The sequence below is a fragment of the Trematomus bernacchii genome, unplaced genomic scaffold (genome assembly GCF_902827165.1).
Source record: "Trematomus bernacchii unplaced genomic scaffold, fTreBer1.1, whole genome shotgun sequence".
Classification (NCBI taxonomy): domain Eukaryota; kingdom Metazoa; phylum Chordata; class Actinopteri; order Perciformes; family Nototheniidae; genus Trematomus; species Trematomus bernacchii.
The window spans coordinates 5,333,304-5,603,511 of record NW_022987727.1 but is presented as its reverse complement, the minus strand read 5'-3'; the positions used below and the strand labels follow the sequence as shown (position 1 = coordinate 5,603,511).

At 40.5% G+C, this 270,208-nt stretch overlaps 8 protein-coding genes across 13 annotated transcripts; 4 read left to right on the top strand and 4 right to left on the bottom strand.

The window, feature by feature from the left end:
- The first annotated feature begins 690 nt into the window (after positions 1–690).
- phactr3a (phosphatase and actin regulator 3a) lies at positions 691–30,528 on the top strand. 2 transcript variants are annotated; one of them, XM_034144993.1, is made up of 13 exons: positions 691–907; positions 18,453–18,617; positions 19,370–19,537; positions 20,068–20,283; positions 21,969–22,197; positions 22,634–22,681; positions 22,812–23,062; positions 23,921–24,074; positions 28,259–28,314; positions 28,720–28,781; positions 28,904–29,044; positions 29,385–29,461; positions 29,943–30,528. In XM_034144993.1, the coding sequence occupies exons 1-13, from the start codon at positions 805–807 to the stop codon at positions 29,956–29,958; spliced, it is 1,686 nt and encodes a 561-aa protein (XP_034000884.1). In that variant the 5' UTR covers positions 691–804; the 3' UTR covers positions 29,959–30,528. The 2 variants fall into 2 exon arrangements, with proteins under 2 accessions (XP_034000884.1, XP_034000885.1); XM_034144994.1 differs by lacking the exon at positions 22,634–22,681.
- A 130-nt stretch (positions 30,529–30,658) lies between these two features.
- On the bottom strand, positions 30,659–49,409 carry sycp2 (synaptonemal complex protein 2). Its single transcript, XM_034145356.1, has 46 exons — positions 49,386–49,409; positions 49,118–49,258; positions 48,891–49,022; positions 48,697–48,801; positions 48,568–48,592; positions 48,253–48,338; positions 48,060–48,154; positions 47,932–47,966; positions 47,701–47,843; positions 47,523–47,575; positions 47,170–47,215; positions 46,914–47,018; positions 46,736–46,796; positions 46,318–46,466; positions 46,108–46,182; positions 45,804–45,887; positions 45,069–45,177; positions 44,417–44,580; positions 44,267–44,341; positions 44,079–44,142; positions 43,930–43,975; positions 43,688–43,767; positions 43,092–43,537; positions 42,889–43,016; positions 41,963–41,999; positions 41,818–41,882; positions 41,679–41,724; positions 41,497–41,540; positions 41,336–41,396; positions 40,935–41,100; positions 40,723–40,787; positions 40,377–40,597; positions 39,564–39,714; positions 38,863–39,021; positions 38,403–38,556; positions 37,387–37,709; positions 36,290–36,571; positions 36,074–36,125; positions 35,012–35,140; positions 34,134–34,339; positions 33,339–33,433; positions 32,907–33,006; positions 32,688–32,746; positions 31,595–31,673; positions 31,235–31,291; positions 30,659–31,032 (listed from the first exon to the last, which is right to left on the bottom strand). Exons 1-46 carry the CDS (start codon positions 49,407–49,409, stop codon positions 30,976–30,978), a joined length of 5,079 nt encoding a protein of 1,692 aa, XP_034001247.1. The 3' UTR covers positions 30,659–30,975.
- A 1,080-nt stretch (positions 49,410–50,489) lies between these two features.
- ppp1r3da (protein phosphatase 1, regulatory subunit 3Da) lies at positions 50,490–52,447 on the bottom strand. Of its 4 annotated transcripts, none has more exons than XM_034145266.1 (2): positions 52,247–52,447; positions 50,490–51,962 (listed from the first exon to the last, which is right to left on the bottom strand). In XM_034145266.1, the coding sequence occupies exon 2, from the start codon at positions 51,934–51,936 to the stop codon at positions 51,013–51,015; it is 924 nt and encodes a 307-aa protein (XP_034001157.1). In that variant the 5' UTR covers positions 51,937–51,962; positions 52,247–52,447; the 3' UTR covers positions 50,490–51,012. The 4 variants fall into 4 exon arrangements, with proteins under 4 accessions (XP_034001157.1, XP_034001160.1, XP_034001158.1 ...); XM_034145269.1 differs by having other exon boundaries at positions 50,490–51,950; XM_034145267.1 differs by having other exon boundaries at positions 52,252–52,447.
- A 269-nt stretch (positions 52,448–52,716) lies between these two features.
- Positions 52,717–56,614, top strand: fam217b (family with sequence similarity 217 member B). The gene is made up of 4 exons (XM_034145262.1): positions 52,717–53,237; positions 53,351–53,450; positions 53,583–53,647; positions 53,750–56,614. The coding sequence occupies exons 1-4, from the start codon at positions 53,131–53,133 to the stop codon at positions 55,203–55,205; spliced, it is 1,728 nt and encodes a 575-aa protein (XP_034001153.1). The 5' UTR covers positions 52,717–53,130; the 3' UTR covers positions 55,206–56,614.
- Positions 56,615–56,727: 113 nt separating this feature from the next.
- ttll9 (tubulin tyrosine ligase-like family, member 9) lies at positions 56,728–65,724 on the bottom strand. Of its 2 annotated transcripts, none has more exons than XM_034145264.1 (14): positions 65,710–65,724; positions 60,844–60,890; positions 60,481–60,573; positions 60,287–60,398; positions 59,961–60,146; positions 59,801–59,869; positions 59,621–59,711; positions 59,445–59,485; positions 59,272–59,359; positions 58,831–58,889; positions 58,416–58,612; positions 57,893–58,006; positions 57,100–57,224; positions 56,728–56,951 (listed from the first exon to the last, which is right to left on the bottom strand). In XM_034145264.1, exons 1-14 carry the CDS (start codon positions 65,722–65,724, stop codon positions 56,881–56,883), a joined length of 1,308 nt encoding a protein of 435 aa, XP_034001155.1. In that variant the 3' UTR covers positions 56,728–56,880. The 2 variants fall into 2 exon arrangements, with proteins under 2 accessions (XP_034001155.1, XP_034001154.1); XM_034145263.1 differs by lacking the exon at positions 65,710–65,724 and adding an exon at positions 61,251–61,353.
- Positions 65,725–68,328: 2,604 nt separating this feature from the next.
- edn3b (endothelin 3b) lies at positions 68,329–74,585 on the top strand. Its single transcript, XM_034145299.1, has 4 exons — positions 68,329–68,652; positions 68,775–68,991; positions 72,673–72,831; positions 72,950–74,585. Exons 1-4 carry the CDS (start codon positions 68,583–68,585, stop codon positions 73,002–73,004), a joined length of 501 nt encoding a protein of 166 aa, XP_034001190.1. The 5' UTR covers positions 68,329–68,582; the 3' UTR covers positions 73,005–74,585.
- A 17,543-nt stretch (positions 74,586–92,128) lies between these two features.
- si:dkey-178k16.1 (band 4.1-like protein 1) lies at positions 92,129–138,241 on the top strand. Its single transcript, XM_034144545.1, has 22 exons — positions 92,129–92,395; positions 105,570–105,658; positions 105,979–106,128; positions 115,502–115,606; positions 118,801–118,843; positions 118,930–119,005; positions 120,897–121,115; positions 121,234–121,321; positions 121,405–121,557; positions 122,544–122,641; positions 124,019–124,194; positions 124,578–124,828; positions 125,615–125,653; positions 127,298–127,453; positions 131,577–131,627; positions 132,093–132,467; positions 133,510–133,728; positions 134,539–134,598; positions 134,741–134,830; positions 134,994–135,074; positions 135,925–136,041; positions 136,141–138,241. Exons 2-22 carry the CDS (start codon positions 105,587–105,589, stop codon positions 136,144–136,146), a joined length of 2,625 nt encoding a protein of 874 aa, XP_034000436.1. The 5' UTR covers positions 92,129–92,395; positions 105,570–105,586; the 3' UTR covers positions 136,147–138,241.
- Positions 138,242–139,934: 1,693 nt separating this feature from the next.
- On the bottom strand, positions 139,935–221,044 carry cntn3a.1 (contactin 3a, tandem duplicate 1). Its single transcript, XM_034144588.1, has 23 exons — positions 220,527–221,044; positions 212,664–212,807; positions 200,559–200,691; positions 196,901–197,076; positions 187,147–187,242; positions 178,785–178,988; positions 177,960–178,062; positions 177,418–177,602; positions 173,372–173,511; positions 167,200–167,332; positions 164,342–164,492; positions 157,158–157,285; positions 154,557–154,732; positions 151,767–151,884; positions 150,730–150,888; positions 150,381–150,530; positions 149,218–149,288; positions 148,546–148,780; positions 147,583–147,698; positions 147,133–147,319; positions 146,266–146,378; positions 142,115–142,280; positions 139,935–141,337 (listed from the first exon to the last, which is right to left on the bottom strand). The coding sequence occupies exons 2-23, from the start codon at positions 212,716–212,718 to the stop codon at positions 141,246–141,248; spliced, it is 3,087 nt and encodes a 1,028-aa protein (XP_034000479.1). The 5' UTR covers positions 212,719–212,807; positions 220,527–221,044; the 3' UTR covers positions 139,935–141,245.
- Positions 221,045–270,208: the final 49,164 nt, after the last annotated feature.

The window sequence follows — 270,208 nt, the reverse complement described above, 5'->3', positions numbered from 1 at the left end:
ATAGTGTTTGTATGCATTGCTTGGATTTTAGATACGGGGTTTTTATACACAATGTGCTTTTAACAATGTGCACATTAGGTTTTCTGACTTAAAACTTTGTTAGTTCGTTTTTTTATAAATAGATGTTTGCATTTTCTGAAACAAATGCTCTGTTGGCACCCACACATATAATAGATAGGCTATTGATCAATGCACCTTTTCAGTATTTCCACATATAAGAGTAAAGCCAATGTTTGCCACCAGTGGGCCAATGTGGTGCATTTTAAATAATAAACCAATTAAAGGCGATGTCATAAATTCTTGATAAATAAGCTATTATGCGTTCTCGACTTAATCTGGCATTTTATAGCGTTATACTAGGGCTGATTAACCCTATAATAAAGCTTATAGACACAAAATAAACGATGCGAGAGGGCGATTTGTTATGAAAATAAAGCACATAAATACACGCTCCAAAAATGTATCAATGTTTGCAACATGCTGGATATGTGTTGAATATTTTGTCGTGTTGCTGGACAGGGACGGGCATCATCGGGGGCATATCACCCCTCCCACATCCACACATCGACGCGCACACACACACACACACACACACACACACACACACACACACACACACACACACACACACAGACACACACACACACACACACACACAGCTCAGCCATGGCTCCCTGGTAGATGCTCAAAGCGGCGGTTGTCGGAGCGAATTAAATCTGTACTCGCTCGCTGCTTTCCTCCTGACCTTGCCTGCCTCTGGTTGGGTTTTCAATATTTTATTCAGGATTCCAGTGCTGTCTCCCCATGGCTACATCGGATGGACTAGACGGCTGTCTGAATCGAGGCAGATCTCAAAGTGACCCGAACATACTCACCGAACCGGGCATCGATTTGGCTCATGGCACAGGTAAGATAAGCGCGTCATTGTCTGGATATTATTTTCAAATGTATGCAAGTGTTTTTATGTTTCCTCTTATTTGGCGATGCAGCGGTTTCCAGCAGGCATCATCGCTTTCCCAGCGGGATATAGCAACACTGAGGGATAATTAGCGCATATGCCTCCAATCTTGGACGTAAAATACAGGCTGTAACACTGAATCGTTGAGCTGCAAATTGAAAATTAATGTGCCATATCAGCGCGTCTGTGAATGGCTGCATGCCTCTCCAGATTTGCGCGTTATAAAGCTGCCTGTAGCCCTTAGAGCTGGAAGTAGTATTTACGAACAAGCATGAATGCCTTTCTAATGCCTTTCAGTCCATATTGCCACATGATAACCTCCCTCTGTAGCACGTATATTTTTGGTCACAAAATCCGCATGCATGTGGTCCATGATGCTAAACTGAGAGTATTTTGTTGTTTATAAGCCACCATTATCGCTTCATTATTCAGGAGACACATGGGTGTTTTGGTTTTAGTGTTGCAAAGGGCACAAGCACATCTTTTTTTCGATAAAGCCCTTCGCTCTGACCCTGGGTATTGACAGCTCTGTCACCCCCACCCCCTTCACTCTTCCTCTCACTGAAATTATCACTGTGTTGATCAATGACCGACCGTCCACGTGATGTAGGCTTTGGGTGGAAATACACCAATTCTGCACAGCTTTTCACGCGGTTCACCAATTCATACCTCCTGCAGGTGTGCTTTTCCAACATGGAGCATTTGTTTATCTCTCCTGTGGTCTGTTAGTCACCCCTCTGCATAAGGAATAATGAATTGATCTTTCATTAATAAAATGAGAACACCAGGGAGCAGTCTGGTTGTGCACTACCCTGATGAACTCCTGCAAATAGACTTCAGGTGGGTCTTGTGTTTGCTGTGAATCCTCCTCGCTCCACAATCTTTCCTCCATTGCAAATACAATGTTAGATTTTTACGTAAGTGAGGCTATTTATGGTCACATTGTGTGGGCTTAGAAAGAGTCATTTGCTATACTCCCACGCATGGTGAGTTTTACGCACATGAAGAATGCTTGACTGGATGATTCAGAAAAAAAAAATCCACTGTCCCTCACCTTTCAACTGTTTACTAATGAGGCCGGTCTTTTTCACATCTCTTAAATCGCACCTGTCTGCAATCATCAACTGCCCATGGCACATTTTAATGGACCCTTGCTGAAATAAACCCTCCCATGGATGATTTAATTCACACCTTTGGATGTGATAATGTCACACTGGGTCTGAATAAACAACCCAGCAGCCTGGCAGATCAGCCATTGCTAGTGTTGAGCGCTACAGCTATCGGGGAACACTGAATATCATCCTCTTACGCTCGAATATGCACAACTGCACTATACTGTCAAATATGTGAACACCGTTGTCAATACACTGCAAGGACAATGTCAGTGTCTGGTGACCCAAAGTACACAAAACATGGCCCATCCCCTCTCTGCGTGGATCATCACTGCGCTAGCGTCTGGGACACTAGTCTTTGCCAAAGGATTACTTTGGCAAAGACTGCCTTTTTCCCCCAACACAGTGGCCTTTGCAGCTGCAGAGGCGGACACTGTATTCATCCCCTTACTCATCACTGAGGAGAAGAGTCAATAGAGACAGAAGTCACAGATGCACATCAGAGAATCCTAGCTGTGTTTTCTCTTAATGAAGGTGCAGTTATAATACAGCAGGACATCCTGAAAACAATCTAACCCTACTTCTTTTTTAGTGTGTTGAGTCACATTTGCAAAAGTTTTCAGGTTTATCTCTCAAGGATTTATAGTATTGTTGCGATTGTTTGTCTTGTAGTCTGAGTGCAGACATTCTCTTTGAGCGGTTGCTGTTATATACTGTATATCAAAGATATTTAGGAAGTCCAGTCAAAGGTGCCGTATTGTAAAAACATGTTAAGTCAGTTTGTCCAGACAAGGGCCCTTTAGATTGTCCTGCTAATGAAATGTCACTTTCACTCCAACTTACACTTAGTCATCGCAGAGTGTCGGTCAAGGTAATGGTGTGGAGAGGACACCTTGCGGCTTTGCGTACAGGGAGCGTGTCCAAACAGGGCTGTCCCTGTAGCTTCATGCCTCTGAGTCATTCCACTGTCCTACAGAAGGATGTAAACAGCAAGAGAAGCGAGGTATATTTAGGCAGGAAGTTTGAAAATAGTTACATCGGACACACAAGGTGCTGTGTTTGCAAGAATCTGGCAACAACATAAGTGTCATGATATAAAGAAAACAATTCAACATTGTGCAATATATTGTGATCCTGTAAAACAATGCGATATATTGCACAATTTAAAAATAAAATGTTAGATCAACCGTAGTATAAAAAAACACACCATATTTGCATACAATCTGAGTAAAATGTTTTACTGTTTTTTTCAATCAGCACATTAGGATCATAATTGATCTCCATGCCTCTGACATCCAACATCATAGCACTGTTTTTTGTGCAATCTGAGCCACTGTCACAATATCACAATACTCAAGTGTATCAATATGTTCCTACTATGCTACATTGGACCTATATCAGGATCGAGTAGAATGGGAAAATCAGCAAAAATTCAGTTTATAAACACAAATTGAGACATGGCTGCAACTAACAGTTATTCCTATCAACAGCTCAGATAGAAGGGTACAAGTGCTTATCACAATTTACCAGAGCATAAAAGGATGTCTTCAGACAGCTAGAGCAGGAACTTACATTTGTAAGTAACTTTTATTTTGTGTTAACCTATTTTATTTGTTTATTGACTCATTGTTTTAGCATCACTGTAGGTGCAAATCACCAAAGCTGTAATATTTCATGTCTTTTCACTTGCCCTGTCTCTTGGGAAGTCAGAGCTCAGGATAAATGAAAGAACAGTGTCCTCAGAGCCGACAGGTATTCGTCACTTTGCTCAAGGCGACTTCAGCCTGGTGGATCTCGGCTCACATGGCGGCTTAAACCCTTGAACAGTCGGACCCAATTTGTTCGGTTATAGGACAGTGTCTCTTACCACAAGTGTCCCACTGATCAGTGATCTTTTTGGTCTCATCCTCTTCCGCTGGCCTGACTGATACCTGGGTAATCCTCTCAGATCTGACATCAGAAGAATCTCTGAGGATTGCAGGTTTAAGTGGAGCCCCCCTAATGAACAAGGAGACACGTCAAACCCTGTGAAAGCGGATATTGAGGCATGACGATGACTCACTCCAAACCAGAGCAGAGCAATGTATGAGATATAATACCTCATGCCTTCATGAGTGAATAAGGGAAAATCTGAGTTAGCGGGTATTATATAATATTTTCCCCATGCATTTACCAAAGCTTTGGTTGAAAATGAAGAAGTAATAATGGCAGAACATTGTATTCTTGCCACAGGAAAATCTCTATCTATCCATCCATCCATCCATCTATCCATCTATCCATCTATCCATCTATCCATCTATCCATCTATCCATCTATCCATCTATCCATCCATCCATCCATCCATCCATCCATCCATCCATCCATCCATCCATCCATCCATCCATCCATCCATCCATCATCCATCCATCTCCCTCCATCCATCCATCCATCCATCCATCCATCCATCCATCCATCCATCCATCCATCCATCCATCCATCCATCCATCCATCCATCCATCCATCCATCCATTCATTCATCCATCCATCCATCCATCCATCCATCCATCCATCCATCCATCCATCCATCCATCCATCCATCCCTCCATCCATCCATCCATCCATCCATCCATCCATCCATCCATCCATCCATCCATCCATCCATCCATCCATTCATTCATCCATCTATCTATCTATCCTGATTTCAGATATGAGCTATTTAAACCTACATTGGGCGTGGTTCCTCATTCACAGAGTCCTCCATGTTGCAACGCCATATTTAAACAGTAGTTTAGAGAGGACAATCCCAACACTGGCTCTATAGGGCCTTTTCACGTGCACTCTGAAGGCCACTAGTTGTCCGACACCTATTTTTTTACACCTATGTTTTGCTCCTAAAATAGTGTTATGGTAATAAAGGTTTCTGAGCGTGGTATGGGCCTAAAAAATACCAATACGTTACTACGGTTTAACAGACAGCGGCTAGTTTCCACAGTTGTGTAAAGGGAAAGGGTGAGTGGAATTTACTCTAAGCTAGATGCCACCAAATCCTAAACAATGTCCCTTTAAATCCCGTTATACTGAATATCTTTCACTTAAGACAAGTTGGATATCAAGTCACTTAATAACATCACTTTGGAATTTGGAAAAATGATATTCATATTAATAATTGTATTTTGACCTTTTATAGATAAAACAATCAAAGAAATAGTGTTAAACTATTTGTGTATAGAATGTTCTTTAGTTGACACATTTCGTTTTCAGAAGAAGCACAACGACAGGAAGCCTGAACTTATTTAGGTCTTTCTTCCTTTTTTTGGTAGCAGAGCTGTAATTCACACAAGCGTAACTACTCACTCCTCATGGTCACCCTGAAGGGACTGAGTCAGTCGAGGCCACCTGTTAGTGGTAGCCACTGGAGAGCAATTCATTTCCATCCTTCTTGATGCTATAGAGGTCCCCACAGGGGCCAAGGAGAGACGCTCAGCCATCGAGTCTGAGAGCAGTAACAAGATATCTGCTCTCAGGAGCCATCCTGAAATGTTTACTGTAGTATTATTAATTGATGTGGTTGAGACTGTATGCTTTAAAGCTGGCACTTTGAGAAAGTGATACATATCTGTTGATCCACGACTAGAAGCACTGATTCATTCACTGAGTTATTTTCAAGTCTGATGCCTGAGTAAGGGTAGGCCATATAAATAAAAGTATTATAAAACATTATATGCAGTAAGGAATCTGTCTTACTGCTCTACCAGGTGAGGGACCAAGCTGCCATAACAATATATTTTAAACCATTATAGTCACCGGCATAAAAATACGAACAATGATTTTAGAAACACAGACTTCTGTTCGGGGCACAAGGAGTCACTAAATGGTTTAATTAAAATGATATGAATCATATGCTGTGACCTTTGCAGTCTTATTTCAGACTTTTCAGATCAACATGTTCTCTACGCACAGTTAAATATATTTATGAGGAATGTTGTTCATTCACTCCGGTTAATATCTTAGAGAGTCTATGCTTTTTCTTCACTTTTTCACGTTGGTTTTAACTTTTAATTAATTTTTTTATTTATATAAGTAGGGTTCTTCCTATTCGATGGAACAATTATATAATTAATGAGTTCGGAATTTCTAATGTTTGACTAGTCAATTTAAACACTTGACAATTAAGGCACTTTTTTCATTTATATAAAATAAACAATGCAATAAAATCACTGATTGCAACACCGCCCACATTGGCTTAATTCAATTAAAGATTTTTACATTATACCTTTCTAGAAAATGTATGGCAATATATTTGAAATATACGAGGAAAATTCAGGAAAGACTTAATTGTTGTCTTTTAGATATTGCTGCAACTAACTATATTCATTGAGACTATTTATTTTAAAGAGATACAATAACGATACAACCATAACCATCACAGTTTCATCACAAAGTCAAATATCTTGTTTTTTTTCCAATCATCTGTCTGTAAAAAAAAAAAAAGTGTTTTCAATTTACAATGTTACAAAACACAAAAGCAGCCTCATTTTACATTTGATAAGCCTGGGCCAGCCAATCCTTGGCTTTGTGTAAGTCTATCTTTCTCCTCTCTGCCTCTAACATAACTGCATGTTGTTCCAACTGAACTGTCACATTGTGGATGCTCGACCGCTGAGTAGTGAATGGGGATAAGCTGCATCTGGACGCCTTGTTGAGCCCCGCTCTCTGCGGACGCCTTAACTCTCTTTCAGCCGCCCATGAAAATAGAGCACAAAAATGAGGAGAACTACACAAGCCCTACATCATGCCTGCTCCCTGTGGAAGGGGGAGCACATTAGGCATTTGACAGTGTTTGAGCCATGTGTGTCTGCGCTTGTTGTTTGCGTGCGTACACCTGCGTGTTTCTTTTTTTGGCAGGTGCATCCAAGTGTGCATTGATCTGCAGGAGAACTGGCAGGCCTGAGCAGACTCGTGCAATGAAAGAAATCACAACATCAGAGCCAGAATATGCAGGAACCAGACAGAAAGGCAGGTGGAGAACACAGAATTAGGACCCAAGCAGACTCAACATATTTCCCCAGCGTAAAGGCAATATGTAATGGCGCTATTTAGCCTTTAGAGACTAGGGTTAAATGAAGTTCAGGAAGTTGCATGCACTATGCTGTGAAGGGTAAATAGCTAAGAGAGGGAAACACATTTTTGGAGGAAAGGAGAGGGAAATGACAGGAATTAGTTAGGCAGAGGGAAACAGAGCAACAAGAGAAAGTGATGAGGAGAAGGCTGCCTCTGTTGGAAAACAGCCAAGAAGTTGTCCCTGTTGCTAACTGGCCGTGTTGAGATGATGGATGGTCTACAGCAGACCATTAACAAAAGGCCAGTGGCTGTGTGGCTCTGATTTGGAAATCCTCAGCATGAGCAGCACTGGACAGTTTCCCATGGATCCCGTTCAACCTTAACGTGATGTAGAAATCTGAACTACTTATTTTGTCACAGAAATAGGAAAAGATAGGTAACATTTTTGTTTGATTAATTATTTAATTAGTGTCTTTCATTGAACATGTTTCTTTTGAACGTTGTAAACAATTTATAATGAATTTGCTTCAACATTAACACCGCAAGTTGTGTCCTCCTTTAAACTAGGAAAGCCATAATGCTGTTTTCTTATTGTACATTTTTCCGAATAGCTACCCAAAACATTCACTCTTCTTTCATTGTAGCTCTGGTTTTGGTCCCTTCACACGGCTGCTTTAACAGCTTATTGCTCCGCTATGTTCACCATATAGTTTCTAAATGTGCCAGTCTGCTATTTGTTGCTGTGCCGGTAGCCTACAGTGAGTTTCTAGAGTTGTTAAAGCTGCCCGTTGCTGCCAAAAACAACGCTATGAGAGCAGCGTGAGCGAAACAAAACGGTACAATTCCAGGCAATCATACAAAAACAATGAACTGCAGAGCTGGGTTATATTCAGTGTGTCCATCATTGCATGCAGCTTATTCAAGTATTCATGTGATTTATCAATATAAAAAAAGTGATTGGATTCGCTTTTAATATGTCTCGCTCCCTCCTCCCCCAGTCAGTACGTTTGTAACATCAGTAGCACACCCTCTCCTTCTCTCTCACACACAGAGACACTCATAAATCGATGTTTTTTACCCTCACACCCTATCCGCCGTGTCCCTCTCTCCTAACAAAGCTGCCAGATTCAGTCAGAGATAGATGAAGAGGGCAGAGGGGAGTCCCCGGCCCCATAACCGATAAACGCTCCTGTCTGGGACGGAGAAACAAAGTGGACAGGCAGGAAGGAGGCATACATTAAGGATGGTGTGAGAGAGAAAGACAGAAAACCTGAGGCAGGTAGAGCCTAAAGTAAGGGAGGTATAATGAGGCAGAGTGACAGACTTTAAATCACCTCAGAGTTGAGATAAAGTGGTGTGAGGCCTCCCATAGAGTGACTGTTTGATGGGCACTTACACTATACAGCATTATTGAACATCTCCACCAGGGCCTCTCAGGAGATGGTAAATTAAATGCATAGCCGGATCAGATAACTGCACAAGAAGTATTACGGTCATAAAGAGGAAATGAATCGAAGCTTTTCATTGTGTTGTTGAACTGACTGTGTGTGAGGTAAAAAAAGTATATTTAAGGGAAGTGAGTGGAGGCTGAGAGAGTCTCTGGCTGTGTTCAGAAATACTCCGTTCATTCAATAGTCCCTATATAGTGAAAGAGCCCTCACTAGTTTACTTATTTTGAAATGTATTTATGATTTTGTTTAAGGGAAAGTACATATTTGCTAAAGCCAAATACCAAAACACTCAAATATATTTTGAGTTTCACATATTGATTCTCAACATACTGTATATGTACAAAGGTAAAGTAAATCCAGGTTTTGGACACCATTGTTTAGCACCATCACTGATTGTTGTAATGTCATATAGCGATTGTTTTTACATCTGTCAAAGGGGAATGCCGGCAGTGTGTGAATTTAAGCAAACGTGTATAATACATATGCTAAGTAGGCAATTTTCTTTCTTTTTTTATCTGGAGTAAGTTGGTTTTTTTACCTTTGATTTGACGGCACATTGTGCTCTGTGAACTTGATATTAGACTTTTTTTTCGTAATTTCTGACATACACTAAAAGTTTAATTAAGAAGAAATAAATAACATGAATGCGGACACATCCTTCTTCTTGCTACAATATCACACATTCTGTTTGCAAGAATGTGGATAGTTTTCACACTAACACTTTAACAAAAGAATGGAAGGGAAATATATTGCACTGAGCTGCTAATAGGGAGTGATGCTGGACTTGGTTTTTCCTGTATTTTAGCAGTGATTTTCAGCACCATGGAGAGCACCAGGCTTAGCTTTGCAGCGGAGCCGCGTTCTGAGAGCTGATCACTCCGTCCCCGGATCACAGAGGCGTCGTCCCAGCCGGGCTTCTGATCTGCCGGGGAAAGGACCCGGCATGTTTCTCTCCTACCCGTGCACTGATGACACATTAGTGAGGAAAGCACATTGTGCAGATCCAGGCACAAATTCCATTAATTTAATCATCCCATACATTCATGTAAGCCAAAAGCTCAAATCCAATCCCATTAAAACTGCTATTAGAACTGAGGCCAAGCCTGTAGTACTGAGTGTGGTCATTATTGATGAGTTAGTGGCTTCTAGCACCTTCTCCATCAACACTGATTCATCATATAGCCCAAACCTGTTGGACTACCAGATAATGTCTTTTTGTCCAGCCCTGCAGCGTCCCTGTGGCACTGTGCAACTGCAGGGAAGCCTTTGTGCTCACACAAGTAAATGTGTTTGTGGACAGTTTTCCCGTCTGCCATCAGTCCCAGGCAGCGCTTATAACAGTTTCTGATCCAGCACTGACTCATTTTTGCTCCAGACCAAAACAGCAGACCGTTCTTTTTCTCTTTAAATCATTTCAGTTAAGATATACAGTACCGAGATCTACGTGCAAGTGTTTAGAATTAAGTTGGATGCATAAAATCAATACTTTAAGAGATGAAGCATAAAATCAATTTGGCAGCAGAAGCTTAGCTTTAATTACTAAGGTCATCATTCTAACTGCAGTCATGACTGCTGTGATTATATTACGCACACATTACATTTCCTATCTGTGATCTCTCATTAGAACCAGTAGGCAGCGTATTTGTTTGACCCCTTGTCCTCAGTATGTTCCATCATATGCATGAGATGGCTATTGACATGGTTATTACATGGTTTGATTATAAAATGCCTGTACTGCCTGGCTCGTTTAAGTATATCTGTATGTCCGTGACAAATGAGGTTACTGGACGGTTAGCGCACTGACTCGTGTCTGTGCTGTTTGACGTCACAAAACGAGCCATTTGGCGACTGTTCATCCTGGCCGGCATGATATCCAGAACATGGGATAAACACAGCTTTTGGGGCAATAACATAATTACAATGTCATGCTATTTTGTGTTCCCGTGCAGCTTTGCACACATCACGGTACACTGTGATTAGGGTCCTAGCCTAAACCACTGCTTAGGCTGGGACATCAAGTTGATGTTAGTAGGGCCAAGCTGTCCCAGGCTCCTACACTTGAGGGAATCTGAATGTGAGTGGCATCCTTGCCGTGGGAACACGTTTGGAGATACAGCGCTGACAGTGGTGATTTGTTCAGGTCCTCTGTGCACCTCCCATTGTCTTTCCTGCCTGGAGACCGTGATGTGCTCTCCTCCCTGTAGAGCCAGACGCCCTGTGGAACTGAGCTATCTGCTTCTGTATCAAGTGTAGACACAAAAACATGTAGACAGACTCATGTAATCACACAGATTGTGGTTGTGGTGAATATTTACTCCCCTGCTCTCCCTCTCTGTCTCACACACACACACACACACACTCCATATGCTTTGTAGGAATGTTTCAGGCAGGAACAAACTACACACAATCGCTCACCCACCTGACTCTGATACTGGAGTTTATAACTAGCCTTTTAGTCTAAAGAATGCCTCCACACAATGGAAAGCCCACGATTCATTCACCTGAGCGTTGACTTTGAGAAACCGGCTGCTACCAGTGAGGAAAGACTGCTCACTTCTCAGAGAAATAAAAAAAACCTGAGCACATTCAGGATATTTCAAGGATATCTGAATAATATCCTGTTGATAGACACAGCGACTGCTGCAGGATGAAAGCTGTGACCTTTTTGTTGCTGGGAAACTCGTTCAAAGCACAAGGCTGCACGCTTCTTTGTTGCCATCAGGGACAAAAAGTGTAACTTAATAATTAGATAATCTCTCTGAAGAGGGAACTCTTTTGCAAGCAGCGCTTTTGAAGAGCTGCTGAATGAGTCAATATGAATCTGGTAGTTGTTAGATTAATGTGATAGACTGCAGGAACAGCACAGGGTACAGAGGGTGAACCAACACTTCCATTACCTGATTGGAGGCAGCGTTTTGATGGAACAGTATGAGATTGATTTCAACAGGAACACAGTCCAAAACGTAACTATGTCCTGGAAGTCTTCCTGGACACATTCACGGTCTCCATTCTTCTTCTGGTGGTTGCTGCTGGGTGGGCAGGCTGGAATGACATTTTTTATGACGCTCGCCCTATTGTGTGGGTGACAGGAAAAAGCACTTTTAGCAAGAACATTTTCGACCCACAGGATGGATGAGATGACTGTAGCGATGCTTTCACAGTCGGTCAAAGATAGCCTGTCTTTTTTTGGTTCAAATGCAGAGGCGTGTCTGTGTGTAAATGTGTCATGTCTGTAAGTAGTTCTGTTTAGAATAGCAGTGGTCTCCATTTTCAACTTCAAAAGTCAATTACTGTCTAGGCCAGGACCCATTTAAAAATATTTGAGTAGAATGAACCTTCACCAGTGCAGAACAATTGTCAAACTTGCTATTATTCAGTCCTTTCTGTTCTTACTCACCTTTAATCTACCTTAATAAAAAATGTACAGTTTTTGTTATTTCACTTGTGATTACAGTAGGGTGTTTTTGTGTGCCTTTCTCAGTTTGTCGGAAGTGGTCAAGGCCGAGTTGGAAAAAATCTTGGGTGCTGTCGTGGACCGTTAACACTCTATCTAAATCAAAATGTGATGACAGTAGATGTGTTGTTTCCTCCCACACATTTCTGATGAAGAGGAGGTTTTGGCTGTTAGCTTGTTGCTTATTAAGTCATAAATAAAGTTGTAGATAATAATGTTGTATAAACAATACTTTTTAGATTCAAAACCAAGCTTTATGGGGCTTTGAAATAAACATATTAATTCATGAATACTATACAAATCCACCAATTGTACTTGTAAGGGAAGAGAGGATGAGATATAACACAGGTTGAGTAGCCCTTTTGTACTTCCATGGCTAGTAAACGTTTCTTAACCAATGTCGCTAATTCAGTTTTGAGAAGGAACTACATTCTTAGTTCTTCTTGTTGATGCTGCAGCAAAAGGCTTACACACAAAGCCACCCGCTGGTCCACATTCTCAGCTCAAACATATGGTAAAAACAAGAGCCCCGGGCACTTCCCATTGGCTGCTGGCTTCACTGACATCATTCCCCTCTCTTGATGCCAGAAGCCCACTCACTGGAGTTTCACACTTTGACTGTAATCACTTTGATGATGTGGAGGCTTGACCTTTGCTAACTCATGGCGCCTCAGGTACTCCGTTTTTCAAAGAAATGAGTTTCCAAAAGGAGCTTATTTTGGTTTCTTTAGACCAGAACTTACTTATTTCTTTTAATATGGACTACTCAAAATGGTATACATGTGTTTTATTTGTAAAACTAATACACATTTGAGATGCTAGTAAGAATAAGCTTGAATCTTTCTAAGGTAACCAACCCAAAAAAATGAAACCGTCAATGCTGCCAACTCTTTTTCAATGAAAATAGCTAGCAGCACTAGCTTCAAAACTTGCTAAATCTAGCAAGAAACTTGACATGTTGGCAACATTGACAGTCCTCCATGCTTCCCTGAAAAACCATTTTGATTGTTTTTCTTTTGTTTGTCAGAGCATTTCATTTACTGATTGCTGTCAGGATGTAAATACTGTAGAAGGTCGACAAATATATCAAAAAAACGAAAATACATGACCCACCCCAGCTTTAAGGTCATCATTTAATTCCAGTTAGGTTGTTAAATGAGAATGACATGTGCGCTTTCAATGGAGAAACTTCTCTGCTTAATGAAGTACATTGTTGTGGGGAGAATGGAAATGACCTTTTGCGTCCTGAATGGTGATTACTGTCTTCCAAAATGCACTTTATAATAAAGCTTTACCTAAGGGAAAAGTACTTAGTCATTCAGTTGTTTTGTATTGTTGTAGCAAAGCTTGATAGGAAGAATATTGGTGATTGGATAAACATTTGATTGGACAAGGTTTAGAGCTGTGACAGAATGAATGTAGAAATACATCTTTATGAGACAAGGCTTTCAGATGTTATTAATGAATTGTAAGTTGGGCTTTGCACTTTTTAAAGGCAGAATAGAGTCATTTTTTAAGGTGTTCATTACTCTCTCTGCTTCTCCATTAATCATTCTGCACTTGATCACTGTCGTTCTTAAACCCAGCCTTTGTCTCTCATTCATACTTTCTTTAATTTCACAGTGCTTTATCCCTTCTGTTCTTCGCTCTCTCCCTGCGAGTGGTTAGCTGTGTGCCCTGACTGTGCCTGGGCCCATGAGGCAGGGGGCTACACACAGATGGCAGCACAGTTGTAAAGCCGGGGGTGTAAAATGAGGAGGTTATCTGGCGTGGCAGCGGGTAAGAAGGTGGTCCATTCAAGGGCACATTGTCAGTTGACATGGTGGAAGGAGCAGAGCAGCGTTTAGCCAGGAACAGAGGCACTGTGGGGCTCGCAGAGATGATGAGAGTCAAGGACCATTCTGACGTTATTTATAGCTGTGATGAGAACAGACACACACACACACACACACACACACACACACACACACACACACACACACACACACACACACACACACACACACACACACACACACACACACACACACACACACACACACACACACACACACACACACACACACACACTGCAGCAAGGTACAGTATAGTATACACCTTGCTAGCAGTGGTGTTAGGCTGCACACTGCAAATGCTAACCTGGCAACATGCTCACAATGCTAACATGCTAAGGTTAAGTAGGGATACTGTTTAACATTAACATTTAAGCATATATTAGCATGCTAACATGTGCTATTTCGCCCTAAATATACTGCAGTGGAGGCTTGTTGGAATATTATTAATGATGCAGGAAGTTAGTCATGAACCAAACTGTTGTACGAAATACAATGTTGACTTGATGAGGCAGCAAAAGGAAAAGGAAAATGATAACAAAAGTGCAGATATTATTATTATTAACACATAGTTAATGTTAAACGCTACTGTGAAAGACAGTGCAACAGACTGGACTTGTTCTAATCGGTAAATACTTGTGTATTTTATGTTGTAGCCTACTAAAAGTAGTAAAATAGTATTTCCCTGACTCACTTTACAACCCTCCAAGGCCTTTTCATCGTTTCATTTCCAGAGTGCTGATTGTGTTTAAGAGGTTTTAACACCTGTTTGCAAAATAACATTACATTTGGATTTAGGTTAAAGATGATTTTTGTAATGCAGTCTAATAGTGCAAACATTAATAACATAATTTGTGTCAAAGTGAAAGGCCACTCATTAGACCCATCTGTCAGGTCATTCTGCATAGCAAGGCTTTCCTCATACAACCTCAGTGCTGAAACTATGCCATTAGTACTATCCTAATCCTCAGTGTGAATGTCTTTCATTGCAAAATCTGTAAATATAATTTGCACGTATTCAGAGTTGTTTTCATTGCTTACTCACATACATTGCCTTTGTGATTGTCAGTGTTACAACAGAGCAGGAACATTGGGAGTTTGGCACTTTGACAAAGCATTCCTTGTATTAACGACCGTTGACTTTGAGAAACAGACTGTGTAAAAGAGCTATAGTTGGTTACTGGTTATTAGTGATTTGTAGATTACAGTGTTGAAGCCTTACATGTTGGCCGTGGCCATCTTCTTTTCATGTTTCCCCTGCTTAATTGCCTACCTTATTCAGAATGGGATCACCATTTACAAAACAAACATGCTGTATTCAGGAAGACATTAAACTAGGGATTAAGACCAATATTGTTTACTCATTAGGATCATTTTAACAGAGGTAATAAATAAATGTACATTTCTCATAGACGTAGACAATGTTTACGAAGGAGAAAGGCACGTTTGAGCTCTTTCACATGGGCTTTACATTTCTGATAGTTGTGCATGCTATTAGACTTTCTTCATTTATATTCCTGTTCATTCGCTCACTATAGGCACTTGAGAGGGGATGTTCACATGTGGGGTGAGATCCTAGGCTCCTGAATGTGCTGACAAGCTGGTTTAGAGGGGTGTGGTCCTTGGTAGCACACTAAAACACTCTGATGTAGTTTCCTCGCCAAGTCAAATTATCATATTGCCTTTATGTATTTACTTTGCTTCATTCCAGTCCTAAATCATTTTGGAGTTCACACTGTTCTAATGCAGCATGGATTGTAGGATTCACATGGTATATATTTACTTGCAATCCTGAGGTGGTATTTGAATTATATTACGTGTTCTGTTGAGAATTTAATCTTTTAACTTGTGTAAATCCGTGACGCAACCATCTCATTGGAATTACAGTATGTGCAGATTTATTGGAGAGGACCATGTGCAAGCGGCAAATGGTTATTGGGCTTCTGCATCAGCATGACACGTGGATTTAATAAATCCTATTTGCATTGCCATATTAATTAGAACCGCCACATGGTGCATGTAGTTCATTCATGCTTATCTGACACACATTTCGACATATCCTCATCTGTTGGATCAAATACATCTCCATGTGCGTGCACGTGTTTTCACCTAATTCTTGTGCTCCTGTCATTTTCTCTTAAAAACCACCCCTTCTATGAAAAATGTAGAGTTACTTAGATATGCATTATAAATAGCTGCTCCGTGATTGGACGAGCCCAGATTCTCCTGCAAGCTCTTCCGTATAGCAACAGCCCCCTCCCATCCCTCCTTCTCGCCGCTTCTCCCTGGAATCCCCTCTTTCTTGCCCCCCCCCATCCATCTCCTTCCTTCTCCCTTTCAAAAAAACGCAGACAGATCTCATTCTCCATGTGGCTTCACCCCCTACCCACAATGCACTGCTGCCACTGGCTTTAGATGTGGCAGGCGGTGTCTGTTTGGGGGCTCCTCTTCTCTCCCCTCTCCTCCTCCTCCTCCTCTCCTCTAAGCTACAGACCGACTCTCGCTCCTCCCGCTGGCTCCCACTGCTGCGGCAGCATCTGGATGTGGATGTGGTCGCCATGGCAACAGCAGCGGGCCTGACCCCACCTCCTCTCCCCTTCTCTTCTCTCTCCCTACACACACACACACTTTTTCCCTCTCATACAGACACAACGCCTTTACCCCTCCTGCTCCCCCTCTCCCCCTCTCCTTCTCTTAAGCTGTTCTCTCTCTCTCTCTCTCTCTCTCTCTCTCTCTCTCTCTCTCTCTCTCTCTCTCTCTCTCTCTCTCTCTCTCTCTCTCTGTGCGACTGGGTGCGTTTCCTTGGAGCTTGACCTGATTCTGCGTGCGCCGCCGCGTCTGCCACGCTGCTTTTGTGACAGCAGTGATGATAACACAGAGAGAGGGGGTGTGCGGGGTCGACTGACCTGTTTCAAGTAACCTTCAGGGTCAAATGTCAAGCTGGAAATGACTTCCTGTCATCTCATCTTTCCTCCTTCACTTACTCCCTTTACTCTGGCTGTGTATCCGTCCCCATTTCCTCTTCCCACTGCCTTTTCTTTCTTATTTCCCCCCCATCTCCTCTCCCTCTTTTTTCTTGGACCACCTGTCCTTGTTTTTCATTTCCTTTTCCTTCAACCTTTCCTTTTCTCCCATGTTTCTTCTCTCCTTTCCTCTCCTACATTGTGTCTCCATCCTCGTTCTACTCCCTACCGCTTTGCTTCAGGGCAATAGCAAGGAGCTGCAAGACAAGGCGTGAAAAGGAGTCAGCTGTATCCTCCCTCCTCCATCATTGTACTCAATATCACACCCGATCCCCTCTGCACCCCCCTCCCTCCACCCCCCAAACCTCCCCCATTACAAATCCTTGCCTCCTCCTCAGCTGAATATTTGAACAAAGCTATCAGCCTCCTGAAGGCATGTATGGCTGCATTTTTGTCACAATGACGCATGTAGCTCTTAAATACATGGAATATATTCTACACTTCCTGTTTCTTGGCTCTCTTGGTGATTGCAGCCCAGCAGCAATGTTCACACATGGATCTGTAGGCCAACACTTGGCCTGTTATGAGTCATAGCCATCGTTGAATGAAATACACATTTCCTTGAGAGAGAAAGGGGCTCTCTGTGCAAGGATAGCAGCACAGTAGGTGGTATCGCTGCATACCGGTACTTTCATTAGTATTCATCACTTTTATCAGTTTGTAAATGAAACTGTTGATTCTTCCATATATTTATCTTCGTCTTAGTTATTAAGACTTTTTGTTCTTGTTTTATTTGTATCACTTTCATTGTGAGCTCATTTTCTGATGTTATGGTATGTTCGGATACTGCCTGTGCTTTTAAGTTGTTGTGCGTAAAAGAACTACTTGCATGTATGACATTATCAAAACAGCAGATCTTACACACCCATATCACAATGGCCTTTGTGTAATGCATTTGATTTCAAAGTGAACAGCAATCCTTATTCTGCCTTTTTCTTGCCATTATAATCCATATTGTAGAGATATTTACACTGCCTGAGGACACTGATCACTTCGGAGACATGCATGCTGTGATAGCTAGGGAAAATGTCATATATATGTAGCAGAGGAGCGGGGTGTTAGATACAGAAATGGGTTGAAACAGTGAAAACAATCAGCCGTGTTTAACTGGCCGATTCTAATGAGGTTTCTGGGAAAGCAGAGAGGCTGGCACACCTGTTGGTCTCCGGGGAAATGCATTTTTTGGAGCTTTATGAGGCTGTCTGTGTCTGTGCACTCTTATCTTTCCAAATTTAGACTGTGAGAGATATTTATTTTGATGCGTGACGTATGGCTTGGAGGGAGGGAATTCGCAGGGAAGTAACAGCATTGAAGGAGTGTGCCTCGATCAAATTAGTCTTTCTAATTCAATCTGTTCACAGCACTTGGAGTCCATCATGGTTTATTCAGTAAGGTGAGCATACTAATTGTGCTCTGGTTTTTCTCCCTCTTTTTCTCTCTCCCTGCTCTCACTTTTTTTCCCGTTCCTCCTTGTATCCCCACCACCATACTCTCTCTCCCTTTCACCCCCTCTACAAACCCACACCCATTTTTCCTTACCCCTGTATTCCTCCTGCTTCAACTCTTCCAACTGTCCCTGTAGTAGAGTTGGTGGACCAGCAGAGGGTGCTGAGGGGCGGCTGTCTGGTGAGCGGGGTCCACACTCCACCCATCCGCCGTAACAGCAAGCTGGCCACCCTGGGGCGCATCTTCAAGCCCTGGAAGTGGAGGAAAAAGAAAAATGAGAAGCTCAAGCAAAGTTCCACAGGTATGGTGCTGGATGGGAAATGGTTGTAAACAGAGAACTAAATAAGTGGGCTGAAGATCGGAAGGTCGTGAGTTCAAATCCCGCCTGGAACACCACCACTAGTGTGCCCTTGAGTAAGGCACTTAGCCCTCAGTTACTCCAGGGAGAATGTCCCTGTAATTGGTCATTGTAAGTCGCTTTGGATAAAAGCGTTAGCTAAATGTAATGTAATGTAAATAGGATCACACCATCATGACACAATTACACCACGTCCCCTTCTTTGCTTGCTTTTAAAAGCAGCCTGAGCCGGTATCTACAGTTTGTCCATCATTATATTGCTGATCACATGGCTAAATGCGAGATGAAGTGTGCTTTTTAATCAAGATGATATACTGTAATTGGTGAGTGTCATTTAAGGAAATTGTGACATGTGGTCACTTCATCCCCCATTTGTTTTTCTAATAGAAAACATGTATTTATTTCCATTCATATAATAACTATTTATTGAAAGTGTATTTCCACTTCTATCGCATCGTTTATTGTAAATTTGAAAGGCAATACTCACATGAAGGCATAAGTTGCGTTCAATATGCTTCATTGTAACTGCCTGCCTTATGAAAACAGAGAACATAGGGGGAAAGCAACAGGAGGAACAGCATCACTACTAGAAATGACATTCTATGAATGGAGATAACTCATATGAATGTCACACAGTTTGATGTATCCACAACACAGACATCTTGACATACTTCTCCCCTCCTTTCCTCCTACAGATGTAGCATTATCAAGCAATCTTCTATGCCACGACCCCTGCTCCCCCCCCCAGGGCTGCTGCTCAGACGGTGCAGTCCGGCTTGGAGGGTTCGGGGGGTCTTTGACCTCAAACCTCACAGTCAGCAGTGTGGAATACCTCTGTCCTGAGGAGGAGCTTCCCCCACCAGGTAGGACAGTCGATCACTGTGGAGTCACCTCATCAATGCACATCTTAAAGGAGAGCAGCAAGAGCAACAGATGAGGGGGAGATGTAAATTTGTAAAAATGGATTGGTGTCTTTACTCAGAAAAAGTATATTAAGAGGTTTTTACTGTTTTCTTCCAACAACAAGCCTTTATTGTTATAATGCAATTTATTATGTATGCATCACAAGTAAAGGTTTGGTATTTTTGTAATTGTTTAACTGCTTATGATATCAGCAAAGCTATTGCTAGATGAAACTGAAAGTAGTGTGTGTTGATTCTCTATACATGTACCTCTAGAGGGCAGCAAAGTCAGTTCAATAACCTTCCTGGCCTCCACTCCCATCTGCTATAAGAGGTCTCCAGTATGCATGTTTATAAAAGCAGTACATATTAGAATTGAACATTGTAGAAAAATGTCATCAATAGGACCAACGCAGCTTGGCAAGACTCTACAGAAAAAACAATTTAACCTCAATGTTGATTTCCTCTTTTCCTTCATTTCTGTTCTACAGCAGTCGCCCCTCCTCAGGACTGTGAACAGGAGGAGGACAATGTACTACTACCGGATGAGGAGGGGGGCGAGGAGCTGCACCCTGCCGGGGATTTACCTGAGGGGCTGCAGGACGTGGGCGAGCAGACGGAAGAAAGGACAGAGGAAGAGACTCCTACAGGAACGTCCCCACCACAAGTACCTCCAAAACCATTTCACCAGCTGAGTCCAGGCGATGGTGAGCGCAACCTGAATGTAAAAAAACTCCATTACAAGTAAATGTACTGCATTCAGAATACTACTTTAGGACAGAAGTCATTTTAGGGAAGTATACAGAAGGCTTCAGACGTACTCCTGTGACTGGTGGATTATAACACATTATTGAAACTGATACATCAATGTGTACGCAGCATATGACTGTTGCTGTGAATTGAAACCCTTACAGTTTGGTAGATAGGTACATCTGAAAGGTCTAGATGATTACGGGTATAAAATAATAAAGTTCTACTTCACAAATGTTTATTTTACCTTTGAAAGATTAGAGGAGAAGTGTCTCTTTGGTGAACACACAACTCATTACCATCTGAAACTTAACAAGGAGTAAGACACTGTTCAAGAGATCACAAATCAAAAAGGTTACTGGTGAATTCAAATGTATCTATAAATAAACATGACATGCTTTGTCAATGGTATGACATGGTATACACTTCCTGTCACTTAAGTGAGCGTGGTCTAAAGTACTTATGTCTTGTTTTGCTAACATTCTATATTTACCCAGGTAACAAACATATTTAGTATTGTGAAAATGAAGGAACTAAGGTGTTCACAGACATTAGTTAATGTTTGCTTTACATTTTCATACAGTTACACTCTGTTGCCACATCTCACAAAAGTGTGTTGTTCAGACAGATAAATTGGTCTCAAACAAAGTTAATTTCCCCCCTATTTGTCTGTCTGGGAAATGTATTTTTTTAGAGAAAAAGATTGTGAATAATGAGCTCAATATTTGCTAGGTGACTATGGAGCTATACAAAATCTGAACAATCTTCTAGAAGAATTATGTCTATCCCTGCAGGAAGTGTTCCAGAGGCTTAGAGCATTATATCTGCTGTGGTGGGTCAGGGTGACTCGACACATTTACTGTGTCGAGTACTTTTGGTACAGATACGTTGTTTGAAAGCCAAAGTTGAAGTAACTCAGGTTCATCTAGACTCCTCTGCCCATACCGACTAGGTCAAGACAAACTTTTAGACATTAAATAAGGAACATACATGCTGTAGATACAGTGCAGAGGACAGGTTGGCAAAGCCGTTAGTGCTCTAATTTCTTCAAACTCCAGATGTGTAGTCAAGTGTACTGAGAAGTTTATATTCCCATTAAAGACCCCCATCACCCCAGCCACAAACTGTTCTATCTGCTGCCGTCTGGCAGGCGGTACCGCAGCATCAGGACTAAAACCACCAGATTCAGGGACAGTTTCATCCCACAGGCCATAAGACTATTAAACACCTGAACGTTTGAAACAACATCCATAACATTCATCTGTTTGCAACTCATATATATCAATATTCCAATTACTGTATATAGACTATTCTGCACAGTTTCTATCATATTCTGTTTCTATTATATTCTATTTTATTTTATTTACTTGCACTATTATCTGTTTTATTGTGTTGCACTGTCGGAGGAGCCTGTGACCTAAGATTTTCATTGTCATAACTACACTGTAGCTATGCACACATGACAACAAAAGCCTTGAAACCCTGAAACCTTGAAGTATACATGTAAATGTGCTTCCCAAAGCTCAGTTCAGTATGAGTGAGATCCACTTCAGCTCCCATGAGCCTGAAGATATGAGGTTATGAGGAAATGGAAGAATTGTTGTTAACTAACCTCCGTATTTCTGCTCCCCCTCCCTTTCAGATTCAGGCCCTGCGTCGCTCCCCACCCACCTGCCCAACTCCTACCTCCCCAAGGAGCCTCCGCCCAGGGCCACAGAGAGCATGGTCTCAATGACCCTGCCGCTACGAGGCCACCTAGCCAACAGCTCAGGGTCGCCACATATAGGCAATATGATGCATCCTCCCATGCCTCCTAGCTGCATTATGGAGGAGCTGCAGAGAGCCTTTGCTTCCAAGAACAGACAGGAGAGGTGAGTCCTCAGGCTGACCAATAACATCTGATCATGTTATCGACTTCTCTCAGTCACTGGGACTGGGAAGAACACATGTTGGTTTGTGTCTGGTGTGCTGGCTGTGGTGACTATAATGTACTTTGCTGACAATTCTTACATTCCTGAAAATACAACCATGTTTACATTTCCCCCAATGAATTCAAGAAAGAGTCTACCCCCCAAAACCCACACGTTCCACTAACAGTAACACATTTTTTTCTTTGGTGAAAAGTCTTGAATGAATTCAATTAAATGGAGGGTTTAACCACTGCACAACTATATCACTACAACATATTACAAACTCCCACACAACCCGTGCAATATAATCAGGAGTGAGACTATTTATGTGTATTCTTTTCTTTAAAGTTTGTTGTTGTTGAACACATCTCTTTTTTTGGATTCTTCATTAACCAAGGCATGTGAGAAAAACAAAGTTTTCTACAAGAATTCCAGGTGACACAGGGTGAGCAGTTTGGTGGTGGAGTATTCCTTTAAATATTGCTTTGTAGGGTGGCACCATTAAAATATTAAGACGTTTGCTCCCCCTGTCCTCCACACTAATCCGACATGTACCCTCCTCTGTGCCCCCTCAGTGTCCATGAAGGGTGTGAGCAGGCCTCACCCCCCAGGCTGTGGTGCTCAGACGGACGGCTCTCTCGCTCCTGCAGCTCTGAGAACCAGCGCACTTTAACCTTCGGGGGCTGTGTGGGAGGAGGAAGAGGGTCCGACTGGCCCAAGAAGGAGGCGGAGGAGAATAAGGAGAACATGCGGCTGGACCAGTGCTTCTCCAACACCTCAGGCCTCCCCAACGACCTGGAAGAATGGAATGACTCCGTAATCTCTGGTGGGTTAAAGAGCTTAAAGGTTTACAATGCAGTCTGAAGCATTTCCACATTCACACTTTCTTTTGTTTTGGTTATGTAGTTTACATATTGGATTTTAAATTAAACAATGGCTGTGAGGCTAAAGTGTTGACAATCGCTTACATTTGAATGTGCTCACATCGATACTGGGAGATCAGTTTAGGAAATGTAGCTCCGTCATCGTCCTACAGCTCTCCTTTCCTGAATACTACCTGTACCCTGGTTTGCTGTCGCAGCAGTTTGGGAAATGTAGTTTAAACATTTTTTTTCTGCTATTCCACAATGTAAAGCTGGACCAATTAATGTTTTTCAATAACTATAGGAGAAATAACTAATATAAAAGGGTCTGCTCATAGTTAAAAACCCAGAGATATTAAGTGTATTATGTATTATGTTTTTCAACTTTCTATTTTGTTCAATCAAATGAATTAAATAGGCTTTGAAACTATATTTTTGAACAACTGTGTTCGACCCAAAGCTTCTTACTATTCAATTTGATATAGTGCTCAAATATACCGATAGTAATTTGTAATTTAATATTTGAATGGGGCAGAAGCCTGGTTTGCACGGTTGGTAATCCAGATCTAGCAGTTATGAAAGGGGCTCAGTTCAAACAGCCTGATAGATATGAATTGATGAGATGTCAGAAGTACCTTTAAAGTTGTCACTTTAGTTCGTCATTTTAAATCAAATGTGCTGCAATACAGAGCAAATTGAACAGATTTTCCATAAATGTAATATATTAAACTGGAAACAGACACTAGGATTGTTAGTAGAGCATAAAAAGGGTTTAATAAGTAAATGTTTTCTGTGTATTCATCTTTGTTTGTGTGGTTCAGGCACACTTCCTCGCAGGCTAAGGAAGGAGTTGCTGGCTGTCAAACTACGAAACAGGCCCAGCAAGCAGGAGTTGGAAGACAGGAACATCTTCCCAGCCAGGAGCGACCAGGAGCGCCAGGAAATTCGCCAGCAGATTGAGATGAAACTAGCCAAGTAAGAAATTCAACTTTTCCTACGTTGCCATCTGAGTATAAGTGTTGTAAATATTAAACTTGACAAATATATCAGTCTTCGTCCTCTCCTAAATAATATCTATCTGCAGTTAGGCAGTGTAACGATGCAATCCCATGACAGATGTAGGCAATGCTTTGCAGGGTAACCTGTATGCTTAATTGCGTTTATATATCAACCACCAGTAGGCGGAGGAGAGATAGAATATCTGTTCTAAAGGGATTATGTGATTGTTTTGCCCAGACTTGATTTATTTTGTGTAATCTACTGCTGCTGCTCTGAGGTCTGTTTGAGTGTAACGCTCTGGCTGAATCTTCATATTGGGAAGCTTCTCTATTATATTCCAGAAAAACACTCAACCACTAAAACTGACAAGAATCCCAATGGGGGGAAATTATATATCTTGTCAAACTAGTAGGCGGCCAGTTGGAGTAAAGTCCTTTGGCGCAAGGAATACACATGTGCAGAGTCAATTTCTGGATCAAAAGCATCTGCTTCTAGGAAATCCTTCTGCAAGACGCACCGCAGATGTTTGTTTGTACCCGCCAGGATATTAATAGAACATGCTTTTGTAACACAACTGCAGAACTTAATGGGAAAACAGACATCAGAAGTCTCGTGAGTGAATGTATCACAAGACCTAAGTGTTTTTAACTCCGGCATATCAAACAGGGGCCAACCACAGCGTTACATAACCTGCTGTGCAAAAACTCGCAAACAGGCACAAATACCACCCACACTTTCTAGAGAACGAGATGTATCATCTGTCTGTGAGACAACCACGAATACTGCTTCACAGATCTATTCTTGGATTCACTGGAAGAACATTTTTGGCTTATTTGCGAATTGTATAAGTGTTCACAACAAACTGCTTATATAGAGAATGAGGATGGAGCACAACGCGCATAATAGACAGCAGGGTCTATGTTTTGAAGACAGAGGCTCCACTTGTGGCACAGCAGTGAGAGAAGCGGCTGGTTACATAAGGTCGTGTTTCTACAGAGCAGCGGGTTCACTTGATCATGAACCCATTTTCTTTATTTATAGCCGTTTTTGATTTTAGAATAATACAGAAAAAATAATGATCTTAGGAGAACCAAAATGGGCTCTAGAGGCAGTTTCATTTTTGTGTTTCATCCTGACGTTGAGAGAAAATCCTTTGCTCCATGAATTCAGAGGCTGTGTTAAATGTAATGTAAAAGGCTTCTGGCGTTGTTGTTATCTGTGAAGCACTAGCGCTCTTAACAACTTACATTTAAATATGATTTAAAACAGTGTCAGAAATATGCAAGAGAATGCCTTTTTATCCTACTGTACAGTATATGCATACGTTAAAAGCATACTGCACCACTTTGGGAGGAAATCCTGGCTAAAAATAGCTCCAAATGGTACGGAGGAGGGCAAATCTAATTTCCCCTGGGCATTCATACTGAAAGACAAAACAATCCATCACACCCTCCTCTGGATTTGCTCCAGGCAACTCCCACAATATATTCTGCCGCCCTTTTTCGCATGAAGACCTACTGTTGCATTTCTTGCCGATCAAGCAAAAACTGCATCAGGTATTATGGCAGATAATGACACCTTGTCTGTCCATTGTGTCGGTGACAGATGACCTTTCTATCTTTAGAGACTCCCGGCCAGGCGATTGTGCTGCAGCCGCACTCTGCTGTTTCTATTCTTAGCTCCTGACTCTGTTCAATAATGCATCTCCCCATGCTCGCCTTTCTCTCCACAATGTGTTGTCAGGGGCTTATACCAGCAGATATAGCGGGGGTGGTGGAGCCTGGGGGGGGGGGGGCTGCTACTGTACTTAAAGGAAGAAAAACTGTAAATGGCCATTTGTATCTCCTAGCAGTCGGTAGATGAAATAAAAGGACAGACTGAGAGCCTCTGCCACCCACTTGTTTCTTTTCTATTCCTTTGTTTGGATTTGTCATCCCTCCCGTGGAGGACAGAGTTAGATTTTCTTTTGTTACTAATTGTTTTGTTTTCCTGAGTGGGAAATGGGAACCCTCATGCCAACAGGCGTTTATGCGTCATCATGGGGGATACCTTTCAAAATCTTATTATGAAATATCCTAAACCCAAATGTGGAAAGCAGTAGGTTCTGATGATCTCATTATCAATACATAAACCATCTTCTGTCACCCAAGAGCAGAAGAGTGATAAGGTTTTTGATTATTGTGTCTGACAAAGGACATGTGACTGTGACCAAAATAGTGTTTTGTATTCGCAGCGATCTCTGATTTATTCAGCTCCGCGCCATAGAGATGGTGTGATGCTATAAATAGCTGGAGACTCTCTGTAAAGCACATACAGCTCTGTGTGCAGTCCTGAACTCCCCATTAGTCTGTTGCTAGGGAAAAGCGAGAATCTCTGCGAGGAGATGCTATTGTCTCAAGGATACCAAGTGTTGTTGCTTAGCAACTCCGCGGCCAGGTCAATAATACAGTGGCTGATCGTATTCGCTGGGGTTTTGAAAGTGATTTTCCGTGTCATCTGTTTGAAATGTAATACTGTAAGAGCTTTGGAAACACTTTGTCTATTGGTTAGTTTAGCGGAGAGTCGTGAAGCGAAAGAGTCGTCGTGTTGAGCCGTTCCCCGCCTCATGACATTTTATGATAGAAGCATAAAACGTGGGTAATTTGATCGAAAACTGCTATAATAAAAAAGGGGAACCTCCCAGAGAAGGATGATACAAAGCAAGAAGAAAGACATGGATCAAACACCTGCTTACTGATCATGAGACTGAAATGGCTCTGGACCACCCTCTGTTAGTGCTACATTTGTTATCTTATTTCTCAGAGGGGATTACACATATTGCTTTGTTCCTCATGGTATTCTGGGATGTCTCGTTACATGTGTATTAATTAACACAGACCTGATTGCTCTTGTACTCATTACTGTATAAATATCTACAAGTGTAATTGTCACCCAGCTCTCTTTCCTCTGCCAATGTTGTTATGTTAAAAACTCATCTTAAAAGCTTATACATGATGCAGTTTAGTAGTGAGGCATTTTCTGTTTTGATGGAGGTGTCTGTGGTTTTGAATTTGTTCAAGTCCCACTTTAAGGCCAACATAATTGAATTAGCTTGTCAGTGCCCATCATGCCAGTGGTACACAGAGACACGCACTGAGACACGCACTGGGCCACGTGCTTTGTGGGCGTCCAGGTCTCAGGTCTGTGTGACCTAACTTTGATCTTTCACAGGACAGATCAACAAAGTGTCCGGTGTTATCTTGGGTGAAGGCATAGAGAGTCCTGCTGAGTGGCGGCATTCTGCCCTCTCTGTCCTTTCCACCCCTGGAGGTGTGCTGTGTGGGGCGTGCCACATGCTGTCGGGCTGAGCCCTGTTGTGCAGCTTACATTTATTATTTATACAAAGTATGAATAGTTCACACGCACAGGGGACTCCGGGAAAACATTTGATTTGGAGACCTTTCGGATGCTTTGATGGTGAAGGAACACGACAGCCTGAAATGAATGTAGGCTACTGTAAGTGTGATCTGAAAGGCTTAACATAGACATTAGAATAAAGAAGAATATCAGATCGTAAAATAGGCTATCACATATTCCCTGTTGAAAAACATGATTTCTTTGTAAGAACTGGGGGTTACGTGACCAGCAACAAGATGAGCTGTAGTAACGTGGGTAAATGATGTGTGCCAGTAGCCCAGTGTACACAGGAGGATGCTGGGGATGCCGTGAGTAGCAACCTGCTAGGCTCCGCCTCCTCCTCCTCCTCCTCCTCATTATGCATGCAGTTACCGGGGAAACTAGGGGAGTCTCGCGCCGGCAGCCCGTCACGACTCACTTCAAAAGCGCCTGTAGTCTGTGTCGGATAGTAGAGAGCCCAAGCTGCTGCTGCGGAGTACATTTATAGCAACACGGCAGCTGCAAACGAGATACAGCACCTTGAAAACGAGAAGTAATCTGGTGGGGGATTCTCAAAAAGGAGAATTGCGCTTCTTCACTATTCCAGATGTGGGGAGCGCCTCTGCCGAAGCACCACAGCCGGGGTTTGGATGCAAGATGGAGACATAGGGGATTCCTGTCGAGAACGCGCACAGTGAAGAAGCTACAGCCAGTTAACAGAGGGAGAGCAGCGGGGCTGTGCAGGGAAAAATGGTTCAAAACGTGGTTTTGGTGTTTCTCCGCAGGAGGCTGAGCCAGAGACCGAATGTGGAGGAGCTGGAGGGTCGAAACATCCTGAAACGTAAGTTTAACACTTTAATGTCTGTCTCCAAACTGACATCTCCGCCTCGGGAATAATAATATTTACTAAATGTATATGGACAAGCCATGATGGAAAACACAGGGCAAGATGATGCATTAGTGATAGCACAGATCGTCCAGTGTACATTATTCAGGAGCAGGAGACCGCCTGAGTGCACATCTCCTCCCCACTGCTACAAGTGCCCTACTACTGTATAGCAACTGCAGCTGTACACACTGGATATGCAAACTTTATATGAATTACATATTTCTACACTAGTTTAATTACATTATGGGCATTTAATCTCTTTGTTCATTTTGTATTGACCTAATACCCTGCTGTGTTTTAAGTTGTTTACTTACTGATATATTTACATTCCTTATTTGTCTGGTTGTTTTTTTCCAGAGAGGAACGACCAGACAGAGCAAGAGGAGAGGAGGGAGATCAAGCAGAGGCTAAACAGAAAGGTACAAAACTGTGTGATTTTGTATTCTCCCTATATATTCAAATGAGTTTCTGATTACAGCAAAACAAGGGGACTCCTATCATCGGCTTGTTCTTGATGTTTGTCCAATTTCTTGTGTTTCAGCTAAACCAGCGGCCTACGGTAGACGAACTGCGAGACAGAAAGATTCTGATCCGCTTCAGTGACTATGTGGAGGTGGCCAAAGCTCAGGACTATGACAGGAGAGCAGACAAGCCCTGGACTCGGCTCTCGGCAGCAGACAAGGTGTGCATACTGTGGAACAAAGAGTAATGAATACTTAGTAACAGTAAACAAATAGCAGCTACTGACCTGCAAACAATAACTTGGACTGATCCCTAAATCAAGTTCACTACTTAGCCCAGTGTGATTAGAACATTCCCAAATTCTTCTGATACCTTCATCGTCAAAATGACTGCTATGGCTTGTTGTTGTTATTTAGCTTATCGCACCAAAACACCTGTTCTCTTTAGATTTTCTTTGGTTGATTATATTTCCTTTTCTCATGCTGTTGTTTTGCTGTCCAGAGGATGGAGCACCACAAAGGCTCGGGGACGCTAACGCTTTTTTGTTCTCTTTCCCAAAGGCTGCCATCCGAAAGGAGCTGAACGAGTTCAAAAGCACCGAGATGGAAGTGCACGCCTCAAGCAAACACCTAACGAGGTCAGTATTGTGAAATATATGTCTGTGCGAAGTCTGTGTTTTGGGAAATGCATGCGTGTTCTATTCTGGGCCACAGCGGTCTATTTGTAGCTCCCCTTGCTCACCAAGAGGAGCTAAATATAGATGGGAGTGCTTGTAAAATGGGGAGGGGGGGAGGTAGGAGTCATTGTCCTTCTGGAGAGCTCGTACTGCCAAGCAGAGAGAAATGATTAAAAAAAAGCCACGGCGTTCTTGGCTAAGCTTGTTAGGAAAGCAGGGGTCTTTGCTGCGAGTTGTAAAAGCGATCCAGAGGGGGGGGGCTGGATGCGAGAACGTGACCAGTCCCTGCACACATTTAATGATCGCGCTAAAAATAGCCTCACAGATCTGATTAATAGCTGCTATGATAGCTGGCTGTGTGCAGAGACAAAGGCACCCTCTGTTCTCACAATGTGTACTTCTCCCCTTCACACTCGACTTATCTGCATGTTTGTCTCTCCAGGTTCCACCGACCGTGAAGCGAGGACTTTCTTCTGTGAAGAAATGCTGAGCTTGTTAATTTCCTGGACAGTGTAAAGAGCCTGGAGCCTTTTTGTCTTCAGCGGTTCTTTAACATTCTTCCAGCACCCTTGACTGTCATATCACGTGTGTGACAGCCCGGGTGTGGGAGAGAAGATGACGGTAATGTTTGCGGCAGTGTGTCCTGGAGACTACTGAATGTCGCCACATGGAAGCTGGCTGGTTGGAGGAAGACTGGTGGAGCCTCTGCCTCTCTGGATGAGAGCGGAGGGAAAATAACAATCTTGTCATTCAGTCAGTGTTGTTTTTTGTACTATTTGATGGACTCCTTTGACAAGGCGGTGTGAACCCGTGTAGTGGGAGGAAGTTGTGCATGTGACCAGCTTCACCTTTTCTTAACTGATGAAATAATGTGTCACTTGGACTGTGTAAAGACTGTGCAGTCTGGGGGAGGTGGGATTGGGGATGAATTTGATATCAACTGTACATACAGTATGTCAATCTGAATGGGACGTCAATGTCTTCACTGAAAAGAGAAATACCTTTGTAAGCACTACTTGTCTTCAAAATACAAGGTCTTTTTATAAAAAATAATGGCTTTATCTCATTATTTCCAACAGTTTTATTCTCAATCAAGAATTGTGTTGAAGAGATATTTACAAACAAATGATAGATATAACAATTTTATTTTTTCCAGTAGTTAACTTCCTTACATAAATATATCAGGAATTTGTTTTAAAAACATCACAGAGCAGAAACAACTCAATGTTTACTTTCAAGAACACTAAAATGATTAAAACATTTCATCAGGTGATACATATTAGAATAACATAACATTACCAATAAAAACAAACAATGCATCAAGGTCAGAATAAATTAGAAACATCCACATGGAATAAAATCAGAACCTGGAACAATCAACACTTTTAAATTACACAGCGCAGTGTGCATGAGGCGGTGTAATACACAACCTTGTTTACAGTGCAGGATGGTTTTCAGCTCAACATATGGCTCTATCAGGGGAAAAACAAAGCATGCAGGCCTCTCTTCACACTCTTGATCTCCCCGTCTTGCTGCAAAAAGGTAAACAAGCACAAAGAAGACAGTTCATTTGATACCTTACACAACATGATCTGAGTCATAACTTATCTCAAGTCTGTGTGTGTTGTACGGGCTTTCAAATGAGCAGTGTTACTGCTGACAGAGTGAAAGACACAACATGAAAAGCCAGACTAAACGTTTTGGTCTTCGCTGAATGGTCACATGTCCACTCACCATCTCGCTGAGGAGTCTGTCCTGAACTGACTTCATGTCTTTCCTTATCAGGCACATCTGATGGCAGGCAGAGCAGCAACGATTTGGAGGTGGTAACAGAATATGACAGTCAGGACAAGCAGGGGACAAGTTGACACATGACACAATGACATAAGCACAATTCTATTAAGGCTACTCAGCGAAAAATCCTTGGACAGACAGGTTGACGGATAGAGGTGACACAAGCTCTATTTAAAAAACAATAAAGAAAGTTCAACCATAATTGAAAATTCTTCATATGCCACCAAAATTCTATTCTATTAATGGAGTCTAACACTTGGACAACACAATGGCGCACATATTAGATGTGAAGGTTTTAACCTGGGATGTGAATATTCTCTCCTCATACTCCAAGCTGTGGCACACGTTACTCTGGAGGGCCGTCTTCAGGGTCTCATTGCTGGAAAGAGTGACACACAACCGCATGAGGGAGAGGCAACGTAAAAACAAGTAAATGTAAAATGTATATAGACTATGGGTTAAAAGGGGATAAACATCAAATATACTTAGAAAAGTATGGAAAAGGTGGTTTAACCTTTTGAACCATGGTGGCAGTCAGATAAAAAAACCTGGTGCATTTCAGCAGAGGGAACTGACATACTTGACTCTTATATGGACAGAAGGAACAATGCATGGATACAAATCAGAAACTGCGTATGATGAGGAAAGTCAGACTTAATGTTGTCCAGTGAAACAATGTTGGAATCTTAATTATCTTATATATATATATTCATTTTTAGAAATGCTGATTGGATCATAAGTGCTGATTAAAGCATAGAGAGGAGAGGTATGTTCATGAACCTGGATCGCTCCATGGTAACACAAAAAAGTGCTGTTGTGGCCATTCTCTTGTAAAGGTCACAATGAACTTATATTATGTGAAAGCCATTTGCTTTGACCGTGAGAAATCTGGGTATAACAAGAAGGCCATTTCCAGTCCGGTCAGCGGTGCCTGGCTGGATAATGGTTTTGCTGAACAAACATCAGTGAACTCAGCTTAGTCATATGAAGAAACACTGGTCACATCCCTCCGAAAAGTAGGTTATCTTAAGCCTGAGGAAGAATGTGTTTTGCAAGCTTTTTAATCCATGTTACACGGGATAAACAAGTGTGTCGGGCAACACACACACACACACACACACACACACACACACACACACACACACACACACACACACACACACACACACACACACACACACACACACACACACACACACACACACACACACACACACACACACACACACACACACACACACACACACACACACACACACACACACACCACACACACACACACACACACCACACCACACACACACACACACACACACACACCACACACACACACACACACACACACACACACACACACACACCACACACACAGAGAGAGAGGCCTAACTTTCACCTTGTGGTTTCCCGCTCCTGGTAAGAATGGAAAGCAACAGCCTGCCTTTTCCAATACACCTGTGAGAGAACAGAGACCGAACACTGATCAAATCAACATCGAAAACACGTCACAATGAATGACAATTTCATTAAACAGTACTTTAATAGTTTGAGGGTTTTTTGGCAATATTTCTTTAAAAATTCTTCTCCAAAAAGTCAAAACGTGAGAGAGACATACAGTCAGGTCTTTCTCCATGCTTTTAAGCACAGTGTCATTCTTCTCCAGTTTGTTGATCTCGTCCAGCAGGACCTTCTGAACCTGCTCCAGCCTCTGAGTCCTACACACAGGAGAGAGCATTAACCAGTGGAAGTGGAAATCTAAAATGTAACACAGACCATACATACAATGTGTTTAAAGGCCGCAGGGAGGCAGAGTACTGTAGACTTAAAGCCCATCAAATGCACAAATGATTACGTTAAGTACTAACAGAGTATACTAAGAACCGTTCAGGGAAATGAATACTAACTGTACTCATTTCCTCTAAGAACTACATCAATGGGCAACTAGCTTCCAAAATAAGCTATATCTTCATTATGTTGCAATGTATTAGCCAATATGAACAGTACAGGTAAATGTTAGTTATTCAACAGTAACCACATACTAACTGACCTGTGCTTGGTGACCTGCGTGTTGAGGGAGGAGACGTGCTGCTGGACGGTCTTCAGAGTCTGCTTGTTGTAAATCTCCACCATGTTGTGACGGTTCTGAAAACAAACACATTTCAGGATTAAGAAAGCAGAGCTGACAAGAGATAACAAGTGCTGGGAAATATTTCAAGCTCAGTCACTGCTTTCTAAAACACACACTGTCATCTTCTTTTATTTATGTTAAATAGGTTTTTCTTTCAAGGTAAAAAGTGACTTGTTGCTGCCAGTTTTTTTTAACCTGTGTTGGACTATGGAGATCTTTTTTATATGCATAGTTCAGAGTTTGAATACGGTTCACACAGCTTATTATGCCTCCCTGAGGTTCAATTCCAATTGTTAAGTTCTGTCTCATTACTATAAGATATCTCTTGTTCTGTTGGTCTTTATCCCACGGAATACCTTTTTGTTTTGCATTCTCAGGCTTTCTTTATGCTTTCATTTCATCTCTCCTTTTGTGTATTCTGTCTCTTTATCTGTGTGTTTTTGTCAGCCAGTTCTCTCTTGTAAAGTTAATTTCAATGGGCCTTACCTGGTTAAATAAATAAATATATTTGAATTCGTGGTGTTAAGTACCTTCTGAAATTCCTTCAGGAAAAGGAGAACTACATAATGCAGACGTCAGTAGTGCAGTTACTGTGGCATATTCTTTCTCCCCTGTGGACTATTTAAACGTTTGTCATGTGTGTGTGTGTGTGTGTGTGTGTGTGTGTGTGTGTGTGTGTGTGCGCGTGTGTGTGTGTGTGTGTGTGTGTCCAACCTTGAACTTATTCTTCAGGTCGTTGCTGAACTGCTGGAGCATGCTGCTCTGGTTCACAGCCAGCTTTGGTAAGTCGCAGTCCTCCTCCTCCTCCTCCTCCTCCATGTCTCCGTCTCCCCCCTCGGCCTCCCAGCAGTGACTGGAGCTCATTGTGTGGGAAGAAGACATCACGTGGCTCACCTCAGCGTCAGCAGACATCCCAGGGACTGAAGGTAACAGACAGACACACTGATCGGTTAGAGTGAACATCCCAAAAAAAATATATATATATATATGATTTTAAATATACAGGTTGCAATCGGTGTTCTTCTAAAACCAAAAGATAAGGCATTGAAAATATAATTTTTTCAAAAAGCTTGTTTTGTCTACTCTACTATTGTTATATTTTGTATAATGTAACATCTAAAATTGTATTTTACATGTAAGTATTACATCTTATTTTAAAACAGCTTTGTGATTTCTGGCAGTCTTAGTGAACACAGGACAACACTCCCAGAAGTATTTAGGGTACCTGTGCCATGAGTTCTTTTATTTACAGTCCTATTCTGGTCTCTGATAAACTTCTGTATTCTTTCCTTGATACCTTTGAAAGCATTATCCTTTGACTACATTCCCTTTCGTCTAAATCACCTGACCATGAGGTCTGGTTGAAACGATGAGGATATATGTGTACCACCAAGAGGCCTTAACTTAATAACTAAGTTTCACAAACATTACTTATTTCAGGTTTGCATGGGCACTTATATTCTACAGACAAGACGCACTGATTCCTTAATAAAAGTTTCTCTATCAGGAAATGTAGGAAATGTTATTCCTGCCTGAAATAAAAAACAAATGTACTTTACAGCGGTTCACTGGCAGTCAAGAATACGTCTTACAGGACTTGAACAACTTCCTCGGTTTCATCCGAGGAGAGCGCTGCCCTCTGATCTTGCTTTTTTTCTTCTCTTCCTTCTCATCTTCCTCAGAATCACTCGACGATGAGATGTGGCGCTTGCGAACTGGTCCTGTAAAAAGAACCATCTGTTATAACCAATGACCCGGTATACAACTGTTTCATAACACAGTTCCTCTTAAGCAGACTCTCATTTGACCATGGAGCCCCATTAGAGGGAATACATTACCATAACGACTATTACATTACATTTCATTTAGCTGACGCTTTTATCCAAAGCGACTTACAATAAGTGCATTCGACCAAGAAGATACATCCTAGAAGAAAACAGAATCATATAAGTACATTAGGTTTCATAGAGCCAAAACATTTCAAGTGCTACTCAACTGGCTTTAGATAGCCAGTTTGTTAGTATATAAGTGTTTAGTTAGTATCTAAGTGCGTTTTTTTTTTTCATTTTATTGCTCGAAGTGGAGTCGAAAGAGATGAGTTTTTAGTCTGCGCTGGAAGATGTGTAAGCTTTCTGCTGTCCTGATGTCAATGGGACTTAGGTCCCCCTCGTAGTGAGGGTGCAGCGAGCCGTTTGGCTGATGCAGAGCGGAGTGCACGTGCTGTGGTGTATGGTTTAACCATGTCCTGGATGTAGGAAGGGCCAGATCCATTCACAGCAAGTACCAGTGTCTTGAAGTGGATTCTAGCAGTTACTGGAAGCCAGTGAAGGGAGCGGAGGAGCGGTGTGGTGTGGGAGAATTTAGGAAGGTTGAAGACCAGACGAGCGGCTGCATTCTGGATGAGCTGCAGAGGTCGGATGGCACATGCAGGTAGACCAGTCAGGAGGGAGTTGCAGTAGTCTAGGCGTGAGATGACGAGAGCCTGGACCTGAAGCTGCGTCGCTTTCTGGGTCAGGAGGGGACGTATCCTCTATTTAATAAGATGTCATTTTATACTGAATTAAAACGTTGTTTAGGCGTGGAGGGGACCTAGAGAGGTTAGTATGTAGCAACTGGGAAATACAACAACAAGTTAAACACAAAAGGTATTTTACCTGAGATACGAAGCTGCTCAGAGTTTCGTTCTCGGTCTGAAGATGGTGTTTTCTGTCAGGATGGACAGTAATGCAAAAGCCATTAGTTAAACTGGTTAAAGCTATTCAAAATCACAATAGCAGTCAGTGGACTTTCATTGCTGTTATCAGTGAGTCCATGTATCCATCTAATTAGAATCAAGCGATCATAAAACATGAAGTGTGGTAAAGCCATACCTCTCTTTTATGAGACACAGCCAGGCTGTCATCGGGGCTTTCCTTAACTCGACTGGTGAGTACTGATGACTTAGTGGACGACTGGCTGGAAACCCAGGAGACTGAAGACATTTTACTGAAGCCATAACGGCTGCTGACGGTGACTTCAGGGATCGGAGACTGAGGAGGAGAAGACATGGGGGGCTTCTCCAGCTCGAGGAAGGTGGATGTCAACAGGGGCCGAGCGGACGGAGACAAAGGCGATGGAGGCGCCGAGTGCAGACTCTGCTGGATTGAACTTATCTGGAAACAAATAAAAGAATGAAGAGGGACAGAAAGTGATGAGAAAATGATGGACAAGAAGAAGTATGGACACTCACTTAGTGGGTTTCTAATCACCATGGCTGTCAGAGATTAGGGACAGAACAGACATTTTCAGCAACGCATTAAGAGGCACAGATGAAGTGTTGCAGTGCTATTATCTGCTCTGTCTGGAGTTAAATAGGTCATTTTAATCATGAGACTTAATCATTCGGATCATCATGTGCAATTCCACCATTTGATCCTTAATTACTTAATGTATTTATCTGGGGAAGTTGAAACTCTTAAATAGCCACTTCAGACTAATGGTTACACACATCCACCCCCTGAGAGCGGCTGTCAGTGCTCTGCCCACATTCTCTAAGCAATGCTTAGGTCATAGTCATACTCACTTCAATTCTTGGTTATGAAGGCCTCAAGCTATGTAATAATTCACACCTCCATTCATGTCACTCTCGTGAATCTCACGTGACTGTGGCATAACGTAAATAACTTCTATGCAGTGTAAAGGTGTGTCTTTGAATCACTCCAAGATGTTAAATACCAAGAAAACCCAGCAGTCATCGCAACTGATGAATATGAAGTTTGTAGTTGAAATTCTGAAAAGATAATAAGTCCAGTTGAGAATGACTTATAGTACATTTTCTTTGCTACACTGCGCAGCTACTGTTTATATCATTTGGGTGAAAGTGAGAATGTGGTATTATGCCCCGTTAAAAATGTAATTGTGAACTTGAACACGGAATACATATATGGCCATGTGACCTCCATAAGGTGTCAGAGAGGTGCTGTTTTACCTCTGCTGCACGAGGTCCAGTGGGGAAACCTGCAGCGGGGGTTTGACCTTTGGTTGTTTGACCTTTGCGGGTGAGTGAAGAGAGAGAGCGTACAGACTGGACCGAGTGAGTCTTGGATGATCTGTGCTTCTTATCCACGCTGCAGAACGAGGAGAGCCTGAAGGTCCCTTTACTGCTGAGTGTAGAGCGAGGTTTGGGAAGCAGCAGGATTGGCGAGGGGGTGTCCTCGCAGGGAGGGTCAGGGGAGGCAGGGAGTGGGGATCCCAGCGGGGTGAGGAGAGGGGAGCAGGTCAAACCGAAGGTTGGGGCTGACCTCTCGGCAGCTGTGAGGGACCAAAGTAAACACAGATGTTCAAGCAGCTGGCCTCAGAAGTTGGACAGAGAGTATAAGGTCAATATATACATGCTTTTCTTCATATCAATTTACAGTTAAAAGGTTGGAGAGCAATACGGTCATTTATGTAACTGTTTTTAAATCTTTCTCTATAAAGATAAAAGTAAAAAATCCTCTAGTGGGAACATCTTCCAGTACACACATTATGTTTTGCACATTTTTCAGAGCTTAACACAAAATATCTCATGACTGAAACAGGCAAAGCAAATCCCTTAAATACAATAGGTGCAAAACTTTGGGGTTTTGGGTCAGGAATATTTTTTAAATACGTGTTCAAAGACCTTCAGAAATTCAAATCTTTCTTCTTGTCTTCTTGTCTTTTTTGACCACAGGGCTTAACTTTAAGGCCACATGGGGACTTAACTGAGACGAGGTCAGCCCCCCCACCAGGTGAATCATCTCCAAAGGTTTGAGCTAGTTAAGGAAACATGCAGCGTGGCTACACTGAGTGAAAACCAAACACTATGTAGCTATACAATACTTAAATAAAGGGAAACTAGTTCCAGAAGTATCAGTAATATATGGCTACTGTGATGGAATTAGCTTATCATTTGAATCACTTTGACACAGGCTGATGTCAAATGACTGTTATCTAACTTTTGGTGAGTAACTTTCCACTCACATCTCATCCTCTCGATCAGAGGAGGGGACGGACAGAAAGAGGTCTGGCGGGCCGCCCAGGAATCCTTCACTCCATTCATCTGATCTTTGGCATGGGCGTAATTTTTCTTGTTAAACTTCGAAGTTTCCGGAAGAACATTCTTAGGCCGCAACTCCTGAAAAGCAAAGTGTCTCTGTTATATGTCAACAAGCATGAAAGCCATTGTGTGAATTTTCAAGTTCAAGACTGTGGCTTATTCGCAGCTTCATAGAGTTAAAAAGTAACATCTTGATATTTTTCACCATTTGCTATACATAAACATATACAGCTCTGTGCTTACATTTGAGTTGAAACAGCTTTTGGAATGTTTTTAATGCTTTTACTAGCAATTGATGAAAAATGTAAAGCATGTTTTTATTTATATAGCCTTATGCTTTTCAAAAAGCACGCTGAAATGACTTAAATAGGGCTGGGCTCCCACCTTTGAACCAGATGGCTTTTTCAGATCTGACTGGTTGTTGCTGTCCAGTCTCCGGTGTGTATCTGTGGATTGCTCAGAGGAGGTGTTTTTTCTCTTCTTCACCTCTGGAACCTCTGAACGGCTCTTCTCCACCTTCCCCTGCTGGCCTTCAATATGTTTCTGTTGGCAGAAAACCCAAAAAGAGATGGAAAATATTCTGCAACAGTCTACTATTAATGCAGCGCCATCAGGCTAAAATGATTTGTTAAGTCTACAGATCTCAGAAAGTAGAGTGAGAGTACGTCTGTGTGGATTTCTGAAAAGAAAGTTGCCCGTGGCTGAACCTTTCTTGGTCATTGTCTGCCAATATACTAATTGTGTTCAAGCCCTTTTTATTTCCTGCCAGTGTATTACTTTCTTTCAAAAACACAAGCTCTAACAACACTTTAAGATGCCTGGAGAACAGCTACATCCGTCTGCGTTCACTTTGAGTGCTAATGTGACTCTTTAATCATTCTAGAAAGATAGATGCCTCCTTATACATGCCCACTAGATAGATTTGCTAGGGCTTTATTAAAAATACAAATTCAAGTCACATAAAGCAAAGAGTTACCATGTGGTAATATAAATATGATTTCATATATATTCAGACAGGTGCTTTATGCCATGCAAAATAGATATTGCTTGATCACAACATGACACATAAACTCAACGACCTCTACCTTGGAAGTGGGTGGCTGCAGTGCCATTAACTCCGACTCTGATTCGCTGCTTTCTGGCTTCCTGTAGCTTTTGGTTGGTTGTTTGCTGGCAGTCCTTTTCTTCGTCACTTGCGCAGCGTTGTGGGTTTTCTCAGCATTCTCCAGATGATTAGTGGAGGAGTACTATTATTATGGGAACAAAGACAGTATGATTTCAGTCTATTTGCAACAGCACTATAATTAACTGCCTTCTTTCTAAAAATACATTTACATTAGGTGCAAAACAGTCGACTGTGTGCTCCCAATGGCTCCTGGTGTTTTTGCTTGTGTGCGTGGGATGTGGAATTCGCCCAACAACTTTATGCATCTATTACTATTACTTCTACTACTACAACTACAAAATGTTTGTTAGTATTTTCAGATATTTTCCTTTAAAAAAGTAACACCTAGCATGTATTTGTTAAGGATAAAACAGAAAATATTGAAACAAATGTCTTATCAATGTTACTGCGTAACAAGGGATGTAACTGCTTAGACTGGATAAAAGATGGGCTCATTAATGGATGTATTATTTGGAGTTAAGACGTAGGCTTCATTGTAATGCCTAACGAGTTTAATACTACTGGTCTGTCGCATTCCTTTAATTAACAAGATTCCAAAATGGCAATTGTTTTTGGCAGATCCACAATACTTGGAGATCAAATGTTCTGATCAGGTCAAACCTAGTCACACGCATTACTCTATTAGAACAAAAATTATGTTATTTGTTCAGTAATATTTCAAAAGAGGATGAAATGTACTAAATGTGAAAATGGAAATTAAAGTAATATATATGGAAATATTTTTGCCTCGGGAGACAGAGGTTTCTCCGCCTCTGACTGGCTGTCATCAGTGTCTGGATCCCTGTAGCTCTTGGTAGAGATGGCTGCAGTTCTCCTGGGCCTCCTGCCTGCTGCTTGAGCTCTGCTGGGTGCTGCTGCTGCTTCGGGTGCTGCTGCTGCGGGCTTCGATGTCTTTTTCCGCTGCTCCACTCTCTTGATAACGTCAGGCTTCTGCTGATTAAACAACAATGACACACTGTGGCTGAAAGGGATAGTGCATGACTTGATTGAATGCTAGTTGCTGCCAAATCCTACACACTGTACCTTTGCAAACCGAATCAAAAACAATACTGGCTTACCTTTTTCAGTTTGGAAGTGCCCTTGACAGGTTGTTTAGAGGGTAGGGGTAAACCTGGTGATTCATCTGTAATGAAAGAAAACCCTTTTTATATGAAAATACTCATTCTAAAAAGTGGAAAACATATACAAAGTCTTCAAATATTAAAAGTTAGTCTTAATGTAATAAATTCCAAGTTAAGAGCAGCGTGAATGTGTGGCAGTAAAGGCCTACATGAAGTATGAGGAGACACCGCTTTAGGTTTGACCGGCGCCTGCCTGGAGTATGTGGTAACTTTGGGTTTGGGTTTCCGGTTTGATTCCTTTAGCCAGCTAACATCTGTCGTGGCATAGTCAGTGTCGGTGTCACTGAACAGATGCTTCTTCACATGGCGCTTCTGCTGCAACACACAAGGTGGTGGAAGACAGGGAGAATGATAGAAAAAGAGAGAGAGACAGGGAGGAAGAACATCTGTTGGCAAGCCCATGGTGTATTTCAATTTTGTGATTACCGCAGAAATATTTGCCTAAAAAGAAGTGTAAAGGTATACAATCACAAATAAACCAAGCATGTCGTGTCTCTACCATCAACTTTTTATAGCTAATATAATATACTACAGTCAAATGAAAGTATACTTTTGCCACAGGTTCTGCTTTCTTGGTTGTACTGGGCAGTGCTGATGAGTCCTGGATGCCACTGTCAATAAATATTGGGAATATAAATTAGACAGTTGTTAATAACAAATCTTAACATAAGTTAACTGTTGCATGAGTCCATTCTCATCTGGCAGACCTACCTGCTTGATATGAAAGAAGTGCTGGAGAGGGTTTTGTTCTTTCCCTAAAGAACAATAACAAGGACTTTAAGCATTAAAGTGACAAGTACCCAGATATACTGGATGCATTATATCTGGGTTCAACTGACGGTTGAGGCAGGTTTTTCAAGGTATAAAATAATTAACATGACTCCGTTTTTTACCCCAGCACTCAATGGTGCATCAGCGTTGAATGAAAAAACATCCTTTCTGTGCAACACAAAAAAAGGCATTATTACATTCTTAAATGCACTGAAAGCCACTGAAATGACTTAATGTATCTAAAGTATTGAATCAAATTACCGAGTAGTATTTGTTGTGGTTTTGCTGTGGGACTTCATGAGGCTTACAGTTCCAGACTCGTCCTTCTATAGCAGATAAAGATCATCTTTATTAAATCAAGCAGCACTTAATGGAACTCCTCACCATTGATGAAGTAATCACTTACTTTAGCAGTCGATAACCAGCTCATATTGAAGATAGGCCTGTAACAAAAACACATTCCATAAGCAGCAAGGTTATGCCAGTGATTTGTTCATTTAATTAACCCTAGATAACAACCTGTCCTTCACTGCAAACATCGCTGCTACAACCCGCTGCTGCAGATACACTCTTTACAACATCAGGAGGATACGTCCCCTCCTGACCCAGAACGCGACGCAGCTTCAGGTCCAGGCTCTCGTCATCTCACGCCTAGACTACTGCAACTCCCTCCTGGCTGGTCTACCTGCATGTGCCATCCGACCTCTGCAGCTCATCCAGAATGCAGCGGCTCGTCTGGTCTTCAACCTTCCTAAATTCTCCCACACCACACCGCTCCTCCGCTCCCTTCACTGGCTTCCAGTAACTGCTAGAATCCACTTCAAGACACTGGTACTTGCTGTGAATGGTTCTCGCCCTTCCTACATCCAGGACATGGTTACACCATACACCCTAGCACGTGCACTCCGCTCGGCATCGGCCAAACGGCTCGCTGCACCCGCACTGCGAGGGGGACCCAAGTTCCCATCAGCTGAAACACGTCGGTTTGCTATCCTGGCTCCAACATGGTGGAATGAGCTCCCCATTGACATCAGGACAGCAGAAAGCTTACACATCTTCCGGCGCAGACTAAAAACTCATCTCTTTCGACTTCACTTCGAGCGATAGAATTACTAACAATGCACTTATATACTAATAAAGGACTGGCTTATCTAAAGCCAGTTAAGTAGCACTTGAAATGTTTTGGCTCTTGAAACCTGATGTACTTATATGATTCTGTTTTCTTCAAGTTTGTATCTTCTTGGTCGAATGCACTTATTGTAAGTCGCTTTGGATAAAAGCGTCAGCTAAATGAAATGTAAAGTAATGTAATTTAAAAAAAATGAAATGTACCTGTTGACAACAGGAGGGATCCAGCTCTTAGGGATTGTTGCTGCAGTTTCTTTTACTGAAGATTTGGGGGTCATCTCATAACGGCTAGAGATGAGCTTCACCATGCTTTCTGTGACCTCTGCATCTCTCTGCATGGAGACAGTAGGTGTGAGATCACAATACACTACATTAGAACAAACAGCAAGCTTACACAGAATGTATACCTTCTCTTTGCTTGAAAGGGCGTTACTGGTTTTATCCTCAACATTCAATGGATCTTTCTTCTGCAGAGCTTTGGCTGTGGAGGCCTTGGCCGGAGCTTTGGCCGGAGCTTTGACTGGAGCGGCATCTTCCTGCAAGGACATCTGGTGTTTGCTCTTCCCTTTAGCCAGGCTATTTTTGTGGGCCTGCTGCTCTTTGGGACCACACAGCGTTGAAGCACTCGGGTCTGCAGTGCGTCTGCCTTTGGCGTGGCCTTTAATATCAGACATCTTCCTCTGTGCTGCAGCAGGCTCCTGTGGTGCAGCGTCCTGGTTGCTCTCCCCGAGGACCTGCTGCAGGCGCTGGGTGAGTTCACTATGGAGCTGCTTTTGGCTGTGTTTGTCTGAAACCGAAAACCTCTGAGCTGAGGAGGGGCGGTCCTGCTGTTGTGCCAAACTTGAACGAGGCTCTAAAGAGAAGAAATAATTTAATATAATTACTTCAAAAACAAAAAAAACATTTGATGACTTTTGTTGTACTTGCTAATATGTGTGTAACTAGATTATAATATGCAAAACATTTGGTTTCTTGTAGATAGTCAAGATATTTGAGGACTTACCACTTCTTGGCAGAGAATTTATTTTCTGTGTAGGCATCATTAGCATTTCAGAAACGGAGAGTTTGCTCCAGTTAAGAGATCTGCAATTTGAACAAATAAATGTTAATGAACACTCTATACAAACATATTGTATAAAGCCCACATATAAACAACATTACCATTCGGAGAATCACATTCTCTGATAGCAGTATAAATATAATTATAATTAAAATAACAGTATGGAGGACTTTTACAGTTCTTACATGTTTTTCCCAGTTTTGGGTTGGCTGTCAGGAACACAATTAGGATCTGTAAGCAAAAAGATCAATGGTGGGTTCAAGAATCTTGGTAGAACAACAATATTTGTATTTCCTGGCTAAGCTAACGTATAGGTCAGTATAGCATTTCATACCAAGAGACTGCTCTTCTCCCTGTCCAGCTAGAACCATTTCCACTGCTTTTGCCAGTGGTATGTTCTGTAGGACAAGGAAAGACAACAAATGCAGGAGAGTGATAATAGTTTGCACCATATTAGAAGAGGGATTATGTTTGAAAAGCAGGTTAGCACCAATACCCTTAAACATTCATTTGGTATTTTACCTTTTTGTGTATATCCAATCCAACATTATTCTTCATGGAAAGTTTGGAAGCTGTTCTCTGTTGAGATGATTCACTCTGAAACAGACCCGAGGAAATTAAAAAAAAATCACATTTTGGGCTTGCATGGAGAATATTCAGGACATGCCATACCTGCTTTGTCATGCCACCTGTTGCTGTTATTGTACTGTTAGGTGTTGTGCCATTACTGGAGGTCTTAGCAGTCGTCCAGAGCTCTCCGAGGTAAGAGTCACCTTTCCTGTCACACGAACGAACCATCTTCAGAGACGGCTTCCCTTTACCCTTGGCGGAATTGTCTAAAAGGTAGGGGGAAAAAATATCAATGTCCTGGAGCTGAATTGACAAACCTTGCTTTAACACTTTGTGGACAAACACAAAGTAAGAAATAGAGAATGAAAACATCTTTCTTTGATTTAACATCAACTATCACTAGATGTGACCTAAGAGGATCTTTTATGACTGTCTCATGCATAACTGTTAAATCTTACAACCTTGATCACATGTCACTGCTAATTTGTCTTTGACATGAAAAAGCTCAAAAAGCCCTGTAATAAGAAACATGTGATGAAAAAGTTTAGTATAGGATTATATATAATGCAAAATAAATGTTTACATGTTGTACTATTAACTCTACTTTCATCAAAAACAAAAAAATGTATATCAACAATTTACAATTCCATTTTAATCTTTTTAAAGTATGTCAACTTTTAACTTTCAAGACTTTTCAGGACCATTCCATCAACTGGTGTGTAAGCAATTCAGGACAATATTTGTTGACACATACTTGATGACAGGACCGCAGAGAGGGACTTAGCATGATGCACACTTCCTCCTGCACCACTGCAGATGAAGGTGGTCGACTCTGAAAACCTCATCCTGGTAGGAGTCACAATCTGGAAGAAAAAAATAAAAGAATATTAAAATAAAACACATGAAAGATAACGGGAATATTAAAAGAATGAACATAAGGAAATACTGCCATCAATATGAATAGAAGGTCTAGGATACCGGCCAGCCAAAGGATTGGTTCCCTTGCTTTCTACGCCCCCTACTGGCCTTGACTGATAGTTTTTAAGGCTGAAGATCCACAGAACCGCAACCAATAATTACACTTTTGGGTAATATGTCTTCTTTTTATGTGGCCATAGTAAAGGATGGTAGAAATGTGGTCCAAATGTAATTTGTAACTACTCTACCATCCTATTTGTCATCTTAAGTATCCTTATATTTATTTTCCAAAAAAAACAAATGGTGGCAGAAGAACATAGCGGTGTTATTTTGTGTACTTTGACATAAAATTAAATCCTTCTATACAAAAAAGTGTAATAACTGGAAAAATACAGTTTCATCTAAACATCAGTTTAATTTTCCTGGGCCAATAAGAAGATAATATAATAGTAACTATTTTCGGAACCTGGAAAGCCTGTTTTCTATCTTTATGAGCTCAGTGAACTGAATGTGATTGTCTTGGACAAACCTCTATGTTTTTAAGTACCAAAAAAGTACAAAACTGTTTCACCTGTAAAGGTGCAGCTGGGGCCGGTAAGTAAGGAGCAGTGTTTTTCTCACTTTCACCAAGAGACATCTGACTCTCTGGAACAACCTGCATGGAGAGCAGCATGCAGGACAACACACAAATGCATCAAAGCTGTCATGCTGGTTTGCACATTGTATAACGACAATTTGATCGACATTGATCACAAAAAACACATAATATGCAGAATATAGTTTAGACCACATAAGCAGTCGCCCCAGCTGTCTCCAGTTAAATACATCGTGGCTTCTGTATATCCACAGCATTATGATAACAGACAATTGTTTACCTGGGAGATGCTATCTTCCATTTGTATTTTAACCGTAGTGTTGACTACAGATATGCCTGACTTCCCCACAAATCCCTGCAAGGGAAACACGGTTGTTAATACATACTGCCAACACACTACACTTTTACTGTTTTGTATTTTGTCAAAGAAAGCAGAATATTCCTATTCACATTGTGGCCAATGAGATGGAGTAAACAAGCCGTGACCTACTGCGCTCTTGCTGTGTCCATAGACCGTACGAGCAGCCTGCAGGATGTCCAGGGAGGAGCTGAAGTGGATGGTGAGGCTGGAGCCTTCCACCGCACCCACGACCACCACCTCCGACAACTTCAAATGCAGGACTTTTCTCTTGCCCTCCTCTGGAATAAAAACACACACAGACATACTCAACTCTCACACACACATATTTAAGACATTTGCAGTCACATCAAAATCAAAAGGTGATGTTATCTTCCTAGTTTTGTGCTTTTAAATAATCTATTAAGCTTATTTAGTTCCTATCAATTTACTTCATGAATGAAAATACTATGGTTTAAGAATCTAGGAATCATTGAATATTATAATACAAATCAGATGTATTGACTATCTGGGTAAGTAAATAAATATGTAGAGTTTGTGCTTTGATTACCTTTAACAGTGTAGCTTTGGACTTCATTCTCATTGATACATATTGTTTCCCACTGGCTCTCCTGCATGAAGAGGACATATCTTCCTGTTAGGCTTTAACACGTATACTGTCCATTTAGTGTTGATTCTGTAAATGTTGCCGTTTTTGATCATCACTTTCAGGAATTCATGTGAGGTACCTGTGCTTCTTCATCACCCAAAGAGAAGTAGAAGGAAATGCTGTGGCTCTCCAGGTTGAAGTCGATCCAAAATTCTTCAAGCTTCTCATCAGCAGGCATCATTAGCTGACAACATAAACACAACCCTTTCAACACATCTGTGAATACACTTAGGACTACATTGTAAAAGAAAGGTTAATGACACCAAGAAGGCAAACGTGGACAGACAAATTCTGTAATTATTTTCTATTATTTTTCTGATTCTGGTGATACTTACCTCATTCTTGTCCAAATAGACCTCCAAACAGGGATAGGAATACACTCTATAGTAGAAAGAGAAAAATATTATTCAAATGTGCATCTGTCACTGGATGTCTTCCCTAACTTCGTTCTGTCAAGGTCCACCAAATACTATTTGTATTTAGAGGTTAATGATCAAGTTAAAAAGGAATGCTGGAACAGAATTAGAAAATGGCTTATTCTATGGGTAAATGATATCACTGTGTAAAGAGGAAGACATCTTTTTCATTCTCTCACTGTGCTAGAGTAAAGGATATGAAATAACAGATCAATTACATTATTCCTATCTCTAATGGTCTTTGGAGTTACTGAGCTTTGGGATTCGTATACCTTCTCCTGTCTCCCTGCATCCCATTCACCAAGTTCAGAAACTTGCGACAATCCTGAAATCACACAATCTTATATTAAAATTCTGTGTAGCTGAACTCCTGTTGTAATATTATACAAAATCATTCCCACTCATGATTGTAAATGCAAATGAGAGTCAAAGGTGATAAATTGCATTTACCGTCTCAAACTCAGAATCCTGGATCTTGACAAAAGCACTGGCCACATGCTCCATGCTGAACCATCGATGAGCCAGCTCCTTCCTCTGGTCAGGAGTAGCCATTCTGCACAAGGCCTCCATCAGGGCTGTCTGCAGGTCGTAATCTGACAAAACAAACTGTGTTGTACATTTGTTGTGTCTATGTATGGTCCAGGGTTTCGAGCGATGGTACTATGCATAACTCCTACTTACCACCTCCCTTCAATATCTGACCAGCCAGCTTGATCCTGTCAAAATGTAATGAACAAGTAAACATTTGAGTGTTATAGTAAATAAAAAGCAAAAATGAATTTTACCATGACGATACTCCCAATACATACATGATATCTGAGGCATCCTGAGACGTAAGGATCTTTCTCTCTTTCTTAAACTCCACTGGGATCTTGTCCAGAATTAAGTTGAATTTGCGGATTGCCTGTTAGAACATTGTAAGCAAGTTGATTTACGAGCAAATACATGACCCACAGTTGTAATGCTCTTCCAAATAACTGGTTATTGAAAAACATTTCAAACCTCTTTTTGGATCAGGATGTAGATTCTGGGGTCCACTGCCAATTCACCAACAGGATACAGAAAGGACTCTGTGATTTGATGTGTTCCTGCAAAAAAACAAGGGGGGACAGCCATACTGTGAATAGAGACAAAGCTAAATATGTGACTTACTAACTGTCATCATGAACGTTGTTGGGTATACTATAGAATACAATGACTTCAATATTACACTAATGAATAATAAACCTTTTAAATATGTAATAATACAAGTAGAATATACTACACATGGCTCATTGAACTGACAAAACAAGATATTTTACAAATGTACAAACGTACCCTCTTTGCAGGCTTCATGAACCACCTGTAACAGAGAGAAAATAAATCAGTTTAACATTATGGACACTAACATGAGTGGTATATTGTTCTGTAATACAAAGTATGTTTTACTGTAACACATCAGCTCACCATCAAGGCATCAAAGAAGTCCTCAGAGAGGTTGAACAAGGTCTCATCCCACTGTGGGCCACACTGGATCCATAGTTGCCTGCATTTCTCAAACCACTGCACCATGTGCACAAAACAGGTTTAATATACACCTGATTAAAGCAATAACTCATACAGCACTAACAGTGTGAGTCTGTATTTTATCGTTCACTTATCTTTTTGATCAGGCCTTGAGCGATTATTCCTGACAGTCCCTGACGACCACCAGGTCGTTTTAGGTTTTTCCCACACTTGTAGAGGATAGTGAGACCCAAACTGGCTGACTTTGAATCGTTTTCATCCAAACTCTACATAAACATAAACAATATAGATGTGGTTACATTAAACATACAGACAACATATCACCATGGCATGTTAGTGAGTGTGCTGGGCTACATCTTACCCTGCTGACAAGCTTATCCAACTTGGTGAGAAACTGTTGGGAACATTTTATGGTGGTCCCTTCACCAATGTTCCTTTGCAAGAATAAATTCAGGGCTTGGACTTGCCCACTCTTCAACACCTCATCAACGACTTTCTCTAACTGCACATGAAAAGGGTTCATCAACGTTTACTTTACACCACTACGTGCAACAACAACAACTATGTAAGTGACATTGAGTGAAGTGATATGGATGTTGACAAGCTTTTTTAAAGTTTTCCATTCCCACCTGAGTGTCCTGCGCCGGTGCCATGTTGTCTTCCAAGATAAAGCTACTGCCGCCTGGCCTCTGCTGTCTTCAGAAACACTGTAAAGATACACCATCAGCAGCAAGCTGTCAATAATAACGCCAGGATTGTACTTATTGTACATAACTGTAATTTTTGAACTAGTAAGTCGTATCTATGAAACTCCATGGACAGTAATAACAATCTATTACCAGCTAAGAACGAGTGACTTTGGAAACTCAACCGAGCTGATATGAAAGTGAACAGTTAACTAACGGTTGACTAGCTTACCTTATTACAGTTGTTCAATGCTAGTAACGTAAACCTACACAAGCTATTTAACTACTGTTTACAGACGTTTTCCATAAGCTATATCACTATGACGTTTACCATACTGTCCTAATGGTGGCTACCCGACTCTATAGTTTGCTCTGGGAAAGTATAATCTAAAGATACCTGCGGCTAATGCTACTAGCTAATATAACATCTCCTAGCTAACGCTCGTTGCCATCGTTAACGTTCAGCGGGCATTGAATAATTAAGGTATTTGATTTGATTGATCTCGTAACGTAACCTACCGTGATGCCAAATGTCGCCCAGTAACATAACATAATGACTATTTATCTTTATTTGTTTGACAGTTTTGATAGCTCCATCGCAAAACGCGCGAATATTTTTCATTTATCGCGCATGCGCGAAAAAGGTCGCCCAGCAGTCACCAGCAGTGTGTCGAGGATGACTTTAATAAAACATAACGGTATTTTGGTAGGGAAAGTGTACTCAAAATTAAATGACACTGTTTATTTATAATATTCAAACATTTTGTATTGATCCATCAATAAACAATATTATTTATTATTTTACCCCTAATTTTAAATTGATACGATTTAATTTTTGAAATGACTAAACTTATATTTAATTTAAACAATCATTTATCAACATTGTCAACACCTATCACATTTAAAACCTGTAATAAAAACATAAACAAAACTATGTATGCTTACTCATCAATTTAAATGGCTACCTGCATACAGTACATGGAAAATATGTTCGAGACTATTAAATAAGCTACAGGAAATAATAAACATATCAACACAAGCTGAACATTATGTGGAATTGTGCTTTATTGTTAAACAAAATATGCGTTCATTTCTGATTCATCTATTGCATGGTTATGGCATTTGGTTTGACAAAAATAAACTCTGAATACAGAGCAATTTGTTTTGCAGACAAAATTCCTGCAATGTATAAACTGATATTCCAAGTCAGACACCCAGCTAGATAATGGTGGACTGACATGCATTCATTTCATATTGCTCAGTGGGTTTCACTTCTTCTATTGGCTAAAAATCAGCCCAAAGATAAAATAATAGAGTGCAATTTTTAAAAAGGAAGCCCAAAAGTAAAACAGTGGCACTCAAGTTAGTTTCAGGTGCATTGAGTGTGCAACCTGACTTGGTTTGTCCAGAGTTGTCAGTTTTTATTGAATCTCATTCGATTCAAAGATATCACCTGCAGTCTCCAGAATTAACATTATATGTCAAAAGCGGTTATTCATATACAATAGGTTTATCTGAGAAAAGTAGTCATAAAGTGCTCTAAATTAAAGTTGTACCTTTAGTCACCACCCTAAATGAAGTGCACCATGCTATCTTCACATTCTTTGGGCACAACAAGCTTGTAGTTATGGCACACTAACTTATAATTCTCTCCATTATTGTTGTCCCAATATTCAGTCCCACAGACTTTGTATTGAATGGCAAACTGTAACACTGCTCCCGGATGCAGGAATGGAGGAACAGGCAGGTGGAAACGAAAGGTATCACAAGTAAGTTGACCCTCTCCTCCTTCCCAGGCCTTGGTGGACACCCAATAGGCTTTAGTTTCTGAGCTGCTCTTCCACTCTGTAAATGAATAACGAGCTATGACATCTTTCTCAAAGTCCATATTGAGGACCTGGGTGATTCCGATAACACACAGTTCAAAACACAAGACTCTCTCCAGGCACACTTTTTGCTCATGGAGGCGATGCAGGAATCCTTGCTGGTCACCAGGTTGCTGGGCAAAAACTGGCTTTAAGTATGGCAGAGATATCTCGAGATGCCTTCCATCTGCCAACTCTGCACCCATCAACAATCTAAAGGCAACATGATGCGGTACAGATGGATGATCGGCAGATTTGAAAAGCTTTATGTCCTCCAGGTCGAGCCCCAAAGAGTCAACAAACCGTACGCCAACATTTCTGAATTGCTTCTTCTTCTCTGCGGTGGAAGGCAGAGAGTGGGATCGCTGTCTGATGATGGGTTTAGGCGTGGGTTCACAGGATAGACTGCGATGAAGCTCTGGTGCTTTTGTCAGAGATACTCTGGGAGTCGGGGGGCGGATTGGAATTGTCTTCTTTGCAGCATCAGGTTTGTCAGCTTGAAGCATTTCAGTCACTTTGATAGTAATGCAGGGCATTGAGACACTGCTGGAAGAGCTGGGAGTCTCATCCTGTGAAAGGGGAATCCTCTCATGTCCAATAAACCACCCTCTTTTCATGTTCTGTTTCATGTTGTCCTGCTCACCTGAAAGAAAAACTGTGAAGCATTATTTATTAGTATTATGTCACAATCATCCCTAAAACACACTCTTATCCAAAGCATGATCTAATGATGTGTATGTTGTTGTGCTGCAAATATGACAAGAACAGTTTTGTTGTTAACATGATATGACAGAAACAGTCCTAGCAGGAAGATAGTGGGCGTGTACTCTGGGAGTACGTGCATGAATGCCTACAGCCCATTTCTTTCTTTGTGCAGTAAATTGACGATTTACTCAATCTGCCTTAACGTGGTTTAATAAAACAAGACAACGACCTCACCTCACCATATACATGAAGCGTTAGCTACATCTAAGCTGCAGGGTGAAGCCTCAGATCCTCCATTAAAAGTAGTATATGTTAGAACTGCGCGTTCCCGTGAGTCACAGAGTGCCCGCTGTTGGCTGCAGTCACGTTACCTGATCTAAGTACTTTACATTTTCCCAACTCTGAGACACATATACATGTCGTGCCCTCCATGGAGATCAGCTAATATGCGCGCAGTTATCAGGAAGCTTCATACGGACCAAAACGTCACAGACTGTTATATGGGACATTGAGTAATTTCAGATCAGAAGGAACGTTTTTGTGCAGTGGTTTAACTCTTTTTTTTCCAAATCTAGCGTTGACTCTGTCGCTCCTGTCTTGTGCATTATTTTCCAATAGTAAGTAGTATCCTCAGAGACCGTTTGGATATTTCGTTTGGAAAAGCGGCTAGTTTGACTTCACTCCAACTCCCACAATGCATCTGTATCGCCCAGTTGGACCCAAGCAGCGAGCCAGTCAGCAGCAGGTAAACAAACCAATCTGAGACTGGGACAGAGAGCCAAACAAAGCGTATGTGCTGTTAGACGGACCGTCTTACATTTTTAATAGCGAGGAGGATGACAGTCTTAAAAGAGGCACGTCTGCTGACAACACATCGTTAAAAACAGTCGCTGCATTGTAATTCAACAGAGAGGCGAGTCAACGGCAAATAGAAGGACGACATTAACCTGCATCGGCTGTCTGCGCATGATGCATTGCAGCACTTTCGAGAAAATGGGTGTTTTTAGCCTCATCCTCAGAATAGAGTGTATGATCCGAGATGTCGGTTGGGTTCTTTAGCTACCGTGTCATTTGCTAGTGCTGGATTCAAAACAACATTCCTACTGGCGACCTGCAACATGGGGCCCATCATGCAGGAGCGCACAGCATCCACGACACTGAAACGCGTCGTCTCCAAAGAGAAGATTCGAGTAAAACATACTGAAAACAGCGAACCAGTAACCAGGTGGGCCTAATTTTACAGTGACACATTTACGATTAAACAAAAGGTGTTGTGTTATTTCTCAGACATACGTACGTTAGAGGCGAACCTGACTAACCACTATCATGTTTCCACAGTTCAAAGAAAGGTAACAAGATGAAGAAAGCAGTGGGCCAGATGAAAAATGGCCTCCCAGGGCCAGGTCAGGATAAGGACACAGTGACAACACTGCAGAAGGTGAGTGATCAGCATCCTTGTACATTAAAAATAGATCATGTCTATATGAATGTCCTTGTATAAGTTGTGTTCTGGGATATGTACTCATATAATTCAAGGCAAAAACATATTTCTATAATGATTGTTTTATAGGGCACACAGTCAAAAGGTGGCAGGGTCAAATCTGGCACTACACGCAATACAACCAAACTCTCCAGGTACGTGTGGTGAGGGTTTTGGTTCATACTGCATGCTTTGTCTCAAGTACAAATCTCTAAATCCCCAACAGCTTTCTCTAACACTCGCTTGTCTCGTTACAGCCCTGAAGCAGAAGGAGATGTGAAACCTCTCCTCCGCAAACATTTATCTGTGCACAGAAAAGAGGAGCAACGCGAAAATCAACGGATGTCACAGTGCAGCAATGAGCTACACCAGAATCGTGGGGGGATGGGGAAGAATCGCCGAGCTCTCTCGCTGCCTCTCTCCCCAATATCAGGGCTTCGACACATGCCAGCACACCCCCTAACTCACTCCCCGGCCCCCACCCCAGAGGCATTACAGCGACACTACAACCAGAAAGATGTAGACACTGACAGTGCGAGTGATCTGTCAGACTCTGAGAGGCTGCCAGTGCTGCCCTCTCCCTGTACCCCCTGCACCCCTCCTCATCTTAACCTCCGGGCTGAGGTCATCAACAGTAATGACTTTCCCCCGGACTTCCCAGGACCTCATGGCGCAATGGGTGATGAAGATGAGATTGATAAACCCAGCTACAGTTACCCAGACTTTCTGCCTCCTCCCTTTAACAGCTGGAGCCTGAGACAGCTGGCAGTATTTCTTCATACGGATGGCCGGGGTGCCCCTCGACCTAAGCCTGTAGGGACCCTCGAGAAGTACTTGGAGAGGCTGCTGCAGCTGGAGTGGCTCCAGATTCAAACAGGGCAAGCAGAGAGCAGCCGTGTGCCAGGGAGCCGCCCAAGGCCACAGAGCTTTCCCTCTGCCACCACTGCTCATCCCCCTAGGCCTCACACGGCTCCACCATCCCGACTCAACTCCCCTAAAGGGCTGCGGCAAAGCCAGCGATCCTTTCCACTTACACCTGTCAACAACCCCCCCTCACCTGCCTCAGCCCAGCAACCGCACTCCCGTTTTCCAGTTTGCCCTCACTGTCATATCCGCTACCCGTTGTGCAATGGAAGCTGCTCGGCCTATGCCTACCAACGCCACTCAAGGCTCAGTCCACTGCTTGAGCGTAAAGCCAGACCTGGAGCACCAGCTAAAAGAAGCAGCAGTGAGACCAGAGCAACCTCAACGGAAGGGAGGAGCCCTGGAGCACAAGGTGGAGGAAATGGTGGGGGAGGAAATGGTGGGGGAGGAGCCCAGACCCCAGTTAGCCCCTCAGGTGGAAGGAGTCATCTCAGAAACATGCAGGCCGCAGGCAATGCTCGTAAGCAACCCCAGGAATCTGGAACTAACCCGAACAGCAGAGGTCAGGTGAGGAAAAGCCGTGTCAGAGCTAACTCTGAGACAGATGTGAAAAAAGAGCCGGGTGGCAGCAAAGCAACTGGTGCAGAGAAACAGGTTGGTGCTGCAAGTAAGAAAGAGGTCACAACCTCCAAGAGAGTGGAGAAGGACTGGCAGAGGACAGAGGCTGTAGGTCAAGCCTCTAAAACTGCCATGAAAAGAGCTGCTAAAGAGCCGCAGTCCCTCTCCAAATCCTCAGCTAGTAGTAAGCAGAATGGCAAAACAAAAAATGTGCACTTTGTTGCAAAGTAACCCCTATACATCTACAGTATAGTGCTTCATTTACTAGAGGTTACTTGGTACAGGAGCTTGAACCTATGCTTGCTTTCTGTGTGATCTGTGTTATACTAACATGTTGTAACTGTTGAACAGCAGTCTAAACCAGTCAGTGGTGTACAGCCTTATAAAGGTCAAAACTAACAAGAGGTTCAGCTGCTATAAAAAGAGATAAAAACAGCATTTATTTCAAAGAAAAATACTCAAATAGAACAGAATATACACGCTGTATTTCATTCAAAATGTACAGTAAGTATACAATCATAATGTTTTACTGTGTTTTGACAGAAGGCTCATTATGACTCAAAGCACTACTATGATTCCTAAATAACAGCTTTTATGTAAATTGAGCTCTGCTGCACTGCACATCATCATCTCTAAGTATACTACTAATGTTCAATAGGCATCAAATAAGCAACTACTCTACCATAGGATAACTGTCAGCATAAATATTCCATAGTGAAGTTTAACACATCATTACATTCAAGTCATCAAATGCAACCATAGCGGTAACTAGTGGAGTCTGTGATGTAGGGATGTATTTGTTTGTAATGCTTTTACTTTACTTGATGTGGCGTTTTTTTGGAGCCTCATGTTACAAGACATATGTTCGGTTAAAGCATCTTTGGCTGAAAAGAAGGACGCACATTGAGTGGTGGTGTAATGCCGTGCTGTTATTTGTTTCAGAAATATTTGTGCAATGCTTTAATTTTTTGTTACAAGGGCTTCTCATGTTCAACAGCTTGAATTGTAGTCCATGATGATAAAGTGTATTTTGCATTGAGCTGAGCTCTCTCTGACAGAAAGTGTAATGTTTGCTACGAATGTAAATGCGTATTTTTCCAAATTTTATATACCATAGTTATATTTATGAAAAGTGTTGTGGCTGACTTGTATTCATCATTAGCATTGTTATGTTTACATTGTCATGCACAAAAAGAAAAAACAAGATGTGGTCAAAGAGCTGAATGTATACTTAATGTCTACTGTGCCGTACCATTGCTCATCCCTGAGATTCAATGTGATTTCAACACATCATAGCTGTTATGCTGTAACATGGTCATGTTATATCACACTGCATACTTGAAGTCTGTATATCACTGTGTTTACATTAGATTGTCTTATCTGTTCGTTGTGATTTACCACATGCACTTGATCCATGGGAACACCACATCAATGTAAATAACACGATATGTATTCAGATTGCACCTCTTTACTTAATATTCATGTAAAGTATCAAAGCCATAGATAAGAGGCTACAAGGGGCGATGTTATTATAAATGTGTACATTATGCTGACACGCACGCAGAAAGATTGTGGTATGTATTTTCTCAATGTTGAATGCAATTATTTGTAAGGCATAGAAATAAATGTTTTGCACTCAAGGGATATTCATTCACTGGCCATTCTTTGCAACACATGCACACTGTTAAAATCCCAAACTTAATAGGGCTTAGTTTAACTTAAATGATGGCAAGTTTAATTTATTTTCATATTTAAATGTCAACCTTGTTGGATGGATGCTGATCAGTTCATCACAGAGAGTTAACTTTTTATGAATATGACTAAAGTTGTTGTGTTTACTGGAGGCTGTCCTCTTCCAGGCACATACCAGGTGGTAAAGTGTTGGGACATAAAAATGATGAGTGTGTTACATCCTTTTCTGGCCTGGAAATGGTTTAAGGAGCCGCCGCAGCTGCTTCTCCCTGTCATTCACACACCCTGCAACAAACAACAGGTATATATTGGCAGCATGAATATGTATGTTATCATAGCGCAACAAAGGCTTTCCAACATGATCCAATGCCAAATGTCCTAATTGAATAAATTGAGACATTTGTTGCCTGTAACATTTGCTTTGGCATGTTACCTAGGTGTGTGTTGGCAGAGAAACATGCACTGCCAAATGTTTCTAGATTGACGTCCTCTCTATAGACGGGCCCATCATTCCACATCAGATCGTAGCCTCCCACCCTTTTCTCCTTGCCAGTGAGCCTGAAGGGGAAAAAAACCAAATTGATTAGAAAGCAGCACCAGTGTGTTAAAAGAAACATATCTTATCGTGTGTTGTGCAGTATCTTGTGATCTGAGGGAATTGTAGATAATTACTATAGTTTTTTTGCACCCACATCCTTTACTTTTATATACAACACCCAAAATTATCCTTCCAAAGGTTTATAGTGTTTCCCCTACCATTGTCTTGGAGGGGCGCTGCGCCCCGCCAACGGAGCCCTGCCAACGGAGCCCCGCGCCCCCCCTGATATTCAAGGTGTTTTAAAAAAAATATGTATTCTTTTAAAAAAAATGTTATATATATATATATATAGCACCAAATTGCAACTAATCTATATCTACTGTCACTTTTCCCATTGAACATGTGCTCTTTTATTAAATAAACTAAACGCTTTCATTTTAAGTTGTGAGTTTAGTGCATTAATCAATAACAATAATCCACAGCTCCTCTCTCTGCTCCAGAGGATTTAAAAAATATATATCCCAATGCCACCCCGCTCAGGCAGCACCCCCCCAAAGCAGTAAACCTAGGGGAAACACTGCTGTTAAATAACAAAATAGAAAGTGGTGTCTATAATGCATGCAGAAACAGAGAGCCCTTACATGTTAATGACAAAAAGGCAAACACAGAATGGGAAGGTGGCCTTTACCTTCCCTCCATATCAACAACATGTAAAGTGTCTTCCAGCAGACTGCACTTCATCTCATAATCCTCTTGACTACTGGGTGTGTGTGACGGAGAAGCATTCACCTCTATTAACCACCTGCAAAAAGATAGAGGATGATATTATTCACCAAAACATATACTTAGCATTTCGAGCAGACATTACCTCATTCCATGAGAACTCAAATGAATGTATGTATCCTTATTTTCACTGGAGAGGGATACTGTCACTGGTGCGTTTTATAATTTACAGCAGGATTATTGCATATTTGTCTTTCTTTTTTTTTATACGCTCTACAGATTTACGAGGTATTTTATATAACACTAGAAGATTTACTGCTTTGTTTTTGAGTATCAAGAAAAACAAAGCAACGTGTGCTGTATTTGCTTGTCTGTGCTTCTCTGTGCTTTAACTTTCCAATAATGAATCCCTTTGTGCATGTTTGTTAAGGGGATCTGTGTAGGTGATGATGTGTAGGCTCACTTTGTATGACCAAAGGAGCACTTACGGTTTGAGGTTCTGATCCAGTAGAATGTCGTACCCATAGAGCTCAAAGCAGTGTTTGTCATTTATAATGACTTTCTGAACACTCTGAAGACTGCGGACAAAGATGTTATCAATCTCTTTGAACAGGGTTTCTATTGTCTCTCTGCCATGTTTTGCAGTGAGGTATCTTCGAAGCTGTTGCAACTGCCACTTGCATCCCTATTTAGAGATTGACAAAGAAATGCCAGAATAAAGAGGATATTGAATACATAAATATGCAGCTAGAATCTTTTATTAACCATGGTACAAAACGCATGCATTCCCGGATAAGATGGATGCTGAACCACAGAAATATCTAGCAGAGTTAAAACATATGGATACACATACCATGAAAACACAATCTGTTACCTATTTTCTGAGCTTCTTGAATCACAAACCTTTTCAGGATCATAATCTGGTGCTGTTTTCTGTACAGCCACATTGGTGAGGTGCATATCTGAAGAGAGGCGCTAAGAAGAATTTGGGAACTTTTATGACGTAGTAACACTTTCCATGGGGACGTGGATTAAAGCGACACAATTAGGAACAACTGCCTTAGAAATTGGGTCAAACCCAGGCTATTTAAAGCTGACTTTGCTTAAATATTTCATCAGACAAAGGCTCAAAACTAGTTAAGGGTTGACTAATAATATCACATAAGTGTTTATACATTTAAATGAAATGCAAATTGAACGGTAGCATGACGCTCCTTCTTATGTTCATTTTATGACTGTCATGGTGCTTCTCCTCCCTTATACGTACATATTAGAAATAAATAATTGATCATAAAAAAACAACATTCACATGAAGGATTCAAAAATGTTATTAAAAAAGGATACACTTGTCATCAATACTGCTGAGGGAGAAGCGGGTGCTTGAAAAGCGGCCAAAGCCATCTCGATACAGCCAGGCTTTCAAGGGAACATACTAAAACACATGCATACTGTTTCATGTATGTAGCAACATTTATATTTTGTATAAAACATTATGATTTACAAGGTTCAGTACTTACTGACGTGACCAGCACATAGACCCTTAGATCAAATTTTCGGCCTATGGGGACAAAAGCAAAAGAAGTAAACAGGGATATAAATCCAAATTCCCCTTTCCTTGTCCATTTTTTAGTCGTTGTTAATTAACATTCATTTATTTTTAGAATAAAAGTGCATTTCTCATTAAGTTTATTACCATTTATTAGGTAAGGGTTCTCTATATAGCGTTGTGCCACATAGCTTTCCACTTGAGCTGCATCCTTCTGTTCCTCTGAGCGGGTGCCATCCTGTGTTAACACAAAATTATCAATCTGAATTATGTGGATGTAGTAATTTAATTTACAGCAAATGCCTTTATGTAATAAATAAACAGTACCTTCTTCCAATCCATGATGTCTTTCAGTTTCCTGAACAGAAAGATTCCTTTCCCTTGCGATTTTGCCACCTAAATAACATTGCTAGTTAATTTTGATGGTGAATTGATGATAATAAAGATCATTTTTATTGCACTAGATTTAATCTATTGCCTAGCTTACCGGCTTCATGATCCACGTGCTACCAGGGCTTCTTTTGAATTCCTCTACAAACAGATGATATTCGCTTGGCAGTGCAAAAGTGCAGGGGAAGAATTCACATTTGGATGCCTCCATGCGGCCAACATCTCTTTCAAGATTTTTCCTATATCTTTTGAGATTTTTCACCATGAGGTTTTTGCGAGTCAGCTGTAACAAAAGCTCAGAAAACTCAGAAAAATACGTCATGGCATTTGATAATATGAATGATAAAGAATATTAATGTTCAAATCTACAAAGCTCAAAGTCTCAATATAGTCTCAAAGCATGCTAGACTGAAGCTGGCTCACCTCATAATGATTACGAAAGTGGTTTATCCTCACATGTTCCTCCATGTATGAATGATCAAAATTCTCCCTTAGCCAGCCCACATCACACCAGTTGAAGTCCCACTCACCTTCACTGTGACAAAAAACGTGATGCCATGTTCGAACCACAAATATGACTGAATAGGTAAAATGACAGTTAAAATAACACTACTTACTCTTTGACTTCAACCCAACCGGGTCTTTGGCGCAGGACATCCTGTATGGTGTTGAGTAGGCCACACTTGTAACGCACACAACTCCTTCCCTCCCTGAAGTGTAACATTGCCACTGTTACCAGTACTTTCGATGTTTGGTTAGTGTTATTCACCAGAGGAATGTAATTAGGTACATTTACTCATGTACTTTAAGTAAGTTTGATTTCGAAATACTTTTATTTTCCTTCAGTCTTTCCTTTCCGTGCCATTTACTTCTTCAACAAAATTTCCCCTATGTGGGACAATACAGATTTCTTTATACTGTACAACAAAATACACTGTGAACAACTGTTCATTGACAGCCAACTTAAGAACAACACTCACCGCTCCTCACTTTTGCCATAATCATTTGTCCCTTTGAATCCAGATGTCTGCAACAATGAAAAAAGCAAAAACATATTTAGCTTTCATCCAGGTTGTTTTGGGTAACTTGTAAAAAAACGATTTCACCATTTTAAGCTGCAAACTACACTTCAAAAAGCAACTCCTGGTTTGCTTATAACTTACTAACCTACTTACTTTCTAATTGTTTAATACAGGTATAGTCTTAAGTCCTATCACTACTTTAACGCTTAATTAATTTATGGATAAGCAGTAACTCTCTGTAATGCTAGTTGGAACTTAGCTAACAAGTCAATCACACAAATAGCTAACCTAAGGCATATAAGTTAACATCAGTCAAATAAAAGCCTACAACACAACAAAGCGTACACATAGTGCTTTCTACTTACCTTACACTTTGACATGGAGGCGCACGCTATGAAATATTAGAAGACTAGGTTTATATTACAAGAATATGCGTAATTAATGATAAGTAACATATAGTTAGCAATTAAGCTAGCTCGTCTCAATGCGTTGTTTGGCAATTGTTGTCATGGCAACCATCACCGAATGACAGAGGGTCCACGTCCTCATGTGCTTACAAGCCAACGGGTGACCTGCTAAATTCACAGCAAACACGCGTCACACAAAGGCTAACAAAGTACTCATATTTTAAAATAAATAAGTTTATCTTCCGTCAGAAATTATTACAATTCCCAGAAGTTTGCCGTTTTTTCAAGTTTTAGAGTGAAAGTATTGCGTTAACAGTAAGACCACTGGCAAACCTATTATCTTCCCTCAACTTTACAATAAATCCACCACTTAGTGGCGCCAAAACCACATCTAACTTTTTGTGTAGCATAATGTTGATTCATTATAATGTCTAAAAAATGTATTAGGTTATGATTTGAGCATTAGATTTGATATGCTTAATAAACACAATTATCACATCTACTTATTTAGGCTACTCATATATTATTCATGTCAACAGATATCAGCTATCAGCTTGATTGTTTGTTTGTTTGTTTGATATGTGAATTGATTGTTAAATGGGCCTTACTGTAGGTCAAAATCAGCTAAAACGTGTTGATTTTTTGGTTTTGTATCTATCATCACTTTGCAAATGCTAATTCCCACTGGCTTATGTGATATGTGACACATTTACCATTTGACCAAAATAAACAAATGGTAAACGTCAAATCAACACAAATGGTACAATTATCAAACTATTAAAGTTTTTAAATATTTAAAGCTAAATGTGATCCACAAATAAAAGAACACAATGAAACATTTTTGGTTTCATGTTGCAAACATTGAACTTTTGGCCCAGTTAATGCCCCCAGCAATTTACAGACAAGAGGATTATGGAACAAACATTCTGTAGGAGAGAGATGGATCATGCTAGACCTTTGATCTCTGAGGGTTATATAAGACCCTCAACCAGGGGCGGACTGGCCATCGGGACGTTCGGGACGAATCCCGATGGGCCGGTACTGAAGTGGGCCGGTCGGACGATGTGGGCCGCGGATAAGTCACTAACACCCCCCCCCCCCCGTCGACAATGTCCTCGCGGTATTTACTAGCGGGCCGGCAGTACCGAAGTGGGCCGGTCGGACGATGTGGGCCGCTCGGATAAGTCACTAGCACCCCCCCCCCCCGTCGACAATTTCCTCGCGGTAGTTACTTGCGGGCCGGCAGTACCGAAGTGGGCCGGTCGAGAGTCCCGGGCTAATTTGTAGTCCGCCCCTGCCCTCAACAACGTATTGAGGACCACACTGCCCTGCATACCAAACCCCACCTATTACCTAATGGTTGATAGATTGTATCGAATGTTTGTGTTTCTTTACTTTAATCAAAGAAATTAAATGGTAAATTATCGCAATGATCCTTTGGTTGTTGTTATGTGATCAAATCTTCGTGCGTTGGAGATAAAGGCCATATTTCTGAATGATAAAGCACAATTACGGCTCAATATACTGCAGGCCCATCCAGTTAAAAAAAACAACCGTACATTTATTGCTTTTAACCCCTTGATGTCAATTCTGTAAAAGGAGCTTGCACCTGAGTCAGATTCCTGTGCAAAGCCAAATAAATGGGTTATATTATCGTTTCCTATGTGCCCATTGCCTTTTTAACATTCTCAGCACTCCTCCACTAATCAAACAATCAACCATACTTTAGACTCTGACATAAATAATCAGGACAGTTTTGAGGTAAAGGGGCTTTAAATTGAATTTGTTTGGGTCAGTTAGAAAGAACATAGGTCAGGCTTCTCAGCAGTGTGTGATAGGATCACTGTACTACTGTAGCTGAGTCAAAACCTAGTCTCAAAACGTCCCTGTCATGAACATAAGCTATAAAATCAAGTAATTAAGTTGTGTCATTTCACAAATTACACCAGTTACAAAACATAACATATGGTTAGAAGAACTGACTTTCTATGCGCTGTCATTTAGGAATTTTAGTATTATTTTGAACTATAACAAAGATTAAGAACAGACAAGAAAATCTAGTGAATTATGGCAACGCTAATCATGTTTCATATCGAAAACAGCTGGCTGTAAGATGGCACAGTTTCTTTCAAACTTCATCAACATCTGCTTGGGCGGGCCTCAGACAAGAAAAGCATACTCTGGCATCTTTTCTTTGACGATGTTTTCTGCAGATGAGATGTACATGTGTTAATTCAGTCTCCAAAAAATTGTTAATAAATGTTTCCATCTCCTCCAGATTAGCTGTACATGTCTAATGATTGCTTGTTGGGAAAAACAAGAATGTGATTGTAGCAGTCATTCAAAATATCAAACTGTGGTAAGTTAGGGATTTATAACTGAGATTGATATTTGCCCAAATCCAATTATCTTCAGCTCACAAAAAATGCAATGTGACAAGCCCAGAACATTTTGAGCTTGAAGATGCAATGTAAGACGTGGCTAATTTGCTGATAGTATTCAATATTTTTTTAATTTGCAGATAAAAACATTGCACCAAACCACTTTTAAAGTCTATGTTTATCTACAGATCTCATTTAACAGAATACAGCATACAATTACAGCATTAGCCTTTATAATTTGCTTTTGCTTTCATTGCCAGTAGTTTCCATTTACATCACCATCAAAGCATTACAAATGTTTTCACTCCCTGCCCACCCAAAACTCTGTTTCTTAAGCCCTAATAATCGGTTAAACCATATCGGTGCCGATCAGGGGTCAACCTTTCAGCAAGCTTTTATTTTGAGGTAGATTTCTAGCATTTGTGTTTTTGCAATGGTTTATGGTTTGGCAGCCATTCCTGCAGAGCATTTATATCATACGTAGCTGTACGTTATGAATATCATTTTGGCTAACCATATACACTTTTGTCCTTATGCAACATGAAAAAACAACTCCATGATCACCAGTATCTCGGAATGGATATTGTTTTGAGGATCAACCCATGGGTTTGACTCTTTTAAACACGTAGCCCATATTTTGTATGGATCTGAAATTAAATTCCAACCCTATAATCCAATTTGGGTTGTCATTTTAAATCTAGATTTTTCTTTGGAAGGCCTTCATGCTGGCACAGTGGGGATCTTGCATACATCTCAATACCACCACTCACTGTTAGGCATCCCACAGGTCATACTTTTCCCAGTGGATGATAATCATCAGTCCTGCTAAACCAATTGCTCCTTAACAGCAACCACAGAGCAGGAAATCTGTGGCATCAGCTGTTACTCATAATGGAGGCATCTTGCTGACTTTAGAACAATAATCCTCACCTTAGAATGATGTTCTTATATGTGGAAGGTTGAGCTCAGCCATAGATAGTTTCACCAGAGTCTACCCTGTTGATGCTCCTCTTCACATACAGAAGAAACGCGTCTGGTATGTTACATATTCAGGTCCAGGAAGCAAAGGTTAGTAAGGGTTAAGCTTTGAATGGTGAAATAGTAGAAGAAACTGACAATCTGTCAGGAAATGATTGCCCTCATGGCTGGCTTCTTTAAGTGTGGGCAATGGTGACCTGTCATATATTGCCATAACTAATTAGATCTTTCCCACTTATACAGAGGGTAAAACATGTCCACCTGGTTTTAAGACTTTAGGACACAAATAAAGAGCAGGTAGTTTCTTTGTGTATCAGTGCCTTTGCATAACAAGTACATTTCACTTCCTTTTTTTACCGTTATCAGATTTGAAGAACCATGTTACATTACAATTCCTCTTGTTCATTTGAACAGGCTTACATATCTGCAGCCTCTGAGATGTTAATGCCACCTGTTTATTGTTTCTACGCTCGCTACCTCTGTTGCTTCCCAGCACTCCAGGGGTAATGACGCTGCAAATCCCAAGGCTTTGCACACCCCGAAACTTTTCTAATAAAACATGAGGAGGCCAACAAAAACAGGACAGAGTGGCAGCTGGAATCCTCCTGAAATGTATTACATTCCCTCATGTCTCACAAATAAGCTGAGAATCCACCGTGATTAGTTTACCACTGCTGCACTATAATCAATGCTACACAAGCACATGTTGGCAGGCAGAAAGTAGACATACTGTACAGTAGATACTGTATGCTAAAATGTGTACCATATGTCTGAATTATTGAGGTAAAACAGGGAGAATACCAAAGAAAATAAATATAATTCTGTGAAATTATTACAGGGATTTTGGAAGTTTCCTGCTGGGGAACACGGTGGGCATTGATAATAAACAAGAGTTAAACAATTTAATTAGTTGAATGCGTTACATAATTCAATGAGGCTCAAGTGAGGGAAACCTAATGAAATGAAGCTGGCTATAAGGTTTCATGCCTCATCCATTTTTATTGCCTTGATCCGTTATTATGCCAAACCAACGTACCACGGAGATTGTGCACCTATACTTTATATTTATACATCAACATCTATATTAGCATGAACAGCCTTCATGATCATTTGGGCTCTCAATGCAACATCAGATTCACCAGACCTCCTTAGCAGTAAAAAAACAAGATGATACCTTGAAAGCATGCATGCATCATGTGACCGCTAAACCACACACAGTCACATTTCTGATAGCATTCTGTCTCCACAACTCTGGTTAGGGGAAAGAAAACAAAATATGGTCTTCATTTATCTGGAATTCTCTTTTTCCCAGCTTGGGGAATGTGCCAGAGAATTGGGGTATGGCACAAAACCATGGCCTTGGGGGATTTGGGAAGAAACCAGAGGGCAATCATGAGTCAGACAGATTTAGGTTTTACTGGATGCCTCAGTAGCAAAGTACAAATCTAAGACACTTAGTGTAAACTAAGAGAGCGAGAAGGTAAACAGTTTGGGATACTTTGGATCATAATGTCAAAGCATCAAAATAAAAGCCCCAATTTTCCCATGCAATTGTTTGTGCATTTGTGATTTCTGTTTGGATATTCTCGGGATATGTGTGATTATAATGCCAAGCAGGAAAGACTCAATCTTTTATTTCAAATATGTTTTAAATCAATTTGCATCCTACATGCATTTGTTCATTTTATAATTATTTCAACATGTGAAGGAGAACTACAATACAGTAGTACAGTCAGACTGGATTATTGCAGATGTACTCTCCTCTGTTCCAGTTCCAGGCTGTCTACTGTTTGATAGTAATAATCGCCCAAGGAGGCAACACTAAGTGAAAGGAAATTGGAGTTGGAGGCTCAGTAAGGTAAGTTTGCTTTCATAACAGTTAACCGACAGCTCGGTACACCCTCATAAAATCTGTGTTTTTTTCAGTTCTGCTATGTGGACACAATATCTCCTGCAAAAACCCAAAGACATTCTCAATCAGCTTCCCTTTTACTTCAGCTATCTTACATGTGATCCACATTTACCCTCAAGCCCCACAATGGTTTGATCAATTAAATTGAGTTGAATTGCTCACAGGGGCTTCAGTGCCAGGAGCAAGGCTGGGCGTGGTCCTCACAGAAATGTGATCGGCATTTTATATTTAATTGTAAATCTGTCACAGACTGCTGTCAGCGTCTCACATACATCACCAGATACATCTTCTGGTGAAGCTGACCCCAGGTGTCACTTTCAGTCTGCTCTTCAGTAAGAGAAACACACTAAATTTGACTGAAGTTTGGTGATTGGCTCGATCAGTCAACAGCATTCCACTGTTTGGACCAATAAAACACAATAGAGGTTTGGCTGCACATTTAGCGTCATCGTCCTGCTATATTATCCTCTCTATGTCTGACAGATGAGGTGGTTTACCTTGGATTATGAGCTGTTCTTTTCCACCATACTGAAACAATTTGACAATCTGTCCACAACAGTTAGTTTCAATACTGTGCAGATGCAAAGTGTTAGCCTACCTCGTCTTTGTATTCTTCAGAGGGTTCTTGTTAACCTTCTGAAACTATGCTGGTGTCATTGGCACACTGAAACTAGAACATGGAGGGTGTTCTTGATCTATTGGACAGAAGGTCCAATTAGGCCACTCACTTCATTCAAGGTGTACTGGTTTTGACACTTGAGGTCATTTTTCATTTTAGACAATCACACTAAAAGTCAGCAGCAATTTACTATCAAAACAGCGCCCCCCTCATTGAGACCTACAACAAACCACAAGTGTTACATCGACTACATTTCCTTATTTGTGATCCATTTCAAGACAAATACACTTTTACAATATGACGCGTCCCTTAGTCATATTAACATTAAGCACAAATAGTCAATCTCAAAATGCAAATTCATGAACTGTAATTCTATGCAAATTGTTTGACCTTGACAAATACGGTATATTTATGTACACCTAACCACTTGACAAAGCCTATAGCTCTCCATGACAACAGACACAGTAATACTGCAGATGGACTGCAGAGGGAAAACAGTACCTCTGTGTGGCGCAGCCAGATGGCCTTGGGGTTAGTGTGTTCAGATCAGTGGGGTTATACTCTCACAAAAAGTTAGCTAACTCTCCTGCTCATAGTAATAATACATCATACCATAGGCCTGGAAACTGTACATGAATTACATGCATATTTCAACTTACTCTCCACTGTAAGAAATGTTAAGGAAAAATACATTTACTATTACCTTGTGATTAATATTTTAATTTTGGAGAACCCAGATTGATAATTTTGTGAGGTGTTAGTGGTTCTGATTTATAGGTAAATTACAACATAAAAGGGAAAGCCTTCATTACAGTTGGATTACAATATAATTAATGTCCCATTTGGATGAACAATCTCTTTTATCGTCTTTAAATACGACAATGATTATATTTTACATGTTGTGCAGGAACTTCAGTGGAGTAGTTCATCTCAGTGCACACACACGGTTATGTTGCTGCGTTTGACAGAGAGGGTGTTGGGCCTATGGCAAGCGTGGGCGTGTACCCAAAACTCCCCAAAGCCCTTTACCTTTGATTTGGGGCTTTTAGAATGCGAAGTGACTGAGAGGAGAACCGGTGCTCTCTTTGCTCCACAGATCCCCACTTCAAAGCACCCTTTTGCTGTGTGACTGCAGAGCAATTTGTTTGGAATTAACGCAGTTTCCTCTCTCTTCAAAGTGTATGCTACAGGTATGATTTACGACGCGAATCTATAAATATGAGAGGAACCGCGCGACCAGCATCCTCGCATTTTTTTTTTACATCTGGACCGTATAAGATGAGCTGAACATGGACATGTACACTGAAGTTAATGGATTTTCACTCGGTGCTGCTAGGAGAATCATTTGACAAGTGCGCTGCATCCTCACCGGGCTATGATTCAATTTGGGAATATCTGACATGGCAAGGACAACATCCATCCTCACAGAAATCATGCTTTTCAACATGCTGGTATTAATTCTCCTCCAAGGTATACCTTTGAAGTCGTTAAGCTCAAAACACTTTTATTCATTCATTCCTAAAAATGTTTCTTAATTATTACCTCTATGTAGCTTATTTCTAACTTTGTTCTCGTTTCTTGCTCTATACAAGCTGTGTTGTCATCCCACGCCTCCCTCACATCCGAGGTCATCCCCGGGTCTCTGCCAGCCTCCAGCAGTGCGTTTGGCTCCGGGAGGTCTTCAGGTTCACCGCTGTCTGAAGCAGCGGAGGCAAAGTCGAGACCTAAGCGCTGTACCTGCTATTCTTACAAGGATAAAGAGTGCGTCTACTACTGCCACTTGGATATAATCTGGATCAACACTCCCCAGTAAGACATGCTTTGTGAAGTGCTGAAAAATACCTATAATTCTGCATGATCCACCCAGACGCGCTATTGTGCAAGTATCTCGGGCTTGCACAATACATTTGGGGGGAGGGGGGGGTTAAGAGTTGTAATTAGTTATATAAAACTGATTGACATGTGGCGGTTTTGTGAAACCTGCTTGTAGCAAGTCACGCCCGGTAAACGCTTTAAGACGCAGTCATGGTTCAAGTGATGGCAAGCCCAGCAGAAACAAATTGGCCCAAGGTCAAAGTTTAAAGTCAGTGAGGTGGAGGTTATTATTGTTACTATTCTTGTCTCCAGTTACTCCTTTTCACCTTTTGCTCCTTTCAGTAGCCCAACAGGTGAGCAATAACCCATGGCTAATTTAATGATGGATTGTTCGTGTGAACGCTGCTGTGTTTCAGGCTCAATTAAAACGAATGTATTCTACTAATGACAATAATAAGAATTAAGATATGAAGTAGACTAAAATATCAACGTGTTCCGTCCCTAGCAAAACTAGGCAAGGCAAAATAAAACAAAAATCCATGATACAGGAGATCCGGAATCCATGCATTCAGAAATAACAGCCGATTCCTCTATGAGTTTAAGTGATCTCAAGTTTGAGGCAAACATTATGAAAAATCACTGGTGAAGTTGTATTCATCTGATGACAAATTCATCAGGATATCTGTGCAGAGGTGGTAACAGATGTAGCTACTGTTTAACTCCCCTGCCATGAGCTGAGCAGTTGAAATACTGTCAATCTGCCGTGTGGAGGTTGTGAGGCTGAGTGGACAGAGATCAGAGAAATCTGTTGTGCAAACTGAATAGAGCTGTTGAGGTAATCACTCACTAGAGCTGTATTTGTTTAGTAGTAGTTTTCTACCACGGTAGTTGTTTGTGCCTTGAGTAAGCTTTTAATGATTTCATTTGGTTTTTCACTATAAGTAATGTTTTTATTTTTGGACGGACACAATCATTTACATTTTTTTACTATGTTCAATCTGAATTTACTTTAAAATAAAAAAAATCTATATTGATTCTGACTCTTCTACATCCAACTCACAGGTTTATCATTGCTTTGAGAAAAAAGATTATTAATTTTCCCCTTTTAGAAGTGTAGTTATGGTCATTTGTTCTGGGAATGTCATTTTCGAGCCTGAGACCTGGAAAACAGGCTCGGGGCTTAACAGGTTAAAGAAGAAAACTCATTTAAATTGTAGATCAATTCACTTTTTATTAGAGAGAGGCATATTTGCCCTGTGGCACAGACACCGTATTCTTTTGTGTATACAGTATGGACAAACACTGAGGAAGGAACACAATTCGGTGGATTGAACCTGGGAGAACCAACACAATTGGAAATATAGATGTTCAGGTTGAATCCTGGTAGAGCAGGAAGCCAGAGAAGGTGCTGTGTCACCAAGAGCCTGTCCAGGCCAGAGGCATGCCAACTGCCCACCGTGAGTTATGTTGACTCTGCGGGTGAAGCGGAACCATGAAATATTACATTACCAGTTGGCATAATAACAGCCAGAAGACTTTCTTACCACACATGTGCTTACAAGGTGTTTTCAACATGTGGCCTGTCCACCGCAGATTAGTAGCAAAACCTTACAATTTAATTTCCAACACCTTTTTCTTTAGAGGACTTTGTTTTGCCACCTTCTTACCACATATTACAATCTCTGGCAAGACAGTAGGAAAGAATTCTTTCATTCTCTTTCGTCGTGTGCCAACTTTGCTGTCGGCAACACATTAAAATCGCTTCTTAGCAAGTTAAAACAAATTGAAATAGTTTTAAGACTGATATTATTGTATAAAGCGGCAGGTTTGTTTTCACATGTGTGCTCACATTGTGGGGTACTCTGCCTCCGTGATAGAAGATTAACCTCCTAAAAAACGTTCCTTTGAGCTAATGTTTCATAAAGTCACTGCATTAAAAGTAGAAAAAGGAAGGGTATTACCTACCTCCCGTAAAGCTCTAATTCTCCAGATGAGCTATTTATTATTGGCTCACAAGCATAGCTTGCAAGCGTCAGTGTGTGTGTGTACTGTATGGCTCCTTCTTGTCTTGTGACCTCTTCTCCACAATGCAATTATAATTAACATGCTTTTACTCTGCTTTCCATATTGTTTTAAAGGCAGGTTTCCATTAAGAAGTCCTTCTTCCACTTCAGATAATAACCAAAGCTGATATCAGCATTTCCAGACACTATTGTGACACGTTGAGACACAATATTGAAACACCAGTGCCATTTAGCTGTGAAGCCTTTTACCCTGAGGTCAGTCAGGTATTAAATAGGTCATACATAGACAGGCTGCGTGATTGGGCTCACACAGTGGTAGCAGCAGGTATTCAATCATATAGAGGCCGCAGTCTGAAAATCTGGCAAATTTACAAGAAAAATCCATTTATCTACTTAATGTCAATCTAGTTTTTATCTCAAATGTCTTATGGAAAGAGACTTGATAGATCAGTGTGTTCTTTTGCCCTGCTATTCTGATGCTTTGATTGGTTTATTGTATAACACATTCTTCTTCCTCTTTATCCCTTAAGACCTTATAGATCGTAAAGCATATTTTTTGTTGCTCAATCTATTACAGATTGTTAAAAAATAGATGAGTGGAAAAAAGAACGAAATTATGCCAACTTGACACCAATCATTCACAGTGGCATCCTAGATTTGGGGGGCAGGGACAGACATTTTGACATTTGATTTGATCTATAGGAGATATCTTTCAAGTTTTTCAAGCACTTTCACCGACTCTCTGGCCATCTTTTACATCACCACTACCCAATGGTCACTTAACTAAAAACACATGTTCACAGGCAAAGTGTTTCATCAATAGTCTATCAGTTCTAGAGGTTTTAAATGCTGGGCCCTCAGTATGTACAACATAGGATATGTTGTACATACCCAGCCCAGCCCATACTGCCTGTATCATCTGCATGCTTTTAATTGAAATGTTAACTTCCCCGGCAGTCAGAACTCTCACTAGTTGGAAAAAAAAGAGTATGCATGCCTGTTTGATGGCTACTAAAGTTGGGTCCACATTTGAGAAGTCTCTCATTTATTACAGCTTCACAGAATGGCCAAACAAAAAGTAGAGGCACGAGTTGCTGTGCAAAAACTGGAAGATGGAGATGGCTTGCTTAACTTAGCTAGTCTTCAGTGGCTTGTCGAGCTTGAAGCGACTTTAAACGCTGAACTCACCGAAGACCATAGATATAGCCTACAGCGATACACTGAAGCGTACCCCCACTCAGGATTACCATCAAAAATAAGAGAGGCAAAACAAAGTGGCAAGATCTTCAAACCTGCCCGGTGACTCACTAGTCAGGGTGCTCAAAACTGAAATTGCAAGCTGGTAAACTAATCAAATGCCCGACTAAACAAACAGCAACAACCACACATTAACTCAAAATGAACTAACACAATTCCAGCACTGACCCAAATAGAACACAGACTCTTCTGCTGCTGAACTGGAGCTTTTAACCTCTTACTTCTCCAGGTGCACCTTGTCTTAACCTTGTTGCAGCAACACAGCACACCTGTGTAGAGGAACTAGAGGGAAACAGAAACAGGGAATACATACAGCGGAAACAATAGCTACCAATATTCAACATCTGTTGTTTTTCGTGTTACTTAAATACCTCTGTCTTCTTTACCTCGTCAGACGCACTGTGCCCTATGGAATGTCGAGCTACAGAGGATCTCAGCGAGTCAGACGGGCTGTCACTGGACAAGCAACTGAGCGTGAGGGGGCAAAGACTCAGCGCTGCATTTGTGCTGTGCTTGATGCAGACCCTGAGTGCCAAGATTTCTGCCTTCCAAGGTTAGTATCTCATTAGGTATATCTTATCACATCAAGCTAATTATAAATGAAGACATAAGTGAATTAACAAAGAATAAGGGCTTCTGCTAATAAACAATGTGAAATGTTCTCTTCAAAGCCGCATGCAGACAGTGCCCGTCAAGAGTCTCCACAGAGTCCCTGGTGCCGGATGACAGCTTGAGGCCTCTCCATCGTCATTCTTCTTCTTGGAGGAATGGACCCTTCCCTTATCTTCGCACCCTTCACTCTCCATTTGCCACTCTTGCCTCCACAGGTTAACACTTAAGGAAAACACTTTGGAGTTTAACAATGCAGACATTCCTAAGCGTCACAACTCTTGGAGCAAGTTCCATCAGGTTAAAGTGGTTTCAAGTTCTCTTCAGCATATTCAATACTGGTCCCTCGAGGCGATCCCCTCTTTGTTACCTACTGAGAGCAGAAGGAGAATTGCTTTCACACTGATATAATAGCCAATGACCTTGCTTCTGTCAAGCTTGATAAGACAAAACCTTTGTTTCCATACCTGTTAGTGTTGAGGACTACACTTGACTCTTTCTCTTTCAACAGAATGAGATAAGCTTGTATCAACCTATAAGGGGACAACAAAGACATCTCTACAACAATGTTGGAAGACAATAGTGCCACAAGGAACGTCGTTGCACAAGTAGGGGCAATACATGATGTTGTGATTTCTTGTCCTTTGAAATATTGAAACACAGCAACGGAAATAAGAGGAACGCTTTTGGCCAGCCCCAGCTACGGGGCATATTACTGAGCTTGATTTATGGAACTATCTGCAGTCAGTCTGGAAAGCATTCACACCCTGACAGTTTGCATACTTTGCTCTCAACACTACTTTCAACAATAATATATCATTTGTCCTCTTTACAACTGAACTGTCAGACATATTCACTGTGCTTTACCTTATTTCCACTGGTGTACTGTGTAGGAACTGTTTTAGTTTAAGCTGTAGTGTCCTTTAAAGTATATTCAACCGTTCATTATTGAATCCAGCCCAAAGGAGTCCAAAAACCTTTTGTTCCAATGTAACGAATCACAAGACAGGGAGACATATCCTTTAGCTGTTGCATGAAGTGGTGGATTACTTGTATGTTAAAGAGTAAGAGACATTACTCTGTTCTTCTCAAACTGTCTACAGACTAAACCAGCAATGAATTGGTTGTAATAATAAGGATTGCCTGTGTAATCAAGACCTGATATATCTGAATTGTCTGTGCATATTAAGCTATAAAATGCAATAATTATTTGCACTTTTTGACCCGTTCCGACATCACAATGAACAGTATATTAAGTATATTAAGAAAAAGGTTCTGAAATTATTAAAAGTACAATTATTCAAGGCAAAAAAATGCCCCCATCCTCGACTGTTATACTGGAATATATCTTATTATTAGATAACTATTATTCATGCATTTATGTAAAAGCAGTATTTTTACTGTTTTAGTTGGTTGAGGTAGATCACATTCGTTGTAACTATTTATAGGACTGCAACTAATGATTATTTACATTATGGATTAATCTGCAGATTATTTTTATGAATAATCGACTTGTTTCAGATGTACTTGTATATACTGTTGGGTAGATTAATTTATAACAGAACCTCTTTTATAAGCTCTTCCTATGTTTTTTATGCAAAATGGGGATTATAATAATATATACTACTGTATAATTCAAAGGTAATTCTTTGGCTAAAAAATAAATGGCAACAAATGTCAATGTATACAATAGTGAAACATGAGCAAAATGACTGCCAACACTTAATTCCATTTCAATTCCACAGCCCTTCCCAGCCTGTGCACATAACATTACAGAGTGGTTGCAATAAGCGAATATAACAATTATAAAATGAACTTTATAGCACAATTAAACATCACCAAACATTACCAGCAGATAGCATGATCATATATAAACAATATACAGTAGCTGCAGTCCACAAACGCACATATTAAAGCAAAGACAACACTGCACACTTTTCCAAACCATCAAACAACCAAAGAAGAATGAGGCATTTCAGGGATAATTTTAAACAAAGAGCAGAAAGTCTTTACATACCTCACTAAAGGTAAAAGTTCCTCATTGAACGCACAGGTCACGGCTGGAGGATCCACCATTTTAGTATTTAGAATGTTAGCCAGGCTGTGGTGCGTTTGATTTTGGTCACAGGTGGTGCATTTAATAATGAATTGAAGTGGTTATGAAGATTTTTATATAAATAAATATCTGTGGTAAATAATCTATCAACGAATGAGATAATACAATGATGAAATTATTACATTTTTTTATATATTTGCAATGATATAAACTGTAGCAACATTCCTGGATAAAATGCTGTATAAAGTAACTGCTAATGCAAAGCGAAACATTTCCTACTGCTGCAGCTTCACATTAAAATATTTTTACTGGCTAAACACGAGTTGACTTTTATTATACGGTATTCACAGGAATTTGCAATGTGTTTGTCAATGAGCTTGACCATGATAATGTTTGTCTCAATGCGTATACGAAACGAAAAGAAAGGTTAATTGTGGCACTTTTTGACAGTGGTTTATATTACAACTCTCTTACCCTGTCTAGATAGTCAAATAGTTCCTTTGAATAATGTTGAGCTAACAATATTTACTTATTTATTCTAATAAAATGTTTGCACCTTGTATAATTCTTTGTAAAAAGCAGCAATAGTTACTAGTAAAAAACACGACAGTTAAAGTCGGTCAGCGTTTTGTCACACAGCACCAAGTTATGAACCTAATTATGTAGTGTATTCTTGTAAACGAAAAGCCACAATGAAAACATGTTATTCCTGTAGGTTCAGCCCCCACATTGTTATAGTACACTTACAGCGTTCCCATGGAAGGGGGTTTAAGTGGGGGACAAGTTTTGGCACAATTTGGGATAACTGTTTTCCTGTATTTATATGTGCCCAATTTCTTATGAGGAATGCGTCAACACTTGTTTAGTAAAAGCATTCACTGTTACAATATATGGTTGAATAGAAGAATATATGTTTGATATTGTTGTTTATTTAGACACTCAGTAATGAGACTCCAACTTAGGTAAATCAGCCATTCTGACCAGACCAGGTAAAAGCAGTGACTTTCCAAAAACTAGTGGGACACAAGATATCTATGTATAGTTTATACAAATTGAAGAGGATTCCCATTACATAAAAAAAGACATCAGAAATCAATCCAAAAATACTAAAAGATACACAGAGAGAATTATGAAGGAAGCAGGAGGCTTCAGTCTTTAAAGTTATGCCATGCAGTAAAGCTCTTAAGCACGTGTACAATGAATGATGATATTCAAGATGTGGACCCACCCCCCATAGTACTTGGGAGTTTCAGATGAAAGACTTATGACCCTCATTCCTACAGAGGGTCCATTGAATCTGTTGGATAGTTTCTAAGAATGTGTTTCTGAAGGCAGATCCGGAGTAGAAAGCCATACCTTGTCTCAAGGGGAGAAGTTGTGAATGAATACTGGTCAGAGGCTCTCAACAGGGCAGAACGGTTCCACAAGACCTGGCACTGCTGGATGTGGGCTTGGACAGATGGAACGGGGATGTCCTGTTCCTGGGATTGGAAGAGAGGAGGTTGATAAACATAAAAGCACTGAAAAGATAAACGAGTAGCAGATGTGGGTGAAGTGTTACGGGCAAATTCCACGTATGGAGTTGCCAGGCCCAGGTGGATGGGTTGATCAACACCAAGACAGTTGAGGTAGTTCAGAGCCCAGAGAAGAGGCGGATGTTGGCTCCTCAAGGACCTTTTGGAGGACTTGATGAATACGCACAAAACTCTTAAAGAGGTCTATGAAAAGGATCAGAATATCATATATGTAAAAAAAAAACGATTTAACATATCGTTAAGGGTGTAGTTTACGTGCTTCACGGGCGTTGCTGAGATCAAACAGCAACACAAGGTATTAGGAGGGTCCCAGGGGTATATTTGTGTCCATCAGGGATTATCTCCAAGGGATTAGCATTGCAGATGTCCCTCCTGGGGAATTCCATGCTACCTGGAGAGAGGCAAAAGCAGAGTTCATAAGAGGCCGAGGATGTATTTTTTTCAACCTTAATGTTGTTAAGCTCTCAGGAGTTGATACACTTGCTACGTTTTTTTTCCTTCTTGTTCAAGAAGAAGAAGAAGAAGCTGTTTCCAAAGGGCGTGGTAGACGGACGGATTATCCCTGCGGCTCTTAAATATAATTATCTTTAATTTCCTGCTCTGGTTTGGAGCACAGTTGGATGCAGAGCCCAAACACAGAATCTGGATAAGCAACTACTAGTAAACAATACTTGTATTAACAGAAGAGGTGTGATGTGGCTTGTTGGTGTGTGTTGTTGTTGAGGGAAAGGGAATCCTGCGCTGAGAAGATAGAAATGAAAGTTGGCTGGCGGGCTTGGCAAACAGGTACGTCTGGCAGGTTTTTCTGAAGCAAAGAGAGCAGGTGTAAGTAATTAGGGAAACAGACAATCTGAACGAATACTCAACTGACAAACTAGTTTATGAACTGACTGAAAGTATGGCACAACGATCCGGAGGGGAATGGCTGTTAGTGCAAAGTGTTTGATTCTTAATGGCAGACCTGTGTTCTGATTGCAGATTAATGCATAAAATGCAACAAAAAAAAACACTACCACTGACTACTGTTTGTTGTACTTCTCACTAAAAACCTTTACTGGGGATTGTCAACAAGTTGTCTTGGAACAAATGGCACTGAGGCTCCCATCAAAAATAGTTAAAGCAACTAATCACTAATGGGGTTACTTTTCTGTTTTCAATTAATATAAAATAAATCTTACTTATAAACGCCAGCTGTCACTTTTGTACAATGCTCATAGATTAAGATAACATTAAGAGAGAGTGTAAAAAACATTTGCCTACAATTTACAGCCATCTGGTGTCAGACTTCATGTAGCAAAAATAAAGACTATACGACCCAGTGGAGTAAATACTTTCAAGGGAAATATTTAAGTTTCTTCAGTCTTGGGAGGCTGCAGGTGGGGTGGTGCACAGCTGAGAAACCTGGGGTTTCATTGTCTTGTGTTGCTTCCAAGGTCAACTGCAGTATTCCACGTCATGTGTTTTGTATATGATTTACTCCAGACCTCCTGCTGACCTATGAACTTCCACCACATACAGTCGTAAAACAGTTCTCAGTTCTCTGTGCTCCCTGTGGTTTTATCCCACATTTGATCTCAAAGTAGGCCTGTCCATTGAACAGTATCTGATACATTTTTTACTTTGAATGGTAAGAAAATATTGAGCACCTGCACATTCTTCTAGCCTGCAGAGGTTTATATTTTTTTTATTTAACCTTTCTACACACGAGGATTACAAAAAGTGCACAACTGCACAAAGTATACATCAAGTACTTTTTAGAAACTTTACTTTATTTATAGATTGCTCCCATGGTGTTGATGTTGGCCTTATCACAAGGTCATTCGTTAAATATGTTGTAATCATATTATTACCTCAAAAGCATAATTTTACGGTTATCTGGAGAAAACTAAACATAGGTTTCTTGTGAAAACGGGTAAAACTAAAAAAAACAATGAGGGGACAATTATCCAGTTGTTTCAAGAAAGACACTTTGTTTTCTTTAGATCACAAGATTATTTACCACAAGGATTTTTTCTGTATTTGAAAGGTAACTAACCCTTTGTCTATGTTGTTCTTTATAAATGATATATTAATGATTTTGTTGTAAATTAGACTATATATTTAAGATTCACATAAATGCGTGTCTTGCATATGAACACCTTTCTCCTCATAAGACAGAATGTGAGACAAACTGGACTATTTGAGGCCCTAATTCCACCTATCATCCTGGAATGTCGCGCTGCCCTAAATAAGCCTACCCTGGAGCCTCCGTATGAACCTTCTGCAGTGAAATATCGCGCAGAGAGAAGGGCCTCATTCCCACAGTTTACCCTGGGAAATATTTCTGTGCAGACATTCTGACCAAGCGACGGCAGGTTCAGGGCCCCTCCCATGGCTTAACGTTTGTTGTTTGTATTCTGAATCATTAAATAACTAGACCTTTTGTGCCATGCACTGAACTCTGGATGCTAACTGACAATTGAACCCGCAGAGGACAGAAACCACTCTTCCAGACACAAGCATTTCCAAATACAATATCATGTTGATAAGGAAACATACATAAAACAATGCTTTTAAAGTAAATGGCCTATATCTTTTAAAGTGAAATTAGGTGAGAATCCAAAGGTTATCAGTCTAGCTTTGTGTACTTCTCATTGACTAAGACAAATTAGCATTATAGTAAGAAAAGAATGAATTGGGTACTATTGGCAAACTATACAGTCACTATCTGAACAAAAACCAAAGTGGTGAGTTTTCAGGGATTAATAGATATGTCAAATAAATATAATAACACAGTAGACCAAACAAAAAACGTGCGTGTTAAGAGGATCAACTAATTGTATAGAGGCACGCTAATTTCTTAATATTGAATGCTTTCCTTTGTTCCTGCCACTCCTCTTATCCTGACAAAACACATAACACCAGCCGTCCAAGGTTTGGAGGATATATGAATACCCCAGATGTGACCTCCATATACCTGAGCAGTTAAAGGTAAAAGGTTAACCAAGGGTCCTCTGTGTGAATCCTCATCTGTTGAACACACACACACACACACACACACACACACACACACACACACACACACACACACACACACACACACACACACACACACACACACACACACACACACACACACACACACACACACACACACACACACACACACACACACACCTATTTTTACTAATATATATTTAGACTGTTAGTGTAAATATGCACATTGACATTGCATTTTATCTCGTTGCACTGTCATTGCTACTACCTCTGTTTTTACCACTCTTATTTATTTATTGTGTCTATTTTTTACTGCAGTGAGAGTTGCCAAAGGAATTTCGTTGTGCTTTGCATGATGACAATAAAGATTCTATTCTATTCTATTTTATGGAAAAAAACTACTGCTTAGTGTTCATGAAACGTGGTGAAAACATGGTGGTACCCATTACAATTTGGAGCAGATCCAATTATCTGTCATATTCTGTACACACTATTTTTTACTAATTCAAGAGGCTTGTTGGACATATACGCTCAGTTGCCTGACTTTTTGTAGCAGCTAAGGTCATGAAGTCTTAAGCTGGCTACACACCAACCCGATTTTGGGAGTCAGAGGCCGTCAGAGGCAGTCGGGCATTCGCCCTACTCAGGTTGGTGTGTCCCGCACCGTCGTCTCCTTACGGCACCTTTTCACACTTCCCGCTTGAATCGGCCGCGGGAGGTCAGAGAAAGTCGGCCCAAGCAATAACTCTGATTGGCTGTTCACACTACTGCTGCCTGCTGGTAAGGACAGTTATTGCCACTCGTCGACTGAAGTATTTGCGGTGTGTTCGTAGGCGGGCGGCGTAGCGGGCGGGGTAGCCGACGCAGGCGACGTAGCTGACGTAAAAGTCGGGACGCCTTCGGTACGCGTTCTTTGGCCTCAGGTGGGTGTGTAGCGGCCTTTATACAACTCGCTCAACCAAAAGATCTCAGTCAAATAAAATGTCCTTGGTGCATTTATTTCCGCCATAGTTTCTTCAGTACCATGGCCAGCTCATGAATAACAGCACATTTGCAGGCAGACGTTACAAGAATTATATTAAATCAACCACACTCTAAGAAAAACGTGAAATTCAGATTCTTTGCAACACATTTTCTGTCAACGCTCGAGACATTATGTTAGCTACTTTAGGTAATACCAAATAAACAAGATCAAGGAATGACATTTTCGTACAACTATTTTCTGTATTAAACAGGCAAATACAATCATAAAACGTATATAGAACATAATGTAAGTAATGAGGAGTACATTTAAAGGCCGCTACACACCCACCTGAGACCAAAGAACGCGTACCGAAGGCGTCCCGACTTTTACGTCAGCTACGTCGGCTACGCCGCCCGCCTACGCCGCCCGCCTACGCCGCCCGCCTACGAACACACCGCAAATACTTCAGTCGACTAGTGGCAATAACTGTCCTTACCAGCAGGCAGCGGTAGTGTGAACAGCCAATCAGAGTGATTGCTTGGGCCGACTTTCTCTGACCTCCCGCGGCCGATTCAACATGTTGAATCGGCCGCGGGAGGTGTGAAAAGGTGCCGTAAAGAGACAACGGTGCGGGACACACCAACCTGAGTAGTGCGCCGCGAATGCCCGACTGCCTCTGACGGCCTCTGACTCCCAAAATCGGGTTGGTGTGTAGCCAGCTTAACAGTTAGATTAAAAGTTTTTACAAAACTTCGGAAGCACCACCACAAGAGGTCCTTGACAGTCTCTCAACAATACAAGAAGTCAACAAAGGGTGATGATAATTGGAATAAGTTTGTAGGGTTTTGGGTAAAATGCCCAAACTTGTATTGCCATTAGGGATTAATATAATGGCCCATTGGCTCCTTTTCATCTCAGTTTTTCTTCAACTGTGATAGTGATCATGCACGGGTTGTGTAGGAGGGACTGCTCCTGTGCAAATGTCTTAGGACTGTGGGAGAGAAGTTGCTTATTATTCCATACTTTGCCTCCTGTTCAGCTACGTCCACTGTCAGTCAAGAAGTTTGTTCTAGATGTGTCTTAAATCATCCTAATTGTTCACACTTGATGTTCATCATGTTCAAAATCCCACTCTGAACCAGGGATGGGAATTGATAAGATATCACATACCCACAACTTTATTAGCGGCACTCAAACATGATATAGCGTGCATAAGGTATTTCCTCATTAATCATGCACAACTCTTGGAGAGCATAATTCATATTCCTTGAGGGATGCAATTCCAAGAAATCTTGATGTCATTTTTCAATTAGGACGATGCACTCAGAGTCTGACAATCCATGTAGCAAGAGCGTTGTATAGCATGGCGAGTGGCGTCAGTGTTTAGCTCCCAGCTCCAGATTTGGAGCTCCAGAATCTATGGATCTTTCTAATTTCCAAGCAAGGCTTTTAGCACTTCAGCATTGAAAGTCTGCTGCAGCCTATCAAGAAACTGTGTATGTTGTTTAGACAACTTTGATGCTGCGCAGAGAAGTATATCTGTATTTGATAATTACAGTGAACCTACCAAGGCTTGAGGAAAAGTTAGTTTGTGTCCTTTGTTTCCTGACATAATCGTTATCATTGTCGAGTCCGATTCACAGAGATGGGTCAATGTTTAATCTTTGCTTATGACTTGGTCCCTAAAGTTGTTGAACATTTTCTTTTATTCTACCTGCCTTAACATATCTCACACAAACCGCTACGAGACTCTTTCAATCATCCTTTTATTTTCTGCCATAAGGGCATAATAGGTGCCTGGTGTTTCACAGACTTCTGCTTTGATCTTGCACAACAGCGAGAAGGCTGCAGACTCCAGCGGCTCATTTTGAACATCTGGGCTCGTCAAGGTCCGTTTCTGGTCAGCATACTATTTTGGAACATGCACATGAACCTGAACAGTGCTATGAAATTCCCTTTATCGAGAGCATCTGCTTTTTGCTGTGTCCACGTAGAGGGATGTCCTCCTTGGCACAAAACAACACAATTTGTCCCAGCAGATTACCCTTTTAGCCATTGTTGTGGCAGTAAAATAACATCAGCAAAGAAAGTCTGCCAGTGGGAACCATAGCAACCAGTTATGTTATGTCATACAATTTGTTTACAACAGTTCTGTTTCAGTCTGAAGTTAAACACACACAACAAGTCAACATAAATCAAACTTACATACATTTATGTTTTTTTTGTAACTGTGTTGCTAGCTATGTGCCTGCTGGCATATGCTCATAATTTAAAGGCCCAGGCCACAATTCTTAACACTTCTACTTTGAGTAAATCCTGTAATTTAATACATGCAGAAGTATTTTTTGGTTTGCCTTACCTTGAATTTAAAGAAGATAATTATTATACAATCGCTCAGTGTTTTAAAGTAGCCATTTGAAGTGAAGGTACAGTTGGTACTCGGTTAGGATTAAGCCAGGCATTAGCTACGGGCCACACTGTGCTGTGCTCACTCATTTGATCTCCTGTTAACCTGTAAAACAAGCTCTTTCTCTTTTCAACACATTTTAATTTGTCTGGACCCTGGGGCGCCAGTGCTGGTAACATTTTTCCTTTGTGTGTATTATTTGTTCAGAGTGGCAACTGACACACAATGATAATGTTTCAAATGATTAATAGTGTTATAAAAAATACAACAATAAAACACATTGTAATAGCAGTATTAATAACATATGTTTAGTGTGAACGTTGTTGTCCTTATATAAAAAGGCCTGTTTCTTATGGGGATGTACCCGCAGTGTTGATTTTGTAGCAGGGGAAATTCTGTCACATTTTTCAAGTGGAGGCACCCAGCGTTATCATCTTCTGTGCCCCCCTCACGAAAATCACATGTCCTGTCAAGTGATGAGCTCTGGCGTCGAGGCTGGTTAAGATGTCTGACTCTAGATAGGTTTGTGTTTCGACTTGAAAAAACACACATATAAACAAAAAGATAACATCTGTAACTGCTGCAGACAGCCAATAGACACACATCCTTCACATGCCATCACTTTAATTGTTGTGTTGTAGGTTGTTTATTTTGGAGTGGTGTTTCCAGCTGAGCACATCACTGAATACACTGACAAAAACTATGCCATCAAGTTTTGCAATGCTGACCAGGAAGTCGAAAGCAAAAGGCATATGGGATTTTTCCATTGAATTTAGGAATAGTGGATTAATACTTTTATGATTTTTGAAGCTTAAATGCAAACCGCAAACTAGACTATAGACAAACTACATTGAACTTTGGATATTCACAAGTTGAGTATTTACTGTTTTGTAGAACACAAAGTGAACATCGCTTATGCTCGTGTTAACACAGCCTTATGCCAGACACCCAACTAAAAAAGTTGACTTTGTGACAAGAAAACCTGAAGTGGTAAAACGCAAATTCATTTCTGCGTTTTAGGACTCATTCCTGCCAACTTTGTAAAGAATAAACTAAAGAACATGACCCTCTATAAAGCTTTTCTGGAGTCTGAATCGCATGCATGACTTGAAAACGACCTTTCATTTGAAAGTAAATGCAATATAGTATCTACAGTGCATTGCACATTGTGCTTGCTCAAGCACAAACATCCTGGTTGGAAGAGGTCTGTTTCACAAAGTTCATGATAAATGTATTACCACCCCAGGGTAAGAATCAATCTAACTATTCATCAGAGAAGTAAATCACACGCAAAGTCTTTCGAAACACTAGAATTATTCGAGAATCTCAACGGAGTAACATGTAAACACTGGTTCAATCAGGTGCGGAATGTGAGAAGTGTTCCCAATTGAGCTGTTGTTCACACTCGGTGACCTCAACATGAAACTGTTGCTGTGTCAAATGTATTATTAAAAAATGTTCAAAAAGTGTATTAAGTATACATTTTGCGAGGAATGTTAGCCACTCTAAAGATTAACAAAAAATAACCTTCAACAAACTTTGTTGAACAATAGAGCTCTTTCCAATATGTTATCTCCTAACTATGAGCGATGGGATCTTTTATAAACACATCTCCTGCTATGGTTATTACACTTGAAAGATTTATGTACTCTTTTTTTTTTATGTCAGAGGTTTGAGGTGGGTGGGGCGCAGTTGGGGAAGGAGGCACATACTTCCAGGTAGAATTGTGATTAAGTAAAACTAGAATTGAATCTGATGACAGTAGGTTGGTTGTTAGTGTCCATCAAAACTAATCAAACCACACCCTGTCAGTCCTGATGAAGCACAGTAGCAGTGTTTGTGAGTCATCAAGCTGTTGGATGAATTTGCTTCCATATGTTAAGTTAATAACAATATACTGTATAGGGAAATATAAATGTCTGTCAAGTTAAAGACTTGAGTGAAGATATTTTAAACAGAAGGCGACAGAGAAGTTAACTAATGACATTTACAGAGTGAATGCGCTTTCATTTGAGGAACCATGTGTCTTTTGAAATCCACCAGCAATGACTTTGGCAGACCTTTCCCATCATTGGAAAGTTTGTCTCTTTTATTGCTTCATAACCTCAACATTATGACGGATCAAAATGACATGATATCAGCTTACACAACAAAGGAAAACACGTAGTAAATGTAACCATAAAACCAAAGACGAGCATTGTTCAAATTGTTTAAAGTGAAAACATGTTTATTAGTGCAGTAAAAAGGGTTAACTGTTTGTACTTGTTTAAATCAGTGTGTGTTGGATGAAGAATACATTCTCATTTATCTGAATAAGCTCGCCTGTCATAGCCCTATTCGTTGATATGCCCGTGGGGAAGTGAACAGTTTAGAGTATCAGTGCATGTTGTAGCACCACTCCTTTTTCAAGTACATAATATTACGTGTGAAGATTCCTAAAATAATTTGATACCACAAATGGCTGTTTTGTTGGCCTGTGGGCTTTATCAATGGTTGCCAAGCTCTATATCCAGCTTTTGATGCTGTATACCAAAAACCTTAGTAAAAGCAAGTGTGGAGAAAAGTGGGCCTGTCTGAGCCATTACTCGGAAACGGAAAAGAAAGAGAAGTGTTTTGAAGTTAATTTGTGTCCTTGTTTTCTTTTCTTATTGTACTAAAGATGTTGTACATGTTGATGTCTTTCCTGTTTTTTGCTGTCGGTTGTGCTTGATGTGTTAGATGTCATGTCCCTTCTGCCTGGGGCCCCCAGAGTGTGCGCCACTGCACATATGCTCCTGTTTAGAAAAGATGAGGATATCTTGGATGTTTCACACCTCTCAATAGGTGGGCTGGCCTTTTTGAGCACATTTCCTCCTCCTCGGAGGGCACCAGGTTGGATTCAAAGCTCCGGCCGCCCAGGGGGAAGGCTCGACACTCAAGCCACAAGCTTTACAGTGCCTCACTTTAGGATCTCACTGCTTCAAGGGGGGCTGAGTGTGTGTGAGTGAATGGTGGGTTAGGGTGAGAGCAGGGGCAATGGCTTAGACTTCTAATCTATACGACTGGTGTGTTTATGATCAACTTGTTTATAGAGCTTTGTGCTTTACAACAGCACATCAATCTTTATAAATCTTCTTTTTTTGCTTTTATAGAGCAGAATGATCTAATTTAAACTTGAAAACTTCTTCCTGAGACAGTCCAAAGGTCAACCATAAACTCACAGTAACACTCCCTCTGCACCTGTTTCTGAGTGCCGGGGGATTTGTTGCGTTTCATACCCTCTCATCCCCATTCAAGGGAGTAACCGCAAGGAATAGCAGCGTCTGGAAACACGTTTTTAAAAATAAGCACGCACGCAGACGTATTTGTTTTAGTTCGAGGCTGCTACCCATAGTCATATGGATCTACTTCACATATGGAACACAGCTGGTGGCCATGCTGGAGTGTGAAGATGAGGACTGAATGAACGCTGCACTGACTTAGATGCTCTCAGCTCAACAGATGATTATATCCAGATGACAAACCTGGCTGCCTGTCATAACCCTCTGTCTTATCTTTTCTGTCTCTTATCATTTTTCCCGTAAGCATATAGTAAAAGTATAGTTACCGTCAAAACATTAACATGAAAGAATGTATGTAATAATGCCAAAACCTATACAACAAACTGTTAATAAACAACATTATTATGTATTTCATGTCAGAAAACAGCAGGATCAATTGATCCATCTTATATCCATTCAATGTGTTTTTGTTATCCTCAATGCAGTTTTACGAGTTAACACCTTTGACTGTATTACAATGTTGTTCTTTGCATTAGTCCTCACCTATTGTTTCTGAAAATACACATTCCTCTCAGATCAGGTTGACTCTCTTACATTGAACACCTTTTGGATACTATAGTCAACTAAATATGTACCTTTTAGTGATTTTAACATCATAAATAGTTGAGTTGTTTACAATTCAAATGGCTCCTTTATCTCTAACACAATCCCAAAACAGTGAGTGAGTGAGTTTAAATGTGTTTTTTTTCTCTTTGGGAACACATGCAACATCTCTAATAGTTGTCATGGGCCTCATGACAGCACCACTGAACATTTGGACCATTTCATGCCTTTTAGCTGATTATATAACATTAAAGATTACACTTTAAAAACATGATGCAGAACTGCAGACGTTACTCAATCATACACATTAGGATTTTAAGAAAGATTGTTCTTGTGTACACTTTAAAGCATTACTATTAACTTAGGGTGCATTTCTTTGAGCAATACAGCACCACAATAGTCAGAAATGGAAAAAAAGTATCGTTTTCAGTTCGCTGGTGTGTGTCTTTCCTAAACTAAGGTTCCCACCATTTGTAGTGTGCCTGCAATCTTCAGCAATCCTAACTCACATCAAGTGGGAGTGCCAATTCCCCCTTGTAATGTTGCATGCATTCTGTAAATGGAAGAAAACTGTGTTAAATATAAGCATGTGCTTGTCAGAGAAGACTCAAAAGTGCATTCTTAAAGTCGAGTACACGTTGTAATAGCCTGAACTTTATAACAGCCAACACTATAAAATGTATCTGGATTCTTCAGTAGAGGTAAGAGCGAATTATAATAACTGTCACCCTTTTAAACAGCATATCAACTAAATACACAGAGCATTTTTGCGGACAGAGACGATGAAGCTCAACAATGTGGGGAATGCCACAATAATGTCTTTAATAGGTGTGAAAAATAAAAACACTGCTAGAGATTTCCTATGGTTCTTCCTCTTTGTTCAAGAATTGCAATACATTTCAATTAAATAAGAGAAATTGATATATGTAACCTGAAGGCAACATTATAGGACACAGTTGTTCATCTTAAACGTAAGCAGAACTCATTGATCCTTAAAATTCAAGGAATAGGTAGATTGTAGTTTAGTTTCATTTGATCATATTCATTAATTAAACTACTTATTTTTAATTCATTACGTTCGATTTATGGTGATATTCGGAGAGCGCACAATATGTGATTTAAAAGTGCAGACATTAGCAGGTTGGTGGTCTGGAAATGAGAACATACCGTGGCCTCACATAATATACAGCCTTAAAGACAGGGTCATGACCAGAAGAAAATGTGTGTAAAGTGCAAGTTTTCTTTATGTATGTGTAAGGTCAACATAAATATGGCATTCTCACTGACTAGACATCTGACTACACTCATACCACCCACACATTTTTTCTCACTATCAGTAAAGAAATCACCTCCCAGAAAAATGTGCTTGTCTTTGCCGTCAGTTGTCAACTATATCTTCACCTGATCATGATGGCCTTTGGTTCCGACTTTATCAGCAACAGTCACATTTGTTTTTTGTCAGGTAACAATTCTGGTGGGTTCTCAGAGTGTCCTGTCAATCAAAGAGAAATCTGTGTGGTCAAGGTTTTCTGTCTTGGGTTTATTTGTTCTGCTTTACAGGCTGCCAAAGTGCTGATAAATGAGTCAAAGGGCTGAACAACAGTGGAGTGACTCAATGTGCAATGTGTTCTCATAAACGAGGTGACAGAAACCTAACAGAACAACTTGTTTTCCCCACCATGCATGCACATTGTAAACCTTCATATTTAGAGGTTCTCATACTTCACTTTGAAAGCAAAGTGCATTGGAGAGTAGTGAACTAAGCTCAGGTAACTAAACTAATAATTAAACTACATTTTGTAGTAGCTTGCTGCAGATAACTTCTTTCATATCTGCATGTTGATACAAACAGTACATGTTCTTTCTTATTGTGTGTTGAACCACACAAAAAATCAATGATTCTCAATTTTTATTTAACAATTTATTATGGAACCGCTCTGATTTTGGTCTTTCTGTTAGGCACATTGTTTCTGTGTTCAGGCTTTTAATGTTTTCTGAAAAGGTGAAAGACTGTTTTGGTTTTAGAGACTGATAAGTAATTTTTAAGATTAGTACTCAAGTAGGTCAAATGGTACATTTTCTGTGTTCACTTTTTTTAAATTAACTGTGTTCTTTATTGCTTGCACATATTTGTATTACATTTTTTGTTATAATGTTTTGTACATTGTTCATTTTAGCACATTTTCTAGTTAGTTTTAGTTAACCAAACTAGATTCTTTAGATTTCAAAGCTATGTTTTAATAGTTTCCTTCCGTTCACTGAATATTTAATTTAATTTAATTTCAAACCTTTATTTAACCAGATTGGTCCCATTGAGATCATAGATCTCTTTTTCAAGGGAGACCTGCAGCAAAAGAGATCTTTAATATGATATAATATGATAGTATATGAGCCATTGATAGTATATGAGCCATTGATAGTATATGAGCCATTGTTCTCTTGAGGAACCCTGGTTTGGAAACTTTTTTATTTGATATCAAGACAGATTACCTCAAATATACTAATTACGATTCTTTACAAATACACAGTCATCAAAACATAAGTTTATGTCAAAATATGTAGACACCGGTCAGAATAATGTTCATTCAAATCATCTGATATGAAATCCAGAAATGTCAGGTTGAAAAAACTATACCTTTTTAAGCTTATATGTTTACATTAAGGTAATGATAAAATATTCCACTGAATTTAAGTATAATATTTGACAACTGAGATGTCTCTATTACTTGGATGCCTCTTCCAATTTTCTTAAAAGGAACTTTTAGTGGTAGGTACTAAGCTACAACAGTAAATCAAAAATAAAATGCCCTGTGGCATCTTAAGAACCGGTCTCGATTGCCCTTTATAAGCAATACATATAAATGATGTGTAAAAGTGAAGACTTGATCTCACACGTCAACTATTCTGAGAAATACTTTTGCTGCCTCAAGGAAATGACAGCGTAAATAACATAAGGTTCTTCCTTCGTTAGTCACTAAAAAGATTTATGGCACTGCTCAGTCTCAGTATGCATTAGTAATAACGGCAAAAGTGCTACATGTAGAAAATAGCTTAGAGCAACCATGTGTGCAAGTCAGGAAATGTAAATGCGATGAAACTGCCAGCAGATATGTGTAATTACCTAGTTAAAGTATAAGTGCGAAACAAATTAGATGCTGACTGTAAACTTGATTTTAGGGTGTAGCATGTGCAGGCTGTGCATACTGTCCTCCTCATGGTTGTTGTGATGATGGTTTATTACTGCCACCATGTGGAGAAATCTCCTCACGACTATTGGAGTGACTGACTTCTTATGTTTGCAAGTGTATGTAATATTAATGTTCTTAGTGACTTAAATAAGAGTGTCTGGTCATATATTCAGTATTCAACCTCAGCCATTACAGGGATAAAGACATACTGTATAGCAATAGTTTACGCTCCAAAAATCGTTCCCATATGGCAACAAAGTCATTTCGCTGCTCATTTTCGCACAAAGGCAACTGAAGGAGAACCACTGAAGCATGACGGGAATTGATTTCCTGTATCCATATTTGCATTTGAACTGAACACTTGTGCATGAAAGCCAAAGAGGGCGTTCGGCACAGAAGGTTCCTATGAGTCACCATCATTGCAATACATCACCCACTTAGCCTTCATTCATTCAACACGCCTCTCGCTATGCAGGGAAGAGTACAGTATATGACCATTTTACTTAAAGTGGACCTATCATGCTATATTTAAATGATATATTGTAGGGCCATACCTATATAAAAGTATATTTATACGTTTCTGTTTTCAAAATATCAAACAGATCATGCATTTTAGCCATGCCTCATTTCGCTCTATTTGCTGTTCTCCAGCCCTGTTTTTGCAGGGGGCTGATTCTGTGAGCTGCAGCTGACCACGCCCCCCTGCAGGAGAGGGGAGCCGCTCTGATCAAGTCAGAAGAGGGGGAGAAAAATAGATCTCCGTCCTCCGTGTTTTATTATAGCCTATTATTATTATATAGAGTCGTTATTCATTTGTTTTAAAGCTCAATAAATAACAAAGAAGACCTTTGACCGGCACTTTTCTAATTTTGTCCGGAAGATTTCAACTTTAACGGACATCTTGACCGGCGAAAGAAAACCTAACTGAAACTCTGAAGCACGGTCCCCTAGTTCCTTGGAAGAGGCGGAGAGGTGGGTGTTTGTCATCTGCTGGTGGACTAACCGGAGAGAATTACAGTGCTTGCCTCGACGGGGAGGGATTGCATTGAATTAAAGCAGCAGGAGCAAACGCTTGCCTCGGGGAGGGAGAAAAAAAGCCACAGCGGAGAATAAACAGAAGGGTAACCATGGTAACCATGCGCGAGAAGTCTTCTTCGCTGCTTTTGTGGCAGACTACAGCGCCACTTACAGGCCTGGCATATGTACTACAGCGTCTCCAGCGCTTTCGAGCGGCAATGGCCGGCCGTGGCCCAACCCCACATTCCCCTGATAGGTGGAGAGTTGGCCCAATAGCCGTAGCGCCACCGTCCTGACGTCAGGACAGTGTTCAAATCTGGATCAGTTTTTATCAGATCCGTTGCAGCCCCTTTTTTAGAGATTTGGGTATGGAGGAAAATAGAGAGGGATGTGTTTTCTGACACTTGGTGAGTTCCCTGGAACACCGGGGACACATATTCATGTATAAAAGACGTACAAAAGTGTATTTTGCATGATAAGTCCCCTTTAAAATATACCTACTTCTGAATGTTAAATATCAGGAGTCAAAGGTTGTTATGTTGACTAATTGTCTAGCACAATGGAACAGAGAGTGGACATGTATCATTAAATACAATAACTCACTATAATGTAGCCTACTAAATGTATTTCTTTCAATTATGTCAAAGCAAGACGAGAGTTTAATTGTACATCTTCTTGCTCTTTGGGCTTCAATCCAAACTCATGTCAACACCAATCAATGACACTGTCTATCAGTTTTATGCAAAGCCAAGTGAATTGATTTGAAATGATTAAGGACAAATGTACTTTGCATTTTGACTTTTAGTGACTGACAGGTATATAAATGGCATTTAAAGGGGGCTCGTGGCCGGGCACAGACAGACTGCAGTGATATACTTTGCCAATAGCTAGCAGCTCAGCAGGTGTCCCCACCTTTGCATTTTAAAGAGGTGGGGTAAGCTACTTGAATATGAATATGCAATTAGGAACACATTTTGACAATCAATAATCCTCCTCACTAATTTATAAAACGTATTCAAGAGACGAATTTAATCTATTCAAAGTGTGTCTTAAATAAATAACAATATGCCTAATTACGCGTGTATGTTCCTCTTGCAGCTGAGACTCGGTTACACGATTAAATGTGCATTAGAGTAGAGCATCTCTTTTTTTTTTTTAAATACCCCTCATTTTGCTTTGGTCTGCGCCGGCAAAAAATGACCCGGGTATCAGCAAAGCAAGTGGTAAAGAGGTGCTGCGTGTCACTAGCGGAGAGGTCCACATTTCACGCACGACGTGAGGAGTTCCCGGTGAAAACGCCCCTCTACTCTCCTCCTAGCCCTCGCGACCGTGAGCATCCCTGCCGGCTCGTGCTGTCTGCTGTCCCAGGCTGCAGGGCTACTCCTCCCGCGGCAGAGGAACGGAGCTCCGGGGCGGTGGCGGCGTCCGTCTTCCAGTTCCCTGCGATCTTCATGATCACAATTTGGGCTGAATCTTGAAAAACCCCGGACCTGACAGGAAAGGTATGCCTTGTATTTGTTTGTCTCATACGGTGACAGCGGAACAGGTGCATGCTGCATATGCCGGTTGTTAGGAAATGACATTGTAGGCAAGGAACCGGGAGCGTCTTGGTACCGGTGACACGCTTTTGGCTCAACACCGAGCTCTGCATGCTCTGCAAAGACACCGCTTTGTGCTTCAAGTGTCATGGACGGATAGGGAGGGTGTTGCCACAGATCTTTAATCCGGCCAATATGGTCGGCAGGATGGTTTAATAAGCTGCATGGAATCAGGGCATCCTTTATCTCATGCATATCAAGGCCCTGTAGGCAGACACCTTTCCTATCTTCTTACTGAATCACATAGCGCCAGATCAGCCCTGTTTCTCTACACATCCGACCCATATACGATTGTTCTGAGCTATTCTTGGAAGTGTGATGATTGTGATTTCTCTTTGTGGAGCTATAGGCTAAGCACAGCTGATGCTCGAGATAATGAGCTAATTGAAGCCGGTGTGTGTCGCGGGTGTGGCAGGGGGGGGGGGGTAGGCGTGGGAGCCTCAGCAATAGGAAGGTCTCCTGAATGTGTGAATTGCAATGGGACAAAGTAGGCTATTAAACTGGAAATGCTTGAAAACTAAAATTAGAAGACTGATTTAAAAAGGATACTTCACATACATATGAATAGATACAAAGAAAGGCACAAACTGGCCTTGTTTCATCTTAACAGCTGCTGTCCTTGGTCTATTATTATTTAAAAAACTGTGTCCATTGGGAAATAGGTTAAGGTATTTCCATGTGGATTCAAAAATACAATTTAAACATCTTTGCAATGAGTTTGAAATGTCCTCACTATTCATACTCAAAGCTGTATTACAGCTGTAAACCACAAATACATTATTTTAGGATGTAGATCCTTTTTTTCTGAATTATTTTCTCAAAATGTCATCTGATCCTCTCTCCTAAATGTTATACAACAATATATTCCTTGACATTAAACTTTGAATTGAAATAGTATACACAAATATATACACAAATTAATTGAATATTAGATGTTGACAGAAGATTGAATTTGCATAAAAACATACAACTAAAAAGCATACTCTTACATTTGAGGGACGCAACCAGATAACTTTCTGTGGTAAAAGTTCGGCAAAGAAAAATAACTCTCAAACAAAAAACATCAATATGAGACATATGTATACTTAAAATACAAAAGTGAACAACTCAGCAAGTTTAAATTTCAACAACAGAAAAGTCAATTTATAAAAGTTACCATTATCAGTAACAACACGGCCTTTTGTTCACCCTCATCCTACTCACAGACTGTCAGTCCTCGTGTATCTGGCTCCTTTACCACGCCAAAGGCTACAGATATCCAAGACTGAATTGGTGGAGGCAGAGTCAGGGAGGAGGCAAATTAGATAAAAAATCCATCCATCTGTCCATCTGTACCTTAATGCATCCTCCAGTCTCATTTTTTCTTTCTTTCACCTGCTCCACTTCCAGCCTCCCTGGGTGCATTACAATGGTGCAACTAAGCAGAGTGCTGCTCCTCTGTTATGTCCCTTTCCTCATTCACAACAAAAGGGCAAAGCTTCTTTGTGTGTATGTTGAATTAAACTCATACAGGAAAATAAATCGTATCAATCTTTTTCAAGGCTGTTTTCAAGGTGCTTCAAGGAGTTTAAATGCATGTAATACAATAATGGAATTACATGCTATATTTCCCACAGACTTATTTGCTCTTATATGAGAGGTATGATGTAAAGGACAGTCAAGCAGCTGTTTGTGTAAAACATGAAAGGACAAGGTTATGAGACAGATGTACACATGGCATTCACAGGCAGCGACTCCATTACTTTCAGGTCATAGTGTGACCTCCGTGCAACCTGTCACCAATGCATATTCCATTAGGGCAAAGGCCAGGTCACACGTTATATGGCCTTCAGGATGCATTTTTGTGTCTGTATTTCTGTGTGCGTAAATTCTGCCTGCTTGTTTGTTTAAGGCAGCTCACTTCTATACATCTCTCCCAAGAGTCCTATTACAAGTCATCCTCTAATCGATTTGTAATACCTCATTGAAGCAGGGCCAGCAGTCTGTTCACAGCCAACTTGGAATGCTCCACAAGATAAACGCACGTCACTTAGAAGTGAGAGAAGCTTTCAAAGGCATATTAAAGATAACAGCAGGCAATACATGGTCACTTTTTGCATTACTATCAACATGATATTTTGTGAGATGCAATGCCTCACTCAGAAAGACATCCCATTTTCTGCTTGTTTCTCACATCATTTTAAATCAATCAATGTAAAAGTATGGGGATTTCTTCAAGACTATCGTTGGGCTTGCTGAAAGCAATAATTAACATATGTCTTAACTTTGTCTAAAACTGGAAAGAAAACTGAAGTCCACTTGAAAAGTCAGTTGTAGTGACCTGCTCATTTTAAATGACGAAATTAATCGGATGAAAGTAATCAGATCAGACGTTTTGAACAGACTTAAAATTGCTTGTTAAAAATCTGAAGCATGTTAGCCGTAATGCGAGCAACATGACGGTTAACATGCAAAAGTGATTATTACATGTTACTTGTTAGACGCTTTTTAATCTTACATTACATTGTCCCTCCACTGTGACACACATTACAGCTACATCTTTTCACCAGCCCTTTGTTTTCATGGCAAACTATTTCAGAAGAGACTAGAAGCTGCTTGAAATTGTTGGTCCCCCTCCTCCATCCACAGACCCCGTGTCACTTCAATGCCCCCACCTCTACATGGAAGTCACATCCTTCAGTCCAGTGCCACGGTTCAGTTATTAACCTCATTTTTATTTTACCAATGTGTACACGTGAACTAACACAATATTTCTTACCGGCTGTTTCTGTCTGTTTCTTTGTCTTAATATTATCTTGTGTTGAATTCTGATGTTAGACAAGGGTTCCCATGGTAACTGAATTTTAAACAGGCACGCCTGATGTCTCTGTGTTAACCATCGTTAGTGATGACAGTCTCCTCTTTGGTCAAATAGAAGAAAGAAAAAAAAAAAGAACTGTGCTGCAGGCACAGTGTGGTGCCTGTCATTTTCCTGTCATTGTGATGAAGAGAAGATTTCTTTTGTTTTGTCTATTTGACTCTGCAAGTAAGGCTCAGTTAAATTGCATAGAGGGAAGTGGAGAAGTACACTATGAAACTGCAGAAGATGCTTTTATTGTTAGAATTTGAGAGTTTCTCTCAATTTCGGTGAGCTTGAATTGTGAAGTGGAATATACTCTTGCTTTTTTAACGTTATGTGTTCATAGTGTGTCAGAGGGTCAGAATAAATCGCAGTCCGTATTACATGGATTCCAAAAAATGCACCTTAATTTATCCAATGTATCGAATGTTGTGTTTTTATGCGTACAGTCTGCCTAAATACACATGCGGTGGACACAATAACAGCAATATGTTATGCAATCATAAAATAGCACTGCAAGAAATATTCACTTCAGATTCTGTGGTTGCCAAGGATTTACTGATTTCAATGGTTCAGGTTAAAGGCTGTAATTTGGCAATTTGCAGAAAATGTAAATACTGTACACACACTATAGACAGTATGTAGGCTACTGTAGTGTCTGCAGTCTGCCCTGCTCTGTCTAATTGTATATGTAAACTGCTGCAGCATATTTGTCAGACTGGACTGTTTGTCAGTTAGTGTATGTCAACATGTCTCGCATCAGTGTCACCCACACAAGTGTCTGCAGCGTGATGGTTCTTAAAATAACCCCGCTTTTGATCGAAAACACATTCAATAGATTAGCAGCCAGAGCTTTACAATCATGTTCAAGATGTTCAAATTTATTTTGACACTTAATGTAATGTTCCTCTGCCTTGTTACACATCCTGATGTTCCCTTTAGTAAATGGCGTTAAGATTACTCTGTGGACGTATAATGGCGAAGGACGGGACTTCCAGTCATGTAAACTGGTTAATCTTTAAGATATTCCTCACATAAATCAAACCATGCATTCCGACAGCTCATTTTTAGAGATTTCCCTGCCTGATTTGTTTTAATCAGGGAGGATTAACTTTACAATGCCCCCACCCTCTGCTCTAATCATTTTTGATATGCACATTTGTCACCTTCTTTGACTCCAATCTAAGATAAGTTTGCAATCACACAATCTGTCGTTTCATATCAGCTCAAAAAGTGGAACTAAGTACTTTAGATGTTTAAATGTAGACACCATTGTAACTCCTGTAACATCCGCTGCTTTAGTGCAGAACCTTCCCATGAGAGAGTGTTTGTTCTATGTCGATGCAGGCAGCACAACTTCCTCTGGGCTTGCTTTCTCTTGGGGAGGATGAACTTGCAGCCTCATTGGTTCGCAAGTCGTATCATTTATCTCTGTTGTGGTGTGACATGATTTGCAGCAGACTTTACAGTCCTGCTAGGCAAACTGCTTCCAAGACTGCTGAGTGCCAATGGTTTTGGAGAATGTGTGTATGTGGTTTTCCCTGAACAAGGACATCTCGCCACTCCCACTCTCCCAACCCCCACAGTCCTGTACCTGGTCTCCCAGAGCGAGTCTCTGCACTGTAGGATTGATGGACTGGCTGTATATTCCATTAGGGGGGAAGCACTGATTATAAAGCTTAGATATGGAGGGAGCTGCATGATAAAAAGGGCAAGGCTCATTGATAAAATGTTCAGTGATTGGGTAATAGGGTGGGTGGCTTCTATCTGGAAATACCGTAATTTATCATGTTATGTATAGAGTAGGTCGACTACAGTAGCTGCTTTGGACATTAACTACAAAAAACGCTAACTACTTCAGCTAGTAGCCGTAGTAACCATTACCGTCTTGATACACTATGCTCATTAAATTGTAGATGTAGAGTTTCTACTAGAGTCTCAGCAGTTAGAGGGCTCAATACAATATACAACAAGCCTATGAGTCTACAGCCATGCTAGCAGCTACAGGATGTGTGGCTGTATATAGACACAGTAATGTTTTGTGCTAATGTCAAGCGTACATGCTAAACATTAGCACTAAACACAGTCTAGCTGATAAACATAGTTAGTTCTGCAGGTTTGGTTCATAAACCAAGGTACAGTTTTGGACAAATGTATGTGGACCAGCTGGTGGTGTTAGATTTGAAGGTAGGCGACCACCAAAGTAAGGTTCAGAAAAAAGGAAATCCAACAATCCCCTTGGCAGGGATTCTCAGCCATTACAATCAGTTTTTCTGTTTGTGCCTGTCAAAAGGCATTGTGGAAATTGCCACAAATCCGTTAGGGTGGCCAACTAGTCCAACAAACTCCCTGGAAAAAGCAACATACACTTGGCACAAAATAAAGAGACCAAGATCAATATTTATCTTCAATGAGAATGATCTCTTTAAAACGCCCTGAAGACAGACAGATGGTTTTGGTTGGAGGTCTTTTTTTCTGGGCAAAAGTAACCCCCCTTCAAGTCTCCAAATGAATGAATAGTCTAATTAACACGTACTGTTTGGGGCATGCTCTGCTCATTGTTGTGAATAATGTAGTCTTGAAAGACATTTTGGCAAAGGAAGAACACTGCCTGTATCACAGTGAACACATTATCTGTGTGCTCCTCTCTGCAGAAGACAACTGCTACTATCACTACGTTGTGTCTGTAACACTTTAGTGACAAGATAAAGCTTGAATGAGCTGATAAAAAAAATCAAGTGAGACGGTGTATAAGATGATGCAAATGTATATTTATGTATAGAACCCAGATGGTCACTTTAGTCCAAATGGGCTTTTAATGGACTTAAAATCAAACAAGCTGAACAAAATCAGTGCCATTTACTTTTCATTTAATGGCCTTTTAACCTTAAATACAAAAACAATGGTTTCCATTTTTAAAGTACCTGTCAGGTTGTTTTAGACTGATAATTGGAGTTATTTTTGGATATCTGCCAGTGAGGCTTTTAAATGGTCTATGGTTTATGTATGTCTGTGCATTTAAATGAACTGGTCCTTGAAGGGTCCTTGGTTATTTTTCTTGGTTCTGTTTATCCTTGCTTATTTGAATATTTTACCATTATAATAAAAGCTGTATGGGGGCTGTAACTCTTTGGGGATCTTTGTGAGAAACGCCTGAAAAGATTATGCTTTTCAAACAACAACAGCACAGTAGCTGTCGAGAAAAGAAGGGGCACAAAGGGCGTCAGTGATGCTAGCGGGTCTCATCTACGGAGTTAAATTCTGCACTTTGATCTAAAAGCTATACATTAGAGCAATCAGCTCCTTTCACACTGAGTGGGAGTTCCATTGGCGATGATGAGAGCCTGGCATAAAATATTGATTTTAAACCTGTGTTATTTTTTACCAAAATGTAGGCCAAGTTAGTATTTTGATTTCCTGTGATATACTGTTCAGCACTGTTACTTTAGATAACAGAATAGTCTTGACTTAACTGTTATACTCCTTTTGTGAAAAAGTATCTAAACACTATTCCTGCACACCTTTGGTAATAGGAGAAGAGGAGGTGCTGATCACACAGTGACTCGTCAAAAAATGCTCTCACAAGGTATTCCACACTTCTTTTTCTCTCTCCCATATACTCAAGAGGTATGCTGTTAGCACATTCATTTCCTGAGAGCATATTGTGTTAAAGGAGTGAGAGGAATCCACAAGCCGTGTTCCCCATGCTCTGCTTTGACATTAATTTTGAGGGGCTGTGTTTTGACAGATTTCTCTTGCCCACCTGCTGATGGAGGATAGGCCGGTGGGAAACTGACGCCTGTCTGACGACGCATCAATATTTAGGTTCTCTAAATTGACAGGCTCTTTGTTTGAAAGACAGCATTTAGACAAATGGGCTCAGGCAGGCCCCTGTTGAATGGTGCATCATGGGCATCATGCTGCCCTAGATGATCAGCCATCATGTCCGTTACTATCTGGCAATTTGTCTGAGCTGCTGCGCCGCAGACGATGAGTGTTTTGGAGCATCACATTGTCTGCATTTTTCAAGATTTCAAGGCTTTTATTGTCATTCGTGCATAGCTACAGTGTAGTTATGTCAATGAAAATCTTAGGTCACAGGCTCCTCTAACAGTGCAACACAATAAAACAGAGAAAATAGTGCAAATAAATACAATCAAATAGAATAGAAGTAATGCCATAAGAGTCTATATGCAAGTGATATATCATTTGTAAGTTGCAAACAGGTGAATGTTATGGATGTTCTTAGTTCAGGTGTTTAACAGTCTTATGGCCTGTGGGATGAAACTGTCCCTGAGTCTGGTGGTTTTACTCCTGATGCTGCGGTACCGCCTGCCAGACGGCAGCAGATAGAACAGTTTCTTGCTGGGGTTGCATTGTGCCTCCTTTAGTTGGAGAGGAGTTGACGTTGTACAGTTTTCAGACTTCTTTCCTCCTCAGTCAGTGCTGTTGATCCAGGCTTATATCAGGAGAGCTGCGATGCTCAGTTATGATTACTGTGTATTTGGATTGACTGTGAAATGTAGAGCGCAGAGGTCGGCTCCACAGATACACTGACGAGGCCTGTATGAGCAGCCTCGGGGAGTCTGTGTGCATCTGTGTGTGTGTTTGATAAAGATCAAGGAACAAGGCTGCTTCCCACATACCTAATCTTAAGAGATTCTCACTAGCTGATCAGTGAAACACAGCTTAGGTTATTGATGCCAACAGAGTTATATAACCCACTTCAATAGGCAACAATTCTTATGTAAAACAAAGCATTTGTTTTGAAGATACGATCTGTTCTTCTTGCCAGCCAGAGATACCATACGTCATAGACTTTAGAGCTATAATTTTCACCGACAAAGAAAGTAAATTTTTGGAACAAAGTGTGATATAATTAAAAAGGTTTGCAATGCTGAGACTTGTACTTTGTTGCAGTAAAATAGTTTCCAGTCTCATATTTAACACAGATTTTGACCATCAGCACTCTCAGTCTATATTGTGAGAGTCAGGAAGCGTGAATGATGAATGGCTTCCTCGCATACTTTATCAATTGAAGGCTCTTGCAGGTACATTTGCAAAATGTTGGTGAATCTAGTGCGCCACCAGCAGCTAAAATGATCTCAATTTTATGAGGAATTCTGAGGTTTTAACAATCAGTTGGACCTCAGGTTTCATTCATAATGTTAAAGTTACACATGTTGAGACTTCAAGGTTAATGCGAATATTCACAAATATTTTTTAAATCTATGTTATCAACCAGGATTTGAACCCTTTTTTTTTTTTTACAGAAAATACAGTTCTTCGCATGATTTTGAAGGAGTAGGGCGCCATAAGGGGGATATGATATTTCAAAAATGTCGGTGTGCTTGGAGCCTTGCACAAATAGACACCAGTGACAGAGCTTTTGGGGCTGAACTCATATTGACCGAATACTCAATGGGTGCTTGGCAAACACTAATATGTTCATTAAGCTTAAAAAGCAACAATAGGGAGCTAAATATTTGGTTCATGAACTGAAACAGGAACAAAACGTGTCTGGTTAAATGTTCTGAAAATAAGAATAATTTACTGAAGATTTGCAAAGCTTAAAAATTATTTAAACTGCCAAAGTAGTGATTCCTCTCAATGACGTATGTAACTGACAAGTAAAGGATCGAAATTTCATTTTGCGATCAATTGCATTATACATCATGTCGTATGTCAACATTTTTGCAATAACAATAGTTCAAATGACTATGTGCAATGAAAAGTGATCCTTCAAAGTGACACAACTATAGCAAATGATCCTTAAACTGTGCAGCTACCCTCAGCTCTATAGACTAGAGCTTTCAAATGTAATGGCTTCCTGCTCACTGTTTGGTTTTCTAGTCTTCACATTCACTTGGACTATGGGATGATCTGATTTAACTGTGGCATTGGCCTGACAACCTAAACAAATACATCTCACCACATTGTTAAGGTCCTCAATTCTGATTGGTGCATGCACATATTTGATACAACCCCTTTTCATCAGTGCCCCACCTATTTCTTAATATTTACAATAGAACAGACAGGAAGACCTTTTCAGGACCTTTAACATAGTCAGTGGTGTTCATTCAACAGTGTGGATAAACAGTGAGAATGGGCTGCAAAGCTTCCCCTGTTGTTCTATCAATATCACATTGATTTCTGTCTCTTGCTGTCTTGAACAATTACCATCATTTGTAGTTTGGGACTGCTGCGACCTTTAGTTAGTTGTAAGTGCAATCCATTTTTATCAGGACAAAAACAAATGTAAAACCCACCAGAGACAAACACACCACAGTGCCCGCACAGTTTGAGATTAATAGACAAAAGTGAAAGTAAAATGGAAGATGTCTGGGATTATTTTGGCCCTCTATGACTCAAATGTTAAAACCTGTAGTACAGTATCATAGTTGTGTCTGAGTATAATGATAGATCAGTTAGATAACCATCATGATGGCACTTTTCACAAAGCACCACATTGTGTTATTTGGCCAATACACTTCTGAAAAAAACATATTTCTGTCTTGTTTAAGTATAAATAAGCCAAGTTATGTAAAGTCACTATTTTTGGAGGGCCTACAAACCTGCACATTGTTTTCAGGGCGTTCTGTCATACTTCACAAAGTATTTCCGTGCTGATATCTCTTTGAAGTTCAAGAACCAAAGGGCCCCAGATGATTTTTGTAGAGAAAAACCTTTAAAGGGAGTCTGTTTGAAGAAGGTGACTGCAATGGGAATGTTGAGTGTAAGCAGCCGCAGCAACTCGTACTCCGTCTCCATCAAATTCTTCACACAGATGATTAGGTGTGCAAAGACCAGAACTGATGTGGAGCCAGAGTGATTAAATCACAAAGTGACCCAAATGAAAGAATTGATTGGCCTCACGATCATGATATGTGTGAAATGTGCGCACTTAAGACTCTGACTTATTAGCATTCTTCTCAAGTTTGCTTGTGAATCACTGATACTTTGTTTTGACAACTTCTTAATACGGGGCTGACATTCACACAGGTGGGGGTATTACAGTTCATTGATCTGATTAGATCAGGTGAGCAAGTGTTGAGAAGAAAATCTACTTAGCAGAGGATTAGAGATGGATAAAAAAAATATATATATATATGAATGGACTTGGAATTGTAATCATATTTATTCCTCACTATAAACAAGACTGCATGAAATTAGATTTTCCACATGAAATAATGTCATGTCAAAGGACGTAGTATTGACACTTAAAGGTGGGGTAGGTAATTTTGGAGAAACCGGCTCGAGATCGCTAGAATTTGAAAATACACACCTGGAGAAAATCTGCCACTTCCTTACAGAGCCCCTCCTCCAACACACACGAACGCGCACATGACCAATGAGGGCACGAGATAAGTTTGTGCACAGATGGAAGGCTGACAGGCAGGTAGGCCATCCAGTTATTTTAGCCGGGCCGGCTAAAATGATTGGTCGTGCTTTTTACAGTACTACGGCTTCCACAAATTACATTTTTTGATGTATTTATTGTCAAAGCATTTGATATATTCATTGCTATCGGGATGTTAAGAGCATTCCATGGAATATAACAAAAAGTGTTTCTGAAATAAATTACATACCCCACCTTTAACTAATAAACAAGACTTTAAGTCTAAAGCTATGCTAGCAGCTCTAGGGGCCTGTTGGGTTGTGCTTTGAGATGTATGCTAATTTCTGTATGCTAACATGCTCGTAATGATAAGGCTAAAATGCTGATGTTTAGCAGGTAGAAATTCAACTTTTTTCACCATCTTAGTTTAGTGTTCTCCCACTATATTTCTCTTAGTAATAAATAAAAAGTTCAGCTAACTGGATTGTCATTAGCTTGATGGGTCAAAAAACAAAGTGTTGATCCAATTAAAATGTTGCCCTAAAGATGCTAGATGAAAAGTTAAAGGGTCACTAAAATGTTTCCAATCCATTCGTTTCCAAGTAATTTCACTCAAAACAAACCTTACGATGGCACCCAGGGTAAAGCCAGGGGATCACCGAAGTCAGTATCTACTGAGGACCATAAATGTCCGTACAAACTCTCAAACTGGACTAAAGAAGTTAACCGGCTGACCAACTCACTGTCATTTTTGATGAAATTCCTGAACAGGTTCACTCTTCATCAAGCTCCATATGGTGTTAAAATGTTGTTTCACATCTATTGTGCCTCTTTATTATACTGTACTTATACACTAGCTAAAATTGGCAGCACCCCTTGTCTAACTTTGACATTATCTCCATGCATAAACATTAGTTGCACAGTCTCAGACAACTTACACAAAGAAAATATATAAAACTGGCTTCAAGATGCATATTGATGCGCATTACAGTCATAATGAGAATCTTTTTGTTATTATTCATTAATTAGATGAATCAAACAACCTGCAGGCCCTTCAAAGTAGTGGAGGAACACTGCATGGTGTTGGGGAGACATCTGCAGCCGTCCCTGTGCCAGCCTGCTCTGCTCTTTGATCCGGCTTCATTATGCAGAGGGAGGCTGACCTATCATGAAAGCCGAGACGTGCTGAGCTCCAGCCTCTCAAACAGTAAACACAGAGATGTACCCAGACAGCTGGTGGAGGGATAAAATAGTTAATTAGGGACTCTTCTTCGGGGAAAAATGCTACCACATCTTTTCCTGGTTTACAAACATTTCACTGGCCGATATTATTCCAAATGAAGCTGCTGTTTGTCTCCTCCATAATGATAGTTTTCCCTGGAAGCTGTGTACTTTTTATCAGAGCTTCACAGTTCCCTCCTCACTAATCCCTTCCTCTCATTAACCTCCTGCCTTATTTTATGCTGGTTTTTTACTTGTGCAAATTCAGGCTTGAGGTTTGAATTTCAAATATCTTTACAGTGTTTTTGATAAGGTACATATTGAATAAGGTTGATATTTTCTTATACGTTTTAAATCAACAATTTAAATATATATAGTTTGGCATGAGTTGAAAGTTTGCTTTGAAGTGAAAAGCACATTCTGGGTATGGCTTTAAAGCCATTTTACAATGTATGGGTATCATTACAGAAGTCGGTTTTAAACAATATTACACATGCTTTGGGCTGACACATATTCTGGGGTAACTCAAGACAAAATTGTAACATTAGAGAGCAGAGGCATTTCTTGCACACTATCTTTTTTGCAAGGCTGAAAAAGGTGATATTGTAAGCAAAACAATATACTCGGAAAGTAAGAACCTTGGGCATTATATTTTTGGCTGTGAAAAGGAAGCACAAAAATAAAACTCTGCACCATTACTATCCCATTAAAATCCAGCCTCTCTCCGAAAATGGCTTAAGTGTAGAAATGAAACACCCTGTATTCATAAGATAATTTTTCAGCTGACATAAGGAGTGTTAACCGGTGACCCTGTGCTGACTTTTCAAACTAAAGCTGCACGTTGACTCTGGGCTTTATCTCAGATAATTCATTTTTCATAGCTGAACCACCTAATCTGAATATCACCTATTGTACTGTATGTCACCTGGAAAAAAAGAGCTCTCAGCAGGAGTCCAGCTTGAGTACAGCAGTGGTCACCTTCAAATGACAAGGCTCATCTGTTCCCAGCTCACCTAGTATTGAATCAGCATTATTGTATGTCTCCCTCTTCTTTCCCTGGTGTCTCTTTGCTCATAACCTCTGCCTTTTATACCGCACTACTCTCTCCTTCCTCCCGTCTCATCCTCAGATCATTGTTGTCACGTTCCTGCCCTCTCCTCCCCCCCCCCCCCCCATCTCATTCTCAGTGTGTCTGCCGTCTTGTGCCGTGCCGCAGGGCCCCTCTGGCTGATGTAATTTATGCTATCTCCTTTTGCTAGTGTGAGAGGAGAGCGTCCTGAAGCCAACACTCTTCATGCAGAGTGCTCCTGTGGGAGGCTGTGAGCCAGCACCGACTGAGCTCCCCCCCCTCTCTTTCACCATCTCCCATGCACACTGCAATAATGACCATGCATGGGAGGAAGACACTAAATGTGCATAGCTGTTCAGGCTAATTACAGACACCATAAAGCAGCTGTCAGGTGCAAAGACGTATTGCATGTGATGTAAAGACAGGTATCTGTTCTGCAGGTTTTACACGAAAATGTTAAGTGAAGATTTTTTTATGCAGTGCACTGATTGGACATTTTTTGCTCACATCTCATGAGACCATCAGGAAACTGTAGCTAGATTACAGCCGCAGTAAACCCTAACACAGGAATTGTGTTGATGTTGACTGCTGCATTTATGTGTGGTTTCAGGACTGCAATCCATTTCTATGACAACAGAGACGGCTTTGGCTGGGGGATTGAAGAGTGCAATGGAGGGTGACGCCATGAGAACCAATCAGGTGAGAGAGCTGTGGAACTCACAGCAGCTGTACATCATTTCACTCAGGCCCCTCAATCACTCAGGGCCCGCCGCCATGTTTGATATGCAAGACAGCTAGCCTCCTCTGCATGTGCCAGCAACTAAACATCTTAGAGCAGCAGATCACACTACGTCATGCTTTTAGATGATTGCCATACATGATCCAAGATTTAGGATTTAAATCACTTAAAGTCAAGTACACAATGCCCCCTGAGACTCAGAATTTAAATGTTTAAATGGAAGACAAAGCACTGGGATATGAACCTCACACACTTAAAAGAAAGGATTTCTCTCCCCTAGGCTGCAGAGGACCAGGGGGACATGGATGATAACTCGGAGAAGACCCCCAGCAAAGCCTCCAGATCCCCCCAGAAGATCAACAAGCGGCCCAGGGCCGTCCCGATTAAAGTCACACTACTGGACGGCTCGGTCTATGAAACTGGGGTTGAGGTATGCTTCTCACTTTCATCATCAAGAATTGAGAAAGGGGCTGAATAATCTATGTAATGACTATCATTATGTATAGCCTATTCTTGTGCATTGTTGGATTATTAACAACATTTCGGGTCCCTGTAAATTCATTTTCTGTCACCTGGTATGTGCATTCTCCATTGTAGCATATGAAAAAAAAATGCAGCTAATTTGAAAAGCAAACACACTATTGCAAATCAGGCATTGCACTTGGCTCAAGTGGAGGGATTAATAAAAGAAAATACAGACTAAATAATTGAAACAGACTTAATGAATATATAATGAAATTGATGAAGCCGGCGTCACTCAAAACTCACTTTTCCTTTTCTAGGGAGATGAAAATAGTGGGAGATAAAAACATATGGAGCAATAAGGAGACTGACGTGCCTCAAATAAATACATTAAACAAACTAAAATACTATATTTCCATTACGTTTCTACATCTGTTTTTACATGTCAGAGGATTGCCTGGTCTCCCCCTACATCCAATATTATATTACCATATAGCTCCTAATGTTTTCATCAAGCGGATGAAAATATGGGTTGAAACTTGAATACTTCACTGATCCAGGAAAATATATAAAACTTCACTGTCCTGTCTGGCTATCTATTGAAACCCTCACAACCACAGATCTGCTCATAAAATATGTTCTTGGAATAAAATATTAAATATAGGGTGAGAGATCTTCCTTAATGGTCTGTAGGCCTGGGAAAAAAACCCCATCAGAATTCAATTTTGCAAAACAGGCAGAAACATAATTAGAAATAATGATTTGAACATTGTGTTTTGCAGTGCTATAAAAAAGCAGTTTCTCTGGCTGCTCAAAAGCACACAGACTTGGTGAGCAGGAAAACAGCATTCATAGAAGCTGATGTACATATCCCTCTTTTGAACAGAGCCCTTGACTCAGCACAGCACAGCACACCTCAGTGGGATGTAGTCTCCCTCGGTAATTTGCATTACTGAGTCAGAAAAGCAGCAGCTCTGTGGCTCTTCTCAGCGAGAGGGTGGGTGGAGTGAGGTAACACAAGCTCTGCATTGTGGGGGATGGAAGACTCAGATGAGCAATCTCCGGCTTCCATGAATCGTGACTCTGTAACCCTTTTGTGTTTGTAAACAGACGGGCGTAGCTCAGGGTTTATTTGTCTTTCACAATGGCCCACACAATGATTGAACACTGCAGAAAATTCATATGGAGGGAAAAAAGCGAGGGGTGTCAAAGGGGCTGTTCCATATACAGCAGAGAGATCCTGGCCGGGACTTACAGATCACATTAAAGCCAGCTCTGAAACCTCATTTGCGGCTGCCAATGACCGAGTGTGATGCGTGACGGGAATGATCATCTTGGCTCAAACTCATTCATGTCACTATATTCCTTTTATGGCTTACTGCCTCTCACGTGACCTCCCATATTTTACTTAGGAGAGGAGAAATATGTCACGAGTCCTGACCGGAGCATCACACATTCTCCTTCAACTCAACCCCCACCCATATCTCCCTCTGTCTTGCATGTACACACACACATTTCTTCATGTCACCTGGGAAGTGACACTAGAGGTATTGGGCTTAGACGGAAAATCCATACAGTTGACAAATGAGTGCTCTTATGTTTGACCAGGGAGAAAATAGAATGGGAGGAGGAAAGCGGAGGAGGAAAAGATGAAGAAAGTGGGGGAGGAGGTGGAAAGAAAGATGGAGACGCCAGGAGGGCTCATTTGTGTACCGTAGTATATAAGCAAGTATTGGAGAAAAGGCACATAATGATGAATGCAGTGGAATCACTGCTTTAATGACAGTCATAAGCAAACGTGCCCTGATGACAAAAACACAAAGAAGCAGCCTGAGCCTCGTATTGATGTTTGGCTCACGACATTACAGATATTGATTAAGCTCAGTGCATTAGTCCAGTCTTTAACCTACAGCCCTAATATTAAAGAAAGAACTAGAGCACCTGTGTGCAGTGTTTCCCAACCTTCACGCTTACAATACCACACAAGCTTACATTTCCCCAAAAACATCGGAACTGGCTTAACACCACGAGGGGCCCACTGTTACCCACATTTTAACTACTTGGACTTTGGCTGAACAAGATATTTTCTTTAGATCCAACCCATGAAATGTATTATTCACGGTACAATCATTTTTGATAGTTAACCACATGTCTGCGGGAGATCCTCTTTATTGGAAAAGCCAGGGCTGTGTGACGTCTGGAAACCATTCTGTAGCACTGATACTTAACTTAGCCTCTGATGCGGACCTGATACACTTTTTAAGAAGGACCTTATTAAGACAGAGATAGAAATAATACAAATTAACAGTTTTGTGACTACACTCAGGGCTGCCCCGGCCAACTTGTGGCCCCACGCAAAGCTATGTGATCTGTGTCGTGAGCGTCGATGGGGGGGGGGGGGGCGATGGTGCTAGTGGAGCACGCGCGTGAACTGCGAGCGCCTGAGCATCGCAGCGGCGTAATTGTGGCGCGCTTAATTGCGGCGCATTTGCGCATAAGCTGAAGTGCGCCGCATTTGCGCATCAGATGAGGTCCCCTCCGCAAGATGAGGCCCCACACAGTCTGCATGATTTGCGTGTAGGGAGGGGCGGGCCTGGTAACACTGTTCTAATGTGCTTCTGTTTCACATAGAAAGCATTGCAACAAACCTGTAATATCTCGGACACAAACCAATGGTGTGTTCCAATACCACCATGCTACTGTATTTAGTATGTCAGAAAATGATTTTGTATGTCCCAATACATAGAATATGAAATGTACAAGTACCGTTTCCAGTCCCCTTTATTATTCTATGATTTTTGGCACCTATACTTGGAATTGGATACCGTATGTATACACAGGATAAAAGCATTAAACCCACAATCCAGAGTGTTCCACATTCTTACATTCAAAATGCCTCCTGAGAAAACCACCAGCGCCATAAATGCGAGGTTCATATGATCATGTGGTTAATGAGAAAAAACTTGAGACATTATTAATGACACTGAGACCAACCTCGACTCCTTAAAGAATGATAACATCAGTTCATCTATAGTAGATTCTGAATATCTTTCCCATTTCCAAAAGCACAGATGTAACATGTTTCCCTGCTGCACCACTCTCTGCACCACTGAAGGTTCAGATGAGTTCAGCCTCTTGCTCAAGGGAACTTCAGAACTTGCACTGAAGCACACCCTGTCTATTTGGAGGCCAGTATTTCTTATACACTGCTCCATATCCTAAGAACCCACTTGTTTATGCTGTGCTAAAAGCAGAGGCTTTTTTTAACTCACAGATAAACAAGTTCACTGTTTTTATTGTTTTGGAACTTCAGAACAAAGTTAATATATTTTCCAAGTGGTTATGAGACAAACTTGGGATTTTCTCATTAAATCTTTTAATACAATTAATCTGGAACCAGTAGATATTTGCTTCTTCCAACCTCAAATGTTTATTGCACTCACATGTTTTCCACCACGCTGCTTAGCGTAGTGTGAAGTACAAGACTATGTTAGTTTCCATTGACTAAAATGTGCTTAAAAAAGGTGTAATGACTGACAAATCAATACAGTTACATGAAAGGGGCTTTCCACCTATTTTACACATGAAACTCATTTGCGCATTCGTAGGATTTCTACAAAGCCTGCTAAAATGAGTCTTTTGTGGTTCTGGAGGGAGATTTCTGAAAACAATAATACAATAACTTTGGTGATTTCATCAGGGTCATCTCGACTTGGAGGCTTAAAAATTATCAAATAAAGCCTGAATTACAAAGTGAGAGGATGTGGAATTGTAAAGACATTATTCAAAAGGCATTTATAAGTTCATTAGGGAGATGGATTGGAGTCTAAGAGTCAGGATATCTTGGCCTCTGCTGCTATGATGTTGAAAAATAGCAAATTGCCCAATTTTGTGGAAGTGAATTGCTATAATCCTAAATATATTTGACCTTTCAGATGTTGTTGTAGGAAGCCTCTGGAGCAGAAATGAAAGAGTTTTCAAATCTTTTACGTTTTGGTATGTTTTTAGGGAAATGTTGTAATATTGCAACGTTGGCCTTAGGTGGGAGCAGAATTTCTGTATTTCTACTCGCATCGTCTGAATAAATATATTGAACAACTAAGGATTAATTTGCAGGATTGATTGCTTACTTAGCCCTATATCAGTAGATAGCATGAATAATAATCACACATCAGTCATATTTTTTGGGGAATAGTCATTTATTAAATATGAATACAATGGTAGTCCCAAAAACAGTTCCTGTCGTCGGAAAAGCACAGACGGACATTGCATTTGCTGCATTGGGTGTTTGTGTACCCTTTACTGCAGTGTCTGTAGCGTCCTGTCTTCACTGGAAAATGTGCCATTAGGTCCTTGCGTACATCCAGTGGAGGTTGTGATCTCTTGGGCCCTTTCTCATTTCACTAATTTCCCCTCCTCGACTCCTCGAATCCTCGGTCCTCCGGTAGTGACCCGGAAATTGATTTCAGTGCGCCATGTTGAAGGACATCTAATTTCTCTAAATGCACTTCGAGGACCGAGGATCGAGCATCGAGGAGGCTCTCTGGAGGAGCGATAATCGAGGATACACTGATGGGTCCTCCGTGCCAGTCCGCGGATGTATTTCCGGCAACAGTGCAGTTAAAAGAGTCGTGACGCACGGCCGGACTTATCTCAGCCAATGACAGCTCTGCATGCATCCCCTGGATATTATTTTATTAACTGCTTTCATCGCGATGCGATGTTTACAGTCGAACAGCTGTGAGATCCGTGCAGAAAGCAGAGCAGTGTGTATAATATATATTTAAGCAATAGCTCACGACAGGCCGTGGTATATGGTCATTATATCACAGTTAAGGGGCGTGGTTCGGCCCGACGCAGCGCTTCACGTTGTGCCGAACCACGCCCCTTAGCTGTGATATAATGACCATATACCACGGCCTGTCGTGAGCTATTGCTTAAGTATAACAGGCCTACATTACTCTCTTTATTTGTATGCTTTAGTTTAGTAGATATCTACAAACAAAGAGTCAATATTTGTCTAAAACCATTTAGCGCTTCACATGATAAAATACATAACGGCTGTATCCTGATATAAGCCTATATGATATGCTTTAGGAGCTGTAGGTGTGTGTGTGGTACAGTGTGTAGGTGCGTGTGGTACAGTGTGTGTATGTGTGTGCGTAGATGCGGCAGACAGACAGGTCTCAGTATGTTTGGTGTCCTCTGCTTACTGTTAATACTTGTAAATAAAACATTTGGCCTGTAATTTATTTTCCTCATTGTAGCGACCAGAGAGAGGGGGGGGGGGGGGGATATATCCAGTCTCTGATAGTGTTACGTTATGAGAGTGCTCTCATACTTGTTTGATTCTGAAATTGTATATATTTATATAAATATATACGGGTGTGTGTGTATATGTCCGCATCTGTAGCCTGTTATTGTCTCATTATACCGCACTGTCAATTAATTAAAAGTAAATATATAAGTCGTCATGAACACATCTGTCCATCAGCCAGAGTGCTGTGCCTCCTGTCATCATTAATGGACGTCTCTTTAAAATGACCGCTCAGAGGAGAGAATTTCTCATTTCTCTAACCGCCTGCTGCTTCCACTCCTCTCTCCTTGGTTCCCCTCCTCGACTCCTCTGCTCGCATCTCCTGGGGGCGGGACTAAGACACGAGGATAGGAGTCGAGGAGGGGAATTAGTGAAATGAGAAAGGGCCTTGGATGGGGCCCCGTTTGGTGGACTCCCATCACCTGAGGATGGTCTCTTCTGAGCATTCAACGGGCTCCTTGATGTCACTGTCGGGCTGGGCTCCCGTTGCCTGAAGATGGTCGTCCTCTCTTGGGTGTTTTCAGAGGAGTTGTGTTCACCTGATTAGAACAGAATCAAATCAAGATACATGTCAAAAATACATTAGGATACAAGTCAAAAATATTACAGTGAAATATAAAGAAACATTACAAACGGCAAATAGCAGAAATGCATTCTTACCAGGATGAGAGAGGATGCTAGATCTGCCTGAAACTGTCTCCTGTTCAGGATCTCCTGCTTTGGCATCTTTAGAGCTTTGCACTCCCGCTTGTAGAGGAGCCAGGCGTTGATCACAGCAAGGATGATGGTGTGCCAGAAGATGTACACGTACCAGCGTCGGGACTTCATGGGGGTCATTGGGTTGTTGGTTTTCCTTGTCCACGTGGCTACAGGCATCTTCATCTGCCTCTTCGTCACTGATATCAGTGTCACTTTCCTCTGATTCCATCTCAAACTCACTTTCTCCATTTTGGATGGCAGCAATCACATCCTGCACACTGAATCGAGGACCTCTCTTTGCTGGTGGCATTCTGAAATGGAAAAAGTAATTAATAAATATGTATCAATAACACATATGCTTATTATATTGTAATAGATTACCTGAAGGAATAAATAGGGTGGTGGGACAAGGATTCATTCTGTCTGGCTTAGCCTATTATCATACTGAAAGGAATGCATGCACCACCCCCTTCCAGGTGTCCCGATGCAACAAGCATCTGAATCCTATTTACATTGTACACTTGAGTCACACTAGGCAGTATTGCTTAGCCTATTATCATAATAAAATGAATACCTTCACCCATACATGCAGGTAAACCAGTTCAACAAGTCACACAATACTGCCTATTATCATAATAAAAGAATACCTACACCGACACATGCAGGTAAACCAGTTCAACAAGTCACACAATGCTGTCTGGCTAATGATAATAGGCTAATTATCATACTAAAAGGGATACATTCAAGTGTCCCAAAACATTTCAGAAAGAACCGTTTCTGCCAGAACCAGAGAAGAGTTAAATGTATTTTTGTAACTAATTAACTGATAAGATACAAGTAGAGTTTAACATGTTGCTACAGATATAATTTCACATACTTTTATCAGAAATAATGTATTAATTTATTCAATTCTGGTCTTAATTCAAAATCTTAACAGAAGACACATTTAGAACTTAGTTATAGTGAATTATCAAAGATATTATATTTCTATTAGTGTTTTATTTCCATATGTGAACATATAAGAAGGGCAATCTCCATGACAGGTGAACATGCTATTTTTTACTACCACACTGACCCAGGTATGTAATATTGCAACAAAGATATAAGCTGCTCAAAATTAAATTTGATGAATGTATTCCACAATAACTAAATATGTACATGTTCTAGACATTGTAATAATCACCAAAAAAAATATTTGAGGCATTTTACTTACTTGAATCTGACGAATCCAGTCCAATAAAACAAAGAGATGTTGCTCGTTTGAAGATTCGGAAATGTTGTGAGTGTATGGCCAGAGGGCAGGACCTATAAACACATTTACTACCCATAGCATTGTGAGGCTGAACAAAAGGACCTTTTGACTATGTAAATGTAGTCTTTAAAAAAACAAAACATTTACTGACTTTTTAAGGATAAAATTACAACCGGGGGCCTTACAGGGTTAACATGTGTTGGGATTGTTCATTTCATCTAACTGTCCAATTCAAGCAACGTATCCAAGAACCAAACCAAGCTACTAAATTGCATACTAATAAAATGAGGAAAACTCAACAATCTGTACAGTTGTTCCTCTAGTTAATTAATTGCAAAGTGCTATCCCTTTCCTTGCATTAGTTAAATAGACTAAGTTCAATAGATTTACTTTCTCTTTGGCTAGCCATTAAATGATTAACACCCACATGTGTCTCCTCATCTTGTTTGCATGGGCAAGGCGATCAGCAGAATAGATGTCTAGGATTACACCAAATGGCTGCTAACACAATTAGCCCACAGAACCAGTAACAGAAATGTGATTGGAGCCAATTGGAGCGACAACGAAATCTCATCAGCAGCTCCTGAATTGGTTGCCATGCTTGGGGGATCACCTGAGATGTGTGTTACAATTTCATTTTGTAAGAAAATCGAATGTATGCGCCACTCCCAAAATAAAAAAAATACTGACTGCAGCCTCTGCCTGTTAATCAGCATTATTATGTCACTGCTTCGCCCATGCAGCCTCATTGCAGCAGGGTATACGTTATTATTAATTTGATTGAGAGACAGATAGCATTATAATGGTTAATTTATACGTCTCTCCTAAATATTTTAAATATATGCTTTCTCTACTGCTCAAGAGCTGAACAAAGCTCTGTCGTGGCCTTGTATTAACCGGAGAGAGAGGGCACACGCACATACAGAAGGGACCTATTACTTCTGTTTCCATGGTAACAGCTGCTTGGTTGCTTTGTCGCCATAGGAGCCAGGTTTCCCTAGGAGACGAATCTGGCGTGTGTTCCTGTGTGTGTGTGTCTGTGGTGTGCATGTGTGTGGAGATAGCATTTTGCCGAGGCAGTGTGTGTATCCCACAGTGGGCTTGTTTCCTCCCTGAAGGGCTAAAGAGAAAATAGGTGTGGTCTGCTGAAACGCCACTGATGCCAAATGCATTTCCACCCCTTATACAGGCATAGAGAGGGACTGTGGCTCCTCCTGCTCCACATGGGGTCTCCCAGACCACCGTTGGGGCGGATTTTTATGTCACAGATTTTCACTCCTCTGTGTTATAAAATATGTGTAAAACAAAAACTAATTGTCTAGTAGGTAAAATGATTATAAAATAAATATAAGCAACCAAATAATTATATATTGAATGCAACAGAATAGATTTTGTATTATTATTATTTCTTCAAAGAGGATCTTTTTGGTGGTATTTTGCAAATACTGTAGATTTAGACAAAAAAATACGAGAAGAGAAAGAAGGCTATGAACTAACGATACCCTGATGAACTGGTTAATGGTTGTCCCATTCCTTGGATTTGCATTCATTGGTGTCAATCTATTCCCTTAATAGATGCTTTCTGGCACGCACAGTGCCATACACTACAGTATGCATACTGTAACATGTTTCATTTTGTCTGGATCAATTGAAAACTGAAACAATGGGCCCTAATAAACCTGAACGCATCCCATTTCCCCCTGATAATGCTACACTGTGAAAAACAAATCTCTGTTGAAATTGTAAAGAGGAGAGCTAGTTATGTTAGATGTTTTGTCTTGTTTGGCTAAAAAATGAAAACAGAGATTCCTTTGTGATGAGTACATGCTCTATTCAGTTAAAGTAAATATTGTAAAATCGTATCAATTCCAATCGCCCTTCGACTGAGAGCGAAAAAGAGAGTAATGCTGCATGTGTCTTCTTACATCTTCAATAAACTTGCATTATTACACTCTGTCCTCTTCTTTTTGTCTTCCACAGTACTTGATGTTCATACAACCTGAACCGTGTCACCTGCCCACTCGCTGTGTGTTCTTACATGTTTGTGTGCTTGTGTGTGTGTGTGTGTAACAGAAATTTGCCAAGGGCCAGACCCTGCTGGACATGGTGTGTGGCCATCTGAACCTGCTGGAGAGGGACTACTTTGGCCTGAATTTCCAGGACACCGACAACGCCAAGGTCAGACACAAAGAAACACACACATGCATGAAGATATCTTACTTCAGGGAGTTATCTTCATTAAATAATTTGTGAAAGAACCTCTGTTGCTCAAACCAAAGGAAGCTGCAATGTAACCAAACATAGGGCATCAATTAGACATTGGAAACAGCTATGATTCAACTGGAGAAAAGTCCAAAATAGTTTTCCAAATGTGGTTTATGAGAGACCGCACAAACGCAAAAAATATGAGGTGCATAATGCAGGCAGTGGGTGTTTGTTATGTGCCTAGATTTATATATTATTTAATGATTGTTCATTACGTTTTTATTCATCAAATAAAATAAAATCTGTCATGTGGTAGCATTTCCAATCAATTATGCTTCGTAGCTCTTTGTGGCTTTGAAGCTCAAATGACATGTTTACTAGCAAAGCCTTCCGAATTCTTATTTGGGGTTTACTGGATAGCAGTGACGTGCGGTGAGGTTCATGGCTGGTGAGGCACTGACTCTTTCAGAGTCAGATTTACAAATATTATAGCCTATTTTGACCTTAATCGAAATATTCTGTTATTTTCAAAAGCTTTTTTAGTCTGATGCTATGATTAATTTTAAACAGACCGATCAACAAAAGGATACCCAAAATCTAAATATTGGATTGTTCTTTCTAAGTAAGATCCCATTTTCATTACAGTTGTGGTCTTACCTCGACTTGAAGATGAATATAAGTCCATGCTATCCTTCTGGACAACAATCTCTATTACTGTTTTGTAAAAGTCCTCCTTATCTTCCTGTAGTTTCAAAAGTCTAGTTTGTTGTTTGCGGCAGAATAACAGTAGCAACAAGAACCTGTGGGCTCACGTGCGCCCCCTTCAGTGCGGCAGAGGTTATGGCTGCCTCCCCTGGTGCTTTTTTCATTGCCGTTGTACGATGAGACCAGCGAGTCTAAATATCATATATACGTGAAATAAGTTATTTAGAGACTATGGCGAGGATAAATGTAATAAAGGGATCTACAAACATTACATTGGTGACCTACAGTGAGATGGGAACAGGCATGCGCTTAGGGCCCGCTTTCCAGACAGTTTCTGTGGGGTGACGCATTCTGAAGTGAGGCAGATCTCATCTGTGCCTCACCTCACCCCACAGTAAATGGCTTGAGCGCGCTCACAAAATAAGTGGCCGCGCTAAATTAGTGCCCGCGCTCCAGCAAGTTACTGTGGGCTTACGTGAGGCAGTGCTCGTACCTGCCTCACTTCTCATCGCTCCCGTAGCGGAGCTCGGCAAATTTGCTGATTTTGACTATAAAATGCGATTGGAATCATACAGAAATCACATTTACACAAGATCAGTGGAGACATTTTATTATTATTATTATTTAGTTTTTCTTTAAAGGAGAGGTGTCATGGCCATTTCCACTGATCATAATTCCATTGTTGAGGTCTACTAAAATAGATTTATACTGTGCATTTTTCCAAACTCACATTGGTTTCTCATACAGCATCTCTGTAAACTACTTGTATTCACTGAATTTCACTATCTGCCTTTAACGGCTCGTTGTAGCTCCAATAGCTCCAGCCCCCACCCTCCCTGTGAGCACAGTGTGCTCTGATTGGTCGGGACATTGTGAATCGCGCTGAGCTCCGTGGAGGTGTTGTTTCCTTGTTTAGGATACATAGCGAAACACAGCCAAATTCATCCTGAGCCAGGGGCGGACTGGCCATCGGGACGTTCGGGACGAATCCCGATGGGCCGGTACTGAAGTGGGCCGGCGGTACCGAAGTGGGCCGGTCGAGAGTCCCGGGCTGATTTGTAGTCCCAGTCCGCCCCTGTCCTGAGCACACACAAACTCACATCCGAAGTAAAAACAATAAGTGTGGCTTGATATTGAGTAAGAAAAAGGTTGATAAACGCTGTGAGAATGGGTCTGCAGAGAGAATTTTGCCGCGATCCCAACTGTCTGTTATCAGCCTGCAGCCAGGGAGGAGAAATCAGCTGAGCTGCCTGCTCCCTGCACACAGATGTGTGTGTGAGGAAGTCCGTGGATCGGTCAATTTGGACCAATCAGCGGGGGCTTAACGTAACGGCTCCGCGGACGTAACGTAACGGCTCTTCGGGATTGGTCCATTTCGTTCCGGGTACCGCTTGACATCATGCCGTACCCAGAACGAAATGGAAGACTCAAATGGGCAGTGACGTATCTCCAACGAGGCGTTTTGGGGAGGTATTTTCTGTGTTAGAGTTTTACTCGCTACAGGGTGTACTTTGAGGGTTTTTACTCTGCACACCGTTTACATGCATAAAAACCTTCATAACACACAAGGGGACGGGTAATAACCGGAAAAGCATGACACCTCTCCTTTAATTGTTTTTCCGTTATTTGTCTGCCTCCCCTGCCTCCACTGACTGCACGTCGCTGCTGGATAGTCATCTGGCACAAAATGTTGGCGCACATTTAAAAGTTGTGGTACATTTGTATTTGTTAACAATGTGTTGCTTGATCCAAAAGGATTTGCAAGCGCTTGGTAGCTCTCGCCATTTTAATGTTTACCATTGTCTTAAATGCAAAGAACTTCAGTTCTAATCCTCTTTTTAGAAGTTCTTCTGTTCTGTGTTCATTGTTGTTAGGGGGTCATTAAGGTTCTTCTGTGTTATAAAGCTTTGTATAGTCCAAGTCCAAATGTATGTTGACAAAGCGTGTTTCTTTATAGCTGCTTTTATTCGATTTTTTTCCTTTTTGGGGGATTTTGTCACTGATATCAGAGCAAATGTCAACGAGCCTTTCAGCCAAGCCTCCCATTTAGTCATCCTGTTTTTCTACATGCCATAAAGCAGTGAGTCCGCAGTTGCCCTTTCAACCGTATTTAACCACTTGCGGCCTGAGAGTGGCATACATGGCCTTTAACCTTTTAAAATGTGATTAGACAGTATGGCCTTTTAAAAATGGCAAACTGGGTCTACAGTGCAGCATGAAAGCTCTAGTGACATTCAGCATAGGAGCTGGACTCAACTGGCATTTATAGCCCTAATATTGATGCTTTCAGTGTTTAAAGAAGCCTGGCAGTCTTATTATATTTGGCTTTCAACTAGGGAGCATAGTAAAAGAGGGAAGAGCAGCCAGTGAGGTAAAGTTCTTAAAAAAAGTGTGAATGGGGTTTTACGATTTTGCCAAGGTGACATTTTTAAAAGGATATTGTCTCTTTCTTTCTTCATCAGCATTGGCTGGATCCCTCTAAAGAGATTAAGAAGCAAATTCGGGGTAAGTGCAACAAACACACACACAGTCAGACAAATCCACACACATATGGCAATTCTTTACAAAACAACCTTTCTGCTGGTCCGCAGTTGGTTCCTGGAGCTTTGGATTTTCTGTCAAGTTCTACCCTCCTGACCCGTCTGTGCTCATGGAAGACATCACTAGGTAAGTGTTAATACAACAACACAGCTTACAATTGTCTGAAGCTAATATGACGAGTTGTCTTGGGGATATTTTCATTTAGGCAGGATTTATAGAAAAGAGGTCTCTTCTCGGTCAGCTAAGTTAGTGCAATAATGGCTAGCTTGGTTAGCCGGTGTCTATTCGTTGCATAAAGAGTGACACAATTAAAAGCTCTCAAAACAACAATCCCTAAACAGCCAATGTACACAAATATTGACTACAGAATGGTGGTTATAATGAGAAAATAAAAGATCAGCATCAAAGTCAGGTAAAACTGTGATTGCTATAGAATGTTTGCCAGTAGTGGTTGTTTGCTTTCTGACAGTGCAACTGCATTCTAGTTAGGTGACTGTATTTGTCATTGTTGTTTAGTGGCTTTATAGTCAATATAGGCTGGACACAATAGAAATTATTTCTGAAACAATACAGTTGATAATATTGTGACATCACTATCTTTGCACAAACATAGGCTGGTATATATAATGTGTATTGTATTTACCCTACAGTAGACTATGACAACATGCATGTATTAAATACTCTAAGTGGACATATATATATATATATTATGGAAGATTATGTAATGATGTTAGGCTTTCTAAGTATCATAATCATGACCAGAGCAAAGCACAACACCAAAAGTATGTGCATTAACGTCAAAACGTAGGCATAAGAAATGTTTAAATGGTCGGTTTGACTATGGAACCATCAGATGCTTTACATTTTATATACCACTGTTTTTGAGACCGTTCTGAAACTATGCCTCTCCAATTTGTGGTTTGTGGTGCTCATTGTTTTACATAAAGCCAAAACAGTATTTGAGTTATTCTTGATGGTTAACACAGATAATGCTAAACCGTTGACACTATTATTGTGTGGTGACTTCATTAGGACTTTAGGATGTTATGCTGACTATAAAATCAACTCTAGACAGTGTGGTATGTGGGTTATCTCAAATACCTTTGAAATTGGGTGTTCGAGGTGCTGCTGTTGAGTTTTTCAGCAAGTTCTCAAAACAATTTTCTAGGAATAAGATCTTGTTGAGATATTTGGGTCTGGAACATGTAGTGTTTAGGCTAAAAGACAGATTCCCAGACATTGCTTTCTCTAAAGGCCAAACCATAGAGTGGTGCAGTGACGAGTCCTAAACCCCGGAAGTGAGTTAGCATTTTATCACTTCCGGTTCCCTTGTCTCAGAAGTCACTGGTGATTTCTGAAGAGTTTATGTGTCTGAAAAACGATGGTTGTTAACAAGTGGCTGAATAGGACTACAGAAGTTGTCGAGGACGTTGTACGTCATTACGCCGAAAACGTAAACAGTCCCGCTAAGTTTGTTTGCCCCTGTTCTGCTTGAAAGCAAGTACCTGCACTCTTGCAAACTGTTAAAACAAACGCTTCAACTTGTACCATTTTGAATCTGTATTTTTGAATGTCGATCTTAAGTTGGCGTGACGTTGAAGTCGTGCGACCCTGCTGTAGTTCGTTTATAGCATAACGTTAGCATTTTGCTTCTGGCGATTAGATTTATGATTCGAAAATGATAAAAGTAGGGTAGACATGTGGATATTATCTGGCTGAACAAAACGTGCATTTATCAAACAGGTTCGTTTTCCATAGACCTTATTTCGAGCTATTTTCCAAAATCCTATGGAGAAATCCCATTGCTTTTTTGTCGAGGGAACCCATGCGCAGCTTACTTCCGGGTAAATACGTCATCCCTGCACCACTCCATTAGCATTGCTGTAAACTTAGGTCATCATCAAATGGACTGAGACTACAGAGTCCAGCAGTGGATGTTGATGTTTCCTGATAATAAACACACTTGTCTCTTAAACACGTGTCAGCAGTGTTTCAACCTCCTCCTGTGTTTTTTCAGGTACTACCTGTGCCTGCAGCTGAGGGACGACATCCTGTCCGGTCGCCTGCCGTGCTCGTTCGTCACCCACGCCCTTCTGGGCTCCTACACTGTCCAGGCTGAACTGGGAGACTACGAGGCCGACGAACACGGCCCCGACTACGTCAACGAGTTCCGCTTTGCACCCAACCAGACACGGGAGCTGGAGGAGAGAGTGATGGAGCTGCATCGTAACTACAGGTCTGATAAAATATGACGGTTAATTAAATTGAATGCGAGTCAATATTGACAAAAGCTATTCCTTTGTCAGATTAATATGAAACAAACAATTAATCATGTGTGGCACTTTGACTCGTAGGGGAATGAGTCCAGCAGAGGCAGAGGTGAACTTTCTAGAAAATGGCAAGAAGCTCTCAATGTACGGGGTGGACCTGCATCATGCTAAGGTACAGGGACACTTTGTTTCACTGAGACTGTTTCATTCACTTTGTCGGAGGTTTACTAATATTCAATGCTGTGTGACCACCAGGATTCAGAAGGAATTGACATAATGCTGGGAGTGAGCGCCAACGGTCTGCTCATCTATCGGGACCGCCTAAGGATCAACCGATTCGCCTGGCCAAAGATTCTCAAGATCTCATATAAGAGAAGCAACTTCTATATTAAGATCCGCCCAGGAGAGGTAAATAAAAACTCATTATCTTGTATTTTGCACATTGGTTGTCTTGAGAGTTCACTTTGCAATTATTGTCTGCACATTCCCACAAGAATACCTCATGAAAGTCACTTTGGCATAGCAGAGTGGAACAACGCATCATTTGGTTAAGAGCCAACTCAAAATGTCTATTTCATGGTTTCACAGTTTTCAAAATTACATCATTGTCTGTCTTGACTCATCCCGAGGAGCATAAATAATAATTTCATGGTTTGATAAAGGTGTTACCTCAGAGATTTATCTGCAGCAAACAAGTTGACAACTGACGTTTTGTTAAGATAAGGCTGATAGGTCAGTCATGAGGATTTGCACTCTTGAGGATTTCACATGCAAATGTTGGAACCACACTATGGTTTTCAACTACCTACAATTATGATTCATTCTTATCTGTCATTATTTTGCCTTGAAGGTGTTGTACATCCACTGTTTAACTTACATTGACATCTTCATAGTAAACATCAAGCCATTCAGTGCATACACTTTGTTCTGCACATCTATCCTCTTAAGTCGGCTGACACTTCTAATTGCCTGGAGGGTCGTCATTGTAATTTAAAATCCTTTGATTTGAAACTCTCCCCACATATTTGTTTTTGTATAAGACACGATTTGGCTTCCTCTTGTGAAGGAACTAGTGTTCATGTTTGAAGCCCTGGTATATTGCAAATAAAACTATTGATTTGAAAGCATCTTCTTCTTCTCACACAACTGATTATCTGATGGGAGTTGGCATGAATGGCTAATTTGTAGGTTGGTTAGAGATAGAAAGTCTACCTGACATGGCATTGGGAAAAGAGTTACAAGCATTGATTTGCTCATTGCTGCAAAGTCAACACAATTCAACCTGCCACCATCCAACCATATTTCCCCGCACTCACTTCCTTCACTCTCTTTTCTTCCACACCTCCCTTCCTCCTTCTCGTCCTCCACCCCCACTCCTCCCCCTCACTCCTCAGTATGAACAGTTTGAAAGCACCATAGGCTTCAAGCTGCCCAACCATCGGGCCTCAAAGCGATTGTGGAAGGTCTGCATTGAGCACCACACCTTTTTCAGGTAGGATACTCACAGATGCACAGAGACACACTTTTTCTGCACTTCACTCCTTGCATGATCTGTTCACACTCTGCACAATTGCTATATCTTTCGGGATTCTATCAAGTGACACTCAATATATAAAAGGTGTTGTTACCTTTTTACGGTAAAACCATTTGTTCCACAAGGAGCTAGTGATACTGATTTATTTGTGGTTTGTTTTGTTTTGTTATAGAAGCTGGTCGTGCTGTTTTACAATTCAGTTGATTAAAACAGATGCAAAATAATTGGTTCAAGGAGACAAAACAACTCATTGGGAAAAGCAAGAAATATACACAGATGTTATATTGTAATTAATTAAACTGCTGATACAAGTAATATGTATCTTGCTTGCCCCTCAAGCTATTTTATTGGTTACTGTTTCACACTGCTGTATGTGCCTCCTAAGAGATTTAACTTTGTAATTAAGTAAACATTGTCAACAACAAGGTAGTACAGTGTTTCCCATACATTGATTTATTTGTGGCGGGCTGCCACAATTAAATATCATCCGTCACAAATGGATTTTGGTGGTCTAATGCAGTGCTTCTCAAAGTGTGGTCCGCGGACCACTGGTGGTCCGTGAGCGCCCCCTAGTGGTCCTTGAGTATATTGGTAAGATTTCACATTTGAAATAAATAAATACATTTAAGTTTTCCGCACTCTCGCGGGGCTCGCTCCGCAATGGAGCGAGCTTAAGTTTCTTTCGATTGCATGATATAGCCCAGCGCAAAACCTTCATCACACATGTTGCCACTTGTTTGTACCATTTTCAGGCGATTTGTAATCTGTTCTAGAAAAACGATGTGTTTTTGGATATTTGTGGAGTCAGTTGGTCCGCGAGTGTTTTTTTATTGGTTAAGTGGTCCTTGGTATGAAAAAGTTTGAGAAACACTGGTCTAATGGATAGTGAGGTGGGCTGATGATTGGAAGGTTGCAAGTTCAAATCCCACCTGGAACACCACTACTAGTGTGCCCTTGAGTAAGGCACTTAGCCCTCAGTTACTCCAGGGAGAATGTCCCTGTAATTGGTCATTGTAAGTCGCTTTGGAATAAGGCGTCTGCTAAATGCCTAAATTATATTTTTGGGAGAATAAACCCCACAGATCCTCAACTCCGGTGTGTCTCACTCATTAACAACGCAACACAGAGCAACAAGAACGTTGTCTACAGTAGCCATGAACTCGCATGTATTTTCTTATTTGAGGGGGGGGTGGATGCGTGGGCCAGCCGAATAGGTTAAGGGGTCTTTGGCTTTTCTTGCCGGGGGGGTGCGGTGCCCCCACAAATAGAATCAAATTTTGTGGGAAACACTGGTAGTATTTGAGGTAGATTTACACAAGCTGAACCTTTCTGCAGGTTGGTTTCCCCAGAGCCCCCTCCCAAGGGCTTCCTGGTGATTGGCTCAAAGTTCCGCTACAGCGGGCGAACCCAAGCCCAGACCAGACAGGCGAGCGCTCTGATCGACAGGCCGGCCCCACAGTTCGATCGGTCCGTTAGCAAGAGGTACTTGCTGGCCCGAAGCATTGATGGAGGTAAGAACCCAGACTATTTCTCTGTCCACTCTGAGGTTCACTTATCTTCTGGATTAACATGTGAGCCTATAAATTGTCTCCAGCCCCTCAGGTTGATAACATTGTATGCGTGAAAGCATACTTAGCTATTCCATCAATAGTGCATATTGATTTTGTGTTATGGTTTTCAGACTGAAGAAACACATTTTTTAGTCCCATGTTGACAGAGACCGAAACTCCTTGGCAAAAACTGCAATAAAAGCAGCTTTTATCCTGTGATTTCATGTTAGAGCACAGCCTCTTGATATATGTGGCCTTAATAAACACTGTACTGCATATCATGTAAAAGCTTTATCACTGGAGTTGTGGTTGGTTCACCTATCCCTTCCATTGCACCTCCCCAGCCTCAGCTCTCGGTTACAGTATGGAACAGCTGTCCCAGCGGAGCTCCAGTGAACGCACACAGTTCATGTCCAGAGAAGACCTGGACCAGGAGGGCAGCCTGGACCTGGACCAAGATCAGTACCATTATCAGGACCAAGACCAGGACCAGTTCACAGATCAGGAGCTAGAGCAGCATGATGACCAGGATCAAGATCAGAAACATACCTACGGTGCACGAATATCAACTCCCACTAGGACCATCGAGCTCAAGGTACAAACATGGACCTGCCTTAATGTATAGCTGTTCAACAAGGCCACAATTTGTACATTTTAATGCACACAGTATTTATTTTTTTATTTAACCTTTATTTAACCAGATAAAAGCATTGAGATAAAATCTCATTTTCAATGCTGACCTGGCCAAGAAGGCAGCAACGTTACACATAACACATAACACAAACATATAAAATACAGAACATAACTAAGAAAACAAAAGACGAAAAAGCAGTCACTACATTGTGCACATTTGGACAGTAAGAAAGGTACACTACTTATTACTGCAAGAGCAGCTGGTGGCTGAATACATTACATTCAACTAGTGAATGAAACACCAGATAAATCAATTATTTCCTCATAGTTTAAGAAAAAGTGTGACAAAACATCTTAAGGCAGTTTCCTTAGCTCGAAAATTATACATCTACGCCCGAAAAAATCCCTCATGAACTTTTGACTAGCACTCCTCATCCTTCTCTCTCACATTCCTTTTCATATAAGACTGTAATCAGTCCTGACTTTTTCTCTCCTTGGCCTAATTTCCTCTATTTCCTGCTCCTCTGCAGACTTATAAATCTCATAATGAATCCTCTTTCCTCTCCATTTCTTCAATCGCCTCCCGAAGACTAACTTGACCTCTTTGCTGCCGATGATATTTCTTTAACCCAGCTTCATGCCTCTAACAGTTCTTCTCTTCCCCCTGCTGTGATGTTAACACACACTCTGCTTACTTCTGCTCTCTTCTCTCTGACCTCTCTGTGGTCCACCTCATACTCTCCTGCAGGGTGAGGAGGAAGGCACGTCTCTAGACTCAAAACCAGAGGTATTTTGGCCTTGGCCCTTAGCGTCTGTCTGTGGTTTTTGGTTTCTGTAGGTCATACATACGTTTTTTTTTAAAACGATCTATTCTTTTTTTGATTGTTTGTCTCTGAAGGGAATGTTATTTATTTTCATGTCATAACTTCCAGGATTCCATCGGGCATAATCCATGGAAACTGCATGAATTGATCTTCAGTTGATTAGACGCAAACTGTTTTAATATGGATCATTCAGGCTCTTTCTTTCCTTTTTTCTTATCTGCCCTATGGACAATTCTTACTGGATTTGTTTCATTGAAATGTAGCTCTTATCTAGATTGAACAGTGAAAAAAGCATCTTTCACAATTGTCAACACATGTTTAATTGTGTCCCTGTGTGAAATTAGATCATATTAGCAGTATAAACAGATGGCCCTAAAGCACTGTTGATGATTCAGTGAATCAGTGTTTCCTTAGTTGGCAAATCTCCTGATACTCAACTGAGATGGGTAAAAGTCTCACTATTCAATTCATATTTAGTTATTTCTATATGAATTGTCCTTTTAGAAGTACATTCTTATTGGTTATGAAGATGCAAGAATACATTGTTGTGTTCCTTATGGTAAAGGTTATTCCAGTGTATCTAGTCCGATAATTTGTGGTTGTGTGATGCCTTCTCACCAAGTCTTTGGATGAAGAAGTATGGGAATAATCCCCCTCTCCAAACACTTATGCTCAGTCAATAGATGACTGCATGAATTATCAATTGGCTGACACTGAAATGGATTGTCCCTGTCTTCTTGGCAGAGCATTAAATGGCTTGAAAGTCTTTAAGTCGAAAGCCCTGATGGTGTTAACTGTTTGTCTGTCCGTCTGGCTGCCTGCCTCTTTGACTCACCTGCAGCACTCTACCTCTTTGTCTCTGCACGCATCTGTTCTCCACCCCGACCCCCAATCCTCAACCTCCCGCTTTGCTCAAAACCCATCACTTCATCTCACTTGTCGCACCTTGGGCTCCCTCCTCTGTTGAAAAGGATCTGGCCACCCCTCGGCACAAACAGGAGGTACTGCTTGTCTCTTTTGGCATGTGCTGTGTGTGGCTATCACCGGGTGTTCTGTGTTTTCTTATGTATACCTGTGCCTCGCACTCACTGCTAGAACTCAGCAAACAGCCACAACACTGGAGTTTCTATTAAAACACAGCTTGTTAGTTTCAAAATCAATGTGCTCCATCTCCATCCAAAATTGCTAGGCATTATACTACATGCATCAACAGTAACACAAATACATTGTAAGATATTTTAAATAAAAATGTTCAGATTGTTTAAACCTGTAGACCTCTAACTCAATATATGTTTGCTCACATTGCCAAGGTAAAATACAAATGCAGATGATACTCATTTTGAGTGTACCAAGGTCTATATCTGTTTAAGGTAATTATCAATACCTTTATTGTTCAATGATGTGTGTTGGTGGCAGCATTTAATTCCTTCTACAGCCCAGTATTGCAACAAAAAACAGGCATGCATGCACCGAACCCTCATCAGAACAGAGTAAGAGTGAGAATTTTGAAAAAGAAAAGAGAAATGTAGAGATGATTGTTACCAGAACCAAATAGATTCAGATCCAGGATAGTAACATTTTTTTTTGTGTCCCTGGTGTGTAAGCAGCAGTTCTTGGATAAGCCAGAAGATGTTCTACAGAAGCACCAGGCCAGCATCAATGAGCTGAAGAGGGCTTTGAAGCAGCCTAACAGCAAGATGGCCCAGAGGGAGAAACGCCTCTCCTCAGCTACTCCTCCTGGAGGAACCCCTGAGCGCAAAGCAGTAAGAATGACCCCCTGTTCCCAAGTTACAATACTCACTGTACTACAACTACAACAGTTAGAATCATATATATTAATAGATTTCTTTCCATGCAGTCTTTTCCATGCAGTCTTTTCTTCAACTCTTAAAAAAAATGTATTTCATTGAGCCAAAACACAGACAAATCTGAAAAGTTAATGACTGTTTTTCTTCACAAATCGTTAAGAGTAAGGATGTAGGATAACAAATACTAGAAGAGCTAAGCTAAAGTAACCATCTACTCTATGTCAACATAGGCGACCGCTGATGCCAAATTGATTGACAAGCAGGATGCTTATGAAGGAGAGCTGGATACTTGCTCTGAGAGTAAAAACATGTTTTCTTTGACACCTTGGACTGACACAAAGATGAGCAACTGTCAAACAGCCAATGACTCTTTAAAAACTAGACCTGGGACATCTCCAAAACAGGAAACAGACTTTCGAGCAACAGGAATAACGGATTTGAGCCCTGTGGATGGTACAGTAGCAACTAACGGGCATCACGATTCTGTATTAGCAAGCAACACCATTCAAGAAAATGGATATGGATCTCCACATGACAAACAGGGGAGTGCAATGAGCAACAGAGATATTAGGCATTGTCAGTATGAGTGCAACACTCATGGAGAGGGAACAACTAACGTTGAAACCGTATTGGCTGTGGATTCTCTCCCAAAAGGCAACGGCGGCAGAATTGAGAGTGACGCGAGGCATTGGGAGACCTGGAAAATAAAAGACTCGAGCCCTGTGGGAGCTCAAGAATGCAACATAGGAAGAAACTCAAACTCAGAAGTCACCAAAGTAGTTCCTCTAAAGCCACAGAGATCCAAGAAGAATAAGGAAAACACTCCATCTCAGAGTTGGTCTGACAGAGGTGTCTTTGGTGGGACTGGGGATGTACAGATGACAAAATCAAAAGATGAATCTTGTGACGCAGGAAGGAGAGTAGATGACAATTCTGAATTGCAGTCTGCAGCAAATGTTATCAAGGAAAACACAGGAGCCACCAAGCACCACTGCGAGGCTACAATGTCATTTCAACAGCAAAGTCTACCACTCCCACAGATAAAGAATGAGTTGTTTGGGCAACAGGAGCTTAGAGACTGCAGACGCACAACGGGACAAAGTGTGTTTACAAGAGGACATGAAGATCATTTTCAAAACAACTTGGAGTTTAAAGAGAATCTTCTCTTTAGCTCCAAGTTTCCAACTGCACCTCCTCTAACGCTGCCTCTGAAATCCCAGTGGTCCCGGGACAGACAGAGCAACATGGACAGCAGCCACATCCACTTCAGGATGCCAAGCCAAGACACATCCAAATGGAAGCAAGCGGTAAAAACCATCCGACCCTTAACATACTTGTCAATCATCGGAAAGTAAAGCATTGCATGAGCTTCAGGCGTGCAGATCTTGTTTTTACCATCTAAAAACAATCAATCACACATACTTCAGAACTCATGTGGCTGTGTATGAGAAAGCAAAAGTTCAAGTCCCTTGGCATAGCATCATTGACAGACTTAGTTTTTACGTCCATGGTCCACAGAGCTTTTTGCTTTCCCTTGTCCTCCCCTTCGCAAAGTTTGACATCTGCTTGGCCATTTCAGAACGCTGCGGCCCTCTAAGCAAACACCCCTATGCTTAAGCTTCAGGCGTCCCTTCAATCCCACCTTGACTTCACACTTGGTCTCTCCTTCCAACAACCTCACAGAATAAAAGGTGGCTGCTGTTGCAAGGAGTGCAAGACCGTTTCACCATTTTACTTTGAGACCTCTTTTTCACATAATTTAAGAATCCTTTTTGTAAATGACTGAGAAGGGCATTTGAATCAAATGTTCTGCATTGGCACCTCTGTGGTTACAGCAGAAAATGAAAAAGGCGATTAGATGTAATCACAGGCTGCAGAGCTGCCAAACCTCTTCAGGGCTTAAGTATTCATATACTGCATTTATGCATATGAATACCTCTTTCCTGAAAGGGAGTTTGAAAAATCTAACATTTCAGTGCATGGCATTACCATTGCACTTGCAGTCATTTCTGATTATGTCAACCTTCGAAATATACCCTATGTGCATGCTTCTGACAGTAGTTGTAAGCTTTACAGTATGTGTTTATTGTGTAGTTTACCTACCCATAAAACTTAAATGTAACACCCAGCCCCTTTAACTCGTTGGGTATGGTGACCATTTTAATAAATAAATGCAGGTCTTGATATGACGTTAAATATTATAGTTTATTTTAATGTAAATTATTTGGATGTGGGCCTTTAAAACGTAATTCCATGAGTTAAAGGTAGGGTTGGTAAGAATAGAGAAACCAGCTCGAGTAAGCTAGAATTTGAAAGTACACAACCATAGACGTACACAACCGAAAGAAATCTGCCCCTTCCTTCAGACTTCCTTATAGAGCCCCTCCTCCAACACACACGAACGCGCATGACCAATGAGGGCACGAGATAAGTTTGTGCACGAGATGGAAGGCTGACAGGCAGGTAGGCCTTCCATCTCGTTGGAAGGCCTACCTGCCTGGGGCAGATAATTGGATGGCCAAATGGGGCCCGTATATATACAAATATAAATATTTGTATATATTTATTGTCAAAGCATTTAATGTATTCATTGCTATCGGGATGTTAAGAGCATTCCATGGAATATAAAAAAAAGATTTCTGAAGTGAATTGCCTACCCTACCTTTAAGGAGTTTAAAACTGATTACAAAATAAATGTGCATTAATAAATGTTTTACATTTGGTCAATATGGACAAGCTACTTATTGATAGATCGGTTAGATTCCCACAATTTAACCGTTCAGTCCATTTTACGATAAACATGAGCACTAGGGTAGGCCTATAGTTCATTCAGATTTACCGTGGCAAATCCCTACCTTCAAAGCGGTCTTTCAGTCTGGACATGGATCTATTCCTCCATATTTATAATCAACCAAAGAGTTTTTCTTTAAATATGTTCCGAATCCAAGTTGTGTATATTGTCAGGGGAGGTCCATTCCTCACTTTTCAGAAACAGTGTTGTTGGGTGCTTGTTTTCGTCACCCTGCTGTAACGTGTCCTCGTCTTTATTTTAAGTTTAACACCATTTCATTTGTCGGCATGTTAAATAAACTTGTTGCTGACGGACAGGTAGGTTTTCAATTAAGGATAAAGGCCGTACCTCTCTTAAATCTATATTTAATTTAAAGTCATAGTGATATGACAGATTCTGTCTCAATCAATCTTGTCAAGCAATTTACTTTAATTGAACGCAGCCTAGCCTCTGACCTTTCGCGCTCAGCCAATCAGAGGCAGAGGAGGGCGGGTCATACTTGAGCAATCCTCGGGGGAACCCTCTGTCGCGAGAATGTACCGAGCTCACGTTAAAGTTACCGTATAGTGGGCAATTGGATATGATGCCCATCTTTACTGTGCATACATTTTTTACTAAGTAATTAAAGGCTTGTCATCATAATTATACGCTGATTAAGGTTAAGTGATGGAAGCAAATTAGATTCAGAGTAAGGATTATCACCAATTAGGTTTTCACTTTAAGGAATTATGTTCGGTGCATGCAATTTACTATAAATATAGGCCATTAAGAGGAAACAGCTCGACTACACATAAGGTCAAGTACTAAAAAAGTCAAGAACATTTATAAAGACTTCATAATTGTAAAATGTATGAAGGCACAATAAATATTACAATACATTATGTCCAATATGACTTTCTAGTGAAGGATATGCAAACATTTAAAAATTGCAATCCTAAACTTTTCATTTAAGTTTATGGTATGCCATGATGTTGGTAGATGAATTAAGTATTGACATTTTATAAATGAAAATGCAGAGGCCTCCGCCAAGTGCAAAAGCAATCAGTTTAAAAGCTGTGAGATCACACAGCATGGTTTCTATAGATGTGACAAAAAGCTTTAATCAGTTGTGGTTTATGAACGTCATGTCAATGCAGAGACAAAGAAAAGCTTTCCTGACTTCCTGTTTCAGCTCTTTCCTTTTCTGATGCAAATGATACATGTTGGCTATAGTTTAGGTTGGTTGTTGTCACCTGCTATATTTAGTTTTATATTAACGTTTTCTTATTGTTTGTTTTTCTTTCGTAGGATACACCTCCCACACCTGCTATTCATGAGGAACCTTTCAATGAAGCTTCAGTAAGTCGTCTCCACCAGTTGGTTTTTCCTCCTTTTTAGCCACTCCTTTGGAAAACAAACAGCACTTCATTATTTCACACGTCTTTCTTCAAGATTTTCATTCACTTGTGCTTACATAAAAATGGTAAAAATGATATGGTTCCCATCAAGGAACAGGCTGCAAATTCATATCTAAACAACTGGTAAGACCCCACCACCAAAATGTAAAGAACTGTAACACAATAACTGAATCTTATTATTAAAGGATTCCCATCCCGTGAAAATGTATTTTCCTATAATACCCAATATAGATATTAATGGGAAAAATTCAGTAGAAATACTGAAAATTGTTATTGTTTCCTTCAGATCTTCTTATATAATAATAACATATATACTCAAAGAATGTGAGCTACAGTGGTTCACAGCCTTTGATTATATAAGTAATTATATTTGGAGTTGATGTAGTCTCATGTGCTGCACTTTTAGAGGGAACCGTGGGAAAGACGTCTAGGCTCCGTCTCCGAGGATGACCAGGACCCCGACATCCTGTACCTGAAGGAGACCCACCTGGGCATCGAGAGGAAGTATTCCAGCATCACGGTCAGCTCCACGTCCAGCCTGGAGGCTGAGGTGGACTTCACTGTCCTCACTGACCTGCACACTGGCATGGAGGAGTTCTCCAAGGGCATGACGGAGCTGGGGGACAGGGTAGAGTCACCTGACGTAGGTCTCTGCTTTAGCATGGACATGCTCCAGCAGCAGGCCCCCTTTGAACCACCCCCCCCACTGGTGTCAGCCCCTCCGACTAAACATATCCAGGCAGAAGAAGTGCGGCCAGAGGTCAAACGGTCCGATATGCAGGTACAGCAAAATTGGTGTTTGTAGCTTCTCCTCTATTTAGATTTTTCATGCAGGTAGGGTAAAACTATTCTATTTTTAGGCACCTAAAAATACGTGTCCTCTTTTATACAAACAGCAGGGCAGGTGGGCATGGATGTGAACTTGAAAGAGATATTTTTTTCAAGAAATCACCAACGTGTTTTATTTCTATCTCCATGTGTTTAATGAGATGCACATGATAAATACAAATAGTGTGTGCTATTGCTTTGCCAAAACAACAGCAAGTAGGATCGAACTCAACCGTATCCCATCTTAGTGCCTCCCTAGTTTCCAACCAAGTGTGATGACAGACCACCAAGTGAGGTGTCGATGAGTTCATTCAAGTTTTGTTTACTAGACTTGTGGTGGGCCAATGTGAATGTCGATATAACAAACAAAAATAGAACAGTGGCGACATTTCTAACTACTAAAAAACAACAAAGTAATGTGTTAAATGTGTGTTCTTTACACATTTAACACAGTTTTGTGTCTTTTCTTTGTTGTTATTTCTTTTTTTTCTTTTTTTTTATGATTTTAATAGTCAAAAGGCTGTGCAATATAAAAAGTAAACATCACAAAATCTTCTTTACATATTTATTCTGATTCTGAGATATGATTCTGATATTCTGACAGAAAAGCAGAGCAGACAAAGTGACTGTTATGAAATGTCTTTCAAGTTTAATTCTCTTTATGAAGCAGCACTGAGGACATATCCTTCATCTCTTCTTCTGTGGTTTTCATTGTTTTTCTAATCTATTTTAAAACACATCTTTTAAGCACTGAGCTAAAAACAAATCTTCCATCTGAGTTATATTAACACTCCCTTGTGTTTGTCTTTTACTTTGTCTTTCTTTGGATTCACTTTATGCTTTAAAAGCTTCAATAATAATCTTAACTGAAAAACTTAATTTAAGCCTTTTTGAAGCTCTGACTTCCCACAAAATCTAAGAAAAACACAACAGAATTTGAAGCTCATCTGCTATATGTGTTAAAAACTACAATGTGTGTCTTTTTCCTCTGTAAGCCTGTTGTACCCAAAAAACCAAAGAGGTCCGTGCCGGTGTCATCGTCAGTGGACAGAGAGTCGCAGAGAGAAGCCGGTCGCCATTCTGCCGTCACACCGCTGAGCAGGGAGGCCAGTGACCTCATGCCCACCCCCACAGTGAGGAAGACGGACGTCAGGACGGAGACCCAGCCCAACGGCTCAGAGGTCACCACAACCATCGTGGAGTTTACAGATCAGGTTAGTTCAATGTTTCACTGAGAAATGTTAAAGATAAAATGTATATGTTGGACTAGATCTAAAGCAGGGGTGTCCAAACTACGGCCCGGCCATTTTGAATCGGCCCTCAGCAAATTCAAAAAGTACAATGACTTAAGTATAATAAACTTCTGCTTGTCTTATATTGTACTTCTTTAATATATATATATTCATATATATATATATATATATATATATATATATATATATATATATATATATATATATATTCATATATATTCATATATATATATATATATATATATATATATATATATATATATATATATATATATATATATATATATATATATATATATATATATATATATAACACAGTATTCATAACACAGTATTCATGTGTTAATAAACCCAATGTTCAAATAAATTCAGTCAATTAAAGTTGAAAACATGTTCTAACAAATCTAAGTTGATAAGAAAAAAGCCCAATAACAAATGTACATAACAACCTTGACATATACCCTTCATATTTCCTATTATAAGCAATCTGAAGCTTCTGTTTTAAGGAATGAGCTGCTAACAAAATAAATGGAGAGCTGTGTTTTAGGCAGTTTTTTTCTAACAGCATTTTCAAGTATCAAGAAAAATTGACCTAGATTGGATAGATTTTTCCAATTTACAACTGAACTTATGAGGCAATATACCTCACCTAGTGAGTGGCCCAGCCCTTCGTATATTTCTCTGTATGTGGCCTTCAGTGCAAAAAGTTTGGACACCCCTGATCTAAAGTATTACTTCCCACAAGTCACACAATACATTTGTCTGTTTCAGGATCACGGTATCACCGGCCTGAGTGAAGTTTCCTACTCCACCAGACAGAGCATATCCCCTGTGAGTACGAACAGAAGGACCTTTCCCATTTTAACTTGACCTAAAGCAAGCACACTGCTCTCCTGGGTTTAAACCTACTTACTGTCAAATGTCCAAAAAGTGTCTAAATGCATGTCCTGAAAACTAATCTCTTCTTTCTCAGGTGCATATGGGAAGTCTTAGAAGAGAGGCATCAGGGTCGCCTATCCTCATAACGGAAAATGTTACCTCGGCAACCACTCATGTCTCCAAGGTAGAGAAGCTCAAGTAGACCTTACAAAGTGCTCAATGTAATGTATGAGATTACGATAAAGTGGGTTTTACATCAAGAGAAGTTCATCTCTTCTGTCTGAATACAGTCATATGTGGGCTCTACTTCTGAAGGCTATTAAAAGAAAAGCCCTTGTGTGTTGCAGACGGTGAAAGGAGGATACTCAGAGACCAGGATCGAGAAGAGGATCATCATCACAGGAGACGATGATGTAGACCAGGAACAGGTGAGCTGAAATGAACTGTGGAGCAAACGGTCAATTCAAAAGAACCATGTCGTCTGTTGCTGCATGTTGTATTTTTGGGAAATTTGTAGTTGTTGGATCTTTGCAGGACTGTTCTTTTTATCCTTAAAGGTAGGGTAGGTAAGTTTGAGAAACCGGCTCGAGATACACTTTTTGTTATATTCCATGGAATGCTCTTAACATCCCGATAGCAATGACTATCTTAAGTGCTTTGACAAAAAATCCATTAAAAAATGTCATCTGTGGAAGCCGTAATACTGTAAAAAGTACGACCAATCATTTTAGCCGGCCCGGCTAAAATAACTGGATGGCCTACCTGCCTGTCAGCCTTCCATCGGGGCACAAACTTATCTTGTGCCCTCATTGGTCATGTGCACGTTCTTGTGTGTTGGAGGGGCTCTATAAGGAAGTGGCAGATTTTCTCCGGTTGTGTATTTTCAAATTCTTGCGATCTCGAGCCGGTTTCTCAAACTTACCTACCCTACCTTTAAAGTGAAACAATGGCCATGTCAACCATTCATAACGCCTTATTCATAATGCATATAGTATTTGCAAACATTAGTGTACCTCAGATTAGATCAATTGTAGCCCTCTTGTGAAGTGAATAAATGAAATATGCTAAGTAAATCAATTATATAATTGAGCATCTGGGAATTTTTACAAATCTTAAAACAAATAATTGGTAGACTATAGCTGAATTAATTTGTCAAAATAAAAATATTGACATTACAGTAATGTATGATGTATGAATTTCAATTTTATTGAGCAAGAAAAAATATATTAAAAAAATAACTTTCCTGTGATACATTTGATATTTCACTTTTTCTTGCAGGCTCTGGCTATTGCAATACAGGAAGCCAAGCAGCAGCATCCAGACATGCAGATAACTAAGGCAGTGGTTGTCAGGGAAACAGAATTGTCCACTGAGGATCGTCACGGCCCATCAGAGGTACGAAAACCATCTTGATTTGATATGATTCGGCCCTCACTATCAACCTTTGAGATAAAGGGATTTAAGGTTGACGCTGTCTTCTCTCTCTACCTGCAGTCCTGATTTTGTGATACGAGAGCGCCCCCCGGTGGACCGGAAGTGGCAGTGCACGGCCTGAAAATCTCCCCCCACCTCCCTTCTGATAGACTTCTGCCAGTGGCGCATATGGAGCCTACACACACACATGCACACACACATATACTTGCCACTGGAAATCCGAACATCTGGAACAATTTAAAGAGATCCCAATCCGACTAAATTCCCTGCAAAGCTCTCAGGGCTGCTACTGTATATTAAAACCACTTACTTAAGTATTCCTCGATGGTCAAAGGGAATCTTTCATTCACACTGTGGAATAATCCAGGGCCATGTGCCATGTTGGTACCCACAAAATAGAAAAAAAACTAGGAGTGTCTTTTACATGTCTGTGCTGCTGTACTGAAGAATTCATCAGATTACTGCTGTGTGCTGTAAAAAAAACTGCTGTAAAAAAAGTACTGTTTGTGCTTACACATAAAATAATCCATCCACATGTATATCTCGTAATGATGGAACATCCAGTGAAGCAGGGTTCAGGTCCGTCCCCCCCCCCTCTCTGTTACACTGACTGATGAGGATGCACTGAGCAGATCGGATCATGTAGAGCCAATCAGATCCTCTGTTGATTATTCCAGCCTGAGCTAGTATTTTCTGCTCCTCTATTGGTCTCACCTGAGAATTTAGTTCTGTAAAATGTATTTGGCCATGAAGTATGCTTCGCTTCATCAGGATGGACCTTGTGGGGGCTGTTGATACACACAGTGAACTCTTATTTATTTACATGGTGGAGATGTAATGTACGAGCCCAGTTCCTCTCCTTTCACAGCCTTTAGATATGCTTTCAGAAGTCAGTATGTAATACCACTTTGGCCATTTAGTGTAGTCGGTACGTAGAGTAGGCTCACACCCTTGTTCAGGTCACAGAACGGGCTGCTGTGTCAGTACAATTAGTATTTGAGATCATATTTGCATGATATGTTCTGGCATTATTGGATTGTAATTTAGTATTATATGAACTAATAAGAGTAATGGATCATGATGTCCAAGATAAATCTGAAGTTAAATCGGAGCTTATTAAAAAAAGAAAAAGAAGGAAATTAAGCCTTCTGACAAGAAATGAAGAATATTCAGAAGTAGTGGGACATTTCACAATGCATTCAGTTTTGTTAATCCCAAGATTCAATGACAGCTAAGTGGCTACAGTGTCCTCTCCTTATTTAAGCCACTAGTGCTGATACACATATCTTCATTTTACATATCAACTAGCTTTTAATTTAATCTCCCTGTGCAAAAACATGAGGTAGACCTACATGAGTTGTGGTGAATGATATATTTTGCAGAGTTATTTATTGTACAACACATTTTCTCTGTCTTTGAAAAATGTTGGGATGCATCTGAGCCCTTCCAATAATCTTTTGAGAAAAGTACAGTGTTGTAAATACAATATACAGTAGGAGCAGAATATGTGGACTTTTAATTGTGTGTGATTTGTCACATGAATGTTAGAGGAACGTAGTATGCCATGTAAGGTAGCAGTGAAATTGTACAAACTCTGATTTTATATTGAAATATTTGTATGAAAAAGCTACAAGTCCAGAAAGTCAAATGCATAAACTTGACACGGCAAGGTTTCCCTTTAATAATGGTGTATTTAACATTACCTGCAAGGTCTCTGTCTCCTTGCAAACGTCACATTTTATATATAAATCAATACAGCAGCAAAATCACTCAATTGAGTAAAACCATGTTAAAACCCCGTCATGTAAGGTTTATGAGGGTATTACTGAAATATGACTTAAGCTTTCAGACGCCAAACCTTTCTGTCAACCTTCACGTGTAGTGTAATTCCCGTTGTTATTCATATTTTGGTTCAAAATCCTTTAAAGTGATGATTAATCATGGATGTCAACCTGGAAGGTAAAAAAAAAATGCAGCCATGTACTGTATATTTGATGCCGTTTGATGGATTGTGAAGATGTAAAGTAGTTAATGGCAATGGGCTTGATGTACACTAGGGGGCACCAGTTACCAAACAAAGAAGAGAGCTTTGCAACAACATGGAGCATTCCCAGCTGAAATCATTCTCACTATTCCTCAATAAAGTGCGAAATTATCCAAATCATCCCTGGATCAAGTGATGAGATAAAACCGTCCTTCCTGAGTCCAGAAAAGGCGGGCCCTTGGACGTCTGACAAGTGATGACCAGACTTTGATAAATCAGAGACATTTGGCTGTGGATGAGACACCTGGTGCTGACGTCTCATTGGACGACCTCTGGCTGATCCTTAAACCTCTGTACAAAGCTCCCCCCCCTCCTCCTCAGCAGCTTCCTCCCCTCTGCTCTGCTTCTTTTGCCTGGTGCCGTGTCTTCGCTGTACATTGTAATTGCATTCCTTCGAAAATAAATAAAGAACGGAGAAAAAAGAGAACAAGATTAGAAGGGATCCCCTGTGTTTGGTCTCTTCACATATCTGTGTTTGCATTATTACGGCTGCCATGCATTTGAGCTTTAGGCCCAATAATAAAAGTGCATCCATGGTATTTTGTTAATCATGAACAAATTATTCAGTATTGAAGAAGATTTTAAGTTTCTCACATATTTATAGGCTCTGTATCTGTTTTTAGTGTTTTGTAAATGATATGGAATCAGATGCTAGGGGTATTATTGCAATTATTACTCACCTACTGCTTTTGTAGTTAAGAGTCTCCTTACTGCTACTGTAAGAGAAAATGTTTCAATCATTTGATCTTAGTCGTATAATTACTTTAATGAAATTCAGAATGACTGATTCCCAAGAAACTAATAATAATAATAATAAGAAACTAAATTATCCAACCTGTTAAAGAAAGCCCTACATACATGTTTACACAATGTGTATTACACAAACAGCACACTCCATTTTAATGACCTGCATAATGTAGTTACCATGGTGATACCTTGACCTGCTGTTTGAAGTTTCTGCTCTCCACAGCAGATAAAAACAACCCAGCATTTTAGAAACATGAAGACGATTCTCTCCTCCGTGTGAAGATCACTGCAAAAGCACCAAAACATCTCACAGAGGCAAATAAACAGTTTAAAAGGGAAGAGACGTGCTGATATTGATTGCACTTATGAGTATCTGCTACCTAATATCGATCAGTAGCATCCATGGAGGTTGAACAGAGAAAACAATGCTTCTCTTTTTCTCTCTCGCTCGTGTTTGGAACCAGCACGACATTGACCCTGAGCACAAAGGAAAGTGTTTGGAAGAAAAACAGCTTCATTTACATTCTAACATGTCAAAGTCAAGTCCTGATCTTTAATTTAATGGAATACTAAAGTATGACTGAAGTTAATCCAAGAGACCTCGGACTTAACAAAGACTGAAATCAGTTCTTGTTTAGAAATGGGCTGAAACACATCCACAGTATATTATTTGTTGAAGTCAGTGTTGCAAAGATTCTTTTAGTTTTCATATTTTTCCATCCCAAACTCTGAATGACTCACCAACATCTTCCACTAAGACATGTCAACATCTTTGCATGTTGAAATGTATGTTATTACACATTATATGACTTTTGGGTACATTCTCAGCTTTAACTCTAACTTCCTTTTGTCTGTGTGACATTTATGTCAAACTGTGATTGTGTATTCTTGACCTTTGAAAAAATTGCTTTCTCACGCCACTTACAGTAAAAGCTTTTTTTCCAGAGCAAACTCCATCTGCTCAGTAAGAACATAATACCTTTACTTCGCATAGCACAGCCTGGTGATGCACAACCTTTGGCTCTTTGGGCCTTTTTCTGACACCAAAGAAAGAAAAGAGGAAAATGGCATTATATTTATTAAAAGCAGGTTGATTCATCCAGACATCCTAAGCAACGTAGGTACGTACACTGACCAATCTCATGCCAAACAGCAGCTGACAGTGAAACACTATCCCCTACTTTAAATAAGATAGAAAAGTCAGTATCACTGCCACTGTATCACAATGCTCATCATGAGAGACGTAGGAGAAAGGCATGTTGTTTCTGAGCCCAAAACGGCCAAAAATATGATCTAAAAAGTAACAAACGTTAAAATTATCAACAAAGTGTAGGGCAAGGTCAGTTATCCATAGGTTACAGCATGAGTGAGCCAAAACACAATGCAGGAGGAGGAAACATAAATAAAACTCTCTTGAATAATAACAACATGGATACTAATCAAAAGACTTAAGGCTCATTTGGGACCTGAGGATTTCAAACATACAGTGTACAACAAAGCGGCTCCCACTGCTCAGCAAGCCTTTGTTACACACTTATCACGGATGTGGGAGAAAGGTAAGACATCAATTAACCAACACAAGTCTGCTGTTTACAACTGAAGCCATATTGGGGATGTACACGCTGCATTTTCGCACAAAGATACAACAGTTGGAACTGAACCTAGTCGATTCAATACCTTTGGTTTACATTTTCATGGCAACTTTGAGGTTTGGATGTAATGTGGTGTAACGTAAAAGCATGAATAAAATCCAAGCAAAGTCACAAAGGTCCCAAATTCTTGTTTGTCAGAAAGGAATGAGGCTTAGCTCCCTGTTTTTTGGCAGGGATTAGTAACAGTTGGTTTTCCAAACAATTTACCCATTTCTTGTCTTAAATGTAACTTCACTCACATGAATATGAGCTATGCAAGGTCTCCTCCATCCCTATTCAAGATGAAATCTCAGCATAAAAAAAAAGTCCAAAGGTTCACACAAAATCCATCTCACAGAACCTGCACAGTCCAAAAGAGAAAACATATACACATCCTATTGTGCATCACACACCACCGCCTCCGAGGTTCAAACCATATGAGAGTATCCACTGCTTAGAAGGGGGCAAAGAAAGAAACATCATTCAAAGAGACTGCCGTCGAGTCATGGTGTCCTTTCACTTCCTTAAAAGCAACTTCTGAAAGAGCCACTTCCTTTCAATAACTCCTTCTGAAAGGCGGTGAAAGAGAAACTTCCCCACAAAGAGATCTTTGTAGAAAGAAGAGGAAAGACACAGTAGGGAAGGGAGCAGGTGGAAATGCGGCTGTCAGTCTCTTGTTGTCTCTGACCTGCTGTTTCTCCTCCTAAAAAGCAGCTGTAGCGCCTGGTTGATGCAGATGTTTGTCATAGTACAGTCCTGGCTGTGATGATTAACGCTGCAAGGTTGACCAAGGAATATGGAGAAGACTCTGGAGCTGCTCCTTTGGCTATGGAGCCTGAAACACACAAACAAATCAACAAACAAATCAAGATCCAGCAAGTGCATGTTTAGTGTTTAAGAGTCTGGTATGGTCTGGAAATGTTGCTCTGTATACATGGCTTGAGTATGAACTCCTGACATGAAAGCGCATTCAGAAATTCAGTGCAACGAACTACAGTGTGGTGCGAGTACACAACTGTGTCGATAGATGGCACTGGTACGCTGCCCTCAAATATGGCTTTCAGAGAGCTAGAGTGTAAACATGTAGCGTGGTAAGGAAAAATACATCATAAAACCACCAGCTACTGCCAATATTATGTACATGTCTGAGCCCATTTAGCCGTTATATGATATGCATTTCTCAGACTGTGGATGTAAGACTATATTTTACAGCTAAGGGAAATGTAAACACCACAAATATACTTAGCTTTCAGAGAAAATGCTTATTTGAAGACTCACATTTTTTTAACCAGCATTTAATGGTGGGATACCTCTTTGAAGATTCAGAGATTCCTGTTTATCCCTAAAATACCATAATGCAAAGCAGCTAAAGAACATGTTGCCTTTACTGGGCATATTTTAAAGCCCATAAACATAGTGGTTCATTTAGCTAAAGTGGACAAAAGAAGTTGAGGAAATGTGGACAAAAAATAATTCTCACATGATGGAAACACCAGTGTTTGCAGTTACACTTTTCATGAGAAAATCTAGCTCAGCTGAATGTATCTGTTTTTACACTGACGTCTCGCACTCAGACATCATTTTCACATGTCATATGTCAGCACTGTCCCACCTGCTATTTTGGGGATGGTAATCTGGCTGCTGCTGCCTTCCCCTCCCTCACTGAAGGGTTTTATCTGGATAACGTAGTCCTGGTTGACTGGCAGCGACAACTCCAAGGAGGTGGTGTTGGTCTCCACCACACTGGGGTGGCTGTGTTTGTCCTGGCTGTACATCACCTGCAGGAAGCAGAGAGGCAAAGACAGTGACAGCGTGAAGCATGGCATGGAGCCACAAATACAATGCATCATTATGAGGGGTTTCAGACTGTCCTCGTTGATGCTCTGACAACAACATCTCTCTGTTTCTCTCAGACAGCTCCGGGAGATGTCATGTGCTGCCTGGGAAACTAACAAGGATAAATCTGACTGTAGATATCTACACATGGCTGTGATGGAGCAGCAGAGGAGAGGGGGGTGTAGAGATGCATCCATCCGGTCTGCTGCAGCCTGACTCTGAGCTGTGGATGCATCTGCCCATTAGACTATACAGTAAGCCCCACTCTCGGGAGACTCCTTTAACGTAGTGAGAATTATGAGCTGCTACTGTACGTGACTAAGACACCGATTTCACACTTATATAGTCTCAATGTAGGAAGCTGCAAATTAATGGAATTTTATAGATTGGTAAGCAACACAGCACTACAGAATGAGTCATAACAACCTGGAATGAACTAATCATTAAAATATGTATTATGCATATGATGCTGCTATGACAACTTACACATCACAATCAGGGAAAATGCGAAGGAACATTTTTAAATATTCTGCAGTAACACCCCTATTTAAACAATCAGAAAAGTCGTTTTTTTTCTGAGGCTGACACCATGTGGCCAAAAAGAATGAGATGTGGGTACTGTGGTTTTGAAGGGATTGTTATTTTAAGGCGAGGAGGCAATTTGTGAAGGACCTTGAAATCTAACAAACAAGCTAGACATCACACCTTCACAAATTAGATATGAAATAGTTAGAACATGGCTTGCTGCACTACCAGGATAATCGCTTTAACTCTATGGTTAAAAGTTAAGATGCTTTTCTTCTTATTTGTCAAATCAGTGAATTTATAAATGAGTCAGTCAAAACTGCCAAAGAACCATCAGCGTATAATTAATAAAGTAAATGGAGCACGTGACAGTGTGTCATACTGTGTTTTGTTGGAATCTAAAAAAAACATTTAGTTGTCAGAGTTCTATTTCGTCCCTACTGACTGCCAGAGGCGGTGCTTTACCACTGGATATGTCCATCGCGCGCATGCGCAGCTCGAGTACCAATAACAACAAAGTCACTGTGACCCACGTGACACCGGCTATATCTATTACTGTCAGAGGATCTGTTCCTTTCATCTTCTCGCTGCACGAGAGAACGTTTGATTTAAGGTTTTCTCTGCAAACAGCTGGCTGCGTGCAGCTTTGCGACCTATCCAGTCGGAGCCGCGGGCTTACCCGTCCTCCAGGAGCTGTGGCCGGCTGCGCAGAAACTTCGACGGACAGGTTGGTGTCGGCTTGGTCTGTGATGGCAGTGTTTCCGCTCCCTCTCCCAGCTAAGTTGTCCTGATTACTGTCTTGTTGCTATTTGGCTTAAACTTTTTGGTGACGGCAGCATTTCCGCTCCCTCTCCCAGGAGTTGCCCTTGTTGTGCTCTTTGGTACTTTTTCTGATTGTGGCGTTGTGCATTTTGAGTTTCCAGCTTTAGCTGCGTTTCTCGTTTTATTTAGTTAGCAGTAGCGTGGCTCAGCCTAACTATATCGTTGTTATTTACTGCTCCTAGTACTAGACTCCTAGCACTAGGATGGGTTAGATGCAGAGAACAATCTTCACTGTGTGTGCTGTGTGCTCTGCATGTGTGGCCATTGAAGAGGGTTTCATGCCTCCCAATATGATATTATTGCTAGTGTGCAGCCGTTTGGCTTACACTTTTAAGCACTGGCCATGGTTACTACTGTAACTACGGCTCTATGCCGTGTAAGCACTGGCCATGGTTGCTACTGTAACTACGGTTCTATGCCGTGTAAGTACTGGCCATGGTTACTACTGTAACTACGGTTCTATGCCGTGGTTCGCAACCGTGGACTTGAGGGATGCCTACTTCCACGTGCCGGTTGCATCTCACCAACGGACGTTCTTGAGGTTTGCCTTTCAGGGCCGACCCTATCAGTTCCGGGTGCTTCCCTTTGGTCTCTCCCTCTCTCCAAGGGTGTTCACCAGGGTCGTGGCGGAAGCTATCGCACCCCTGCAGGCGCAGGGCGTGAAGATCCTGCCGTATTTATACGATTGGCTGGTTTCGCCTTTTATCTCACGTAGCCCGGTTGGGTCTAACAGTAACACCGGGAGGAGTTGCCTGGACCCTTCCCAACAGGTCACTTACCTGGGGATGGTTCTAGATTCGGCCGCCATGAGGGCCTACCTGTCATCCCGTCGTGTGGACGACATTTTCCACCTTCTTCCCATCTTCAGGCTGGGCAAGATGGTGCCTTACATTCAGTTCCTCCGGCTCTTGGGCGGACTGAAGGCTGCCTCAGCCGTTGTGCCCTTAGGCCTGTTGTTGCTGCGCCCCATGCAAATGTGGCTGAACAGCCTTCACTTGGACGCCAAGTGGCACAGACACAGAAGAGTCAGGGTGTCTCAGCGGTGCCTCCACTATCTTTTGATGGGCGTGCCCAGGGGTGCCATCCCATCCCGCCGGGAGACTGTCACTGCAGATGCAGGTCTCTCAGGGTGGGGTGCAGTGTGGCAGGGCAGGACTGTTCAGGGTCCTTATTCTGCCCAGGAGGGTGCACGCCATGTCAACGTGCTAGATCTTCGGGCTGTGCAGCTTGCACTCACGCACTTTTTACCCCAACTGGGGGGCAAGCATGTGCTTGTTCCTTCGGACAACATGCCCACTGTTGCCCAGACTGCAGTCCCTTCTAGATAGTGGACGTTCTCACTCCACTTTGAGAGTTCAGGTGGCTGCTATTCCTGCCCGACATGTTCGGGTCGACGGCGCCACGGTGGGGTGCCACAGGTCGGTGTCCCTCTACCTGAGAGGGGCTTCACGGCAGCGTCCCCCTATTACCCCAAGGGCTCCGGCTCGGGACCTGACCCTGCTGCTGGATGCCTTATCATCTCCTCCCTTCGAGCCCCTGGCCCAGGTGGGGCTTAAGTGGCTGTCCACGAAGGCAGCATTTCTGCTTGCCATAACCTCAGGGAAGCGAGTTGGGGAGTTGCATGCCCTCTCCGTGAGCGATACATGCCTGAGGTGGGACTCTCAGGTGTTGCCCTTTGGGCAAATGTGGCGTTCCTGAGAAGGTGCTTCCACAAACCCACTTCAATCAGCCTGTCCAGCTGGCACGCTTTGACATTCAGGAGAACGGCACGTCGGAGTTGCTGTGCCCTGTGGGTGCCCTAAGGGCGTATATCGATGCTACTGCCTGTTACGGCAGTCAGAGCAGCTCTTCGTTTGCCATGGCGGCACTAAAAGAGGTTGTGCCCTCTAAACAGCGGCCGCCCCACTGGGTTGTCGATACCATCTCACATGCCTATGGGGCCAGTGGCCGCCCCCTGCCATCAGGGCTGAGATGCCACTCTACAAGGAGCATCTCAACATCTTGGGCTGCCCTGAGAGGGGTGCCCCCTGGAGACCATCTGCGCCGCGGCGTCATGGGCGTCTTCTAGCACATTCTCCAGGTTTGTATCGGGTTAATGTCGCCACTCCCCATCCTTTGGGCGTGGTCCTTTTGCCGAGCTCCGCTGCTTCCAGTAGTGAGCAAGGGCTTGGATTCTTCATGACATGGTTGGTATAAGTCATCCAGTGCTAAAGCACCACCTCAGTCAGTAGGGACGAAATAGAACGATAGTTACGTCTGTAACTACGGTTCTATGAGTCCCGGATGACCGCCAGAGTATCCTGTCATCACTCAGAATTCTTGTCTGCTTGCGAGAAGATTCTGGAAACAGATCCTCTGACAACACCGGCTGATATAGCCGGTGTCACGTGGGTCACACGTGACTTTGTTGTTATTGGTACTCAAGCTGCACATGCGCGCAATGGACATATCCAGTGCTAAAGCACCACCTCTGGCGGTCATCCGGGACTCATAGAACCGTAGTTACAGACGTAACTATCGATTCAGCAAGTCGAGTTGAGGTGCTCTCTCATGGAGAAGTGTAAACTTTCCACTTCTTACCTTATATCCGGTGACTTCTGACTCATTCTCCAGAGCGTGCACTTGGTCCCACCTCAGGATGACCTTGGAGTTGGAAGTGTTCCACATGATTTTGACAGGGGCTTGACTGGGTGCTGGAGGAGGACGAGGGGAGGAGAAGGGGGGTGAAAAAAAACAACAAGCCACCTGGTCAATAAACAGTAAAGTCCAGAACCAACTCAGCATGAAGGAGAAACCTCATTATCAGTTTATCATCCTACTGTTAGGAGTGAGCAGAGGAATGTGTGTGTGGAAGTGAGTGTAAGTGTTTTCAAGGGGGAAGGTTGGGGAGACCGAAGATAAAAACAGCGTGTAATACATACATTAAATTTGTGATAATAATTTACATTATAGGCCTACTGTATATGACCATAAGGTGCTACACATCTTTCAGGACCCTGGGAAGTTTTTTTGAATTGCCTCCATGGAGCATTCTTTTGATATTGTGCCTGTTTGATTTGGACCTTATATGCAAGCACAAGGGACAGATGTATTTAACTAACGCTTATAGATAATATTTCATTGGGAAACGTCTCATCATTTTCAATTGTGGCCTGCATGTCAAACTGCACTGGTGACCCTAAATGTAGCTGGTATTCATATTAGTATTAGTATTTGCCATGTCTACTAAATGAGTGGATAAACCAAAACCCTACACATGGTCCCTTTAAGGTGCTTTTGTGTAGTCAATATTCCCTATTTGAATTTAATTGGTAAAAAATAATTCCTGAAATGAAACATACACAAAATAAACCATGAAGCTTTAGCCAGAGGGGATACAAATTCTCCATTCACAGAAAAAGCATAAAAAGACACAGTCAGGCCTTCCACTATGTTCAGAGTCCTTACGTGGTTTCTTGGTTGTGACATTGACTATGATGCTCTGTGGACCCACTCCGGCGCTGTTGTAGGCCCGCAGGGACATGTAATATGTACTGCTGCCCTCCAGTTCTCTGATGAGTACTGACGTTTTATTCCCCACTGTCCTGATCACACTGGCTGTGTCCTGCTTCTGCCTCTCACCCCAGTACTGCAACTAAAAACACATGAGAAGCACACAGATTAACAGCTGGCATCTGATTTTTTACTTCAAATATTCAGCTTTATTTGCACTGATGTGGACACGTAACCTGGAGGGCTTCATCATGCTCATATACTGTAGTTTACTTCATGAATGACTCATAATTTAGACACTAATGGAAAAAAGGTCCTCGCATTCTGATCCAAGATATAATGCCACTAGCTGTTGGCACTGTCCACTGCATTGTACATTATTGTGTGGGCATGTGTTGGTTTGACCTCATAGCCCAGGATGCGTCTTCGGTTGTTGCTCCAGGCCAGCGGCTTCCAGGTGACCTCTACCTCGGACGCTGATACACTCCTCGCCCTCAGCCTGCCTGGAGCTCTGCTGGGCTCTGAAAGGAACAGAGGATGTTCAGGATGAGGAGAAAGACATGGATTCATTACACCCACGTCCACAGAAAAGTCTTTACGAAAATACTGGAGATCCATTCAATCCTTCCAAATCACTATGTGAGGAGGAGTGAGTCCTGGAAAGAATACATTACAGACCCTGAAAACTCTGTAAATTCACATATTGATGACTTGATGTGCAATAATTTAAATTAAAGTTCAGGAAATAGACCTATTTGGTTATGATTCACTTAAAGGTGTATGAGGCGTCTGATCTCCAATCACTGGCATAGTATAAGTGTATTCCCATTGTTAAAGGGGACCTATCATGCAAAATGCACTTTTGTACGTCTTTTATACATGAATATGTGTCCCCGGTGTTCCAGGGAACTCACCAAGTGTCAGAAAACACAACCCTCTCTATTTTCCTCCATACCCAAATCTCTAAAAAAGGGGCTGCAACGGATCTGATAAAAACTGATCCAGATTTGAACACTGTCCTGACGTCAGGACAGTGGCGCTACGGCTATTGGGCCAACTCCACCAATCAGGAGGAGACAGCCACGGCCATTGCCGTTCGAAAGCGCTGGAGACGCTGTAGTACATATGCCAGGCCTGTAGGTGGTGCTGTTCTCACAGAATCTGCCCTTGCAAAAACAGAGCTAACATTTTTCAAATTGAGCAAAATGAGGCATGGCTAAAATGCATGATCTGTTTGGTATTTTGAAAAAAAAAAAGTATAAATATGCCTTATATAGGTATGGTCCAATACTATATTATTCAAATATAGCATGATAGGTCCACTTTAAGTTAAGCCATGCGTTACTGTATAGTATTATTAGTTCACACCTTCCTCCGCCGAGTAGATGGTGGTCACCGGACTAAAAGGTCCTTCTCCCTTGTTGTTGTAAACCCCGACTTTGACTTGGTAAGGGGAGAAGGGGGGGATGCTGTCGTTCTTGAAGACGTATCTCGAGGCGTCGGGGGACGTGACAGCAGCCTGCATCCAGCCCTGAGCCCCCTGTGGGCGGAAAGCCACCACGTAGCCGAAGCCCGGCCCACTCTGGAGCTCCTCAGGAACGGGCTAAAGAGGCATGAGTCAGAGTGATGACTCAAGATGGCTGATCTTAAAGATATTAATACCTTAAAGAAATGCAGCTATGCACAGATTAGGGCACTTAGAGGAATTGTGCTGAGGGTGGTACTGGACTTGCAAGCCTTGCACGAATGTATTACTCTGTCTCTGTCAGAGCAGAGGTTATAGAGCTATTCAAACACTCTGGGAAAAACATAATTATATGATGTCTTTCAGTTTCACTTAAACATAAATTAACAACCACATACACATGTTGTGTTTGATATCAATATGAATTTAAACAGCTTTATATCATATTTTTCATTTAGTACATTTGAAACTGGTTTGTTTTTATATTAAAATTCATTAAAAAAATGTAGGGCAGTGGAGCAGATGACTCAAAGTGCATTTTTATTAATTAATTCAAATGTTTTGTACAAGTTTACCTCCCAAGTGATGACCAGCTCTGAGCGTCCTCCACCTCCTCCGTTCACTCTGCCAGGCGTCACCCGGGGAACTAACAGAGCAAACACAGTGTTTGAAGAACAAGTTTGTATATTCAAGTATCTGCGATATGCATTTTCAGTATTTAGTTGTTTATTTATAAATTGCAAGAATAAGGTACTGAACATGTCCACTTAGAGTCGCCAAAGATATTGTTTAAGAAAAATGATGGATTCTTCTTCCTTGTCAAAACCTGGCACATTAGATTGCCCACAGTGCAACTCAACTGCAGACAGTTTGGTTAGTGATTCAGCTTTGGTATGCTACTAGCGGTTAATTTCGCCCATTAATGAGCTGCTAGCCTCAAGCAGAGATGAGCAGGCTACAGAGGCCTGCTAAGCACACTTTGTTGGAACCACCCACATATTTTCACAGTTTAAACATCAGTACAAGCTGTTATTGTCAAGTGACATCTCCTGCTGCAATTAAGGAAGAGGTGTCTACTGAACCAACAAAACGCTTAGCACAATTTTGTTCACATATTCAGTAGTACTCCAAAACAGACTTTGAGTAAAATCTGTGAAATTTGCTTTGAATACAACAACTTAAAATCCAAACACATTATAAAACCATAAAGTACTGCCCTGCACATAGTCTTTCAGTCATCATGAGACAAGATATGTTTTTATGTTTGTCCATATAAATGTCTGTGTATACCTGACGTTATGAATGAAAATTGTTTATTTATATTTTCTAATGAACACATTTGTGGTGGTTACTTTAATTGTAAAATTCTCAGATAAAAGTATCTTTTTAATACAGTCCTTTGACATTCCTTAGATGTGTTGTGAGTTGCCTCATAAGGTATCTATTATTGTATTTTTTCTAAGCACTACCCTTAAGCAGACTTTCTTTCCTCTCTTCACACACACTGAGTTTCTGAGTGAAACTGCCGGGCATCAACATATTTATTGTGAATTGAATTCATTCATGTGTTGTGTGTCCTAAGGAAGCAGAGAATTCTCCGACATTCGCTGCTACAATAAAGTTATTTAAAGGGATTTAATTGCACTCCTGAAGTAGAAACTCTAAGGACACAATGGACGTCATTGCAAGCAATCTGAGTCAATGATGGCAGGAAAAGTAGGGAGCTTCTCATACGTACGCATTTCTTTGGTACGGGACTTTTTGGAGGGTTTGCTGGGCTCTCCTGTTCCTATGCTGTTGGTTGCCAGGACTCTGAACTCGTACTCCACCCAGGGACTCAACTCATTGACGGTGGATGACAGCTGCTTCCCCCCGAGAAGCTCAGGAACTGAGAGACATCACAGAACAACCTTTCATCAAAACCATGGAAGATCCGCCTATCAACATTAGCCAAGCTTGTGATGTGTTATTTACTGTCATTTCATGTGTGGTGTTTGAAAAGGATACCAGTCACACTACCCCTCACTCTTTTTTCAAATCTAATCACTACACACAACCTACACTCAGACAGATTGACAAAAGCCTACCGGTTGTTACGGCTTGCCACCCAAGAGAGAAGGGCGTTCTGGCCTGGATGGTGTAGCTGAGGATGGGGCTGTGGTTGTCCATCCCGGGACCCCAGGACACGGAGGCAGTGGTCTCCGTCATCGCAGTCACCTGACAGTCCACAGGGGGACCGGGGGGACCTGGAAGGAATTAATCACAGTTCACTCACTCAGGATGATATATATTGTACAGATGAATGAAGACAAGAGGCAGAAGAGCAGGGATACAGAGTGGGAGAGCCATAATTAGACGTGATGTCACAGACAGCTGTGAGTGCACTACTTAACTAAAACCAAACTCACTGTTTAGTACACTGGTGGAATACAAGAATAAGTACATTTAAGAGAGATACAACAATACAATGTTATTTCTTCTGAATAGATTTTATTGTTCTACAATCTAGGAAATAAAAAAGATCATAACATCCAGCAGTGTTTCCCTGTGTAGCTGTGTTCAAGGCAAATCAGAGGAGTCAATAGACGATTAACAGCATAGAGAAGAAAAAGATACCTGAATATATTTTCTATTGCAACAAATGTCATGTCTTTTTAAAAAAAAATGTTTTAATTGGGATGACTAGACCTTTTACTCTTTTCTAGAGACTAAAAGGTAGAGGTAAAATCTCAATGTGCATCTGCATCATGGAGCATAGCTCGTCCATAAACTGTGCCTCCAATATGCTAAATCTATAGACATGCCATACATTAGCAAGTCATATTATGCTATTATTTTAAATCACAAAGAAACTGCATTTTCAATCTTTCACTCATTTTGTCATTTACAATAGAGTAGTAATTGGGAGGTTAATTTGTTTTGCCCCTGCAGAGCAGTCAGCCATAGCGCATGTGTTTCATTTACAATGAACAAGAGTGACATTCTTGGCTAGCAGAGAGTTTGAAGTGGAAATGACCTTGCTAAATGTAGCTGGCATTGTGTGTGAAAACATTGTGATATAACTTCTTAGAGAACACCAATATGACTTTTTATTTTTAACATAAAATGTGAGGGTCATCCTTACCTCTGACGACCACATCAGTGGCAATCGACACACTGTCCACCTTCGTTTGAACAGCACACGTGTATTTCCCAGCATGCCTCAATTGAATGTTGCGTATCATTATGTCACCAGCCGAGCGCTGTTGGTGTAGGAAAGTTAGGGGGAAAAAAGTGCAATATAATTTAATTTCTTTTGACATTCAGTTCAGAGAAAAAGGTACAACACACACTCACAGGGACGAAGCAATTGACTCGAGTTTTCATAATCATTTACGAGGACAGTTTTTTTGTGGGGAATTGAAAAGCTTCCTTCAGCTGTATCCTTTTATCCCCTCTGATTCCATTTAATCTACAGACGACCATTCAATGCCAAATGCATTATTAGCTTTGAACTTTAAAGTTAGAACTAATGTTAAGTTGATGTCTTATCTACGAAAGTAAGGGTCTGTGAAACAGTATGAGTCCCTATAATTACTTTGATGTATAATCAGGGACATTTTCTTGAGATAAAAACTCAGTAGCTGTGAGTCATTCACTCTTTGAAACTCTCTGCCATCAATAAATTGAGATGGGATGGGTCACAGATGTCTGAATCTTAAAAAATAACTTCAAAGCATGCTTATTAAATCCAGACTTAACTACCTGCAAAATACAGTAATCATATATAGTGTGGCTTTTAGACTTAGAATAAACTAGAATTACCATGTCAGGTTTGAATGCCTTCGTCAATCAGTCAAGTTGCCGGTTACATCCATGTTGTCAAAAATGTCACAATTTAATTATTTAATCCTGTTAGACATTGGTGTTAAGTCACACTGATCTTGACCTTTGTCCCCTAATTTCTAACTAGTTTGAGTTCAAGGGGTAACTTGAGTGTCACATTTAGAAGTGAAATGTTGGTTGGACAGCCAGCGCAGAGGTATAAAAATGTAAATGCTTTTTCTGTCCATTGCAGGTCAGGTCTGTATCAGCAGAGCAGTGCAATTGCTTTATGTGAAGGCTGACATGTCATGATTTATGTGGTGTTGGGTTTCCATGAGAAAAACTGAGCGAAATACAAAGATGTCTTTTTTTCCCCCTCAACTCTTCTGAAAATGCTGACCGCGTTTCGCTGGGGTTTGCCAAAGCATTCTTTCAGTCAGCCTTTTTGCTGCCCTTGATCTCAATTAATGTAAGCCTATGTCAGACCAAAAATATACAACATCTAATATTGTTAGGAACACTTTTTTTTGTATTTGTTCTATTCTGTTGTTCTTAAAATGACCTTAAATTGCTGTTGGACGTTTCTTTCAGATATATAATACTAGACCAACAATTTTAACGATCACAGCCCTTTCAATAGTGTGACTGGTGCAAAGAGCATATCTCTAATGAAGCAGCAAAGGGTCTTAAATCGAACAAGAGAGGAGTTTGTAGTCAACAGTGAGGTTGGTGTACATGTTGCTGGAGGCATATCGTTTTTATATTGTTCAACATATGCAGGATAAATAATATTCTCTACCAAGAAAAATGTTGCTGCAGGGTTTTTAACAACACTCCTCTGCGTCATAACTTCAATAGTTAATTTCGACATAACATATAATTGTGTAATGCAGAGCCATAATGCAGTGATCAAGGAGCTTGTAGCTTGATTTAGCTTGTAGCTTAAGATATTAATGTTTGACTCATGTAGCTACTTAAAACATATCAGTCTACTTTGTGTTAAATCAAAAAGCATATTGTCAAATCAAACACTAGGGTTTATACATTTAGGTCAGTTAGAACTCACCACCGCTACATTAATAATGCCTAGACCTTACACAACGCCAATGACTTTAACAAGCCTTATTCTCCTTGAGTCTCCATTAACAAAAAACACAGCATTTCATTGTCTGCTTCAAAAGAAAAATATGAAAGTTGTTGTTTTGCAAATGTTTCCAAACAGATGAGGAAAGTTTAAGTAATGTGACCATTCTCCGTCAATAGGTCAATGGTTTCTCCACCACAACGTGCCGCCGTGGGTTTGGTGCGGAGGAGTCAAGTGTTTAAATGAACTGCAGGGCTACACACGATTATAAAGCGCTTGTTGTTATAGTGCCGGTTACAAAAGAAAAAAAAAAACACAACAAGAGGTGATAAGGAGGCCAAGACCTCATAATTGCTTTCCCTAATTAAAGGAGAAAAATTATCTGGTATTAGATGATCAAATGAAATGCTTGGCTGAGCATTGCATAATGAATTCCTCGGTTGTTGCTTTTGTCAATGGAGGAGGTGTTATTAACAAGCAGAACAGGCAAACCTGGAGCCCTTATGATCACTCAAACAAAAAAAATCAAATCTGTATAATTCATCATGGAGTGTTCAATACTTTGCCCATCAAAAGATAAAGCTGAAATTAAGCTGTAGAGGAATGAGACGTAAATGTTTTAACGACTGTAATAATTGAGTTAAAATAGCTCCTTTCCTTATGAGTTACTTAAAGCGATTGTATATGTAAAATGTTATATGTGTATAGTAGAAAGTGGTTAAGTATATAAGCCCATTTTGAACATTACAAAGAGTGTAACAATTCAGATATGGCTTTGCGTTAAGCCAATCTTTACAGTCAAAAGAATCAGCACATTCAAGTGGAAATTCATTGTGAAACGTTTTTATCCTTAGAAATGTTACTTGGCCAACACAAAAAGCTGTTACTTTAAATATGTTGTAGTACATTGAAGACATCAAATGTAACAACTCTACTCAAAAACTTCTAGGCTGCAACATTTCATATGTTCTCCTTGTGTTAATGCTGAAGAGAGAGAGACATACTGTAGAAGACTGTTGCACTTACCCCACCGATTTTCTCAAAAAACGCCCAGTGACTTCCAAAGTGGATGAGCTGCTCGTTGAAGAACCAGGTGAACTTGAGGTCCAGCGTGGGGTCATGTGACACCTGGCAGGGCAGCACGATGCTCTCACCCACGGTCACGTCCAGATGTCCTGCTGGGCTGGTGATCGCCGTCGGCTCTGTGAACAGGGAGCACCGAGTCAGAAAGGTGGGGCATGTTAACAGAGCAGGTATAACTTATCCAGACTCTGTGCTGAATTTAAAGTTACCTTTTTTTTCTGTTCCCTGAACATCGAGAAATAATTGCAAAAACATGTCACACTCAAAAACAAACCCTGCCCTCTGCCAAATCCTGTCCCCGATGTTAAACAAACAAGATGAATTACTTTTGAGTCTGCCAGTGAGCTTATATTGCATTGCTTCCTTTGAGTTTCATAAATCAGAGTAGGGTCTAAAATATATCACTGAGCAACGACAGGATAAAATAAACAAACAAAAGGAAAAACTCAACTATTACGGCAGGTCATATCCGAGTCTATAATTTTGCTCTGTTTGTGCCTAGACAAAATGCCATCCTATTTCCTCCTCAGCGTGATGCGCATCAACATAATCTGTGGTGCGTCTCGGCTGGGTGTCTCATTCAATAGCGGTGTGATGCACAGAATATAGCTTAGGCCGAGATCCCACACAACAGACCACTGTGAATTATGCATGCATGTCATAAGCAACTAATGGACAGGCAAGCCAATGCAGCGTGTCAGAGGGAGTAAAGGTCTATATTCAGCTCTGTCAAAACAAGGCACATTGTTTTTCTCACACCGCCTAAGGAGAAGCGACTGGCCATGGCTGTGCATTTCAGGTGAGTTTATGGAAAGTTTGGCACCGGGGTTCAAAATAAGAGGGTGGAACTTTCTGCTTCCAATTGCTAAGCTGTCACGCTCATTTCCTGTTATGACTCGAAGGAAAATCACAAATGGGCTCCCTCGTTCCCGTCGGTTTGCTCCGCACAGGGCGGCTCTCGTTCTGTGAACCTACAGAAGGACTATGCAGGAATAATTTGCACCTCAGACACCAGGTGTAATACAATAACTGCAATTAATTAGGCCAGAGGATAAAAAGTTGAGCTGTTCTCAGAACCCTGAAGACAGGGTACAACAATCAAAAATGTAATTAAAAATAAATTGTAAAAAAGCTATTAGAGAACAAAAATGTATTAATCTTTGAATGACATGAAATGTTTTTTAAACAACTCTGTTTAAATACATGTAATAATTTGGTTGATGATTCATTTCTATTTAATAATATGCTAGAACGTTTTCAGCTTTTTCTGTTTTATTATGATTATCGTTTTAAATATATTTGTGTTTTGGACTTGTATAAAACAAAATACAAAGAAAACATTACCTTGGGCTCTGGGAATTTGTGATAACATTTAATAGACCAAACAATTCATCAAATGATTGAAAATAATGGTATACATCAGTATTGCAACCCTTAGCATTGTCATATATGTTCATACAGTAGCCTCAAGGGTAAGAATTAGGTAACACATGGAGGCTAGGTTAATCTCACAATTATACATTTTTCAGGAAGTCACTATATCGTTTTTAAACCTTTTTCTGTAAAGTACTTTGTTCTTTGAATTTGTTCTTATATAGAGTACTGGAATATCAATACAAGTTTATTTTATACCTCTCACGAATACTATGAATACATACACATATGTTTATACAGTACTCTATTACAGCGTTGGCTCTTGTAAATAGGCTTTGCGGGGAAGCAGGGGAGCGAAATTGGCCTTCAATGCAAGCCAATTTACAATTCAAAAAACCCGTGAAGAGGAATCACCGAAAGGCGTTTTAATAGAGCACTGTTGTTGACTCTGCTCTTTAGAAAGACCTGGAAAATTCATTGCACTGCAGAAGTGTGTGATTTGAATGGATTGAAATCTTAAACAAACCAAGCATGGCTATGAAACACCGAGCAAAGAAAGTATGAATTAAACATAGAGGCGCATGAATGCAATGAGCCTCATGTCTCGCTTCCTCCAGCCACTGCCAATCAACTAATTGGACTGTATATCTGTCAGGTGAGTCTTTAGAACTGCGCTCCACTGTTTGCTCATCAAGTGCGCAGTGAGGGTCAGTGGGTTTCATTTTAAGTGCAGCACGGTCAGTCGGGTCTTGCAGCTCTTGTGCAGCGTGCCACATTTATTCCGTGTTCCGCCAAAATACTGACAGCTGTAAAAGATGTGTTAAGTTTGTTTTTTAGGGATTGATCACAAAAAACCTGCAGGAGTCCTGATGTTTAAACACATTAAATGTTTTAACACATACAGTAACAACTAAACCCCATTCTTAAATGACAAAGAGCACACATTTACTGTTGATTTTATTGTACAGTTTGTGATTTTAATATTGATTTTTTAATAAATGGAGAATATTGCTGTAGTATTTTCTCCATGTGTAGTGGAAGGGCTGTTGTTGCCAAGGAAACAGCTATTGGGTACAAAATAAACAATTATCAAGCAACATCCAGCAGCCGTTCACAGTTAAACAAACAGGACTGATGTTTAAAGCCAAGTCAGGAAAAATAATACATCACCTTTCACCAAAAGGCTGCCAGCACTGCTCGCTACTCCAAACTGGTTTCTGGCCACACACGTGTAGATCCCGGCATCCATTTTCGTAACATTGGAAATCCGTAGGCTGCCATTATCCAAAACAGTAACTCTGTGGGTAAAAAATGTATACATATTAGGCCAATTAAAAGTGCACCAGTGTCGGGTTGATGAAAAAAGCTTGGGTGGCTGTCATTTTATATATGGAATTATATATATATATATATATATATATATTCACAGTGCATACAAATCTATTCTAAATGAGCACGTCCAGTGTCCTAAAGCATTTCCACTTTAGCCTGGAGTTTATCTCAGTGAAATTTAATTGGCTCTCTGTGCTTTGGCGTGACACAAGGAGAAGCTCAGAGAGAAGAGTTACGATTTGATTTCTCGGCACTGAGTTGCAGGATCACTTTATGAGAGGAAGTCTCATTTTGAGTTCACGGATGTCAAGGGGGAATCTGAAAGTTATAGACATACTTATGCTGTATTAGCCTTAGTTATGTCAGAAATATTGCTTCAGCAGATAGAAATACATACAAATGAAATAGGAACATGATATGCTTTATAACTGTGCTGTTATCTGAGAATTGTCACACTGTACGCTGTATAATGTGCATTTACTGTAAGGTGATCATTTTAATAGAGTAAGTGTGGGTACATGCATTTTTAAGGAGAGCTGCAGCATTATTTGACTGAAGTATTATTCTACGGCTCTAAAAGAAAATCAGCAATTCTTTTTGATAGTAATGAATAATTGTTGCTCTTTTTTTAATGATACTAATGTATCTTCTCTGTATCTGTGTCTTTGAGCTTGGGATGGACATATATTTTCACATTATGACATTTTGTTGACTTTTCAGTGAATTAAATAATCCACAAAATTATCTGCAGATATATCAATATTAAAATAAATTCTACCTTAAACAGAGGCAAGAAAAAACAGGGGCCAGAACTAAAAATGGTAAAACTAAGTTTAACTGAGTTGCAGCAGAAAATAATATATTTTTTAGAACAGCACCGAGTCATTTAGTTCATAGTAAAAGAAAGTTCATACTGTACATAATGACATGCAATGACTGCAAGAAGTAAACAGCATCATCAAAACAACTACTGTGATCCAACCTAGCCAATAATTGGATTTAATCCAATGGACTCTTGTATACAGTATGTCAGTGAAATTTCACCAGCAGTCACAAATTCGTCCCGCCTGGTTGTGTGGTAATAAGTTGAACCTCTATGACAGATTGCACCAGCGGGTCCAAATTACAAAGTCTCTCATTTCATCTGTGTCATCAGTCAAGCCTGACAGATCTCTTCTGACAGAGCGCGTACTGCTTCTACTTCAGCAGCCAACAAGGTGCTTGAGTGATATGAAAGATAGGTCAGCAGCAAGGCTCTGCTTGAATAAAGCCTAGATTACATGCATTTCCAATCGTTCTGTTTTCGCCTTTAGATTTCCTCATCTATTGTTTCCTCTCACAGAGACAATATGAATTCATACACAAGTTCATTTTTTCTAATTTACTCATTTTAAAAGTGGGGTAGGTAAGTTTGAGAAACCGGCTCGAGATACACTTTTTGTTATATTCCATGGAATGCTCTTAACATCCCGATAGCAATGAATATCTTAAGTGCTTTGACAATAAATACATAAAAAAATGTCATCTGTGGAAGCCGTAATACTGTAAAAAGCACGACCAATCATTTTAGCTGGCCCGGCTAAAATAACTGGATGGCCTACCTGCCTGTCAGCCTTCCATCTGTGCACAAACTTATCTCGTGCCCTCATTGGTCATGTGCACGTTCGTGTGTGTTGGAGGAGGGGCTCTGTAAGGAAGTCTGAAGGAAGGGGCAGATTGTTTCCGGCTGTGTATTTTCAAATTCTAGCGCACTCGAGCTGGTTTCTCCAAAATTACCTACCCCACCTTTAACTACAAATGAAAAGTGATAAAGAATGTGTTCCTTTCTTTTGAATCCTGGCAGGGCAACAAGAGCTGTATAACTGTAAAAAATAAACGAAAAAACTGTTAGTCCCTAAAAGCAATCAGCAAGTCCTTGAATACAGTACGTGAAAACCTTTGCACAAAACCATGTAGGCAAAAATACATAATGACATTTTTGTTTGCACTTCTGAAAGAAGAAAACTATTTAAATGGAAGTTATTTGGTGAGATCCACACAAGCATTGGAAAACTGAACATTTTATAAAAGTGAAATGAATGGCAGGTTCACAGGTGATTGAATCATACAAAAGTGCTTTGACAAATTGTAGTTACTGGGATGGCAGAAAGACATTTCCCTGCTTTAATGAAATACTGGGCACATCCTGTGTCAATTACAAACTGAGAGGATTTATTCACGCCACAGAACCATTCATTTCAAACCCTTACTTCATCAAAAATCATCAAACATTCAGTTATAATGTATTACAATACCATTTATTTGTAATATGTACTGACCATGCTTGATCCTTTTGTCTTTCCTGTTATCAAAGCATTTCAGCTAGTTTAGAAAACACATATTTTCTTGTTCTTTGTTTTTTTTTAACTCTGTAATTGCAGGTAATCCATCACATCCCGTAAAAACAGCGCGACTGAAGTTCTCGTTCAATTCCTGCGTTCTGCAGTTTCACCGTTTCCTAGTGCTTCTATCAGTAGTATTAGCTTTTTTACCCCTTATCTTGTTTTTCAAATCAAACTGAAAAAATACTGATTAAATATACATGTTCCAATAAAGGAGATTACTGTCTGTTAATCCGACTCATTTAGGTGAGGTGTAGGTGTCTTAATGTGGCTTCTCAGTCAACCTCAATGTCTTGAGACATTATGAAAAAGATCCTATTGAAACAAAGATAAGGTTTTCCTGATATTTATTTGTTAAAAACACTTTTATTTTGGGGGAAACAATGAAGAAATCAGATTTCTTCATGTGACTTCTTGTGGTGTCACAATTTTGAAGACTTTAATTATTTGATGTTAGAAGTATGTAAAACCTTTTGACAGTTGGGAGGAAAATAGATTTAATAAGTATTTTCAGTTGAGGGGCAGAATTTGAAAATCTATTTACATAAAAAGGTATTTACAGATAAATACCTTAAAGGTAGGGTAGGTAAGTTTGAGAAACCGGCTCGAGATACACTTTTTGTTATTTTCCATGGAATGCTCTTAACATCCCGATAGCAATGAATATCTTAAGTGCTTTGACCAAAAATCCATAGAAAAATGTATGCCGGCCCGGCTAAAATAACTGGATGGCCTACCTGCCTGTCAGCCTTCCATCGGGGCACAAACTTATCTCGTGCCCTCATTGGTCATGTGCGCGTTCGTGTGTGTTGGAGGAGGGGCTCTGTAAGGAAGTGGCAGATTTTTTCCGGCTGTGTATTTTCAAATTCTAACGCAGTCGAGCTGGTTTCTCCAAAATTACCTACCCCACCTTTAAGTACATTATGTACCAGAAAGGGTGCACTTACAATAAGAAAAAAACAACAAAATCAATAAAGTGTCAATAAACCTCACTGATTCTCACTGAATATCGGTGTGACTGTACATCTCTAGAGTCTCAGTATCAGCTCTGATCTCCCTAGAGAGGGCATGGAGAACATATCCCTGCAGGGATCAATAAAATGTCACCATTTTAAAAATGAATTCCCTTGAGCCAACAAAACAACCACTGCTTGTCGTTCTTAATAAGTAAGTATTAATTTGGCCTGGTGTTATCAGTTTTTACAAACAAGCAATAACCATTAAGCCTCATGTGCACAGATTAATATTTCATGATGTGAAACAGTTGTTACACTTACTGATGCCACAGTTTAACAGACAAAGGGAGGATATTTATTATCATTGCCATGTGTCGGGTTTCTTGTCTTTAATAGTCATTTTGTCAAAGAAAGAAACTCCAACCATGGTAAACATTCAATGCTTGTGAGAGAAATGTGTTATTGACGTTTTGATAGATGCGAAACACAAAGAGCGTCACCTCTTTTACAAAGTCAAGCGACGGTAGAACATCTATCAATAGTTCATTTCTTCAGCGCAGAATAGTATTGCCAATTTGGTCAAATTATATCCCAGCAATCTTTGATACTGCCTTTCAATTGTGGTTGTAGAACAATTTCCAGAGCACACTGTCTCCTTAGAAATTAAATACCTACTTGATGAATGACTTGCCCTGCAAATCCTTACTATAAGCTCCCATCTTATCTTCTGAACTGCACAACAGTGTAATAGGGTTGAGCCGGTGTTTCAAACATAACAGGTTTTAAAGATGAACTTGAACGCTCCTTTCTAAAAGCTCCCTTGAAGGCGGCCTGGACCTCCCAAAATGATCAAAAACGACTTGCTTGGCCTTAAAGGCTTGAAGAATTAAACTACATTAGCTTTATTCCACAGTGCCCATTCCCCGCGCAGCCGGAGGTATTTTCTCCTGACTGAACCGAGGGCCTTCCTTTGTAATGGACTATAACAAAGAGTTATGGATATGAGATGTCACAGGGATAAGACTTGCCATTAAACTGTGCAGTAGCCTATGTCCAGCTTTCTCCTCGCCAAAGCTACAAAGGGACAGAGCATGATAAAGATGTAAGGAGCATTATCTGTCTGAAATGCTTCCACTCTGTCGCCTTTTCTCTTAAAGGTTGCCCTGCAGCAATTAAGGTATAGGGGAAATCTGTGGCGTACATAAAACTAGAGCAGTGTGATATAATAAACAGGCACTTTACCTCAACCTTATTGGCCGGTGTTAAAGTGAACTACTGGCTGTAATCTAAAAGCCTGCTCTGCCTCTCCGCGGTGCAACAAAAAACTAAAAGGCTGTAAATGAAAAACATTATTTTAACCGCTTAAGAAGGATTGCATAATTAACTCAGTATATTACCGGGAACATGCAGTATTCTAGAGGACTGCTTATTTCATTGCAAAGCAATGAACCTTCTGTATTGGCAACACATCCAGTAAAGCTTAAGCTGTTTTAGTAGCAGGATTATAATTGCATTCCCATTACATGATGAAGCAATACATATCATTTAGCTAACAATCTTAAACACAGTGGTTCAATCTAAAGGTAATATTCCTGAGAGCTATTTCCTATATCCCCTTTTACAATTGCTGGCAGTGGTCAGCAGTAAAATTAAATTAGGGTAAGCACTTTATAGTTAACCTTATAGTTTCCTGCATAAGTGCACAGCAACCGTTATATCTTGTTACACATGCCTGGGATATGAGCTGATATCACTACAACGTGATTTCATTAAGTAATGAGATCCTGCTTTGTTCTTAGTTTGTTGGTGTAGTTAGTTCTCCCCTGATCCAGATCCTTGAAAAACATTATCCCTAGAAGATTAGAAGGAATTATGGGTATTTTAGTTGAGCCAGTGGGATGGATTAGTGTTGTGCCGCCGCTTTAATGGCATTGGTAGCAGCTTCATTTCGATATGGGGGAAAGTAAATGCTAACGAGCCAGGAACAGGGGAATAGGTTGGTGAGAGATGCTGCAATAATGTCAAAGCTGAACATCTTGCACGCAGCTCACTCTCTTCAGGGCAAGGCTGTAACGTCAAATCTCAAATGGGAAATATCGGCTTTATGGGCGCGATTGATATTGTGGTATGGATACGTTTGACCTCCAATACTTAAGAGGATAGGAAATCTGCAAGCTTGGTCAAACATTTAGCAACACATACTCTTGTTGCTGATTGTGCTGCTCCCCCTCAAATAAAACATATCTCTCCTCTAACGGAAATGCCTCGGCCTGGCATCTGTACTAACAATTAGATCGCAACTTTGGTTTCCTAAACATAGCATCTGACAGGGGGAGGCGAGAGATGAGTAAGCCTGGTGCTCTCCCACTGTGGTGGGGATGGATATGCCAGAGGTTGGGTGTGGAAAAGCTGCTGAGCCAGTTGAACAATTAATCCCATATCAAATGAGGAGTCCGGACCCCCGCTACGTCACCACATGTGCCAGCAGGTGTGCTTCGTCTCCTGCTGTTACGTTCCTGAACACAATAAAGATGTTCTCAAACAGAAAGCGGAAATGAATGCATCAGTGGAGCTATTTGTGTCGACTGCACTGGGTTTTAGACAATGAGATGTTTTGAAATGCACACCTGAGAGTTTACACTTTCCAAAAAAAGTGTAATATCTCTCCCTAACAGAGCAACAATTAAAAGTGCACCAGCACATCAGGGTGTTCTCACTGCTTTCAATTTAATTGTGTTGAATGTTTCCCGCTAAAAACTGTAACAGTGCAAATATCATCAAAGGGTGACATTTCAGAAAATGGAGACGTACAAGTATCCAGTATATTTCCTGTAATTGGCTGTTTATGCAGGTGAAACAAGGAAAACACACATTGAATTCCCTTCGAGCAATGACAAATGAAATGAAGGCCATGTTGTTTGATGCTGCATGCTACAATAACTGCGTTCTCCCTGATTGCTGCCATGTGAGGAGAAACTGTATGAATCCTGATCAATCACTGACTTTGCACCCTAGTGCTGCCTCGACCAGCGTTTTATCTTCAGGGGAAGGGTTCTTTTTTCCTTGCCTGATTAACATTTGTTTTTACTTTTTCTCCTCCTCTCCAGTACACAGAGGTATTGTATTGATCTGCATTTAACCTGATTTCTAATAAAACAAGGTGTCCAGCTAGTTTCCCTGGTGTCATCGCCACTATCACACAGTTATGTATGTTCTTCAGCGGCCAGCCATTGATCAGTCCTTTTGGGGGATTTCACCTGCTTCTTCCCTGTCTCGATGGTAGCCGGGATCATAGTCCGCCTCGTGCTCTAATGACCCTCCATGCCTTACATGCTGCTAATGAGCTGATGGATCAGTGCATCGATCCAAGTGCCGCAGTCTAGGAACAGCCAATTACCTCAAGTAAACAGTGCAGAAACCAGCTCAGAGCACACCCGGGAGAAAAAGAGGACAATGGAGTTGAAGGAAGAAATGTCGATAGCACGGGGAAAACTGGCGAAGTGCAGGACGTGTTATGCAATTCAAATTGTATTGTGTCACAATGTTCCTTGCAGTTTGTCACCATGAATACAAAGTAGGACAAAATAAATAACAAGTCGATGAAATACGAAGTAAAGCAGACAAACTAAACAATTGGGATCCGGCACACAATACACTCACTGCTCTGCAGGAAACAAACTGGTACCTGTGGCTCTCTCTAAGGGCTTCTTTCCCCTTCCTCCATGAAATGACACCCCGAGGAGACATCCTGGGCCTGCATTCGATCAGAACGTCGCCGCCTTGTCGGGCCAAAGTCTGGGCCTTCAACAAGTTCTGGGAGAAGTCTGGAGCGATGGCTGATAGGAAAAGAGAGAAGGAAGGGCTGTAAGTATTGTCGGAGAGGCAGGAGGGAAAGAGAAAAACAGAGCTGAGGTTTAATTCACTGTCGGAGAAGAGATAGGAGCAAAGGGAGTAGAGCTATTGAGGAAATGAGAGTGGAGAAGCTTTCTAAAAACATGCAGGTCACTCCATCCATTAGGTAGGTCAGCTCTCACATCCTTTTCTTTGGTCACACACACACGCACACAGACAGGCACACACAACTGCAGGAGAACAGACATGGTGCATCATTATAAGAACATTTGAAAGAATGTGTTTTTTTTCCGATTCCATGAATTTTCTCTAGAAGGACATTATGCATTAAGAATTAAGCTGTGAGGCTCCTAAGCAACAACGAGAGAATGTAAAACAAGAGGGAGGCTTTGTTGCTGCTCCTTTAGGCCTTAATTACTAAGGCGCCGTCGTCTGGAGCTGCTTTGTATGCGCAGCGACTCAGCAGAAAGCTCTTCAAAGTGAACACACAGCCTGGCGCCAGCGACATGGCTCAGCACCTGCCAGGGCATGAGGGTACACGTGCATCCACAGCAATACACTGATATACAGTATGTATGTATTCATGCGTCCATTGCCTATTTCTTGACAGAAGTGTGAATTTACAGTGTATCCTCTAAGATCACAACAGATATGTGTTGCTCTTCTCTTCTCATAACATGGGCAGCTTTCATACGAACTCATATCCTAAAGCAAGAGTTGGAGGATATATAGTTGCAATGAAATCCGTTTGTCCTGATAAAAATAAAACGAGTAACAAGGTACAGAAAACTGTAAATTGATCCTTTAGTCTGTAGGTGGACCATGTAGACAAATTTAGACATCTACTATTTCTTGTTTTAGAGTTATGTTCTCACTCCTGCATGATAAAGAGAAAAATACCCAGATATCAGAATAGTGTGACATGAAAGGATTACAGATTACATTTTTGTTATCATTAGCATTGTCAATTATAGAAGTATAGAAGTACTACAGATATATATCAAAGTTGAAGTCTGTCGTTTGACTATTCTATTCTATTTTATCACTTAAGATTCATCAGTCAGTTTACTTGATTAGGCGATCACCAACAAAATGATACACAACAAGTATTGCAATCAATACTTAATATTCATATCCACAAAATGTTCTTTTACAGTTTCAACATTGCTTCCATAAATTCAGTTACTTTGTGTCCAGCTGCCAATCAGAGTTATGTCTGTTTCTAAACACAACCATCGAAAGCTGCTGTGTCAGAAAGTGGTTTTGACAGAGTGGTAATACTTGTCAAACTGCCTCAGCAAAGTGCTGTGAGTGCTCTACAAGGATATAAAACAAAAGGGCTTTTCTCCATCACCTGGTTATATAAAATGAGTCAAAAAACGGTTTGAAAGGAAATGTTTGCACTTTATTTTTAAGAGATTATTGACCACATGTAAAAGCTAAATTGAGAGACACACAATCACAACTCAAGTCTGGTCTGGTCTAAGAGATTTATATGCTCCTTTATGTTACCTTTGTCTGTTTGTCCGACCATCTGTTGAATGTTTGATATGTATTAAGCCTGAAAAACCTCCAAAGTTGAACTGCCTTTTTTACCTTAACTCTACATGCTGTAGCTTCAGAGTTTAACTTCCATAATATGAGTGTTGTTCCTTTCATCATCCTCGCTGACACTGTTGTGTCTGGTCTTTATAACTCTAAGCAGTTACATTGCACCTACATATAAAATAAATGTAATTTCCTTTCCAAAAGTCATTGAAACTTGAAGGACCTTGACTGGAGTTGGCCTTTTCCTGGTGTCATTCTGGTTATCTGTACTTTGAGCACAAAAGCATTTTATGTAAGGTAAATGTACGTTATTTAAAATGTTTATATTTGTTAAAAGCAAATCGTGACAATGAAAAAGTTAAATGAAATAATTAGTGCAAGAACAAATAACATACCTTGGTTACCTTCCATTGCAGTCAATGTGACCAGCTGACGTTAAACCATATCTCCAGTCAAGATAATCAAATCTATTGTAACATATAGTAATATAGTATAGTAATCTATTGTACATTTACCACTGACTATAGTTGTTTTCGAGGAAAATAACAACCAGGAGATTTTATTAAATAAAATAATAAAACATTAAACATTTTAAGTAAATCCCATCTCAGTGCACATAACTGCTCTCCCTGAATAAACGTAATTACGAAGGCAGAACTAGGGGGCACTTTTGGGCAAGCTACTGGCAAAAGAACTGTTGACACGAATGCTTCAACCTCAGTCTGCTCAACACAGAGGAAGCAGAAACAAATGAAATAGAAATGGGTGGTTAAGTTTGTCTTTCATTTGTACTTTACAGCCTTTTTTTGGCGACTGACAAAAAAAGAGACTGGGGAAAAAGTTTTTGTAAAATAATCTTGTTGTGTTACAACTAGCAAAGTTGCAGGGAAGAAATAGAACGTTTAGCAAACGTTCTGCCAATATGACTGTGGGTGGAGGAGATATGGTCTTCAAATTTAGACCTTTAATTATAGAGCCCACGTGGCTGACTGGTACAGTATCTATTTTGGCAGGTTTCGCAAATGTATCATTTTGCCATTTTTGAGTGTCTATCATGAAGCATCTACCTGCAATTCGAGAAAAGGCATGAGGACAACTCCCCATTTTAGACAAATCAACAAAGTCTTGTGCGTTTGGCCTTACCTACGACTCGGAGCTCAGCGTTGGTGAAGATTCGGCCGTGCTTGTTCTCCGCCACACACTGATACATGCCGATGTCAGCCAGATTCAAGCTGCTGATCGTCAGCACTCCGTTATTCGCCTGGACCCTATCGTGCTAGAGAAATACACACACACAAACATTTAGCTAACCTGACAACAAACAGTAAACAGGTTTAGACAAGGTGAACAGTCAGCAGGAGGCACGAGTGGTTGCCTCTGGTGCAAACATATCTCCAGTACATCCCAGGCTTTACATCAAATCAGATCCTACCATGTGCGGGGACTTTTGTTAGTTTAACCCCTTAGGTAATGCGTTTGAAATGAAAAAACTCAGCTGCATTTATTGATTTTTGTGAGGCCCCTAGGGAAAGAGGAACACATTTCTTTGGTTGAAAATCCTACACCTGATGTGTTACTACACACAAGGTTCAAGGTTCAAGGTTCTTTATTGTCAATCTGACATAGCTACAGAGTAATTATGCAGTTGAAAATCTTATGTCACAGGCTTCTCCAACAATGCAACATAATAACATAACATAATAACAATAAGAGCAAGAGCAATACAAAAATAATAATAGTTATAAAAATGAAATAAAGTTATGATGTGGAATAGTGCAGTATGAGTCTATATACAAGTTATTGGAATGATATATATATATTAGGTATTAGATGCATACTACTGAGTAGCAGTTGAATGTTTGAAGTTGTTTCAACAGTTCAATTTTTTAACAGTCTCACTGCCCGCGGGAAGAAACTGTCTCCGAATCTTCTTGTCCTTGCCAGGATGCTGCGGTAACGTCTGCCAGACGGCAACAGAAAGAACAGTTTGTGGCTGGGGTGATGGGGGTCTTTGATAATCCGTAGTGATTTCTTCCTGAGCCGCTGGGAGTAAAGGTCCTCCATGGATGGCAGCTCCGTCCTGGTGATGTGCTGTGCAGTTTTCACCACCCTCTGTAAAGCCTTACGATCGAGGTCGGTGCAGCTGCCGTACCAGGCCGTCATGCTGCCAGTGAGGATACTCTCTATCGTGCACCTGTAGAAGTTGCAGAGTATCCTGGAATCCATTTTGAACCTCCTCAGCCTGCGGAGGAAGAAGAGCCGCTGTCGAGCTTTCTTAGTGATGGTGGTGGTGTGAAGAGACCATGTCAGGTCCTCAGTGATGTGGACACTGAGGAACCTGAAGCTGCTGACTCTCTCCACCGTAGTCCCATTGATGGCGATGGGGGCGTGTCCCTCTCCCTGCTGCTTCCTGTAGTCCACAATCAGCTCCTTTGTTTTGCTGATGTTGAGATGGAGGTTGTTCTCCTGGCACCAAGATGTCAGGTTTTCGACCTCCTCTCTGTATGCCGTCTCGTCATCGTCTGTGATCTGGCCGATGACGGTCGTGTCATCAGCAAACTTCACGATGGTGTTGGAGCTGTGTGTGGCCACGCAGTCGTGGGTGAACAGGGAGTAGAGGAGAGGGCTGAGCACGCAGCCTTGAGGGGCACCGGTGTTGAGAATCAGGGTGGAGGATGTGATATTTCCCACCCGCACTGCCTGGGGTCTGCCCGTCAGGAAGTTCAGGATCCAGTCGCAGAGGGCGCTGTTGAGTCCGAGGTCTCTGAGCTTGATGGCCAGCTTGGAGGGCACAATGGTGTTGAATGCTGAACTGTAGTCAATGAACAGCATTCTCACATATGTGTTCCTCTTCTTCGGGTCCAGGTGTGAGAGGGCAGTGTGGAGGGTGAGGGCTATGGCGTCGTCTGTGGACCTGTTTGCTCTGTAGGCAAACTGCAGGGGGTCCAGAGATTCAGGGAGGGAGGAGGTGATGAATAATTTGACTAACCGCTCAAAGCACTTCATTATGATGGAGGTGAGTGCTACTGGGCGGTAGTCGTTGGGGCAGGTGATGATTGTCTTTTTGGGGACAGGAATGATGGTGGAGTGTTATGAACGATTATGAACCTGTTCTATGTCTAACATCTTTTCATAAACACCTATTTGTACATGCAACAAACTTTAACTAACAGTTTTTTCTGTCAATCTTGATCCAATATTCACCATTTATGATTATATGGTGTCCAAACAATCCTTAAAAAATATATAAGGGTCTCCGGCTAGTCACTACTCGTGTCTACCTGCTGTTGCGGTTGTGAGCAGTGGATTATTGTTCACCTTACATGCAGTAATTGGATCCATTGTTAATATTAAGCAATACAAAAGGACAGAAGTTTTCGGCATTCTGTGAAAAAAAGGTGGGTAAATTATTAGAGCTTCTGAACATACACTTTAGAGGTTACAGTAACAGGCCACACATTCACATGAGCTATCCTGGCCATTAAAATGCCGTCGCAGAGACCTCAGTGGATCATCCCTTAGCAAATCTGACATTAATCTCTGAGAGGACTGACACCTGTTTATATAACAATACCATTATGCAAACAGAGCACACAGTATGAGCACGCTAGAGTCACAGTTTTCTGGTATACAGGAGCATTTCAATTCCACAAAATATTTATCTGTTTTAGTTCCCTCTAATTATACGTCTATCTAAAGCCTTGCGATGTAACCCTCATTTCATTATATTGTATTAACCATCCAGCTGTACTGTAAGTGTTAATTTTCACCCGTTTATGATGTTTCCAGGAATATCGGAGCAAGTAAAGAGTTTACGCACATGTTGACTTCTTTTATAACATAAATAAATTCATATTTTCAATAGCTGTAGCTTATTATTTTTCAATAAAAGTTGTTGAGAGCAGCATCTGGAGGATATTCCTTAATTAAAACTAACCTAACATCCAAGGTTAATACAGGATAGTATTTTGAAGTACAACTATTAAACATAGCAAAAACATCTTCAAACTCCATAAATCGTATTTTGTTGTCTTTCTCTTTGAATGAAAAATGTATAAAAAGCTTATAAACACTTGTTTTATCATAACAGTGTCATATAGTATGTGTTAATATGGGAATGCTGGACTAAAACAGCTTTGAGGTGGGTAATTAGGGCTATATATGGACATGTTAAGTACCATGATGCAAACTGTGTTCATGAAGAATGGCCTGATCTAATTCTAGCTTCAGCCACTCTTTTTCTCCTCAGGGGGGTTGATAATTGAAACACTGCTAATTTTCTGTGGTCTTAATAGGCCCGCAGTGACTAGATGTAACCCCCCTCTGCTTAACATAGCACTGAGACATTATCAAACGATGGTTAGAATCAAACCACGGAGGAATTAGTTAGGATGAGGCTGAAGCACGTATTCTATTTAATACTCTACTAAGTCTCATAGAATGTAAGGTGGCAGAGTGAAAAAAATTATAGTGTTTGTTTAAAAATATAAAACGCCTACACCGAGTACAGAGAGTAATTACAACACCAGAAAGTTCCTCTCTTCCTTCTTCTCTTTTGACCTTTACAAGGATTTGCACTACATTCTGCTCCCTTTTTTATAGTTGTGTCAATTTGAGTGTGGCAGCACTCATTGTTCCTGCCCTTGATCTTTCCTATTGAGTGTAGCCAGACCTTTTAATGTCACTGACAAAGTAGTCCAGAGGGTCCTGCCGCCAGTCTGTCTGTCGTCTGCAATCATTACAGCACTGCCACTTGAAAAGACAAGGACTGTCCCTTAGCATCAGTCAGGGACACTGCTGAGGACATACAAAAAGGGCTCTCTCTGAGGCCAAGTCTCACGATGGACACACGGCTGACCTGGCGCTAAATCCACCACCAGAGGGGGTCCTGGGTGAGGATGGATGCAGCCGTTTCCAAGTGGGACTAAAATAAGTCCCCAGGTTTTTGGCTGAGACTGGGTGCTTATATGCAAAGGATGAGAGAGAGTGAAAGAAAGAGAGAGAAAGAGAGAGACATGGCGAATGGATGATAGATGGTCCTTTTTAGGTTACACAGTGCAAGGGCCCAGGGGGGAGAAAGAGATGAAAGAGATCTGTGTAAGTGCATGGATTGGTGCCACACTGCACTGTTCTGTACCCAGTGCCCTGTTAAAAGACCCTTAGAGACTCAGTGGTGGCTCTTTCACAATCTCTTTATCACTGGAGACAAATGGCAGCATTCGTCTGCTTCATGCTTATCATTAATTATGCTTGACTCTACTCTGATACCAGCACTGTTTCCAGTTGAGCTGTGAAAAGGCAAAACCTGGGCGCTTTGTTTAATGCCGGTGAGGTACCGATCCCTTTCCTGATTGCAGTAGCTGCACTGAATGCAAGCTACAAAAGCAGCTTCTCCTGAGAAGGCAGCTCCCTGACTTTAGAGGTCGAAAGGTAGACAAATCTCAAAAACACACACTCGTATATGTAAGGGGAGTTGGTGGCGGAGTGGAAAAACACAAGCGTGAGTGGGTCCTTGTTTCACCGGGATGACATTTTGAAGTGACAGCCCTCCTCTGCGCCATTTAATTCCCTTGGAGGGAAAAGTGGGAGGGTAAAAGCTTGAAAGAGAGCGTAAGAAAGAGAAAGCGAGCACCAGAGATGCTGAGATAAAGCGAGAGAGAGGGAGAGGAGGACTGATCCATTCTAATGAGGAATAACAAATGGCCCTCTTGGCCTTCCTCTCCTTCTCCATCTCTTTCTCTACATCGCTGACCTTTGGGTTTGGAAATTGATTTACTGTTGCCGCTGTTGATGGTGGCATTTTGAAAATGCTAACACCCCACCTCATTAATATAGCCACATGTACAGAGAATATGTTACCTTGGCCAACCGCCAAAGGAATTTTCTTATAATGTTATTTACAAATCAATACTGGAGACGCACAGGTGGAGTGATAAGTGTTTTCCGTGGTTTAAGGATGTGTGGCGAATAGAGGAAGTGACCTGTGTCACCGAACTGCCACAAATGACAGAGAGAAGAAATGTTCATGACAATGAAGCCTATTTATGCAGATTACAATTGGACTTGCTGCAGATACAGACTTTGTAGATAACTACTTCTGCCATGTGCCATAATGGGAAGCTGTGTAATCTTCTTCTCTGCGTGTTCATTGTGATTCAGCTCTTTAATTAAAATGCTCCAGTTTAGGAATATTATCACAGCTCTCAATTAACGTTACAGAAAACTAAACCCACCTGGCTTCTTTAAGACATGTCCAGAGAAACAGTCTGGTTTTGAGCTCATTACCCAAGCCAAACACTGACGCTCTCCGCGGCTGTGACTCACTAGAGCCGTTCTTTTTAGGCAAAAAGCACACTCACTCCAGTAGCATAATAACAAAAAAACAAGGCAAATTGCCCAAATTTGAAATGTATTTTGGACGATAAGGCATTTTCACTCTACCCAGAGAGAAGAGACTTAATGATAAAATTGAGAGAAGCAGATAGGAAGGATTGAGAAATAAATGGTTTAATCCCTTAATGATGACAGGCTGTAAATGGCATCACTTTGGCTTCTTTGCAAAACACATACAAACAACCTCCCCCAACACATACACACCCACACATTTTAATGCCAGAATTAGTTACAAGCAAATACAGCCATTTCAGAGTGACATGTTCTTGCCAAGTACGAGCCTGTGAGTTGAAACCATGATGAGCTCCTCAGCAGAATGAATCCAGCAAAGAGTGCAGTGACACACAGTGCATCCTTTAAATAAGATAATGCTGAATGTACTGTAATCTGATCATCTTTCATCCTACACATAAAATTATGTTTATCTCTGTCGACTCAATTGCCTAGGGGCTGTAATGAAAACATATATATTGACTCTCTCCTCACGATAACAATACCGGTTTACAATTCAAGACTGTCAGAGTGAGCCTGGCTTTAGCTGTTTATATGTGTTTGTTGTCGAAAGGATGTCACACCCCTTCATTAAATGTTGTTTAGATTTAAGTCGTAGAGCACAAATAAATAATGTTCTTAGATATCTATTTTGCCACGCTTAGGTCTGAGGTATATTTAAAATATAGACGCATATTCAAAGTAGGGTGTTACCTTGGTTGGTTATTGGCTAATGGTTACACAAGCCAAAAAAACGTTATGACATCATAAAGTGAATGGATGAATGGATCAGGACAAAAGGAGAGCGAATCTTTTTTCCTGAAACTTTCAGAATCTCTTAACGCAGAGGGGACACATGTTTATGTATAAAAGACTTGAAAAAGTGGATTTTGCATAATAGGTGACCTTTAAATTAAGAAAAATGCCTTACTTCCATGGAGTCCAGAGGCTCTCCATTCTTCAGCCAGCAGTATGAGGGTTTGGGCTTGGCGCTGGCTTTGCACTCCCACACCAGCATATCATCAATGGTCTTCTGAACATCTTGAGGCTTCTCAGTCAAGTGCGGTGCAGCTGTAAGGTCAAACACCACATACTGTAAATGAACACTTCAACGCTACACAAACTCTTAAGCATTTCTATTACACAGCAGTTTAAGAATAAATCGATGAACCAACCAAGCGGGCAATTAGTTCATTAAAGAGGCATCCAAGGGCGCGAATCATAGATCCACTTCCAATTAACCCAAAGCTCACCTCCGCTTGAAGAATATATAAATAAAAACAACTGTATAAGATTCACACGTGAACGGATCAATAGGTGGGATGGAACCCTTCACTGTAAGGTTAAGAGCTAAAAGAAAAAGGGTTTGATTTACTACAACCAGTATGAATTAGTTAAACTGAGGAACATTTTTTACAAGAATTTGGAATACTGACTGCAATATATTTCTTTTGATGCTGATAGTAAAAAGCAAGGGTTGTAATTCTTTCTTGGCCATGCAGTTTATAACAAAGGCTATATTCCCTTTTTGTCTTTTGAAACATCTGAAATCCATAGAGAAATGCCTTTATATTTATGACTGTGGACCTGTGGCACACAAATGACTAGCACCTTATCTCTGGCGACAGTGTACGGAGATGTATGGCCCCAATGAATCACACACACATAAATACAGGACGCCCTGCCAGGGTCATGGGGAACAAGGCAGTCTGTGTGCCTGCCAAGCTGTGTTACTTTGATAATTACAACATTGAAGGAATACAATTCTTCTTGATTAAAATAACCTTTTATCTTATCTTTCTCAAAGAAAAGACATTCTTGAACATTATTCACAGTACAGTGCCACTGTTTTGGCCAAACTTGACCCACTTTACCATGCTGCACTGCGTTATATATCAAATGCACCCTATAGGACTCATCATTGCACATTGTATAGCCTAACTGGATGGTCCTCACTTACTATGCGTAGGATGCAGCACTGGTTTTTATTAATGTATAAAGCCATTTTAGGTAAGCTTCCACTCTACATATGTGTCAGATTTGCTCCAGTTTGTGACTCTTACAACCTCAGATCCAGTGCCTGGATACGGTTCCAGGTACCTGCTGTGCGGACTGAGGCTGGAAAAAGGAGTCTTTCTTATTATGGTCCTTGGTCTTGGAATGACCTTCAATCACGCCTTAAACTGAGGGCACTTGTCTCTATTTCATGTTTTAAATTGAAGTTGTCTGAAGTCCTCACCACCAGCTGCTCTTGCAGTAACAAGTAGTGTACTTTTTTTATTGTCCTAATGTGCACAATGTAGTGACTGCTTTTTCGTCTTTTGTTTTCTTTATGTTCTCTGTATTTTATATGTTTGTGTTATGTGTTATGTGTAACGTTGCTGCCTTCTTGGCCAGGTCAGCATTGAAAATGAGATTTTATCTCAATGTTTTTTATCTGGTTAAATAAAGGTTAAATAAAAACAGTGTCATGGACTTTTTAGCAGGGCAAATACTCATCCACCACAGGGGGAAAAATACAGCCACTCCTTTCAGTAATTTATTATGAGCGTCATGTGCAAATGTGTAACTTCTGTTCTTTGTCTTGGAGCTCAAATGGGGATCTACTTTTTGTTTTAAGGGTGACGTTTTTGTCACATGTCCAAAACAGTTGGTGTTTAGAAACCAACTAAAAAGGCACAATCATTAAACCATTAGATGACTGAACAAATGTCTGGAAGCAACAACTGTGCATTTCAAAGTGAATGAAGGTGTTCCTTGCTGATTATTTGCCTTTGTATTTCCTATCTACAGAAACAGTGCTGCATGCGGTGCCTTTCATGCATTTCAGTTCATTCTACTCGGCGACAACAAGCTCTGCTTCAATCAAGTAATATTTTCAAAGCTTACAGAGAGCCAGTGTTTAGCAGCCCCATATGAGAGCAGAGATAGTAAGTTGTTATCTTTAAAACAAGCTCTCTTTATGTTCTTTTAATGAAAAGAAAATGCACTATAAATACATTCAGAATTGAGCAAGCAGTATTGAATTGAAAACATGTGACGCCTTGTTAGCAATATTACAAATAGGACTGTGATGGATTAATATAATGGAGGGGAAGACATGATGCAAGTGGCTTCCATACAAAGTCAATCTTTGTCTGAGCCCATTCAAATGCAGTCATCTGCTAAACCATGATCTAATTTCATAAATCCCCTGGAACTACAGAAGGACAATTAAGTGGGAAATTGAAAGAGAGGCCACCCCTTATTGTTCCTGGGCCTGCATTGGTTGGGTGTCGCAAACACCACATCCCCATATTGATTCTCCTATTCTTCTATAGAGTTGATGGATGTCCCACAAGCTCCTGTCTATGGGAGTTTAAAATGAGATTACAGATTTGTATCACCTGGCGGCCGGCCAGTCTGTGAGGCTTTGGGATGAGACAGGACTTAAATCTTACAAGGAGAAACGCGACTACCACACAACTACAACAGAGGTAATGTGCGGAGGCTTTGCAACATACTGAAGGATCAAGACTGATGCAGCTTGGTATTTAAAAAATGACCATAACTTGATCATGCCATTTTACAATGTTTAAGGCGCTCTAAAACATCCATGCCCAGAGGTGTGAGGCTCTGCTGCTATATGAAAAAGCACTTCCCCTTTAAAGTATACCATGTTTAATCATCAGCCTACCGACAGGTACTGGGAGCATTTCATCATACCCATAGGTGCGGCAAAAACTCAGTATTATCATATCAAAAGCACCCTCCTTCACACAGGGAAGAAAAATCTGGATTTGATGATTTCAGTCAAGCACATCCCTACAGGCCCTCGTGGGCAGACCTCATCAATGCATAAACTGCAAAAATAATGGAGAGAGAAGCCATAAAGATCCTTCATCAAGGGCCATTAAAAGCTTTCTCAGAATATGGGCTATAAGTCCAGTGTTGCTGAGGGAAAAATCACCTCTCCCTGAGAGGTGGCATAAATCTGTGTGCGCTACGGCCCTGTGTTAGCCGCTGGCACAATAAAGAGCTTGTCAGAAATGAACTACTGGTAATAGGTTAATGTATTACCACACTGCACTATATGATGCAGTTCTATATGGGTTCTAATAAAAGCTACAGATTGCATGACAACAAATTAAACTTTTTGTTGGACCCAAACCAAAGCTACACTTTTATTCTGCAAGATTTTCAATCAGGCTCAGTTGTGTTGAACCTCTGAGGCCGTGAATCAATAGGTAGACGATTTAGTGCAAGTCTATAAATGTAGATGATATGTTGGGAAGAAGACTGACAATGTTGTGTCAAATGTGTTTGTTATGTTTATGTATTATGTCTGTCATTTTCATGTTTTTTCACATCTGGTCATGTCTGTTTATTTAGATCCTTCATCTCTAGTCAGTCTCTGTCATGTCTTGTTTTCCATTTCCTGTTTCATTTTGTACTTACCTCTTGTCTTTCATTTCAGGCCCTGTTTCTTCCTCCCCTTGTGTGTTTTCCCGCCATCATCAGTGTCTGCCCCGCCCCTGATTGTTTCCACCTGTTCCCACTCACCTCATGTTTAAATAGTCCTGTCTCTCCCCTGTCCTGTGTCAGTTCGTCTTGTTTGTTTCCCTGAATGGTCGTGCCAAGCCTCAGCTAAGAAAAGATCGCTTTCACTCATGTCAGGTTTTGTTGTTTTGTTAATTTTGTAGGCTTACGTTTCTTTCTTAAGTTCTCTTTTTGTTATGCATAGTTTTTCCTCCTTGTGAGCGCTTTTTGTTGATTTCAGTACCTACTCTGTTAAAAGGAATTTCCTGATCTTTGAAATTAAAGATACCTTTTTTACATTTAAAACATTTTACTGGGTCGTGCATTTGGGTCCATCAGTTTGTGTCGAGTTCCTGACAGACAGGAAGATATGGGCAAGATATTATTTGGTCCCGAGACAAGACGGGTGAAGTAAGATCAGTTTTAGATCAAAGTCAGCGAAACCATCCTCCTACTCACCATAGAAAGACAGCTTTCCTTTAGCCGAGTTTCTTCCTCTGGTGTTTTCAGCCACACATTCATATATTCCTGCATCCTCCAGCTGGAAGTAAGGGATTTCTAACACGCCGCTGGCTTTATTTATGTCCACCTTCCTGCCAAAAGAGGCTCCATCCTGCCTTCTCCAGCTGATGGTTGGCACTGGGCTAAAGGCATGAAAATAAAACACACAACCAGGCCACAAAATGAAAAATACTCGTGAAGATAATCTTTCAGTATCCAGAAATGTAGCTAAGGCAAATAATTTGATATCAGTGAATACAGCAAACAACAAAAAAAGCATGCCAATGTTTAATTGATCTGAAACACTAACTGGTGAGTGTTTATTCTCAGTATTTGGGGTTTAGAGCACAAGTAAGAGTCATTAAAAGTGGAATATTTTAGTCTCCAAATCACTTCACAGGGTCTTCACAAATTACCATGCAGCTTAGATTTGTATGGTAAACAACTAACAGAGACTGTGAGGTTATTACTGGGGAATAATACCACGCAGTGGGACGTACTTTCCAAGTGCAAAACACTCTAGTTTGACGGTTGAGCTTTTAGCAACAGGGACAACTTCAGGAAACTGCACTTCAATCTTTGGCTCGTATTCGCCCATCACACCTGCAGACACAAAGAGAAATACAGAAATGATCCCATGTGTGTCTGAAGGGAATTCTTTCACATCAAGCCTTGAAAAGGTCACAAAGAAACTAAATCAAAACAAAGTGTAGGTCATGACTATGTCAACTCAGATATACAGAAGAAGTATTTAGTTGAACTTTAAAAGACACTTTACTCTGTCCAATGGCTTGGGCAAAAATGTGTCTAGAGAATGTGTCTTCAAATACTCTCAATTATTATAAATTAGTCGTTTCATAAAACATCACTAAATATAATTACAAACCCATCTTGGTTCAACATGATGAAATTATGCTGTTGCCTGGTTAGGTTTACACAAGTCCTCTCTGGGATCACTTTTCCAAACCAGTGAGCCAAATAAAAACCAACTTCAAGTCTCTGATGTGATCGCCTGGATTGTTGAACCAAGAGAATAGAACAATACAGTCCACTTTCTATTCTTTCAAATGTCATAACTCTCTGTACTGTTTGTATTGTATAACAGTCTTTGTCAGAGAATGAGTATTACGAATATTTGAACTTCAAAAGAGCATAATGTTAATCAAACCAAATCACCAACATGAATGAGCTATGTTTGTATTCATTTGATGGCAGAAGTTAGCTAGCAGCTGGTAAGTCGTGCATTTTGAAAAAATACAAATCTTCACTCTTCCCCCTCGTTGTACTCCATGTTTATTACTGTGAGTAGGGCAGAACTGGCTTACCATCAACCCGCAGCACCAGAGGAGTTAGTGGTCCTTGAACACTGCTCTTGGTGACCGTGTTGGTGACCACACAGGTGTAGTTGCCCACATCAGAGGGCTCCACTTTGGCGATGTAGAGGTTTCCTGTCTTCTGGGACACAAACCGCCGCGTGTCCTGGATGACAAACGATGGGTACTCATTGAAGATCCACGTGAAGGCTAGTTCTGTGAACAAAGTCAAGCACAGGGGGGACAAGTCAAAAACACATATACCATTTATATACCATCTACACCCATGTAAAGGTTATGTGTGCTTCATCAGTAGTCTTATCACTTTGGTGTGAGTGGATGCCTTCAGGGATAAAGCAATTAGTGGATTGGAGTGAGTGCCAGCCTTCTATGATTAAAAACACAATTTATAATTGAAGAGCAATTACTCTTACTCACTGTTGGTTAAATGCCTTTAATATAATAACAAATTCATAGCTTCACTTTGTTGGAGTGATGCTGCTCAGAATATGAACGATTGACTTTCAGGGAAGTCGAAATGTACATTCACTGCAGAAATGTTGAGGTCTTTCCTGCGGTGGCCAAATAGTGGAAACAGTCTCAAGTTTTGATGAAACACATTGCAACAATGTCCGGCAAATACATTGCGATGACCAATCTTGAACATCAATGCATGATCTATTATCCCAAAGGATGATATGTTGGTTGTTGTTGTTGTGATTCCTTTCTTATTCAAGCATATATTGAGCTTTCCAACACTTCCATACATGACTCAAAGCTTTTTCCTCAATAGATAGATAAATTGTATTTTTATTGTTTCATTACATTTTGCCCCATTTTATTTCATCTATCATTTCATACCTCTTCTTATGATTTACTTGAAAACACAGAGACATTAGAAGTACATAAAAACAGAAACAAGAATTTCTCTTTATAGTTGTCACGTAGCAGCGGTGGACCTTACACATTTTATTTCCCAATAAAACCTATGTATTATACATCATGTTTTTCAGTATGGATCACTATTAATCCATGATAACACAAACTTCTGGGAAAGACTCCCAATACTATCAGATAAATGGAGTGCAGACAGAGAGGCTTTGCACTAACAATCAGCTGCATTATAAAAAGGAATGATGGTGTTTTGACATATTGACACAAGGATAGATTGCTCTGGACCATATTGCATCCCTGTCCCAAAAGCAATCTTGGCCGTTGGTAAAAACTTGTCTAAACGATGACTCGGCACTACAGTGCAGGGAATAATTGAGACGCGAGTTGGACACTCATCTACTGACTCAGTGTTCTTCACTTCTGCTCCTTAGGGGCCAGGAGTACGTGGAGGCCATGACATACGACTGCAAACCGTGCAAATCACAAAGTGACATCTTGAGAAGTTGTGATGCACATGCGAGAAATGCTCCTTTCAACAACTACTGAGTGGGTCTTTCAACAACTACTGAGTGGGTCTTTCAACAACTACTGAGTGGGTGTTTGTATGCAGACTGGACTTGTAAAGGACGGCATGACCTTGTGATCATCCCAAGAACACACCATGAGATAGAAACCAAGGATCACACAGTGTAATCACATCTGCCTGAATGTTTGTGCCAATAAATGTTTCCTGATTTACAATGTGCTACATTTCAGAAGTTATACAAGTTATATGTACAAACATGTAGAGTTTATGGAGCCAAACTCGGCTGTTAACTACATACAGCCATATTGACTGATGTGAATTGGCTTTAAAGAAAGACATTTTGTGAAATACGCTTATCTCATTGTGACCGAGTTAGATAAGGAAATCAATACCACTCTTAAGTCGGTACAGTAAATATGAGGATACTGTCAGCAGATGGTTAGCTTTCCATACAGACTGGAGATATTGGGAAACACCTAGCGTAGCCCTGTCCAAAGTAAAAAAAAAAAAACTGATACCACCTTTATGGCTAACTAATTCAATATCGTACAAGGACATACAAAAACAACAACGTTTGTGGTTTTAGGCAGATCACAGGGAGAAATAGTTTGTTGCTGGGAACAGTTGTTGTCAGCAAGAGGGGGCTGATGTAAAAAAAATATTCAAAATTCTTCAAACGGAATAAACAACAAAGACATGACATGTTAATTGGTGAGTGGGCTTTCAGAGTTGTTTTTAAAAGATTTGTTAACCTTTGGACAGAGCCAGGCTAGCAGTTTCCCAATGTTTTCAGTCTTTATACCAAGCATAGCTAACTGTCTCTTGGCCTTAAAAAAAACCATGAAATGGTCTTCTCATCTAACACCTCATCTGTGGGCATTTCATAAGTTTAACGGTTTCATGAATGACTTTTTAGAGACGTGATAAGAGGAGCTGCTTTTCAATGTTCAATATTCATCCCTTGTGGTTTCTTCAGCCATGAACTCCATCATAGTCTCCATCAATTGTATCAACCATAACTTCTTGGCTTGATCCATCCGACCCAGGGAGGGAACAGCTGTAATATCCTCTCTCCACTAAATAATATATTCCAGCTCTCATCCTGAAAAGGTCATGTATATTTAATGTCTGTTTTTGAAACAATATCTTCCAAAGGTGCAGGGCACGACAAACTGGAACAACAGCAAATAAGAGGTTACTAATTGGTTAGTTAAAGATTTATGGTGAGAAACGGGAAGCAGGAAATAGGAAGTGGAAAGTACCAATGGTTGTATTTGATGACTTGACTTGAGAGCCTTTTGCAGATGGTGCAGATGCTAATGGAATAATGCAATCATGACTGACAGTGAGTGGCAGATTTTCATTGCGCTTCCGTTTAGCCCTTGTATAATGAACAGGCAGCATCAATTCGCCCTTAATGATTGGAGAGGAGGGAAGATAAATGCAACATGACAGGTTGCCAAGGACATGCTGAATCCAGAGTGGCTCTTGGCGAAGTGTGTACTTTATCAAAGAAAGGTACACGCACAACCGCTGTTAACGTTTGTACTAGTGAGTCTGTTCCCTAGATAGTCGCAGCCCTTAACCAGGGCTACTTATCTGTATTCATAACACACAACAAGTTCACTCTATGAAATGGCTTAGGTCACGCACTTGGGAGAAATTCCTGCAAGCTATGTGTTTTGTTAGTGGCAGACGAACAGCCTCTGTTTTGAGGTACATGCTCTGCAAAGAGAGAACAAGTGATTTCAGCCTTGAGTAAATCTAAAAGGCATGTTTCCATTAGTGAAAGGAGGTCAGATGCATTAGGTGCAGTACAAAAGCACAGTCATTCAGATCCTCTCAAAGCAGAAGATGACACACACTGACATCTAATAAAATACAGTACCGTGCAGTGGAACAACACCGCGGCAGCTCCTCTTGGACACTTGATATTATTTGTGTCGGTCTTTAAGTGCAACTCTAAACTATCTCACAGTTTCAGAGCATTCTGGCTGCACCAAACTACTTCCTGCAGCTGTCATGAGGGTTTTGAGGCATCGTTAAAATGAAATAATGGCCTCTGAATCATTCATGGGATATTGAAATCCTTTAAAGGGGAGATGAGGCAGATCCTTGTCTAAGGCTGTATTGCACTGATCGTGAATTATGTCCTGTCTCCCTTCACTGTATGAGAGCATGTTTCTCACTTCCAACACTGTGAGAGTGGCGGTCAGACTATTCTGTGTTTCAAAAGTGCAACAACACATTAATAGTGCTTCCAATTAATTGGATAATGTACTATGTATTTCCCAACCCTTTAATGTCTCTTCAAGTGTTGTTTTTAGCAATAATGCTCTCACCATGCGTCAATATTAAGCAAAAAATACATTATATATACATTTACTTTCCTCCACAGTTTACACAGTGAGGCACATTTGTGTCAGTTATTTTATTAGCGGATCAAATTAATATGTTGTATAATATATTAATTATTAAAGTAATGATAATGGTTTTAGCTTCTCAAGTGAAAAGAAAATGGTTCAGCTTTTCCATCTTTTCTGTGAATAATATGCATCTGTTGCTTAGACAAAACAACCTGGTAATTGGGTATTTTTTAAATTGCTTACACTTTACTGCCTAAATGATCAATTCATTAATCCTGATAAATCATCATTAGATGAATGGATCATGAAAATAACCATTAGCTGCAGCCCTATTTGCTTTTAAACCGAATTCAGTGGATTAAAGTGACCAGGTGCAGCATTGCCATTAATATTTGCACTCAGAAGGAGGCTGAATGAGGACAAGACAATGTGACGGCGAGGTGTGGGGGTGTATGTCTGGTTGTAACAGCATATAACAAAAACTAGACGGAGTGCATCATTACCATAGCAAATACGGTCGGGCCTGCTTTTCAGTAAATATGTTAGAAAATTGGAGATGAGTCATCCTAAAGCACATCTCAGCATCCTCAGCATCTCCATCAATAGGCATAATCTGAGATGACAGCTGCCAAATATATTGTCAGAAAATGGATCGTTCCAAGCACATTGCACGGTCTCTAGAGAAAAGCTATGATCCATCGCAAAAGGAAGGAGGAAGGGGCTGTTGGTACACACAAAAGCAGTCTGTATGCTGTTGGTCGGCAGGACAAAAGCATGCTCTGGCTGTGTTTATTCGGTACGGGCAAAACAGCAGGGAAGCAATCTGACCCAGTTTGAATGAATATAAAAATGATTAGCAGTACATTTCCATTCACCCAAATAAAATGATTGTCGACAGTCTGAGAGCACTGATACTAATATTACCATTTTAAAATCCTTGTGTTCCATTGTATCGTATCAGAAGACTTGCGTGTTTCAGTCATGATCAGTTCTGATAATTTATAGGTCAACTTGAAAATCACTTTTCCTCTCTTTTGCTTCTGGATGATAAGTTTAATGCATCCATTTTTTTTTGGATTTCGGATCCGGATTTGTATGTTAAACTTTTGTACCATCGTTTTAAGCAGAGGTTCTATATTTTGGAGTAAGGCCCATTGTCCCTACATCCATGTTCTTAATTAAACTTTGAAGACAGAGGGGCTTTATAGAAAGTTGTGTCATGGGAAACGCAGCAAAAGCCATTGCTATCCAGCATGTTTAAACTTTAATCCAGTTATCTGATATAACATGTCCATGCAATGAGAGAGAGCACTTACTCCAACTATAGTAGGAGTTTATATAGCTCATTGACATTATAGGAACATCAGTCTTTTCTCTGCATCTTATATAATGAAATGATGATGACAGAACATATAACAGGCCGACTGTACAGACTCTGTATGAGCGTGGATGAAGCTATCGTTCCTTTTTAAGAGCAGGTAAGGGCTTCTTATGAGACTGCATGTGACAGATATGGGCCAGGTGCAACGTAACAGTGTTAGTTACTGACAACAACCCCTCCCCTACTCCCAAATGATCAGCATCATGCTGTTGGAGGGAGGTCCACAGGGAGTGTGGAGTCTAAATAAAAAGAAGCAAGTTTTGGTGACAAATGACAGACAAGACGAACATGAATTATTTAAGAGAATTATTGAAAGACTCTATTAACATTTCCCTAGAGGAAAAAACATCAAGAGCCAGATATTTTATCTCATGATGATTTAGTCAAATTTCTACCCAAACACACACACGCATTCATCTTGGTAAACATCTGCAGAGTGTGAAGTTGTGAAATATGCAAGATTGCAGTCACAACAAAGCAACTGGAGTTTATGTAACATCAGAACCCGGGGAGTTTCTTGAAAATGTGTTTATAAAAAGACGTGTTACATTTTTAATGCCAATATAAAGCAATGGTGTCCTGAAATCCCCTTATCAAACAAGAATATGGCAATGAAAGATGACAAAACCATCAGTTCTATAAAAGGTCACATTACATTTCCTCAGCCATAAATTAAAAATGTGTGACACATGACTACCATGAGTCAGAATGAAAAAGAAATGGATTTACACGATGAGAGGAGGTGAGCTCAAAGGTTTTTGAAAGGACACATGTGATGTGTTTCACAGAGGTGAAGCTCCCTCCTGCTGTTAACATGAATACAATGAGATTCATCATCAGATGTGCTTTTCAATGCTATTAAGACATCCAGGTCTGATTTTTGTATTATGAGCCTGGACAAGGCCATTCAATACTTCCTGTCCTTTGTAGAGCCTGGCTGAAGCCTTCCTGAATAATTATTGAGGTTTGTGAAGGGAAATGTGAATAATTGCCTAAAGGTTATAGCTCCCTTTCAGTTTTCTGTTATCCCCATCATGAAACAACCATCATGAGCCATACATGTATTTATTTAAAAGTAGTTGTTATTGTGTCATGTGTCCTCAGACAATTGCAAACCAACATTTTCTATTTATTTTCAGGCATCTTGGAAATAATCTATTTCAAAATGGTCTGTTGGACTATGCGTAACGGGCACACACTGCTAATATTACATTTTAATTGAGATTACATATCACATTTTAAGTAATATTGTCTGGATTCAGCTTGTAAGGATTGTTAGCACATTATAAGAATAGGAGAATAAGAAATCAATCACTTGCTATGTAAAGAAACAAGAGCAGTAGCTATTGAGATATTCATGCTTTGTAAACCAGTGAATCCACTATGTGAGACTCAATCTATTAGAACAAATCAAACAACTGTATGCGACATTCAAAACTTAACAATAAACAATATCAAGCTGTGCATAAAATGGTATAACCTAAACTGATGTCAGCATTCATTAAACACGCAAGTAATCTAGATTATTGTCTTGTCTCGAAGGTGCCTTAAAGGTGACTCATTAAATACCTCAATACATAATCAAGTAAATGAATGCTTGGTTACTGAATATCTCCTCCCTTTCTGATTGCCGTGCAGTACTGTACTGCAGCCTGTTTGGTTAGTATGTGAAAACTACCCATAATGAATTGGCACAGCAGGTAATGTTTCCAAGAAGAAGTCAGTCAATGTCAACTCATTTCTGCACTGTCTAGGCCGGGCCAAACTCCTTGTCCATGCACTCTCTCCCAAATTGTAAATATTCGCCTGGTGCCTGCACAATTGCCTCCAAAAACAGAGAGTTATAGCTTCTTGAAATAAATTAGACCGATTTTTGCACATGTGACCTGACTGAAACAGTGTTGTTTACCTGGAGATAATGAATGAACTGTTGAATTTAAATGGCCTAAATATTTTTGGGCAATGTCATGACACACACCTGATGATGCTTTTGTTTAGCTGGCTGGAGTGTTTTGGCATTTGGAAATCTTCCACCGGGGGATGTGGTTTCAAAAAAGCCATTACACTACGAGGCTGCCAAAAGTAAGCATATGGCTCATTGTTCCAGCTCCACTTGTAAGCACAAGGTGAGATGTCTCATTATAACACAGCATACAACAAAGGACTACAAACACAACATTATTCTAAGGTGAGCCAGTGACTTAGTGATGAAAAAACATTCTATTTCATTGTTGGAGCTCAACAGTTTCGCCCAGAAACACTGGACTAAAGTTTACACAAACAATAATCTGTTTTTATGACATATATAACATACAGCACCTGAAGGGTTTCCATTTTTAAGATGCTTCCTGATGGATAGCAACCTTATAGCAAGAAATATTCACTTTGGTTAGTCTGTATGATATAATAAGTGTAAGCTAAGGTGGTCCAAGGTTGCAATATTGTGTCTGTAAAAACCCACATTGGGTGGTCTTTAGCACATTCTAATGCAGCTATTTCCTCATATGCACTGATCTTGATTATTGCATATTTTAATTTAATCTGACACATTTAGTGAATTATACTAGTATATATAAAAGTCAAGGCTTTATAGAAGAGAATGAAAGTGAGAAGTGTAATTTAGTCCAAACCGAAGAGTACTAGAGTAACAGATGCTCATTTCGCTCTTTAAAGCTGATCTTCAGAAATAATGGCTGAAACCACTCCCCCCCCCCTGCTGTGTTCAGTATGTTACATTACATCCTGATTCTCCAAAAGTGGAGAATTACATTCTGCCGTGCTGCTAGAACTACAATCCATTACCAGAACCCTGTGTAGGAGTTAATAACATTGGATGCTAACTCTCAATGATAATGTCATGGATGCAAAGTACTGATGTGAAGCAGACAAAGCACCTTCAGAGAGAGGCTCCATTACTCAGCCTGGCAGGGGCCCAGACACGGACAGCCTCTCCGTCTGCATGCCAAAGTCTTTCCTCGCTCCCCCTTTGAAAATCAAGCTGATAGGCCAGAGTGTCCTAGAGTAAAAATGACTCACTCCACTGACCTCAACAACACAAACAAAGAGCCAGGAAATCTGCGGGCGGGAGCACGAATGTGACTTCCAGATTAGTAAATGAGTCTTCACTGATACTGAGTTTTTGTTAAAAAGCTGTGGAAATCGTGATTGTGTAAGTGATTAGGATGATGGAAGAGTAGTCCGTCTTACCTCCAGAGTGCGGAGGCGGGCCGCACAGAAGGACCACTCCTTGACCTTCACGGACCCTCACTGGACTTCTTCTCTGGGTCTTGAAGTTCTCCATGTCTGGAAACCAAAAAAAGAAACAAAGCCAAATATAATCAATTAATTCTTCACAAAAGAAGCCGTAAGCACACAGGACGTGCAAAGTTGTTTACAGAGGTAAAAATGCACTTTATATCTGCAGCTGCTCAATAATTTCATATCTGGCTAGAACACAGCTACAGCTGAGTTTAACAGTGCCATATGATGCAGAACTTTTGCACATTTTCATGAAACACACTATGTTTGCATAAATGCACACAAAGTGCTGTAAAGACCTAAACACTCCTGACCGGAGCAGAAAGCAATTCCTCAAGTATAAGTCACACATGAGGGAATTTAATTGGAATTGCGTATGGTTATCACTTTCTGTGTTTCATCCACTGCACACAGACCAGTAACAATTAAATGACTAAGACTGAAACATCATTTGTATGGAGACCGATTACTTGTTGACAACTTGCTGAGAAAAAGCAAATCGAGCCTGCAATCCTTGAACACTTTGCCTTTTCTTGCCTGCTGTGTTTCTTGGAGATATCGCAAGCAGTGCAGCCAAATATGCGGCTGCCATATAATGACATAATCAAGACTGAATTCATAAAAAGGCAGAAAGAATGCAAAACTGACACCTCCTGTGTACAAGCACAGCAGGATGAGCCTCTGCATAATAAATACAGTACGTGCTCTTTGCAGACCTTGTGAGTAATGGAAAGCTGCAACCAGCAGAACTGCCTTACATTATCACCATCGAAAGCAGCTTTTCCATGGTTCACAATTGATTAAGTGGAAAGCTTCTGTATGACTTCACAAATTATTAAGTAGATCATTAGGTTTTTTTCATTTTTGGAGCAGACAGATTGTGTGGATGCTTCAGCAGCCAATTTTTAGACTATAGCTGATCCATGGGTAACAATCGCATAAGCCTGTCTGTGCATGAACAGATTGAGCACAGTTAGGGTCCCTCTGGACTGCAAGCCATCTATACTCTGGATCCCTGGACGTGAAAGCGAATGTGAGAAATGTATTTATCTATTATTTTATTGATGTGTATGCCAGAAATGATTATAAAAACAATCACTATCAGACCAGATGTTCACGTTATATCATGCCTAACTTCACACCTTAGAGTATAATTAGTAGATGAACTATTCTAAAAAGAAATGTTGTATTTTGATTGAATCTTGCTATCACAACCAAAGTCGAAAGCTTGAGACTGTCAGGATATCCAATAGTTTTGCTTGCAGATACAAACAACCAGTATAAGAGAGAAACAAAATCGCTGATCAAAACATATAAATCCTCTCTTATTTGATCTGTTTTTTAAAAATATATTAGACTTACAAACTGATTTAATTAAACAAGACTTGGAGTCCAAAGCCACACTAACGGACCGTCCACACAGCAGCGTTAAAAAATCTTGAAACGCTTCTGCCCATTCACTTTGAATGGGGTGACGTCACTTTCCCTCACTTTTCGCCGAACTGCATTGTGGGCAGGCGAGCGGAGATTTTCAGGACTTTCAGGATTCAAAGTTGAACAATGTTCAACTTTTGAGGCTGAGGTGGAAGCGTCAGCCAATCAAATCCCGTGTACGCAAATCTGACAGTTCAAGCTCTAGCCAATCAAACGGCGTGTATGCTGGGAGAGACATACCGCAGGTCATTTCCTCATATTCCAAAAAATGGAGGAGAAATTAGCAGTAGGGAATCACCCGGTGCTTTATGACCAGTCCCTATTTACCTACCGGGATATAAACCGGAGGAGCCAGGCATGGAGGGAGGTGGCAGAGACAGTGGTATGTTTTCGCCTGTTTGGGGAGTTTATATCCAGTTTACTTCAAACTTTTTTGCTTCGTATGTCGGGGGCGGGAGATTCATGTGATTGGTTGTTGGTGCCTTGCTCGCAAAAAATCCCCAAGCTTCAGATACGCCCACCTCCAAGATTTTTTTAACGCTGCTGTGTGGACGGTCCGTAACAGTTCTGTGAGGCTGCACTTTAATGCTTTGTGGTAATCAGTTTATTAACATGCCCACATTTACAAAGTTAAGTAGGTATACTGTCATTGTCACGGTGTAAACCAATGCCGTATAAAGTAGCTTGTACACTGGCTAGATACGTTCTAGTTTCAGCAGTTCAATATGTATTCTATCTCCCGGCACAATAGCTCTGTAGATCTGATTGAGTTTCGTAGGCCAAGCAACTGTGGCTAAATTGTGTTAGAATAATAGGCACATGTAGGTATAGCATGCTAACCTACCGAATAAGTCATTTCAGTAAGCATACAGTCATCATAAAGAACAATTTCATTTATTTATTAATACATTCGGTTCAAAATTGCCCATTGTTTTTTATTGGCAATTTCTATCAGCATGTTGATTTAACTATGCACAGCTTCCCTCCATATAACCTGCTTTTCATGAGTGCCCAACACATCTTACTTATATTTAACCATCATACGAAATACCAGGACCCAAGCACCTGCTTTCCCTTATAATTACATTTATTTTTCAGTTTTTTTATACTTTGACATGTAAAAATGACTGCTTCTAGAAAGCCTATACTCACTCAAAACCACAATTGTAAATCTGCAGGTGGTGCTGGTGAAGTCAGGAGGATTCGTCCTATGTCGACCATGATAAAACATTTACAACATTCCAATCAATGACAGAGCACACTGATATCCCTACCGCAATAGTGCATCTCAAAATGAAGGAGTCTTTTGCAGCTTCCTTTTGTTTTAAGTTGCTCCATTATTTCAGCTGCCACAACAAAGTATTTTGGCTTAGAGAGGCAAACAGCTATCTGATAACATATGAAACAGAAGCTGCTCTGGCAGGGCCGCTACCTGCTGAGTCAGACAGTACGGCAGCTGCAGGAGCACCGTCTCACAATGGTTTGATGTTGTGAATCGTTTGGTTTGAGTTAATATTGTGCACAGTTGTATTTTGAATGCTGATAAGAAATAATACACTCTCTACTGTTGGTCGTCTGCAGAGTCAGTTTTTCAACTGTTACGCAGCCTACTGTACCATTTCTTATGCTCAATATGTGTGTGGATTAAGACAGAAAATAAGTGTGTGTACTGCCTTCAGAGTAAGCTACCTGATAACTTTCAACAATCTAATAACTTCATTATTATTGTGTTTTTTTAACTAGACTTATTATCATCATAGTATTTTTCAAGTAATTATGCATGCCGTATTTTCCGGCTATACAGTAAAGTATATATTGAATTTTGTCTGACTGCGTTCAAACTCCGGCCAATAGATGGCACTGTATACAATCGTGACAACTGAAAACTGCTGCACCACCGAAGAAGAAAAAAGTCACGGCAACCGGGAGGATGAGTCATGCAACTTTCCAGGATGTTGTGGGATGGATCGACACAGCATGGGCTTCAGTGACGACCGACACCATCCTGTCGGGATTCAGAAAGATCTAATCGGAGCTGATTCTGATGGAGAGTCTGAGGACAGCCCGGAGCAGGACATGCTGCTTTATCGACAACTCTGGGTGTTTCTCAATCGCGAGTACGCTTGCTTGGTAGCACATGTCTGCCGAGCATCTTGCTTCAGAAGCGAGTCAAGAATACTTCCTGACATTTGGAAAACGAAGAGTGGAACAGGCGAGCAAGTGTGTAGGTGTGCGTCATATGAGAGGCCCCGCCTTACATCTTCCGTCACAGATTTGGGGAAATTGGTCCGTGCGCAAAGCATTGTGGGGATTTTAAGACCGCGGAGTCTACTCATGTGCAGCCTCGATATTTCTCCAAACGGAGTACGCCGGGCTCGGTAGATTTCCAAGTATGCTGGAGATTGGAACAGTACTTCGGCGGCACTCGATGACGTAGTATGCTTGAAATAGTGGCTCTGAAGCAGCTTTACTCGCGATTGAGAAACACCCACTGTGTCACTGTTACGGAGCTTACACATGGCGGCGTGCGTTGAAGCTTCAACGCTTCTGCCCATTCACTTTGAATGGGGTGACGTCACGCTTCGCCGAACACAATGTTCTACTTTTGAAGCTTCGACGGAAGCGTCAGCCAATCGAATCATATGCCAGTACAAGCTCTAGCCAATCAAACCGCGTGCTTGTGTGTCCGGGGCGGGAGATTCATGTGATTGGTTGTTGGTCGAGCGTCAGACACGCCCGCCGGCAAGCTTCAACGCACGCCGCCGTGTGTAAGCTCCGTTAAACACTTCCACCAGAGTTAGCAAAAGTGTTTAACAGCGGCACAGAGGATGAAGACTTCAGTGGATAAATGAGACTTATACACCGAAGCGACTTATATATGTTTTTTTTCTCTTAACGACACATTTTTTGATAAGAGCGACTTATAGACATGTGCGACTTATAGTCCGGAAAATACGGTACAGAACTTGTCAAAAATAGCCAAAAGGTGCTTTACAAAGTGCCGAAATAATGCATTAAAACAAATAGAGCAAAACATGTCACAATGAACAAAGGACGAAATCAAATAAAATGTACATATACATTCCCACATTCATAACATATCCAGTACATACAGTTTATACAGTAGATCTACCGAGACATACAATAAAAGCTGTGATAAATGTCCTATCTTGCATGCATAGAGGTCATTTGTTTTGAATTGCAAAACACTCTCATATTACATGTGCATTAATAAATAAAATACTTGTTTACTGTCAGTTTATCGGCTGCAGAGGTTAAGAGAATTCTGAGCTTTAAATAAAAGAAAGGACTTCATTCACAAATAAAATGGTTTGCAAACAAATGACTTTGCAACAACCACTCATATCCACTCTTTCCCACTGAGTGGAACAGCTCATGAGAGGCACCTGCTCTTAACAAGCATTTATGTATGTGTGGCTGGTCAAGCGAGCACAACGTTTGGTTAGAAACAGTGTATTAAATCAAATATTTTACCATCACTACAATGAAATATCGCACCAGAGGTTTCCTGCCATGCCCTTTCCATCAGAAGATGCTGTGAACAACAAAAAGGGCCAGATTTGACTCTAAAATCAGGTTTACATATTAGAACATATCAGAGTTGCTTAACTCACACAGAGTGAATCTCTCCCGATCAATATTCCTTTGGAGTATGGTGGGGCGTAAATGAGCTAGACACAGTAAAAGCCAACAATGCCTGACAACCCAAGCTGTTCTGCGCCCCGTGGATCATCTTATCAAGCCCATCACGGCTCCGCATCGCCATGTGCTTCTCCATGGCAGGGTTCAGGCTATTTTGAGTGCTTTCAGATCCATGAAATTGGATGTGAATTTGCATTTTTGTGCTAGCTACATCAATGTGACACATTGTAATGAATAGGAGGCGATTGGAGAGAAGCAAAATTGCCCCATTCTGCTGGAGTGTGAGCTCGAGGGCAATTTGTGATATGGTTACATTTGTCACATAACCATTTGGACAAAAGGCATAAAGAGTTTTAAAAACTTTCCAAAGTGAGCTTTTTTTTTAAAGCTCTCTAGCTATGGCATAATTTCCTTCAATTATGGGTCATTCTGTATTTCTCATGAGAGCCGACCAGTCAAAGAGGCTTTGGGTAGAATTCACCAAAAAGAACATTATTAGGATATTTGAACTTTGACAGAAAATGTGGTATTAATGCAAGTAGTAAAGTGAACCAAATGATGGCTTTAGATTAAATACCAGGTTAATAGAATGCATCAATCAATAACCAAGGTTGTTGGGACAAATGTTACACTTGACCAGTACGAAATCTCTCTTTACTATTTAAACTTTTTTGAATGGCAGGCTAACTAACAATGCTATCCCTTAAAGGTGGGGTATGTAATTTATTTCAGAAACACTTTTTGTTATATTCCATGGAATGCTCTTAACATCCCGATAGCAATGAATATATTAAATGCTTTGACAATAAATACATAAAAAAATGTCATCTGTGGAAGCCGTGGCGCTGTAAAAAGCACGACCAATCATCTGAGCCGGCCCGGCTAAAGTAACTGGATGGCCTACCTGCCTGTCAGCCTTCCATCTGTGCACAAACTTATCTCGTGCCCTCATTGGTCATGTGCGCGTTCGTGTGTGTTGGAGGAGGGGCTCTGTAAGGAAGTCTGAAGGAAGAGGCAGATTTTTTCCGGTTGTGTCCTTTCAAATTCTAGCGCACTCGAGCTGGTTTCTCCAAAATTACATACCCCACCTTTAAGGATTAAATATAAGGAAACTATAAACAAATCTGACAAAAGTGCCAAACACATCAGATTTAAAAGAGGCATTTACTTTTTCTTTCCAAACCAAAGTGAGTCTGTGCGTTAGTCACCTCCCATCCATCTGTAGTTTAACAGTAAATGGGAAGAGCCTTGGATCCAATTTAAATGGGATGACATTCACTGATTTTCCATCTTCACCTGCTAATGCCATCTTTCTATAAAGCCTTTTTACGGAACCACTTACTTTGCCTGAATCATTTAAAAAGGTAGAAACGCATTTTAATGCATTTAAAATTCATGAGACAAAATAAAAAGAATTGATAAAAAGGTAAAGTATGGGGCGGTTATGCTTTAGCCAAGGACATGTCAGATTTCTTCTCCCACTGTTGTGCTCTCAACACACTTTACTGAATCAAATTATAGTTGCACTCAAAAACCAACAACAGTTCTTAAGCTAGTTCGCAATCTCTTCCGACCACTGCACTTATTTGGTCGACTAATGTCTCTCTGTCAAGCCACCACCTGAATTTATGTTTGAGGTTTTTTTCAACAATGGCTGGTGTCTTTTAAATGTGCACTGGAAATCTCTTTGTGTACCTTGCCTGAAATATGCTGTACAAAGGGTAGGATTAAAATATTATCAAACGTAAAAACATGTATTGGTCAATGGCAATAGCAGGAAAATGGGCAACACCAAAAAATGTTTCACATGGAATGTTGACCAATGACCCACCTAGATAATTAATTATGACAATATTAAGATATTTCAAGGATCCAATGCAGCATTGTAACATCAACCATTCTCCATAAAAACACATACAAACATGACCACCTCTTTAAAAACAGGCAAAGTTTACAATCTGCTACACTTGATTCATTGTCACTGTGGATACTCCTGATTTATGGAAATTGCACAGAACTCTCACCTCCCAAATAAGTTTATTCTGCTCTAAAATGTCTACTTTCTCATAAAACACATATTTTGCAGCTACATACAGTACAGTAGAAAGGAAATGGATGACAAATGGTACAATTGTAAACTTAATCCCTGTCTACTTGAATAGTTAAAATAAAATAAAAAAAAGCTGCAATCAACAAGTTGTCATATGTGGTAACCATAAGGGTGAAAAATAAATGAATACTGGTAGACGGTTGAAAACAATTATCCCTCATTTTTGTCTTCCGGTCTTCCCTCACTCGCTCTCCTGTTCTCAGAGAAGCACCATGCAGTGAACCCCCAACAGTGAGTGACACCTGACATTTGATCAGTGATAAACATCAAAGGGGCCTAATTCATACAGAGCGATACCGCTGGTGTCTCCTGACAATTACAACGCTGTTGTGAAGGACTGCATTCAGAAAAAACCCGCTGCCATCTTCTCTTAAAAGAGAATTTGAAACGCAGATTGAGCACTTAGCATCACAGTGCTGATGGAAAATGTTATTGTCCCTTCCTCTGATGCTCTCAAGCTCAAAACAGGCTACATTTTCACCCGAGGCAAGAGCAATGAATAAAGAGTATGGAGCTGATGGAAATGAGAGGCAAGAAAAAAATGGAGATCTAAATCTTGCAAAGTAATTATACAGATAAGGTAGTAGAGCTGGTAAGAATTATGTGCAATTACAGAACCGAATATGATAGGAGAAATCATCAGCAGCAAGATACAAGGGAGACACATCCGCATTGCTTTCATAAATACCGCTATTTCACCCTTCGTTAAACACTGTGTTACTCTCCGTGGCTCTATAAGCAGCACAGCATTTAGGCTGTAGCATGTTCCTTTCAGAACAGGCAACCCTTTACACTTTGCCGGCATTGCAGGCCTTCCAATTGGTTGTATAATGTTGCATCTTGCATCAGCGAAAATCCTTACACTTACACCAAAAATATCCCTTGGTTATCGAAGCAGATTGAGTTTCCTAATCTCCAACTAGATTATTCCTTCCAGCACTCTCAGCATGCGAGCAGAACCTTTTAAATATTTAAGTCTGCATTGTCAACAGGATCAAGAACCTTTATACTTTTAGAGGTTTAAACCCCTAGCAGATGGTAACAGAGACTGTTATATCATCCATCCAGAGGATTACAAATGTGGGCTATCTTTACTCTCATGTATGCACTACACATGTGTTCAATGGACATTCAATGTTACACGACATCATTAGGTGATGCAGAACTTCCACATTGTTTTTGTTCACCATATGTACAGTATAAGGACTTCAATGAATTATTCCCAGAATATATTACAGAAGAGTACAATGGTTGTTGTTATTATGGTATATTTGGTTTTTGAAGTACTTTATAAAATTGCATATTTTGTAGATCATGTTTTTCCTTCTTTAATGGCCTTTACCTTGTTCTTTGTCTCACAGAGTTATTACAGCACAGAGAACGACGCAAGTCCCTTGATGTTTGAAAGAGCATATTGAGCTACTCTGAGTCAGAGTCTGTTACAAATGACACGACACTGACTCTCATAACAGGCTGCTCCTCCATGAATTATTCCCTTGACCTAAGGCCCCTTCAATCATAGAGAACACTTCATTAAGTTAAACCACAAGCAATAAATAAGACGGATGACACATCAGCACCGATGCTTGTCCTCATCTGTTGACAAAAGCAGCAGGACCCAGGTCAGACCCAGGCAATGGATGAGACCAATCACAATGACATACAGCTCAGATCAGGCCTCCAAAATTGATAGGAAATGTGAATATGATCAACAGCCTGCTGGCAGCCCAGGGCACCGATTTGCACTATATGCTGAAGATTTAATGCTGCTTTGTGACAATGAAGCACCAAATCGTGGCTAGATGGATGCTCTCCATGCCAAGGATCATCTCTGCGTCGATGGCAGAGAAACAGACATCAGAATTCAATCTAGCTGCACCATCTGTTCCCAGATATCAGGGCTGTCATTTGATATGAGCTGCCCATCAAGAGTGGAGGCCTCAAGTTCACCTTGTGATCACATGTGCCTCAGACTGTGGTCTTATAAAACGTGATGGATGAAGCCTGTAAAGCATCAACTATACGGGGTCTGTCAAGGCCCACCACACAATCATCACAGGGGTGTGAGATGTTAAGCAGAGTAAACCGCAGCACTGGAGCTTTAATCAATCATTAAAGGATAAAAAACACAGCGTGACAGGAACATGGCCTGTTAATTTGCGTTTTCTCATAATTAACTGTAACGCTATAAGAGTCTCTTGTCGCTGCTGGAGAAGATCAGGTCTGACAACAAACAATTTCCAGAGAATCCTACAGGGTCATTATATTTTCAGTGAACCAGAACGTCTGATGTTTAATGAAACTTTCCCTTTCCAAGGCAAACAAAAGCAGCAGTGAACTCAAAGGAACCCAAGTTGAATTGAGGTGAACTAAACTCAACTCGGAAGGAAAACTAATAATGGGAAGAACACAAATTGCTTAAGACAATAATACAAAACTAGTATTACAAATGATTTAGAAGTGACAAATTGCTTGGTAAATATAATATAGACTTACAGGCAATGTGTAGACTGGCCTCTCTGCTGACGATGGTGCCAAAGGTGTTTGATGCCAGGCACTGATAGATGCCGATATCCTCCTCTTTGTTCAGTTGGCTGATGTGTAAGTTTCCTCCCATGAGAGAGTAGCGTGACCCCAGTCTGGGCATGATGAAAGAGTCGTTGAGCTTCCACCTGAAAATGTAAGATTCACAACAAAAGATCCTTAACACAGAACGTTAAGATGCCCAGTAACATGTCATACGCATTGTACATGTCAAAAAGAGAGTACCCAGTCATCTAAACTGTAAACAAACTGTGTTATTTATGTCTGCTCTATACAGAAAATGGCAGTTTGATGTGTGTTTTAGCAAAACTGAAATGAATATAACTGAAAGGAAAAGCAATCAGAAAAAAAAAAAACTCATTTCATAAGAGTGTTTATTTCTATTCAGTTTTTTTCTCATACATCTCCTTCTTGCAAATCAAATGGTTTTCATTTCTGTGACATTTTATTTTTTGCCAATTTGTCCATCAATGACAACCACATGAAGGAGGCTCTTTCACCGTGGATCAAAATTCTCCCATCAAATCATAGTAATCATCAGAAGGGAGGGACAAGCACTAAGGGCCAGATGCATACAACGCTATGTATATTTAAGAATACAACTGTGTGTAGACAGGAATTTGCATATGCCTTATTTTCGTCAGATGAATAAAGCCGCAATGTGTATGTGTCTGATTATTTTTTGTAAGTGTTGATCTTTGTGGAACTGGGTGCATCTGGACAAGCCTAATTTCCACATCTAACGGTTAGCCATAAATGGATGTAGAAACACAGTTGAACCACTCATTATCCCTTTGAATGAGAAATTATCATCCAACATGGCTAAGGCTATTTGTAGTAGACGTACCAGTAGTTCTATGTAAATACAGTTTTTAGAAGTTCTTTAAACTTAAGTTGGTTATACACATAGTGAACACCTTTAAGGAAAGCCTAACTTGGTGCATAGGTTGTGTGTGTGTGTATTGTGAGGGGGATTGCACGGTAGATAGAGACGCATGTATGTATGTGACGGTTTGAAGTGAACACTGTAGCTGTGAACAGTATCTGCTCGCAACCAGCTAATTGAATTGATGGGAGTTTCAGGCCTTTCAGTTGGACGAGCAATTGTAATCTTTAGTGACAAGCGGCTCTCAGCGTTTTTGACAAAGTATGCATGAGGTGCGCATATCCTCAATTCTCTGTCTTATTTGATCATTTCTATAGAGTGAGAAAGTATGTGAACATTGTTAATTAATCGGGGCCCAGGAGTGCTGAAACAGAATGGCCACATGTAAAGTGCAGGATAATATTGCTTTTCTGATTGAACTGCTTCAATATTATGGGTCCAGCAAGTGTGTGTGTGTGTGTGTGTGTGTGTGTGAAGAAGAGAGAGAGACCAGCAATAATCAATTGCCAGACATCAGCATTTAACTTTGCAAGATGTATGTGTGGTTTGATTTAGAAGACTTAATGGTGTTTACTTTGCATAATGAAGGCTTATGGTCTAAGAAAACCTGCTCAGTTGATGATGGCAGTTCAAACAAATGCAGCATGATCATAATGTCATACATTTTAATATAGACTACAAGGCTTTGTTTCTATTCACTGTGAACAGCAAATGTAAAACACATGAAAAAAAAAAAAAAAATGTCATTCAGAAACTTTTTCTATTCAGATACATTGCATCAAGGTTGTCTGTATAATTCCGAGGCGAAGGTAGTGTTCAAATAGCACTTTCGTTCAAAAATCAAATCACATTCAAACGGAATGAAAATGAGAAAAAGGAAGAGAGTAAACAAAGACTAACAAGAAAAGTGACACTAGCAACTCTCAATAAATGGCTTTTCATCGAGGAAATAATACACAATTAAGTTCAATGTTAGCTCCTCAGACTTGATTAGGTTTTCAAAGCTCTCTCAGAAAATAGCAGCTTGAGGTTTCTATTTCTGACTTTCTTCCTCCTTTTTTAGTGGTAAGGATTTATACAAAGACAGCAGGTTGCTGGGTTGAAGAAGGGAGAGACATCTGCAGTGGAGCGGTGCTCAACGGCAGATTGGATGATTAGATTGATTTAGTGATTTGGTGTTGCAGCTGAAACTAGTCCAAGAGCTCCAGATGAGACAAATCAAGGAGCCATGGTGACAACTTGAAGTGGGGGCTTTATGCCGTAGCGGTCATCGGGTAGTCTCAGACACATTTATTTGCCCTTGACGACCCTGAAATAGACCTGTTTTTATACTCAGAGCCACTCAGCATATGGGTTATTGTGCTGGAACAAGTTGCGTTTGGTTTAAAAGAAGGAAATTACCAAGGCAGTGACGCTAATATGATGCATGCTGACTGAACTAACAACACAGCAATGTCCATCTGAATATCAGGCCCATTATTAAAAAGGGATGAAAGCTTGTGATCTGAAAATCACTTCTTAATGTGGTACTGTATATCAACTGCCGCAGTTGGTGGCACTAGCTGTAATTAAATAGCTCATTAAAGCAACATTTGATTTGATATGGAGCCGGGCACGCTCTCAGAACTTGATTTCAGAAAGGGCAAAGAAACTTGCCCATTTGACCTCATTAAATGATCATTTTAAAAAGAAGGACTATCCAGAGTGGGAGGAATAGCGACTGATAGCTTAAAAAATATGCAGCTGATCCAAGTGATACGATCTTGTACATTCATTTCAATTAGTGCCCATTAGGCATAACACCAAGGATCTTCAAGCTACATTACCGGCCGCATATGCTGATGTTATGAGGGATCGTTTCAACCTATTACACATTAAATGCTTGGCTTCGCAATTTGCATTTAATTACGATGACAGGAGTACAACAGCTATGTGGCCTTGTTTGATAGATTATGAATTAATAGCTTATGCCCTTATTGCACTTTAAAGAGAATCATTGTTTGTCATTTGTTTTCATTTGTTATAATTTTGGAGGCAGAGAACTTGGGCATTCATTTATTTCTAACACACTTGGTGCTCAACCTCTCACAGCCAGTGTACTGAACAAGGACAATGACAGCAGCAGGTATCCCACACATTAGTCCATCCTGTGAGTTGAGTAATGTTTATCACTGATTGATAATGTCCAAATTAGATTTCTGGTGCTAATGTCTATGCTACGGTGGGCAGTGATGCTGTACATATCCTGTAACTGAAGCAGATATAAGGATGGATATCTTCTGCCACATTATTTCTGGTACTCGCAATACACTATATAAACTACGCATGTTTCTCGTCTCCACTTGATCTCTGTCATGAGAGCAGAAGAGTTTTGATGCATGATACTCTTGGGTCACTTGATCTTTCAAATGGTTAGTGTTACGGATGACAGGAAGCTCTCAAAGTGAATTATAAAGCGGATCAATGTCCACCAGCCAATGCAAATATGCAATTGACCAACAACAGAGGCCAATTAATTCATCATTCTCATATTAACACTGACAGTGACGCCAAGTGCTGCAGGCCGTGAGCAGCAGTGAGCCATAAGGTCCACAAATCCTCAGCTCGCACAGGGCGATAAATCCAGTCTCTATTTGTTATTAGTACACATGTTGCCCTTGAAAGCATAAAGAAAGTTCTGCATTGTAAACATGTTGTGCATAGAGCCATGCCTGGAGGTTTTACCTGTAGAAGGGTGTTGGGTGTCCCTGGGCCTCACAGCTGAACACCACTTCTCTGCGATTCTCGCCAGGTTGAAGGGGGAACACCACACTGCCAGGTTGTTTGGTGAACACAGGCCGCAGCAGGACTCCGTTTCCTGGGTGGAGAACCAAAGAAAATAGATCAGCTTTGATGTCCTGGTAGAACACGAGTGTTTACAGAGGCAGGAAGCAAGTGGAGAATCAGTACTGCACAAGAGAAGGTTACATCACTATAGAATCTCTGCTTAGTATGGATCTGTTGTCCATGTGAGCAGAACCCATGAGCATGTCAGTTGTTTGTCAGAAAAAAAGGCATAATTGGTTGGTGACCTTCATAAACACTTTACCGCAAACATGTGAATGTTAAGACTTGTCAAAGGCACTCTGCAATGCCACAGTGCTTCAGTGCAATTGCATCTTAACACATTACAACACTTTCCCAGGGGGTGTGATTCAATAAGAAATAAGAAATAAAATGCCAGAACAAATGCTGAGAGTAATATAGTTTCACTTTAAATTGACCCTTCATTTGAGCCTTTAAAATGGTGCCCCTGTATAACTCAGAGGGAAGAAAAGCCAACACACTTAGTTTATTGAAGGAAAAATACGGGGCTAAAGAGTTAAAAAGCTACACTTATTCTTGTGTTCTTTGTCTTTATTATAAATGTCATAAATATTAATAGTCAGGATGAAAGGTTGCCATTATACAAACACTAGTGAAGCTTGAAAATATTGTTAAATAACACTTTTAAACAATTTTATTAAATATATGTACTGTGTTTTCACGGGTTATTATTATCACAATTGTTCTGCAGGGAAGAAAAATATATACAATATAATGTATATAACACAGCCCCAAATAAATAAATACATTTCTGGAGGGATAATAGCATTGGTGAAAAAAACGAAAACAGAAACAACAAAGTCAGCATCATTGTTAGTGTGACATCCATTTCCTAGTTAATCACAAAGCTACAAAAGTAAATGCATGTTGTGCTGGCAAAGTCTACAGTAAGAGTGACCCATGGGGAAGTCAACATTTCCCAGGAATAAACATTTCTTTCTGTGACAGAAGGGAATTAATTTGGATATGTCAGAATACACTTGCATTCTGTAATGATACAGAAGGGGGAAGATTATGTAGGTAGGGTAACTCATTTGTATGAGAGACAGGTATCCCTTTCAAGTTTGTGGCGCCTTGGGAGAACAGGTTTATCCTCAAGACTCAAAATAACTGTCTGAGAGGGTGGGGATGCTTGAAAAGGGACCTTGTACGCTGATTGTTCCTCTCCACAAGGATAAACCTCTCAGAACGTTACAGAGAATAAAAGGCTGCCTAATTATAATTTCTGTTAGATGAAGCGTGTACCTCGAAGCAGCGTTGAGAGAAGATTGATTACCAGAAGACACCGCATGTACAGTCCATACTCAAACACACATCCTCACACTTGTTGTACACAAACTGGGAAGAATGACAAAGCCTGTGGTAAACATGAGATGAATCACTGTGCCTTATTAAATTGATAAATGATTCCAGTTATCAAGTCAAAAACATTTGCGTTCAGCATCGTTTTGAAGAATGCTCAAATTGGGCCAATTCAGCTGGCAGCCCCTACAACATAATCCATCTTTTTAGTTATTAATAACTACTTGAACTCGCAGAATTTCAAGTCAGAACTCAAAGCCAAATCAAGAGATGTTTTATTTCATCTGGTAATAACTCATTTAATTTAATACAAACAGAACAGTATTTTGGGGTTTGTTCCAACACATACGTTTGTTCCCCTACCTGAATAATACCTCAGCCCAAAGGTGATATTGCATGCAGCGCAATCTGTTTGGGAATCCTGTTGCATAGTATTCATTAATGATGTACAGCCTGGCTTAGGGAGTAACTGAATACACAAAATGGCTTTAAGTAATTGGGAAAAAGGTATTCCATCAGAGGATAACAATTTAAGAATGTAGAATGATATACTACAATGCTTATGCGCACATAACAACACTGCACGATATAAGTCTCACACAATCGCCTCTAATGATAGTAGAAACACATATTTTTGGATGTAGAGCAGAAGAGTGGGAAATCACATTTCAGGGCAAGTTATTGCAAAGCAGGATTTTATGTGAAATGTCTAGTCCATAAAGGATATTCTTATTATCCTATTATTCTTTGAGTCATTAAATGATGACAGCACTTTCACAGCTGGAAGGCATAACTCGCTCAGTAGCAGGATGATGTTCCCCTTTTACAAAGTTAATGGTAAAATGACAGCATTTCTATGTTCTCTTCTCTTACAGATTTAGGTCATCCAAAACTAACAGGATTTCATCAAGTTGTGTAACTAGTTAGTTATTAATAATTCATTTTTGATTGTATCGGAATGCATACTGTACAAGTCTAAAGACTGTGAAATGGTTGATTCATTGTCACAGCAGTGTTCTAACAAATGAATGCAGAAATGCGCTGCTGTGGCTCTTCAAGTTATTTTCATGACCACCTGATTAAGACTGTGGTAAAACGTTTTTTTGGAGCGCAGTGAGTGTTTCATGGTGCTTATTTAATGTGTTGGACCCTGCACTTATCACTGGCACCCTGCTGCTGCCACACTTAAAAGCACAAACAACGGCTCAACAGAACAACTGGCATTATCTCTGCTGCACCCACAAGTAAACAACCTAATCGTGCTGAACCATGTCTGAGAACATTTTTGCATAACCTTGGTGTTTATTGCACTCTTAATCAATCCAAAAGTGTGCTGCAAACCTTACTCAATATTCAATTAATACGAGACTAATCAACACAGATATTTGTTTGCCGCCCTGGGTTACCTAGTTTATGGCAGCAATGAACTGACCGATCTTGGCAGCACCATGGAAACAGTTATTCTAATGGTGAATGAGTGCCAGAATAATAATAAGGTATTTTGGCTCTGGGGGCTGTGCCTGGGGGCTCAGTTCAACCTGATGCAAACTCTCTGAAACTCTTTTTTAGCATTCATGAAATGAATGTAAGATACGGTAGGAAAAAGCTGAATCTTTTTCAGACTTTCTGGTAATCAAACACAGGAATTTGAAACACGACAGCAGACTTAGAGATACAAGCTGAACACACTGAGGCTAAACATATTAGTGGCAGTGATCAGAATCAGAATAAGAATACGGTTATTAGTCCCACAGAGGGGAAATGTACATTGTTACAGCAAAAGGAAAGTGGCCAAATATTGATAAGGGCATGCATGAAAATGTAAACCTTGATTTAACCAGACTGGATGTATACTGGAAATACTTCTGCCAAAAGTTTAAAATGTTTTAAAATGTTAAAATAACATTGACATTTCTGTTGATAGATTGTGCACTGGTTAAGGGAACTAAGAAAGTCAAGGGACATGTTTAAACCTGTGTGTCAGAATCTGATTGCAGGTCCAACTCTGAGCACCCCAGAGCAAGGAAAGCAAAATCCTGAAAAAGCTCTCTATCAGAGGAGTGCACTGATCCAGAATCCTAACAGGAAGTTGACTGCACAATGCTGCAGGACCGAGATGGAGGTCATTATGAAAGGGGTCTTTAAAAATAAAATGGGTCGCCTGCACTCATATCTGTCACCTGCTGCCAGATGGTGATGGTGCAGCTGTTTTCGGAGGCTCCTCACACAACACAAGACTCAGCAGCGAAGCACAAGTGGAAGGCAGAGGGAGCTGTTTAGGAGACTGAAATAAAAACTAATCTCAAATTCAATAGTAGCTGACAGCAAATGAATTCCTCCAGCTTACCTCAGCATGAATAAACAGGCACATGGGGAGTTGGCTGTGGGGGAGGTATCGGTCGTTTGTGAGGTCCCAAATCCATTCGTTTCAGCTCAGGGTTTTATGCATCAAATAAATAAAAAAGCCAATCTTGCTTTTTAAAGCATCTTTCCCCTCTGTCCAGGCCGATAAGGAAAACATTTAAGGTTTCTCATTCAGGGGCAGCAAATGTTACCCCGGAGCAGAAGTAAGGTTTGGCTTGTTTTGAGCAAAGTATGGAGTCGATCACATCTGTTTTAAATATTATATCTGTGAAACTTGTTTTCCAAGGTTCCATCAATATTTTAACATTCAACAGTAAAATACACCAGTACAAATTATTTAAAACTGCTGGAATATTGAAAGGAGATGGATACCGTGTGGTGATTCCAGTACTAATATAAGGTAGCAACAAAATAAAGAAACAGGTACAAATAAATAGCACTACATATAAACAAATATGATCCAGCATTCTTTATTGCTAGGACTATACGGTGCTGTACTGCAGAATATTGTTTATGAAGTTAATTACATTTTTAGCAACACAGTAGGTAGTAAGAAGAAGGTGGCCCACACGTTACCAACCAATATCCAACCATGTCACACGATTCTCAAGCTAATCAAAGCAAATGCATCTATAATTCAATAACACCCCTTGTATCCAGGGTATCCAATGCCATGTTCGCTGCAGACACACAGAATTGATTATGTCCAGTCCCATATGTGGGAATGGCAAATTGCACCTATTTCTTGTTGTTGTTTCCTCTGTTAAATGTCTACATCAGGGCTCTCCAACACGTCGATCGCGAGCTACTGTACCGGTAGCTCGCGGGCAGCTTTTCAGTAGCTCGCCGCTCGATTATCGATTATAGCGTAGTAAGGTTGCTTATTGATTTTTCGGCCGCGGCTGGACCATAACGTTTTTTTATTTTAGAATGTTTTCTGTCACATGAATATCAAATGGTCGGTGACGCAGAGATCAAGGAACAGACGTGACAGCAGCACAGCGACATCACACACGGAGCAGTCTGCTTTCTCCACCAACACCAGTCCAGAACCAACAGCAGAATGACCCGCTCTGAATCAGGCCCTGTCGCTGCGCCTCAGAGACACACAGGGAGGGATTTGTGTTTTTTGAAAAACACTCGTTATCGTCATGTCAGGTTTTTGGTGGATTTAATCAAGTCTTGGATTGCAGAGTATGAATGTCCTCTTGCTATTTTCAGTTGATAAATACTTGTGTAAAGTTTGTGAAGGCAGGAGGAAAGCTTCCGCGATCACCGTCTCCTCTCCGTTCCTCCAAACCCCGCCCCCTCCCTGAAAATAATGAGTGACAGGCTGATAGTGACCCGATAGAAACTTTATTATTCACTTAATCACTGATTGAGATATGATGAAGCTAACTTAATCTCATACATTCATGGGATTTATGTAACAGTAAGACAGATAATGTAAGTGTGCACCCACATGCACTATTTTTGTTTTTATAATGCTATTGTAAATACTCCTGCTGTGTTCAGACTCAAGTCATGTGTGTGATGCCACATTCAAGACATTCAGTGTCTTTTTTTTAACAGAAGACCGTAGCTAGAAGCTGCAGCTAGACTGCAGAAGTATTAGTTTTTTGTTTTTGAGAATGGAACCATTTTCACACACAGATATAGGGAGGCTAGACCTATACAATTGATTTATTATGGTTTATAATTTAATGTCAAGACGAAGAAGAAGAAGAAAAAGATGGCTGAACAACTGTTCAGTGTCAATCCTGTGGAGATCTCCAAAATAATGTTCAGCTTAAGTCTCAGCAAAACTCACAACATTTCTGGAGCCTTGTAGACCCAGAAAACTATAAGAACATTCACCAAGCAGCACTGAAAATGTCTGCTTTATTTGGTTCTGTTCTACATACCTTTGTGAAGCAGCTTTTTCTGACATGAATGAAATCTAAATACAGAACAAGACCGACTGATGAACATTTAAATGACTCTATTAAGTCAACCTTAAGTGGGTCCAGCATACACCTCTATGGTGGACTGCATGCAGTGCCATTCATCTCACTAACAAAAGAGTGAAATGCTTGTAAGGTGGTGATTAAGGACACTTATGTGAATGTTCAGTGATGTACTTATTATGTGGGCCATAATAATATGTGAGAAATCTTCGTTTTCTTGGACCTTATTTTTGATAAGCTTTAGGTATTGCAATTTCACACGTGTACAAAAGTATAGCTTAATTCAACTGATGAGGGCTATGTGAATAAATGTAAGCGATGTGATGCAAGTAGCTCTTGGCCACTTTCATTTTTTGAAAGTAGCTCTCAGATGAAGAAAGGTTGGAGACCCCTGGTCTACATAAACCCAGCAATGCATTGCTTCTAAGAATGCCATTTGTCATCTAATTGCAGTAATATTGCAACTATTACCTCCTCAAGAAATGTTAGGTGATTTGTCTGCTATGCACTATTGGAAACATTTATCATGGTTTGGAACATATTTCCAACTCAGTCCCGTACGCAATGCTTGATTTGACCATTAGTCCTCACTTTTGGAAAATGCTGTGTAAATTCAATGTAAATATCTCAGAGATACAGAAATGTCATAAATAAATATCAGCCAAAATCTCTCACTCTCTATCTCAGTTAGTGTATATGTGAGAGAATAGTGTGAGGCTGAAATTAAATGTTTCATTATTTTAATCTGGTGATAAAAGCATAATTACAGTCCTGTCTCCGCTTACATCGAAGATAATACAAGTGAAATGTTGACATTAATTCGTTGTAATCTTCACAGACCAGTAACTTAATAAGAGCAGCTCGCAGCAGTGCTCCAGGCTAATGGATGTATCTCGACAGAAATACATAATACTGTTTAATTGATAGTGATGTATTTACAAAAAGTAATAAACAGTACAGATTCATTATTACTGAGCTATGATTAATGCCACAGAAACACATTTAAAGTGGGTGATTTTTCATTCCTGTATGAAGTGAAAGAAAATACTGCCAGCTATGGGAGTAAGACACTCTGGGGAATATTCCACATATTCACATACAGAACTTCAAAGATGCAATAAAATCCTTGCTTAAGGATTCCTAAAAGGCTTTGCCATGTTCTGATGAATCAATGAGGTAAGTCAATATTTGAAACTCCAGTCGTCTCTGGGAGGCACACAGGGGGAATACAGAGCAAAGTAAAAGTAGTTCTAGGAGATTATAATGCTGGCCAGAAGCAGCGCTTCATTTCCACTGGCTAAGATATAAACCTGCTCCAAATGAACAGTGGGATGGTAAAACTCTAATTATTGTCTTGTCAGTTTTTATTAAGGGTGACCACTGTCTGTGTCATATTAAAGGATGATTTGACATCCATTTGAGTCAGTCCTGAAACTATACTTGCATAACCATATGTAAATGTATGCAGTTTTCAGGTCTCTGTAAAAGAGTGGTGCAGGAATGAGTCCTGAAACCCAGAAATTACTTAGAAATCCCAGTTCCCTTGTCTCGAAGTCAAAGGAATTTCAACGCGTGTGTGATTAGAAGCCTGAAATAAGTTCTGTAGGTAACACAAGCTTAAAAGATTTTCGTTCTACGACATTAAATACGTCAGTAATCGATGCTTCTATGTGTCATAAAAACGGTGGTTGCTAACTAGTGTCGAAATAAGCCACTAAACGTCATCACACCGACACAAGTTCTCCTTTAGCTTAGTGTTGGTTTGGTGATTTAGTTTTAGCTTGGTGATGCGCAGCCATGTAACCTTGATGTAATTTATTGTGGGGATTATCTAGCTGAACAAAACGAGTTATAAATGTCTGTTGCCACAGAGCTCCAACCAAAGTCTAAGTTACTGTGAGGCGAACAAAGACATAAAGGGAATTTGGAATTCAAATGACCAAGACTTTAGGGTATACAGTGCATCTGGAAAGTATTCATACCCCTTAACTTTTTTCACATTTTGTTATGTTACAGCCTTATTTCTAAATGGATTAAATTCATTTTTGTTCTCAATTTCCCACAAACAATACCCCATAATGACAAAGCGAAAACGTTTTTAAAGAATGTTTTGCAAACGTGTTAAAAATAATGAAATGAAATATCACATGTACATAAGTATTCACACCCTTTGCTTTGACACTGAAAATTGAGCTCAAGTGCATCCTGTTTCCACTGATCATCCTTGAAATGTTTCTATTACTTGATTGGAGTCCACCTGCGGTAAATTAAATTGATTGGACATGTCTTAGAAAATAACACACCTCTCTATATGAGGTCCCACAGTTGACAGTGCATATCAGAGCACAAACCAAGTTATGAGGTCCAAGGAATTGACTGTAGACCTCAGAGACAGGGTTGTATCAAGGCACAGTTCTGGGGAAGGGTACAGAAAAATGTCTGCAGCATTGAACGTCCCATCATTTGCAAATGGAAGATGTTTGAAACCACCAGGGCTCTTCCTAAAGCTGGCCGCCCAAACCAAACTGAACATCGGGGGAGAAGGGCCTTAGTCAGAGAGGTGACCAAGAACCCGGTGATCACTCTGATAGAGCTCCAGTGTTCCTCTGTGGAGATTGGAGAACCTTCTAGAAGGACAACCATCTCTGCAGCACTCCACCAATCAGGCCTGTATGGTAGAGTGGCCAGAAGGAAGCCAAAGGCACATGAAAGCCCCCATGGAGCACCTAGAGTACTCTCAGACCATGAGAAACCAAATTGTCTGGTTTGATGAAACCAAAATGGATCTCTTTGGCCTGAATGCCAAGCATCATGTCTGGAGGAACCCAGGCACCGCTCATCACCTGGCCAACACCATCCCTACAGTGAAGCATGGTGGTGGCAGCTTCATGCTGTGGGAGGTTTTTCAGCGGCAGGAACTGGGAGACTAGTCAGGATCAAGGGAACGATGAATGCAGCAATGTACAGGGGGATCCTTGATGAAAACCTGCTCCAGAGCGCTCTGGACCTCAGACTGGGGCAAAGGTTCACCTTTCAACAGGACAACGACCCTAAGCACACAGCCACGATAACAAAGGAGCGGTTTCAGGACAAGTCTGTGAATGTCCTTGAGTGGCCCAGCCAGAGCCCAGACTTGACCCCGATTGAACATCTCTGGAGAGATCTGCAAATGGCTGTGCACCGACGCTCCCCATCCAACCTGATGGAGCTTGAGACAATCTGCAAAGAAGAATGGGAGAAACTGCCCAAATATAGGTGTGCCAAGCGTGTAGCATCATACTCAAGAAGACTTGAGGCTGTAATTGCTGCCAAAGGTGCTTCAACAAAGTATTGAGTAAAGGGTGTGAATACTTATGTTTATGTGATATTTGAGTGTTTTATTTTTAATTCATTTACAAAAAACATTTAAAAACATTTTCCACTTGGTCATTTTGGGGTATTGTGTCTCGAATGTTGAGAAAAAAAATGAATTTAATCAATTTTGAAATATGGCTGTAACATAACAAAATGTGGGAAAAGTGAAGGGGTATGAATACTTTCTGGATGCACTGTACTTGACCAACTCAAAATGTTGAATTAGTGAATACAAAACTTCAATCAATTTTGAATCAGAACGAAGGCTGTCCCCAATCACTTACGTCACTTTAGAAAAAGATGTCTTCACAACCAGTATGGACATATGGATATGTCACAATTGTATTCAGACAGACATACATGTACTGTATAATATGTGAACTAACCCTTTAAAGCTATGATATGCAATAGAAATGTATAGAGGACCAGGTACTAAATGTTTTTCCAGCAAAGGTCCCAATCTCATATTGTGTTTGAATTGCATTCTATAGTCAAACCCTATGTCTAAAATAAAATAAACAATGTATGTTTAGGATACTAAGAGGAGACGTTAACATGCAGACACATTTACCTGGTAAGAAGAAAGTCCATACCATATATATATATGAATAAATAAGACTAAGCACGATGAACCTACATTTTTAAGTAAACAAACCAATACAGAATGTTCTAAATCAAATAAATAAAGTGCGTCTCTTTAGAAAACATGTAGACAACAGCCTTGAGCAGCTCCTCTTCACAACATCAAACACAAAGACAGGGAGCCAAAATGCATTACTTCTCTGAAACTGTTGACACCCATTTAACTAACCATGAAACATTTCTCCCATATTCATTCTGAATTTAGCTGAAAGCAAAAGACATCTGATTGCTGGTTAAAGCCATAACAGCAATCTAACTTGATTTGTAAAACATTCTGTTTCCAATTCTGCTCAATTGTAGCTCTTTAGTTGTAACAACAGATGTTAGTTTGATTGCTGCTGCCAATTATTTTTAGGAAGACGCATGTAAATTAATTGAGCTTGTCGTAAAATGTTTTAAATCAATATTTGCATCAAATTAATTATGTTTTTAGCAAGTGGTTCTATAGCAAGAGCACAGAAGGTGCATATTTGAGATTTTCTTTTACCAAATCGCTGTATGACATCTCTTTGATATATTTGAATGTTTTTTTGAATAATGTAGGGAGTTAATTTAACAGATGTTGCTCCATTGTTCTCCAATCCTTATAGACTTTATCTGTAAGAATAAATTGAGTTTTCTTGGTTACACCTTTGTGACCGTGATCTACCAACATGGTTCTGACTGTATGAATAAAACCACTTCTGTGAGATAGGAACTGTTGATCTAATGCTGGAAGTGGCTTTCTGCGAGGAGGTTTGCTGTGTGTGTGCGTGTGTGTGTGTGTGTGTGTGTGTGTGTGTGCGTGCGTGCGTGCGTGTGTGCGTGCGTGCGGGGAAAGCATAAGCCCTAACTCAATGCCTCTTCTTTGCTCCCTTGCTCTAACTTAACTCATTCACACACACATGCAGTACACGCCCCGGTCTCTGGCCGTTCAGACCCCCCGTGGGAGGGATAGTGTAGAGCTGGTTAACTCTCGATGAACTCACTATGGGAATGACTTCCCCTTGGCCCCACTGCTCTCCCACACAGCCAATGCCTACTGTTTAACAAAAAAAACGTCCAAGTCTGGATAAATAAACTAGCCAGGACCACCTATCTAATGTAACTCCCTCACACTGTGCTTCTCAACCCAGTATTGCAAGCCTGCATACTAAAATAGAGGCTTTGGAGGTCTATCGTTATATTGCGCCATACTTGTCTTGCAAGCAGAGCATATGTAATGTAACCCCTTACTGAATATTAATGCTGGGTTACTCCGTGTCTTTGACTGTGCGCCTCGAGAGTGAGGCAAGGGCTGTGCAACACAATGCTTTCCAGAAAGTGTTTGCACTCTGCTCCTTTGTTAAGCACTAATTTGTTTTAAATAAATAACCCTGAATGTGGTTTCTGCACCTCAGGATTGCAGGAGTACAGTTTATGGCTGTGCGGCGCAGACTTTAATGCTCTCCTGTTGTCTGATCACAAATCTGTCAGGTTTGTGGCAGGATTTCCACCGATTTCGAAGACATTTGCTCGTCTGTATATTTAACAGAATGCTTAAGTAGGACATAATATGTGATTCAGACATGTGGTGTAGATCCTTAATCCCATAGTGAATCACAGTTCCCCGAGGAAAGCCTCATTAGACAACCACTGATGTGTATTGGATTTAGTGATAAATGGTGCTAATTGCCATGTAGGCAAATGTAGGTGCCGACGTGATGTTGTCGTACACACACACAATGACCGTTACAAGCACACACACGCACATGCTTGCACGCACACACTCTAATTCTTTTTGGAGGGGCTGCTGATTTGGAGCAAGGCAACATGAAAGATTATTAATTCTTCAAGAAACTGTGCTCATGCGACAAAACCCTTATTCATCTTGTTCTCAGCTTCAGACTCTGACATTCAGAAGAGAACTAGCATTTGACCCTGAACATTTTGTAAGGGAGGAAAATTAGGTCTCATTAAAAGCAAGATCAATGACAAGATATCGGCACGACTGCCAGCGCAATCTCGATGAGGGTAACAATTGAGGGGCTCTTTAGAATGAATGACTGCACATTCAACCACTAAAAAAGGGGCCGTCTCTCATAGATAGAAGACTGGCTTATTCTTCTTTCTACATAATTCACTGGCAGGAAAAAAGAGATATAGCTGCTAAGCACAACTGAAGGAATTGTTGGCTGTCTTGAGCTGACAATAAGGTTAACATTTCCTACTGTTTGTAAAACTGTAGTAAAGCTTTGGGAGCTCCATACCATAACACCTTTACTTTTCCATTTACAATTGTAATGCCATCTGTTCTTTATGCCAACAAATCTATAAAAAACAATCCATAACCCCTTTGCTAACAACTTGAAAAGTAAAGTATGCTTGGGAGCCTTACCTGCCATACACTCCACCAACGACAGCAGAAGTAGAAGTTTCCATAGCAACTCCATTTTAATAGTCTCAGGTCAATACGAGCTCACATCAAATCACAGGTGTGTAGATTCCTGGCTTTGTCCTTTTCGGCACTTTCCCGGTGTTTCTGTCAAATGAAAAGAGAATAAGGGGGGAAGCCATTAGAAAACAACAGGAGGAGGGGGTCAATGTTTGTAATATACAAAACAAAAGCAAGGTAAAAACTAATATATGTATTATCTGATAACATTCAATCTTTGCAAACACTTTTCAGGTCACATTGGGATAGAGCCGTTTCTTGATCTCACAGATATAGATTATACCCAGACTGTGTTCAGAAAAGGAGTTGTACAAGCACTTCTAAACACTTGTGTGGTAGCGTTTGCTTAAGTGTGCTTAACATTGCATAATAGGGATCCTGTCTTCAAGAGAAGCATAAAGGGATTGCTTGTTCTCAAACCTGCTGAGACAAAACAAAAAGCAAGCTGGTGGTCAGACACTTCTCTAACATGTGATAAAGAACTGTCCTGGCTCCTCCAGTTCGTCTGAGCAGGAGGGATTATGTATTTCTGAAGAGATGAGTGTACGCAGGGCAAAACAATTTAGGTCCCCCGAGAGAATCACACAATTGATTTTTCTCAAGGACTTAACCGTAATTCATCCCTGCTAAGACTCAAATGAAGTCCCCCCAAAAAAAGTTGTGAAATGATAATGAGACAAATTCCTCCCGTCACTGATAAACAATGATGTTTTATTTGCGAAAATGCTCTAACGCCCCCTATACTTTGATAGCTATGATCCTTTATGATAAAGCAGCATATACATGTTTGCGTGTGAAAGGCTGGTTATGGAGTGAAGGAGGATGAAGAGAGGAAATTATCCATCGTCTCTGCTCAGACTGACTCCCTCCCTGGTACATTTAACTGACTGATGGCAGAGTCAGCAGGCTGAAATTAATGAGAAAAAAATTAATAGCAACATACAGTATAGTCTATCAAAAGGCCTGTGCCAAAAAGCAGAGACAACAGAAAGATTACTCTTTCATAGTTTCCCAGTTATCTGCAGGCCTCTTATCTTCACACCACTGAAAGGCATGTCGGAGCATGCTGATGCTTATGTGAATATATCAGCTGTGTCTCAGTCGCCTACACTTCTCTTCCTTCTGCGTATACTAAACCATTAAAAGGTAACACTGTTCCCCTATACATCTCATTATGGAGATTGGGTTTAGAGTGTCATCCTAGCTCCAACTTATCTTGCAGTTATTAGGATGCAAATGTCATGAGTAAATGTTGGCTTTTAATAATAAAACAGAGAGACTTGAAATCCTTTCTTGAGCTCCTGGATATTTTTGGAGTGCTCCTCCTTTGAGGAAATAATTGTGAGAGATGCGCTGAATAAATTACTCCGCACGATGTTGTTTAAATGAAAAACAGGAGCCTAGAAACTGAGCAAAACAATTTATTCCAACTTCACATTATGCCATGTTATTTGGAAAAGTTGCTTGGAAAACAGTTGCTGCAATTTGACAAAACAGCAGCAAAAGCGAACATGACCGGGACGTGTGAACATTGACACACCACATTCATAAAAGCAAGTATCTGTTGGACTCTAACAGCACTCTCTTGATCTCTACAGGAGACATCAGACGGCAGGTTAGTGGGGGATAAAGGACCGCCTTTTGATCCAAAGACGCTCAGCCCTGAGATGGTGGCTAGAGGAGCCGGGAGTGTCCATGGCAGTATTTGACTTCCTCTTCAGTAAAATGAATTACCCTTGTTACCTTAAGTGGTAGTGACAAGACCAATGACTTACTTTCATCCTAAATTGATTCTCTCATTTGTTTACGGCCTGAGATGAAAGTTAATGATAGGGAAGGCTTTCAAACTTCGCCTTTCAAGTTTCACCCTCCTTCATATCTACGGAAAAAAAGCCAGTGGTTGAAAATTGTAATATGATCAAGGACGGAATGACGTGATGTCATAGCCTAAACATTTCCTGACCCAATTTGTAACTCAACTGCATTTAAATGTAATACAACAGTGATGTGATACATTTGACGAATTCAGCCTCTCGTTTCACAAATGCAGATGATGTAGCTGGAGAATAACACACAAAATATCAATCCGATAAATGACACACATATACAAATTATATTTCTTTGGGGTAATGATTTAACTGTAGCGTGTGATGGGCGGCATTATCTCTGTTGAGTGCCTCATATTCCTCCCCAGGAAACTGACATTTCAGCTTAAGTACTTTGTCAATTTTTGAAAGAATATAAATTGTATCTACCAAATTCAAATGCTCGGACATTGGTTTACTGAAAGAGGGCCAAACCGCCGGTGATACTGTAGATGTTGGAAGATCAAAACATTTTAATTAGAAGCAAGTCACGGTGATGAGCAGAGATCTGCAAAATGTCAGGTGCAGCTCAGAGATCTTGCCTCTGACTTCATCATCTGTGGGTAATATTTCCCGTAACAGTTGGGCAAAAGACTCAAATGTCAAGTTACCATAATAACTGTCATTCCTGATGATTTTTAGGCTATTTTTAAGACATCAACATTACAGCACATTTTCCTTTGAGGATTATTGAGTAACATTTTAACACATTTATCAATCAGTCAAAATGCCAAGAATTCACTCGTTCAGGCCTGTCAAATGTTTTGATTTGCTGCTTGTTCCGTTTCATTTCATTGTAATTGGATATATTTTGATTTTGGACTATTGGCCTGACAAACAAGGCAAAGAAAGCTGACCTCAGGCAACCCGTGCTTCAGGAAAAGTTGATATGCATTAACTATTATTTATATCAACTAGTTATCAATGGATCAGTTCCTCGTAGCCTGCACTATGAGAGGGCAGTCAGGGTTAATTCCCTAGTGTACTGGGACTTTAGCTAATGACATGAAATCAAAGCCATGTACTAGAACAGAATAAAGCTTGGATATAAATCTGAACACATCTTTTTGTTTGACTGTTGAGGAAATGCAGCTGCTTTGAGGCAAGCCTCAGAATTGAGGAGACAAAGCACTTCACCAAATGTCAGTGTTGTCAAAGTGACACGTCTTTTCCTCTTCTTCCCAGACAGCAGCAGCTGGAGTTGATAAACCACAGATTGTAGTTCAGTCAGCCATAGTAACTGACAGTGATGTCAGCTGATTCAACCCTCTCCACTACACCCGATTTCTGCCATCAATTTTTCAAGTCTCAAAAATGTATTAATAGAGGGGTACTCCAGGTCCCTTTGGTTGAAGAGTCCAGATGAAGATAAAACTCACGATAAAATGCATGAGCACTGCACACACACCCACACACCCCCAGGCTCTGAATCATGAATGAGGCGAGACTCTCACACTCTGCAGGAATGAGACAAGACCGGGGAAAATGGCATACAATGCTGCATCTTTAATCACCTGAGCTGTGACTGCACTTGATCTGCAGACACCGGCTCGATCAGTGTTTGCCTGCATGTGAGGTTCATTCCACGGCTCTGAGTGCCTCACATCATTTAAAATTCATTTTCTGCTGGTGCCCGAGTTGAGACTCGTAGTAGAGTACGAGAAATGTCTTCCTCGTCCTCAGCACTTTGATTCACTGCGCACATGATTTAAAGATTCACAAAGCAGCTCTGCGGTAGAGTGGCCCTGATGATGATATCAGCTCCTAATCAGATCAAAGTATTCACGTTTTTTTACACATAATAATTAATTATTAAAACGTACCCTTAAGAGAGAAATTAAGATTATTATTTTATTGTATTCATTGATAGTGTGAGTTTTTTATCCAGTGATTTTCTTTTGAATGTTTGCAAGTACTTCATGGTCTTTGATAAGTGTAGGTGTAATATCCAAACCCAAAATAAATGTTTGTAGTGTCTAGTACAATTTGGAATAAATAAATCTGACACTTCATCTAAAGGTATTTTGAAGATGTTACTTCCGCTTGTACTGACTGTAAGTAATGAACTCAACGGTACTTTAAATGTTTAAAGGGCATGAAAAAGCAAACCTCAAAACGATATAAACTTCCATCCAACCATCCTGCTTTCTAAGATTCTATGCTCACATAACCAATGAGCTTAAAACTTTTAAGCTTTTGAGAGTGCCAATATTTATATTCCTCCCAAATGGCACACCATGGGAGTCAAGGAAGAGCCAACATATTCCCTAGCCAAGCTTGTACCTCAAATAGTGGCACAAGACAAAGAGACTAATGGTGTTTTGATCTAAGCACACAAGCCGCAGGCATGACATAACACATGCCAGCTTCTTCATTTCTCCAGACCACACCAGGGGCGCTCCACTAAGCGCTCAGCCCAATCTCCCCTGTGACACCATCAACTGAGTATGTGGAAAGGTTCTTCCTGCTTTCACACACGCCCCAAGCCCAATTCTCCGCATAATGAGCACAGAATATGGTAATAATTTAGACACCCTTATCGAGCTATGCATCAACATTCAGTCAGGATGTTTCTGAATACCCTTTATTTAAGCATTATTGATTAAATGGTTAAACTTCAAGCAATGCACTCATGCCCTAAAATGGTTAAACTTCATGCAATGCCCTAAAATGATAAAAGTGATAGATGTAAGTTAATTGATTCATCACTGTAACTTTTTATTTAATTGGAAATAAACTAAATATAACTGGAGTGGCCTAGATTTTAATCACTCTAATTAGGCACCTGCAGCAAACATATTGTGTATTTATGATACTGCTCTTGCTAGCTCTGAATGAAAGTGGTTGACAATTCCAGTGCACCTGCCTTTACTCAAGCACTAATTAAGAATCCCAATTGGATTTAAGAGTCTGCCAATAAATAGTTTCTTAAATACAGATTTAAATATTTGGTGCAACACTTTGGTGGAATCTAGGAGTTATAACGTGAAGCCATTTTAAGGCCTATAACCTTAAGCTAGTAATACTGTGAGGAATAAAAGGATCCTCTCACACTTTGAGCACCGAGTCTTAATATTTCAATACAAACTAGAAGGATAATAACGACGAAAGGTCTGGAAGATGAAAAAAACATACAAACTGTTGCCCCATTCAAAACAACAATCTATTCAATCTAATAATGACAATCTAATATTAGGCACCTACAACAAGATAAGCCAAAACAACATCCGTATGTCAATCAAACATCAACTGACTTTTCATTTCTAAAGTGAAAACTTGACAAATAACAAGTACAAAATGTTTTCCCATATATATCACTCCATGTTTGTCTCTTCTGAGCTTACTAAAAGAAATCCAGCTGAGCGAAAGCAGAGTAACACATTATATATAATGTGAAGAGACGGATTAAATTGCCTTTAATTTACATGATATTTATCTTCCATGGGTGGATATGTCTGAATATATTGCTGATTCAAGAAAAGGAGGAGGTTGGATCGTGAATTTACAATACCCCACTGAGCTGGTGTGCATTAGAAATGAAAAAATAAACATGTAGCAAAGTACTGAGGAGTTTTGATTTCGAGGAACAATCTGTATTCAGTCCAAGTACAAATTGTGGTTGTGAATTATAAACATTTAAAGGCAATAGGTAAGCAAAGAGTTTGAGTTTTGTGTTGCTGCTGTTCCGTTTACAGCTTGTACTGTAAAGAGTCACAAAGATGAAGCAGTACCCTGACTCAAAGAGACTTGCCTCTCGATTTGTGAATCTTTTTAAAGCATAAATCCAGTCTCCAAACAGTATTTTAAGGAAGCCTAGGAAAAGGACCATGACGTGACAATTCTTATGGAAAGCTGGGAAACTTATCTCAAAGCAAAAGTTAAGTATAAACTCCAGACACTAACTTACACTACACTAGGACAGCTCTTTTGATCCTGTCCTAAACTTATCAAGTTCTGGTCCGATATTTTAAAAATTATTTCTATAGAGCTGTGATATTACACCAGACCCATACACTGCTCTGTTGAGACCAAATATATATATCACAATTCCAACAAAAGACAATACAACATTGCATTGTTATTGCAAAAAGTTATATTTAAACCCTTTTATAATGAGGATGCTGGCTCTTTTGACCTGGCAAGCAGGAATTGTGTCGGAAAGGATCCGATACAATTCTTCTCTCAGCTCTGCAACCTTTGATAAAAACATGAGGCAATCATTTCTGTCTTTTTACTATAGAATGGCCTAAAGCGTTTGCATATGTACATATTGGTGTGTACTGTATATGCTGTCAACATGTGTATTTCTCTCGGTAAAGTAATCGTATGGCATCCATTTATTGCTGATTGTTTTGTTCATCAAATTGCTTTGTATCTCAGCAAGTTTTTCCCCTATTTATCACTGAGGCAAGGGGGCTGGGTGAATTAGTTGGAGTTAGTTAGTTTGTTAAAGATAAGATAAGATAAGATGGAACTTTATTTATCCCCTTGGGGAAAGTCAGGCGTTTGTACACATAAAGTCACAAAAATCATTGTTCAAAATTTGATAACCATAAAATGTACTCTGCTCTGCAGGTAAAATGGTGGTGGTCTACTCCGCTGGATACCTTTAGTTTTGAATCAACCGCAAAACACAAAAGTGAAAACAATTTCTGAAGGAGCCATGTGGATCCTACTAAGCTTCCCTGTTAGGTTAAATGCTGTAAAAAAACAAACCAAACTTTTGTCCTCCGGATTCACAACTTTTTACCTGCATCAACCCCTTTGAGTCTGTGTGCTGTTTTTCCAGGCTCCGCTCAGTGGGGTACTATAAACTTCATGTTACACCCTCCTGCTCTATCTAAACCAGTGACATCATCTGAAACGTGTCCAGCCATGCACGCTTCCCCAAGGAGATGTGTAGTAGCTCTACTACTCCAAACACTTGGATACTGAAGGTTAGAAGAGTAACTGCACTCCAGAGAAGTATTTGTGTAAGGACTAAAACCACATTTTTTGGTAGAAAAAGTTATGCCCAGGGCACATCCAGCTGGCATTATGTCAACATGAAACAAAACAAAGTGTTAACAACACTGAGACTTCCTTGCAAACAAAGGAAAGAATGACACCAACTGTAAAGATGTTGTGACGAAGAAGAATTAAATGTCAGAAGAAACTCATCCTAAGCCACCTCTAATTTACTTAATAGCAGAATCATAACGTGCGATGCTTCTCCCTCTCAAACATGTGTTCACTTGATTTCATGAGGAAAGCCATTTCTAACAGAGACACAAGCTTAAGGACTTTAGCCATCTGATCAGCAATCAGGCTCAGAGCTGGGTGCAATCAAAGAAAAGGAGAGATGATGAGACTGGACTGAATCCAATCCCCATGTTGATAACTGGCAACAAATGAGTTCCGTCAGAGCTTTTAAATTAAGAATTAATAGGTGGATTTGTGCCCTCTTGCAGAATATATGCATGGTATAAATGATGTTCATGGCAATAATAGGACACAACGATTGTTATTATCTCTAATGGATGTGTGGAAATTGTACAAACCAATTGGGAATAGGCATTTCAAACCTGTTAGTTTCCAATTGACACATGGCTATAAGGCATGAACACTAATATATGCCTTGACGTGCAATTTCACCCTGGACATTTATTAAAAGGCTGTGTGTGTGCTGCCTACTATTGCCCAAGAGAGACATAAATAAATAGTATAGTCTGAAAAACCCACAAGAAAATAACCTTCATTCTGATATTACTCTGTAAATGACTTGAATGTTTTACACAATTTCACAGTAATTATGTTCGCTGTGAGAGTGAAGTTTCTGAGGGCTGACGGTTAAGAGCAGCCTGATGATTGCAGAGACCGAAACAAGCAATACTGTGTTAATAATATCAAAACATATCGTTTATACAGAAAATAAACACGAGAAACACTTGTAGTTAATTACCTGAGTATGTTCCCTGCTGTGTTTGTTGATATTTATCCCTTTTCGGATATCCATGTTACACCGCGCATCTCCTCACTCCTTCAGCCCAGCAGCTCCCAGCATCGAGTCCACGGCGACAGTGAAGTTCGTCACTTCGAAGTGCGGATGCTGCTCTCGTAGAAATGGCCCCAAACTCTCCTCTTTGCCTTTTGAGGGCAGGCTACCTTAAAATAAGGCGTACACTCTTTCCACCCTCAGGTTCCTTCGCTGTTTTACAGAGTCCGAGTAGTTGCTAGCAGCCCGGTCCTCCACACTGTCCCCGGCACGTTCACTCAGGGCACCCCGGCAGTCCTGCTCGCACCGCCGCCAGGCTGCTCCAAACACGCTGCCGTGGCTTGCAGCGTAAAGGTCTGCGGTGAGAAGGTTTTAAATGTCGTTGTATGAATCTTTAGAGAGGCAGAAAGTGCTCACACAACGGGGTTCAGTCTTAACGTCCGAGAGTCCACACAGGATAGCAGGACTGTAATTGCCTGCGCGCGGAGGCAGTGGCACATCGGGCATCACATCGGAGACTGTGGGTACAGTAGTGTTCCGGTTTTTGTGTCCACGAAGCAGGTTCACAGCACGCTCTTCACATCCTCAAGTCATCACGAAACAAAGCCTTAACAATAAATCACCCTCCTTATCTGGAATGTTCGTGTAATTGGTTGTTTTTCTTTCTAAGAAATCAAAGCCCAACAATGAATACGTTTCATTATTCTGGGTGGATTAATTATTAGAAAGCTCGTTAAAGTTATCCACACCGCAGTATACAAATATCTTACAGGTAAAAGCACTGCTAACATTCTTTAAAAAAAAGATTGTACTATTAATTCATTAAACCTTTCACTTGAATAACAATTTAATGTGTTTGAAGTTTCTCAATTTGACACCAGTGAACATGTTGAGGTCAATCTGAGTTTGAAAAATTGTATTCTGTGTTTAATGCTCCTTCCTTTATTCTTTTGCCTAGTATAGAAAATATGTCGTATGGGATATTTGGATAATATTGTAAAGAAAGCACGGAAGCCTAATTATCAGAACATTTTCCAGTTTGCCATTATTCATCTTACATGAATAGTAGCCTATCATAAAATGCACTGAAATTATGAATAGTAAATGATTTCTTCCAAAACCAGTCACCACACACAGGTGTTAACACTTACTGATGCTGTCTAATTGAAGATATTCTCAGGACTGTGTATGCACATCTGTTGTCTACATCTTTCTCTCCCTTGTTTTACAGTAGCCATCTTAATAGTAAGCATTATATAGTTTGGTGACATAAGGTAATTAACAGTTTAGCCCCACCCAACACACACACGTGGTTAAAGGACTAATCAGTAATTGGGAACACCTGAGCAGGTGTGCAGAGCCTTTACCTGTAACTAGTTACGACAGGTGCCACACAATGTGAAGTAGAAATACTGTATAAAGTACAATAACATGGAAATACATAAGTACAAGTATGTCAACATTGTACTTAACATGACTGTACATTTTAGTTATTGTTTTAATAGCAGTGTCACAGCACTATCAAATAGTGTTAATATACCTAGGCAAAATTGCATATTAATAACTTGAAAAAGACTGCCACAGAGATAGCAGCAGCCCCTTTTCAACCCTTTATACTGTGCACTGTATTATTTTTACAACAAGGAAAAAATGACTATACATTTGAAAGCTACTAGATACTATTATAGTTACTCAACTTACATTTTGTCTAGCATTTGTTGCCAATTAATTGTAACAGAAGCCTCTTCGGAGCTCTGTTGTGTGGTTACCTTCTGCTGCTTTGAAAGTCACACGAAAAGTGATGTGTTAGGCATTTCAACTTAAATAACCTTCTTTTTGTAGAACTTTTTCCACTCCATGTATGTGGTATGGCATAATAAAAAATAAAAAAAATGTCTTTGTTAGTTCATATGCGCGTATGATCAGGCAGTTATTAATTTCTACTCATATACTCAACAAAACAAGACAGACAGTTTAACCGTCAGAACTTGTTACATGCACTACGCCTCATAATCCACACATAATGTTGAGTGGGATTTAAGAGAATCTACTTCTGTTTAAGCCAATGGCAGAGAGATAATTACAGCAGAAATGACTAAATGCCCCACTGAGCCTTGGAAAGGGAAAAGGGAAGAAGAGTATTTGGATTAACCTACTGAATGAACATTTAGTATTCCTTAGCCACCCATACACAGCTAATAATGGCACATCAAAGCTCCAAGGCACACTTAATAGTACAGCCAGCCTAAACACAAATATCTGCAACTAGGCTTGAATATTTTATGATTTCTTTAATGCTCAACACTGGACAAGGAAATATTTTCATCATTTTGTGATTTTCTTTAAAAGAAAAAACATAACAAATTCCCACTGCTATGCAAGGCACTTTCAACCATATATATGTGTGACAATGAGCTTTCATTGTTGTTAGGAAGCTGTCATTTAAATACAACGCGCGCGTTTGACCTGAGGCAGTAAATGAGGTGCATGAGCAACTTGTCAACGCCACCAGGAGTCAGAGAGACGAGCCTTTCTCTCTGAGGGCAAGAGAAAGCAGACTATTCTATGCAGAGGTGTCACACCGTCTCATTTAGCACATGCAAACCAATTATCTTGAATAAAATATTGTATAAAATCACAAACATTTTTGACTTAGTTGTACTTTTGTATGTCAAGCTACTCCAATATCTGCCATTGAGTCTTCAGTTTATCTACCAATAGATCTGTTAAGCATGAGTTTACTAATATAAAAATAAACATTTCATTAGTTATCTTTTAAGTCAGTGTTAACCTCAAAAATTGATTTTGACTGTTTTATTTTAGGAAAAGTGTGCAGCCTTGCTTGAAAATTACCTTCTTTCTTGTTGCCAATCCTTTACAAAATCTAACTATCCTGTAAATAACCTTGACCGTATAAAATGATCAGTTATTCACTCACGATTTGTGTGCAGCAGCAAAAATCAAAATTTAAAATCTAATATTACTCGGCACCATGTTCTCTGTGGCACAATGCATCAAAACCCTGCGTGTGAGAATCACAGCTTGCGAGAGGTGAAGAGGACTTTAAACTGGACCTGCACGGTCTGTTAGAGCCAAGTTTTTGGCACAGATGGTAGCCTGGGTGTGCATTGACTGAGTTAGGGCAATCCTCCCTGCCCTTGTCTCTGCATGATGTCATTCAGTTTAATCAAATGAAGGACAGTCAACAGCTCAGTCGCATGCTCAGCAATGCAGACAGCACACTGCAGCTTATCCTTAGGACAGGAGGACATGGAGTCCAAACCAGAGGCTGGCGCAGGATGTGAGGATACTTTACTGACCCGCACACTGAACCAGCACTGATCATGGCGTTAAGCTTTTTCAGCTGCAGTGGGCAGGACATGCACTATTTGATGTTTTATTTTTGCTTTTGATACTGATGGCAGCTGACCTGATAAGGACACGCTTGTCAAAAAAGGTGACATGGTTCAGGTCCCAATCGGTTGAAGCTGTTTGTACTGTATAAATATGTCTATAACACAAATGGTTATATTGAGAGGCTTTTTGACAGGCGTAGGTTACTTCTGATACAAGAACATTTATTAAAAGCACCGAATAGAAAGCCGTGTTGGATGGCTGACATTGAAATGTATCCAAGTAGTGGAGAGTTAAATGTTTACCTCCACAGCACCTACTGAGTCACCAAGGTTTGGTTACTATGATTTGTTGATTTATTGATTAATGATTTTATAACCCAATTAGTAAATTAATTAACAATTATTCAGTGATCATTTACTGCAGCTCTACAATAAAAGTGACTGCACGTGTGTTCATCTCAAGCTTAAAGATTGATACATTTTTGGAGGTTTAGCTCACAAGACAAGTGTTGTTCATAAAATGAAGAAGCTTGAGAAAAAAGTTAAGACATACATTCACAGATGTCCAGTTGGTGGAGAGGAAAAGACATCTGTGTGGAACGTCTGTGCTTGCAGCCTGGGGTTTGACAGGTAGCTGCCTTCAGTCTGCCAGGATGTCTGTTATCCACCCACTCATTGAGGGAGAAATGTCGAGCTGCAACACAATGCTGTGGAGGTCAAGGATAATAAAAGAGGGGTGCGTTCAACAAATGGGGTCCTGGCAGAGAAACAAGGGTCGGGAACTATTGGCCTTGGGTTGACCAGAAAAGCTTTTGAAGGAGCAAGTCTATAAAGGGCCTAATTCTGAAATGAAAGAGTGTCCTGCATGTGCAAATAAATGGTAAATCTCTGTTGAGGGAGAACCTTGAATAAAACACAATTTAATTAATATTCTGGGAACATAGAGCAACATTTATGAAATAGAAATGTCGAAGCACAATTGGTGTCATGGAGGTGGGAGTTGACAAGTGTGTGAGTGTTGGTGTGTGTGTGTGGGGGGGGGGGGTCTACTACTGTAGCATAGCACATGACTCCAAAACTCATGTTGCATGATAGGTAATGTAGGGTCTGTTAATGAAGAATTAATGGAATAAAAAGACAATATCTTTGGTTGTGGTCCATTGATTTTGATCTTTTAAAAAATACTTCCTTTTGTGAGTCCATCAGGTACTGTATGGACAACAAAAATATTTTTAAGTTTAAATATTTAAAAAGATGGTCTTTTTTTTGCAGTTACTTTCAGTATGAACATGTTGTTATACAGTAGCAGTGAGCAGTTTGCATGTACTGTAGATTCAACATACTGCAAGTGGTTCCTCATTATGTTGATTAAAACAGTACATTTCCTCTAAATCCTATTTTCTGAAAGAGGTTTGTTGTTGTTATGAACATATATTTAGGGCGATAGGGTTTGAAATATGAGTCAGCCTCCACTCTCAAATGTCTTGGTTTTAAATAGTCTAACCCTGCCCAAGCGGAGGCAACACCATTAAACAGCTAATGAAAAGACCGGCATAAACTTGATACACACCTTCAAAACTGTAAAGTATTGGATATAATTCTTGATGAAATAACATGTGTATATTTGCATAAGATCTTTTTTTTTTTAACTACATCAACTGCTATAATAATCTTAAAACCATAAAACTGATAATGTGTTTTATAAACTTAACACATATGAAGTAAACTTGGACATTCTTGGTGTGCAGTAATACCAAGCAAGCTCTTGGAAAAATGTCCAAGAGAAGACTTAACTATTTTTCTAATTACTCATCTTAGTTTGAAGTTGTCTAACACAAGGGCTTTGATATCGACTTGTGGCTCCTGGCTCCACATGGTCCAAATTGTCTGTGTGAGAGATATCTCAAAGAAAATCAAGGAGTTTTTCTCTCTGACCAGCAGCCTTCACTTGCTGCACACTAATGACTGTCTCGCTAAAGCATTTAACCTTGAGCCAATCTGTCTTCTCACTTAGAAAAACTGAGCTTTTGAACCATGAAATGGAGGTAGTTGTTGCTCTGAAAGGAGGTTACAACCCAAACTACTTCAAGATTAATCAAGTGCCATTTCAAATGTTTTACCAAAGCCGTATTATTATAACAACTTTGTTATTTTAATCAGCTCTTTATGTTGAGCGTCACAATGATTTCCTCATAAGTAGTTTTTAAACACTAGACACATTACACAGTCATCAATGAAACAAGTGTGTATGCTGTACCCGTTAAGACGAAGCAGATGCAATGCAGCATAAGTTATTTCTCATATTTGTCCTAAACTAAAGTGCTGCCACACTTGGTACATCTGCAGATACAATCCAGAGGCTTGTACCGAGCTCTTCAATGCAACCAGGGAGGAAAAGGGGGGAACAAATTGAGTGAGTGAGTGAGTGAGTGAGTGAGTGAGTGAGTGAGTGAGTGAGTGAGTGAGTGAGTGAGTGAGTGAGTGAGTGAGTGAGTGAGTGAAATTACCTATGCAAATGAGTTTATTCCCAAAAACACATCCCACTCCTGAAAGAGAATCTGAAATGAAACGAAAAGATGTATACAATACATATCCCCTTGTGATTCTAGTGATGGTTGTTAATACATATTCCAGATTTGAAGTGACAGCTTTCTCTTCAATGCACAGACTGACAGTAACAAAATCACAACTTCAACCTTTTTTTTTGCTTTAAAATTGAAAAAGTTTTACATTTGTTTGTGTATGCCCTTGAGGTGTTTTCACCAACTTGTATATGATAGGTGTAAACAAGATGTTTTTCTAGGATATTCCATATTTGTGTAGATGTATCCATCTCTAAATCTCTTGGAACATATGAAGGCCACATATTCGCAGGTATACAGAGACATGATTAATATATTCATACATTAAGCCTGAACTTAATGAGCTTGGGTAATTTAAAAAATGAATGTCAATACATTCTTCTACTGCTGTGATAATCAGTGTTGAATACGCTCCTTACAGTGGGTGTGCGCTTGCTTTTGATTAGATTCCTCCCTGTCCTCCCTGAGCTTGAAAAGAAAGTATTCTCTCTGTCTGAGTGAAATGCAAATGACTTTATTATAATTGATGTGATGACACACAATATTCAATAAGACATCACACACCAACTTTCATGGGGACATTAGAGGAAAACTCTGGTATATTGCACCTGTTGTATTCCCCGTTAATGTGCTCATTGTATAGGGGTCGACTTCCAAGGCATTTTCCTTTTCCTTACTATGATGTTTGATCAATGTCGGTCAAAGAGAATATATAATACTCTACTGGTTTGTATTGCTGATGAGCAACACAGTTCCTCACACAAAGATAATAAGATAATGTTATCCACGGGTTAATCCACCACTGCATGTTTAGCTTTTTGAGTTTCCTAATAATACAGTATATCAACAGTTACAGCTAAATATGCAGGGTGGTTAGGTCAGAGACAAGCGTTAAAAATGATTAATGTAAAAATCCTGTTATTTGGAAAGCTGTCTGAGGCTTTGCAGCTTGCCAAGAAAACCCTCCAAAAATCTGCAGTGAAAGGTGATGAGTGCAACATTAGCACCCTAGTCACAAAAGTCACATGGAAGCACGTCAGGTTGCAATATACTGGCATAATTCCTTTGATAAGATTTGATTTGCCAGTGATTGCCAGTCCATTTTTCTATCTTATGGTACTTAAAGTCATTCTTATGTCTTGGTAACATCTCCGTTTAGATCTGTTAAAAAGATTTGCTACTTAAGGTCTCCAATGAGTGTTTTGATACAGTGATCATAAGTCTATATTAGCTATGTCCTTACCACATCAAACCAGAAACGCTGCAGGCCTGCTACAGAAAAGGCCTTGCCCTTGTTTCCATTTCAAACAGGTTTACAACACTGTCAGAAGCTGTATTGTTTCTGCTCCGACACAGAGGGGGCGAGAGAAAGCTAAACACCAGGAATTGCAGCACTTGTGCTCTAAGATTTAGGGAGTGATATGGTTAAGCTTTCATATTCTTTTGTCTCCAGTACACCTCTGCAGTGGCAGCAATTGTGACTGTGTCTCTCCTGTCTAATGAATAATGCACACTAAGGCATCCTGAGTTATCCAAAACCAAGTCCCTCTTATCCCTGTTGGAGTGCATTGATTTCCAAGCTCTCACCAGCATCTGCAGAGGCTCAAAGGCTGCCGTGTGTGGGTAGGGGGATAAAAGAATAACAACAAGGCAAGCATCCAGCTTGTAGTGCACTCATGGATACTCTGGAGTTCACTACCTGGTGCTCAGATGAAAGCAGAGGTCACGTCATCGTGGTGCTTATGATATCTGTAATTAGAAGTTCAGTTGAACCTGATCTGCAGTGTCTGTGTCAACTTTTCTGTGATCTCCTATGAAACAGGTATCTGACACTTGGCCCTGGTGGGGATTACACTATTTCAAGGCGAGGGTTTGCAGTAAATCCTTTGTAATTATCTACTGGCAAAAAAGGAGAGAGCTTTTAATGAGCTGAGGACCAGGATGCTGAAACAGCCTCTGTTCTACAGTTGAACGGACAAACATAGCAGTATATTAGTGAGGATGAAAGGGGCAAAGGTTTATTAATTTGTTAAACGTTAGAGTGAGGAAAACAACGTGCGTTTACACAGATATTCATTTAAAGTGGACCTATCATGCTATATTTGAATAATATAGTGTAGGACCATACCTATATAAGGCATATTTATACTTTTTTTTTTCAAAATACCAAACATATCATGCATTTTAGTCATGCCTCATTTTGCTCAATTTGACATTTTTTAGCTCTGTTTTTGCAAGGGCTGATTCTGTGAGAACAGCACCATCTAGAGGCCTGGCATATGTACTACAGCGTCTCCAGTGCTTTCGAACGGCAATGGCCGTATCTGTCTCCTCCTGATTGGTGGAGTTGGCCCAATAGCCGTAGCGCCACTGTCCTGACGTCAGGACAGTGTTCAAATCTGGATCAGTTTTTATCAGATCCGTTGCAGCCCCTTTTTTAGAGATTTGGGTATTGAGGAAAATAGAGAGGGTTGTGTTTTCTGACACTTGGTGAGTTCCCTGGAACACCGGGAACACATATTCATGTATAAAATACGTACAAAAGTGCATTTTGCATGATAGGTCCCCTTTAAGATAATCAAGTCTTGAAGCTTTTACCTTAGTCTCATGCTGGTATTTTAGTTATAACAAGGAGCATAAGACGGTTGCATATTTTGCAGTTTGAAAGAATGTTGCACGATAAATTATTGGTCTTACAAGATGCAGAAGAGGTACTTTACTATGGCTATTGCTCAGTAAAAAGTTGCTTAGTCCTTGTGATTTAATTGTCTTCAAATTGCCTGTCTGTATGCAGACGGACTCGCAAAGAACGCAGTGTATCAAAGGTTTCAGACTTCAAGGTCTTTCTACTGTCACTGGCTTTCCCATATTTAACAATTTCAGATTAAATCAATATTAATCTTCTGCTGACCAAAAGGGACTTCACTCTTATTCAAATAAACCAATCCAATTTGATAAGGAGACAGACTATGTTGATAAGCGTGGCGAGCAAATCAGCATGAGATACTCTCTTGGAGATTGTCTATTTTCTCCTCATCTTTAAATGCTATTAAGGACTTAAATCGCATTGGATAGTAAGTTTAGTGGAGTTTCATCAGTGCTAAGGACAAGAGGTTTGAGGAGGGCGTGTGGAATACTCAAATAACTTGACTATTGAAAGAGCCACAAGAGCAAAGGTTTAGTATAATCTCACCTCCCAAGTCTATCTGTAACCAAAATGAATGCTCCATATAATCCACCTCAGGGGAACATTTTTCACTATTTTCCAAAAATGTATAGAAATCAATATTTAATCTGCACCAAATATTGGACAATGCACAAAAAAGCCTGAGATAGTAAAAGCTGGACTGTCAATGGAATGACTAATCTTTTAGAATTGATTAGAAATAAACGTTGTGCTTGGAAAAGCATCACTGTTGCATTAAGTGGACTTTGGAATGCCTCGTCTTGTATTCACAGTTAGATCTCTCGAAACCCAGCAACCTCTGCATGAAGCACGGCAATACATTTATCCCCGACAGTCGCCGGATTCAGCGCTGTCAATTGCTGATGAATAAGCATTTGCAGTGGATAATAAATACTTTTTTGTGGCTAGAACAAAGCATCACAGCCACAGACACCTAGACTTGTTGACTTGCTGAAGGTGACCTCAGCATTAGACAGAACAATACGTTTGCATGACATCTCGGCTGCTGTGGTTATGATCAAAATGGTAATTCATACCTGCGCAGTGCAATGTCTTGTCTGCCTGAGATGGGTGTGTGTGTGTGTGTGTGTGTGTGTGTGTGTGTGTGTGTGTGTGTGTGTGTGTGTGTGTGTGTGTGTGTGTGTGTGGTTCACAGTGTGAGGGATATGTCTTATGCTTGTTCTAATAGGCTTTGCTCTAGTGAGTGCAGGGCTTACAGGTGTACTGCCTCCTATACACACACACAGAAACACACACACACGCTTACATTATTCATTGCAGGAGTCATCTCACCTTTCTACTTTGCATGCCACTTAGCCTCTCCCTGCCTCGAGGGTAAATATGTGTTCACATTCTAATCAGAGTGTACTGTATTTTCAAATGAAGCTTCTTACCAGGAACTTCTGAAACATGTGATCACATTACTGAGGGGCTTGGAAACACACAGTTAAAAATACAAAGCTTGAGCATTTTGGACACATGGAGCTGCTTTTGTTTCAATTCCCTATATGGCTCTTTCAGTCCTTCATACACACTTTGATGACCGCTTAAAGAACTTGCTGGACAATACTGTATACAATATCCCAGGTCTGAGCACATGGGAGCTTGGCCTCCAACTGGGACACCTGGCAATCCACCTGCCACAAATGTGTCACACACCTCTTGGACTCGATAACAGAGTGGACACATGATCCCAGAGCAAGGTGCTGGCGCTGCCCTGCAGGGGCTTCCATCTTGGACAACAGCTACATCTGTTCCTCCGGATTTGTCCCAGAAAGGAACAGCAGAACCACACAATGGCACAAGGTAGTTACAACGTCAGCATAAACAAGATTATGTTCCCATGCTGTCACAGATTGGTCTTACTTTTCCTGTGGTTATTAAAACATGCGGGTACATTTGGAAACAAATATATTGTCATAATAACTCCATCGTTCCCAATTTCTTTTGGATGGAGTTTATGAGAATAAAAAGGAATGTGTTGGCAACATTTCCAGGCCTGTCTCTTAAAGAAAAGCGCCCAGTGAGGGACAGACAGACGGCCTCACAGTTGGTCACAGCATCCTCATGCCAAGGTTAGGAAAGGTCAAAGTCACCACATGCTTCCTAACCAGAGCCATATCATTGATGTACCTCCATATGATGCATAAACAAAAAGGAAGCCAGACATTTGTTATTCACACCCAATATCAATTTTACTGTATGTCTGTGACTTCAGCAATGTTAATGTAGCTGTCAGAATAACGTGTGTTACAAATCATCAAGGAAATAATGGCTTAGGATATAAAAAAGACTGCCCATGGACATGCATGACTTTCTGTGGAAGCTCAGTATTAAGACAAATTCACAAGGACCCAAAGCGTTAATACTTGAAACAGTGTGTAGACGTACTCCGAGCACAGCTTTGTGGTGATGAACACTTAAGCCCCCAACAGACTGACAGTGTGTCGCTTATAGACCACGGATTAATATTTCATGCATAATAGGGCTCTTAAATTACAGAGTCACTGTAATTTGCATTAAGAAAAACAGCAATAAATGAGAACATGTTGTGATAAAGTCAACATGATCACACACATACATTAGTATGCAGCTATTGCCTCTGCGTTGTTGAAATATTAAAATATATTTTCACATTCATCATTTTATTAGAACGATGGTTTATGACAAATGCTGAGATTTTTATGAGATGTGCAGCAGCTCCACAAACTGTTGTGATACTGTTCCACATAATATTAAAATGAAAGAGAGACGTATCTGTTCGTTTTCTTCATGAATTATTATTCATAATTAGTTTTTGTAATGCCTTGTGTGTTTTGTTTGGGCCTATCTAGAGAGACGTTGCGAAACAAATTAGGCTCCCCGTAATCTATTGACAAATATGTGTCTTTTAAAAGACCTATGTGTTCATGCATGTATTTCATTCATTCATGTATGATTTGTATGGAGTAGGACATGTTTCCCAAAGCTGTACCAATCCTGCTTTATCTTGAATCACTGAGTCATTGTGGCATCAATGCCCTGCTGAAAACGGTGCTGTTGGTTTGAAAATGTCAACTAACAAACTATTTTTTGTTTTGCTTAAATCACTATGCAGTGCCTTTCACTCAAAAAGCAAGAAGCATAATCGAGGGCTTTATGAACTTGTTTTCTCAACAATCAGTCATGTAATAGCAACTCAAACTTCACAAACTTATAATGAAAAAGCTGCATGATGTTGTTTCCCCCCAAAATCTTTCAGCTGATGCATAATCATTTGGAAGCAGAGGTGGACGGGGAAGTGATTTGGGTGTGTGAGTCACTAGAGTAGTCGTCAAACTGCGAGAATGCAAACAACGGTCAGCACATATAGATCCCACTCAGGAGAAGAGCCGCCCCCCAGGCTACAACATGCAGTCAAAGGTGGAGCGCTCATTGAGGAACATTATAATGATGTTTGTCACTGCCAATGATTCTGCTTGAGTAGAGTACAAGAGGGGCACGAGTGGCTTTGAGCTCAATGGAGCAGAAGAATGGCTGAGTGAGGTGGTGGTGGAGATGGGGTGGGGGTGGGGGTGGGGGGGGGGGTTGATTAGATAGGTTGGTACACTGAGGCGGCCAATGCTGACTGTGGAGTCATTGAGTGGTGAGAGAAGGTGTGTATTATGCGGTATGATATCGCTGCTGATGGCCTCATTTTATGAACATCAGCTAATCATTTAATGGCACGTAATTGAACAGATGCTGTTTGTGATTGTATAGTGCATTTGCGGACACTGTGGGGATGTTGTGGCATACTGGTTGTTACTGGCATGGATTGGTGCTCTTCCTGTCTAGCTGTGGGAAATGTCAGATGCATCCCATTATGCGTCACGTTCAGCTGCAGCAACAAAGTAGCAATAGGTCACGCTACCGCACAGACACAAAAGAGCTCTACTTTGATGTGGTGTTTATCCCAATAACCTCACTTTTTGACCCCATTCAGTCCCATCAACTGTCAGCTAACCCAGACTTTGGGATGGATAGCCCCAAGGCATCGATGTGGGTCAGTGACCTGACCTTACAACATCATCGCGTGATACTCTTTCCTGAGGCATTGTAAATCCTTTGAACACATGGTAGAGTTTACATTTAAACAACACTTCTGTAAGCTAAAACACACCAACAATCTCCTTAAAGCAGAAGAGAGCAGCAGGATCCCTCAGAACTCTATGCTGTTTAAAGCAAACCGAGAAAAGAAAGCAAAAAGGTGGCATTTCAATGAGTCTACTGCAGTAGCCGGACACACCATATTTCAAAGGAGAACAATTGGATACTGGATTTAATGTTTTCATTCACAGTGTGAAAAGGCAGAATAATTTGTTGCATATGATTGTGGTGTTGGTGAGAACACAGCGATTGGAGGGCTATTGTGTTAGATACTCTGAAGAGGCTGCACCTGGCTACTTCAATTGGCCAGTTCTGAGGGTAGACACCCGGTGAAGGAAAGCTGGATCAATCCCTGCATGATAAAAACACAAGGAGGTTGTGGAGGTGCTCCCTTGAGAGGTTAGTGAGTGGGATCTGTTCATGTGTGTGTCGTGTAGTTCTTGCTTTATATAACCCCGCGATGCAGGAGTTAATCATCATCACACCTTACCAGCTGTTTTGTTGTCATTCTGGTTTACTTATTTTCTCAACAGCTCCATTAGTTTCAAAATGGAAAGCTGTTGGACACATGTTGTTTTGCTGCTCAGCAGAGATTGACCAGCATTTCTCTTGAAAATGACTTTGCAGCAGTGCAATTCAGCCGCCATTTTCCGTCTGTTCCTCTGCGCAGTTAAAATCTGTGAAGCATGGCTAATGCAACATTTGATTGTCATTTACATTTGTTCTTCCACCAGCAATAATTGTGGGTGTTAAGATTGAGTAAATTAGGTGCTGCTTACTTGAATGATTTATTCCAGGGCTTTTCCTTTGTCTGTCTCCACCATCAGCCTAATCAAGAATAATTTAGCAGAACAATCCTTATGGGTAAACGTTAGAAACAGTGAATGGGTTTTATTGTGTTCAATTGTAGATAAAGGCTTTCGCTTCTTTTCAACAGACTGGGATCAAAGAGAAATGTATTTCACTCATCTTGACCAGAATGCTTCTCACACTAAAGTGCAATGTGGGACTGGAGGCGGCACAAACGTATTCTACTTTCATGTTGTGTTTGAGTGTTTCCACGTCATCTTTCTGAGAAATACATCCTTTTAATGTGCCCTATCACAGGAAATGACGGTATTAGTCACATTTAAAAAAAAAAAACACAGCTACATTATCATTTGACGAACAGGGATAAAATGAAACATTTATTTTTAAATTGTAGATATTAACTAAATGTACTATTACACACAGTACAGTAGGTGTTTAAATTACATATTGAATGAATTCTAACAAATGTAAGTGGAAAAGATTAGGAAGATTATAGAATGACCTCACATTGTGCAAGTATGTCGTGATAATTGCTAGTTCGTTAGATAGGTGGATAATTTTAACAAGTGTTTTAATGAGGTGTATTTTGCTACGCATTTATTATCTTTGTTGCACATGCTGTTTTTCTTTTATTTACATTGCAATATTAATTTATTCTTTATCGAGGAAAATGTAGGTATAAATACATTTTTAAACAAAATGAACATGCATGATTTTCAGGTTTCCTTTGATTAGGAAATAGCCTTTTAATTAGAAAGCAGAAATCTGCACTAAATGAATTGCCCCAATTTCTTCTTTCAAGAATAAAAGATATTGAGGTATTTTTAACAGAAAGTTTCCCATAACGTCTTCCCAAAACACGTTGATTGGTGGATTGGCTTGGCCTCTGCTATGGATTTTAAGGTCAAATCCCTCTAAAGCTTTATTTAGAAAATAAATACAAAACAGCGTGAGCCCTTTACAAGATACCCAATCACAAACTCTTACAGCCAGTTACAGCCAAACGCTTAATGGTGTCCGTGCAATCTGAAGAACTAATGGTGCATGTGTGTGACTGACAAGTATTGAGTTATTATTTATGAGAAGAAATAAGGAGTAAACAATATATGTATGTGAAGACTTGAGTATAGTAAAGACATGGATAATGTTAGGCAACTCAAAATGCCTCAAATGAGCAAAGTAATAATAATAGTAATATTTTCCGTTAAACCAGCTCTAATCAACATCAGCAGCACTTAACGAGGTAAATGCCTATTGGCCAATCCAAAACACTGACCTCCACATACCACTTCCTTCCCACTGAACATAAATAACTAATGTAGAATAGCTACATATATGAAGTGGTGCCTTTATACTGTACCTTGCGTGTTTGTTTTTAATTGTACTTTTCTTATGAGCAAGACTTAATTTAGAATAAATACAAAAACAAAGGCAAGATGCATTCTTAAAATGTAGTTATTTCCTGTAATAAAAACAGAACATATCCTCTTAAATTGACTCTGAATATGTTTTTCTCAGAGCTGCTGGGACAGATGGTCCGACAGGGAAAAGATTGCAGGTCAGGACAAAAAGGAAAGTTCTGACAAAAAGAAAATGGGAAGAAAGAAAATGTCAGAAACGCACCCATTGTCAATAATACGCTCAGCAGTGATGTTTCCAACAGGGATTGGAATTGCTAAATCGTTCCAACATACAGTAGAGGCGATACCAATTCGCCACAACTTCCAAAAGTCATCTCGGCCTGTCAGAGTTTGGACTTGTCAAAGTCACAACTACCGAGGAGCCACACAGTCCTGCTCGTAATAACTGAGAGCTGATGCTCAGACAGACCCATCTACTGGGCTTGAATGCGGTTTTGTTTTTTCAAACTACTCATAAACTATCAAACTAATCTCATTGTTACTTGGTCAATACATTACATCAAGACACGTTTCTTTTCAATTGTGGCACATATTCGTACTGTTAATATTAAAGAGTTAGATGTAAAAGACGGGGCAATGAGATGATATAAAGGATGGGGGGGGGGCATGTAGCTCAGTCAATGGGGACTTGGGAACCAGAGGGTGCTATTCCAGTATTAGTCTTTTATAAAAGCTGGCAGCTGTAGTCGCAGCAGCATTCTTAGGTGATGGAAAAGTTGCATTCAGTTCACAAGTGTGGATAATGGAAGTTCTAGTCACAATATCTGAGGATATTTCTAAAACTTTGGGTGTGTCAGCTTAATGCTAACATTATTTTCGAATCTGACACCATACAGTTGATGTTACCCTTACATATACATTCACTTGCACTGTATAACTATACTATATACTACAGATCCTTCTAATAGGATCCACAAGAGCCTGCTTCACTCTCACTTCAGTGTACTCTAAGCCCCGGCAGTGTTGGGGAAAGTCTTGAGATGTGTGTCAGGTTTCTGACGTGTTGCTTTGATACTGATGGACCCTCATGGGTGGCACCGGAGGAGAACACTACAAACCAGAACAAACAAACCGGCAAAAGCATCGCAAATGTCAGAAGTGACATAATGAGGACAATGAGAGTATGTGTCTTACAACTGAAATGCTGAATGCTGTCTGTGTTCTTGAGACATGTTTTGAAATGTCCTCCCGACCTTAGTTACTTTGAGGTTAAGGAAACAAAACACAATGTATTGACAGAATGCTGCCTCAGATCTTTATGTTACATCAAGCCCAACTTGACCATGACGGATAATTGGAGCTCAGTTCTTTGAGGTGCAGTCTAGACCTGCTTCAGTGCAAAGTGAATAAACATTTGTATGGACGATAACTATTTTAAAAGGTGTTTCTCAGAGCTCCTGTCTGCTGGTATGAAATAGGATTCTTTTAGTAAAAACGGTCAAAGCAACACAAAAATCTACAGAGTCAGTCGTTCTTTGTCTGGGGAAAACTCCTGTTAGTTTTGAGCAAACATCTGTCCTGTTTGATTCTAGCATCTGAGGAATGTGTTCATGTTCACACGTTTAAAATATCCAAGATAATTGGAAAACATTCTGCAAGTAAGATTTCATTACAATCTCTATTCTTGGGTGAAATCTCCATCTGCATAATTCGCATCTTCTGTTATACAACAACAGAAAATAAATGCATCTCGCTAGTGCTCATAAAGGTAGTTGGTTATCATTTTTTTTCTATAATTGTACACAAGGGTTGATAATCATGCACCACACTGTGATGGAGCACATACAAGTTATACAATCAATGCTAGTGACTGGATATTAGTTCCATTTCTTATTACAATATTTGAGATAGTGACAAAATATTATAGTCTCTGAACAGCTTTTAAATGGTTTCTCAGAAGATTGAAATGTTAAACTGCGTAAGAGAAACAGCGCAGGATTCCAACAACAAGCCTTTTATTAAGATGTATAGAGTAATAATGATCCTCAGCAAAAATGAGAAGGGACATAGTCATACACTAACGGAAGAAATTGTTCAGCGGAAAGAGAGACTTCTCCCACGCAGGCGCCACACTATCATCACGAATCACTCACAAACACAGGCTGCCTTGATCATATGGGATTGGTCCAGGAGGCAGAGGAGGTCTACATTTGACTTCTTATATGTTTAAGCAGAGTTTTAATTTAAAGAGCATTCCCGACAGAACAAGCAATGCAAATCAGGTGGCAATGGACAGAAATGATCCATTCAAAATAACTTCAACACCAGCAAAGCTCTTGTTTTTGCTGACCTCCACTGGTTTAACTTTTCATGTTATAGCTGTGATGAAAAGGTGTTGAATGTGTTGAATGTGTCACAGGCTAACTTAGGAACTAACAAAGTGTTAGTTCCTTAAAAAAATTATGTTTTGAGAGAATGTGGAGTTTATTGCAATTATGTATAATAACATTATATTCAAGACAAACGTTTTCACTTTTATAAACTGTACAGAAAATGGTGTTTTAACTGATGTTCACAGAAACAAATTGTATATAATATAATACATACAAATATAATGAAATACTCTATTCATCATCAGGAGTTATATTTGTTGAGGGTCATATACTTAAATAAAGCGTGACATGTCTTTGTGCTGCATCTCTTTAAAAAAGTAGCCTAGATCTTTTATCAAAGCACAATACATATGTCTGGACACTTAAAATAAAAAATTAAGTAAGATGGGGCTGGATCTTGCAGTGTTATGTATAAATAAAGGAATAAAACATCCAGCCGTTACCATTTCCTTTCAAACTTCTAGTCTTGAGCGTTTTTGAGCTTCTGAGTTGAGTGGATTTAGCAAGGCGGAGCAGCAAATGAAAATGCACTGAGTTTTGGGTTAAAGCTTGATAAGGCAGCATTTCATGTGGGGTAACAGGAGGGAGGTGGAGGAGCAGGAGGGGGGAAGTTATGCCGTCAGGAGGGGGAACAAATCGGGAAGGACAGGAGATACGAAACACAACAAAAACATAATCTGTTTGTCAGGATGCTTTGCAGTAACTTCCCCTAAAATGTATACTTTATATAACTTATATAATACTTGTAAACCTTGTATTACGCTAAGTATTAGGAGAGGGAAGGGAAAATACAGCAACACCCATTCTCAGTATTGACAATTACTAAGAGCTTTTTCTCTTCATCTTTATGTTAATAATGAAACACTCCCAAGAGCTGCAACATACACATTAATGCTGCTAATTGTAACATCCTCACTTTATTGAAAATGTGCCTGCACGTGTTCATATTCCTGATTAAGTACCCAACTGAATCTTACTTTTATCCAAATCTACCATCAGAAAAACTAAGCCCACATGAGACCACTTGATTGGATTGAAGTGGTGATGTCAGTTTTGGTTTCAAAGGGAGGATGTCTTGACTTTGTGTAGGGCAAATTGATGTCAGGAATGCTGGGAGGGGGGGGGGGGAAGTGGTGGAGGGGTCTCCTGATGCATGCTAAAGTGCCAGTGAGTGGACTGGCATCTATTATTTATCTCCCCTACCTACCATTAAGCCTGTAATGAGCTGGTTTAATTCACTGGGCAAACAGGCTTACAGCAGTCATGTATCAATAAATGTTAATTATCCTGGCTCCTGGTCGCGTCTCGGGGTGTCCCAACGCTGCAGTCCTGGCCTGATTGCTCCAGCATGGAATCCAATATGTTCGATGTCAATGCCGTGAGTACGGTGTGTGTTGTTGCATGGGGTTACAATCTGGGCTACCTTCCGTAGTCTTGGGTTTGCAAGACCTCTATCGATAAAGGAAAGCTGGATCATCTGGATTCTTTATCAATAACGTTACTGATCTAGGCCTGGATCAGTGCTGAATCATTACTTTATTGAGCTGAACTTTGTAACATGATCAGGAATTGTTGCAGCCCATACTGTACCATGAACCCAGGAATCACTGGTGTAACGATGTATATATATATATATTATTTTTCTAATTTCAGTATATTATTTTTCTGACAGTGAAATTTATATTACACCATGGGGGATTATAATACTCTAAAATTCTACTTTTGGTAATACTTCACATCTTTATCAGAGGTGTTCAGTTTATGTATGATTTAATCTTCGAACTCAACTACCTATACTGTGTCACTTTTAGCAATTTCTGAATAAGTAGCTTCAAGCAACTCCACCAATATAGGCTAAACAGCTGCTAGCTGAGGCCTCATATTAAAAGCAGACGGATAGCCACATAAGACTGATAGCTATCTTTCCATCTACTGTAACTCTTGACAAAAAAAGACAATAACTGGATTTCCCAAAATGTTGAACTACTCGTTTAAATTGTGTTTTGTTTCTCACTGAGAACACAGCCATCTTAAATTGATCAAGTAAACAAGCACACTATTCTTCATTTCTTTCTCCTTCATGAAACAGCACAGAGAGACAAAACAATAACCTCATGTGTGGAGAACAATAAATCTAACTCTGAGCATCCAGTGAGAGGACTCAGCTCCTGAGTCAGTCAAGATTTACAGCTCAGGCCCCCACAGATCACATGCCTCAGATTTATTCAGCTACATGTAATTTAGTTTAAAAAGAACACTGTCTTCTGCCATCTTTCTCACTTTTTGGGTAAAGACTGCGTGTATCAAGGCGTCACTTCTGAAACAGAATGTGATAAATCTGCGCCCACCTCGCCTCTGTCAGGTTGAATCAGTGAGGCAGGTTGTAAAGGAAAGAAGAAACAATGTTTGGGATTAAGAATATACTTTAGGCATTACCTTTTCGACTGTATTGCCAGTGACACACACACACACACACACACACACACAGCACAACATTTTAATCACGCTTTCTCTCTCACTCACACACACACACACACACACTGTTGTCTTAAGACATGCTTTGGTTCAGCTGGTCTATCTGCCCTGCTGCATTTATTCCAGTTCAAGTGCAGTTCAGTCCTCTTATCCCCTCAGCCCTCCCTGGGGGAGTCCAGTGAGAGACTCATGACATGATTAATGGGTAACAGAGGTGTTTGATGGGAGAAAAAGAAGTAGGAAAAGCCACAAACATGGTATAAGGAGAAATAATTGATGAGGGTAATAGTAAATAGTTCAGGTGAAAAATGTCCCTCTGTATATTTTAGCACTATCAGCTATAGGAAATGTAATTCTAGTTTATTTAGCCATCTGAAATTGTTGAAAAATAAATGTATTTGTGTCGTTGACTAGTTGTGATTGGCAGTCAGCTTTCAGGCCACTACTATTTCAACAACTCTTGTTGTGCTGCATTCATTTTGATATGCACACAGTGTTATAGTTGTGCAATGCTACATCAATGGATTACTATTTTAAGGTATGGTTAGTGCTAGGCAATAAAAACACTTAAGATTCATAAAAATGTGAGCATGAATTGCTGGTCTGTGACGTGAGGTTAACTCAGGTCAGAAAGGCTGCAGTGCACACCCATACATAAAAGCAAACTCACTACTCTTGATTTCTGCATTTGGAAGTAAATCGAGGAGGTATGAAATAATAATATATAGATTCCTATATGGATAAGGGCTTGTTTTGAAATGCTCTCTGCTGTTGATGAAAGTTAAAAGCTTTGCCTTCGTGCATCTTTCCATCTGATTATTACACTGAAGTCTACCTCCATTACTTCAGTAAATAACAAATCAAACTTCATCGGATCAGTATGACATTTTCCAACCAACAATGAGGTGAAACAACCTCACAAACATGACATCAAATCAAATGTGCCATTATCCTTGATGTAATTTAAACCAGCAGCCGCTATATAAAAAGGGAACCATTTTGGCAGCATCTCCAGCACAGATACGCTTTTAATGGAGGACATTACCTCTGGAGGATAATGACATAAAATATTTTTTCCTGGGACAAGACAAAGTAAACAGCATGCCGGTATAATGGGAGGACAGGAGTTAGAGGTAATTTGAGTGGCCACCTGTGGGTGTTCACACTGCCTTGTCACTGTTGTTGCATTGTGTATTTTAGTGTGTGTGTTTTAGGACAGAGAGAAAGAGACAGGGGGAGACACAATGTGCCCCTCTAGCCTTTGTAATTATCTGCCAATTTTCTCTCCGTCAGTTGCCTTTATCATCCCTTTCAGATCTCACCTAGGGGTCGGAGACTGTCACTCTGTGGCACCCCCATCTCTCAATGTTTGCCGGATGAAATGTAGAAGTCCTCGCATTGACCTCTGCCTGCCAGCTTCCCTCTCCCCTCATTTGTTTCCTCGTAACAGGAGACATTGGGAGATAAGGATAATTATCAATCAGCAATCTCAGCAGCTATTTATGCAGCCACTGAAGAGGAGGCAGAGCATGGGTGTTACTTTTCAGACACCAACTCAAGATGGCATGACAGATTGTCTTTTCCCCTGGTCTCCTCATTTTCTTGTCAGAAATCTGGCCATTAGGAATAGGCAGAATAATAGTTTATTTTTCCATTAAGAAAAGCATGATAGCTATTTGAATAAAAGTGTACCCACTGTGATAATCGTAGCTTGTCAATTTATAACAATCTTAAAGGTTTATTTGGCAAAAACTTGACATTTTGCTGTTAAACTGATGTCAGTGGCCTTACATTCATACAGCACTTTCACCCCAGCACTCTCTTAGAAAAAAAAGATCCCCATCTGATGTGACAGTTAGACAAGCAAAACAAAGCATATAAAAGCAAGAATTAAGAGCATAACAACTGGGTTCAACACAGCTTTTTCTTCCCATCACGCAACTTAAGAACTTAGGGTCATACATGAGGAGGCAAATCCACTATAAGCCCTAATTGTCTGGAGTCCCATATTAAAAAAAAAGAAGCTCACAAAACATTTCTGTCAGCCAAAGGGGACAAGGCATAATTAGAAAATATGTTCAAGCTGAGGAAAACATGATTGAGCTAAGATGCCTCTCGAGGTTTTCAGCTTCACTTGTTTTTCAAGACAAATTCGGGGAACAATGTATTTTAAAATGCACTTAATTTCAGGGTAGCTTATCTGGCTTATCTCGTTTTTTGTCTTGGCAAGAAACACGCCAAGGTTTACTACCCTTGAGGATTAATCTTTGCTTAAAGTGAGACAGAGAGTGGTTTTCTTGGAAACAGACATTGACATGCCAATTAGGTCAGCCTCGCTGCATGGTCAACCAAATGGGCCCCAACTGTCCCTATAAGAACAGATTGAGTCCTGTTTTGGCTGAGAAGAAAGCCCAATGTCATAGCTTGTTGTTTTGCTGTTGTTAATTTAGATGTCAAAAGGCAGTGATTCATGTCATACATTAACCAATGGCCTTATAGGTATGGATTATAGGTATTACTGTATACACGGTGGAAAATAATAAATAACCTATTAGAGGTTTTAATTTATGCGTATATGTTTGATAACAAATATATTTTTAGGAGTGATTCTTAAGTTAATTATGCAGTATTGACAGCGAAATATGCGAATAAAGTATCAAAGTTTCGGTAGACTGTTTATTTTCCCACTTGGTCAATCTGCAAAATCTTCTAACTTTCTTATCCAAGTTGAGTGCTTGAGGTTTCAGTGAATGGTATTATTAAAAGGGTCCGCTATCTTTCAGGTGGAAATGCCTGCCTCTGCACTGAGAAAGCCAGCAGGGGCTTTGACAGTTTGGATTACAACAGGTAGGTGTAGTCAATGCAGAGAAGTGTTATTACAACCAATGTGAGAGCCTCATCCGCCTACTGCATGTCAAGTCAGAGTGGCAATAAACTTCAGACACTGAATTCAGTTTTTTTCAGAGTGGATACATGGGTTTGTGGAATGAAAGAAGCGTCACGACTTTCAGTATTGGTATTTTTCAATTTGTACAGATGGAGGAGCTTTTTAATAAAGTCCCTTGAGACTCATAAATGCCTTTTTTTCAAATAACTAAGTCAATTAAGTGACATCTTTCCAATATATTTAAGTAATTGTTTGCTTTTTATTCTGTAGGAGGCTTTCAACTTTTTGTGTGCCTATAAATGCTGATATTAGCCACTTCTAATTAAGTCAGAAAAGCTTTGTTTTTAACTAGAAACCTAATTGTTGCGAGTCCACTGTAACATTAAGCTGTAACCTGTCGTACGGCTATGAAGATTTCTGTTGCCTCCACATTGTGTCATCACTCATCACCACCTGTTTTTACATCTGGAAGCCCAGTTCCCCATAGAAGAGCTGTCGAACATAATCTCGTCTATAGTTAGCACGGCTATTATCAACTGGTGTTGACATTCCCTTCTCTCATTACACCGTTATCGCAACCTTGCAACCTTTGTATTAATTAGTTGCTGCAAGTCAATTAGCTTCCTGTGCAAATGCACCGTGGCTGTCAAAACACCCTTCAAACCACAGCGCTCCAAAGAGTTTCTAATAATGACTTGGGGGTTGATCTTGGAAACTTACATTTGTTGTGAATTGTCGGTTTTCCTCAGTGTGTGTGGGGCTCACAAAGCAACTGATAAGCTTTAACTCTTGCAAGCCTTTTAAAAAGATGTTCACATAAGAATCAAATACTGTTTAGTGATATTAAAACCAAATGGGTTAGAAATCATTATGTTCAGTCTATCTTTGCTAGCCGTTTTAAAAGCAGGATGATTATAAAATATGGTCTCCTGTTTGGATATGCTCACATGGAATTAGAGAAAGCCTCTGCTGCACAGAGTCTCACTCAGAGGACTCCTCAGGTGTCCAGCTGTGTCCTCAGGCACTCGTATTAAAGAAGGCGCACAGCAATTACCCAATTTCTCTGCTGCTAATAAAACATTCAGGAGTTTCAAAGGTTTTTCTTAGCAGACCAAGCTTTATAATGCATGTGTACAGGTTTCCAGTGAGAAGCGATATTATTTATAAACATAACTGTGTCAAGGACACGTTTCTTTTCTGGTTAACATTTTTCTTTTTTTGCACTGTTTTCCATACCGTAAGTAGATGTAATAACACGCTGCAACTGGGGCACTTGTGAATTTCGGCATCATGAGGGGACTTCTGTGCAAAACACTTGGAAGTTGAGAGGATATTGACCTTGTAAGTAATAAGTGGTCACTTGTCTTTGTAGTTTTAAAAAGCAAATTGCTTAGAAGCCTGTAGTGGGGGGAAGAAAGCAGGGAAAAACTGAAAAAAAAAAAAAGGATAAACCCACATGGAAGTGAAACTCCAATAATAAAGTCCAAAACAGAATACAGCTCTTTTAGGGCCCTGATGGCTGCTTTGGGTTTCAGGACATGCTTATAAAGGAATTTTTCTGGCTGTTACAGTCACTGAGAACATGCCTCAACTGCCAGGAGCTGGGAGAGAAATGGAGCCGTTAGACCTACAACAGCATAAAACAACTATTTATATCACCACTGGTTTCACGACTGGATTTATGATTCTTTTAATCGGTCTCTGCAAAAGGCAGCGCTGTCAAAAGCCCAGACATTGTAAAAACACATTACAGTCTGTTGGATTCTTTAAAGGTGGGGACGGACGCCGTTTTTTAAAAGTATAGTATACTGCAACAACATTTATCAGTCTGTCACTGTTTTACTAAATATATACATATATTTGAATGGCAGTAATAAGTACTTAATTAAATATATATTGTGACTCTTTCACTAACCCTGAATCTTTCCCTCTTTCAGCGGCAAGCGTATATGTGGCACATTACATTTTAGAGGGATACATTGGAATTGTTAAACTCTTAACCATCATTAACGTGACCAATATTCAAAATTGTAATATTACTGAAAAATATAAAATGTTAAACATAGCGAAAACAGGTTTAGCATAAATAAATTGTAAACTGATCATATAAACTTAATTTAATTAGATCCTAACGGAGAGTAGAAACAAATTAAATCACACTGATAGAAAACATAAAAGTGAACCTCTGCATTTAACTTTTGTAATACAATTAGATGGAACATTTACATAAAACAATAGATTAATCACAAATATATAATTAAGATAAATTAATTAATAACTTTATCTGAATAATCATTAGTTGCATTTAATAGTATACCAGTCACATCGGCATTCAGTACTTTCATTCTTAACACTTTCTTAAAACAAATGATTTACATTTTAATACTTGATATTCGTGATTATACTTTTGATACTAGTATTCATTTAATTAATTAATTTAGCTGCTGCACTTAATTAAATCTGGGCAAAGACTAAAATGTATTTGTCCTTTTTTTCTTTTCCTTTATTTACTTTGAAGTTGTTCTAAGGCATTTCTGCTTGATTTGATTTGATTTATTTCGAATGTGTAAAACAATAATACAAAAATGTAACATGAGAATTATTATACAATACAAAATTAAAGGTGGGGTATGTAATTTATTTCAGAAACACTTTTTGTTATATTCCATGGAATGCTCTTAACATCCCGATAGCAATGAATATCTTAAATGCTTTGACAATAAATCCATAAAAAAATGTCATCTGTGGAAGCCGTAGCACTGTAAAAAGCACGACCAATCATTTTAGCCGGCCCGGCTAAAATAACTGGATGGCCTACCTGCCTGTCAGCCTTCCATCTGTGCACAAACTTATCTTGTGCGCTCATTGGTCATGTTCGTGTGTGTTGGAGGAGGGGCTCTGTAAGGAAGTGGCAGATTTTTCCCGGCTGTGTATTTTCAAATTCTAGCGCACTCGAGCCGGTTTCTCCAAAATTACTTACCCCACCTTTAAGCAATGTCAAATTGATATACAAAAAATATTACTGATTCTAAATGATATATAAACAAATAATCTACTTAATTACACATCCGAAAAGGGGTGGGAAGAAGTTTACAATTATGTAATCCCACCCTTTCTCCCAAAAACTAAATTATTAACATATATACATATATTTATTTTTTCTTGTTATTGAAAAACAAACAAACAAAACAAAAACATAAAACAACAAATACATATTCTTCTCATGTAAAGCGCTTTTAAATACCTCAGTGTTTGTAAGTGTTACAAATAAACTTGCCTCCCCATGCCGCACACAGTTATCAGTGTAAACAGTGGAGGTAGTGAGTGACAGACTGCTAGGTGTATACCTATCTGTGGAGGCTGCAATACATCTTGACCCACTGCCGACCTGTCAATACAGGAGTGCTATTCCGACCTACATGGGCTTTTTGCTGAGAATCAGAGCCATAAAGACATGAAAAAAACAAAACTCTAGAGTTTAGATTGAACAAATTCAATTTGTGTGATGTGGGGATCTCAAGCAGTAACCACCGACAACAGCAGACTCTCCTGTGTGCATTCGTTGGTGTAGTTTTGTGCACAGCCATTCCTCGAGCTCACACCTCACGCTGCTTTTAATCGAATACATTGTCATGTGAGATTCATATCCATTCCTTTCCCACACTACCAGGTGCCATCTAAATGGTTATTTTGTATAAACAGCAAATCTTTATCCTAGAATATAGATCAAAACAGGGAGAATGCAAAAGCACTGATGAAGAAATGGCTCAGAGAAAGAGATGGATTCAGTCGTGAATTTGAATAAGTGTGTGGAGGGAAATAGCACAGGTTAATAACAGGGATAAATCATATCTTTCTCACAGCTTGGGGCTGCGGCTTGTCGATCCATGTGTGTCGTTAGTCATCCACTCTCAAAGACCTGACAAAAATACAAACGCATAAATAGAGGAGATAGAAATCTCTGGCAGCAATTCTGACCTTGCTTCTCACAAAATCCAACAAACAAAGTGGCTTAGATTCAAAAGAAGAAAGAGCAAAGGTTTTTTTCTCATATCCTCCTGTCAGTGTGTCTGTTTTCAGAACAGTTTTGTGTTGTTTCTGCAGAGCAAAATGCGGTGCTTATAATGAATACAATGTATTCCACAAAAGTGTGTTTTTGCCTTATTCAAGAGAACTGCTATTTTTGTGAGGGAAAAAAAAACAAGAGCATTTTTCTCACAAATTCAGATAAAGGAGAAAATGAGACAAATAATGCAGAGCAAAAGCACATGAGGCGACGCTATCTAATTACACTTATATAAATACATCTTTACATATTGTATGATTTCTACATGTTCCAAAGCCCAGTGGAACCTCGGTCAATACTCGACTCCTCTATTAATTTTGCATGACCGAGGATTCACAGGTAGCAAGTTTCACAGCTCATCACTGCTAAGATAGTGTTTCAGGCTGCAGGAAACACAATAGCTGTGAAGAGATGTGATCTCCTCTGGGGTAAACTGAGGTTAATAATGATAACACACCGTGGCTTTCTTCTGTCTTAGGGTCAGACTTTGTGTTGTCAAAGTGGTAAGGATCCGCTAAACAGATTCAAAAGCCAGATGAAAATTGAGAGATATATGCGGGCATAAAGCCAATACTGAGAACCGTGAGCTGATACAGAAAGAGAAGATTGTCTGTAATGTTGTGAGATGTTGTTGTGTGCGATTTCTCACGTCTGATGGTGCAGCTAGCTTGATTCACAAATCCTACACATCCAACAGTCAAGGTTTCATTGGTGAGATTTACAATGAGCAGAAAAGAATTCCAGTGTAAATATAGCTGGTGAATGTCAGAGCTAATTAACTTAGGGTCACCTAACACCACATCACATGAGTTGCTGTTATCTGTCAGCATTACTAATGTAGGGTTAGATTCCAATCATATCTACAACGTAATGTGAGCACGTGCAGCAGCTTCACTCGAGCAGTAAAGGCAGTTATGCATCTGATTTATATCTAGTCTCAGAGTAAGTAAGAGTCTCCCGCACACAGTGCATCAATTCAAAATGCAGACATTGAGCAGAGACAATGGCTTAGAGAGAGTGAAACAGTTAAATAAGAGACTCTTATATGTCAAAAAGTTAAGTGTTGCATTATCCATCACCAAAAGATAGTGCCATTTAAGATAAAGCAACAGCATGAGAATGACCTGCAGAACGTCTTAATTGACACATTTTTCACTAGACTTTTAAAGAGTGTCTGTAACCAGGAGTTCCACACCGACTAAGAGGAAATGTCAAGCACATTGATTGGTAGTGAGAGGAAGAATGGAGATCAGGCACAAAGTCTCACAAACTTTTAACAAGCGAGGAGTTTTGATAAGATGTAGCTCCAGAGTGATGTTTGAGCCATCATGCCTGCAAGACTTTCAGTCACACACGCTGACATTCACAGTTTCCATAGCAACACAGGATGGATTTATGTGGTGAAAATATTAGCCTACCTTTATTGTCTAATAAAACAAAACGTCATTAACACTTCAATCAATAGGAAAGATTGGGTGAATGTTGAATGTGCAAATGTATGAAAAGGAGATTTCTTTACGGTATTACTTTTCTTTGAGGCTATATAATGTACAATACTACCCGATTTGCAATACACAATACCATATCCTTAAGAAAGGAGAAGGAAACATAATGATGCAACCTGAATATTTTCACAAAAATATACTTTCTGCATGCGATTGTATTATTTTTTTCCAGCACTCGACTTAGTCACACATCTTGCACTTGTCAGGTCTCCGAATGGGAAACCTAAAATGTGTTATGCATGGCCGACATGTATAGAATTAATTAGTTAGAAGAACACACTTTACAATTCCCTGCAGTACAAAGAAAAGTGGTGTAATGCCACAATTTTGTTTAAAAAAAAGAGAAGATCAAAGATTTAATTAATCCCATATCATCCTTGTGACCTTTACCAATCCACCTGCATGCCGTGCACATTTAGTTTTTGGAGACCAAAGTTGTGATCTCTAAGATGTGCGGTCATACCAAAACATATCTAACTAACTAACAAACAGATAGATTTGGCCGCGACAGATGTTCCTCCTGAGCAGCCACTATGGAATTTCTACAGGGGCCTATGTCAAAATATACAATATTTTATTTTGTTTTTCCTACAGTGATAGATTTGTGTTACTGGAAAATTGCACATTACATCTTGTACTTCCATTTGTAATGGGCTAAACTGTTGGAATGACAAGATAATACGTATTAATTTACCTGCCAAGTAATTTATATTAAAGGTAGGGTAGGTAAGTTTGAGAAACCGGCTCGAGATCGCTAGAATTTGAAAATACACAACCGGAGAAAATCTGCCACTTCCTTACAGAGCCCCTCCTCCAACACACACGAACGCGCACATGACCAATGAGGGCACGAGATAAGTTTGTGCACAGATGGAAGGCTGACAGGCAGGTAGGCCATCCAGTTATTTTAGCCGGGCCGGCTAAAATGATTGGTCGTACTTTTTACAGTACTACGGCTTCCACAGATGACATTTTTTTATGGATTTTTTGTCAAAGCACTTAAGATATTCATTGCTATCGGGATGTTAAGAGCATTCCATGGAATATAACAAAAAGTGTATCTCGAGCCGGTTTCTCAAACTACCCCACCTTTAAGTGCAACTAATATGTAGATAATAATAATAATAATAATAATAATAATATTGCACGTGCTAATTGAATTCCTATCTAGTTGCTTCAATTGAGGTTGCCAACCTTGGCTGAGACTTCAAGAATTCATTGCACCTGACCTAGAAATAGTCATACAATAATAAGTCGTTTTTACACTTCTGTTACTATATTTATAATTATAATTGATATTTGTGTTAGTGTGACAAACTTTTAAATTTGCTGCACACCAAAGAAAAGTGGTGTGATGCCACTATAAAAACAAAAAAAGAGAAGATCACAGAGTATTTAATTAATCCCATATCATCCTTAACCTGAGGCCTGTACTACGAAGCCGGATTTTCGCTTAGCCGGCTGACTTCAGGGAAAACTCGGGCTTTCCGGTCCTACGACGCTGGTTCTCTTTTTAGCGGGCTAGATCTCCATGGTAACTTATGCTGAGTGGCTAACCTCCTCGGGAGGAGGTTTGGTTGCAGGCTAAGAGATCAACTCAGTGAAAGCACCGCCTGCTGACCAATCAGAGCTCCGTGTGCGGAGTTTAAAGCGATCAAGTCATATTACAGGATAGAGGAAATACAGAAAAACTGCCGTTGCAGGAAAGACGGCCGGCAAAAATCAACTGACTGTGTGAACGTGAAAATTAATAGAATATCCCCTCCCATCTTCACAGCAATCTGACTATTATAACATTAGCGTTAAGAAAGCTTACTTAAATATCTGCCACGACATAAGTAACCGGATCAGAGTAACATTAAGTACAGTCCGCGGCACTGTGAGTGCAGACGTCGATGTGTCCCATTATCATTCATATCATATCACATCATAATGTATCATATATTTCCTTATTTGAGTCAGCTTCTTGAGCCGTATCTGGCCGTGCAACACTCACAGTGTCACATACTGTATGCAGAAGTATTATTTTAAGCAACACATTAAGTTGACGAAACACTCGAGTCAAATTCTCCTAATTAAAGTCAGATCCACTCGTGTCTTGGACGGGGCAGTGATATCATAAACCTGTTAATGTACGCATTCAAACGCTTTTTCTTTTACCAGCTGTATTCACCTTGCAGGTGCAGCTATGTGGCTTTTATCCTGGATAAAGTGATTAAGTCATGGATGTTTAAAGTTTAACTTCTTCATATTTGACTAATATTAAAGTTCACTTTTCATTCAGGAAGTATGACGCTGCGCTGTCAGTACGCTTGTCCGTGTTTGAGATTGGTCGGATGCTCCAAATACCACCCCTTTCATGTGAACGCGCACCTAACTAGATAGGACACGGCTGGCTTGAGCGATCCACTTGATAACCAGCGTCGTAGTACAGTTTAGCCAGAGCGCGTATGTTTTGGATTGGGCCAACCGGCTAACTCAAACATATCCAGGTTAGGAAAATCCGGCTTTGTAGTACAGGCCTCTGTTCAACTGGAAGGCCCCCGCGGGGCAAACATCACTGAAACAACCCGCTGCTGCATCAGGAGGATACGTCCCCTCCTGACCCAGAACGCGACGCAGCTTCAAGTCCAGGCTCTCGTCATCTCACGCCTAGACTACTGCAACTCCCTCCTGGCTGGTCTACCTGCATGTGCCATCCGACCTCTGCAGCTCATCCAGAATGCAGCCGCTCGTCTGGTCTTCAACCTTTCTAAATTCTCCCACACCACACCGCTCCTCCGCTCCCTTCACTGGCTTCCAGTAACTGCTAGAATCCACTTCAAGACACTGGTACTTGATGTGAATGGTTCTGGCCCTTCCTACATCCAGGACATGTTAAACCATACACCCCAGCAGCACGTGCACTCCGCTCTGCATCAGCCAAACGGCTCGCTGCACCCTCACTGCGAGGGGGACCTAAGTTCCCATCAGCAAAAACACGTTGGTTTGCTATCCTGGCTCCAACATGGTGGAATGAGCTCCCCATTGACATCAGGATAGCAGAAAGCTTACACATCTTCCGGCGCAGACTAAAAACTCATCTCTTTCGACTCCACTTCGAGCAATAAAATGAAAAACAAACAAAAAAATAAAATAAATAGCACTTATATACTAACTAAGCACTTACATACTAACAAAGCACTTATACTAACAAAGGACTGGCTTATCTAAAGCCTGTTGAGTAGCACTTAAAATGGTTTCGCTCTATGAAACCTAATGTACTTATTAGGGCTGTCAAGTTAACGCGTTAAAAACGCGTTAACGCAAAAAAAAAATTAACGCCACTAATTATTTTAACGCGATTAACGCATGTGTATTTTTTGTCCTCGGCCGCCGTAGTTTCAGAGCGCATCGAGTGTAAAATACCATCTACATGATGATGCTGACAGCCCCGCTCCTGCCGCCCGCTTGTGGCAGACCACACTTCCACGCTCACCGGCAGGCCCGGCCATCGGGAGGACCGGGAGGGAGTGTGTATGTGTGGCGCGACTCGCGCGAGCGAGGCACACCTTACGTGTTGTTGTTGTTAGCATCTGGTGCTAGCTAGCGCTAACGGATATAAGGAGCTGTTTCAATGACATTTCGCCGACAACTGCGCCGAGCACTTGACTTTATGCAGGTAGCCAGACAGTGGGACATTGTACGAAAAGTCAGCACACTCAGCACGGATAGTGCGCGCAACATGATTGCAGCGTCCAGGCAGCTCCCATTCGAGCATATATGCCTTGAGCTGCACATAGCTCCAACGATCCATCACAGTGTCTCCACATTCTCACACACACACACACACACACACACACACACACACACACACACACACACACACACACACACACACACACACACACACACACACACACACACACACACACACACACACACACACACACACACACACACACACACACACACACACACACACACACACACACACACACACACACACAGTATTATTGTATGAGAGAGGTTCTAGGTTGAATTGAGGCGAATATTTGTAATGTTCAGAGGTTGTGTTTAATATTCATGAGAATATTTGTCATTGTTCAAATGATAATAAACAAACATATAAAGCATATTTGTCCACTCATATGTTGATAAGAGTATTAAAAACTTGAAAAATATCCCTCTAAGGTACATTTAGAACAGATAAAAAATGTGCGATTAATTTGCGATTAATCGCGATTAACTATGGACAATCATGCGATTAATCGCGATTAAATATTTTAATCGACTGACAGCCCTAGTACTTATGATTCTGTTTTCTTCAAGTTTGTATCTTCTTGGTCGAATGCACTTATTGTAAGTCGCTTTGGATAAAAGCGTCAGCTAAATGAAATGTAATGTAAAAACAAGACGCGCTGGAGAGGGGGCGGGGCTTATATCCATGTAAACACTGTGGTAGAAACCAACTACAACAAAATGAACATATTTTACCGTGATTTAATTGTAATACACGTTTCAAAAGGATGCCGAAGTAACAACATACCGATACCGGTTAGTAAAAAAACATGAATTAATGCTTTGACAAGTGTGCAGACAAGACGGCAGGCGAAAAACATTTTTAAAAGCGTGTTTTCTGAATGGAGATCGAATCGATCAGGCTAAACTAACCTGTAGCTGCTCCGTCCAAACTCACAACAACGTCATACAGACAGAAATAAAGCAGCGACTGTATTCGCCATGACACAGACAGTCTGTGTTTTGTTCATGTTTAACTTTTGTCCAGTTTCTGAACAGATATGAGGAGCTGTGAGCTCTGTGTGCTAACAGCTAACGGCTGATGTTTTGGGACATATTGCGCTGTCTGGTGCTGACCAATCACGAAGCGTCATTCCTTGATTGGCAGCAAAAGCAACCAATCACAGCAGTGCTTCTCTGGCTGGCTCTATCCAATCACAAACAAGAAGTGTTCTCCCTAAAGGAATACCCTTTCCGTATAAGTTGAAATGTTGAAGTGTTTTCTGAAATGTTGAAGTGTTTTCTGAAATGCTGTAGTGTTTTGTGAAATGTTGAAGTGTTTTCTGAAATGCTGTAGTGTTTTGTGAAATGTTGAAGTGTTTTCTGAAATGCTGTAGTGTTTTCTGAAATGCTGTAGTGTTTTCTGAAATGCTGTAGTGTTTTCTGAAATGCTGTAGTGTTTTCTGAAATTCTGTAGTGTTTTGTGAAATGCTGAGGTGTTTTCTGAAATGCTGTAGTGTTTTCTGAAATGCTGTAATGTTTTGTGAAATGCTGAAGTGTTTTCTGAAATGCTGTAGTGTTTTCTGAAATGCTGTAGCGTTTTCTGAAATGCTGTAGTGTTTTCTGAAATGCTGTAGTGTTTTGTGAAATGCTGTAGTGTTTTGTGAAATGCTGAAGTGTTTTCTGAAATGTTGAAGTGTTTTCTGAAATGCTGAAGTGTTTTCTGAAATGCTGTGGTGTTTTCAGAAATGCTGTGGCGTTTTCTGAAATGTTGTTTTGACTTGCACTTCAGGGCCACCGTAGATATGACATAGGTCTCAATCTTTTTAATTCGCTGTGCAAGAAAGAAACAAAGCCCAAAAATGTCAAACAATTTCTTGCGAGTCTATAGGTTCTGGGTCATATTCAAAACACATGTATAAAAGAATCAAAGTCAAGAAGTGCCGTTTGAATTGCCCAGTGTGAAGAAGCTCATAGAGGCAGGAACCCAGAGAGGGACAAAGTGTGATAAATCCTATGCAGTGATGTTTGATTAGACAAATGAGACAAAGAAGACGGCAAACAGAGCGCCTGTTCTTTTCCAAGCTGCTGTTTCAGCTCACGCATATCAATGAGGAGGTGGAAGGGATTATTTTATAGTTGAAGATTGAATGCAGAGTGTGTCCCTCTACTTGAGAACGCCCCCCCTGTTTGTCTTCATGTGAAGATGGAGAGATGTTTACGCTTACAGCTACTGAGCCCGAGCATCACACCCAGCGCCCCGACACAGACAGAGGCACAAAGGACAACGACAGTGAGAGGAAGAGCCTGAGTTATATTTGTAAGCAATGCCTGTAGCACTGGCAGATATACACAAATAAAGAATGGCGCACACACAGACAACATAGTGCGTGTTAATGCAAGCCCCAGTGCTCGGGCCATGCCCTCCCTGTGACGCCGGCTCAGTGGACACACAGCATGCAGGAGTCATCGCTGGCTGCCATTGATAATTACCATAATGAATGTAAAGGCCCCGACACACAGTGACTACTGCAAAAAATAGCCTACAAGCATTCACAACAAAGCTGACTACTGTTTTCTTGAGATATACATCAGGTTTGTGGAAATGTGGCATAAAATAGATTTGTACTCAGTATTGCTGTCATCTTGTTGAAATGTTGCATATTGTTTACAGTCAGTTTGAAGTAATAATGTTTGAAAAGCATTTAGAATATCATATATGAAGTGCATGCTCAAATATGGAAAACTTGTATCTCTTAAAAAAATGCTGAGAAATTACCTCCGGGCTCCACAGGACATGGCTGCAATTGCCCTGCCAATGCTTTTCAAAGTGTAAATAATCTTGAAGCTTCACAGATCTTACAGCGTTGTTGAATAATGCATGCTTGAAATTACAGTTGGTCTGTTGTATCAGGGTATCTTCTCCCTCTCTCTCTCTCTCCGATCGATCACAGCCCATAATTCCCTCTGTCTAAAAAGTGGTATATCACAGAGAGGACTCTGATAAGAGATTTCTGCTTTGTCACCTGGCAAGTGGAAATTGCACACCAATCCAGAGTGTAAAGGTTTGGATATAATGCCTTAAGAAAAGCCTGAGAGAACCACTCAGAATACATACTGCTGCTGCTGCAGGGCATATCCTCTCTATTTAACCAACCGTTTGCCTTGTTTACTATAGATTGATCAACCAGAGACTTTCTCCAGGTAATTTTCCCATCTGAGTGCTAGACGATAAAATCCATAAACAAACCTAAAACCTACCACTGAGGGCAGATCATAAGCAATTCAAAGTGTGGGAGCTTGAAAGCGGACGATGCTTTATAGTATTGATCCTTTGGTGACTTTTTTCCGACTCTTTTCATCTTTTCAATCTTAACACTTCAAACTTGAAAGAGTATAATTAGTTTCACTGAGTGATAATCCTTTACTTTAATCTTCAATAAGATTTCTCCAAAAATGATTTTAAAATAAAATTGCTTTCGAAGCAGCCATGCAGACAAGTATATCTAATAATCATTTTAATTTGCAGTACTGTCTTCCGACCTAAAATTAATAAAACAGCTTTATATTTTTTATAAAATCATTGCATTTAGGAAGCCATAGGCGCTTTCACACCAAGTACTTTGCCGTACTTAGTTCCCAGAACTCGTTAGTTCCCGGAACTAAAGAGCAGATCGCGTTCACACCGGAATAAGTCCCTGAGGGAGGATTAGGCAAATGAAGCCGCTGACGTCACTTCTTCTTCTTCTGCTTTGGGTTTACTGGTAGGCCGCAAACAACTTCACGGCGTATACTGCCACCCGAAGTCCCCGGCCGGAAGTCCCCGGAGTTGGGCACTGGCCTTCCGAGTAAATCGCCAGAACGCCGACACCTCCTCATCACTCCACCGCTCCCATGTTTTTTTGTTGTGTTGCCATAAGTTAGTCCCTCTCCGTTGGTGCGCTGGGCTAATGCAAATGCTAATAATGCTAATGCCAGCAAATACAATGGCGGCTTCACAAAACCTTTCGGAGTTTTACGGGGTGTGGTTTGCAATTCGCCCAGCCAATCAGAAATGGGAACCTTTTTCTCCCAGGAAAGTACCTGCTCTCTAGTAGGGACTAAAAAGGGGGGAAAAGTTCTCATGAACTAAGTTCTAGTTCTAGTTCCAGATCTTTTTGGTGTGAACGCAAAATCCCAGGAACTATCGGAACTATCAAGGAAAAGTACTCCGGTGTGAAAGCGCCTCTTGTTGTTGTGGGGTTTTGTTTACAGATGCAGAACAAACTTAAAACTACACTTTGAAGTTTTAATTATTAGCATTTACATTACTTATTTTGTGGTTTGCCTGTTTTTAGGCAATGTGCTTATTACAAAGGTTAGCAGTGACAGTAGTATGTATCTAATAGCCAGGATAACAGTCACATTTGGCAAATTTCTTTACCACTGGTTAAATATTGCAGAGAGAAATGTTACATAAAGCAACCAACTCCTTTCACTGTGCTGTGCCGTTGTGTGGAAAACTACAATGAACGTGCCAATTATTCAGTGAATTAAAAAAAGAACAGCATTCGTAAGAAAATTCCCCTTTGTTATTGTAACTGAACTACGGAAATTAGTTAAATGATACTTTCTGTGGAGGACTACATGAAGTCCCCGTGCCCAAGTATTGAAGAAGATCTGTAATTGTGTTGAAGGTTCTGGAAAGTTTTCCCTGTACTCTGCACAGAAATGAGAGCACCACAGAACGGACAACACATTTCTCTCTGATAGCGGGTTGGTTTTATGACCTGCTGTGTTGTTTTCTGATTATACTCCACTCAGTGGCATGGATGCTTTCCAAAAACAGTATATACCGCTGAGCTACCTACTGTCTCAGGCGAGAGAAACACATGGTCCTTCAATAAAAGATAATAGAAATGACAATAAGATTTACCATCTCCATTCATCTTCTTCATCACCATTTTCAGGAAACTGGGAATAAGCCAACCCACAAGCCTCACTGCACCACCAGGTCTAGTGGAATACTGTTTATGTAAGGCCGCTGGTAATTCATAACATTTAATAGGATGCTACACTGCATTGGGCTTCAAGGCTACTATTTATTCAGTCTTTGATGAAGAGTTATAAAATCTAGGCTGCTCCCTGAGTTCCTCTCTGAATCTTACGCAGCAAAATCTGTAAAGAATTCCCCGGAAAAAGAAGCTGCAAGGTAACAAATGTACCTATTGTACGATAAATCAAATAAACTGAATGCTTACACAATAAAACTGAAAAGATGCTACTTTCCATATTGCAAACTGAGCTTATTTCTGCTGCCAGGGAGCAATGCCATCACAGTAGCCCTTCTTGTTTCCTACAGCACTCAGCAGCAGACAAGAGAAAATTGGTCTCCGAGGACAAAAGCAGCATTAATGTACTGTAACTAAAAAAGGTGTGGAGATTCTTTCCAGTGACATGACCCAGTCGAGGTGCTAGCAACTGACGCATAAAGTGATTGTCTTCTCTAGGAGCATTGGATGGTGTCTGAACACGCTCCCACTATCCAGGAGTCATCACAAATTAATGATTACACCCGCTAGGTGTGATAGTAGAGCTCTTTACTGGAGCAAGAAAACGCTCAGGGGGCGAGAGGTCACTGATACTGTGGCTCATGGTTTTTCCTTCAAGTCCTGGCATGGTCTGTTGGCTTAGCATGGGGGATAATGTGTGTCAGCCAATGCAGAGCCAAAAAAACATCATTAAGTGTTTATACAGACACTCATAATTCTTCTTCAGGGCACTTTTTTTTCTATGCCCGAATCAATAAAAGAGGGAGAAATGACTTACTGACTGAAAATTGCCGTCTCAAGCATGCAAATATGTCCAATCCACATACAGCAAATGGTATATATGAAAAGACCGAATTTCACACTCCGCCTTCTATAGAGCAGAATTAGGCTCCATCACAGCTGAATAAGTATGATGGGGAAGGACAGTGAGAGGCTTTCTAGTAATCGTGCATGTCAGGGAAGATTTCTCTCAGGCAGAAAATGTGGAGTTAAGAAGACGGGTGTAGTGCGGATAAACGAGGAAGGCAGGACTTGATGGATTCCAGAGGAGGATGACTGACCACTAATTGAGGAAGTGGCGCCCCTGCTGTGTCTCATTGCATGTCACCAAGACAATGAGGGCAAATTCACATTGGAGATATAAGGTGTGATGGAGTATAATGGAGGCAAATGGAATGAGGTGATTGAGACTGAAAGATGCAGAGGACACAAATCCTTAGGGAAGCTTGCAACCACTGGAGTGTGAACAGTTATAAGAACTTCGGTAGTATGAGCTCAGACAAGTCAAACTCTGTGTCCCTAACTTCTTATCATGGACAGTAGAGATGTCAAATTGAACATTACAGGTTGAGTTTGACAGGGAAGCAAGTTCCACAGACTCCACGCAATGTCAGCAATGAATATGTCATTGAGTATGTGTGTGCAATGCATATTAAAGTCAAGTCAAGTGTATTTATATGGCCCCAAAATGTGGGTGAGGAAGAAACGGGAATAAATTCAAAGACAGAAACTCCATACCATACCACTAGGGAACAATAGATGGGTAATTGCCATTGTGAATATTGAAGTATCTCTTTAAGACAATTAGTAGATACATAAGTACAATGCTTTTAAATGTAATCTCTCCTAATTTAGTCACAATAGGAAGACAATCGTTATAATATGAATGAAGTGAAACCACTACAAGCAGTTCATATAATTAAGTCCAAGTCCAAACCTCTTTGAAATATGTCTGCATTTCTAAGACATTTTTTCAGACTTTTATTTGCACAGCTATGGTAAAGGGTTAGTTGGATGTAGGTTCAAAATCGCATGAAACAACCACACCATCAAGCACTGATGTCTAAACCAACAAGAATATTCCATGCATAGACTACACTAGATGCACTTTGCAGCCTGAGCATGCAGCTGACTATAAAGTAAATACAATCCCATTATTTGTATACTTTAGCTTCACTAGATAAAAAACAAAACAGACATTCATTAATAATAAAAAAGAGCCATACTATGGGGATGCAAAAAGCATTCTTAGGCTAAAGAAAGTAAATGGCGTTAAACTGCATTAATAGTTTAAAAAAGAAATTGTAAAACATTACCAAAGTAGACAACACAGACATGTAAGGTATTGTAGTGCCGAGAGAAGGGAGTCGGAGGCGGTGCATCGAAGGTGCAAATCTCACTTTATTGAGCAGCAGAAATTGACATGCTGTCGGGTCGCAGCCCGAGATGAGAAGAGAAAGCGAAAGGGACACACACACAGTAGGTACCCCGGAGGTACCGTCAACATATATGTCCGTGCGGCAACAATACCCCCAACCTGTAGTTCCTGGATTGAATTATGTAACCCCGTTAATTAGTGATCACTACACAAGCCCCCCCAGAATTCAACCATGGACACAATCCTCGCGTCCGGGAGGAAGCACCACAGGGGCCGAGGAGGGCGGGGCCGCCGGCGAGGGCCGGGCCATGTAACGGGGCCGCAGGAGAGGGTAGGGGCCCCAACGAGGGTGAGGGCATCCCCATCGGGGGGTGGGGGGCGGGCCGGAACGGGCCGTCGTCAGGGGGCCGCAGAAAGCAGGGTCGCTGTGTTGCGACGTGGGGACGGGCGTGAAAAAAAACCCGGAGGTCCCCAGCAGGGAGGAGCGCCGCCCGGCCGCTGGCGAAGGCACAGCGGCGGCGGGTACGAAGTCCTCGGGAGGAAGGAGCCGTGTCCCCGGGAGGAGGGAGCCGTGGACAGGGGAGAGGCCAGACAGGGCGCCGTCGAGGCGAACCGTGAGCCGCGGTTAGAGGAGAGGCCAGGCAGGGTGTGCGCCACCCACGGGCCGACGAAAGCGTGGGCCACGTCCGAAGCTGCTGCCGAGGCGAAGGAAGAGGCCAGACAGGGTCCCGAAGCGCGCCACCCACGGGCCGAAGAAGGCGTGTGTGACGTCCGAAACCGTAGAGTCGAGGCGAGACGGGGTCCAGAAGCGCGCCACCCACGGGTCGAAGAAGGCGTGTGTGACGTCCGAAGCCGCCGTCGAGGTGGTGATAAAGCGAGAGGGTCCACACGAGGCCGACCAGACATGGTCGAACCTCCTCTCAGACACCAGAAAAAGCTCAAAAAGGGTCGTCCCGTCCACGAACAAAAACAGGTGGGCGAAATTGTGAGAGGATCCACACGAGGCCGACCAGACGTGATCGAACCTCCTCTCCGGCACCACAAAAAACAAAAACAAAAACAAAACAGTCGGACGTCGATAGCCGCTGGTAGCTGCTAGTCACCGTCAGCCGTTAGAAGCAGTCGTCGTTAGCCGTTGGTAGCAGCTAGCCGTTAGCTGTCGTGGCTAGCTGTCGTTAGCAGTCGTGGCTAGCCGTTCTCGACGGCCGGTAGTCGCTGTCGTCGTCGTCAGCCCCGGAGCCTCTGCTAGGCGGCGTGCCCCCACCAGGGAAGGTGCTGCAGCGTGCAGTGGCAAGCACCTCAGGGGTAAATCGCCGGGCGGCCAGGAGGAACCGGCCAGCATCTCCGGCCAAAGCGCGGGGCTCAACACTAGCCGAGTTAGCTAGCGCAGCCCGGACATGCAGCCGCATGTCCCGAAGAACCAGCTCCACGAGGCAGAAGTCGGGTCCCTCCATACCTAGCAGGTCGTGCATCGTCTCCTCGTAGCAGGAAGGCTTGCTGCCCTCCAGCGCCGAGACGAAGCGGGAATGGTGAGCGACGTCCTCAGCCATTCCGTGGGGCGCACCGAGCCTCAGTCCGTGCGCACGTGGCAGCCACGGAGGTCTCCAAAAATCTCCGGCATTTCAAGAATAACAAGAGTTTTTTGCCGTGTTCGGTTCAGCCTCGGAACCTTCGCGAGACTTATGTCAGGGTCACCAATGTAGTGCCGAGAGAAGGGAGTCGGAGGCGGTGCATCGAAGGTGCAAATCTCACTTTATTGAGCAGCAGAAATTGACATGCTGTCGGGTCGCAGCCTGAGATGAGAAGAGAAAGCGAAAGGGACACACACACAGTAGGTACCCCGGAGGTACCGTCAACATATATGTCCGTGCGGCAACAATACCCCCAACCTGTAGTTCCTGGATTGAATTATGTAACCCCGTTAATTAGTGATCACTACAGTATCAATTTTAACTCCACAGTCGCTGCAGCCACAAACACACATCAGCTATAAGCAAAGGAGACCCTCCTCTCTGTACACCGAGTTTGTTATCATGTGTTGTTGTTGTTGTTGTTGTTTTTGCACTCACCTGTGTGGACGAAATGTTTGAAACTACCAGGAAGTCCTGCCCAATCTGCTCCAGGTCCAACTTCTGTGTTGTTAATTCATAAATTCATAATTGTACCAGTCCGACTGTGCTCGTCAAAGTTTCTAAACAGATTGACCTAAACGAGGATCTGCAGTCAGAATTTGCTGTCTCACATTAAATCCTTTAGCATGTTAGCAAGCTGCAAAATGCACCTGCAGCACCGGGGTGTGTTTCATTTGGGATACGTGCGCGCTGGCCAGCTGGTGCCAATCATTTTTAATTAAGGTAGATGCACTTTGATACTTCACCAAGGTAGGCTGCATCTTTATTCATTCTTTTACAATCTCACACAGTCTGTTATGACTTTTTCATGTGACTTTCGTAATGTTATGTAAAATGAACCAATTTTTTTAATCCCACTTCTTCTTCCTCATTTAAAGTGCATTTGTGGTTCAGACAACGATTTAGTGCATTACTGCCACCAACTGGTACGTGTGTGTTTAACAATATCCAATAAGTAAAAACAAATATGAATTTAATAATATTAAAACATCTCATATTGTCTCAATCATCATATTGAAGGTAATGAAATAGTAACAAAGAGTTATTTTTTTAGGATGTATATCAGATTAAAATGTACCTTTATGTTTGTGAGGGTTTGAATCAGATGCTTTATGTGTTCCTTTCCAAAAACACTCAGGGATAGCCAACTTTAATAACTAAGCTTTCTTTTTCTTTTTTTAAATATTTTGTACTTTTTTTTATTACTATTGAGATGTTGATATTTTTAAATATGTATTGTCTATTTAATTGTATTGTACAATGCCATGTCTTTTTATGCTGCTGCAACACAAACATTTCTCAACTTGGGATCAGAAAAGTACTATAAAGTAATATCTTATCTTAAGTTAAAAAATGATGGTAAGCTGTCCAAGCGTTTGCATCACTTTTAGGCAAAGTTGACATTTGTTTGGATGTTTGTTAAGCTCTGATAGGCAACTTTGGTGAAACCAGCAAGAGTAAACTAGATTTTTTTTAAATCAACTGGAAAAAATCCCAGCTCCTGGTTGCAGGCCTCCCTCCAAAGCCACTCCCCAAAACACATAAAGGTAACATATGCAGTCTATGGAAGGCTTCCTGACTACTGCTGGTGGATGAGTCCATAAAAGACTGTTTGGTCTTCACTACCTGTATCCAACCACATCGATGAGTGCACAGGCAGAGTGTTCACACGAATGTAGATCAAGCCTGATTACAGCTGATAAAAAATAATGTTGACGTTCTGAAAGAAGATTGAAGTTCCCGCTTTTAAGCTCTGTCTTAATGCAATGACCAATTAACTTCAACTTGAAAAACGAAAGGTTCTGTCTGAACACAAATGAATAGATCTAGCTGCCCCTTGTCTGTTTTGTAATAAAAAACCCACAGTGGACACTCCTCAGTCAGTGCATTATTGCTTTTCGCCTTCTTACTTTCTATTGCAATCTTTATTTATGTATTGTCATGCACTACGTACTTAGCAGCAGAAGGGAGAGATGGAGGGTGGGCATGTTTAACCATATAAACATATAAAGTAGCATATATGTATTAGTGTGAGTTTATTTTTGCTGGATATTTCTGTTATATTTGCTTAGTTTTTCTTAAATGAAAACATAGAATGTATTCTTGTGTCCTACATTTTAAAACTCTTTGATGGAAAACCAGTTGATGGAAACACTTATTAAGCACTTCCAAACAAAGAGAAAGCAGCAGAGAATCCTGGGAGAACACACATCTGTCAGCAGTGTATTATTAAACGTTATATAAGTTGTTGATTACAGGCGTTTAGTTAAACACAACACTCACATTTAAATCATATGCATGATCTGTGATCGTAACATTTTGACATCTGCCTTATAGCCCCCTGATCTCTAAGTGCTGCACTGAACAATAAATCCTCTCTAAATCATCAGGGACATCAGATGCTGTCCGTACTCTAACCATCAATCATCTGTTGCTAATTGCAGCTATTTATTTGAGAGTTCAGTAAGTGTGTTCCCAAAAGATACAAATTATTATCCACATGACGCAGTACTGCAACAGCATTTTACAGAGAAATCCACCAAAGACACATGTTTGTCTATAACATTGCAGCTGCTGTACGGTAGTAACAGCAATGAACAATGTTGGTCTATTAGCCTGAGCTTTTAACAGACAGAAAACATTTTAACTGTGCCATCAGGAGACGCCATAATTATAATAAAGATGGAAATAAAGAAAGACAATAAGAGATAGATAACCCCAGACATAAACCCATCTGTGCTTATTGCTCCATTGTGTGCATGTGCGTGTGTGTGTTGTATGCTCAGCAGTAGTGATAAACAGCATGCAAAAGGATCAAGTATTTTCATGGTGAAGAGAGGGATAAAGCCATTATAGTAATCAGTCTGTGTTGAGTGGAATTGAAAGAACCAAATATGCAGGCTTTCATGTTCGTGTTCCACCAGGATTTAAGAGTCGATTGTGTGATTATTTCTGGCCAAATGATGCCTTTTACACCAGTTATACTTGCCATTTTCATCCATTATGCTCTCTCGCCATTTCACAACAAATTGTGATGTAAAAAAGACAACAAAATTGGAGGGAAACATCAAAACCTAACAAAAGCACATTGGGTATTATCCATGACAAAAATTCCAAGAAGGACGGCTCAGGGAGGAATTGCAACCAAACAAATCCAGTGAAAAATACCGTTTAGGATATGGACACACTGCAGGTGAAAGTTTGTGGAAATCCAATTACTATATAACATTTCAAAGCTATATATAATGTTAAAGCATCACTCAAAAACACAACAGTTTGTGTTTCATTTATTAACTGTTGTAGTTCTTAAAGGTGCATCAAAGTATCTAGTTTAACTTATGACATTAGCTTTACATTATGCTTATGGTTCATTATGCTTTAGCTTGCTTCAGCTCACACAACTCACAATAACAATTAATTTGAGCTTTACAGCATGTTTCCATATTTGCTATATCACATTTATGACAACCAAGCACTGTAAAATGCATCACACCAACGTGTTACGCTTCCATGGTGGCATTTCAATGAGTCACAATGAAAAAATGTTCACACATATGCCGGTGTGAACTTGTTGCATTTGTGTGGAGTGCAAAGCAAATGTCATGTGAAGCAGCATGATGTTTCAGTGTGCATGAACCACTAAACCTACACTAATGGAAACATGGCAAGCGGAATCAGTTTCACCTAAACACACAGAAACATGGCTCAGAATCAAGCTCTGTGTGTGTGTGTGTGTGTGTGTGTGTGTGTGTGTGTGTGCGTGCGTGCGTGCGTGCGTGCGTGCGTGCGTGCGTGCGTGCGTGCGTGCGTGCGTGCGTGCATGTTTGTGTGCGCGTGCGCGTGTGTGTGTGTGTGTAGCAGGTGGCGACAGCATTCAGTCTTGACATGTCCCCAGTTGACGCCACCAGTATTAATGAAGTTCAGCTGTAACTGTGTTTTGGAGGCGGGTGGTTACACCTGTCTTTCCAATGCAGCTTTTATCATTCAATCTGTGCTCATTAGCCTGATTGCTGCGACCAGGGAGAAACAACCTGGAAAGCTTTTCAAAACATGATGGATGGTCAGATGTGAGCCTGGTGTCGGATTGGAAACTGCGGTGACTGAAATGAAAATGTAACAGAATTTGCTCTATCATTATAGATACATCTGGAAAACCACATTTGACAAACCACTGTCAATGCTTCCATCAAAATAATTGTTGTAATAAATCACAACACAGTAGCTTCTCCTGAGAAACCCTCCCAATCATACTTTATCATGGTTTATTTACTTCTTCAAGTGGGTTATTGCACCAAAGGGGTCCACTCTGACCCACTTACATCTCTGCGTGATAATTTCTCATTTCAAACTTTTAGCCAAGTTTTATTAGTTTATTTTTGGGACATTTAAAGTTTTCCTTGTTTCTGGGCTTTTTCGGCGGTCCAGTTGTGTGTTAAATTATTTGACATGTACACCAGGATCAAAAGCCCTAATGCAGCATCTTATTCGGCCCTGTGTGTTATGCAAATGTAGGTGTTTTAATGAAGGCGTAATGAATAATTCAGGAGTGGTGTTCCACAAGAAGCGCACCGCAGGAACAAATTCATCGAAAAAAAGAATTGCTTAGGAAAAATTGACATTGAAGTATCTCTCCCATCTGTTTGATATCCAGGGCTTCTCATCACTTGCTTATTAACAAATGTCTGCAAACTGAAATAACTCTTTTGATTAGTTTCTAAAGCACTCTGTGTCCACTTCTCTCTTGCCGCAGCCTGCCTTTTGTACTTTAATAAGACAAAAACAGAATATCAGGGTTAGCTTTCAAACTCAATTTATCTTTTTTTTCTTTTAGGAAGGGGTTATTTATACAATACCAGAGTCTGATTACTGCCAAGGATAAGAAAGAAAAGAACACACTGCTGCACTTCATGTTCTGACAATTTGAGTTGCTATTAACCAAAAATAACACTAAAAGCATCACTGTGGGAGAGTGTTCAAACATGAACAAATAAGTATTGTCATTATGTTACATTAGCTGTGTACATGTTAATTGTCACAAGGCCCTGTCGCAGAGACTTGGAGCTGCTGATCGCGGTTTGTGCCAAGTTGTTTCTTTGGCAGCCGAGGGCTAAGAAAGGAAGGTGAGAATTATTCAACACCCACACATCACTAACAAGTATCTTATCTATACCTCCGGCAGTAGTCTCGATGAAATCCTTTTCTAGATCCAACTCAAGATGTTTTGACCTAAAACAGCCCAGACTGCATTTCTGAATGAGACGCACACCAGAGCTGTTTCAAATCATCATTCATCATGAGTTGTCATTATCTGAATGACAAAGTAACAGCGTGAGCATCGTTTTCACCATCTGTACTCGCTGCCACTCTCTTACAGGTAGAGTAATGAAAAGCAGACACAGTACAACTGAACATGCCACTGTCCACTTTGTTCTAGGCAGATGTCTCTAAAGCGGCCCCCTGGTCTCTGACACAGACAGGCTGACTTTGTAATCATATTACCGATGCATGTCTCATTAGTTTCTGCCATGGCTGAGTGTCCCTGCCTCATCCTGCCCTACTCATACCCTCTCTCTCTCTCTCTCACACACACAAGCAAACATCCACTCAATTGCTGGCTGGCATTCGAGAGTGTCTGGGCTTGCATCTAAAGCAGTTTACCAGGGAAATAATAGCCCTCTAAAAGGATTCTCTGTATGCAGAATCATCCTAATCCATTTGCATTCTAGTGAGACAAATTAAATGTTAGCAGAAGGTGAGTCTAGCACCATGTTGAGATGACAAAAGAAATGAGCAGAAGCGGGAGGAGGACGCCTGAGACCTGAAATTAGATAAGAGTTACTGTGACTGGAAGAACTTTCATTTCAGATATTGATGCATTTAGATTTATTTTAGTTTTTTATGCAGTTACAAGACAGGAAGAATTTGTTAGAGACAAAGCACATTTAGACAGTATTAATAGCTGCATCTTGAATATACGTCTACATTCTTGACTGAACAGCTATCTTTTTCCTGTTAGTCTGCTTGGGCTTTCAATAAAAAAGGTAAGCGTGGCCATTCATCCCATATCCACTTCAAAATATGCAGACAAAGAGTGAAGGCCGCTGGAGGAATATGCCAGATAAAAACACTGTCATACTGATTGTGAGTCAAGGTCATGAGCCATCTTTCTGAGCTGCTTTTCTTCATCTGCATTGAAGCAGGTTTTGAATAAAGAGCCTGCAGTCAAATAACCTTCAATACACCACCCCTTTTTTCTCTACCCACCCTTAACCCATTTCTATGGTGAAGTGCTCAAAGCTCATCCTTGAGAGTGTTTGCGTGTGTTGCTTTCAATAGGCCCCCGGAACACTGTTTGTCCCTTTTTAGAAAGCGGGAGCTGTGACATTGGTTTAACTCCTGATGCAGATTCCTTTGCAAATGCTTTAAAACCCACCAACAAATAGAAGGTTTTCCATAGGAGCATCTCTGGAATACCTATCACAGTTCCCCTCTCGTTGAACTCGCTGGTGTTCATTATTGATGCCTTCATGGCCACCGTGTTACCTTCTTCTTGACTGGGTATTCACAGCGTCGACTCAACATCTTGCACCCTAAGAAAATGTCAATCTTCCCTCCATGCTTCACTTCTTACACTGTGCCCTTGCAGCGTCTTCAGTTGGTTTAAGATTGATGCAACGCTGAGGGCTGAACTCACAGCATGTGTCAGTATGCTATCGATTTCCTCCCACCAGGCAATTGCCAGGCTACTTAGCCTAAATATTAGCTCAGATCAAATTGACTGAAAGGGAGTGATCCGCTTTAAACTCAGATCTATGGGTGTGTGCAGTGATAACAAAGGCAGCGCAACAAATACGGCTGTTCCATTTAACATGAAACCATGTAAACTTCCTGACCTTTGCTCTTTACAAAACAGGGCTATTATGACTCTATTAAAAGGTTTTATAAAAGGGTCACCTGCAGGTCCTCCAAATAGATTTAGCAGAGCAAAACATCTGGAGTAATCTTTTGTTGTTGTTTAGAGGTCTTACCATTCCGCGGAGAAAGCAATTTGAAAACGGATGAGGGCGTAATCCCTGACAATACAGGGATTACCTCTTTAAATGACCTGTATCTTGCCATGAGGCATGGAGTGCTTTTCAACTCCACTATCCCAAGTCTGGTTTGATTACGGCTACAATGCCTATTTATAATCACCAGGCTATAGACAGGCTGCAGGGAGGCTGTGTTGTGTATTCAAAAAAGAAGATAAGGGCCTCTAAGGTATTTTAAAGATATGCAATAAGTCCAGTTAAAGGAGTGACAGGATGTAAGCAAAATAAACCTGTTTATGTGACTTTGTGAATCGTCCTGCTTTTGAATGATGTTCTGTTTTAGTCACAGTGGTTCACTTTTGGTTTGTTTTGGGACAAATAATGATGGTGAATAAGCGAAAAAATCTTACTGAACCATGAAGGCTCAGAAATAATGGAGTGAATCAGACAAAGGATGTCTGTTTTAGAGGCTTCCACCAAATGATGGATGACTCAATCATCTCCCATCTTTGCAAGTTGGGATTTCTGCCTCGTCAAAGGTGCTATATTTTCCCTCAGAAAATGAAGGGGAGAGCGAGCACTGCTTTGTTTCAAATAATTGGAGCCATGGGATCTGGCTCCAATTATCTGAACCCGAGTAATAGGAAAGATTGACTACAATGTTGACTATACTTCAGAGATGGACTTGCTATCATATGACTTTTTTTTATTTTGGTTTGAAGACAAAGCTCTCTTTATTTTGGACTGTTATTTTTCTCATGTTTACTGTGTGGGAGGATTTTGTCTTTAAGACCTTCAAATAAACTCATACAACATGCAGTTTAGTTGTTAAAGGTTTCTGTGGACCAAATGTATTCTCAATATGAAACACAGTCCTCTGTGATTCTCCTTCACACGTCTAACTGGATCTCTTAAGTTTTCAAAAATCTTTTAGAAAGTCTTTGTATCTTAAAAGTACTCAGTGGTCAATCTTAGACATATAATGAGCCTCTAGCGAATTAAACACTTTAGTACTCTGTAGCAGGCACTGCTACTGAATCCTGTTTATTTGGTTAAGTAACATTTTTGAATTGGACCCATCTCAACTTTACTTATATCCTTGATTAATATTTCAGCAACATGCATTATGCATGAGAGGATTCACTGCATGCATTTTGGATAAAACAGGAAGTATATTTTGGGGATTTGCTATGTGTTTGATCTTTGAGAATAGCTTAATTTAGCCATGTTTGTATCATATCACTCGGCGCTTCGTATTATTTTGTAAATAGCCAAAAACTCAGGAATACATTTTCTTAGAATATATTCACATTCAATGTTCAGGGGAAGGACATCTCAACTTGAAAGTGAGCTTACCATATAAGTGGATGCTTTTTAATTTACAAAAAGGAGCAGCAAATGGAGTCTGATGAATCATTGCACCGAGTTTAAATCAAAACTGGAAGGGAAGTACTGATCATTAATAATTTCCAGAAAATAAATATCCCAGCTGCTTGATCGTTTAAAGGAATGTGATTCATACTGCGATATCTAGCGGAATAAAGGCACATGATTAAAAAAGTCAAAAATAAATAAGAGTATGACAAATTGCTTGAGTTTAAAAACTCCCTCTTCATTACTGGGGCCTGAAGGCGAAAGCTCACCAATTTAAAGTTTTGATAAGTTCCTTAGATAAATGCATTCATGATTCCACTGCAGAGATGAATGCAGCAATACACCTATCACTCTAACCACCTTGCTAAACAACTTACAATATATATATATATATATATAATTGTAATCTTATGTTTACGTTTTTGTCTCCTGATTGATGTTAATGGCAATGTACAA

Excerpts from the sequence above, each read along its gene's own strand:
- cntn3a.1 (XM_034144588.1), bottom strand. The coding sequence starts at position 212,718 with ATGGAGTTGCTATGGAAACTTCTACTTCTGCTGTCGTTGGTGGAGTGT. Across the intron at positions 197,077-200,558 it reads CACCCAACACCCTTCTACAG|GTGGAAGCTCAACGACTCTT; the intron begins GTAAAACCTCCA and ends TTACATTTTCAG. Across the intron at positions 157,286-164,341 it reads GCCCTTAGAGAGAGCCACAG|AGTTACTGTTTTGGATAATG; the intron begins GTACCAGTTTGT and ends TTTTACCCACAG.
- edn3b (XM_034145299.1), top strand. The coding sequence starts at position 68,583 with ATGGCAAGGACAACATCCATCCTCACAGAAATCATGCTTTTCAACATG. Across the intron at positions 68,653-68,774 it reads GGTATTAATTCTCCTCCAAG|CTGTGTTGTCATCCCACGCC; the intron begins GTATACCTTTGA and ends GCTCTATACAAG. Across the intron at positions 68,992-72,672 it reads ATCTGGATCAACACTCCCCA|ACGCACTGTGCCCTATGGAA; the intron begins GTAAGACATGCT and ends TTACCTCGTCAG.
- sycp2 (XM_034145356.1), bottom strand. The coding sequence starts at position 49,409 with ATGGCACCGGCGCAGGACACTCAG. Across the intron at positions 43,976-44,078 it reads GGGAGAAGAGCAGTCTCTTG|ATCCTAATTGTGTTCCTGAC; the intron begins GTATGAAATGCT and ends TTTTGCTTACAG. Across the intron at positions 32,747-32,906 it reads GCATGGAGAAAGACCTGACT|GTGTATTGGAAAAGGCAGGC; the intron begins GTATGTCTCTCT and ends GTTCTCTCACAG.
- fam217b (XM_034145262.1), top strand. The coding sequence starts at position 53,131 with ATGGGGCCCATCATGCAGGAGCGCACAGCATCCACGACACTGAAACGC. Across the intron at positions 53,238-53,350 it reads AACAGCGAACCAGTAACCAG|TTCAAAGAAAGGTAACAAGA; the intron begins GTGGGCCTAATT and ends ATGTTTCCACAG. Across the intron at positions 53,451-53,582 it reads CAGTGACAACACTGCAGAAG|GGCACACAGTCAAAAGGTGG; the intron begins GTGAGTGATCAG and ends ATTGTTTTATAG.
- si:dkey-178k16.1 (XM_034144545.1), top strand. The coding sequence starts at position 105,587 with ATGACAACAGAGACGGCTTTGGCTGGGGGATTGAAGAGTGCAATGGAG. Across the intron at positions 105,659-105,978 it reads ACGCCATGAGAACCAATCAG|GCTGCAGAGGACCAGGGGGA; the intron begins GTGAGAGAGCTG and ends TCTCTCCCCTAG. Across the intron at positions 124,195-124,577 it reads GGCCCGAAGCATTGATGGAG|CCTCAGCTCTCGGTTACAGT; the intron begins GTAAGAACCCAG and ends GCACCTCCCCAG.
- ppp1r3da (XM_034145266.1), bottom strand. The coding sequence starts at position 51,936 with ATGAAACAGAACATGAAAAGAGGGTGGTTTATTGGACATGAGAGGATT.
- phactr3a (XM_034144993.1), top strand. The coding sequence starts at position 805 with ATGGCTACATCGGATGGACTAGACGGCTGTCTGAATCGAGGCAGATCT. Across the intron at positions 908-18,452 it reads CGATTTGGCTCATGGCACAG|TAGAGTTGGTGGACCAGCAG; the intron begins GTAAGATAAGCG and ends CTGTCCCTGTAG. Across the intron at positions 24,075-28,258 it reads ATTGAGATGAAACTAGCCAA|GAGGCTGAGCCAGAGACCGA; the intron begins GTAAGAAATTCA and ends GTTTCTCCGCAG.
- ttll9 (XM_034145264.1), bottom strand. Across the intron at positions 60,399-60,480 it reads GGTTGGGTTGAAGTCAAAGA|TGAAGGTGAGTGGGACTTCA; the intron begins GTAAGTAGTGTT and ends TTTTTGTCACAG. Across the intron at positions 58,613-58,830 it reads CAGATTATGATCCTGAAAAG|GGATGCAAGTGGCAGTTGCA; the intron begins GTTTGTGATTCA and ends ATCTCTAAATAG.